The sequence below is a fragment of the Oryzias latipes genome, chromosome 1, assembly GCF_053564925.1.
Source record: "Oryzias latipes strain Hd-rR chromosome 1, Olatipes_Hd-rR_3.1".
NCBI lineage: Eukaryota > Metazoa > Chordata > Actinopteri > Beloniformes > Adrianichthyidae > Oryzias > Oryzias latipes.
In genome coordinates, this window is record NC_136237.1 from 976,361 (window position 1) to 1,234,442 (window position 258,082).

The 258,082-nt window shown below is 47.3% G+C and overlaps 6 protein-coding genes and 4 long non-coding RNA genes across 11 annotated transcripts; 2 read left to right on the plus strand and 8 right to left on the minus strand.

Annotated features, from left to right (window-relative positions):
• The first annotated feature begins 10,652 nt into the window (after positions 1 to 10,652).
• On the plus strand, positions 10,653 to 15,498 carry LOC144992329 (uncharacterized). The gene is made up of 4 exons (XR_013656212.1): positions 10,653 to 10,785; positions 10,924 to 11,020; positions 13,899 to 13,985; positions 15,364 to 15,498. It is a non-coding gene; the product is annotated as an uncharacterized LOC144992329 (long non-coding RNA).
• Positions 15,499 to 20,475: 4,977 nt separating this feature from the next.
• adra2a (adrenoceptor alpha 2A) lies at positions 20,476 to 23,737 on the minus strand. Its single transcript, XM_004066356.5, has 2 exons — positions 23,508 to 23,737; positions 20,476 to 23,393 (listed from the first exon to the last, which is right to left on the minus strand). Exon 2 carries the CDS (start codon positions 23,241 to 23,243, stop codon positions 21,993 to 21,995), a length of 1,251 nt encoding a protein of 416 aa, XP_004066404.1. The 5' UTR covers positions 23,244 to 23,393; positions 23,508 to 23,737; the 3' UTR covers positions 20,476 to 21,992.
• Positions 23,738 to 41,435: 17,698 nt separating this feature from the next.
• shoc2 (SHOC2 leucine rich repeat scaffold protein) lies at positions 41,436 to 66,625 on the minus strand. Its single transcript, XM_004066336.5, has 9 exons — positions 66,421 to 66,625; positions 51,858 to 52,864; positions 51,457 to 51,594; positions 51,182 to 51,312; positions 50,703 to 50,891; positions 49,833 to 49,955; positions 49,119 to 49,256; positions 47,566 to 47,683; positions 41,436 to 43,035 (listed from the first exon to the last, which is right to left on the minus strand). Exons 2-9 carry the CDS (start codon positions 52,558 to 52,560, stop codon positions 42,827 to 42,829), a joined length of 1,749 nt encoding a protein of 582 aa, XP_004066384.1. The 5' UTR covers positions 52,561 to 52,864; positions 66,421 to 66,625; the 3' UTR covers positions 41,436 to 42,826.
• Positions 66,626 to 79,401: 12,776 nt separating this feature from the next.
• LOC144992323 (uncharacterized) lies at positions 79,402 to 82,300 on the plus strand. Its single transcript, XR_013656203.1, has 2 exons — positions 79,402 to 79,534; positions 82,207 to 82,300. It is a non-coding gene; the product is annotated as an uncharacterized LOC144992323 (long non-coding RNA).
• Positions 82,301 to 82,584: 284 nt separating this feature from the next.
• On the minus strand, positions 82,585 to 93,267 carry pdcd4b (programmed cell death 4b). Its single transcript, XM_004066332.5, has 12 exons — positions 93,148 to 93,267; positions 92,719 to 92,784; positions 90,562 to 90,870; positions 88,885 to 88,979; positions 88,680 to 88,793; positions 88,370 to 88,591; positions 87,300 to 87,397; positions 86,274 to 86,388; positions 86,050 to 86,157; positions 83,462 to 83,572; positions 83,246 to 83,385; positions 82,585 to 83,163 (listed from the first exon to the last, which is right to left on the minus strand). The coding sequence occupies exons 2-12, from the start codon at positions 92,762 to 92,764 to the stop codon at positions 83,103 to 83,105; spliced, it is 1,419 nt and encodes a 472-aa protein (XP_004066380.1). The 5' UTR covers positions 92,765 to 92,784; positions 93,148 to 93,267; the 3' UTR covers positions 82,585 to 83,102.
• A 1,168-nt stretch (positions 93,268 to 94,435) lies between these two features.
• rbm20 (RNA binding motif protein 20) lies at positions 94,436 to 170,328 on the minus strand. 2 transcript variants are annotated; one of them, XM_078946847.1, is made up of 15 exons: positions 170,209 to 170,328; positions 169,960 to 170,104; positions 140,903 to 141,875; positions 137,205 to 137,269; positions 136,831 to 136,949; positions 122,133 to 122,227; positions 115,744 to 115,890; positions 115,429 to 115,560; positions 115,272 to 115,351; positions 103,277 to 103,898; positions 103,142 to 103,213; positions 102,494 to 103,061; positions 101,687 to 101,752; positions 99,911 to 100,032; positions 94,436 to 95,426 (listed from the first exon to the last, which is right to left on the minus strand). In XM_078946847.1, the coding sequence occupies exons 2-15, from the start codon at positions 170,016 to 170,018 to the stop codon at positions 95,376 to 95,378; spliced, it is 3,171 nt and encodes a 1,056-aa protein (XP_078802973.1). In that variant the 5' UTR covers positions 170,019 to 170,104; positions 170,209 to 170,328; the 3' UTR covers positions 94,436 to 95,375. The 2 variants fall into 2 exon arrangements, with proteins under 2 accessions (XP_078802973.1, XP_078802930.1); XM_078946804.1 differs by having other exon boundaries at positions 169,960 to 170,304.
• Positions 159,282 to 161,505, minus strand: LOC144992301 (uncharacterized). Its single transcript, XR_013656181.1, has 4 exons — positions 161,347 to 161,505; positions 159,986 to 160,068; positions 159,529 to 159,640; positions 159,282 to 159,420 (listed from the first exon to the last, which is right to left on the minus strand). It is a non-coding gene; the product is annotated as an uncharacterized LOC144992301 (long non-coding RNA).
• A 9,378-nt stretch (positions 170,329 to 179,706) lies between the features above and the next one.
• On the minus strand, positions 179,707 to 211,849 carry smc3 (structural maintenance of chromosomes 3). Its single transcript, XM_004066330.5, has 29 exons — positions 211,590 to 211,849; positions 211,023 to 211,098; positions 210,874 to 210,912; positions 210,722 to 210,789; positions 210,530 to 210,601; positions 209,152 to 209,231; positions 208,979 to 209,057; positions 208,676 to 208,793; positions 208,324 to 208,499; positions 208,058 to 208,138; positions 205,933 to 206,097; positions 205,430 to 205,551; positions 204,989 to 205,202; positions 204,732 to 204,835; positions 203,458 to 203,557; positions 202,520 to 202,680; positions 201,144 to 201,285; positions 200,315 to 200,465; positions 199,731 to 199,883; positions 197,401 to 197,552; positions 197,140 to 197,298; positions 192,520 to 192,627; positions 189,842 to 189,950; positions 189,138 to 189,385; positions 188,241 to 188,453; positions 187,819 to 188,007; positions 182,294 to 182,471; positions 181,883 to 181,989; positions 179,707 to 180,294 (listed from the first exon to the last, which is right to left on the minus strand). The coding sequence occupies exons 1-29, from the start codon at positions 211,602 to 211,604 to the stop codon at positions 180,223 to 180,225; spliced, it is 3,651 nt and encodes a 1,216-aa protein (XP_004066378.1). The 5' UTR covers positions 211,605 to 211,849; the 3' UTR covers positions 179,707 to 180,222.
• Positions 211,850 to 213,957: 2,108 nt separating this feature from the next.
• Positions 213,958 to 218,120, minus strand: dusp5 (dual specificity phosphatase 5). Its single transcript, XM_004066331.5, has 4 exons — positions 217,658 to 218,120; positions 216,613 to 216,752; positions 216,128 to 216,347; positions 213,958 to 214,441 (listed from the first exon to the last, which is right to left on the minus strand). The coding sequence occupies exons 1-4, from the start codon at positions 218,019 to 218,021 to the stop codon at positions 214,035 to 214,037; spliced, it is 1,131 nt and encodes a 376-aa protein (XP_004066379.1). The 5' UTR covers positions 218,022 to 218,120; the 3' UTR covers positions 213,958 to 214,034.
• A 15,605-nt stretch (positions 218,121 to 233,725) lies between these two features.
• LOC144993550 (uncharacterized) lies at positions 233,726 to 234,942 on the minus strand. The gene is made up of 3 exons (XR_013657068.1): positions 234,857 to 234,942; positions 234,415 to 234,466; positions 233,726 to 233,842 (listed from the first exon to the last, which is right to left on the minus strand). It is a non-coding gene; the product is annotated as an uncharacterized LOC144993550 (long non-coding RNA).
• Between the last annotated feature and the right edge of the window lie 23,140 nt (positions 234,943 to 258,082).

Below are 258,082 nucleotides of genomic sequence, written 5' to 3' on the forward strand. Positions count from 1 at the left end.
AGCCTGATTGATTCCTATCTCGATTCCAAATTCTCCCTGCCCACAGAACCTTTGGACACCCCCATCGAAGCCTCTGGCTTAGGTGGGCAACACCTTTCTCGCATAACCCATCGCACCAAACCCGTACTCTTAATCTCTTCAGGTAACCATAGAGAGCACATTCATTTTCTTATTACCAAGTCTACGCATACTCCCATCGTTTTGGGATTTTCTTGGCTAAAATTGCACAACCCTCAGTTGAATTGGACACACCGTCATATTTTGAACTGGAGTGCCTTTTGTATGGCCAACTACCTCCAGTCTGCCGTTCCCTCCTTTTCTATTCCCATTACTAATCTGTCCGACAATTCTGATCTATCTAAACTCCCCGCTTTTTATCACGATTTGAGAACCGTTTTTTGTAAAGCTAAAGCTAGCGTCTTTCCTCCTTACCGACTCCTCCATAAATCTCTTCCCCGGTGCTCCCCTTCCTAAGGGGAACTTTTACAATCTGTCCGGTCCTGAAAAAACATCTATGGAGAGTTATAGTCAGGAGGCCTTAACCCTGGGTCACATCCGTCCGTCTTCGTCTCCGGTGGGAGCTGGATTCTTCTTCGTAGAGAAGAAGGATAAATCATTATGCCCATGCATTGATTATCGAGAGCAAAACCGTATACAGTGGTGGACAAAACAGTTGGAACCCCTCAGTCAAAGAAAGAAAGTCCACAATGTTCACTGAAATGACCTGAAACGTTCAAAAGTAAAAATAAATTAAAATTTATTGAAAATTAAATAATCAAAATCAGCCTTTACTTTTAAGTTGTTGATTAACAGAATTATTTAAAAAAACAAACTAATGAAATAGGGCTGGACAAAAATGATGGTTCCCATAACTTAATATTTTGTTGCAAAACCTTTTGAGGCAATCACTGCAATGAAACGGTTTCTGTATTTGTCAATGAGCCTTCTGCACCTGTCCACAGGTATTTTGGCCCACTACTCATGAGCAAACTGCTCCAGTTGTCTCAGGTTTGACGGGTGTCTTCTCCAAATGGCATGTTTCAGCTCCTTCCACTGATGTTCAATGGGATTTAGATCTGGGCTCATAGAAAGCCACTTCAGAATAGTCATACACTTTTCTCTTAGCCATTCTTGGGGTTTCTGGCTGTGTGTTTTGGATGGTTGTCCTGTTGGAAGACCCATGACCTGCCACTGAGACAAGGCTTTCTGACACTAGGCAGCACATTTCTTTTCATTCATTTCATTTCGTTTGTCATCAATGTTCCTCTTCCATCGTCCAGGGTGGTTGGCTACTGTCCCGTGGGTCTTAAACTTCTGAATAATATGTGCTGCTGTGGTCACAGGAACTTCAAGCTGCTTAGAGACGGTTTTATAGCCTTTACACTGCGCGAAAAGAGCCAGAATCCTCAATATCTGTAGTGGATACTTTCTTAGATATCTTAAGAATCTGGCCCATTTCTAATGCATATCCAGACATGCAGCATATCTGAAGATATCCGGGCAAAAGATACTGGTTGTGTCTTATTTTGGTCATATCCAAGTTCCGAATATGACCTGAAATCAAATCTGGAAATATCTGGAGTAAAGATACTGAAGAAGGTAAATATCCTGTAGTATCTGTAGTGTATACTTATCTAAGTGTTGAGGCATTTCTGGTGCATATCCAGACATGCAGCATATCTGAAGGTATCCGGGCAGAAGATACTGGTTGTGTCTTATTTTGGTCATATCCAAGTTTCGAATATGACCTGAAGTCAAATCTGGAAATATCTGGAGTAAAGATACTGAAGAAGGTAAATATCCTGTAGTATCTGTAGTGTATACTTATCTAAGTGTTGAGGCATTTCTGGTGCATATCCAGACATGCAGCATATCTGAAGATATCCGGGCAGAAGATACTGGTTGTGTCTTATTTTGTCCATTTCCAAGTTCCGAATATGACTTGAAGTCAAATTTGGAAATATCTGGAGTAAAGATACTGAAGAAGGTAAATATCCTGTAGTATCTGTAGTGTATACTTATCTAAGTGTTGAGGCATTTCTGGTGCATATCCAGACATGCAGCATATCTGAAGGTATACGGACATCAGATATCAACAGATTTGACATGGATAGAATCTGGAAATATCCTGACCTTGGATATCACAAGTGACGCATCTCATAGCTGGAGAGAATCTCATCTCCAGATTCTATCAGAATAAAAGTGTCCCATACTCGGAGTTGATATGCTCAGGACATGAACTTAGAGACAGTCATGTCCGGAGAGTATCCACCGTAGATATCACCAGATATGGGGTATTTCTGAGGATATCCAGACAAATATATGTCCTGATTCTGGGGGCTTTTGCGCAGTGTTACCTTTACCATGTTTGTCTATAATTTTGTTTCTAATGTCCTGGGACAATTCTCTCCTTGGCTTTCTGTTGTCCATGTTCAGCAACATGACTATTTGTCTCCCTGTAACCCTTGTGCTATCCTAGGCACTTTAACGTTGGGAGGTGGGTCATCTAGACCCACTAGACAGTGCTCTGAACCTTTTTTCTTCAATGATTTGTGATCTTCACTGGTGTCCATGGATTACATGAAATCTTTCCACCTTTATCCACCTTTGTCATGGTAGGGAGAACACGTCAATGGAAGGGGGGGTCATCTAAGATAGCACAAGGGTTAAATAGGCAGACTGACTGATTATGGGTTTGAAAACAGCTGTGATGTCAATTAAAGGACATACCTGAGTTCATCATGACCCCCTAGGCAATTAGTTCTCAGTCGTTTATAGAGGTGCCATCATTTTTGTCCAGCCCTATTTCATTCGTTTTTTTTTAATAATTCTGTTAATCAACAACTCTAAAGTAATGGCTGATTTTTATTATTTAATTTTCAATAAATTTTAATTTATTGTTACTTTTGAACGTTTCAAGTCATTTCAGTGAACATTGTGGACTTTCTTTAACTGAGGGGTACCAACTATTTTGTCCACCACTGTAACCATACAAGACAAGGATTCTCTCCCTCTCATGTCGTCTGTTTTTGATTCTATTCAGGAAGTTAAGATTTTCTCTAAACTAGACCTACGCATTGCCCATCATCTCGTACGGATCAAAGAAGGCGACGAGTGGAAAACGGCCTTCAACACACCCCTCGGTCATTATGAATATCTGATTATGCCCTTCGGGTTACCCAACGCACCCGCAGTGTTCCAAAGGTTGGTAAGTGATGTGCTCCGACATTTCCTAAACTCTTTCGCCTTTGTTTACATTGACGACATTCTCATTTACTCTCAAAATCTCACTCAGCATGAGAACCATGTCCGTCTGGTACTAGGAAGATTATTAGAAGATCAATTCTTTGTCAAGTCAAAAAAATGCGAATTTCACGTCATTAACTTACAATTTCTAGGTTACATTATCGAGGCCGGTCGCATTAGACCAGATCCTTCCAAAATCGAGGCAGTCCGCAACTGGGAACCCCCGGAAACCCTCAAAAAACTACAACACTCTTTGGGGTTCGCCAATTTCTATCGATGTTTCATTAGAAACTACAGCAGTATTGCAGCACCTCTAAATCGTCTCACTTCCACTAATCATCCGTTTCTTTAGGGACCTGAAGCCCAGGTGACTTTCGGCAAACTGAAACGACTCTTCGTTTCTGCCCCCATCCTCATCCAACCTGACCCATCTCGACAATTCATAGTAGAGGTAAATGCCTCGGATTCCGGCGTGGGAACAGTCCTCTTGGTCGTGGAAACTGTGGAAGCGATATAGTATTTGGGACTCAGCGGTGACAGCTCTGGAGTTAAAGGGTTAACCCTTGTGCTATCCTATGGGGTCAAGATGACCATTGACGTGTTCTCCCTATCATGACAAAGGTGAATAAAGGTGGAAAGATTTCATGTAATCCATGGACACCAGTGAAGATCACAAATCATTGAAGAAAAAAGGTTCAGACCACTGTCTAGTGGGTCTAGATGACCCCACTACCAATGTTAAAGTGCCTAGGATAGAACAAGGGTTACAACTGGTCTGAATCCCGATCTGGGAACAGAACTGAAACGGGTCTTCAAACCTGACTTGGTGGACAAATGTCTTCACAAGGATTCACTAAAAGGTACATTTTTGTGGATATTCTGGTGTTAAATAACACCTCAACGTACATTTTTCATTTGCATTTGTTGATTTTTTAATTTTTTGGGGAAATTTTGAATATTTTTGTGGGTTTTTCTTTGATGAAGTTTAAATTTCACAGATTTCTTGTATTTGTAAGACAAATAATATGGTTGTATAGTAGTGTGTACGACCAAAAGAAGAAGTCTGTGTTTTCTGGTTGCTGTTCAGGTTGACCCTGTTGCCTCACACACATCGGTTGGTGATCTAAATTGTCCCGTTGGTCGTGGTTGACGGCTTCTGTGAGCGGCCTTGTGACGGACTGGGAGCCGTCTAGAGGCCCCCCGGCCTTCGCCCCTGGGATAGGAAACTGTGGTCCCTGTGACCCTGCAAAGGTCAAAACAGGTGTTGAAGGTCAAAGAATGTCTGGAGAAACAGTAGGGACACAGAAAAGCCTCATGTCGTTCAGGCAGCAAGGATCCATTAAACCACCGATGTTGAATCCAACCCAGCTGTGTCCATAAAACACACTTGTGGTTTTCCCATTCAATTCATTCCACTGTGGTTCTAATATTCTCTGTAAATGAAGATGAATGTAATGTGTGAGTGCTGCAGGTAAACTACTGAAGTTGAAATCATCCACTGCTGTTTTTGCTCAGAGCTGCTTCCCCAGAGCCGTCTCTATTGCATTGTGTCAGCAGTGAGCAGCGGATGCTTATTTCACAGCAAAATCACAGCTGACTCTTTGTGGATTTCACCTCAACAACCCTGTGAACCGAACTGTTGCATCAGCAGGTGAGGAGCCAGCGCCGCCGTTCTTTAGAGAAAGCACCCAAAAGCAGCATCACTTTTCCATCATTGTGGCGTGTGCAGCCATGAACAACAGATGTCTGTAACTGCTTTTGTCCCAGACCTCTAGACCTGAGATCATCTTCTCTCCTCTTCCTCCTCAAAGATCCACTCCACAGAAAAAAACTGTTTTTGATGTTTTTATCCTGTTCTTGGGACATTTTTCTCATGATGAAGGACATATGGTAAGAGAATTCAGATTAAAACTGCAAAGATTGTGTTGAGTGTTTGTGTGTGACGAGTTTGGTCCTGGAAAAAGCGAACGTCCGTTTGCCTCTTATCTGCAGGCAGCAGTCACATCCCCCCTGGTGGTGTCTGGTTCCTTGTTTTCATATTTCCGCTACAAGTTCCCACTTAGTCAAACCTTCCCTGGGGAGGAGAGGTCACCAGATACAAGAGGAGGAAAAGGAGGGGAAGGAGGACAGGGCAAGGGAAAGAGGAGGATGAGAGGAGAAGTATTAGAAGTAAACCGAAAGGATGAAGGGAGGAAGAGGACGAGAGGAGCAGGTGGACAGAGTCTGATGAAGGGCATCACTGATGAGAGGCAGGAGGGTTAGACTGACGATCTGAAGGGAGTGAGACTAGAAAAGGAGGTAAAAGACGTAAATGGAAAAAAAGGAATGTGTGCTGTGGGGGGTGGGGGGTGGGGGTCAGTTCCAGAATAAGTTTGGCTGTTTATCATTGAATCCCCCAGGAAGGTTGGAAATCTGGTGAGAACTGACTACTGTGGAAACCCTGGACGGCCTCCATGTGCAGTCTCACATGCACACTCACACATGCACACTCACACTGTAAACCAGCAGGAGGCTACACGTGGAGGACTGAAAAGCAGCGGCTTTGCCACCTGCTCCATGTCCATCCTGACAGTTGAGAAATGGAGAGAATTCTGCAGCCCCGCTTTGGTCCAAACACCACGTTGCTGAAAAAAGCTGGATGCTGGCGGCTGTCAGGGTGCTAATGATGAGGAATGATGACCGAGAACCGGGATGTAAACATCCGCTGCTGAGCTCCATCCTCGTTCTCCGGCCTCCTCCACCTCCAGATGTTCTGACGTCCCACAATTTGCTCTCAGCTCTGCCTGGATCTGTTGATTTTTGTCTGATATGTTTTTGAAGATTGATGTCTGAATTCTCCCGCAGACAACTCCCCCATGGTCTGAGGAACCCCCCCCCAGAAATAAACAAGAACGCTGAAAACGTGACCAAGCAGGAGTGTGCGCTCGTGTTTTTTCCTCTCGTCTTCTCCAGTCCAGCCGGACTTTCTTTTCAAACTCCCATAATTATCACATCAGAATTCACCTCCCTGCTGCTCATCTCACGGTTTTTCTCCTCCAAACATTTCCTGAGGATTCTTAACGGCAGCTTTTTATCCTTGTGTTTCCTGCGTTTCTCACATTTCCTCGTCGCGTCCCCGTATGGGTTTGGGGCGGGGCAGGAGGTCAGCGTGGAGGACTCCTCCATGTGTTCCTGCAAAGAGCAGAAATGCTAATCTTCCTGGATGTAGCACAGATAAATGCTGGACAGACAAACACGGCGAGCGAGAAACAGCACCTTATTGATTACCGCTGACTCGTGAAGCTGCGTTCTGCCAGTGCGTCTCCCTGCAGACTCGCTAACAGAGCAATTTTAAGGCTGACCTTTGCTGGGAAATGATCCCCTGAATTCATTGGCATAGTTTAAAAGCTTTTGTTGGAGACAAACTGAGCATGGGTCAGGGAGAAGAGCCTATTTCTTCCTTTAATCTATTTGTTTTCCACAGTATTAGAAGACTGCTGGGTGAAAGAGGGAGGGGTCAGTCCAAACCAGGGGAGTAAAACAAACCTGCACACCTGCGTGTGATGCATGATGGGATTTAATACAGAAACAGAAAGCCTTTAGAACCATGTCAGAACCATGAGGATAGTCTTTTTTTTAATTCATGTAACCCAAACCCCCTGAATGACGAAGAACTTCCAGGAAAACACTCAACTCAATTCTGACCCCCCCCAAAACAAAAATAAAATGCAGGCGCACGTGACAGGAAATGAGAGGAAAAAAGAGCTTTAAAATTCTGTGACAACATTTGACACAAGATCTACCAGAACCTCTGTGATGCTGACAGGAAAAACAGACTTTGGGTCGATTTGTAAAGCCTCCCCACTGCTCTTTCTGCAGGACATAGTTTCTGCAGAGCGCCAAGAGCTCTGCAGAAATTTACCCCTGAGTTGTGGACGGGACCGTTGGCACATAGCACCCTCACCCCCTCTACCCTTCCCACTGCTGAGAGCTCTCTGCTCCCACTAGCTTACAGCCCCCCCACACCCCCAAGCTAACATCAGCGCTGCAACAGAAACGGCAGCAGCATCAGGTCAGTCCATCCGTCCACTTCTGATCCAGATCAGACCAGGAAAACAGAAACGTTCATGGATCTGTTTGTCTGCATCAGGAAGGGGGCGGAACAGGGAGACTTTGGCCCCGCCCAGCGGAGTTTCCACATCACAAATACAAGCTTTTTCCAACTGCATGTTTTCATATCAATTTTGACAAAGAAATCCTCAGAAATGCAGCATTAAGCATCATTTTCCTTATAAATATTCCATCATCAGAAAACTTTCATGGGGGTCTTTGGGTTGGGGGTGTGGCGTGTTCTCCTGCTTTCATGTGTTTTGTCTGCAGATTGAAACCCTTTGGTCTTTTTCTAACAGTACGTCTGTGGTGCTGCGTGCTGCCGCTTTGGGAATCTGTGATCAGACTGACGCTGTGGCTGATAAATCCGTGTTTCTGTTCCTGACTCTTCATGTTCTTCATGCGGATTGGTTAGCGAGGTTTTCATGTCCTGCTCTGCCAATCAGAGGCTGCATCTACACCAGGTGTCGTGGGTTCAAATCCGCAGTCGTGCTAAAGACTGAGACTGAGGCCTGATGGGTTGAATCAACCAAAGGATCCTCAGACTCAGCTGTGACTGCAGCAGAGGTCACATAGGTCAAATGCAGAGAACCACTTTCACAGATTCTAGAACCACTTCACCTTCTAGAAGCAGGAAATAAAAAAGTCTGTGTAGAAGTTGTCATGGAACACAAAACAGGCCCTTAGAAATAAGTTCTTTCCTCATTTTCTTTGAATAAGTCAAATGTGAGGTCAGAAATTAGCCTTTAGGTACCAGGAATTCTTAAACTGAGAGGATTTTACTGCTGAAAAACCTTCCTGATAAACTTATTTTGATTGCAAATCCGACATCACTTGTTGGTCTGTTTTCTTTCTTTCCGTTTTTGCAGTGCAAACAGAGATGTCGTTGCATTAACCCGAGTTACTCATGGGGCTCCAGCAGAATGACTGGCAGACCTTTACCGTGGAAGCGTGGGCGGTCTGCCGGGAGCCGCCGCCGACTCTCTGAGCGGGTCCAGCGTTTGCTCACGTCACCTGAGTTCTCCTGAAGCCGCTCTGCCGGTTCCACGCAGACGCTCTAAACCTGTTCTTCCAAGTCAAAAGGTCAAACTGCTGCTTCCTGGATCTCATTGTTAACCGTTCATTGAGCTCAGCAGCATGTTCTTCTGACCCAGGCATAGCTATTGATGCATTCACATTTTATGCTTCACGGCCCAAATATTCACTCTCGGGGGGGCAATAAACCCCATTTGAGCTCCTCCCTTCAGAAGTGCGGTTTGGGAAAGGTCATGGTGTGGGTAAGAAGGCAGGAGTGTTTTTAATTCCTGAGGAACTCAAACCCAAACGGGTGCTTTAGTGTTGAACAGGAGAAACCGAGGCTGTGACACTTTTCCACATGCAGCTGTTCTGCAGTGACTTCTCCGTTTTGCACCAACGTCTCAGCGGTTTCCCGCCCGTCCTCTCCAGCTGCACTGCTGTTTAATGTACACATTAAACTGCCCTTCCAGAGAGAATCTCGCTGGTTTTTGTTTGCCAGCCACATAACCCAATTCCCCATAAATATGGGCCATCGTGTCCGTTTTCCATGCCTGGGCCTCAGTCTAATTCACCACCAGCACTGACATGAAAAATGAGCCTTTTGTCTAAGTGAAACCGGATTCTTCTCATTTCTGTCAATCTGTTTCCCCAAGAAAGACGGTTTTACCGCACAAAACCTTCAGTCCGGACATCGTCTTTCACTCAGTCTGCCACCTTCCTTCTGTTTTTGGTTCTCACGCCTTTGTTTTTGTGCAGGTTGGGCGTGGCTCTTGGAGGGCTCCGCCCCTTCATCGGCTGTACCTGAAGCGGCGCACAGCTGCCTGCACTTTAGTTCATTTGTTGTGTTGGTTTTACGGTCACCTGTTTCTGTGTTGCAGGGTGGCTTTCTGCTTGGTTCTTTGCTAAATGCCTTTTGTTTAATAAAATGATTGTCCTCACTCCATTTGGGACATACCGATTCCCCGTGACAGTTTGGTTGGACGGGGTTATGGTTCTCTACAAGAAGGGCTTTTATCACATGAACATGTGGTTTTCATTCTCTGTCAGCCTCCTTCCTTAAACGCAGAAAGAGTCCGGTGAACGATTGGCTGTGATGTCATTTCCATGTTTGTTTTCACAATATGAAATCTAGCTGAGTTTACCTTTTGCTGCTCCTGCTCCCGCCCTCACTCCTCCTTATTTCATTTCTGGGCCCATTTCCTTCCATCTGTCTTCCATCATGCAAACAGGATCTATGGCTGATAACAGCCACACAGGAGATCAGCCGCATCATTTGGATTCGCCGCCACACCCCCTTCCAATCTTCCAAGACACAGATAATTACCTGAACTGTCTTTCTGTGTTATGAGCTTCTCTTTTGGTTTTCACTCACAGCACATTTCCTGAATTATTCCCATTTATCCGGCTGACAGCGATGGCGTGCGCTGGGCTCATTCTGAATAGAAGGGGATTGAATCACGGCGTCCCCCTCACCTGAAGCTACATGATGTGGAATGACTGAAGCCTGACGTCCAACATGATGCTGCTAGCTGTCACTCACTTTGGGATTACATCTCAGATTTCATTACAAGAGACCAGATAACGAGATTTGTTTGTAAAACTGTACAGACTGCAGAAAATACGTATGTTCAGCATGAAATGGTCTGCATGTATTGGACTCTGACTGAGTTCACCTCTCAGGTTTTGTGTTTTGCATAAAATCATCTGTAAGCTCAGATCAAAGACAAGAACCCGGCGTTCTAACAATCTAATCAAGTAAAGAGTTCTTGAGGAGATGGATCTGCAAAAAAAACGTGCAGACGGATTCTAACCGATGAGCAGAAGAGACCAGAACAATCCAGACAAAACAGATGTAGGTCTGTTCAAACTGTCTCACAAACTTCATAACAACAATAAATAGGACTTTCATCTGATTTTTTAGGTCTTTTTACAAGAAGCAGACTATTTGATATGCTGCGTTGTCACGGTAACGGCTCCAGAAGCAGCCTCTAGCTCTGCTGCTGGATGAGGACTAACCAGCAGAGGAAAGCGGTTTATCTGCTAAACGTCACCTTCAGGGACCCAAAGCTTCATTTCAGAGGAAAGTTCTCCTCTTCCCGCTTGTCAATGAGGTCAAGGAGACAGAAAGACAACAAAGTGTTTGACAGTAAAGTCCACATTGGTGTTGATGGTCCAATGGGACAGAGGTCCTGTCATGTCCATCATGGAGACATTTGTCTTCTGCTGGGATCGACTGTGGAACGACGTCTGTCCACCTATGTTCCACTTTTCTGTTGCCATGGTTACCAACTGGTGTTTAGGCCAGAGCAACGATACAGAACATTCAGGAGATGAGACCGGAACTACTTTTTTAGGAGAACATGATCCTTTTTTACTGGACCCCCTGCAGCCAATCAGAGTCCAGGATTCACCCGGACCGTGGTGTGAAGTCCAGTAAGTCAGCAGTCTGAGCCTGTTTGAATATTGACAGAATAATGTATGTTCTATAAACTAATACACTCTGCTGCTGCTGAAACAGTTGAATTTCCCAGTTTGGGGTCAATCAAGTGTCTTTCTCTTTCACCCAAACAGCTGAGTGTCTCACTGAAGAAGAAGAGACAGGAGTGAGGAGAAAGAGAGAGAGGAGTCGGCTGGGATTCTCCTCCTCTGACTCCACATCAGAATAAAGGTGGTTTGAGTCGTCACATCGACAACTTTAAACTATTTTAAACGGGCGGCAGTGGCTCAGGCGGTTGAGCGGGTCGTCCAATGATCGAAGGGTCGGTGGTTCGATCCCCGTTCCCCCCAGCCAAAAAATGCCTTTATGTCCTTGGGCAAGACACTTCACCCTCCTTGCCTCCAGTGTGGCTCCACTGGTGTGTGAATGTGTATGAATGTCCCGGTGATGGTCAGAGGGACCGTAGGCGCCAACTGGCAGCCACGCCTCTGTCAGTCTGCCCCAGGGCAGCTGTGGCTACATCAGTAGCTACCATCACCAAGAATGAATGAATAATGGACACACTGCAAGTGGTTGGAGTGTCTTGAAAAGCACAGATAAATCTAATCCATTATTGTTATTATTATTTCTCAGAAAAAAATGAGATTGACATTCAAAGCAGCTTCTTCTATCGACTCTGAACATCATTTCTGTTCTTCCTTGTTTTGTAGCCCTTGTTCTATCCTAGGCACGTTAACATTGGGAGTTGGGTCATCTAGACCCACTCGACAGTGCTCTGAACTTTTTTTCTTCAATCATCTGTGATCTAGGGAGAACACGTCAATGTAAGGGGGGGTCATAGCATAGCACAAGGGTTAAAGAGTTAACTATTGATGGAAGAAACAAAGATTTCATTAGAAAAGGCTTTTTTGAAACTTTCATCAAATGTAGAATTTGGATTCATGTTGTTTTTGTGTTTTTTGAAGAAATGTATACTAATATTAGGATCATGCCTTGTGCTGTCTTGTGGGGTCCAGATGACCCCACTGCCAACGTCAACGTGCCTTGGATAGCACACGGGTTAAGGACGGTTTCCAGAAGAGTTGTAGAAACTTCAAACCAAACTGCTTGGTGGGAAACGCTGCTGGATCTGTTCGCGTCTCTTTAAAAAAGGAAGAATCCTGACGTAACTTTATGTCTCCTTGAATTCAGAAATCTAAAAATGAAAAGCGTTTGGTGCTGACGTTCTCATCTCCTTTATTAGAAAGCTCTGGACCCAGTTTTCTTCTCTCAGGGAGTCTCTGCAGAGCAGCTTCTCAGATCTGCAGCTCCATGCAGCAAAGTGAGAGTATAGTCCGTTTGACTTTTGGATCATCCACAAACGTCCTGCAGTGCTTTACAAATGGACAGTTTACGGGGGTTTGGGGTTCGTTTGGGTCGTGTGGCCAAGATAATGATGTGGGTCCACGTAAACTGGCGTTCTAGCAGCCGTTTACCAGAGAACGGCGTGAATAAAAGTCACCGACACTGAAGTCAGTCAGGAAGGAGCTGCTTTCATTTAGTCCCCATCATCATGAGTGATAAAACTGCAGCTGAGTGCTCCAGTCTAATCTCCTCCAACGCCCACCGGCCCGTCCATCAGAGCTCACTGAATGACCATTACTGACTCCACAGCAACCCACTTCATCTGCCCCCCCGCTCCGGTGTCACCAAACAATAACGCCTCTCGGCTGTCCGTCACTGCTGAGGAGACAAAGCTGGAATGAGGCGGCCGGAGCTCTCAGCTGTTTGTTTGTGCTCGTGACTAAAAAGGTTGGGGATGATTCTTTAAACTCCCCCCTCTGTGAAAGCCTTTTTCCTGTGTTTTTTAATTACTGCTCTGCTGAAGGACCACTTTCACTCTTCAGATACTTGACTCGTGATGATTTCATCCTGCAGGAGTAACTCATTCTGTCCGTGCTCGACTCCAGCTGCATGTCAGCAACGGCTCGGTCCGTTTGGGTCCGGATCACTACAACTTTTAAAAGAATCGTCTTTATTAAGGAAAGTCTTCCACTTCTGGTTTTCAGTCTAAATGTGGACAACAGACAAATGAAGCTGAACTTTAGCCTGCATGTGAGTTTCCACAGCAGAGAACCCCCAGCCTCATAATTACGCTGCGTCACGAGTCAAAGGGGTCACTGAAAGACCGGGATCATGGGAAGTGACATCCATTAGGGGGAAATTCAATTCCACGCTCAGGAGAAACAATTACAAACATGAGTTAATGGTTGCTTTCCACATCAGTGTGGAGGGTGTCACGGCTTATGAAATACATGAAATGAAGTCAAAACGCACAAAAACAAAGGACAAAGCTTTAGATGAGCTGCTGGTGTCCCTAACAAGATGCCCCCCCCACCTCACAGACACTAACAATAGCTGCGTTTCCATTGACTATGAAATTAAACAAATTGGATTAACGATAATAAATTATCCTCATCAAACCACAAGAATTTTGAAGAAACTCAACAACAACAACAAAAAAAAACGTTCTTTTTCTTGGAGGAGGTGGTTTTTGAGAAGTAGTCAAACAGATATATTTCCCCAAAATGCCATGGAAACTCAAGAAGTCACATGACCCACAACCGGATGGCGCTGAGCTTCTTGGGCGCCACCAGAGGTCCCACAGCGTCACACAGATCATCAGAAGCTGAGCGTGTCATGAGGAATTGTTGGATCCACAGCTCCTCTGGAAAACCACCATTTCCCAAAATGGTTTAATCCGTAGCCCCTCCCACGTGTAAGGAGAAATCTGAATGGATCTGCTGTCAATCAAAGTATTGTTCACATCCGTCGCCGTGTTTTTGAATGACTTATGGCGTTAATTTGGTTTGTGTTTATTTGCATAATTAGGATTTAATGGAAACATCGTCATTGAGAAACGGCGTTTTGTCGACTATTCTAGAATTTGGATAAAGTTTAACGCTTATGTGTAACGGAAACGCAGCTAACGTTTCCGTGCAGTCATTCCAGAAAAGGAAACGACATGGAGAACGGGGGAATGAGGTCTTCAAACGACGGGGGTCACTGAGGATCCAAATCGTTGTTCACTGACAGACACAGTCTAGTGCTTCCATTTCTCTCTCCACAGATCAGTGAGTCGTCCTGGATTTCAGTTTCCACCTTTTCATGGGGAGGATCACGAGGGTCACTGCAGGCCATCCCACATGGAGCCCAGGTAAAGACAGGCCAACGGGGGCCTCCTGACCGACGACCACTCACTCTGTCAGTGAATGATGTCATCAGATTATTCACCAACGTTTTCAGGAAGAACTGTGTCACAGAGGTCTGGTCTTTCCAAAATATAGACAAAGACTGCTGCAGAGGTGAGGATCAGGTAAGGGATCAGGTGGAGGTCAGGTAAGGATCAGGTGGATATCAGATGAGGATCAGGTGAGGATCAGTGAGGGTCAGGTGGGGATCAGGTGAGGATCAGGTGGGGATCGTGTGAGGATCAGATGGGGATCAGGTGAGGATCAGATGGGGATCAGATGGGGATCAGATGGGGATCAGGCGAGGATCAGTTGAGGATCAGATGGGGATCAGGTGAGGATCAGATGGGGATCATGTGAGGATCAGATGGGGATCAGATGGGGATCAGATGGGGATCAGGCGAGGATCAGTTGAGGATCAGATGGGGATCATGTGAGGATCAGATGGGGATCAGGTGAGGATCAGGTGGGGATCAGGCGAGGATCAGGTAAGGAACAGATGAGGATCAGTTGAGGATCAGGTGGGGATCAGGTGAGGATCAGGTGGGGATCAGATGGAAATCAGGTGAGGATCAGGTGGGGATCAGATGAAGATCAGGCAAGGAATATGAGGATCAGGTGAGGATCAGTGAAGATCGGGTGGGGATCAGGTAGGGATCAGATGGGGATCAGGTGAGGATCAGATGGGGATCAGTTGAGGATCAGATGGGGATCAGGTGAGGATCAGGTGGGGATCAGATCGGGATCAGGTGAGGATCAAATGGGGATCATGTGAGGATCAGATGGGGATCAGGTGAGAATCAGGTGGGGATCAGATGGGGGTCAGGTGAGGATCAGTTGAGGATCAGGTGGGGATCATGTGAGGATCAGATGGGGATCAGGTGAGGATCAGATGGGGATCAGATGGGGTTCAGATGGGGATCAGATGGGGATCAGTTGAGGATCAGGTGGGGATCAGTTGAGGATCAGATGGGGATCAGGTGAGGATCAGGTGGGGATCAGTTGAGGATCAGATGGGGATCAGGTGAGGACCAGGTAACCACCTGTCAATCAAAAGACTACACAGTTTGTGTGCAAATCTTTAGGATCAGCTAAATAAAATTACAAGGTTTATAAAAATAAAACAATGGTTCAAAAGTGTCACAAATACAAAAGTTCAAAGACAGAATATGTTTTTAACATATTTTTATCATAACATGGGGGGGGGGGGGGGGGTTGAGTGGGGCTTAATTATGTCATCATCCTCTGTGGTTTCAGTAATCTAGTGTCTTTATTCATGAAAGGATTTTGATCCAGAGAGGTTTGAGTCAGCTGTCCCTGAATGCTCTGAACATTTGGTTTTAGCGGTCGGTCTGGACTCTGCAGACAACATCTCACTGATGACTCTACATGCATGTGACGGGGAAACGCCACCACATCCGTGACGTCTGCAGGAGCTGAGGACTCCGACTGTAGGACAGATGACCAAAACAAATCAGCATTAACATCCAGAAAAGTAACCTACACCTTTCATAAAAAACACAACCTTTTTTCCATTTACTTCCCTAAAAGATGCACTCATCAGCTCAACATTGAGATGGTGCTGATGCTAAAGCACTGGTGGTTATTCTCCACCAGGGTACTAAATCTGAAAGTTGTGCTTTTCACACTGACCAATAGAAGGATAAAGGATATTTATCTTCTTGCAGCTCTGTTTCTGAGGGGACGTCATCTGTAGCTTTCACTACATTGATGCCTTTCTCGTGCAAATACCCAGCGTGTCACGGCTGCATTTCTGTGTGCAGTGTGAGTGTTTAGAGGCAGAGCGGCTCTGATTGAAACTGATGACGCTGCACAGAAACAAACTCTCCTCTGATGAGTTCACTGCCTTCTCACCAAATCTGTTTAATGCACTACGCTTTCTCAGATTCCAATATTTTCCCAATTTGGCCACTTTGATTGATAAACCCTGCAGTATTAAACCTGCAAGAGAGCTCTTATGCAGTATTCAGCTGCAGAAAATGTCGCAGAAATCTGCTCCTTTCTTCCAGAGCCTCCAGAGCCTTAGTTCAGTTTTACTGAGATTTGATTTGGTCATTTCACAGATTCTTCATTTTTAATCAAGCTGTAGAAGATACCATGAGATAGGAGGAGTGAGCCGCAGTCACACGCACGTGTACGCTGGTGTTGACCCGGACAGGTTCTGCAGGGTTTTGGGTCGCTCAGGTACCTGGAGGGTCGTGGAGAGGACCAGCTGCAGGTGTGAGGCTGAAGCGACAACCACAAGGGACATCACTGAAATGGATGGTGGGGTCGGTAGCCTTTAGTGGCCCTTCTGCATCATTATAGGCTCCCAGAATGAGCTTCTCTCTGGTGGTTCTCCAAGAACCCAGCTCCTTGATTGCAGTTCCTCCGAGATCTCGTTACCCATTCTATACTTTTGCATATTGCTCTTCTTTGGCTTGCACACATTTTGTGATCATGATCTTACCAGAACATGTTGGTCCAGTTGTGTACACGTCGTAAGTTAAATAGGGTTTCCTGAAGCCCATCTATGCATCACCAATAATGAGACAATATAGTATTAATCTTAGCAGGGGAAATGGGTCGCCCTGGTCTTCATGTGTTGTCATTGTGTGATCCTTTCACAGTGACCACATCTGTGTCTTTAACCCGTGTGCTATCTTTGATGACCCCCCCTTCCATTGAGGTGTTCTCCCTACCATGACAAAGGTGGATAAAGGTGGAAAGATTTCATGTAATCCATGGACACCAGTGAAGATCACAAATCATTGAAGAAAAAAGGTTCAGAGCACTGTCTAGTGGGTCTAGATGACCCAACTCCCAAAGGTAAAGTGCGTAGGATAGCACAAGGGTTAAAGCTGGCGGCTCAACCCCATGCTCTCTGTAAAGCTCATGTTCTAGAGTGGAAGCATTATCTTGTGATATTGTGATACTCTGTTTTAAGACTATGGTCACATGTGCCAAAGTATCACCACGTAGCGACCTAAATGCAAGTTTTACAGCAAATTTGGCAGGGGGCTTTGTGGCGGCATTTGTAATTGGTAGGCAGCAGTCGCATTTTTTACACGCCGCGCTATGGCCGCCGAGGTTTTAAGAAAAAGTTCAAATCACAGAGTGACTGAAGGATTTTTGTGACGTTGGTCAGTGGCACATTTGGAGATCGCGCAGTGGGGGTCCAATGACAGGTGGGTGGCAGCGCGATAACTGAGAGGTAGGAGGGTCTCCAAGCTCCCCCAAATCGTCTGATCATTTGCAGAGCTGCCGGGGGCAGGGGGGGGACCACTGTCCGACTGTTAGAGGTCGTACGGTAGCAGGCCCGGTACTCAACGAGGGTGTTGACATGGTTCGGGGGCCTGATGAGCTTGAGCTTCATCCAGTGTGGGTCCTTGGGCAAGACCCTCCATGATGCTGGGTAACTACATACACACAAGGGGGGCAGGTCTCCCTGTGCCTCCCGGGGTTGTGTCAGGAAGGGCATCCGGTATAAAAATCTCAGCCAAACCCCCTGTGAGAATCCGTGAAAGCTGATTGGATGATATGCTGAGAGGAGACCAACAGTCTAGTTAGTAAATCCCAAGCAGCTTGTTTTTGCAGATGTTTTTACAAACCTCAACCTGTTTTACAGAATGTCATAACCCGACTGTAAGTTGACCCGACACACTTCTGAGTCCCATCTCTGCAAACACAGCTTCCACAAAGGGCGGTTCTTCAAGTAAATGCTTTTATTGTGAAGGATTTTTACATTTCTATCCATCAATCATGTTCTGTGCTTGTTCCACAAGCATCTGCGTGATCACTGAGGGTCTTCTCCTGCAGTTGTTGTTCATTCCAGTCTGATCTGTGGACAAACACATTTGCTAATGGAGCCGCTCTTCAAGCATTACAAGCATTTCTATGCAGCTCACTGAAACGGTGGAACCTCCATCCTCCGTTTTTCTTTTTGCCAGAACAAATGACCTCACAGGTCTCATGATGGTGCTGCAGAACGCTGCGTGGTCTCTGGGACGATGTGAGCTGATTGCTCTCAATCATAATGAGCTCTTGGAAAATACATTTGTCTGAACAAATTATTTTCCAGGGAAATATCCAGCAATCGTTTTTGTCTGTCGTGCGTTCGGTCAGACCCAAAGGTTTGACGGCCAGTAAGGCTGCTCTTAATGAAACTGATGCTGCAACCACACTGAAGCACACAAACGGCGTCCGGCCCAGCAGGAGCAAACACGTCTACCGTGTGATTTACCTCCCATTGCAGGAATTCTGCTGTGGATAGAAAGCCCGGCTTCCTGGGAAGCGACGTGCCAGAGCAGTGAGAGGAAGCGGACCGCAGTGAGTCATCACGGAGAATAATCATGCATATTGCAGCCTCCTCACACGGGTGGATGCTGCTGTGAAAAAAAGCTGCTGAGCTGAAGGATGTGGGCACCTCAACAAACGCTCATTGTCATCCTGACCCCCCAACCTCAGCCGCCTACAGTAAATATGTACAGAGCAGCCACGCCCCCTCGCCACGGCAACTCCTATGCCGCCTGATCATGCAGGCTCAAGCCTGCTAACAATTACCCACTTTATGTTTCATCATCCAAACAGACCTCCTGCCACCCCCCCAGACTGAAGACCTCTGTCCGTGTTTGTGTGGGTGTGGATGGGAGGGGGGGCACAGAGCAATCTGATTTGAATGAAGCAGGTTTTCCTGCAGCTGAACCCACGGCGTGCCGATGTGACAGCGTCAAGGACGGACAGGAAGAAGCCACGAGACGCGTCCTTCACCTCACAAATCTACCCGACAGCACGCAACAGGAAGTGGTGGCAGTTTTCAAGCCAATCTGTGTTTTACATTTGGATTTTTTGCTCAATTCTGTTAGACCTCCACCCCCATGTCCTCCCCCATCCATGAACCTCCTCTTTGGTCCTCCTCTTTGCTGGTAGCTCCTCCTCCTCTCCTCGTGTCCAAACGTCTCCCTCTGCTTCCCTGCATGGATCCAGAACATCCATGATCTCCCCACTGTGGTGGATTCAGTGATCCATCCTGGTCCCTCAGAGAAGCTCAGCATCTTCATCTCTGCCTCCAGCATCATGGCTGCTCTCACTAGTCTTCCACATCCACCATTACACCTGAAACCTTCCTCCAGCCGTTCCCACCAGCACACGCCTCTCCACCTCTGCTCCCTGTAACACCTGTAGCTTCCTGTAACACGTCAGTTCCTCTCATTTACACTTGATCTGAAATTTGTAAAGAAAAAAATTAATTGCAGCCAAAAAGGCCAAAATTTCCCTGAATTAGTCAATGTATCAGGAAAATTTCCACGTGTAACCCTTGTTCTATCCTACGCACTTTACCATTGGGAGTTGGGTCATCTAGACCCACTAGACAGTGCTCTGAACCTTTTTTCTTCAATGATTTGTGATCTTCACTGGTGTCCATGAATTACATGAAATCTTTCCACCTTTATCCACCTTTGTCATGGTAGGGAGAACACCTCAATGGAAGGGGGGGGGGGTCATAGGATAGCACAAGGATTAAAATCATTCTAAAGTTTGTAACTTCATTGAATCTCCATTCATTTGCAAGCTGTGATTCTGACCTGCACATCAGAATCGAACTGAACGTTTGCGCCTTTAACCCTTGTGCTATCTGGTGGGACCAGATGACCCCCCCCCCCCCTTCCATTGACGTGTTCTCCCTACCATGACAAAGGTGGATAAAGGTGGAAAGATTTCATGTAATCCATGGACACCAGTGAAGATCACAAATCATTGAAGAAAAAAGGTTCAGAGCTCTTTCTGGTGGGTCTAGATGACCCAACTCCCAACGTTAAAGTGCCTAGGATAGCACAAGGGTTAAGCCCCCAGCTGCTGGTTTGGCCCCCAAAGGTCAAATTCAAACAGCGGCAGGTTTCCTTTAGTTCAGTACAGAAGAAAACACGATGCTGTGACAGACATGGAGGGGGTCTGTGTGTGTGTTTGTATGCATTCATGCAAGTGTCTGTATGTGTGTGCGTTCATGTCAGTGTGTGTGTATGTGTGTCCGTTCATGTCAGTGTGTGTGTGTGTTCATGTCAGTCTGTGTGTGTGTATGCATTCATGTCAGTGTGTTTGCGTTCATGTCAGTTTGTGTATGTGTGTGTTTGTATGCATTCATGCAAGTGTGTGTGTGTATGTGTGTGCGTTCATGTCACTGTGTGTGTATGTGTGTCCGTTCACGTCTGTGTGTGCGTTCATGTGATTGTATGTGTCCATGTGTGTGCGTTCATGTCATTGTATGTGTCCATGTGTGTGCGTTCATGTCAGTGTGTGTGTGTGTGTGTGGGGGTTCATGTCTGTGTGTGTGTGTGTGTGTTCATGTCAGTGTGTGTATGCATTCATGTCAATGTGTGTTTGTGTGTGTGCGTTCATGTCAGTTTGTGTGTAGTTGTGCAGTGACAACTACATTTCAACAAATCCCCTGAACTCATCTCAGAAAAAAACTCTTTATTCTTGAACGTTTCTGCAGTTTCACCACAAATTACAGTCACCATCATGGTGTGAGTCGTCGTTGTCATACAACCGTACAAAACAACACAATATAGCATCCAGACAGAGACAACGATTCTGACGGAAAACTTTACACAACAAGAAGTACACGGCACAAACGGGTCTGTTTGGTTCCCAGAAATAAAGTCAGATGAAGGTGAGAAGCTGGTGGATGATGGGAAGAGGGGGCGCTGCAGGCCTGAGGCTGCTGCTTCATGTCAAGCAGAGGCCTTTCCCTCAACAGAAGGTTGATGCGTGTTTCTGTGCCTCACTGTGCATCCTTTCATGGAAAACATGGGGAACTTCACGTATGTTAAACCTTGAAAAGGATGTAAGAAGGTTAAAGACCCACAACGCTGTTTCTAACATGGTCCTCTGTCAAGTTAAAGTCACATATGTGTTTGAAATTTGTTCTCTGCATTTGACCCCTCTCCTGGGGGAGTGGTTTAACCCCCCCAATCCAACCCCTTCATGCTGAGAGTCAAGCAGGGAGGCATTGGGTCCCATTTTTAGAGTCTGTGGTTTGACTCGGTCTGGATTTGAACTCCTGACCTTCCACTCTCTGGGCGGACACTCCACCACAAGGCCACTGATGATGGAGGACATTTCTAAATTTAGCATAAAACTGCATTTCTGAGTTTTTCTTTATTACAATCATGAATTCCTTTAAAAGAAGATCGGATTTGTGACGTAGAAAATATGGTGGGCGGGGCCACAAGCTCCCTGCTCCAAACTCTCAGCACCGGGGAGGGGAAAGGGGGCGGGAACAGCATCATCATAATGAAAAGATGGGAGGGGGGCGTTAAGAAATGTCCCCTTTTTAGTGATTTACAGCTAAGTTGAAAACATTCATGTTGGAGCTCAGAGAAAATTTCCTTCTGATACTATCAAACTACGTAACAACCGGGAGGTGGACCCCCCCCCCCAAAGTTCAGCTCAACATGTGAGCCCAGCTGCCAGTCCCAACACATGTGCTGTTAAACATATTTACATCATACATGCATGGCGTCAGCCTCAATGTCAGACGTGTTTGGACAGTCCCCCCCCCCCGACTGGCTCTGCTGAACCAGCTGTATTTACGGCGTGTGGACTCCCCACCACAACAAAACACACATGAGCAGAAGCTGCAGGAAGCAAACATCCTGCCGGCTGCAGGAAGGGGCGGAGCTTCCTGAGATTCTGGGCTGTCGGGGGGAACATGCAGAATCCGGGACGGTTGGGTCCAAACGCTGCTTTAGAACAACAGCAGCACTAAAACAAGCACTGCTGAGCACATGACTGCTGCACACGTGACCCGGGGTCATCTGAGCATCCCTTCTGGATCCTCCACAGCCTGAACGGGTGAGGGCCGCTGCCGCACATGAACGTCCTCGCAGACGGTCGCACTGAGCGATGCCGCTCAGCAGGTTCCCGCCCAAACGGCCGGCGGCTTTAGAACAAAGCTGGCAGACGCGGTCCCGTCACAGGTACTTCCTCCGCTCTCGGCACAGGATCTTCTTGAAGGCCCTCCTGAAGTCGTGGTTGAAGATGGTGTAGATGATGGGGTTGAGGGCGCTGTTGCAGTAGCCGAACCAGAAGAAGAAGTTGAAGAGCGCGGTGGGCACGTAGCAGCTGGAGCACAGCGTCTTCAGCATGTAGGTGAAGAAGAAGGGGAACCAGCAGACGACGAAGACCCCGATGACCACGGCCAGGACGAACGTGAAGCGCTTCTCCCGGTTCTGGCGGCCCTTCCAGCGACTGGCTTTGGCGCTCTGCGCCCGCCTCTGGGGGTCGGCGTCTCCGGGTTTCACCTGGCTCAGTCTGGTTTTCCCCTTTGCCGACTTCTTTGGGATGGAGCACGGATGGTCCGCTTTGTGGTCAGAGGAGGAGGACTCCTCCATGTCCCCCCCGTTGACCTCCACCTTTGCTTCATCTGCCCCCCGCTCGACCCCCTCCTTCAGTTCCACATCCTGTTCTCCGTTCAGCTTCTCGTGGCAGAGGCCGTCGTCTGGCTCGCCCACGCCGTTCTCCCTCTGGCCGGCTGCGGCGGCGCCGGGCCCGGACAGGCCCTTTTGCTGGCGGTCTCCGGGTGGAGCCCGCGTCCTCTTTTTGGCGATCTGGTAGATCCGCACATAGACCAGCACCATGATGATGCAGGGGAGGAAGAAGGAGCCGATGCAGGAGGAGATGACGTACCACTTCTCGTCGTTGATCTTACACACGGGGCTCTCGCTGCCGTTTTCCTTCTCCATGGTGATCAGAGGCGGGAAGGAGATGACCGCAGCGATGACCCACACGATGACGATGATGGACTTGATGCGGCGTGGCGTTCTCTTCAAATTGTACTCGATGGCCTGAGTGATGGACCAGTAGCGGTCCAAGCTGATGGCACAGAGGTGGGCAATAGAGGCGGTGCAGAAAAGAACGTCAAGGGCCAGATAGATCTCACACCACACCTTCCCAAAGTACCAAAATCCCATCAGCTCATTGGCCAAAGAGAACGGCATCACCAGGGTGGCCACCAAAATGTCAGCTGACGCCAGAGAAACCAGGAAAAGGTTCTGTGGGGCCCGCAGGGCCCGGCTGGTAAATACGGCGATGACCACCAGCACGTTGCCAAACACGATCAACGAGATCATGACCCCCACCAGCACGGACAGCGGCAGGGCGACCTGGAGGCTGTAAGGCGCCGAGCCCGAAGCGTTCTGGCTGGTCTGGTTGCTGTCCTCCATCGGGCCAGAGGTTCACCTGAGGTCAACAGCGATGGAGCCGCAGCTCAGAGGAGGGCTGGGGGGGGGGGCAGGTGCTCACCGGCTGCTCCGGGGCTCCGCCGGGCTGCTGCTCCTCATCGTGAGCCGCCTCCTCCTGTCGCTGAGGTTCATCTGCACACAGAGACGGACAGAGGAGGACAACCCTCTTCTTCTCTTCTCCAGCTGTGGCGTCTGCGCTCCACGATGCTCCTCCGACACTTTTTCATCCAGAACAAATGTTCTCACCTGAAACAGGGAAACGCGCCCCGCCGGCGCCGCGGACGCGCGACAACTGCCGGATAACTTCTTCAAAGAGCAGCGAGGAGGATCCACGCGGCGGGAGAACGGTTCCCATGAGGGTGGGGGTGTCTCTGTGCTGCTGGAGCTGCTCCGTGGACAGACTAATGGAGCGCTAATCGCGTTATCCCGGGCGCAGCCGCGCTCCGCTCCTCCTGCGCGCGGAGTTTCTCTCCTCTGAGCCCGCGCGCCACTCCCTCTCCTTTTAACGCGCGCGCTGCAAAAAGTGTCCCGCCGCGCGTCCGCCCAGCGACACCGACGGCTCTGACTGACAAGAGAAACGGGACCACAGACAGATGCGACGCATGCGCGCGTGACGCGTAAACAAACAAACAAATCACTCAAAACTTTGTAACAACATCAACTACAATGTTGGTGATTGAATGATAATAATCCATATTGTTTATTACTATCATTGTGGTGGCTGGGGGACCTGAACCAGAACACCATGGGGGGCCTTTCTGTGTGCAGTTTGCGTGTTCTCCCCGTGCACGCGTGGGTTTTCTCCGGTTTCCTTCAGCGTCTAAAAACGTGCCTCATAGGTTCATTGGTTGCTCTAAATTAAGGGTGGGCAAACTTTTCAACTGGTGGGCCACAAAAGGGTTCTGTAAGAAGTCACAAGGGCCGCGTCGCGCATTTTGGAGCTTTTTGATTCATCAAGAGGTCAAACTTAGAGAAACGCTGCCTGCATGTGGCGTTGGGAAACCACACAACATGAATGCAGAATATCTTTCTGCACCCTTGCAAAGGTCACGTGTCTATGAGGACTCGTTCATCCGGGTTGATTCCATCTTTGGATAAGAGGTGAAACGTCTTCTAACTTTAAAAACTAAGTCCAGATCACAGCCTCTAAACCTACTGCTATGATCTTGCAAAGGTCAGTTTTTTTTACACCATATGGGTAGACGCCACTTACCAATTCCTTGTAATTACCAATACAGGGAAAATAAAACATTGATGAGGATTATCAATATCATTTATCAGTTTGGCGGGTCACATTGAATAGCTTGGCAAGCCGCATGCGGCCCCTGGGCCAAATTTGCCCACCCCTGCTCTAAATTGTCCCTTGGTGTGAGTGTGAGTGTGCATGAGTGTGTGACTGTGGCCCCGTGAAAGACTGGTGACCTGTCCAGGATGTCCCCCGCCTTTGCCCTCAAGTGGGATAGGCTCCAGCAGCCCAGTGACCCCAAAAGGGACAAAAACAGCTTTAGAAGATGAATTATTATTGTTTAGCTCTATTATTTTCAATGGTGTGTACTTATTTTTCTACTGTCCTCAAAGGCCCAAAGCGCTCTACAGTCACACACTGATGGCGGCTCCGCTGCCGAACTCTGGTGCCGACCTGGAACCACCAGAGGCAAGGTGGGCTTCAGTGTCTTACCCAAGGACACTTCCACACGTGTGGGATGGCAGGACTCGAACCTGCAATGTTCCGATCAGAGGTCAACCGCCCCACCACTGTTGATCTCTAATTAAGTCATTCAAATGAAGAGTGCTGACGTCAAAGCAAGAAAAGTAAAGAAGAGTTTTTAAAATCCGATCACCTGCAGTTTCACGTCGGGTTCCATCTGCCAACAAACACTAGAACTGAACCGGATGGTCCAGATGAGGACAAACACGTGTGGACGGAGAAGCAGTCCAGATGAGGACAAACGCGTGTGGACGGAGGAGCTGTCCAGATGAGGACAAACACGTGTGGACGGAGGAGCTGTCCAGATGAGGACAAACACGTGTGGACGGAGGAGCTGTCCAGATGAGGACAAACACGTGTGGACGGAGGAGCTGTCCAGATGAGGACAAACGCGTGTGGACGGAGGAGCAGTCCAGATGAGGACAAACGCGTGTGGACGGAGGAGCTGTCCAGATGAGGACAAACACGTGTGGACGGAGGAGCAGTCCAGATGAGGACAAACACGTGTGGACGGAGGAGCTGTCCAGATGAGGACAAACACGTGTGGACGGAGGAGCAGTCCAGATGAGGACAAACACGTGTGGACGGAGGAGCAGTCCAGATGAGGACAAACACGTGTGGACGGAGGAGCAGTCCAGATGAGGACAAACACGTGTGGACGGAGGAGCTGTCCAGATGAGGACAAACACGTGTGGACGGAGGAGCAGTCCAGATGAGGACAAACGCGTGTGGACGGAGGAGCAGTCCAGATGAGGACAAACGCGTGTGGACGGAGGAGCAGTCCAGATGAGGACAAACACGTGTGGACGGAGGAGCTGTCCAGATGAGGACAAACACGTGTGGACGGAGCAGTCCAGATGAGGACAAACGCGTGTGGACGGAGGAGCTGTCCAGATGAGGACAAACACGTGTGGACGGAGGAGCTGTCCAGATGAGGACAAACGCGTGTGGACGGAGGAGCAGTCCAGATGAGGACAAACACGTGTGGACGGAGGAGCCGTCCAGATGAGGACAAACACGTGTGGACGGAGGAGCAGTCCAGATGAGGACAAACACGTGTGGACGGAGGAGCAGTCCAGATGAGGACAAACACGTGTGGACGGAGGAGCAGTCCAGATGAGGACAAACACGTGTGGACGGAGCAGTCCAGATGAGGACAAACGCGTGTGGACGGAGGAGCTGTCCAGATGAGGACAAACACGTGTGGACGGAGGAGCTGTCCAGATGAGGACAAACGCGTGTGGACGGAGGAGCAGTCCAGATGAGGACAAACACGTGTGGACGGAGGAGCTGTCCAGATGAGGACAAACGCGTGTGGACGGAGGAGCAGTCCAGATGAGGACAAACACGTGTGGACGGAGGAGCAGTCCAGATGAGGACAAACACGTGTGGACGGAGGAGCAGTCCAGATGAGGACAAACGCGTGTGGACGGAGGAGCAGTCCAGATGAGGACAAACACGTGTGGACGGAGGAGCTGTCCAGATGAGGACAAACACGTGTGGACGGAGGAGCAGTCCAGATGAGGACAAACACGTGTGGACGGAGGAGCAGTCCAGATGAGGACAAACGCGTGTGGACGGAGGAGCAGTCCAGATGAGGACAAACGCGTGTGGACGGAGGAGCAGTCCAGATGAGGACAAACACGTGTGGACGGAGGAGCAGTCCAGATGAGGACAAACACGTGTGGACGGAGGAGCAGTCCAGATGAGGACAAACACGTGTGGACGGAGGAGCAGTCCAGATGAGGACAAACACGTGTGGACGGAGGAGCAGTCCAGATGAGGACAAACGCGTGTGGACGGAGGAGCAGTCCAGATGAGGACAAACGCGTGTGGACGGAGGAGCAGTCCAGATGAGGACAAACGCGTGTGGACGGAGGAGCAGTCCAGATGAGGACAAACGCGTGTGGACGGAGGAGCAGTCCAGATGAGGACAAACACGTGTGGACGGAGGAGCAGTCCAGATGAGGACAAACACGTGTGGACGGAGGAGCAGTCCAGATGAGGACAAACACGTGTGGACGGAGGAGCTGTCCAGATGAGGACAAACACGTGTGGACGGAGGAGCAGTCCAGATGAGGACAAACGCGTGTGGACGGAGGAGCAGTCCAGATGAGGACAAACGCGTGTGGACGGAGGAGCTGTCCAGATGAGGACAAACACGTGTGGACGGAGCAGTCCAGATGAGGACAAACGCGTGTGGACGGAGGAGCTGTCCAGATGAGGACAAACACGTGTGGACGGAGGAGCTGTCCAGATGAGGACAAACGCGTGTGGACGGAGGAGCAGTCCAGATGAGGACAAACACGTGTGGACGGAGGAGCCGTCCAGATGAGGACAAACACGTGTGGACGGAGGAGCAGTCCAGATGAGGACAAACACGTGTGGACGGAGGAGCAGTCCAGATGAGGACAAACACGTGTGGACGGAGGAGCAGTCCAGATGAGGACAAACACGTGTGGACGGAGCAGTCCAGATGAGGACAAACGCGTGTGGACGGAGGAGCTGTCCAGATGAGGACAAACACGTGTGGACGGAGGAGCTGTCCAGATGAGGACAAACGCGTGTGGACGGAGGAGCAGTCCAGATGAGGACAAACACGTGTGGACGGAGGAGCTGTCCAGATGAGGACAAACGCGTGTGGACGGAGGAGCAGTCCAGATGAGGACAAACACGTGTGGACGGAGGAGCAGTCCAGATGAGGACAAACACGTGTGGACGGAGCAGTCCAGATGAGGACAAACGCGTGTGGACGGAGGAGCAGTCCAGATGAGGACAAACACGTGTGGACGGAGGAGCTGTCCAGATGAGGACAAACACGTGTGGACGGAGGAGCAGTCCAGATGAGGACAAACGCGTGTGGACGGAGGAGCAGTCCAGATGAGGACAAACGCGTGTGGACGGAGGAGCAGTCCAGATGAGGACAAACACGTGTGGACGGAGGAGCTGTCCAGATGAGGACAAACACGTGTGGACGGAGCAGTCCAGATGAGGACAAACGCGTGTGGACGGAGGAGCTGTCCAGATGAGGACAAACACGTGTGGACGGAGGAGCTGTCCAGATGAGGACAAACGCGTGTGGACGGAGGAGCAGTCCAGATGAGGACAAACACGTGTGGACGGAGGAGCCGTCCAGATGAGGACAAACACGTGTGGACGGAGGAGCAGTCCAGATGAGGACAAACACGTGTGGACGGAGGAGCAGTCCAGATGAGGACAAACACGTGTGGACGGAGGAGCAGTCCAGATGAGGACAAACACGTGTGGACGGAGCAGTCCAGATGAGGACAAACGCGTGTGGACGGAGGAGCAGTCCAGATGAGGACAAACGCGTGTGGACGGAGGAGCTGTCCAGATGAGGACAAACACGTGTGGACGGAGGAGCAGTCCAGATGAGGACAAACACGTGTGGACGGAGGAGCTGTCCAGATGAGGACAAACACGTGTGGACGGAGGAGCAGTCCAGATGAGGACAAACACGTGTGGACGGAGGAGCAGTCCAGATGAGGACAAACACGTGTGGACGGAGGAGCAGTCCAGATGAGGACAAACACGTGTGGACGGAGGAGCTGTCCAGATGAGGACAAACACGTGTGGACGGAGGAGCAGTCCAGATGAGGACAAACGCGTGTGGACGGAGGAGCAGTCCAGATGAGGACAAACGCGTGTGGACGGAGGAGCAGTCCAGATGAGGACAAACACGTGTGGACGGAGGAGCTGTCCAGATGAGGACAAACACGTGTGGACGGAGCAGTCCAGATGAGGACAAACGCGTGTGGACGGAGGAGCTGTCCAGATGAGGACAAACACGTGTGGACGGAGGAGCTGTCCAGATGAGGACAAACGCGTGTGGACGGAGGAGCAGTCCAGATGAGGACAAACACGTGTGGACGGAGGAGCCGTCCAGATGAGGACAAACACGTGTGGACGGAGGAGCAGTCCAGATGAGGACAAACACGTGTGGACGGAGGAGCAGTCCAGATGAGGACAAACACGTGTGGACGGAGGAGCAGTCCAGATGAGGACAAACACGTGTGGACGGAGCAGTCCAGATGAGGACAAACGCGTGTGGACGGAGGAGCTGTCCAGATGAGGACAAACACGTGTGGACGGAGGAGCTGTCCAGATGAGGACAAACGCGTGTGGACGGAGGAGCAGTCCAGATGAGGACAAACACGTGTGGACGGAGGAGCTGTCCAGATGAGGACAAACGCGTGTGGACGGAGGAGCAGTCCAGATGAAGACAAACACGTGTGGACGGAGGAGCAGTCCAGATGAGGACAAACACGTGTGGACGGAGGAGCAGTCCAGATGAGGACAAACACGTGTGGACGGAGGAGCTGTCCAGATGAGGACAAACACGTGTGGACGGAGGAGCAGTCCAGATGAGGACAAACACGTGTGGACGGAGGAGCAGTCCAGATGAGGACAAACGCGTGTGGACGGAGGAGCAGTCCAGATGAGGACAAACGCGTGTGGACGGAGGAGCAGTCCAGATGAGGACAAACACGTGTGGACGGAGGAGCAGTCCAGATGAGGACAAACACGTGTGGACGGAGGAGCAGTCCAGATGAGGACAAACACGTGTGGACGGAGGAGCAGTCCAGATGAGGACAAACACGTGTGGACGGAGGAGCAGTCCAGATGAGGACAAACGCGTGTGGACGGAGGAGCAGTCCAGATGAGGACAAACGCGTGTGGACGGAGGAGCAGTCCAGATGAGGACAAACGCGTGTGGACGGAGGAGCAGTCCAGATGAGGACAAACGCGTGTGGACGGAGGAGCAGTCCAGATGAGGACAAACACGTGTGGACGGAGGAGCAGTCCAGATGAGGACAAACACGTGTGGACGGAGGAGCAGTCCAGATGAGGACAAACACGTGTGGACGGAGGAGCTGTCCAGATGAGGACAAACACGTGTGGACGGAGGAGCAGTCCAGATGAGGACAAACGCGTGTGGACGGAGGAGCAGTCCAGATGAGGACAAACGCGTGTGGACGGAGGAGCTGTCCAGATGAGGACAAACACGTGTGGACGGAGCAGTCCAGATGAGGACAAACGCGTGTGGACGGAGGAGCTGTCCAGATGAGGACAAACACGTGTGGACGGAGGAGCTGTCCAGATGAGGACAAACGCGTGTGGACGGAGGAGCAGTCCAGATGAGGACAAACACGTGTGGACGGAGGAGCCGTCCAGATGAGGACAAACACGTGTGGACGGAGGAGCAGTCCAGATGAGGACAAACACGTGTGGACGGAGGAGCAGTCCAGATGAGGACAAACACGTGTGGACGGAGGAGCAGTCCAGATGAGGACAAACACGTGTGGACGGAGCAGTCCAGATGAGGACAAACGCGTGTGGACGGAGGAGCTGTCCAGATGAGGACAAACACGTGTGGACGGAGGAGCTGTCCAGATGAGGACAAACGCGTGTGGACGGAGGAGCAGTCCAGATGAGGACAAACACGTGTGGACGGAGGAGCTGTCCAGATGAGGACAAACGCGTGTGGACGGAGGAGCAGTCCAGATGAGGACAAACACGTGTGGACGGAGGAGCAGTCCAGATGAGGACAAACACGTGTGGACGGAGCAGTCCAGATGAGGACAAACGCGTGTGGACGGAGGAGCAGTCCAGATGAGGACAAACACGTGTGGACGGAGGAGCTGTCCAGATGAGGACAAACACGTGTGGACGGAGGAGCAGTCCAGATGAGGACAAACGCGTGTGGACGGAGGAGCAGTCCAGATGAGGACAAACGCGTGTGGACGGAGGAGCAGTCCAGATGAGGACAAACACGTGTGGACGGAGGAGCTGTCCAGATGAGGACAAACACGTGTGGACGGAGCAGTCCAGATGAGGACAAACGCGTGTGGACGGAGGAGCTGTCCAGATGAGGACAAACACGTGTGGACGGAGGAGCTGTCCAGATGAGGACAAACGCGTGTGGACGGAGGAGCAGTCCAGATGAGGACAAACACGTGTGGACGGAGGAGCCGTCCAGATGAGGACAAACACGTGTGGACGGAGGAGCAGTCCAGATGAGGACAAACACGTGTGGACGGAGGAGCAGTCCAGATGAGGACAAACACGTGTGGACGGAGGAGCAGTCCAGATGAGGACAAACACGTGTGGACGGAGCAGTCCAGATGAGGACAAACGCGTGTGGACGGAGGAGCTGTCCAGATGAGGACAAACACGTGTGGACGGAGGAGCTGTCCAGATGAGGACAAACGCGTGTGGACGGAGGAGCAGTCCAGATGAGGACAAACACGTGTGGACAGAGGAGCTGTCCAGATGAGGACAAACGCGTGTGGACGGAGGAGCAGTCCAGATGAGGACAAACACGTGTGGACGGAGGAGCAGTCCAGATGAGGACAAACACGTGTGGACGGAGCAGTCCAGATGAGGACAAACGCGTGTGGACGGAGGAGCAGTCCAGATGAGGACAAACACGTGTGGACGGAGGAGCTGTCCAGATGAGGACAAACACGTGTGGACGGAGGAGCAGTCCAGATGAGGACAAACACGTGTGGACGGAGGAGCAGTCCAGATGAGGACAAACGCGTGTGGACGGAGGAGCAGTCCAGATGAGGACAAACGCGTGTGGACGGAGGAGCAGTCCAGATGAGGACAAACACGTGTGGACGGAGGAGCAGTCCAGATGAGGACAAACACGTGTGGACGGAGGAGCAGTCCAGATGAGGACAAACACGTGTGGACGGAGGAGCAGTCCAGATGAGGACAAACACGTGTGGACGGAGGAGCAGTCCAGATGAGGACAAACACGTGTGGACGGAGGAGCAGTCCAGATGAGGACAAACACGTGTGGACGGAGGAGCAGTCCAGATGAGGACAAACGCGTGTGGACGGAGGAGCAGTCCAGATGAGGACAAACACGTGTGGACGGAGGAGCAGTCCAGATGAGGACAAACACGTGTGGACGGAGGAGCTGTCCAGATGAGGACAAACACGTGTGGACGGAGGAGCAGTCCAGATGAGGACAAACACGTGTGGACGGAGGAGCAGTCCAGATGAGGACAAACGCGTGTGGACGGAGGAGCAGTCCAGATGAGGACAAACGCGTGTGGACGGAGGAGCAGTCCAGATGAGGACAAACACGTGTGGACGGAGGAGCAGTCCAGATGAGGACAAACACGTGTGGACGGAGCAGTCCAGATGAGGACAAACGCGTGTGGACGGAGGAGCAGTCCAGATGAGGACAAACACGTGTGGACGGAGGAGCAGTCCAGATGAGGACAAACACGTGTGGACGGAGGAGCTGTCCAGATGAGGACAAACACGTGTGGACGGAGGAGCAGTCCAGATGAGGACAAACACGTGTGGACGGAGGAGCAGTCCAGATGAGGACAAACGCGTGTGGACGGAGGAGCAGTCCAGATGAGGACAAACGCGTGTGGACGGAGGAGCAGTCCAGATGAGGACAAACACGTGTGGACGGAGGAGCAGTCCAGATGAGGACAAACGCGTGTGGACGGAGGAGCAGTCCAGATGAGGACAAACGCGTGTGGACGGAGGAGCAGTCCAGATGAGGACAAACACGTGTGGACGGAGGAGCAGTCCAGATGAGGACAAACACGTGTGGACGGAGCAGTCCAAATGAGGACAAACGCGTGTGGACGGAGGAGCAGTCCAGATGAGGACAAACACGTGTGGACGGAGGAGCAGTCCAGATGAGGACAAACACGTGTGGACGGAGGAGCTGTCCAGATGAGGACAAACACGTGTGGACGGAGGAGCAGTCCAGATGAGGACAAACACGTGTGGACGGAGGAGCAGTCCAGATGAGGACAAACGCGTGTGGACGGAGGAGCAGTCCAGATGAGGACAAACGCGTGTGGACGGAGGAGCAGTCCAGATGAGGACAAACACGTGTGGACGGAGGAGCAGTCCAGATGAGGACAAACACGTGTGGACGGAGCAGTCCAGATGAGGACAAACGCGTGTGGACGGAGGAGCAGTCCAGATGAGGACAAACACGTGTGGACGGAGGAGCAGTCCAGATGAGGACAAACACGTGTGGACGGAGGAGCAGTCCAGATGAGGACAAACACGTGTGGACGGAGGAGCAGTCCAGATGAGGACAAACGCGTGTGGACGGAGGAGCAGTCCAGATGAGGACAAACACGTGTGGACGGAGGAGCAGTCCAGATGAGGACAAACACGTGTGGACGGAGCAGTCCAGATGAGGACAAACACGTGTGGACGGAGGAGCCGTCCAGATGAGGACAAACACGTGTGGACGGAGGAGCAGTCCAGATGAGGACAAACACGTGTGGACGGAGCAGTCCAGATGAGGACAAACGCGTGTGGACGGAGGAGCCGTCAGCCCAGTGTCTGCCTGTCTGAAGCTTCCCTGCAGACATTTCTTGCAGTGGAGCCGCTGGCTTCTGTTGCTAAGCAGCAGCCAGAGCCACACCACATGGAAACCAACAGGAACTCAGCACTGTCACCCAAAGCTGCAGCTTGTGGGGATTTCTACACCTCTCACCTGTCCAGGTGTGTGGCTTCTGCCGTTCACCTGCTGTTGAAAGAGTTCAAAGCAAAAGCTTCTGTCCACGCCTGTTATTGTCAGGTGGACCTGATGGTTTTCATCAAAAGCATCCTGAGCTGTCACCCAGAATCTGTCCACATGTCGTCCTCACTTCCTGTCTTCACAGAATTATTGACTGACAAGTTTAATGTCACCTGAAAAGCTCTTTTCTGTTCCCTAAAATGAATCAGAAAAAATGCATCGTCCAAATTGAGTGGGATGAGAATTTAAATCAGGTTTGATGAAGGAGCAGCGCGACGGGTTATCCAAGACAGAAAGAAGTTTCATACTCAGTTTTATTACAGCGAAAATATAGAAATAATATATTTCCTTGGTGGCTCTGGGACACATTTACATAATTGTAAAGCAGAAAGGCTTCTAGTTTGCTGCAGTCTGCTGCAAAACGGAAAAGAAATCAGAACTTCAGGACCAGCTGCTGATGGAGGACGATTCCAGCTGTGATGGAGGACGAGTCCAGCTGCTGATGGAGGACGAGTCCAGGTGTTGATGGAGGACGAGTCCAGTTGCTGATGGAGGACGAGTCCAGCTGTAAATGGAGGACGAGTCCAGCTGCTGATGGAGGACGAGTCCAGTTGCTGATGGAGGACGAGTCCAGCTGCTGATGGAGGACGAGTCCAGGTGTTGATGGAGGACGAGTCCAGTTGCTGATGGAGGACGAGTCCAGCTGCTGATGGAGGACGAGTCCAGGTGTTGATGGAGGACGAGTCCAGCTGTAAATGGAGGACGAGTCCAGCTGCTGATGGAGGACGAGTCCAGCTGCTGATGGAGGACGAGTCCAGGTGTTGATGGAGGACAAGTCCAGCTGTAAATGGAGGACGAGTCCAGCTGCTGATGGAGGACAAGTCCAGCTGCTGATGGAGGACGAGTCCAGGTGCTGATGGAGGACGAGTCCAGCTGCTGATGGAGGACGAGTCCAGCTGCTGATGGAGGACGAGTCCAGCTGCTGATGGAGGACGAGTCCAGGTGTTGATGGAGGACGAGTCCAGCTGCTGATGGAGGACGAGTCCAGCTGTAGATGGAAGACGAGTCCAGCTGCTGATGGAGGACGAGTCCAGCTGCTGATGGAGGACGAGTCCAGGTGTTGATGGAGGACGAGTCCAGCTGCTGATGGAGGACGAGTCCAGCTGTTGATGGAGGACGAGTCCAGCTGCTGATGGAGGACGAGTCCAGCTGCTGACGGAGGACGAGTCCAGCTGCTGATGGAGGACGAGTCCAGCTGCTGATGGAGGACGAGTCCAGGTGTTGATGGAGGACGAGTCCAGCTGTAAATGGAGGACGAGTCCAGCTGCTGATGGAGGACGAGTCCAGGTGTTGATGGAGGACGAGTCCAGCTGTAAATGGAGGACGAGTCCAGGTGTTGATGGAGGACGAGTCCAGGTGTTGATGGAGGACGAGTCCAGCTGCTGATGGAGGACGAGTCCAGCTGCTGATGGAGGACGAGTCCAGCTGTAAATGGAGGACGAGTCCAGCTGCTGATGGAGGACGAGTCCAGGTGCTGATGGAGAACGATGGTGGTAGGCGGGCACCTGTGTTTGGGAGCGGAGCCGCCACCAGTGTGTGAATGTGTGTGTGTGAATGTGCATGACTGGGTGAATGTGTGTGTGAATGTGTGAGTGAATGTGTGTGTGACTGTGAAGCGCTTTGTCCTTGTAGGAAGAAAGGCGCTATATAAGTATACGCCCTTCTTCTGCGGTGACGGTGGCGGGCTGGAGACCCACCACAGCCTGCAGCCCCAGGGACACAGCGCCGTGGGAATCATCAACCAGAAGAGGGGAGGGGCATGGGGGTCAGAGACCCCTCTCAGCGTGTCTCTCTCTCACTCTGTCAGGCGGCGCTGCGCGTGCACGCAGACGGAGAGCCGTTCACGACCGCCGTGATGACCTTGGACGCGTCACAGCAGCAGGAGCGCCGCTGCTGCACCAAAGCGTTCAGTCCAGCATCCCACCAGCAGGGGGCGCTGTTGCACTGAACTGAGGCTGACAGGTTGAGCAGGTATCCCATAATAAGCAGCTTGTTTTCACAGGTTGTTCAGCTCAATAACTAAACGTGGGTTTGGCTTCTAGTCTGATGAGGTCACGGATTTCTCTGAAGGAGCCTGAGGTCAAAGGTCATCCCTCAACTCTTCAGGCCTTCTGACTCTTTCTGTTGGCCATCTAATCCTTTAGTTTGAGGCTTTTCTCTGTGGGATCGACATTAATCACAGAGTTTTCTTTGCTCCACACGGCGTTTGAACGACGTCAGAGTTTTATGCTCCATATCATGACTTTTGTGCGGCGCTGGAGGCGGCTGCACTGAAGAGCCGGTCATGAACCTTCTAGAAACGGCATCAAATCTACGACTCTGGAATAAAGAGGTCCAGGTCTTCCTCAGCTGTCCTGCATCAGCAGACCGCAACATTAGTTTGTGGTCAGACAAAGAAAAGGTGATGCGGTCTCAGAGATCGAGTGTCGGTCGATGCGGAACGCCACGGCGAGTCCGTTCAGATGTGAAGACGTGGAGGTTGGAGGAGAAGTTCCAGCAGAGCAGACGGACGTTTCTATTCCAGTCTGTTTGGTTCGACCGGTGGCTCATCACGGAAACTCACCGCTGGATTCGCCCGTTGGAAGGACACGACCGTCCGTGTCCCGACGTCTGATCAGGTCAGAGACGTCCGAGTTCCAGCTGTCAGACGGGGACTCTGAGGGAAGATCTCCTCGCCGTCTGTCCGTTGGCGGTGAAACGTCTGGATGAGGAAAGCTCCTACCGCTGTCATGTCTTCTCTGATGTTCCGTGTTTGTTCAGATGGAACATTTGCTGTTCGGTCTCTTCAGAACAATATTTCATCCATCATTAAAACCCTTTTATGTTTTCACCTGTCAGGAAAAAGTCCCACATCTCACAGGTTTGATCAGTTTATTACAGTTAAAGACGTCTGAACAAACGCCAGGCCTGGTGGCTCCGCTCCACTAGGCATCCGTGTTGGGATGGCGGTCTTACAATGGGGCGCCATTATTTACAACCCAACATTTTCCCTCGTTTGTCGTCTGATTCAGAGCGAAGGCGGTTCGTCATCGGAAACCAACATGAGAGATCTTCATCCAACCGCTGATCTACGCGTCCCCACTTCCCACCAACAGAAAGGTGTCAGACTGGATCCTATCTGGACCTGCCGGTCCTGCAGAGATCCCAACTTGACCTCCTTCAGCCCAAACACCCCCATCCTTTCCCCGGTCCAGAGACAGGAGCGTCTGTCCGGTGGTTCCATCAGACGTCAGGAAAAGGAGACGCGTTTGTGGAGCATAAGGCCGTCACGTGACGGACGCGGGAAGCGGGATTCAGCAGTTCCACGCCGAAAGGCCGCTCCACCAAACTGGTTTTGTGCTTTAATGACAACAGTCAGTGATCAATGAACCAAAATAAAACTGCTGCAGCTCACCACATGGGGGCGTGTGAGGTCAGACTAAACTCATGAACCTTCATCACACCAAAGCCAAGCAGAACCAAAACCGAAACCAGTGCAGGAATTCCCCTTTAATGCCGCAGACAAGCCAAACAGAACCTGAGCCGGATCCGCCTCTAACATCCCAGATTCTGGACCATCAGGGTCCAAATGAGACAGAACGGCTTCCCATCATATGATCATATGAGCACCAGGCAAAGCAGAGACATGAAAAGAGCACTAAGGCTGCTGGTCAGAGGATGATGTGACCAACGCCATTCCACCAAAGAGCCCAGATCTGCCAGGAGAAGCCCGCACGCCACCAGGTGGGTCCGGTCCAACAGGGATCAGTTTCATGGTGTCAGGAAACTCAGAGGAACACCTTTGATCCAGCGGCGGCCGTTCAGCTGAACGAGCCTCAGAACATCCAGACGGTTCCTACAGTCCAGCCAACGCTCCGCTGTCCCGCCCCCTCAGGCCTTCTTCAGCGGTGAGTGCCGCTTCCAGACACAAGGGAAATAAATCCGTCACAGGGCGCACGCCTGATGCACGCCACTCGTGTACTTGGAGGCATTGATACATCCAAAGAAACATCCAAAGCTGTCAGTCAACCCAGGAACACAACGGCTCCGCCTCCGCGGCAATGCTGAGCGGGAAACAGAAAGCCCTTCTGACATCACTTCCTCTCTTCTCAAAGATGCGCCTCGTTGAGTCGTCATCGTGTCCAGATGGTCTGTGGAGAACGCCGCGGTGAGCTGGGACAGGGTTTGTCCCTCAGTGTTATAAGGAGGGGGTCCTCTTCCACCTCCTGCTCAACCTGGGCCCCTCTGAGGGGAAAAGCACCTTTCAGTCCTTTCATAGACACCCACCCACAGCTGACGGCCAACCCAGAGGAGAGACGTGCCCCCTCCCAGAGGAGAGCTGAGGCCCCACCCAGAGGACAGCGGGGGGCCCACCCAAAGGAGAATCTAGGCCCCACCCAAAGGAGAGACGTGACCCCACCCAGAGGAGAGATGTTGGCCCCGACCTGGGGGGAGACGTGCCCCCTCCCAGAGGAGAGCTAACGCCCCACCCAGAGGAGAACGGGGGCCCCACCCAGAGAGACGTGGCCCCACCCAGAGGACAGCGGGGGCCCCACCCAAAGGAGAGCAGAGGCCCCACCCAGAGGAGAGATGTTGGCCCCACCCAGAGGAGAGACGTGGCCCCACCCAGAGGAGAGCGGGGGCACCACCCAGAGGAGAGACGTGGCCCCACCCAGAGGAGAGCTGACGCCCCAACCAGAGGAGAACTGGGGCCCCATCCAGACAGACGTGGCCCCACCCAGAGGAGAGCTGAGGCCCCACCCAGAGGACAGCGGGGGCCCCACCCAAAGGAGAGCAGAGGCACCACCCAGAGGAGAGATGTTGGCCCCACCCAGAGGAGAGCCATGGCCCCACCCAGAGGACAGACGTGGCCCCTCCCAGACGAGAGCAGAGGCCCCACCCAGAGGAGACAGGTGGCCCCACCCAGAGGACAGCTGAGGCCCCACCCACAGAAGAGCGGGGGCCTCACTCAGGGGAGAGCATGGGCCCCACCCAGAGGAGAGACGTGGCCCCACCTAGATGATAACAGAGGCCCCACCCAGAGGAGAGACATGGCCCCTCCCAGAGGAGAGACGTGCCCCCTCCCAGAGGAGAGACGTGGCCCCACCCAGAGGAGAGCAGAGTCCCCACCCAGAGGAGAGACGTGGCCCCACCCAGAGGAGAGCTGTGGGCCCCACCCAGAGGAGAGCAGAGGCCCCACCCAGAGGAGAGATGTGAGCCCCACCCAAAGGAGAGCAGAGGCCCCACCTGGAAGAGAGAGGTGGCCCCACTCAGGGAGACGTGGGCCCCACCCAGAGTAGAGCAGGGGCCCCACTCAGTGGAGACAAGAGGAACCACCCAGAGGACAGCTGAGACCCCACCCAGAGGACAGCGGGGGCCCCATCCAGCGGAGAGACGTGGGCCCTACCCAGAGGAGAGACGTGGCCCCTCCCAAAGGAGAGCAGAGGCCCCGCCCAGAGGAGACAAGAGGCCAAACCCAGAGGATAGACGAGGCCCCACCCAGGGAGACGTGACCCCACCAAGAAGAGAGCTGAGGCCCCACCTAGAGGAGACAGGTGGCCCCACCCAGAGGACAGCTGAGGCCCCACCCACAGGAGAGCGGGGGCCTCACTCAGGGGAGAGCATGGGCCCCACCCAGAGGAGAGACGTGGCCCCACCCAGAGGAGAGACATGGCCCCTCCCAGAGGAGAGACGTGCCCCCTCCCAGAGGAGAGACGTGGCCCCACCCAGAGGAGAGACGTGGCCCCACCCAGAGGAGAGCTGTGGGCCCCACCCAGAGGAGAGATGTGGGCCCCACCCAGAGGAGAGATGTTGTCCCCACCCTGAGGAAAGACGTGGCCCCTCACAGACGAGAGCAGAGGCCCCACCCAGAGGAGACAGGTGGCCCCACCCAGAAGAGAGCTGAGGCCCCTACCACAGAAGAGCGGGGGCCCCACCCAGATGAGAGACGTGGCCCCACCCAGAGGATAGACGTGGCCCCACTCAGAGGAGAGACGCGGTCCCACCCAGAAGAGAGACATGGCCCCAACCATAGGAGAGCAGAGGCCCCACCTAGAAGATAGCAGAGGCCCCACCCAGAGGAGAGACGTGCCCCCTCCCAGAAGAGAGACGTGGCCGCACCCAAAGGAGAGACGTGGCCCCACCCAGAGGAGAGATGTGGCCCCTACCAGAGGAGAGCAGAGGCCCCACCCAGAGGAGAGACGTGGCCCCTCCCAGAGGAGAGACGTGCCCCCTCCCAGAGGAGAGACGTGGCCCCACCCAGAGGAGAACAGAGTCCCCACCCAGAGGAGAGACGTGGGCCCCACCCAGAAAAGAGACGTGGCCGCACCCAGAGGAGAGAGGTAGCCCCACCCAGAGGAAAGCAGAGGCCCCACCCAGAGGAGAGATGGGCCCCACACAGAGAAGAGCAGAGCCCCCACCCAGAAAAGAAACGTGGGCCCCACCCAGAGGAGAGACGTGGCCCCACCCAGAGGAGAGCTGAGGCCCCACCCAGAGGACAGCGGGGGCCCCACCCAAAGGAAAGCAGAGGCCCCACCTGGAGGAGAGAGGTGGCCCCACTCAGGGAGACGTGGGCCCCACCCAGAGTAGAGCAGGGGCCCCACTCAGTGGAGACAAGAGGCCCCACCCAGAGGACAGCGGTGGCCCCATCCAGCGGAGAGACGTGGGCCCTACCCAGAGGAGAGACGTGGCCCCTCCCAAAGGAGAGCAGAGGCCCCGCCCAGAGGAGAAATGTGGCCCCACCCAGAGTAGAGTAGGGGCCCCACTCAGTGGAGACAAGAGGCCCCACCCAGAGGAGAGCAGGGGCCCCACTCAGTGGAGACAAGAGGCCCCACCCAGAGGAGAGCGGGGGCCCCACCCAGAGGATAGACGAGGCCCGACCCAGGGAGACGTGGCCCCACCCAGAGGAGAGCTGAGGCCCCACCGAGAGGACAGCGGGGGGCCCACCCAGAGAGACGTGGCCCCATGCAGAGGAGAGCAGGGGCCCCACACTCAGTGGATAGCTGAGGCCCCACCCAGAGGAGAGCGGGGGTTCCACTCAGGGAAGAGCGGGGGCCCCATTCAGAGGAGAGCCATGGCCCCACCCAGAGGAGAGCTGAGGCCCCACCCAGAGGAGAGCGGAGGCACCACCCAGAGGAGAGACGTGGCCCCACCCAGAGGAGAGATGTGGCCCCACCCACACACCTGAAGCCCCATCCAGAGGAGAGCTGAGGCCCCACCCAGAGGACAGTGGGGGCCCCACCCAGAGGACAGCGGGGGCCCTCACCCAGAGGAGAACTGTGGCCTCACCCAGAGGAGAGCAGAGGCCCCACCTAGAGGAGAGCGGTGGACCCACTCAGGGAGACGTGGGCCCCACCCAGAAGAGAGCAGGGGCCCCACCCAGAAGAGAGCAGGGGCCCCACCCAGAGGAGAGGAGAGAAGGGGCACCACCCAGAGGAGAGACGTGGCCCCACCCAGAGGAGAGCAGAGGCCCCACCTAGAGGAGAGCGGTGGACCCACTCAGGGAGACGTGGGCCCCACCCAGAGGAGAGCCGGGGCACCACCCAGAGGAGAGACGTGGCCCCACCCAGCGGAGAGCTGAGGCCCCACCCAGAGGACAGCGGGGGCCCTCACCCAGAGGAGAAATGTGGCCTCACCCAGAGGACAGCAGAGGCCCCACCTAGAGGAGAGACGTGGGCCCCACCCAGAGTAGAGCAGGGGCCCCAAAGAGGCCCCGTCAGGGTTCCAACCATCTGCTGAGGGGGGGCACGGTGTGCTCCTTCATAAAAACAAACACTTCTTCCAAAAACGTGCGAGGGTGCAGCCCCCAACCCAACAGACGTCGACTTCAGGACGAGCGTCAGCAGTGTGGGACGACACCAAGAAATGTCCAAAAAAAGAAAGTGTGGAGGAGAAGTGACCCTTCAAGGTTTTATTATGAACTACTCTTGAAGCTCCGTACACTTTGCTCCAGACTCCAAAAACGTCTTTAGAAACACTTGATATGTTGGTCAACGATCAACTGGATGAAGCTAAGAAGCCCAACACTGGAGATTATATCAAACCAGTCCACAGAACTAAAAATTGCACTCAAGGCAACCACCAGAAATTGCATACATATATAAAAACATCTATAATTTATCCCCATAGCCATGTTTGATGGACTCCCTCCCCCCTGTTTTCTGTTTTTGTTGTTCATCACAATCATATAGAGGGCGCCACATTTCCACTTGCATTGGTAGAAGGAAAGTCCGAGCTGCTTTCTTCCTCAGGCTTGAATGATTGGCATTTCTTACAGGTTTACATGACGAACTCATTGTTGTACAACTACTGCTGCTGTCTGTTCAGAAGGGTCTCCATGGACTATTTTACAACCGATATTATGTTCCAGAGAAACGGATGCAACACTTCTCCTAAAATAAAGGAAGGAAAGAAAGCAAGAAGAGGAAAAACAAGGAGGAAGTACAAACAGCAGTAAGAAAAACCCTTGAAATAATTTAGATCTTTGTATTTCCATGGAGAAAAGAGTTTAGAAAGAACCCACCGGATCACTCTAAACGTAGGCACATCTTTAAAAAAAACATTGAAAGTTTCAAAAGAAGAAAACAAATATTAAGTACAACATTGTTAAAACTTTGTTCACTATGGTCAAAGTAGCAATTAACAGAAGTCACGACCACCAATAGATTGTGTAAAAAAAAGGGAAATCCTTAAAGAAAGTCTAACAAATGATATCGTTTAAAAGTACGGCAGCAGCAGTGAATGAGAATTTCTTTTTGCTTTTGCATACAGTTGTATCCTTGCTCACATAGTATATGCTGTAATGACTGTAAATACGTTGGCATGAGAGCACAGTTCAGGAGGCGGACAGACTCGCCTGGCAGCTCACCGTTTTATACATCCATCTATATCTGTACAGACCTCTACCTCTATCATTGATAGATAGATATATAAAACATCAGACCCTCTGTTTTGGCAAACGGGTGGACACAAGTTCCCCTGGGAAAGTTTGGAATGAAGAGTGATCGCGGTTTGGTGGGCGGGTTCGTAACGTGACGGGGAACTCCAAAGCGACGCAGAAGCAAGTCTCCAACGATGTGCATCCTTTCTGGCTGAAGAGCCGTGGCGCTCATCACACCCCCTCGCCATGGCGCTCATCACACCTCCTCGCCATGGCGCCCATCACACCCCCTCGCCGTGGCCCTGACACTGATTGTGGTGAGTCCCATCTTCTTCACAGTGTGTGATACGAGGGACAAGGATGGGCGGCAGAAAGGCGGCTCGGACCGGCGTCCGGACGCTCTGCGCTCAGACCATGGCACGGTAGGGTCCCTGCATCTTGAGGAACTGGATGATGAAGGAAGGGCCTCCTGCCACAATCTGAGCCGGCAGATGAGTGAGGGGACAGTTCTCAATGCTCATGATGGCCAGCTTGCTGCAGAGGGCCAGCTCAAACGGGAGGCTGTGGAGGTTGGGGTTATCGTTGAGGTACAGTTCCTCCAGGTTCTCCAGTGTTCCTGAGGAGAGGAAGACTTGGCTTAGTATGACCTTATGACCCAGTGAGACCCCGTCACAGGGGTGGGATTATAACAGACGCTCCAACTGTTACTCGCCACGGGGCGACTGACGCTCTAACTGTTACTCGCCACGTGGCGACTGACGCTCCAAATGTTACTCGCCACGTGGCGACTGACGCTCTAACTGTTACTCGCCACAGGGCGACTGACGCTCTGTTACTCGCCACGTGGCGACTAACGCTCTGTTACTCGCCACGTGGCGACTGACGCTCTGCTACTCGCCACGTGGCGACTGACGCTCCAAATGTTACTCGCGCTTTGCTACTCGCCACGTGGCGACTGACGCTCAAAATCTTACTGCCACGGGGCGACTGACGCTCCAAATGTTACTCGCCACGGGGCGACTGACGCTCTGTTACTCGCCACGTGGCGACTGACGCTCCAACTGTTACTCGCCACGTGGCGACTAACGCTCCAACTGTTATTCGCCACGGGGCGACTGACGCTCTGTTACTCGCCACGTGGCGACTGACGCTCCAACTGTTACTCGCCACGTGGCGACTAACGCTCCAACTGTTACCTGCCACGGGGCGACTGACGCTCTGTTACTTGCCACGTGGCGACTGACGCTCCAACTGTTAATTGCCACGTGGCGACTGACGCTCCAACTGTTACTCGCCACGTGGCGACTGACGCTCCAACTGTTAACTCGCCACGTGGCGACTGACGCTCCAACTGTTACTCGCCACGTGGCGACTGACGCTCCAACTGTTACTCGCCACGTGGCGACTGACGCTCCAACTGTTAACTCGCCACGTGGCGACTGACGCTCCAACTGTTACTCGCCACGTGGCGACTGACGCTCCAAATGTTAATCGCCACGTGGCGACTGACGCTCCAACTGTTAACTCGCAACGTGGCGACTGACGCTCTGTTACTCGCCACGTGGCAACTGACGCTCTGCTACTCGCCACGTCGCGACTGACGCTCCAAATGTTACTCGCGCTCTGTTACTCGCCACGTGGCGACTGACGCTCAAAATTTTACTGCCACGGGGCGACTGACGCTCCAAATGTTACTCGCGACGGGGCGACTGACGCTCTGTTACTCGCCACGTGGCGACTGACGCTCCAACTGTTACTCGCCACGTGGCGACTAACGCTCCAACTGTTACTCGCCACGTGGCGACTGACGCTCCAACTGTTACTCGCCACGTGGCGACTGACGCTCCAACTGTTAACTCGCAACGTGGCGACTGACGCTCTGTTACTCGCCACGTGGCAACTGACGCTCTGCTACTCGCCACGTGGCGACTGACGCTCCAAATGTTACTCGCGCTCTGTTACTCGCCACGTGGCGACTGACGCTCAAAATTTTACTGCCACGGGGCGACTGACGCTCCAAATGTTACACGCGACGGGGCGACTGACGCTCTGTTACTCGCCACGTGGCGACTGACGCTCCAACTGTTACTCGCCACGTGGCGACTAACGCTCCAACTGTTATTCGCCACGGGGCGACTGACGCTCTGTTACTCGCCACGTGGCGTCTGACGCTCCAAATGTTACTCGCCACGTGGCGACTAACGCCCCAACTGTTACTCGCCACGTGGCGACTGACGCTCCAAATGTTAATCGCCACGTGGCGACTGACGCTCCAACTGTTGCTCGCCATGTGGCGACTGACGCTCCAAATGTTACTCGCCACGGGGCGACTGACGCTCCAAATGTTACTCACCACGGGGCGACTGACGCTCCAAATGTTACTCGCCATGTGGCGACTAACGCTCCAACTGTTACTCGCCACGTGGCGACTGACGCTCCAACTGTTACTCGCCACGTGGCGACTGACGCTCCAACTGTTACTCGCCACGTGGCGACTGACGCTCCAACTGTTACTCGCCACGTGGCGACTGACGCTCCAACTGTTACTCGCCATGTGGCGACTGACGCTCCAAATGTTACTCGCCACGTGGCGACTGACGCTCCAACTGTTACTCGCCATGTGGCGACTGACGCTCCAAATGTTACTCGCCATGTGGCGACTGACGCTCCAAATGTTACTCGCCACGTGGCCACCAACGCCCCAACTGTTACTCGCCACGTGGCGACTGACGCTCAAAATTTTACTGCCACGGGGCGACTGACGCTCCAAATGTTACTCGCCACGGGGCGACTGATGCTCTGTTACTCGCCACGTGGCGACTGACGCTCCAACTGTTACTCGCCACGTGGCGACTAACGCTCCAACTGTTACTCGCCACGGGGCGACTGACGCTCTGTTACTCGCCACGGGGCGACTGACGCTCCAACTGTTAATCGCCACGTGGCGACTGACGCTCCAACAGTTACTCGCCACTTGGCGACTGACGCTCCACTGTTAACTCGCCACGTGGCGACTGACGCTCCAACTGTTACTCGCCACGTGGCGACTGACGCTCCAACTGTTAACTCGCAACGTGGCGACTGACGCTCTGTTACTCGCCACGTGGCAACTGACGCTCTGTTACTCGCCACGTGGCAACTGACGCTCTGCTACTCGCCACGTGGCGACTGACGCTCCAACTGTTACTCGCCATGTGGCGACTGACGCTCCAAATGTTACTCGCCATGTGGCGACTGACGCTCCAAATGTTACTCGCCACGTGGCCACCAACGCCCCAACTGTTACTCGCCACGTGGCGACTGACGCTCAAAATTTTACTGCCACGGGGCGACTGACGCTCCAAATGTTACTCGCCACGGGGCGACTGATGCTCTGTTACTCGCCACGTGGCGACTGACGCTCCAACTGTTACTCGCCACGTGGCGACTAACGCTCCAACTGTTACTCGCCACGGGGCGACTGACGCTCTGTTACTCGCCACGGGGCGACTGACGCTCCAACTGTTAATCGCCACGTGGCGACTGACGCTCCAACAGTTACTCGCCACTTGGCGACTGACGCTCCACTGTTAACTCGCCACGTGGCGACTGACGCTCCAACTGTTACTCGCCACGTGGCGACTGACGCTCCAACTGTTAACTCGCAACGTGGCGACTGACGCTCTGTTACTCGCCACGTGGCAACTGACGCTCTGCTACTCGCCACGTGGCGACTGACGCTCCAAATGTTACTCGCGCTCTGCTACTCGCCACGTGGCGACTGATGCTCAAAATTTTACTGCCACGGGGCGACTGACGCTCCAAATGTTACTCGCCACGGGGCGACTGACGCTCTGTTACTCGCCACGTGGCGACTGACGCTCCAACTGTTACTCGCCACGTGGCCACCAACGCCCCAACTGTTACTCGCCACGTGGCGACTGACGCTCCAAATGTTACTCGCCACGTGGCCACCAACGCCCCAACTGTTACTCGCCACGTGGCGACTGACGCTCCAAATGTTACTCGCCATGTGGCGACTGACGCTCCAAATGTTACTCGCCACGTGGCCACCAACGCCCCAACTGTTACTCGCCACGTGGCGACTGACGCTCCAAATGTTACTCGCCACGTGGCCACCAACGCCCCAACTGTTACTCGCCACGTGGCGACTGACGCTCCAAATGTTACTCGCCATGTGGCGACTGACGCTCCAAATGTTACTCGCCACGTGGCCACCAACGCCCCAACTGTTACTCGCCACGTGGCGACTGACGCTCCAAATGTTACTCGCCACGTGGCCACCAACGCCCCAACTGTTACTCGCCACGTGGCGACTGACGCTCCAAATGTTACTCGCCACGTGGCCACCAACGCCCCAACTGTTACTCGCCACGTGGCGACTGACGCTCCAAATGTTACTCGCCACGTGGCGACTGACGCTCCAACTGTTACTCGCCACGTGGCGACTGACGCTCCAACTGTTACTCGCCATGTGGCGACTGACGCTCCAAATGTTACTCGCCACGTGGCCACCAACGCCCCAACTGTTACTCGCCACGTGGCGACTGACGCTCCAACTGTTACTCGCCATGTGGCGACTGACGCTCCAAATGTTACTCGCCACGTGGCCACCAACGCCCCAACTGTTACTCGCCACGTGGCGACTGACGCTCCAAATGTTACTCGCCACGTGGCCACCAACGCCCCAGCTGTTACTCGCCACGTGGCGACTGACGCTTCAAAGAGGACAAAATGGTCGAGTCTGGCGAGTGTTCATTTCAGACCATTCAAACTAAAAGTCTCTTAAAAAAAAGTTCAACGCGCGTTTGACACTTTCAACGTAAAAAAATTTGGCGAGCAGTAGAGATCCCATGATTCACTTTCTCCACGATTCATGTCAACGGTGTAAGATGCGGTTCTAAACTAATATGTGCGTGTGTATAGGGTTAAACATGCACATAGGTGTGTTTGTTTGTTATTTTGCTTCTTTCACTTTTTTATCATTTTGATTTTCCCATCACAGTGGTCCCTGGATATATTGCAGTGGTTACGTTTAAGAAATAACCAGGAAATCTGGTTGTAGATGTTTTGAGGCTGTAAAACAAACATGTTTAATCTGGGAGCTCGTTTCCAAGCATTCAAGCAGGGAGACGGGACTCCTTACCGATCTCCTCAGGAAGGTGCTGCAGCAGGTTCTCCCCCAACCCCAGGTGAGTCAGGTTGGTGAGGTGGCCAATCCCTCTGGGCAACGTGGTCAGCTGATTATTTGTCAGAACCAATTTCTGATGGAAAAGAGGAGAGTTTTCGAACATCAGCCGAATACTGAAACAAACAAGGATTTCTCAGGAAAAAACAAACTGCCTGCTGGGTAATTTGTACTCTGTGTTGGATCTGAATCTTTATTACTAATAATAGTAGAACACCATCTTTTTCTTTTTTGGGACTGTTCTTTCATGGTTTTCTTCTTACCTGTCCAACAGAAGGGTTGTCATGTGTGCTGATGATTTATTTTCTGAAGTCACCCCCCTCCCTGCATGGCGTCCCTCAGGGGTCAGCACTAGATCCAATCCTATTTCTTTTGTATTTAAACTCTCTTGGACAAATTCAAAGTAGTTTTAAAAAGGTTCTGATTTCTAGAGCTCTTAATGACTATATTCCCATCTGCTGGTACTCTAGTCTCTAGTCGCCATCTTTGAACCTACTTAAAATCCCAAAGACTCGTAACAAAACTGGGGGTGACCTTGTGGAACGCCCCGCCCTTTTGCTTCAGCTGACCAACAAAGGGGAGTCTTTTAGAAACAGCTGCTTTTTAAGGAGCTTTTGGTTGCTGGTTCTGTACCCGGTTCTATGTATTGTTTAATCTGTTTGTCTGTCCTTCAATGGTTTACTCTGTAAGGCATGTTTTCTGTGAAAGGTGCTACACGAAGAAAGTTCACGTACTCACTGATGTCTTTGTACCGGGACACGTGGTGCGTTCCACACAAACATTTGTCTCTTTCGTTTCAATTAAAGTCAAATAGTGTGGCTATTTCCGGCCTGAAAAGGCTGCCTTTGTCGCTGACACTTCCTGTTGTTTGGATCCTGGATCACTAGAGAACGCGAGCAAGCACCTCCCACTTGAATCCCAAGCCAATCATGATCTCATATGGGACTACACCCCCAACCCACCCCAGGAAAAAAAAGAGAAGCGCTCTCGGCCGATTAAACCACATCAGCAAAGTGTGAAGGAACGGGCCGCTAAATATGTATAATGGCGTTGTAGCAGTAAAGTAGTTTGTTACATTACTGTTATGTAACTAGTAACTCTGTTGACCTTAAACAAAAATGCATCACAGAAACAAGCCTTTAAAACCCAAGTAGAGTCATAACAGAGCACCTTTAGGACACCCCCTTTACCCACCTACAGCTCTAACCCCCCCATGGGAAACATCCTGGAAAATCCCAAAGGGGGCAGCAACAACACTGGAAAGAAATGCTGCAACAATGCGATCATTGGCACAAAGCATTTGGGGGGGGCTCTGCTGCCGGAGCCAGAACGCTGTTCACTCCTCCAACTGTGATGATTATCTAACGGCAGTCTGCAGTTCTGTTCCACAGAAGTAAAAATCTGTGGGCGGGGTGAAGCGCCACGCTACATCGGTTTGGGCTCCTGAGGATCTCAGACAGAAACTTCAGACCACATCCAGATTCTCCCTCACAGCAGTGTGGGAGAATTACCTGTAAGTCCTTCAGGTAAGCGATTTCATTTGGCAGACATTCCAACTTGTTTTCTTCCAAATCAAGCTCTCGCAGCTTCCTCAGATTCCCAATACCATGCGGTAACTTCTTCAGAAGATTATTGGACAATATCAGCACCTGAGAAGACATTTTCAGAGAGAGAAAGTCTGCAGTTGGTGAACATGCCTGATAAATCCCAGAAATGATGGAAGTCATTCAAAGAGTTTTCTAGACCAATAAAGAAGAAAATAGTCAGAGATTCGTGTGCATAAAAACATGGCGTTTTCTAACAGATAATCCAGTCTGTACGCATCAGCTGTTAGAGTTTAAACCTTAAGAATTTCAAAGCTGTTTTACTCATTTATGCACCACAAGGATTAAGGACAATCTCTCTGTTATTCATACTTCAGATAACAGCGTCATGAAAATCTAGTCTAACAAGGTTTTTATGGTTTAAAAAGCTTCACAACGCAAAGCTAATCTCAAGGTCTTATACAAGCAGGCTTGCCCACAAAACGTTTCCTCTTGGAGGCCTTTCACAGGTAATCATGGCTGCACCAAATACCAGGAAACAATGGGAGGGGTTTTCTCTCTTTTTAAAACATCATAAATCATGAAATCAAGCACTTTCTCCAAACAAAAACGCCGCCCCACACAACATAAGTCTGATCAGTTTCTTCAGGAGATTCTGACGGATGTGCGCTACAGACTCACCTCAAGGGAAACGAGCCCACAGACATCTTCTGGGATCTTAGCCAGCTGATTGGTGGCAAGGTTCAGTTCAACCATGCTGGTCCATGTGCCAAAGTCCAGTGGCAGAGATGTTAACTGGTTGTCCTGAGAAAAAAAAAGTTTTTTCTTCATCAACAAAGAGAAAACAGTCTTCAGTGGCTGAGCAGAGCAAGGGTTTGTGGGAAACAGATCTGCATCCGGAGCAAATGTTCACCTTTTGGACACTTCTTGGTTTATTCAAAGATGATTGGAAACCAACCTAGTCATGCATGTAACCAACAGATTTTCATGGACTGTGGTTTTGGCTTTGTTGACCACGGTTTGGTTGAACGGCCTAAGTCTCTGACCCCACAGCCACAGGCGACACAAGCAGCAGGAAATCAGTCGGACTCTTGTGTTACACAAACATTTTCAGAAACATAGCGGCTCGCTGCTGAGCTGAAGATAAAAGTCAAAATGATTCAGATGAGCTGCTGAAAAGCTACAAGTTTCCAAAATAGAATCAGGCTGAGAGGTAAGCAGTAAGAAGCCTCTTTCTTCAAAATCGAACGCCCTGTGATGGTCCTGGAACCCCCTTTGTTTCAGACATGTCTGGAGGGACCTAAAGTTGGGCTGAAGAATGAGTGACAGCATCACAATCTAAGAGATGGCACTGTCAACCACGCCGAAGGTACAGCTTAGAAAAGATCAGAGAATTCACAGAAGACTTTAATGTCACTACGGACTTATTGCAGTTGGGTATAAACAACAGCACCGTGCTACAAAGGTTATAACATGTCAAACAAATATGGCAGAGTATGCATTCTACATTCGTTCTACTCTTCAGACGCATTTTTAAAAGCATCAGCATACCTTCATGTTAAGCTTGCTTAAGACTTTGGCCCTTGAGAAGATGCCAAATGGGATCTTGTTGATATGGTTGTGTTCCATGTTGAGGGAGTAGATGGTGGAGAACTGCGATGGCCCGCCCACAGGGTAAGACTGAAAGCAGTTCCTTGCCAGTGTTAGACTGGTCAGGTTAACCAAACTTGACAGAAGACCCTGAACACACAAACAAGCAAAGCAGACCTGCATGAACTAAAGAAAACTTGCCCAAAGTTTAGACACCTTTTGACTAAATTCCAGAAATTCCCCAAAGAAAACCTATAATCTTGTGCCCTGAGAAAACCTGCATGCACAGATTTCCTCTGTCTAGATAGAGCGTCAACAATTCAACTACAAAAAAGGAGAGACTTGAGACTAAGATGACACTAGTACATACCAGTAAAACCACGCTTTGATTTAGGTGATTACAATATCAACAACCTCACAGGAAACAGTTGATATCTCACCTCTGGCAACACTGAGATGTTGTTGTTTTCGAGGTTTAGCTCCTCCAGTTCCCGGCATTTGGCTAGAGATCTTGGGATGGCCGACAATCTGTTATATCGTAGCCCTAAGCGATTTATGCTTGCCAAATTGCCTGAAACAACAAAATTAGGGCTTTTCATCACTTTTTTTTTTTTAAACTGCAAAACAAGTATCTAAAAGCAAAAAAAAAAAGAAAAGAAAAATCTTTCTCATTTTGAGTCCAAAACCAAGATCATAAGGTTTAAAATCAGAATACCTATTGTTTCTGGGAGGTCCAAAAGCTCATTGTGCTGCAAGTCAAGGTTGGTTATCTGTGTGCAATTTCCAATCTCCTTGGGTAGATGTTCCAACTGATTATGGGCAACATCCAAAGTAATGAGATTGCATAGCTCCCCTGCAGAAAAACCGACAGTCAGTTAGAGAGAAGACGAAGGAGGTTTGTCTCAAGTCTGAAGAGTTCCCTGCCAGTATCACCTCACACAATCAATGATGCCCAATTTTTGCTGCATCATTGTGAGTTACAATAATCCAGATTAAAGATGCGATGGTTATTAGAGTAAAGCCTAAAAGCACATGACTAGTAGAACACTTAGTTTTCTGGGAATAAAAACACTCATTTCCATAAATACTTGCTGTTTTTCGAACAACCCTTCTTACCGATCTCTGCAGGCAGCTGTTTGATCTTGTTCTCTCGGATGCTGAGCATGGTGAGCTTGGACAGGTTTCGGATGTCCTTCTCCACTGTTGTGATGCGGTTAAAACGCAGGTACAGCGTGGTCAGTGATGTCAAGCGGTAGACGACGGCGGGTATCTCTCTGAGCTTGTTGTGCCGGAGGTCAAGCATTCTGAGCTTCTTCAGGGAGTCCAGTGAATCAGGCAAACTGGTCAAGGAGTTCTCGCTGAGGGCCAATGTGACCAGGCCTGATAGGCAACCTACCTCGGCTGGCAGGCTCTGAAGCTTGTTGCTGTACAAATAGAGTTCTGCCAACTGATTTAACTCTTTAATAGAGGTGGGAAGCATGTGAATTGAGCGCTTTGACAGATCCAGTCTCATGGAGTTCTCCTCTCGACATTTGTTAAGCTCTTTGATAACCTCTGCGTTACTGGACTTCTTGCGTGTACCTTGAGTTGGGTTTGGCCTCTTTATCGTATTGTCAACATGGAAGGCAACGCCCTGTGTTGAGCTGCTTGTGTCCTTCTTTCCTTCTTTGGCATCTTTCCCTTTGGTCTTTGTTTCTTTCCCGCTGTCTTTGACAAAGTTGGCCAACGCCTTGGCCTCCTTTTCCCTTTCTTTACCTGCAGGGCCACTTTTGGGGTCCTTTTCCTTTGAATCCTTTTCTTTGCCTAAAGTACTACTCATGTTGACGTTGTTGGCCTTGCAGCAGAGCTGTTCATGGGACTCTCTCTTGTCAGGTTACTTATTCAAACAAAAAGACCTGGTCACGGAGGCTTTTAAAGAAAGCATCCCCATGCAGGCCAACACATTTACGATTAGCCTTGAAAAAGTGGTCTTCAGGTCCAGAGATGTTAGGAACTTAGGTGATTTGTGGGATCCATGTGCCACGCGCTGGAGCGTTTGAAAGGAGACAATCCCAGGACCATCAGACAGATGTCCTTTCAGACGGAAAGGTTCCACAGAGGCGTTTTAACCCTTTCTACATTTGCTGTAAGAAGCAGAAAGAAATGTCAACAATGGCATTATTCCTGGCACTGTAACTACAACAGCTAAGAGCATTTGACTTATAAATACATTAGCATCTCTAACTTTAAGTTGTTTAAAAGCTACTTTTTTAGAAAGAAAACTGTCCTGCTATGTACACAAATGACTAAAGTACCGTGTCTTCCAGATGTCTTTTTTGAAACTTTTGTCAAGGTGCACCGAACTATAAGGCACATTAAGAGAGACAAAAAAGTCAGAGAAAAGTCCCTCCGTTAGTCAGAGTTTGTTAACTATGGTCACAGGAACTCTAGAATTGGTTTGTAACACGCTACACGTTAGCATATTCACAATACCTGTAACCCCCAACCTTGTTCATAACACGTAAAAACCGCTACGCTAGCCGTGTTAACGTATTTAAAATAACACCTAAATTTGGTTGCAACTCAGAAAACTAACAGACTGATATTTTGACTTGTTTTTGACGGACAGATGATGACATTGCCACCCCAAACAGGCCCAGAACAGCAACTACATCAGAAAAGCTTAAATAAACACTTTGTTAGGAAAATCAGAACTATGGTCAAAACAGAAAACAAAAAGCAGAGTCAAAGACTAAAAGACTGGAAGTAACCGGCAAAGAGTAGGAGAAATGCTCGGTGAAAGCAGGCCGTCAAATCTGGACTTCTTCTAAGCTGAATCGATGAAAAAATGTTTTCAGTGAAATTCAAAGTCATTTCTGGTTCCACTGACAGTGTTCAGACAGGGAAACATGGCTGGACGTTAGCATAAAGGAATATAATGTCCAGCTGAGAGTCATAAAAGGCTGTTTATGACATTTAAACACAGTATTAACATTCAGACGAGAGAGCAACAATAAAACTTTTCACACTGAACCGTGGTGTTTCTATTATTAATGCACAATCAGAGGTTATTTGTTTTCAAAACACGGGTTTAATTTTTGTTAATATGTTCACATTTTGTTTTTAATTTGCTTACATTTTATTATTTTGATTTCACCTGTAATATAAAATACTTCTCCATTAAAAGGAGCTGCTTTTATAACTCAGGTTTGCTGGCAAAAAGAACCACAACTGTCGCTTCCCTTTTAGTTGAAATCACGCCAATGTACGGCTAAACATTTCCAGTTGGACGAGCGAGACAGACGTACAAATCTGTCTTCATTCTGTATTTGAGTCATGTTACCATTTTTATTAAGTTAATCCATCAAGGATTTTCTCTCTCTCTCAGATTTCATTTTGAATTTATCAAAATAAAATAAGTAAGATGGTGAAAACCTTTACCAATGGTTGTGTCAAATAAATGGAAGTTCTAGGCCCTCAGCAGTTTTAGGGAGCGGTCTTCCAGTCATCTCCTGACAACCACATCCGTGTGGTTGACGACACTTTACTATGCCTTCGGTGGGGTGAGCAGAAAACAGGAGAGCCTCACAGCTGGCTTGTAGCTGCAGCACACTTTAAATCCTGCAGCTTGGTTTGATAAAGAGGAAATGACCTTAAAGCCATCCGTCGGACTTCTTCATTTCTGCATCATCATCAGCGGGGCACTGCAGGTGGAATTAGTGTACATCGCTTGGGTGTCTACAACTCTGAGAACACAAGTGTGCCTTTGAAGCAACAGAAACGCTTCTGGTTTTAAGGGTTTGATTTGATTCAATAGCAGGTTACTCAGGCTTACTGCATCCAGGAAAGCAGGTTTGGACAAAGACCAACCGTCCCCGATCCCTGGTCCTGGAGATCTACCACCCTGCCTGTTTTCCAGATCTCCAAGCCCTGCTAGCTGCTGATTAGCTCAATCAGATGTCTCCACAGTTTGACTGAATGAACACAGTCAAACTGTCTGTCTGGGAAACGTGCAGAAACTGCGTAGTGAGGAGTTTTACAGCCTTGAAACATCTATGCTCTTACTTGGCAGATTTGACCTAATGAGGATCATTTATGGATCGTTCTGATAAACGAGGGATTCCTGTAATATATTGATCAGAGAGCACTTGAGTTGCTTTACCTTTGTTTTCTACTGACTAAACCTGAACCTGCAAAACAGCAACATCATATTTATAGGTAAAAAATATAATTATGAAGATTTTAATAAACTAATATGAAAGTCTGCATCAATGGATCGATGCTTTTTTTTTGCAACTTTTTCTGCTTAACCTAAAGTGCAGAAAGTCCTGAACAAATGATTTTGTCAAAGTATTTATTGAGGCTTGTAACCATTCATTTCTAAAAAGAGTTTGAGGAGTGAATAAGCTCAATAGGTGTGTTGGAAAGGAAAACAAGGAAAGCATGCAGATCTGTATTAGGAAACACGGCTGGCACTATTGGAGGAAATTCCCTTCTTTTTGTGTTTACACAACAGGAACTGAGGACATTTATAGTTCATGGAAATGTTTAGATGGGTTCTTTTCTGTTCCTACTTCAGCGTTGTAGCTTTACAGCAGGAACCAACTCTGATAATAATAATAATAATAATGAACTTTATTTGTATAGCACCTTTCAAGATAAAAATCACAAAGTGCTTCAGAGTAAAAAAACTGATCTAACTCTACTGTAAGAGGGTGAAAGGTGTTTGGTGATTGGAGGAGCGTAGACATCACCGTCATTTGAATACACACTTCCTGTTCAGTGTACCCTCTTTACACAAGAATTGGCTACCGCAAGCACCAAGCCGCTATAAAAATGAATTCATAGATGGATTGATATGAACATAAGATCATATGTGTTATTGTTTTCAAAGCAAAATGACAATAAAACACCTCTGGAATTATAAACAGTCATACCGGGGAAAGATGTCACTTTTCCTTTTGCTCAAGGACAAAACATTGTAACAGATGCAGTAACAGGAGAGCCACTGCTGCAATGCTAAAGCAGTGCTAACTTCTGATTCTTTCTACATACTGTTAAATTTAAGACCAGAACAGTTCCAAGACAAGGACAGACCGATTGACACTACGTCACTGAACTAGTTCATGCACGCCCATGTGTCGAAGTGTCCTTGGGCAAGACACTGAGCCCCACCTTGCCTCTGGTGGGAGGTTGGCGCCAGTGTTCGGCAGCGGAGCCTCCATCAGTGTGTGAATGTGTGTGTGCATGGGTGAATGGGACTGACTGTAAAGCGCTTTGGGCCTTCGTAAGAAGGTAGAAAGCGCTTTATAAGTATACGCCATTTACCATTTACACCTCCAGTATTTCTCCAGCTGAGGCTGTGAAATCTCATCAGCATTATCCTAAGATTTGCCTAAAAACATGATCCTGTTTTTGGATTCTTGTCATTGAGAGTAAAGATGTTTTTCATTTGGGGGGCGGGCTTTGGCGGCTCCGTAATATTAAAGCTTCATAAGAAGTGCTTCTTATTCTTCTTATTATATTTATAAAATACATTTTTTATAAATGTTCTATGAATTCATTTAGTTGCATTTATCTGCCACGTCTTAAAGGTCGCTCTGTGAAAATATAGTCTGACTTTAGACCGTGACCCATATCACACGGGACTGCTCGTTAGCATAGCATCATAACATTTAGCATGGTATCATGTTAGCATGGTAGCCTTTAGCATGGTAGCATTTAGCATGGAAGCATGATATCATAATGCAGGGGTCGGGAACCTATGGCTCGCGAGCCATATATGGCTCTTTTGATGGTCACATGTGGCTCGCAGACAAATCTTTAATTATACTTTTTTTTCATTAGACCAGTCCTTCTCGGGCGCGATGCGATGCCAGAGGCGCGCTGTAGTAGCGGTGCTTGGAGTAAAAAATCTGCGCCAGTGCTATCAGTTACAATTATCTATTATTTCACAGAGTTTGTAGCACTTTGGTCACTTCTAACATTACAGCCGGAAACCTGTGAATTGCCGTGCCTAAAACTGCGCGCTCCCGTGTCTGAGGAAAAGCGCGCAGTTGCGGGGACGGGATGTGTGAGGAAGAAAGCAGAGGGTGGGGGGGGTTGTGGGGACAGCAGGTGAATCACGCAGGGATTGTAAAAACGTAACACCCGCTGCCCGTCACTCACTGCAGCGTGTGAGTGTGTGTTTGTCTCCGCGTCTTTATGTGAGCAGTCTGTCTCACATCTACAGAACATTCAGACCTACGATCACGTTAAAGTCTCAACGCCTGCATGAAGCAGAAACTCACCACGGATCAACCAGACTAGACCATCAGCAAAACTACCACGAGAAATACTCATCATTTATTAGCAACAGCATAACTATGTTATTAAAAAGAATCCACAGACTTATTGTACTTTAAAAATGTTGAAATTACATCAAATGCACACATTCACTTGTATATTTAGTGATACAAATATTGTCGCGGACTGAGTTTAACTTGGCTGTTGGGCCGCGTTAAAAGTTCTGGAGTTCATTGAACGCATCAAGCAGAGATCTGATTGGCTCTCAGTTCTGTCGCTCAGCCTGTTGGGTAATTTGGACCAATAGGGTTCAGCTATGGGCCGAATAAGGGAAATGGGAGGGCTGGAGCGGGAGCAGGTGAATATAAAGTTGGGAGAAGCGCTCTCGTCTCGGCAGGAGAGATCCAGGAGTTGCTGAATTAATTGTACTGCGTTTGTTGTGGTCTGTAGTAACCAGAATAAAGAACTTTAAAAGAGGTTAAGTCTCCGTGCCTCAGTGTGGGAAAGGGACACTACATTATTGTATGGCTCTTTCAAAATTACATTTAAAAATATGTGGCGTTTATGGCTCTCTCGGCCAAAAAGGTTCCCGACCCCTGTCATAATGGCATGGTAGCATTTAGCACAGTAGCATTTAGCATGATAGCATGGTAGCCTTTAGCATGGTAGTATTTAGCATGGTAGCATTTAGCATGGAAGCATTTAGCATGGTAGCATGGTAGCATTTAGCATGATAGCATTTAGCATGGTAGCATTTAGCATGATAGCATGGTAGCCTTTAGCATGGTAGCCTTTAGCATGGTAGCATTTACCATGGAAGCATTTAGCATGGTAGCATGGTAGCATTTAGCATGATAGCATTTAGCATGGTAGCATTTAGCATGGTAGCATTTAGCATGATAGCATGGTATAGGGCTGCACGATATGAAGAAAACTCGTGATATGCGATATTAGTAATTAATATTGTGATAACGATATAATTTGCGGTATATAAACAATTAGCAAACAAACAAAAATATTATTCCCATTCCATTACAACAGCTTAAAAATTATACTACAAATGACCCTTGTTGACATAGGAGGCGAACATACAACATAATAGGGCGCCATCCGATTAGTTAACAACGTGAAGGGGTCCATCTGATTGGTCAAATGCAGAAAGGGATTCCTTCAATCCATTAAACACTTCAAGCTGCCATAAGATTGTTTGGCCACATCTAAGGTAACCATTTATTGCAAATTTGCTGTCTTTTGCGATATGCATATTGCACAGCTTGATATTGCGATAACGATAAATTTGTGGTATATTGTGCAGGCCTAGCATGGTAGCATTTAGCATGATAGCATGGTAGCATGATAGCATCCGTGTGTAATGACCCCGCTGTCTCCAGATCAACACTTTCTCTGAAACGTTCTGTTGCTGCTGTGAGTCCACCAGGTTTCTCCTCCGGTTCTTTCCGGTTCCTGGTACAAATCCTCACGTGTTCTGCTGCTTCATCAGCTTCAGCTGAAGCTACACGGAGGAAAAACCAGCAGAAGTTAAGGCCCGTACACACCGGGACGAATATTCGCCAGGCGTTATTCGCCAGCGTTTTTCGCCACGTTTTTTGTGTTCACACCCAGGCGATTTTCGCTGACGATGAGTGGAGTGAACATGCAATTTCATTCCCTGACATTAGATGGCGCTTAATGTAAAACAGAAATACTCCTGTACACAAGGTGGCGCTGCGCAACTTTACGCTTCTTAAAGTCGCTTTTCACTCAGAAGAAGAGAGCAAGCATTTATGCGCTTGTCAGAATAATACAAAGACAACATGAATATTTCAAGCACCAGTAGCTCCAACTGGTGCTTGGTTCGGGGATATTTTAGAATGTCCGTCATTATTGCTTCGCGGCTGTGTAGACGCTACTTGGCGTCTATCTTCTTCGCTGGTATGTGGGCTCAGCAAGGCAGTTTTGTGTTTGAGCGCCCCCAAGTTGTGTTTTACTGTAACTTCAGAAGCTCCAGACACGTGTGCAAAAGCGCCGTTCTCATTGGTCGAGTAGATTTCGACGCGACGCGTCGAAAAAAAAAACGAACCCGAGGCGTTTTTTTTTTTTTTGACGCTTTAACGCGTGGCGTTTTTTCGCGTCGGTGTGCACACTCTCGTTGGTGCCCTTTGTTTAGTCACGAGGCGTTAAACGTCGGCGAAAATCGCCGGCGAAATTCGTCCCGGTGTGAACAGGCCTTTACAGGGTGGGGAGTCGCTGGTGTGTTTTCACGTCTGAACTTTGGACGGAATGGCGTACTGACGTTACTCTGAACAACAGAAGAGAGCAGAGAGCTGGGAACATCAAATCTCCATTTTCCCAGAAATGAATCATCTGATACAACAAATTCAAATTTATCCATTAAATTAATTAATAGTCCAACCCTAGGAGATGGCATCCGATTTACATCCAGATTATGCAGTTGGGAGTCTAAAGTTACTTTAGTGTGTTTCCTGAAACTACAAATGATCCACACTTTCTGTATTTGATGGGAGAAAACAAGCAAATTACAGAAAAGGAAAAAACAACACGTTAAAACAAGGAAAACAACATGACACCATATCTGTAAACAGTTAAGCACACAGCAAATGTAAAGCTGACCCGGGGTAGTTATTATACTGTTTATCCATGACTTGATGTGTAGAAGGTCAAGCAAAAAAGACCAATAAGATCATGTAAATGTAGGAGTAACACCATCTTTTGCAGTGGACTCAAACATTGTTAGACCAATAACTTTATTATGTTCTTGCTCTTGAAACCAGGAGGAATGCAGGCCTGCTGTTAAAAAGTTCTGGTTGGGTTGTGGCTGGAGCTCAGCTAATCTGCCTGCAGAAAAGAACAGCATCTCTCTGGACAGCTAAGTCTTTCCTGCTGCACCTTGGTGCTTGAGTAAAGCTCTCCGGCAGCAGAACAAGCTAAGCTGGGACAAAAAGAGAAGCCGGTTTGGCTCAGGATCTGAGCAAAGAGTAAAGGTTAGGACTGCTGAGAGTAATCTTTAGAAGTGCTGTTCAAAGTATGAATCCCTTCAGCAACAGGTCAAATGACCTTTACAGCAAAAGAAACTTTTATTTAGTCGACAGCACCAACACTAACACATCAACGGAACTTGAAGTTTGTTCTGTAAAAACCCTTCTATGTCTAGAGATGGAGATTAAAGACAGAAACACCCGTGCGTCAACAACTAAGAACATTAAATGATTCTGTACAGACCAACCAGAATGCTCGGGCTATGTAAACTTGGGTGTGCAACCACTTCCTTTTATGGTCGTACTCTTTGTCCTTGTCCTGACCAACTGCAGGCGCTCGTATCTGGTTATTTCTTGTAAAGCATTTTCCAAACCTCCAAAGATTTAAAAAAAAAAAAGTCCTTAAAACTAATAAAGGAGCAAAGACAGAAATAATCACAATTATACAAAAATCCTCCTCATACGCTAATTCTAAATGTGTTTATATTATCAAAGAGGACGTTAGGTTAGTTAATAGGGATCATTTGGAAACCTCAGCAATGAAAGTTTCAGTTTTCTTGTTTGGGTTTTTAAACTGAGCCTTTTAAAACTCTGCACTAACCAAGTCAAGCCGACTCTTTTGATTCAGTCTCCTGGTTTCTGCAAACATAAATGTTATTTAGGATTAGCCTGTAACATTTACTATACTCATCTATCTTTACCTAGACCCACTGTATGCTAGTTCTTAAGCTGCAGCGGCGCGGCACAGGAATCCACTTTCAATGTTCAGTCAATGTAAAGATGCGACTCGAGTCCTGCGGCGCAATTTGAGTGTCGCAGCACGCCCGCAGTTTAAAAATGTGAAGTTTGGCGAGGATGGCGCGCTGCTTCAACCAATCAGCCTTGGCTTGTGATGTGTTCAATGATGCAGTCAGCAGGTGGAGTCTACATCCAACATGGGAAGATGCTGATCGTACCCGTCCTGAACTTTAGGACACTCTTCTGAAAAGTCCTCCAATTTTATTCTTTTATTCCCTCCTCAGACTAATGTGAGACAGGAAGTCGTCAAACTGGGTCACTGAGACACGGAAACACCACAGAAGGCGCCGTCATTCAGCTGCAGCTCCTGCAGCAGACGGGGAAGCTCACGTACCGCCAGCGTCTCCGAATGATGTCATGGTGGAGACGTGGTCACCGATGGTTTAGTGCAGGGGTCGGGAACCTATGGCTCGCGAGCCATATATGGCTCTTTTGATGGTCACATGTGGCTCGCAGACAAATCTTTAATTATAGTTTTTTTTTTTCATTAGACCAGTCCTTCTCGGGCGCGATGCGATGCCAGAGGCGCGCAGTAGTAGCAGTGCTTAGAGAGAGAAATCTGCGCCAGCGCTATCAGTTACTATTATCTATTATTTCACAGAGTTTCTACCAGCTGGAAACCTGTGAATTGCCGTGCCTAAAACTGCGCGCTCCCGTCTCTGAGAAAGAGCGCGCAGATGCGGGGACGGGATGTGTGAGGGAGAAAGCAGAGGGTGGGGGTGGAGCGTTGTGGGGACAGGCAGCAGGTGAATCGCGCAGGGATTGTAAAAACGTAAAACCCGCTGCCCGTCACTCACTGCAGCGTGTGAGTGTGTGTTTGACTCCGCGTCTGCATGTGAGCAGTTTTTCTCACATCTACAGAACATTCAGACGATCACGTTTGAAGTCTCAACGCCTGCATGAAGCAGAAACTCACCATGGATCAACCAACCAGACTAGACATATCAGCAAAACTACCACGAGAAATACTCATCATTTATTAGCAACAGAATAACAATGTTATTAAAAAGAATCCACAGACTTATTGTACTTTAAAAATGTTGAAATTAAATCAAATACACATATTCATTTGTATATTTAGTTTTAAACATATCGTTGCATACTGACTTGGACTGGGTGGCTGTTGGGCCGCGTTAAAAGTTCTGGGGTTCATTGAACGCATCAAGCAGAGATCTGATCGGCTCTCAGTTCTGTCGCTCAGCCTGTTGTTAGGTAATTTGGACCAATGGGGTTCAGCTATGGGCCGAATAAGGGAAATGGGAGGGCGGAGCGGGAGCAGGGAAATATAAAGTTGGGAGAAGTGCTCTTGTCTCAGCGGGAGAGATTCAGGAGTTGCTGAATTAATTGTACGGCGTTTGTTGCGGTCTACAGTAACCAGAATAAAGAACCTTAAAAGAGGTTAAGTCTCCGTGCCTCAGTGTGGGAAAGGGACGCTACATTATTGTATGGCTCTTTCGAAATTACATTTTTAAAATATGTGGCGTTTATGGCTCTCTTGGCCAAAAAGGTTCCCGACCCCTGGTTTAGTGGAACACTCTAAAATAAATAAACCTGATCTCTAAACATCATCAGTGTCTTCTATGCGTTGGAAATGAGATCTACACAGACGATGTTCCATGTAGCGATCCGGCGCCAATCCCAGTGTCTTGCTGTCCTTTAGTTTTAGAAAGATTTGAAGACCGATTTCAAGATCAAGATGTATTTTTCATTGTCTTTCCCCATCAGTTAGGGGGTGTAAAAGGATGGGGGGGCTGTGTGGAGGTACGGAGAGGGGACACCTATTTTTTATTTTCGTGCTTGTTTTTTTATTATTGATTTTGTTTTGTTTCAATGTAAAGCACTTTGTGTTGTGCTTTTATATGAAAAGTGCTTTATAAATAAAGTTTGATTTGATTAAAGCAAACCTGTAAAGACACAAAACATGTTCCACCTTTCAACCCCCACCAGCCCAAGAAAGTGGTTGTAACTTTCTCAGATTACGCTGGAAAGGTTCAATAAACTCAAATCAGCTTCAACCACTAAACAAACACAGAATGATCACAACAGTGGAAACATTTTATTGCACCTAAGAATGCGTTCAGTGTCATGGATCCCTAATAACTATCACATGACCAAACTACCTATGCCGTCTGACGGCGGCTGCTCCCAGAAACGCTGTGCAGCGGTTCTAGTGTTTCTCTGTAGATGATCAAGCTGGCAGTAGCTCCCAAACATCTGCTGCTTTGTTCTGCAGACATTTACAGCTTGTGTTTAGTAGAACTTTGTGTTGGAGACAAATTCCAAAGAGCTTTTGTTAAATACATTTGTCATTTTTGTTAAAGAAAGTAAAAGCAGGAAGAAAAATTGACTTTGGAATGAAAAAAAATCAGATTTTATTTTTTACTTAAAATGTATTTATCAATAATCAGCCGTTTCCTTCTTTAAAACCTGAATTTGTCTTTATTTTCCCTTCCTAACCTCTTCTCTTGTTGTCTGAACTGAAATTCACATTAAAACTGTCATTTTTTAACTGCAGTAAAATAGAGTATATCCAGCATTTATTTGATCATAACTGACATTTTTCAGATCTCAGAACTGTATTCTCAGCTCCTTCATTTCCTTCTCTCTTCATTTTCAACATCCTCTTTATTCTGTCACCAAATGTAATATTTCTGCACACTGTGATGGTTGTTCCATTCAGAAAAGCTGTCCATCTTTCTCACCTGGTTCTGTATTTACGATAAGTTCAAATAAAAGGTTCATTTGTTCTAAAAAATACCGTCATTCACCGACCAAATATTACATTCTGAAGCTTGAAAGTGGTTTAAAGGAAATAAACAGCGCCACTCTTTTATTTACCCTCTAACAAACCCCCCCCAGCCGGGCTGCCAGTGGAGAGGTGGTTCGCATCCCCGGCTCACAGCGAGAGGCTTTCTGTGTGAATGTTGCGTGTTCTTCTCCACATGCATGTGTGGGCGTTCTCCTGGCACTGCAGATCCTCCCACACTCCAGTTGATCCTTCATCCATAAGGAGCTGGGATAGGCTCCAGCAATCCTACCACCCTGACCAAGCAGCTTTGCAAAATGTCTTTTTTTGTTTCACATCGTTGTGAATCAGGAGCAGACGGAAAAATGCCGTTTGAAACAGATTGTACTTGTGACGCTGGGCGTCTCCCTGCTCCCCGCAAACAGATCCATGAATGTCTTTGTTTTGCTGGTCTGAGCTGGAATCTGGATCAGAACTGGACGGATGGATCTGATGTAGCTGCAATCTATGTTGCACCGCTAACATTGGGGGTGTGAGCGGCTGTAAGCTAGCAGGAAAGCACGTTATCAAAGAGCTCTTGGAGTGGGTGGGGGGTTGCTCTGCGCCTTCAGCCCTGCCCACAACTCAGAGATAAATTTCTGATTAACCCCTGCCGCTCTGCAGAAACTATGTCCTAGAAAACCACACGTTTTTAGATACTGTTTAAAAACGACATCATCGTCGTTGACAGACTACTGGAGAGGCTTAAGGCGGATCCAAATGTAGTTGGAGTGGGTCTTTAAAGGGATTGAAGCAACACAGTCGTCTTCTTTCCTGTTCCATTTGCTCGTGTTTAACAGTTGAATTTGTTTTGCTGCATTTTCAGCAAATGCTTTTCCCTTCCTGTCCTCACCTTGACCTCCTCACTCCTGCCCCTTCAAACCTGACCTTTTAACATAGCAGGTTCCCTCGCTATCAGGGTTCAGCCCTCCGCCGTCTCTAGAATTTTTAGTGCAATTTTGCATGCTTTTCAGTGATTTTAACAGTGCACTGTGTTCTGCGTCCTGATTGGCTGCAGACATCGTCAACAAACCTCCTCTGGTTCTCCCGTACAGAATGTGTTCAGTTTGCCACATTCAGATAAATCTTCTTTCTCGATCAGATCTTTGTTTTGGTTCTATGATCATGGGATTGTTTCTTATTTTTGCTTTGAGAGTTTAAACAAGAGAAAAGTGTGAAAATGTGAGAAAAGTGTGGTAGAAAGTGTGTAGTGAGGAGTTTAACCAGAGTTATAGCATTCTGCAGATTTTACCTATTGCAGGTTGTTTTTCAGAATGTCACGTGCCACAATAAACAAGGGGACGCGCTGTATACCATAAGTGTGTGAAACCATGAAGTAATGCACCCCTCTTTTAATTTATTTGAAGATTTTTACAGGGTGAATGTGCCCATTAAAAGGAGATTGTGGTGAAAATAAATGACTAAATGCTGAATCACTAGCAGCAGCAGAGTTTACCAGCACTTTGCTCGTTCTAGGAAGTTTAAACCGCATAACCGGTTGATGTACAAATTAGGCCTGACCTAAAAAGAGCATTTAGCAGAAAAGGCTAATGCACGTCCATCAACACCACCATAACAAGCTGCATTACTGAGGAAACCTCCATTATGGACATCCTGGACCCATCTGCTGAAGGACAATTAGTCCCGAGTGGAGCTCTTTGCAGCTCCGATTCTTCTGAAATCCTGCATGTATGGTCTCATCAGAAATGTTCCTGCACGCACGCACGCACGCACATTCCTGCAAGAACCCAGCTACAAGGGAGTACTGCTGCGTGTGCGTGTGGGTCACATTATTCCAGAACAGTCCGTGTCAGAGGCCGTGCGTGGGACTCGGTGACAAACATGCAAAAGCCTAACCGTGGCGCGTGCAGAGGATCCGGGGAACGTTTACCGACAGACCGGCAGCTTCTGGGTCAGGAAGTCAAGGCGCATTAGAGATTAATCTATTTGCATAACAGACAGCAAGAAAACGCCAAGTGCCGCGCGGGCTTTGCTGTCATGCTAGTCCTGTGCACGGTTGGAGGAAAATGAGTTTGACTTTTGACCTGTAAACTAGTCAACTCTATGCTCAAAACGCACATCGTTGGCCTAACCAGCTACGCGACGATCAACAAACGAACCACCTGTAACGGAGTCAATGAGCGTCGAAAAGAGTGAAGCCCGTTTGTCGGCTGGTAAAACAAAGCAGGAAATAACAGCCGCTGTGAGAAAACGTCAGTTCTTCCAGACTGCTAACGTCAGCTAGCTAGCAGGTTAGCTAGCCAGCAGCTAGCAGGAATTCAGCCTCCGCTTCTGTCTGAGAAACCGGGAAAACCGCCGTCCCGTTCGTAGTGACATGACACAACAAACCGCAATGACGCTCGGCACGCGGGCTACGGCAGACGCCGTTTACGTTTCCCGCTAACCAGTCCGGCTGGATCACAGGCAGAACGGCGCTGAGCGTAGGCCCGAGCCAAGCGGCTTTCGGGCGCAGACCAACCCCGTCCACCGTGAGGGGAAATCGGTGCTGCAGCCCGCTGACTGCGGCCAGCAGACCCCCCAGCTGCGGAGGCGAGCGACGCCCCAGCCCGAAAACACACAAGGCCGACCTGCGAACTGACACCGCCGCCGGGCTGCGTTTTCACCCAGAACAAGTGTGGGGAAAAAAGAAAACAGTCAGAAAAAACAGCGGCCATTCCGTAGCTGAACAAAAGAGCGCCTTCGTTTCCCCCACCAATAAAACCAGACTTTAACACTCAGCGAGAGGTTGGCGGAGACCCCCCACCTGTCCGGCGTTGTAGTAGTGCTGGGGGGCTCACCTCATCCCCTGTTGATAAGGGTAAAATAACAGATTTACCTTCAGAGGTGTGACTCCGCCATCCTCGCTGCTTCCTCCTCTTTCCCTACACTGCTGATTACGCCCCTCCCCTCTCCTGCCACCAAACTGCGTCATCAGCTCGTCCAGCCAATGTTATCACGAGACTTCCCAGCATGCTCCAGCCTGTGGCTCCAGCATGCAGCACTTTACCAAGGCCCGCTTCGAAATGACTCTCTAAACCCCCAAAAATGGAAAACTACAAAGATTATTTATCTGTTTATGTAAACCAATGTATTTCTCCTTTTTTGTCATTGTTTTTATTATTTGTTTTATCCTCGGTCTTCTTTTTCTTTACTGTGTCTGCATTTTGTTTGCTGCTTGCTTGGGCTGTGTTCCACAGTTTTTACGGGGAGTATAATTTTCATATAGGTGGAGACTGTGAGTGTTTGCATGCTCTGTAACTTTAGATAAATCATTACTTAGGCACATGCCTTTGACACCAGAAGCTTTTTTTAATTGCTTATATTCAAACAACTTTCCAAATGTGACAAAATGTTTAGATATTTATTTTTTTGATATCTTTAAAAATGGATTCAGATTGTTTGCTTCTAAATGCTCTCTCTACATCATGACACCATTTGAAAAAAAGGTAGAAATGTGGAAAGGTTTGATATTTCACCAAATATTAACTGTTAAACTGAGTACTTAAATGATTTTTCTATCAGACACTGGTTTGTTTGTTTGTGGTAAACGCACCGACATGTTTCGGTGGAACACCTTCCACCTTCGTCAGGGTCGTCATCAGGTGTTGGTGTGTGCCGTCTTTAAAAACAGATGATTGGGACTGAGGCGGAGTCACCTGTCAAACTTTGACAAGTGACTCCGCCCCTTGATGCCCGTTTTTTGCTGGAGGATGTTGCTCCAGGGGCCTGTTTCAGAAAGGAGGTTAAGTGTAAACTCTGAGTGCGTTAACCCTGAAATCAGGGAAACCCTGGGTTTTCCGTTTCAGAATGGGAGGTTTGTTAAACCAGAGAAAGCAGAGTAAGTCAAACCCGTTTCTGAAAGAGAGGTAACTTATACTCGGAGTCAGTGTCCATGGTTACTTATGCTGTGAACCTAACCTGGTCGGGAGCAGGTTTTATTCTCCAAACTCAAAGTTTCTGCCGGTCCCCTCCCCTTTTTAAAGACGAAGCGGTATTTTTCGCTTTAACCTTCATTGCCCAAATGTCCGTCACACAGAGACGGTCTAAGTGACAAGAATGGCTTGTCCTTTTTTGGAGGACCCAATAGACGAGGAGGCTGCATTAATTCGTAGAGAATTACATTTACCTCGTACGAGGATTTTGAGAAGACTCGATTTTTTTTTCACTTTTAGCTGCTGCCATGTTCTTTTAATTCCTGCAGGATTGCATCTACATGAAAATGAAATCAGGGACATTGAATTAGATTAATGTAACAATTACTTTTTGGAAACACAATTTTCTAGCACTGCTTACTTTCTTAATCCCATATAAACCTATACCACTTGATCAATACAAGGGTAGTGTTGCAGCGTGTGTGTGCTGAGCGGGGTGCGATCCACGAGAGACAAGGGGAGGGGCGAGTGCAGGTGCAGATGGGGGGGGGGTGAGCACGGAGCGGAGGTGTGTGCGTGGTATATATTGTGTGTTCGGAGGACGGAGCACTTAGTTAAATAAAGAGAAGGTGTCATTCCCAGAATAACTGTTTTGGAGTCATTCTTAATCTGCTCTGGAGGTTGAGGGTTTCCAACAGGAAGTGAACCACGAAGGAGAATTCCCTTCGGCCCTGAAGGAAATCTCCCCTGCGCTTCTGACCACGGTCGGAAAGACGAGAGAAAAGAAAGGAGAAGTCTTCGCGCAGCGAAAGGTTCAACAGTAGACAAAAGTTCACTTTTAAAAACACAATTGCATGGATTAATATTAAAATGACCAACGTTTGCTAGAGGGGAAGGTTAACAAAAAAGTCCTCTAAACATTACCGACGTTAAATGCATTTTTCCCCAGATTGGTTCTGTACACTATGCAGCATTTCCTGCAATTACACCAGGAATGACACTTCAAAAGTACTCCTAAATATCCCCATTTTTTATTTCACTCCTTACGCTATTTAAAAAGTTATTACAGCCAATATTTTATAACAATGATTTAAATGCAAACTTAGGCATTAACTTGAGCAGCTATGTTTTCCACGCTAACTGTCTCTGTTTTGCAGATGCAGCGGTGTTGCTTTTCTTCTGGAATATGTGCTCATATTCACTGTAACTCTGCAGCAGCACGTCAAGTTCAGCTGGCGAAAAATATGCAGACCTCTTTGTTTTCACGGTTGCCATGGTGACTCGTGATATCTGCGCTCCATTGATAATGGCTTCTTATAGACGCGGTGCGCACGCTCACCTCCGAATCAGTTCACTCAGAGTTGATTGACCTAACTCCGATCAGCTTCTCTGAAACAGAAAACTCAGAGTTGTTAATCTCCCGATTGACCAACTCAGAGTTCAAGTTTAACCTCAGAGTTGGTTGAACCTCCTTTCTGAAACAGGCCCCAGGTGTAGGAGAGCAGGAATGCCCCTCATCCCTGTTCATGGAAGTGTGGGCTGGCTTTCGTATCTCCACTGCCTCCATGATCCATCTGTGGTGTCTGTTGTCTTCAGAGGACTTTGGCCTTTTCCCAGTCCATGATGTGGTTTTCTTGTTTGCAGTGGTCCGTTATGCTGATTTCATGATTTCTTGAACTGCCTGTTGTCGTCTGGCTCTTGTTAGTATTTTGTTTGTAGCCTTTTTCATTCTTTTTGATGTTCTTTTTTTCTTGTGATGTAAGTGCGTCCTGTTTACCTGATGTATGTTTTGTTGCAGGTGTGACATGGGATTTCCTATTTTGCTCGATCTTGTCTTTTGGATGAACCAGTAGTTGCCTGAGTTTTTTATACGGTTTAACTGGGGGGCTAATGTGATGTTTTTTCACACACGCAGGACATCACAGACCACCTGAACACAATAGACGATACGGGACAAATCAAATTCACACATGAATCAACTTTCTGGACATAAACATCACGCACGCCGAAAACAGGGACATAAAAATGAAAGGTATTCCGCCGAAACATGTCGGTACGTTTAACAAAAACAAACCAGTGTCTGATGGAAAATACTCAGTGTAATTTATAGACACAATGAACTTTATTGAATTATTAACTGTTAAGCTACATTTAACGTGCGTTTAGGCAGCCACTTCCAAAGAAGCGTCACAAACTGTCCGACCCAACGGGCAGAAGACCAGGCTTGGAAGCAGAAACTGAAACATGACAAATCTAGGGGAGCAACACAAGAGCGACAAAGTAGAACAGAACAGAAAAGATGACCTGACAAGGAAGAACTGGAAACCAGATAGAACCAGGTGCCGGGGATCACATCACATCTGAGCCTGGGGGTGTCCGTGTCCCTGTGGTGGGGGTTCTGGTCCTTGCCCCTGAGCGCTGGGCCTCGCCAAATTTCCAACTGTGGGCGAGCCTGATCAGGCCATGTTTACAACACTTCTTGTGGACCCCCTCTTCCCCTGGGGGTCCTCCTCCTGGGCGGGGGCGGCTGGCCCCTGCCTTGCTCCTTCCTGGACCAACCGTGGGCCGGGTGGGTGGCAGCGTGGAGCGTGGGGCGGGTCTCCCTTGGGGGGTCCTGGCTCGTACCTGGGGTTGGGGCGGGGGGATGCCCAGAACTACTGGGTGGTGGTGGGGCGCTCTCCTTTGGGGGGGCTGGAGCTAGCACTCTCTGTCCCCACATGCCTCCCTGCTCTCTGGCTCTGGGGGCCCCGTGGCGGTCCTGCTGGCCCTGGCCTGGGTGGTGGATGTGATCACCTGGGGGGCGGTTGTTCTCTATCTGCTGCCGTGTGGATGTCAGGGGGTCCTAGCTGCTGCTGCTGCTGTGGCGGGGGTCTTGGTGTGGGGATGGCTGGGCACTCTGGGTTTGAGTGCATAAGTCTGCGTGTGTGAACATTATCGGCATTGTGTACACGTTAACATGTGAACATTTTTGGAGCCAACAGGTGTGTTTATAATATTTGAGTGTGTCTGTGGACAGGCCCCGCCCCTTCTAGACTGTATTACATCTGAACCTCAATGTAATAAGTATAACCATCCAGAAACGTGTTGCTTTATGCTGCTTCATGGTTTTATACCCCCCCCCCTCCTATGATCATCCTCCTATCCCCCCCTCTCTCTCTCTAACGTCCCTCTCTCTTCTTCCCCTCTTTCCTTTTCCGTCCGGTCCAACACAAAAGATTTTCAAATATGATTAAAATTAATAAAGTTTGGCCTCGATTCCAAAAGGGGTTTATTCAGACATACCTCTGGTTTGTCTGAAGATTCATAACCCCTGTTGTTAAAGTAAAATATGTCCAACACAAGAGGCCCTCAGCTCTCATCTGTCTGTCCAGCTGTTGGACAGGACAAGTAAAAAAAATAAAAAGAACTGGAAACCAGACACTTAAATACTCTGAGGATCACTAACACAAATCAAGACCACTGACAAAACAACCTCCTCCCTCTGGACATCCCTGAGGTTTCTTTTTTTTCCTGTGGCTAAATATCTCAACACAGTTGTCTCAACGGGCTACACTAATTGTATAAAACCTACAATCAGTTATAAAATACAATAGCTGATTGCTAAACTAAACTAAACTGGGTATCCCTGCCCTTAGACCCTCCTTCTCAGTAAGGAAAAACTCGATTCCAGAGAAAAAGAAGAAGAAACTTCAGGGATGATGAAGGAGGGATCCTCCCCCAGGATGGTCAGTAACAGGACATGCTAAAGAAGAATGAACTTATCTTACTCTACAACTACATGTCTTAAAAGACAAAGAAACTCCTCTCTGTTTGTCCGGTGTGAACACCAGGGGTTAAAGGCGCATTCAAGAACCCGTGTTCAGCATGTTTTTAAATACCTGGTGTGATTGTAGTTTTACCTTTGAGTCTTCCTCAGTTGGACACGCCCCTGACCAGGTTCTGGTGGTTGATTGATGAGAGTGGACCAACATAGCAGCCCCAGTCTGATGTCTAACAGGGCCAAAACCCGGCTGGGCTCATGGACTTGAGGAGTGACGCTTGTGAAGCTCGTGGGGGAGGGCTGCCATTTTCTGTCAAATCGTCAGACCTGTTTCCTTCAGGGGGGAGGCAGTAAGCATGCAGGGTTATGTATTTTCTTTTATAGGTTTAGAGGGAAGTTTTTTTTTCTTTTTAAACCGGGGGGATTCATGAATCTAAGTTATTATTTATCTCCACTGCTTTGGCTTTCTTTTTCTTTGTTTTTTGCACACATCTGCAGAACGCAGCCAAGTGCTGGCGAAACATCAACAGACAGACTCTGTTCAAGCAAAATCAAGTAAACCACGTAAAATATGTCGAATCATGTTTTTTGGGGACGGAGTCACGGAACTAACGAGACACGCAGAGGACGAGGTGGTGTTGTGAAACTTCAACCAGTTGCACAATCAAGCTTAGAAAAAATGCAGCTTTGAGCTTATCAGTGAAAATCAGTTTGAGATGAGTGCAACGCCGCTCAAAGCGTGGTGTTCTACATATGACAACGTCTAAGGTGGGTTAAACTCTGCAGAACTGCTTAAATAAAGACAATGACAGAGAAATGACATCCATTCTGACAGAATCATTCCTTCTATTTCATGAGGGGATGCCACTCTAGCATCACCAGAGCGCAGCCTCCATGAGTGTTCAACACAGGATGTTGAGCTTCAAACACTCTTGTCTGGCCACACTGCTGCATGAACTTTATCAGCTGAAAAAGATTTAAAATCATTATTTTCTGAGTGACAGTTCTGGACAGAACAGAGCCTAACAGGAGAATGGGGGGGGGGGGGGGGGGGGGTCGTTCTTTCCGTTCATAACATCCTGTGTCAAACAATATAGAAGTTTTTCTGAGTCATAATTCAAATTAATATGCAATTCTTAATTTATAATTCAATATGCAGTTCAGTCTTGGAATATGGAAATGCATTTTGCAATATAGAAATCAATATTACAATTCATTATGACATTTTCAAAAGTAAAATATTCAATACAAATAAAATCAATTGCAATTTTTAAATTATTATGGGTTTTTGATGCCATAATTCAAATGACAATCCTTTCTCTTTTGGCTTTTCCCATCAGGGGTCGCCACAGCGAACAAGTCGCATGGTAAACTTGGTAATGTTTTACGCCGGATGCCCTTCCTGACGCAACCTTCTCAAAGCAACCGGGCTTGAGACCGGCACAGAAGTAGAGAAGGGAACAGGGAGCAGCCCGGATTTGAACCCTGGTTACACAGACGGAAGGCGCCGCAAACCAGCACGAGCTAAACCAGCTCCCTTATAATTCAAATGACAAACACCCCTCTCCCCCTCCGTGGTGGTTTCTCCTCCAATCTGGGGTCCTCTATCAGAGTCCTGGGAGCTTGAGGGTCCTGCAGTATCTTAGCTGTTCCTGTTCTTTTCTGGACTGAGAGGTCTGAGGTCTTTCCAGGTATCTGTTGTAGCCCCTCCTCCAGCTTGGGGGTTAATGCCCCCAGTGCTCCAATTACCACCACTGTCACCTTCACTTTCCAGGCTTTCTCCAGTTCTTCTCTGAGTCCCTGGTATTTCTCCAGTTTCCCATGTTCCTTCTTCCTGATGTCCCCATCACTTGGTACTGCCACATCCACCACAACGGCTTTCCTCTGTTCTTTATCCACCAGCTTGATGTACTCATGCATCTCGGATCATCCTGGATAGTGGTTTCTACACTCACTAGTCCTCTGCCTCCTTCCTTGCGGCTAGCATACAGTCTCAGGGTGCTGGATTTGGGATGGAACCCTCCATGCATGGTGAGGAGCTTTCGTGTTTTAACATCCGTGGTCTGTATCTCTTCCTTTGGCCATCTTATTATTCCTGCAGGGTATCTGATAACTGGCAGTGCGTAGCTGTTTATTGCTCGGGTCTTGTTCTTGCCATTGAGCTGGCTTCTCAGGACTTGCCTTACTCGTTGGAGGTATTTAGCTGTTGCAGCTTTCCTTGTTGTATGATATTAATCTCTTAATTCAAGTAAATCTGTTGCAGCATGAGGATCTGATTTGACACAGGAAGTATTTTATTTTGAAATGAATTTGAAATGACTTTTGACTTTGTCTGTCAAATTGTTATATGTAGAAATCTACACTCACCTTCCACTTTATTAGGAACCTTGCTGGTACCGGGTTTCTTGGTTCAACAAGGTTCTGGAAACATTCCTCAGAGACTTTGGTCCATGTTGACATGACAGCATCATAGTTCCTGCAGATTTATCTGCTGAACATCCATGATGCTGATCTCCTGTTCCACCACATCCCAAAGGTTCTCTGTTGGGTTCTGGTGACTGTGGAGAACGTTTGAGTCCAGAGAACCCATTTTCATGTTCTAGAAACCAGTCTGAGATGATTCCAGCTTGATGACATGGAGCCTTATCCTGCTGGAAGTAGCATCAGAAGATGTTCCACTGTGGTCAGAAAGGGATGGACATGGTCAGCATCAATACTCAGGTAGGCTGTGGGGTTGGAACCACGCCCCACACCATGACACCACCACCACCAGCCTGAACCGTTGATACAAGGCAGGATGGATCCATGCTTCCATGTTGTTGAGGCCAGATTCTGACCCTACCATCTGAATGTGATCTATGGTCCAGTTTTAGTGAGTATGTGTGAATTGACCCCTGCACCAGGAGACTGAGTCAGATTTGATGTTGGTGCTTTAAGGGTGAACGCTGAAATACAAAAGTGACTCCTGACAGATCAGTGCAAGTTCAGAATAACGAGAACCACAGCTTATGATCATGCAGAAGCTGAATAAATCTAAGGGTGTATTCAGACTGGGAAAACCATTTGGTGGGTCGGGGCAAAGCAACTAGAGGCAGAAATTATGGAAGTTCAATCAAACTTTTTATTTCGCTGACTCTTTTAATGTGATCAGTGCTCTTCACTGTTTTTCTGATAATCTATGCACCAGAGAACTTATCAGCGTACCTTCTTAGCAGTCGTCTCCTCAGTAACCGCCCTGCAGTGTGAATCCACCAGACCAAAGTAAAAAGTGTTGAACTTGATGTTGATCCAGATGTTTAGAATTGATCAGAGAAAATGAAGTTTGAATGAACTAACCCGAGATGGACTGCAAAGCACAGGCCTTCCATAAACACGGCAGACTAAACGGAAAGGTCAGGACTCGATCCGGATCAATTTGAGCGGACTGGGTCCGGAATAAATGGTTTTCCCAGTCTGAGTACAGCCTAAGCTCAGTTCATTCAGTGGTGGAACAAAGTTCACATCATAACAACAAACAAGATATGAGAAAAGTGTCTCCCTGCAGCATGTCAGACCGAAACTATGAAATACTTTGTCAGTTTCTTACAGAACTGATGACTAAATGTTTATGAACTATCTTCTCTGATTTAACAAGAACAACAATCTATAAATATGTCAGAAAGCAGTGAGGGGGTGTGCTGCTGCACGGGAGTGTTAGTGTCAGGGTCAGGGACAGGGTTTGATATGGACAACTAGTGGAGTTCACACATAATCATCAACAAACCAACTATTATTTGACTAAAGTTTCACATGGAGATGTATTTATCTAAAGATATTGAATGCCTGGGTACGTGTTAGCTTTCTTTTCACTCTCCACTCTCCAGTTCATGGAACTTCAGTGGAGAGAGGAGAACACGAGGGTGTGCTGTGCTAGTCTCCTGGTGTCGTTACGATGTCTGAAGAGTCTCACACATCCTAGTCATGCTACCACAGAACATCCGTCCATGCGTCCGTCCATCCATCTTCAGGACCTGCTCAATCATTTTCAGGGTCACGGGCTGCTGGAGCCTATCCTAGCTTCTTTTGGGTGATGGCAGGGTACCCCCTGAACGGGTATTCAGTCTGTCGCAGGGCCACACACACACCAACACACAGAGGGACATTTCAGAGACACCAGTGAACCTGAACAATGCAGCAATGAACATGTTTATGCACTGTAGGAGGAAAATGGAGAAAAGCCACACATGCATGAGGAGAACATGCTAACTCCAGAGAGAGAGGACACTGCTGGGATTTGAACCTGGGCCTTTTGATGCTACTGAGTGTGCTAACCACTACACCACAATACAGCCCCATCCCAGGGTATTTGTTTGTCAACACAGCAGGACATTCTAGAAGACGCTCCTCTATGGGCTGAGAGAACTCATGTGAATGAGAAGATGTGTCCAAACTTTTGGTCTGTACTGTAAATAGCGCTAGTCTGCCTTCCTCGAAGGCCCAAAGCACTTTACAGTCACACACACATTCACACACACACACACACACACACACATTCCGCTGCTGAACACTGGCGTTAACCTCCCACCAGAGGCAAGGTGGGGTTCAGTGTCTTGCCCAAGGACACTTTGACACATGGGCGGACAAGGCGGGAATTGAACCTGCAATATTAGGATTGGAGGCCAACCGCCCTACCACTGCACCACGGCCACCTGAATAACTTGGCTGCAGCATCAACATGTGCTGGTGTCCAACACTGTGAAAACTCATCCGTTAAAGCGTAGCTACTACAGCTGCAAGATTCCTGTAGGTTTCCGTCACACAGCGTTTTAGAAAACTACCAAGAATGTAGTTGACTAAATCTACGGCTGCCAGATTAGAAGCAATGCACGAGGAAAAGGAGGCCTTTGTTACTGAAAGTCCCAGATTTACCGCTAAATCCCCTGTGAAAGGCAAATAGGCTAATTGTGTTTAATCGGTTTATGGAGGGGGGGGGTGACTGTTGGAAAGACAAAAACAGAACTCCAACCATCAACCCGAAGCTGTTTGCAATGTAGAAGTGTTTGTTTGTTTGTTTGTTTGTTTGGAGTTAATCCTGCATTTATAAATATACTATTATACAGAAAAGTATGAACTTTTCTTGAGGAAAAACAGAAAGACACAAGTAGTTCAACAGGTGAATCTTGGCCGCTAATGACCGAGCTGAGGTCAGTCAATCATTAACTGTCCTCTTGGGTTCCATTCAATCATCTTTATTGACAAAAGACGGACTATGGTTGTTAAACTTTTACTCTCAGAAAAGTTTGATCCATTGCTGCTAGCCAATGACAGTCCAGTCGCTCGTCTCTCTTCTAAATTTCAGATTGTTTTTTTCTGTCCGTCCTGGAGCGTATTGACCCCCCCCCCAGTGAGGGGATTCATTCCAGACAGGTGTCTCCATGACTTGTCCTCAAATGTCACTTTACAGATGAGGATTTTCATGCTGACGCTTGATGTTTTGGTTGGCTTCTTGAATATTCCTGCTGCCTCCTGTCTGGTTTTCAAATAAAAGTTTGTGACAAAAGATTTTCAGATCGTGGTTCGCTTTAGTTTGAAGTGACTCTGACATGCGAGGCGGGCGAGTTTTCCGCTCCAGAATCCTCTGCTGCTGCTCAGTCCAGACGCTGTTCTGACTATTCACGGCACATCCAATAGTACAGTGGGCCTTCAGTCCAGCTGTCCTTACAGGTGGATCCAGCTGTCTGTGGGGGAAAAATGGTCAAACCTGTAGGGGGCACACAGGTGACCCTTAGGAAACATCATGGTGGCAAACCGCTCTGCGAACGCGTAGACAAAATGTTCATGCACTTTTTCTTCTATGGGCATGCCCCTATGTGCAGCCTGACTGCTAGAAATGAGGAAATTCAACAATCAGAGTGTAGCTTCTGTGGGCGTCCTACGGCTACTAATGTATCACGTGCACAGTCCGTGCGTGTGCATTTGTGTGGGGTAAGTAAGGAGACAGAACTCACACCTTAAGGCCGTGTCACACAACCACTACATGTTGTGCACATAGCTCGGAGGAAAATTGGTGGATAAACGTGGAAAAAGTGTTAATGTTTGTGGTGTTTCACGGTGAATCCTTTATTTCTCTTGTTACAATAAAATGGAACATACCCCTGAAAAAAAATGCAGCCGCTCCTCTCTAGTATGACCCTCCATCCACGGACCCGGGAGGGCCCAGAACCCCCAGAACCTGGACGGGTTCCGGGGACTAAGGCTTTATTTGTGTTCTTGTTAAACCTACGTGGAAGTCTGAGGGACAGGATTCAGCCTTCAGCCCAGTGGCATTGAGCTGCTGTTGGCTGCAGCAGCAGCTAACAGCTTATAAAATACACACAAGAAAATATTTGTCCTACAGAGAATATTTATTTTGCAGACATGGATAGAACTCTCTTTGTGTGTAGAAATTATTCATATGTACTCAGTGACGTGCGGTGAGGTTAATGGCTGGTGAGGCACTGACGTCATCAGTCAGATTTACAAACATATGAACCATACTGAGTAACTTATTCACCATTTAATTGACAACAGTTAACGTGTTTTGTTTAAAATATCATTTCAACGTGTTTTTTTTTCATATGCAAACTGCAGCATAGAAAAAAGCACAAATGTTATTATCGTCTTACCTTTACTTGTAAATAAAGTCCATACGCCGCTCCTTCTGAAGAAAGTGACTTGCCGCTTGCTATCACTTCTTCTAGTATTTTTTAGCGTCATAATCTCAGGGCTCACTGGCGCCCCCTAACATGAGGCACAAGAATGTCTGGCCTCACCCAGCGGCTTTTTCGCCGGCGTTTAGCGCTCAGCACAAGAAACACGTCCCTCACATACAGTTATTTATAAAAACAAACACTGTACATCATATACATCTCCTAAATTATGTAAACTCAGCTCATATAGTACAAGTGATTGAACCGACATACAGAGAGACAGCAGTACCGTCTGACTGCATAGGTATTGCGCAATCCAAAGTGAGGCTCAGCGGGCTGGTGCCTAATCGCACGTCACTTAGTATCTGAACGGCAAATGCGGAAATTCAGCGATTTTGAAAAGAGAAAAAACCCCAAAATGGTAAATTTAAATGGAAAATGACTGCAAGGCACAAATTACTTATTAAATATAATCATTGAATTTATTTTTTCTCTTTTCTTCCCATAATGACAGGTGAGGCACAGCCTCACCTGCCTCTCCTGACTGCACGTCACTGTATGTACTGTAAAAAAATTAAAGTACACAGATGTTTTCAGCACACATTTGACCCTCAGTAACTATTTCTGGTATTTTTCCAACTCCTAATTCTGGAGCTTTAATCAGTGTTACTAAATATTGTCTGTAAAAATGATCAAAAAAAATAAAATAAATGATTTTACTTACATTTTTACCCACTTAATCCAATGATATTTTAAAAAAACAAAAAATGAAGAACATGTTGCACCAGCATAACTATAGAGCAGCTGTCAGCTCACGTCTGCCCCCTGCTGGTGAGGCGTGCCTCACCTACAGCCTTTTCTGCGGGCCTACAGCAGTGTTTTGACCGCACGTCTCTGTTAACATTGAGCCCTACCTGTTGAGTTGACTGAAAATGTATATTTAACACCGATCAGTGGAAAATAGTATTTACTTGATTTAGCTGTTTCTATTTTATCACGATTGTGACCGCACGTCACTGCCAGTCGTCGTCTTGTTTTAACGGAGGACGTGATGGGGACGGGAAAGTCAGTTACACTTAAAGAACTCCACGTTTGGATGGGCAGACAGACTTTCAACGAGGAGGAAATGACGTCATCCCAACAGTCATACAGATTTCTCCAGTTTTCTCATGTTTTGTGGGTTTCATGAAAAATAAACAAACTTAAACACTTGAAATGAAATCAAATAGTGAATCTGTGGAAGTTGAACGTATTTGGATGCAGTGATGTTGTCATGCAGTTTGGAACGGTTCTGTTCTGAATGTGTTTGGATCTCCGTTTATCCAAATGTTCTGGATTCATGTTTAAGAGCTTCAGAACCTTGGAAAGCCATCCGGTACCACTGGACCAGCACCAGCAGTTCTACAGCCTCTTCAGTCACACAGAACACGGCTGCATCACAGGATCTTCCCGACCCGCAGCAGCAGAACCGGACTAGTAGAACTGCATACGCTGAGGCGGGACACCGCAAAGCCTCCGCGGCGCTGCAGCTGCGTGACAGCAAAGCTGGAGGCGATGACGCCAGAAACCCGCAGAAGAAGGTCACGTGACCGTGGCGGAAGCGTTGGCCCGGCGACGGCGCTGAGCGGTGACGGTGTCTCCGAACCGACGGTGAGTTCTGTCTCCTGCTGTTTTTAGCGTCTGCGCGGGTTCGAACCCGCAGATCTTATCCACGTTCCGAGCGGCGGGATAGCTGCGTGGATCCAGCGGGACCCGCGTGGGTGACCACGGCTCGAAGGATTATGGGATTTACATGATCCCGACCGATCTGACCCCCCCTCATCTACTGGCGGGAACAAGACGCAAACTAGACGTTAAAGTTCCGGAATGTGCGGACAATAAGGTGAAGTAGAGAAACCGCATCGAGGGTTCTGCTGCTCCCGCAAAAGTTTCTGCGTTTAATCCTAGTAGATCATGTAGTGCGGCATAGATATACATACTGAATACTTTTTCTGACTACATTTAGAGTTTACAGTATACTCTCACTGGCCGCTTTAAATGGTATAATTTAGTCTGAGAAGTATTCAGTATGTATACATCCAACAGTAGCACATTAGGATCACATGGACAGGTGTGTCTAATGAAGATTACAGTACACTTACTTCATAAGACACACCTGTCCATCTGCTGTTAAGACAAGTTTCTAATCAGCCAATCACTCGGCAGCATCTCAATACATTCATGTAGACGTGGTCCAGACGGTCAAACCAGCATCAGAATTAGGAAGAACGGTGATGGAAGTGACTTTGAACGTAGCACGGCTGTTGGTTCCAGACGGGCTGGTCTGAGGATTCCATAAACTGCTGATCTACTGGGATTTTCACCCACAACCATCTCTAGAGTTTACAGAGAATGGTCCTAAAAGAGAAAATATCCAGAGAGCAGCAGTTCTGTGGATGGAAATGGCTCGTTGATGCCAGAGGTCAGAGGTCATACTGGTTCCAGCTGATAGAAAAACAACAGGAACTCAAAGAACCACTGGATCCAACAGAGGTCTGCAGAAGAGCATCTCTGAAAGAACAACACGTCCAACCTGGAGGCAGATGGACTACAGCAGCAGAAGACCACACCGGGTGGCACTGCTGTCAGCTAAGAACAGGAACCTGAGGCTACAATTCACACAGACTCACCAAAACTGGACCATAGAAGATGGAAAAACGTTGTCTGGTCTGATGAGTCTCTATTTCTGCTGCCTCATTCAGATGGTCGGGTCAGAATCTGGCCTCAACAACATGAAAGCATGGATCCATCCTGCCTTGTATCAACGGTTCAGGCTGGTGGTGGTGGTGTCATGGTGTGGGGGATGTTCTCTTAGTACCAGTTGAGCATGGTTCCAACACCACAGCCTACCTGAGTATTGATGCTGACCATGTCCATCCCTTTCTGACCACAGTGGACCATCTTCTGATGCTACTTCCAGCAGGATAAGGCTCCATGTCATCAAGCTGGAATCATCTCAGACTGGTTTCTAGAACATGAAAATGGGTTCTCTGGACTCAAACTTTCTCCACAGTCACCAGAACCCAACAGAGAACCTTTGGGATGAGGTGGAACAGGAGACCAGCATCATGGATGTTCAGCAGACAAATCTGCAGGAACTGATGCTGTCATTTCAGTATGGACCAAAGTCTCTGAGGAATGTTTCCAGAACCTTGCTGAACCAAGGATTAAGGCGGTTCTGAAGATTAAAGGGGTCCAATCCGGTACCAGCCAGGTGGACCTGATAACGTGGCCACTGAGTGTATAGATAGTATAGACTAAGTATAACCGTATAGAACAGTGAAATAGACTACTTTTTGCTAAAGGTATGCATTCCATCGTTACATTTAAATGTTTTATTTTTCCATTTTTAATCTTTGTGTTGGATTAAACCTGTTAATTCAGTCGATTGATTCTAGAACAGCAGATGAGATGGTTAATGAAAGTAAAGCGTGTTTTCTTACCTTTCAGTTCACATTCTGCAATCGCGATGCCAGAAGTGAAGTCTGTGTTCAGGGAAGTTCTGCCTAAACAAGGTTGGTCTTCAGTGGTTTAGACAGCGGTGGTCACAACCCCGTCTGCATGTCACAGGCTGCACCACAGTCGATGCTCTGAGCTCAGTCTGCTGAGCTGTGACTAGAAACACCAAAGACACGGCCGCGGGCCGGACCGCACCACCCTCCCGTCAGAGGTTAAAATGTTGTAGTTTTAAAGTGAAACCAGAGCTCAGACTCCTGTGAAGAAGCCGTTACTGTGGTGCTGCACGGACAGCAGCTCCATCTCCACACTGGAATCATGTTTCTATCAGTGTGGGTTAGCGGTGGAACGGTTCATCGACCTACTTGATCTAAACTATTAAAAAATCGTTTTGCAATAAAATCAATGACTATTGATATTGGAAAATACCATCTGGATTGAGGTACAGCAGGTTTATGTGTCTATAATGTAAAACCGACCAATCACAGCAGACGACACACGTGTGATGTCATCAACACGGATCAGTCCATCATTCCAGTCCAATGTGTGGACAGACTTTGACTAAAGTCATGTGACCATCCAGTGTCTAGAATGTTCTAAGAATGTTCCCTTTGGATTCTTTGGATGTGGAAAAACAACAGTGGTGAACTTTAGGAAACTAACATGTGAATGGATTTGACATTCATTCTAGTTTACTTGTTGGTTTGGACACAGATTTCATTTAACTTGATGATCTGGAAGAAATCCAAACTTCAGCTGCTCTGTTCTTCTCTGACGTAGACGGATGTTTTTTGACTCTGAGCCTGTTTTTCTGGCAACATCCACAGGGCAACTTTCCATGGAAGACGTTCCCACCATGGTTCTGTGTAAACCGAAGCTCCTCCCACTCAAGTCCGTCACTCTGGAGAAGCTGGAGAAGATGCAGATGGAGGCTCAGGAGGCCATCAAACAACAGGAGGTGGCGCTGAAGGAGCGTGTGCAGTAGGGGGGTGGAGCAAACCATGAGCCTTGCTGCGTTTTTGTCCTGTAGGCGGGGCCAGTGTTCAGACAGGGCGGGGCATGAACTGGTCCTGGCAAGTTTGCTAAGCTTAGATGCTTTTTCATCCACCTATAGACCCCCGACCTGTTTGGGGACTAGAGTGGTTTGTGGTTTTTGTGAAGCAGTGACACTGTGGAGTGTGTTTGAATATCGACACACAAACAGGTTTCCGTTCTGAACGGTTTAATAAACAAACACAGATTGGTCGATATTCTTGTGAAAGTACAAAAATAAAACCTTATGTACAGCCTTCTAGGACGTTACCTGATGTGTGGTATCCCTACCTGAATGACACCTGTGTGTTGCAGCAGGTAAACAGTCAAGCACAGCAAACACAAAAGAAGACGGTTTACTACCCAATACTGCTCTCCCATTATGTATGGAACCCCCCCCCCCCCCCCCCCCCTCCATAAAGCTCTGAACACCAATCAAGTCTTTTTTGTTTTTGTTCACAAACACTTTTGGGAAATCACACAAAGAAACAACGTTCTACACAATAAGAGGAAATGATGAATGCTGGGAGGCGTGGCACTTCAGGGATAGCTTATGTCAATGTTATCTACTAACACCTTTAGGCAAATGATGCTTTAGTCACACGGCATTTTCTTTATCCAGAATTGTTCTAACAGAAGGGAGAAAACCTCGTGGTTCTGCTTTTTTGTCCTCCTTCCAGGAGTTCTGGTCTTAGAACCGTTCCATTTCCACCACCTCGCCGTCTCCCTCGCTGACCAGCCTCTTCCGGCTCCTGACCATCAGAAGCAAGAACGCCATCATTAGGAAGAAAAAAAAACATTTAGGGAAGGCATTTACGAGGAAAAAATACGTACCGACGAGGACATTTATCCCTCAGCTTCATTCCAACTATTTCCATGTTGAAACTCTTCTCCACAAACTGCTCCAGTAGGTAGTACGCTCGAGGAACATCGATGTTGATTTCTGCAATGTCCATGTAAACCCTCTCATAGCCCTACAGAAAACACACCAAGACATCAGTCTTTACAAACACATGCAGGACCGCGGTCTGACAGACGGTGGCGCCCTACCCTTCTAATTTGGTCCACAGTGATGATGGAGGACACGGACAGGGACTTGAGGAGCTGCAAGATCATCTTGAACATTTTCTCCCCTTTGGACTCCAGAACCATCACGATTGCCTGAAGAGGGCGACAAAGACCTTTTGCTCGTGCTCAAAGGCGTGCAGTAACCGCTCCAGCATCAGCTGATTTACTAGACCTTAGGTATCAGTCACATATACCTGTGGAGGGTTTGACCCAGAAGGGTTCTGCGGGTTTATGGGTTGTCCAGATCCGTGGATGGAGGGTATCGTAACCCTTGTGCTATCCTAGGCACTTTAACGTTGGGAGTTGGGTCATCTAGACCCACTAGACAGTGCTCTGAACCTTTTTTCTTCAATGATTTGTGATCTTCACTGGTGTCCATGGATTACATAAAATCTTTCCACCTTTATCCACCTTTGTCATGGTAGGGAGAACACCTCAATGGAAGGGGGGGGGGGGGGTCATCTAAGATAGCATGTCATGAAAGGGGATCGTACCATTGTGGTAAGTGTGTCGTAAAGTTTTCATAAGGATAATGGAAGTTCCACGCACGTATGACGTACGGGTGATGCTGTCATACGGCGTCCTTACACCACGCTCTAGTCATTATTAAGGTGTGAGTTCTAGCTGAACATTCTGCTTTATTATTATGGTCTGTGGGAACGTCCATCTCATAAATCCATATTTAGATCAAAGACTCCTGTTTTTATTCTGTTAAATGCAGGTTTCTTTTATTTTTAAGTTTAAGGCTCTTCTCTGCTTCCTCTTTTCTGCATAAAAACCTTTCCAAATACTTTTGTTTTTCTTAGCTAGCTTTGGCGTTTCAGTTTAGCAGTCGGATCTATCGCTTAAAGAAAGTAGTTAATGGATTTTCCACGTGACCGAGCGACTTGACCACCATGAACGAGACGGACGTGGTGTGGAGAATCCCGTAGCTTTTCAAAATAAAATGTCCTTCAGAATTAGATCATGAATCAAGCAGAAAAACTGTACCAACCGGTCCGTGGGACGGTTGGTACCGGTATATGTGTTCAGTTGGTTGGTACTGGTATATGTGTACAGTTGGTTGGTACTGGTATATGTCTTCAGTTGGTTGGTACTGGTATATGTGTACAGTTGGTTGGTACTGGTACTGGTATATGTCTTCAGTTGGTTGGTACTGGTATATGTCTTCAGTTGGTTGGTACTGGTATATGTGTACAGTTGGTTGGTACTGGTACTGGTATATGTCTTCAGTTGGTTGGTACTGGTATATGGGTACAGTTGGTTGGTACTGGTATATGTCTTCAGTTGGTTGGTACTGGTACTGGTATATGTGTTCAGTTGGTTAGTACTGGTACTGGTATATGTGTTCAGTTGGTTGGTACTGGTATATGTGTTCAGTTGGTTGGTACTGGTACTGGTATATGTGTTCAGTTGGTTAGTACTGGTACTGGTATATGTGTTCAGTTGGTTAGTACTGGTACTGGTATATGTGTTCAGTTGGTTGGTACTGGTACTGGTATATGTGTTCAGTTGGTTGGTACTGGTATATGTGTTCAGTTGGTTAGTACTGGTACTGGTATATGTGTTCAGTTGGTTAGTACTGGTACTGGTATATGTGTTCAGTTGGTTAGTACTGGTACTGGTATATGTCTTCTGTTGGTTGGTACTAGTATATGTCTTCAGTTGGTTGGTACCGGTATATGTCTTCAGTTGGTTGGTACTAGTATATGTCTTCAGTTGGTTGGTACCGGTATATGTCTTCAGTTGGTTGGTACCGGTATATGTGTTCAGTTGGTTAGTACTGGTACTGGTATATGTGTTCAGTTGGTTAGTACTGGTACTGGTATATGTGTTCAGTTGGTTGGTACTGGTACTGGTATATGTGTTCAGTTGGTTGGTACTGGTACTGGTATATGTGTTCAGTTGGTTGGTACTGGTACTGGTATATGTGTTCAGTTGGTTAGTACTGGTACTGGTATATGTGTTCAGTTGGTTAGTACTGGTACTGGTATATGTGTACAGTTGGTTAGTACTGGTACTGGTATATGTGTACAGTTGGTTAGTACTGGTACTGGTATATGTGTTCAGTTGGTTGGTACTAGTATATGTCTTCAGTTGGTTGGTACTGGTATATGTTTTCAGTTGGTTAGTACTGGTACTGGTATATGTCTTCAGTTGGTTGGTACTAGTATATGTCTTCAGTTGGTTGGTACCGGTATATGTGTTCAGTTGGTTGGCACTGGTATATGTGTTCAGTACGACCTGTCGTCTGCAGCATGACCATAGAAAAAAACTGCATGACAGCTTCACTGAGCGTCTACCAACTTGAGATTCTGTGCGGGTCACCTGTGTGCCCGTACAGGTTTGACCATTTTCACCTGTAAGGACAGCTGGGACTGAAGCTTCTAGTCATTTCCATGTTCTCATCGCTGGACTAAGCAGGAGGAAATGTGGAATTCAGCTCCAAGCTTAAAGCCACATGTACGGCTAAACTGAGCTTCTCAGTGAAAGGAGAAGCTCAAAGACCGTTTTTCTGAATTACAAAAAAATGTAACCAGATCAGGAAAGACCATTTCTTTGTCGTTTACCTCGTAGACGAATTCGTGGTGGAAGTGAGGGACCTCCAGATCCCTCAGGCATCTCTCCGCCTCCTTCAAGTCTCCAGATAAGATGTACTCCTTCAGGAGGAGATTAACCTGCACCACCAGAGAATCCCAAAGAACATGAGGAGCTCTGCAGATGCACTACTGAGGGTTTCTACTTTCTTTCTACTTTATTTTATATATTTCCATTGACAGAAGGTACTATGTACCTCTTTAATGAGTTGTGTGACAGATCTTTGTCCTCCACCGATGCTCCACTGGCCGTCAATTCGAAGTCCACCTTTACTCATCTTCAGCAGCACAACAGCTCGGTCTAGCGCCGCCCTAAAAACCAACACTCCATTTACCAATAACTCTCACTCTCATCCTGGAGTAACAGTTCAACCAAAGTAGTACCGTAATTTCCGGACTATAGAGCGCACCTGATTATAAGCTGCATCCATCACATTTTTAAAGGATGAACCATTTTGTACATACATAAGCCGCACCAGTCTATAAGCCGCATGTGCCCACATTGAAACATGTGATGTAGAATAAGGATGCGTATGTACTGAAAGCGCCGTGTGTGTGTGTGTAAGTAAGAGGAGGGAGCGCGTGCAGCAGAAGAGTGTTGGGGATGCGTGTTCATTTTCCAAACCCGTTGGTGATGGTGGATTTTTTCACACGGCTTTTAACGATTGCTTTGAACTTGACAGCTGCGTCATCTGCATTTCTTCTTACATTTTCCATGATGAGGGTCTGTTCCTGCTATTCATTCACAAAGCAGGAATTTACATTAAACCTGCGTCTTCCTCGACACATATCCCTTACTGCCCCATCTCACTCTTACCCTTTCTGCCCGAGCGCCTCTAGGGGCCGTTAGAAAAAATGCATAAAAAAAAAAAAGAAGGCATTAATTAGCCGCATCATTGAATAAGCCGCAGGGTTGAAAGCGTGTGACAAATGTAGCGTCTTATAATCTGGAAATTACGGTAATCGCTTTGGTTGGATGTCGTCAATTCTCAGAACTATGTCAAGAATATTTGGATGGATCCGCCCAGGAGGCCCTTACCTGGAGTCCTAAGCCACTTCCATGAATTCAACATTTCTGTATTTTTACAAAAGTTTACTCGTAATTAAATGACGACTAAACTGAAGTCCAACTTCTTCATTTTCTGAATCCTTCTACCTTGTAAATTATACGGGGAGAATAAACATGTGATAAATCGTTCCGACAAGCTCATGAAGCGTCATACCTGGCGTATTCACAGTCCACTTTGCCTCTGTAGCCGTCGATGTAGGTCTTGGACAGTATTTGGTCGTTGACAGCTCGAGCAATAAATTGTCCAACCAACTGTTGAGGTAAATGACAAACATCCCTAAAGTCACACATGACTCCGTAGTTGAACTCTAACCAGCAGCTCTGTTGGTCTTTCTGTTCATTGGTGATAAACTGCATCGTTCAGAGGATTTACCGCCAACAGAACACAGGCGTGACCGTTGGCGCTGCGGGCCTCGCGGGCCTTTGTTCACAGCACCGCTGGCTTGACTCTCCTACCACAAAGACAAGAGGCCGCTCCGTCCCATCTGACCTGGGACCCCGGCCAGGCCAGCTGGGATACGAGACCCCGAGAACCACTAAGAGGGGGCAGGGTGGGACAATAAGAAGGGCCTTTACATCCACATGGAGGGAGCAGAAATGACCAAATCAGAGGAATGGGGGGGCGACGCCCACAACCCGCCCTCAGAGACTCCTTCTGTGTTTGCATTTCACGAGCAGACAGACAATAGTGGGCCTGTCGTGTCAGCGGAGACAGAAAGAGCTCAAACCCTCATGCAGGCAGAACTCCACAGCCCCCAACCAACACATCACACCTCATCCTCACCTCAGACACAACAGGAAGCAGAAACGCTAAACCACAGCTGCCCTGGAACAATTCAATTCAATTCAATTTTATTTGTATAGCCCAAAATCACAACGACAGTCGTCTCGATGGGCTTCGAAGTAAAACATGAAATCAAAAGGATCACGAATACAAAGAGTTCAATAGAAAAATACTAAAATGAACTAACAAACTGACTAAGCTATACTGGCATCCCTGCCCTTAGACCCCCCTTCGAACAGGCTTCTCATTTAAGCTCCAACACCCAAACTACAAACAGAAGGGGGCTTTGAACGGTGTACCAGCACACGTGTGTTCGTTTTCATCAGACAAGATGTCCATAACATGAGATGAAGGTAAGGAAGCGCATGGCTCTGTTCTGCAGCCATCGCTAAACGCCAACATGTGTGACTCCAAGGTTCATGTCAGCAGGACCAACACACCTGAGGGGCTCCAGGCGTATCCAAGACCAGGTCAGGCAGCTCCACCAGCAGCTTGTCAAAGGACTTTTCCATGTCTCTGTGTGACAGGACGCTTCCACACAGGTCCGCCAGCAGCCTGGAAGTCAGCTCCCTGTGGCTGGCTTTGGCCTCCAGGGCCAGTGACACGGCCAGGGACGGCACCTCGCTCCGCATGGGCCCCAGGTTCAGCTCCGAAAGCAGCTCCTGCACGCTCAGAAAACCAGGAACCTTCAACATGCAAGCTGATGGTTCCATCATCAGTGTCTGCACACAGGAAGTCTGCAGAACTTACAGCTACTTCATTGGTGTCTCCGTGTTCAAAGTACTCTTGAACTATGGGGGCGACGGTCTTCTCAAAGTCGCTCTCTTCCAGTGGAGGAACCACGGTCTCATACACACAGTTCTCCTGTCAGAACCCCAAGGTTTGGATGGGATTTAGTCCAAACCCACCGAGCCTTCAGTCGTGGGATTACTAGCATCAGCACTACTGGGGTTACCTGGTCTTCATCAAAGTTGGGGTCCTTTTCGTCTACTTTTACTGGTTCATAAAGTTCTCCAGATCTTCCCCAAACACCTTTTCCTCCTGCTCCACCTGCAGACAGAACACACCACGTGAGCATGACCGGAACGTCCCAACTGTCCTCAGCGCAGGAGCAGCTTTAGAGTCTCCTGAAGAATCCTGGAGGCTTCTTCAAACTAACTGTAGGGAGGAAGACTGCCAGAAAACTGGGATCCATCTCTGAAAACAGTTTTGCAACCTCCTCCAAGAATCAATTCAAGCAGCTTTTACAGCCGTGGTCATTTCTGCATGTATATGCGTGCATGCGAGCCATTCAACACAGCAGCGGGGGAGGGGGGTTCAAACCAGACCAAAAATTGTAAACAGAAGCTGTTCTTAGTTTACCAAAGTCAAGTTTGTGATTTTCTTCATTTACAAAAGAGCAGAACAGATGACAGTCAGGTGGGTCTGAAGCCTGAGCTGTGCTCCGTGTTCACCGCCGCCGTCTAAACTCAGAGTCTCCAGCTCACCGTCTGCGGCGCCCAGTTAACCATCAGAAAGCTCACTGCTATGACGGACAGCTGCACCTTCATCATCAGCGCTCTTCATCTAAACAAATGTCCCGAGCATGTTTTGGCCCAGACGAGTCATTTAGTATAAACCACAACATTCAAATCACTAATACTTCCAATAGTACTTCCATGTGTACTTAAACATGTGTATAACTCCGGTCAGCCCTGAATCCGACAGCATCGTCCCGTTAATGTGGATGACATCAACCAGAGCAGCTCCACACAGTTCTAGACTAAAACCATCCCTGGGTTCTGGGATGAGGCCCGTCTAGCCACACCCTTCATTCAGATAGATTTGAATCAGGAGCAGATGAAAACATGCTCCTCCCCCTTTCTGATGCAGACCAACAGATCCATGAACGTCTTTGTTTTCCTGGTCTGAGCTGGAATCTGGATCAGAACTGGACGGATGGATGGATCTGATACTGCTGCTGTTTTTGCTGCACCGCTAACGTTAGCTTAGGGGTGTGGGGGGCTGTAAGCTAGCAGGAGAGAATGTAAACAAAGCGATGATGTTTCATCCACAACTCAGAGGAGAATTTCTGATGAACTCCTGCCGCTCTGCAGAAACTATGTCCTAGAAAACGACAGAGGTTTCCGATTTTAGCTATAAACAGCATCATCATAATGAAAAGAGTTCTGGGAAGTCTTTGGAAACAGACCAGAAGATGACCGGAATGGGACTTTAACACAGGGAAGACAAAACTTTATGTCAACCAAAGAAACAAGTACAATCTTCAATGTGTAGCGCTTTGTTCTAATGTAACGCTACCTTTTTTTAAATACATTTCTTGAAAAAAATGACTTTTTTCTTTAGATCAGTATTTTGGTTTGCTGGAGCCTTAAGCCCCGCCCCCCTCCAGAACAGTGTGGATGTGAAAAGACCGACAGCACCGTCCCCGACGGCTCAAACCATCTCACTGAAAGGACCAGAAGCAGCTGCTATTCAGACCAACAACCTTCCAGAGGCGCGTCGTTGATCCCAACCTTCTCCTCAAAAGCAAACGTTCCTGACTTTTCCATCACTTCATAAACAGACCTTTGGGTCAGGAAAGGTCACGTAAGAGCCGAGCGGATGTCATTTCCATCAAATGTCCTCTTACCCTTTTTGGGCAGACCTCTGCCCTTCCCCAGGCGGGTTTTTCTGTCCATCAGTTTACTCTTGGGACTTGTGGGCGCTGCCGCGCTTCCCTTGAGCACGTCCCCATTGTCACTGAGGGAGTCGCCCCGGCCGGAATCCCTGGAGGAGTTCTTCCTCAGCTTCCGCTTGGCCTTCGCTTTGAGGCGAGCTTCCTGGATGCTGGACGACGCCACGCAGCCGCCGTTGACCTCGGTGACGGTCTTACTGGAGACGGACCATTTCCTGTCGCCTTCTTCTCCAGATGAGACTGAATCGCTGAGATCCTCAGCGTCTGTTCAGACGGACGACAGCAGCGTTTGGTTTGTTAGATTCAGATGTCGGTGCAGAAACGACGCCGTTAACCTCAGGAAACAGGAAAAGCATTTGAATCCGTTAAAAGTGAATGAAAAACCAGATCGGAAACGGTAGACTTTCTGGTGACATCACTTCCTCTCCGAAATGGCGTCTGTTGTTGGCGCCATCTCTGTACATGACGAGAGGAGGGATGACCTGTGCGCCACAAACAACAGACGCCATTTTGGAGCGGGAATGGCGTCTCCAGGAACGATCACATGTCAATCATGTCCTGGCAGCCAATGGGCTCCAAGCTCCACATCCGGCTCAAGTCCACAACCACCAGTCTGAACTGAAGCTGTAAAGTGAAGGAGGAGGGGCGGCTTGGCGGTGGAGTGGCCAGCACTGCCCTGGTTTGAATCCTGGCTGGGATGTTTCTGTGTGGCGTTTGCGTGTTCTACCCGTACAGCCCCCCCACCCCCCACAGTCCAAAAACATGCTTCATTGGAGACTTTAAAGCAGGGGTTGGAACCCCGGGCCACGCCTGCAACAGCTGGACACGGTGGGGGGGCGACAACAATACGCACTTGATCTGTCTTCTGATGCGTTTCTGGGGATTCAAAAACAAGAAACAGTGATCGTCTGTGGCGTGATAAGGAAAGGGTCCAATCACAGCCCTGTTCCTGTGACCCCGCCCACCTGTAGCTTCTTTTCCGCACAGCCTTCACGAATGGCGGTTTACAGTGGTGAGCGCCGTAGTTCGCTGCCGTGACATGAAAACGTTGGAACGATTCCGGAAGTGCTGCCGGTCAGACGACAGGAGGAGGACATGAGTGTCTGTGGATGGAACGTGAGCGGGAAAACGCCGTTGCACACGTTTCTGCTGGTTCTGGGTCGAGTTTTTGGCGTCGCAGCGGCTGACATTTCTGAAGTTGTAGGGTCAGATTAAACCCAGACTCTCTTTCTGTTCTGACAAATGATGAAAGAACAAGTTTAAAAGTGAATCCTGCAGCCGATCGCCCCTCCAGAGATAAACAACGATGCTGCTCAGTTAGGGGAAGATGTACGACTATGATGACCAAACTAAGGAAAACCTTTACCTGCAGTTAAAGAACCATCACAGGAGGAATTGATGAAGTTCCTCAGGTTTTGTCTCATAACGTAACAAAAGACGAATAAACCAAAATACACCTTTTTCATGTCAATATTGATGGTGTTTGCATCGTGTGGCTGTAGGTAACAGAAACCACAAACACACTTCCTTTGGTTTCTAACAGACGTAGTTCCAATACCAGTTAATGCCAAAACCTGTGTACGAAGCTTTTTGACCTGCTGTTTGTGAATAAATAACATTTCAGATCTATTGGAAACGTTTCTGTATCTATCAGAGTTCACATTCTAGTTGGTGATGTCACCGTTCAGGAGAGAATCTGGATTTGGCATTGGATTTGGTTGCTGACCGCTGCTCTAAGGTGTCCACAGGTGTGCATGTGTGTCCAGGATCAAAGCCCACCTCCCCCCAACAGAAGGACAGGCTCCAGCAACTCCTGGAGGGATGTAGCAGCTTCAGCAGATGGATGGATGGAAATGAAGGAGGAGACCCATGACTCCAAATAAACATTCGGTAACAGTTTTAGCTGTAGGTCCAAGATTCAAAGGGACTTTTTTTCAACTTAACACTATTTCCTGTTGTTATACTATGTTAAAACTCAGATGTGGGGGTCTTAAAGCTCAGTCTGGTTTTTCATTCCTTTGAGCGGATCCTGGTTTGACTCCATAAGCAGCAGCGGCACAGTAAACCCCGTCCGGACGGCCGGAGTCCCACTGCACCACAGCCGCCGCTCACCGACGGGGTTGGAGTTGAGCCAAGCCTCGCAGTCAGCCGCCATCATCCGGACCGGAACCGGTTCACCTGCAGGCAGAAGACACGTGACGACGCGTCCAGACGCCCCTCCCCCACCGTGTTGACAAACAATGGCTGCAGCTCCGACGGTCACGGTCAGACCCCCCCCCCCCCGGTGATGGAAACTTTATGTCAGAGCACATTTACGATTCACACTGTCTCACATAAAACACGTTCTATGGAAATTCAGCTGAGTGACTGAGGAATAATTCACTCAAATATAAACGCCTTCCAACCACAAACGTAAAAAAATGCTTCAGCTTGAATCCAGAATCAAGTCCACATTAAAATCCTCACAAAAAGTTCATCCTTAACATAAATGTTCCGTTTTTTATCAAAGATTCATGGAGAAACCAAAGGAAAAGCTCTCACCGTCTCAGCCTGTCGAGCTTCCCACTCGAACGCGATCGGGTGTTCTGTCTCTCCTACCCAGCAACAGCGTCACGCGGGACTGTGTTGGTCTTCTCTGATTGGCTACAGGGAGGTGTGCTTTTAAGAGCGAACCAATGAAAATGCAACACGGAATTTTCTTCTCGCAAATTCTCTCGTCTGCGCAGCTGTGAAATATTGCCCCCTATCGGTGGAGCTGCGGCCCTTTAACACCAACGACGGCGGGGTCATTATCAGAATAAAGACAACTTTATCTACTCTGTTAAGTTACAACTATGAGTGACAAACACCAACAAAGATTAAAAAAAAAAACGTTAAAATTTTAAAATTAGCTTTAGAAAAACAAAATAGTTTAAGACCTGTACCTTCAAAGGAGCCTGCAGATGTCAAATGACCTCTGAGATCTAATTTGATGTAATTCTGCATTTTCACTGCACTTTTGCAGACTAAACCTGTTTGAGGATTTCTGCGTGGAAGCCAATAAAATAACAAACGGTTCAGATATCTTATATAATGAAGCTGATACAAAAAACACAAAGAGAAGTAATGTTTGAGGTGGATTTCAGTCAACATGGAACTACAGTCATTTCCTTTAGTATCTGAAAGCAGCTCTAGAACATCCTCACTCCTACTATTGAGGACGACATCTGCAGGCCTGCATCATGGCTCCTGCAGATGAAGACTGACCTGTCAACAAAAGCAACAACAAACCTTTGAGAAATGAGATAAAATAAGTTTGAGTCTTCATTTTCTGATCAGAGTATTGCTGTGTGGTCTCTAAATGAATGATGTCTAAATAAACATGGTTATCTTGGACTAAATAAACAGACGCAGCACAAAGAGGATTCCACTAAAGATGCATTTGTGAGTTTGATGAGACGAGCGTTTAGTGCACCGTTGGCCTGCAAACTTTTGAGACGTCCACAAATCTTTTCCGACTGTAAGGAATCCAAACCTGCAGAGGTTTGAGGAAGAAACCAGAATAATCCAGGACAGCAAAACGCGTATCAGACAGAATGGCATTGATGTTTGACATGAAGAAACTCTTCCTGCCGGACATCTGGACAAAAATCACATATTTCCAGAAATGTAATGACATTTCTATTATTATAATTCTTGTTATCATTATTCAGTCCAACTGTAAACATGATTTGATAGTAGAGGCCCACATGCTGCAGCTAAAGCTTCTCCCTCCACACCAGGGGGCGCTCTTCCACCACAGACCCATTCCAGAACCTTCCCAACACATAACCAGAGACAGATTCTGAGATTCACTTTAGATTTGTTGTTTTATTTCTGTTTGCATCAAAATTCTTTTGACCGTGTTTCTAATGAACAAGACGGTTGTTGTTTTCACAGTATCATCATTCACAGTGTGGAAAAACAGAGTCTGGCCACCGAAACATGAGACCCTGTGTTGATTCACACGTGGTCCAAGTTCAGCATTTTGAGGTATTATGTGACGGTGAGTCTTTGACTGTTTCATCAACAAAACATCTTCTTACTTCTTTATTTCATAGTTAACTTTAAATAATGAAAGGGTTTAACTCGATACAAATACAATCAGGGAGAAGAAGAAGAAAAAACAGTAGAAACCTGCAGACGAGTCCCGTAACAGACAGAAAAAATGCACAGAAATCACCTGAAAAGCCCCGCTGACCTGAGAATGTGCCTCGTTTTCCTTAGAGAGGAAAACCTGCGGCCCCCCAGGAGCTCATTCTGCCCCAAATACAAGCTGAACAAAAACACACTTCAAGAACTCAAACCACATTGGTATTCTACTTCATTTAGAATTAAGACACAAACTGGGTACAGAACAGATACCAACAAATGCTGCCAGCATCTTCTGTTTGTGTAGGTCGTTGTCTCTGATGGGCCTGAATTCAATGGTTACTGATAATAGTCTTGTTTTTCCTTTAGGCTTCACATTTGAACCCAACAAACCGGCTAAGCTTCTCTATGAAAGACTTTCACACAGTAAAGAAAACGATTTGAAGAAATGCTGTTCATTCACTTCATGTAATCTATGTACACAACCGCACAACTTACAGCAGAATCGTACACAAACGTCATCATGACAACCCATTCAAGCTTCTGTCTTCTGTCGCCACAGCTCTCCCCGGGTCTGCACAAACTGGACACCAGTATGAGGCTGTCCCCCGCTGTTTGCTGTCCCAGAGGTGAAAGGTTAAGCCCTCGCCAGCGGGGGACTAGTTCAGGACGCTCGACAGACTGTCCTCTGCCAGCTGGGACAAGTATTTCTGAAAAAAAAAAACAGGAGAAAGAATCTATATGAACACAAACCCTTAAAACGTTTAAGAACGTCTGACATCAAAGTAGAAAAAGATCTTTAACACAGGAGCTTCATGGAACCACAGGTTCTTCTATGATTCCAGCAGACAACCAAAGCTCTCTGAAACCCTGAGACGGAAAACATCTGGACAACCAGATGTGACATCACTAAAACCCAGCCACTCAGAGGAGGCAAAGCAAACGGACCCCATTTGAGAACATCTTCCATTTAATAAAAGCTCATTTCAAGGATTTTAAAGTTCATTTGTGACATTTTCACAGAGTTCTGGAGTCTTCAGCCTTGGCAGCTGCACAGGAACATTTGTTAAGCTGCTGCAGAAAACAAACGGCCTTTTCCTTCAGCAAGACAGACTCATTTAAACGTCAGAAGCCACAGTCTTACCTCAGTGATAGGCAGCACAGGTGTGGAAAAAGAAAGACTTTACTCCTGAAATGTGATCCACCAAACATACAGTAAACAAAGCTCCTGCCTCCTTCTGCTGGGAAAGACAGACGTCCAAGCTGGCCTGAAGCCAGGAGCCCAAACTGAACGCTCTTGTAAAGGCTGCTTTGGATGCATGAAGGCATGCATGCATGCATGGATGCAAGGATGCATGGATACATGGATGCATGTAACCATGGAGACATGGATGCAAGGATGCATGGAGGCATGGATACATGGAGGCATGGATGCATGTAACCATGGAGACATGGATGCAAGGATGCATGGAGGCATGGATACATGGAGGCATGGATGGATGGATACATGGAGGAATGGATGCATGGATACATGGAGGCATTGATGGATGGATACATGGAGGCATGGATGGATGGATACATGGAGGAATGGATGCATGGATACATGGAGGCATGGATGGATGGAGGCATGGATACATGGAGGAATGGATGCATGGATACATGGAGGCATTGATGGATGGAAGGATGGATGCATGGAGGCATGGATGGATGGATGCATGGAGACATGGATGGATGGATGCATGGAGGCATGGATGGATGCATACATGGAGGCATGGAGACATGGAGACATGGAGGCATGGATGCATGGAGGCATGGAGACATGGATACATGGAGGCATTGATGGATGGAGGCATAGGTGGATGGAGGCATGGATGCATGGAGGCATGGATGGATGGAGGCATGGATGGATGGATGCATGGATACATGGAGGCATTGATGGATGGATGCATGGAGGCATGGATGGATGGAGGCATGGATGCATGGAGGCATGGATGGATGGAGGCATGGATGGATGGATGCATGGATACATGGAGGCATTGATGGATGGATGCATGGAGGCATGGATGCATGGAGGCATGGATGGATGGAGGCATGGATGCATGGATACATGGAGGCATTGATGGATGGATACATGGAGGCATGGATGGATGGAGGCATGGATGGATGGAGGAATGGATGCATGGATACATGGAGGCATTGATGGATGGATACATGGAGGCATGGATGCATGGAGGCATGGATGGATGGAGGCATGGATGCATGGATACATGGAGGCATTGATGGATGGAGGCATGGATGGATGGAGGCATGGATGGATGGAGGCATGGATGGATGGAGGCATGGATGGATGGATACATGGATGCATGTAACCATGGAGACATAGATGCAAGGATGCATGGAGGCATGGATACATGGATGCAAGGATGCATGGATGCAAGGAGGCCTGGAGGCATTGATGGATGGATACATGGAGGAATGGATGGATGGATGCATGGATGGATGGATACATGGAGGCATGGATGGATGGATACATGGAGGCATGGATGCATGGATGCAAGAATGCATGGAGGCATGGAGACATGGAGCCATGGATGCATGGAGGCATGGATGGATGGAGGCATGGATGGATGGATGCATGGATACATGGAGGCATTGATGGATGGATACATGGAGGCATTGATGGATGGAGGCATGGATGGATGGAGGCATGGATGGATGGATACATGGATGCATGTAACCATGGAGACATGGATGCAAGGATGCATGGAGGCATGGATACATGGATGCAAGGATGCATGGATGCAAGGAGGCCTGGAGGCATTGATGGATGGATACATGGAGGAATGGATGGATGGATGCATGGATGGATGGATACATGGAGGCATGGATGGATGGATACATGGAGGCATGGATGCATGGATGCAAGAATGCATGGAGGCATGGAGACATGGAGACATGGAGGCATGGATGCATGGAGGCATGGATGGATGGATGCATTAATACATGGAGGCATTGATGGATGGATACATGGAGGCATTGATGGATGGATACATGGATACATGGAGGCATTGATGGATGGATACATGGAGGCATGGATGCATGGATGCAAGAATGCATGGATGCATGGAGGCATGGAGACATGGAGGCATGGATGCATGGAGGCATGGATGGATGGATGCATTAATACATGGAGGCATTGATGGATGGATACATGGAGGCATTGATGGATGGATACATGGAGGCATTGATGGATGGATACATGGAGGCATGGATGCATGGATGCAAGAATGCATGGATGCATGGAGGCATGGAGACATGGAGGCATGGAGGCATGGATGCATGGAGGCATGGATGGATGGATGCATTAATACATGGAGGCATTAATGGATGGAGGCAGGGATGGATGGAGGCATGGATGCATGGAGGCATGGATGGATGGAGGCATGGATGGATGGAGGCATGGATGGATGGAGGCATGGAGGCATTGATGGATGGAAGTATGGATGCATGGATGCAAGAATGCATGGAGGCATGGATGCATGGATGCAAGAATGCATGGAGGCATGGATGCATGGATGCATGGATGCATGGAGGCATGGAGGCATGGATGCATGGATGCATGGAGGCATGGATGGATGGATACATGGAGGCATTGATGGATGGAGGTATGGATGCATGGATGGATGGAGGCATGGATGCATGGAGGCATGGATGGATGGAGGCATGGAGGCATTGATGGATGGAGGTATGGATGCATGGAGGCATGGATGGATGGATGCATTAATACATGGAGGCATATATGGATGGATACATGGAGGCATGGAGACATGGATGCATGGAGGCATGGATACATGGATGGATGGAGGCATTGATGGATGGAGACATGGAGACATGGATGGATGGATACATGGAGGCATTGATGGATGCAGGCAGGGATGGATGGAGGCATGGATGCATGGAGGCATGGATGGATGGAGGCATGGATGGATGGAGACATGGATGGATGGATACATGGAGGCATTGATGCATGGAGGCATGGATGGATGGAGGCATGGATGGATGGAGGCATGGATGGATGGAGGCATGGAGGCATTGATGGATGGAGGTATGGATGCATGGATGGAGGTATGGATGCATGGATGGATGGAGGCATGGAGACATGGAGACATGGAGGCATGGAGGCATGGAGGCATGGATGCATGGAGGCATGGATGGATGGATGCATTAATACATGGAGGCATTGATGCATGGATGCAAGAATGCATGGATGCATGGAGGCATGGAGACATGGATGCATGGAGGCATGGATACATGGATGGATGGAGGCATTGATGGATGGAGACATGGAGACATGGATGCATGGATGGATGGATACATGGAGGCATTGATGGATGGAGGTATGGATGCATGGATGGATGGAGGCATGGATGCATGGAGGCATGGATGGATGGATGCATTAATACATGGAGGCATTGATGGATGGATACATGGAGGCATGGATGCATGGATGCAAGAATGCATGGATGCATGGAGGCATGGAGACATGGATGGATGGAGGCATTGATGGATGGAGACATGGAGACATGGATGGATGGATACATGGAGGCATTGATGGATGGAGGCAGGGATGGATGGAGGCATGGATTAATGGAGGCATGGATGGATGGAGGTATGGATGCATGGATGGATGGAGGCATGGAGGCATTGATGGATGGAGGTATGGATGCATGGATGGATGGAGGCATGGATGCATGGAGGCATGGATGGATGGAGGCATGGATGCATGGATGGATGGAGGCATGGAGGCATTGATGCATGGAGGCATGGATACATGCTTGTGCAAAATAATCTGATGGATTCTGTTCTTGATGTCTTTTCTTTTTGGTTCTTTTAACAGTTTAGGCAAATAGATAAATAACAATAATATATCAGCTGATCTTCAGTAAAAAACAAGACTTTAGTTCACAAAACAACAAAAAATAAGCAAGAAAAACTCCCAAACCAGTAAACCTCTTTTTTGTTGTTACATGATAAGAAATCAAAGTTGAAAGTTGAACATCAGAAATCTGCAAACATTCAGTTTACATCTATGAGGGTTGGTGTTCCCATTCTCTAGGTTTGATCTGAATACCGGAGTGTGTGTGTGCATGTGTGTCTCCAGAGGAACAGGCGTGCGTGGCAGTGTGCAGCACACCTGCAGGTTCTTGTAGTGCACGGTGCTGCGACAGTGCGTGGTCTTGGCCGCGCTCTCGCTGGTGTAGAACAGTTCACAGAGTTTGCAGTAGAAGCCAGAACTCGGCACGATAAACTCCACTCCTGTTGACAGTGAGGAGAAGAATCACGTTTCAGGCTGAGGTCACATGATCCAAGCAAAAAGAATCCTGCACCACTGCAAATGCACAGAAGGCTTGTGTGAGCTGTGAACAAAGCTTGAATCCCCCACAACGGTCATCCATTGACCCATTTCCTAACTTTTCTGAGTCGTCTTTTAATCTTGATGCAGTTTTTAGCCAAAATCCCAGAACCTGTGTTGTTTTTAGGACATAGTTTCTGCAGAGCGGCAGGAGTTCATGAGTGATTCCCCTCTGAGTGGAGGGCGGGACTGTTGGCATGGAGTAAACCTGACTTCCCATCATCCCTTTGATTACACTCTCTCCCACTAGTTTACAGCAGGGGTAAAACAATTAATCAATCAATTGATCAATTGATTTTTATTCCTGATCCAACCAAATTGATCGGTCAGAGGCAAGTTGTTAACAAATGAACCATTCCATTAAAAATGGCTTCAAAATGAGATAAACCAATAATCCATCTGGGAAAATACCATGTGGATTGAGGTACTGTAGTTTTATGTTCCTATAAGATAAAAAGGACCAATCACAGCCGACAACATGAGTGATGCAGAAAAACGGTAAATGTGCTGCTTATTTAGCGCTTTCCCACCTTCCTTAAAGGCTCAAAGCGCTTCACAGTCTCATTTGGCCGTCACGCACACACATATTCACACACTGCTGAACACTGGCGCCAACCTATAACCACCAGAGGCAACTTCAGGTTCAGTGACTTGCCCAAGGTTTGGTTCCAAGCATGAACGGGCAAGGTGGGAACCAAACCTGTGATTTTCCGATCAGAGGTCGACCGCTCTACTTCTGCACCAAGGCCACCCCAACATAGCAATATGAGAGCTATCCAGCCGTCCATTTCTGATCCAGACTCCAACTCAGACCAGGAAAACAAAGATATTCATGGATCTACTGGTCTGCAGGTGGATGAGCAGAAAGGGGCGGAGCAGAAAGCTTGTGGCCTGCCGATTTTAGCACGCACGTCCGTGCTGCAGGCTTGTTCAAACGGCATTTTTTTACATGCTCTTGAATCACGAAATACTCAGATATGGGGTTTTGAGCTTCATTTTTGTTACATATCAGAAAAATGCAGCAAGAACATGTTAAAAACACCCAAAACACAGTTTCATTATAGCATCAATGACCAAACTGTCATGTAATATGAGGAAGTCTGGCTTTGTGGGGGGCTGGATTCATTCCCAGAGACATTCATGACTTAGAGGTGGTACTGAAACCTTGGCCCGTCTTCTGCTCCTGTGGTCTTTGTTGTCATTCTGCAGTGAGGCCTCTCTAAAGCCGTGTGGTGGCACATCTCATCACCGCTAATCCCAATAACACCACCCTCCAGGGTGCAGCTCACAAGCTGCCCACAGAAGCCTCTGAAAGGTCGCTCCTTAGTCTGAAAGTGCCTGGATCTGGCATCATGTTTAACGTGTTAACCCTGTTCAGCCCTTCACACATGCATCTTCAATGCTTCTCAAACCAGAACTTTCCTTAAATAGAATAAATTCAGTTTGTCACCATCTGGAGGCTTAATCCAGTCCCTGTTGTTTGGTCCCCACTAGCACAGAAACAGTCCTTTGCCTTTGTGTTGTCTTCGTGTTTCTGGATGGTTTTTGTCTGCTTACCCAGAGGAATGCTGTGCTCGCTGACAGCTTTGTCCTGGGCTGCAGAGGAAGCAGGGACCTCCATTTCTACGAGATGAGAACAGGATGGAGAACCGTCAAATTCTGAAACCCTTAGCTTATGTCTTAGTCACATGCCCGCACATGGGGGGTTCATTGACCCGGTTTTTGGGTTGTCAGGGTCCATGGAGGGCCGTGGAGGATGCATCTTAAGGGAAGCTTAGGTGTGTCTTCCAGTCTCCTTCAGGCTCATACGGCCACCTCAAGGGGCGTCATGAAAATGGATGGTACCATTGTCGTGTGTGTGGGAAGTATTGGTAAGGATAATACTTATGACGTGCAGGTGATGCAGGACGCCATACCACAAATGCTGTACACATGGGGTGACCACGCCCACACAAACTACACTCTGATTGGCTCATTTCCTCATTTTTAACAGTCAGGCTGCAGCGAGGAGCGTGCACGTTTCACGTGAACAGCTCTAACAGACTCCTACAGGCTGCAGAATTTGGGGGGGCTAAAAAAAGACAAATCTGTGCGACCGGCCTGCGTCTCACCAACGTCCCCCTTACGTGTTGTAGAAGTGTCCTCTGCGACCTGTCGCCGCCGCATGGAAGTAGAAGAAATGTGCATGAACATTTCTTATAGGGATTTAATCAGAGGTCCACCACCGTCATGTTTTGTGCGGGTCACCTGCTTTTAGCATTTTCCCCCGCAGACAGCCGGACCCACCCGTAAGGACAGCTGGGACTAAGGGGCGTCAGGTTTGTCAGTGTTTCTGTAAAACCTTGAGTTCTTGGTAAGAAGTACCTTTTTGAGGACTTTCTTCTGTTGATGGATCTTTGTTATGGATTAGTTCTGCGGCCTGTTCTTCTTGGTTTTGGCTGTCCTCTGGTGAGCAGACGGGGTTTTCCATGGTGTCCTCTTGCGGCTCAGTGGGCGGCTCTGTATGGTCGTCTAAGCACATCTCCTCCACTGCAGCCTTGAGGTCCTCCCTGGGGAAGTGTGTGACCGGCGGCCCAGAACCTTCTGGCTCTGCTTTCTGTTCTTCAGGGCTGGATGCGGTTGCTTCATCACCTTCTTTGTTACTCACACAGGCTTCTGTTTGGACTCCTGTTTCCTCACCGGAGTTTTCCTGCTCCGGTTTTTGGGTCAGAATCTCCTGCGGCTCTAAGGAAGGCGGTGCTGGAGGCTTCTCCACTGACGCCTCCACTCCGGTCTCTTTGGGGCAGGATGCAAAACCCTCCACCTCAGGGAGGTCCGGCTCAATGATGGAGTCATCTTCTCCGCCTACTTCGTCCACAGTGACCAGCTCTTCCATGTTGGTTGGAAACCAGCACTCTTCATCGGTGTCTTCGCCACTTTCCTGGTGTTTCTTCTATGAGGTTGGAGAAAGAAAAGCGTTAGAGATGTTCCGGTCCGAGTCAGTCTGAGTGTGTTTCAGGAAACCAAACTCACAGCGTCTCCATCTTCCTCTTTTGTTTTAGTGTTCTCTTGTGGTGAAATGGATTTTTCTTTTGACCCGGACTCCTGAAAAAACACTGATTTCATTCCGAGCAGGACCGACTTTTGTGCTGTGAGAACGTCACTTACATTGTTTTCTGTTTCTTTCTCGTGCTTCTCTGCAGATTCCTGCCTCCTGCTGGACCTCTTACTCCTCCTCCCTGGTGAACCTTCTGCAGGTCTGCATGGTGGCTCCTCAGCCAAGTTAAAGTCCGGATGTCTGTAGCGGACGTGGTAATCGCCTCCGTCCCTCCTCTTTGTCTTCATGTCATGCCGGGGGTATGAAGGCCTGAGACACTTCTCTGACTTGTACATTTGCTCAGAGTAGAAATGATCCTCCAGGCTCCTGTAGGAGCTAAAGCCCTGCGGGCTGCCCCGGGGGGGCCGCTCTCTGTTGTCCCTCATTCCGTCTCCAAAGTCTGAGTGTTTCTGGTAGGTGTTCCGCCGGGCGGCAGCTCGTCCGTTCGGTAGATCGTCATCCACGCTGCCTCCGTTTCTCCAGGGATCCTCCCGATCCCTCTCCTCCTCGCTCCTCCTCACGTGGGACGGCCAAACCCAAGAGCTCCGGTGGGGGCCGAGCCCATTCCTCTCCGGACCCCTGCACAGTGCTGCTGGGGGGCTGTGAGCAGAGCCGCATGATGCAAAGCTGGGGCTGTGGGAGGGGGGACTGTGGTTGATGGGGCTGCGAGAGCGCGGCCTCTCCAGCATGAAGCTGTGGAGGAAAGGCCAACATGCGATGTGACATCTGAACCTCCTCATCCTACGGATTCTGTTCAATAAAAAACAAACCTAACGGGGATCTTTGTTCAGATTTTTTTCTTTTTATGAACTACAAAAGCGAGAAACTCCAAACATGGTGGGCTCTGAGCTCATGAAATCTAAGAAGAAAAGCCACAACATGTGACAGGCATGATCCCTTTAGTTTATGTGCTCGTCACGCCGGTTTACTTCTGCCTAATGACTTTATCCACAAACATCACTGAGTGAAACGTTGGCGAAGGATTAAATCGGGGGTCACCAACCTTTTTGAGACTGAGGGCTATTTCATGGGCACTAAGTGGTATGAAGGGTGCCACTAAAAACAGGTCCCGTTTGTGAGCCCAAATACAATTTGATGACATCCTTTTGTGTGCCCTATTTTTATTTGCTCATTTTACAAAAAAAAAAATGCATGACTTTTCTAGACTCGTATTACAGGGGGGGTCAAGCTCACTTTAGGTTGCGGGCCGAACAAGATAAACATTTATTGAACACACTAAAGCTCAGTGACGTGAGGTCAGATGAGGCAAGTGAGTCACAGCCTCACCTGGCATAATCCTGATAAAATAGAAAAAGGTAAATTAAGTAAATACTATTTTCCACTGATCTGTGTTAAATATACATTTTCAGTCAACTCAACACGTTTTCCACAGTTTCTGAGGTTGAAATCGCCGAATTTGAGTGTTGTGTGATCACAGACGGAGTGGAAACTCCAGGTGAGGCTCTGAAGCGCTGTGCCTCCTGTCTGTTTGGGCTCAATGTTAACAGACACGTGAGCTGAAAACTCAGCTACAGGCCCGCAGAAAAGGCTGTAGGTGAGGCAGGCCTCACCAGCAGGGGGCAGACGTGAGCTGACAGCTGCTTTATAGTTATGCTGGTGCCGCAGAAACAGACTAAGGTCGTCTGAGAGAGGGAGAAACTCATAAAATAAAGGAAAATAAGGAAGACTTTCCAACAAATCATAGAGATCTTTGTGGAGAAGGATCAACACATGGACTCAAAAAGTAAAACATGTTTTTCAATATTTGTTTTTTAAAAATAACATGGGAGTAAGTGGATAAAGATGTAAGTAAAATAATTTATTTTATTTTTATGATCATTTTCACAGACAGCATTTGACAACACTGATTAAAGCTCCAGAATTAGAAGTTGGAAAAATACCAGAAATAATTACTGATGGTCAAATGTGTGCTGAACACAACTGTGTACTTTAATTTGTTTACAGTACATATGAATAATTTATATTCAGGAAGAGTGTTCTATCCATGTCTATAAAAGAAATGTTCTCAAACATTTTTAACCCACAAGAACAAACATGTTCTTGTGGGTATTTTATAAGCTGTTTCCTGCTGTTGTATAAATGGGGAAATATTTAGTTCTTTGATTGTAAATGTGAATCCAGAGGAGTCAGTGCCTCACCAGCCATCAACCTCACTGCACCTCACTTTTAAACCTTTAAAACTTTAACTTAACTCTAACTTTTTAAACATAAATATGAATAAAAACAGACAGGAATGTTAATCCAGAATAATAAATATATTCTGTCAAAATTATGCAAAGATGAACAAACAAAGCCAGTAAATATTAATAATTAGAAATGATATATTAAATTATTCTGTTTTCTTTGCTCTTTTGCCATTTTTTTTAGAGCTGAACTCCTGACATCATTTTTAGCAATATGTTCATTTCTGCTTGGTGTGTGATGTTCTGTGTGTGTGTGTCTCTGGTCCTGTGTGTGTGTCTCTGGTCCTGTGTGTGTCTTTGGTCCTGTGTGCGTGTCTCTGGTCCTGTGTGTGTGAGTCTTTGGTCCTGTGTGTGTGTCTCTGGTCCTGTGTGTGTCTTTGGTCCTGTGTGTGTGTCTCTGGTCCTTTGTGCATCTTTGGTCTTGTGTGAGTCTTTGGTCCTGTGTGTGTGTCTCTTGTCCTGTGTGTGTGTCTCTGGTCCTGTGTGTGTGTGTGTCTCTGGTCCTGTGTGTGTGTGTCTATGGTCCTGTGTGTGTGTCTCTGGTCCTGTGTGTGTCTTTGGTCCTGTGTGCGTGTCTCTGGTCCTGTGTGTGTGAGTCTTTGGTCCTGTGTGCGTGTCTCTGGTCCTGTGTGTGTGAGTCTTTGGTCCTGTGTGTGTGTCTCTGGTCCTGTGTGTGTCTTTGGTCCTGTGTGTGTGTCTCTGGTCCTGTGTGTGTGAGTCTTTGGTCCTGTGTGTGTGTGTCTCTGGTCCTGTGTGTGTGTCTCTGGTCATGTGTGTGTGTGTGGTCCTGTGTGTGTGTCTCTGGTCCTGTGTGTGTCTCTGGTCCTGTGTGTGTGTCTCTGGTCCTGTGTGTGTGTCTCTTGTCCTGTGTGTGTGTCTCTGGTCCTGTGTGTGTGTCTCTGGTCCTGTGTGTGTGTGTGGTCCTGTGTGTGTGTCTCTGGTCCTGTGTGTGTGTGTCTCTGGTCCTGTGTGTGTGTCTCTGGTCCTGTGTGTGTCTTTGGTCCTGTGTGTGTGTCTCTGGTCCTGTGTGTGTGTCTCTGGTCCTGTGTGTGTGTGTCTCTGGTCCTGTGTGTGTGTCTCTGGTCCTGTGTGTGTCTTTGGTCCTGTGTGCGTGTCTCTGGTCCTGTGTGTGTGAGTCTTTGGTCCTGTGTGTGTGTGTCTCTGGTCCTGTGTGTGTCTCTCTGGTCCTGTCTGTGTGTGTCTCTGGTCCTGTGTGTGTCTTTGGTCCTGTGTGTGTGTCTCTGGTCCTGTGTGTGTGAGTCTTTGGTCCTGTGTGTGTGTGTCTCTGGTCCTGTGTGTGTGTGTCTCTGGTCCTGTGTGTGTGCCTCTGGTCCTGTGTGTGTCTTTGATCCTGTGTGTGTGTCTCTGGTCCTGTGTGTGTGAGTCTTTGGTCCTGTGTGTGTGTGTGTCTCTGGTCCTGTGTGTGTGTCTCTGGTCCTGTGTGTGTGTCTCTGGTCCTGTGTGTGTCTTTGGTCCTGTGTGTGTGTCTCTGGTCCTGTGTGTGTGAGTCTTTGGTCCTGTGTGTGTGTGTCTCTGGTCCTGTGTGTGTGTCTCTGGTCCTGTGTGTGTGTCTCTGGTCCTGTGTGTATGTGTGGTCCTGTGTGTGTGTCTCTGGTCCTGTGTGTGTGTCTCTGGTCCTGTGTGTGTCTCTGGTCCTGTGTGTGTGTCTTTGGTCCTGTGTGTGTGTCTATTGTCCTGTGTGTGTGTCTCTGGTCCTGTGTGTGTGTCTCTGGTCCTGTGTGTGTGTGTGGTCCTGTGTGTGTGTCTCTGGTCCTGTGTGTGTGAGTCTTTGGTCCTGTGTGTGTGTGTCTCTGGTCCTGTGTGTGTGTCTCTGGTCCTGTGTGTGTGTCTCTGGTCCTGTGTGTGTCTCTGGTCCTGTGTGTGTGTCTCTGGTCCTGTGTGTGTGTCTCTTGTCCTGTGTGTGTGTCTCTGGTCCTGTGTGTGTGTGTGTGTCTCTGGTCCTGTGTGTGTGTCTCATGTCCTGTGTGTGTCTCTGTGTGTGTGTGTGTGTGTCTCTGGTCCTGAGTGCGTCTTTGGTCCTGTGTGTGTCTTTGGTCCTGTGTGCGTGTCTTTGGTCCTGTGCGTGTCTTTGGTCCTGTGTGTGTCTTTGGTCCTGTGCGTGTCTTTGGTCCTGTGTGTGTCTTTGGTCCTGTGTGTGTGTCTTTGGTCCTGTGTGCGTGTCTTTGGTCCTGTGTGCGTGTCTTTGGTCCTGTGTGTGTCTTTGGTCCTGTGTGTGTGTCTTTGGTCCTGTGTGCGTGTCTTTGGTCCTGTGTGTGTCTTTGGTCCTGTGTGTGCCTGTGTGCGTCGCTGGTCCTGTGTGTCTTTGGTCCTGTGTGTGTCTTTTGTCCTGTGTGTGTCTTTGGTCCTGTGTGCATCTCTGGTTCTGTGTGCGTCTCTGGTCCTGTGTGTGTCTCTGGTCCTGTGTGTGTGTGTCTTTGGTCCTGTGTGTCTCATGTCCTGTGTGTGTCTTTTGTCCTGTGTGTCTCTGGTCCTGTGTGTCTTTGGTCCTGTGTGTCTCGTGTCCTGTGTGTGTCTTTTGTCCTGTGTGTGTCTCTGTTCCTGTGTGTGTCTTTTGTCCTTTGTGTGTCTCTGTTCCTGTGTGTGTCTTTTGTCCTGTGTGTCTTTTGTCCTGTGTGTGTCTTTGGTCCTGTGTGTCTCTGTTCCTGTGTGTGTCTTTTGTCCTGTGTGTGTCTCTGGTCCTGTGTGTCTTTGGTCCTGTGTGTCTCGTGTCCTGTGTGTGTCTTTTGTCCTGTGTGTGTCTTTTGTCCTGTGTGTGTCTCTGTTCCTGTGTGTGTCTTTTGTCCTTTGTGTGTCTCTGTTCCTGTGTGTGTCTTTTGTCCTGTGTGTGTCTTTTGTCCTGTGTGTGTCTCTAGTCCTTTGTGTGTCTCTGTTCCTGTGTGTGTCTTTTGTCCTGTGTGTGTCTTTTGTCCTGTGTGTGTCTCTAGTCCTGTGTGTGTCTCTGTTCCTGTGTGTGTCTCTGTTCCTGTGTGTGTCTTTTGTCCTTTGTGTGTCTCTGTTCCTGTGTGTGTCTTTTGTCCTGTGTGTGTCTTTTGTCCTGTGTGTGTCTTTTGTCCTGTGTGTGTCTCTAGTCCTGTGTGTGTCTTTGTGAAATGTATCAGAGGGATTTGATTATTTAAAAACCTGTTATTGTGAAAGTCATGTTTAGGTCTCATCACTGGGATTACTCCAAAAATATTTGGCATTTTCCTAATTTTGTGCAACACCAACAGTAAAAATCCTCCAAAAACCTCAATACTTTAATAAACAAATGATCGATTGTTTATTTATGGTCTGAAAAAGTGTAGCTGTTATCCAGCCTGCATTACCTGCTGTCTGTATTTAGACGTTACTATCACCAACTAAACAACCGTAAAAATAAATGGATATGGAACATACAGACAAGTATTAAAAATAATTGGGATAATAATCTGCAATAATTAGTAAAGAAATACATCATTAGAATGAGCTGAGTCATTTAAGCCCCCGATGATCCAGGTGTTGCACAATAGTCTCCGTGCGCCGTTTTACCTCGCAACCTGCACCCACTACCCCCACCCTTCTCCTCCTCACACACACACACACACACACACACACACACACACACACACACACACACACGCCTCTTTCTCAAAGGCGGGAGCGCCGATTCGCAAGTTTCAGGCCGTTCCATACTCTGCCAAATATTTCACGATAGCAGAACTAAAGTGCCACAATTACTAATAGCAAGCACTGAATCACCACCCCCTACTAACCAGGCATGTACCATTGCGCCTGAGTCTTAGTTTGATTTGATTTGATTTGATTTATTGATTTATTTCAAGCATTGTAGTCAAAGAAATAAATTTTTTTTTTACACATTTATCAAACTCATTACAGAAATGATGAAATGCATAGATTAAAAAGACAGAAAACAAAACAAAAATGTCACTTAAATCACATTTGCTTAATTAAATACAGTGATCATTAACTGAAGTATAAGTAGAGTTTGATATATTGCTTGAAAAGGAGTGGGAAGAAGCAAGCTTATATAACCCCACCCCTACTGAGTTCATTCATTTGATAGTTTTACAGAGTTTTAAATCCGGTTCTGATCAGATAGATTCTCTTCAAGAAACAAAATCCAGTGCCTAGAAATGATTGATGATCTTCAGAAAACATTCATTCATGATTTCAGTAAACAGTAACTGTACCGATATGTAATAATAATTGATTATCATTAGAACACATGATAAGATTAAACCAGAAATTATTGCTACACATTGCAGATCAAGTAAATAAAATCAATAGCTTATTGATTGTAATTTAAACATTTCAGTAATCATTATTGCACATTACAATGTAACACTCATTGGTTGTAATTAAAAGAGCTTTGATTATTTCACCACAATCAAGTTCACACATGCATTTGGAATTATTCAAACACCTGTTGATCCTCTAATCCTCTTATCTTCATATCCTGAAATAAGAGTTTCTTTATACATTTTCTTGAATATTTGAATATTTGAACATTGTTTGAGCTCATTACTTAACCCGTTCCAAAGTTTAGTGCCACACACCGACACACAGAAACTTTTTTTTGTGGTTCTTATCAATTTGATCTTGAAGTTCCTACATCCCCTCAGTCTGTAGCCTCCTTCATTTTCTAAGAACTGTTTTTGGATGTTGGATGGTAACGATTTCCCACTGGCTCTGTATAAAAGTTGCGCAGTGTAAAAATCAACAAGGTCATGCAGTTTTAAAAGTCTAGATCGATAAAATAGATTGTTTGTATGATCAAGATATCCGGCTTTATGTACAATTCTGACGGCTCGTTTTTGAAGTAGACAGAGAGGATGTAGTGAGCTCTTGTAATTATTCCCCCAAAGTTCTATACAGTAGGTGAAATATGGTAATATTAAGGAGCAGTACAATAAATATCTACTGTTGTATCCTAATATATGTTTAGATTTATTTACGATTGAAATACTTTTTGAGACTTTAGTTTGTATGTGTCTGATGTGAGGCTTCCAATTTAGTTTGTCATCGATAAAAACCCCTAAGAATTTGATTTCTGTAACACGTTCAATTAAAACATTATTTATTACAATTGAGGGCTCTTTATTTGTGTTGTAGTTTCCAAAAAACATCACTTTGGTTTTATTTAGGTTCAAAGATAATTTGTTGTAATCCATCCATAATTTTATTTTGTCTAACTCTGTGTTCACCACCTTTATAAGTTCCCTTTGATTGTCTGTAGAATAGAATATGTTTGTGTCATCAGCAAATAATATGAGTTTCATAGGCTTTGAAACATTGAATATATCATTTATGTAAATATTGAATAACAGCGGGCCCAGAATTGATCCTTGTGGGACACCACAACTTATCTCTTTGGTTTCTGATATATATTCATCAATCTTGACATATTGTTTTCTTCCCGTTAAATAGCTTTTGACCCAAGTTAGCGCTAGTCCTCTTATCCCATACACTTCCAGTTTGTCAAGTAGGATGTCATGATTGAGTGTCAAATACTTTTTTTAAGTCAATGAAAATTCCAGCTGCATTTTTCTTTTTGTCCAGAGCATTTGTGATTTCCTCCACAGCATCAATGATAGCCAATGAGGTTGATCTATTTCCTCTAAAACCATATTGGTTTTCATTTATAATGTTATATTTTTCAATAAATAAAGCTAATTTATCATTGAATATTTTTTCTAAAATTTTTGAGAATTGTGGAAGAAGAGAAACAGGTCTATAGTTTGTAAATTGGTGTTTGTCTCCACTCTTATAGATGGGAATCACTTTGGCTATTTTCATTTGGTTTGGGAATCTCCCAGTTTGTAATGATAAGTTATATATGTATGTTAGAGGCTTAGCTACACTATGAATGACTTTTTTCACCACCTTCATATCTATATCCTCACAATCATTTGAGTTTTTACTTTTGAAATTATTCACAATTGATATCAGTTCATTTTCGTTCACATCAGAGAGAAAGATTGAGTGTGGGATCCTGTCGATGGGTGGGTTATTGTCTTTGCTAGTTTTGCATTTTGGAATTTCCGCTGCCAACTCTGGACCCACGTTTACAAAGTAGTTATTGAGACCGTTTGCTGCTTCATTGATGTCATAGCTTTGACCCTTCTCATCTGTAAAGTAATCTGGATAAGTTCGCTTTTTTGTCCCAATTTTAATGATGTTATTTAATATTTCCCAAACTCGCTTTACGTTGTATTTATTTTCATTCAGTAGATTATTGAAGTACACTTTTTTACTGTAACGTGTTATTTCAGTTAGTTTATTTTTATACGACTTTGTTCAGTTTCTCTTGTCCTCTGTTTTTATACAGGTTATTTTTCTTTTTACAAGCATTTTGTAGACCGCTGGTTAACCAAGGGCATTTGGCATATTTGTTCTTGAATTTATAAATTGGACAGTTCTTATTGTAAAGTGAGCTAAATATTTCTAAAAAAACATTTATAAGCAATATCGACTTCTTTCTCTCTGTACACAGAGTTCCAGTTTTGTCTGGATAAGTCATTATTTAGAGCATTCATGGTTTTTTCATTTCTGAACCTTTTGTAGACTGGTTCTTTTATGATTTTCTTTGTCTTCACATTGATGTCAAATAGTGCAAAAACTGGTAAATGATCAGTTATGTCACATATCATTAGTCCACTCATATGAGTGCATTCTATATTATTTGTAAAAATATTATCAATAAGAGTAGCACTTTGAGTAGTGATTCTGCTGGGTCTTGTTATGGTTGGATATAAACTCATTCCATACATTCTGCTGATAAAGTCGTCGGTTGCTTTATGTTTGCTGGGGTTTATCAGATCGATATTGAAGTCTCCACAGATGTATAATATTTTGTTATTTAGAGAGGTAAACATCTTTTCCATCCAGTCACTGAACACTTCTAAGCTTGACCCTGGCGACCTATAAACACAGCTTATCATGACATTTTTCCCTGAATTGTTACATATTTCAATTGTAAGACATTCCAGTATTCCATCCACTGCGACAGACAATTTATCAATTACCGTAAACTTCATATTTTTTTCCACATATATTGCGACTCCTCCACCTTTTTTGTTTACTCTGTTCACATAGTTAAGTTCATAGTTTTCCAATTCAAAGTCAGCGTCTTTGTCGCGGCTGAACCAAGTCTCAGATATGGTTATGATATCAAAGGAATGCCCGATGTTCTGTAAATAGTCCTTGATGTCTTCAAAGTTGGTATACATGCTTCTATTGTTAAAGTGAATGATTGACAGTTTTTCTTCTGGGTTAACAGAGTTTTTAAAGTCATCTATGCTGTAATATTTGCAGTCCATATTAACAGTGGAAAAGAATTGATCAGGGTCGATGTCTTGAAGGTTGTTGTCATTATCACTGAATATTTGAAGGTCGGTTTGCTCACCATTCAGATCTCTCTGAGAGTTGTGGTTGCGGGTGATTGTTGTAGAAAAAGTGTTGTTTTTTTTAGAAGCCATGGATAGTAGAGTTTGTCTCTTCATCTCATAAGACCAGCATCTTCACATATCCCTTGTTTAGACTGTAGTGGGTAAATATTTTTCCAAATCTTGCAGGCTCCTGATAAGAACAACCTTGGACTGCTCAGGGGAGCCACAGAGTTTGGCATAAATTTTACAGTCTTTTACCCAGGTTCCTTGAATTTCCCCCTGCTTTTTCAAGTAACGTGCTCTTCTGGCGATGTCGGCATTCCTTTTCGTGAGGTTTTCATTCATGAAAACGTTGGTTCCCCTCAGATTTCTTCCTTGCTTCAATAAAGCTGCTTTGTGTTTCCGATTGACAAACTTTAAGAGGATTGCTGGTTTGTCGGTGTCTCTTCTCCTGGGAAGCGGTCTGCAGATCTCCACATTGTTGGTGTCCAGAGAAATTCCATTGGACTTAAGGAAGTCCTCCACTTGTTTTTCCACAGAGCTCGTCTCCTGCTCGTCGGATTCCTCACCGTTCCCGGCGGTCACTGCATGCGCGTATGACCAGGGTTTGATTTTCAATCCGGTGATTATCACGTCGTTAGATCTGGAGATCTGCTCTCGGTCATCCATTCGTTTCTCGATTATATCCATCCTGTTGAAGCACTGCTCCTGCAGAGCCCGGACCTGCTTCACCTCTCTGATAGCATCCAGAATTTGTCCGTGAACAATCTTTATAGCTTTGATTTCTTCCAGCACAAAATCAAGTGTCTTCCTCAAGTCCTCATATTCGTCAGACACTGGGTATCTTCTCGGCATGCTTTTCTCAATATTTACGCTTTTATGCGGTAAATAGAGTTGAGAACTGCAGCTGCTCTATGCCTGCGTGGCGTCTTCTCCGAGAGCCGGAACTAATCTAGCAGGGTCACTCTCAAGGGTACCATCAACACCCAAACCAAACGTAAGTAAGAGGATAGTTCACTATCCTCTTACTTAATAGCGGCCCCACTGGACATGTCAGAATCTGCTACCCGTGCCCCATGCAAAGCACAACTCCGGTTTGTTGAAAACGTCGCTCACATAAGTTAATTGACAGTCTTATCTGTCTGTTCATTTTGAACACACCCACCACCAGCCAATCAGCATTAACCTCACTTCTGCTCACAGCTCCCTCACTTATGGTGAGCGATTGAACACTCCTGAGATTCCCCACTTCCCATGAGTCTTAACAGCTGAAGGCGGGGCTAACCCCCAGATCGCCACATTATATAGATTTACTATATGAGCAGTGCTATTTTTGGAGCATTCCCTGCGGGCGCCACAAGGGGTGCTCGGGGGGGCACAGGGTTGGTGACCCTTAATTTCATGGTTTTCCATATAATTTTTTGTTGGTCAGTGTATTGTTTTGTTTTTTGAGAGAATTTTTCATTAGGACTTAGGAGGATTATCATAAGGACGCATGTAGAACTGCAAAACTCAAACACGCTTTTAGCAAAAAGGAGTTCTTGTGATGTTTTTTAAAGTATTCTTTCTGTTTGTCCCTGCCTGCCTCTTGAGGGGCTTTTATGCTCAAAGAAGGCTTTGTATAATTTCTGAAATAAAAGGTTTTATACTTTAAAGTTTTCTCATATTTTTATACTTTGTTTTCAACACATGGATTCATGCATTCTAAGGAACATGTGGAGTTGAAACCAGTCGGGGGAGGTGGGGTCTCCAAAACCTACTACAGTATTTTTCCACTGAAAGTCAAAGCCGTACATTAATTTTTGGCAGCAGAAGGGGGAGAGGGCATCTCGCCACCTAAAATATACAAAATGTAAAGACGACCACATAAGGTGTTACGGTCCATAAAGGACTTCTGTCCTTCCAGACTTGAAGCCCCCACCGGGAACACCTTTGGCTGTTGTCTGTCTGGGTGGTGACCCAGAGCTCTGTGCGTCTTTGATCCAACTTTTCTTTAAAAGACTCAATTCAGTCCTCATCAACAAACATGCAGACGTCTGCACAGCCCACCTGACAATCTGCAGCTTCACATCAACATCAAGACAAACCTCGCTGCTGGAAAACTGACTGCAGCTCGTTTTCTGCATCGCCACAAATCCACAGTTCCTGCGGGTCAGTATTTAAAACTTCCCAACGTTTTGCTCTGTAATGTTTGTGGATAAAGCAGGAAGAACGAGCACATAAGCAAATGGGAACATGTCCACGACACCGATTCTTTGTGGCATCTTCACCTTTAATTGCAGCTCATCCTTTAGTTTTCGTGAGCAGATGAGGTCAGAGCCCAGCCTGTTTGGAGTCCTTTGATTTGTATTTCTTAAAAAATGAGCACAAAATATTAAAAAAAACAAACTGTTTTTACTTAATACAGTAGTACTCTTCCAAATCATCCAAAATCCCCCAAATTCCCAAAACAGAGCCAAAAGTAGACGCCTTACTGCTCTAGTTCCTGCATCTCCTCCCTTTCTCTTTGTGAGGTGATGTCCTTGATGACCGTCAGAACATCTTTACCTGGTTTCTGCCCAGAATAAAACACGTTAAAGCGTGAGAACAAGCCGTTAGAAGCGTTCAGCTCAGCACGCTCTCCAACGCTACCTTAAGCTGGAGCTCCTTGTACCGTTTGGACATCCGTATGAGGAGCTTCTGGTTGTTGATCATGGCTGGAGTCAGCTGGTAGTATTGAACCATTGCTTGAGCTGCTTCATCATAAGCCATCTCCAGAAACGCCTGAGGAGGAAACACAAGAATGAACCACTCTGTGTGTGATTGACCGACTGTCCTGCAGAAAGGATCCATCCCAACGTGTCATTTCCTCCAGAGAGAATGCTGATCAACACCAGCTCCAGGAAACCACACGTCCTAAAACCCAACTCAAAGCCCAAAGCCTGCGACACATTTAGAAAGGAGCACCTGATGTGTGGATCTCATCAGAATGTAGTTGGTGACTTTGCCGAAGGGCAGGCCCAGGTTGATGACATCATTCTCTGTACAGCTTCCCTCAGGAAGATTGCAGATGTGAACGACGCGGCCCGCCGAGGCCTGGCTGGGTGCAAACAGCTGCAACATAAAAAAAACAAAACGAAATATGAGCAACAGTTTGGTTTTATGCATTAGGATAAAAAATCTACTTTAGTTCTGACACCAACAGTTTATGTGTGATTTCCATAACACAAGCAAACGCACACATTTTAATTTGCACACATGTACAGAATCAAACCTTTATCCCACAATGCTTTGCAGCATCAGGGTCCAGGAGTTAAAGCTGTGAGGATTGATGCTGTTCCTCAGTTTTGTTGTTTTTAGTCATGTTTACAGCTTAATTGTGATTTCCCCCCAAAAGTCACAAAACAGTTAAGTTCAACAAATCAGGTGATTTTGCTTTTTTTCATTAGTTTCTGTGAATCTCTGTGGGGTCTGCACTTCCTCTGATGACGTGTTTGAGCTTTTATTTTGTCATCTTTAGTTCATGAGTTATGTTTAAGTGAAGCTTTGGCGCATCTTCAATAAGGAAGATCTACCTTTTGGTGACACTCCACATGTCACTCAGCAATCCGTCCTCTCTCTGAGCCAGGTCTCTTCACAGCCAATCACGATCAAAGACGTTCAGACCCATTCACTTACAGTTGAAAACAATGTTTTTGTCAATGAGGACATTGACTCTGTTGCTGTGCTAAAAATACAAAACCAACTTATGAATGCTTTCTTTTAGATTTAGGACACATTTCAGCGTAACAAGGCCTGTTTTCATGTTGCCTTTCAGAAACACGAGGGCTGCTGTTTAAGTCTTTTCAGACTGGAAAATCGTTCGGTCCGGACAGAGTCCTGAACCCTGCGTCTGGTCTGTATTCAGACTGAGGAAACTCAGAGCGAACTGAAGTTCAGTCCGACTGGAAATGAACCACGACCACCTCCAAAGACGGGTCAGAAAGCGGGTCCCGGTCCTGGATCAGGGTCCGTTTGGGTGGATTCAGACTAAAACTTGTTCTGGATTATCAGGGGAAACAAACTCTAGTCCACTTTAAGAGAACTAAATGTGTCCAGTTTAAATACACTCTAAAAGTACGGGAGGTATAGAGTAGAGTACGAAGTACCAGGTATGCAGAAAATGTACTTTTTCTTTGTTCCAATGGAAACTCATAGTAGTCAAAACTCCCAATTTCTGAGAAACAGAGCTTGTCTGCTGTTCTCTGGTTCAATTAATGCTTCTGGTTTTTACTGCTGGGGTTTGACCTTTCAACTTGCTGGAAGATCAGACTGGACCAAGAGAACCGGAAGACTTGCAGTGAAAAACAGAGAAGTTGGTTTTTAGCTGAACTCCTTTCCATAAAAATCTACCGAATGATGCAATAATGAAAATGAACATTCCTGATTAAAAAGAGACAATTACAGAGACATAAACTCTGTCTGTGATGGGGGGTCTACATGCAGCAGCTGCAACCCCCCCCCCCTTGTGGCAGACAGACATGACGGACAGTCGCATGTGTGGAGTCTAAACCCCCCCTCAGACGCTCAGCCAGGGATTTGTTCAACAATAACCGATTTCTCCTCTTTGCAGTGAGGAAAGTGGTGCTTGACTTAGAAAATAATAAAGTTACTAATGATGATAATAATAATAATGACTAATGACAATATATTTGATGTCAAAGCGCCCTTCAGGGCCCTCGAGGACGCCGTACAATTTAAAGCCAGCTAAAACACAAATAAAGAGGTTGTGGATGGCTTTAGAAGTATAGAGAAGGATTTTGAAGTGGATTCTGGATTGGACCAGGAGCCAGTGCAGCTGCTGGAGTATCGGCGTGATGTGGTGGGAGACGGGGGTTCTGGTGATGATCCGAGCTGCTGAACCTGCTGACTAAGATGGGGCAGACTGAGGGGGGGTAAGATGCGGTCCGGGTGACGTGATTGATGTAGGAAAGAGGAGGGGCTGTCCAGGATGACACCATGACTCTGTTCCTTGGCGGTGGATGAAGGTGAGGTCTGACGGTGGGTGGTAACGAAATGACCAACCAGATGCCTCATTAAAAGCAGGTAAAGGTAAACTTTATTGTCCTCAAACAGGACATTTGTTCTGTGCCACAGAGCTCCAAACTGTTTAACATCCTTCATCATTCACACCTCAAATACATGATGAAAAAGGAGCATAAAGCGATTACATAATAAATAAATAAAAACAGAGTATACAAGCCTGACCTTCACAATCGAGAACACGAATAGTAAGAAAGTAAAAATAAAAAAAAGTAAATTGTCATGATGACATGGGTTGCCCTCTGGCCCCCACCTCAAATGTTGGAAATGTTAGATTGACAGATTCTTCAGAACCCGCTTTCAGTGGGAGGGGTGTGGACTTCCAACAGGCTCACTCCAGATGGGCGACAATAGTTGCCATAGAAACGTAGACTCTGACCGACTTGGGTCAATCACTGCTTACTAATCTCGTCTGGGTCCAAATGGTGGCGTCCGTATTGTGGAAAAATGGCCAGTATATTGGCGTAATTTGGTTGGAACTAGAAGTAAATCGTCCATTTTCTACGGGTGACCTCGTAATCGCTCAGTCCAGTTCTCTGAAACAGTCGATGGCACAGACACAGGCAGGACTTCAACTCTTGGCGGTGAATCATCGTGAGACCTCATCTATCCCGCAGGATTTGAACACATAAACAAATCATCTCACTACCGTGAAGGTAATGAGACGGGTAAAGTTGTAGCTAGGTTTCTGTTAAGCAGAGGAAATCCAGTTTGTGGTCATGACGAGATCTTGGCGTACGTGTCTCTTGTCCGTGACTGACGGTACAAAGATTTACATGGGGCGGCAGCGTTAGCCAACCTGACCTTGCTGGCTAACGCGTGATGGTTGGCGGTCAGACTGGTGCTCCTGGGACCAGGAATAACCAACTGAAAACCTTTGAAAATATAAACTGAGTGAAACTTTTGGAACTCAGTCTGGACCCTGAGGACTAAATTGTGACTCTAAAAAGTATTTTTATGTCATTGATCGACCGAAGAAGGGACTTTTTCTACATTTTCAGTGAATCGGCTGATCTTTATTTACTTGATTTTGTGTAATTACTTTTGTGTTCTCTGATCTGTAAAAGGCATTAAAGAATTCACACGAAACACGTGAAAGTTCTTCCACAAAGTAGGACCTCCTGATCTCTCGCTGCTCTGCGCTGCGTCTGAAGACTCAGAGGACTAGACCGCATGTCGGACAACACAGCTTGTTCTGAAGGTTGCAGACGCTCTGCACAGTTCAGGTTGCTGTCGACTCACCAAGAACAACTTCACACTCTGTTAAGACTTCCCTTACATTACTTTTTGGTCATCCTCTTTAGGGAAGGCCCAACTCACTCTCAGTGGTGCTACTGCCAAGAAGTGTTTGGCTCTTAACAGTTTGGTAGACATGATAATGACCAATTACACACGGCTTTCCTGTTCCCACCAACAGTTTCTTGAGATAATCTCCTCCAGGGACGCAGTAAGCAGAGTCTGCAGAGAGGTTCAGTCTAGTTTGGCAGTTTCTCCCTATCATCCATCACTGACCAGTCTCCTCATGACTCTCTGGATCGCGTTACCATTCCCTCATCACTGTCCTGTAACTTTATACCAACAAATGTGATAACAACCTAGGGGCCTTTGGTTCGTAGCCCCGACAGAAGTCAAGCATAATCTTGTGTTTATTGCTGCTGAAGTACTTTGTTCAAACGGGACTACAGTACAGTATTATGTGGTTTGTCAGTGTGTATTTCTGCAGTATGTGTTTATGCATGCTTGATCATGTGCTGGTCACTGATGGTGTGTAGTTGTGTGTGTGATCATGTGCGGTTCACTGGTTGTGTGTAGTTGTGTGTGATCATTTGCGTTTCACTGGATGTGTGTAGTTGTGTGTGATCATGTGCTGGTCACTGATGGTGTGTAGTTGTGTGTGATAATGTAAGGTTCACTGGTTGTGTGTAGTTGTGTGTGTGATCATGTAAGGTTCACTGGATGTGTGTAGTTGTGTGTGATCATGTGCTGGTCACTGATGGTGTGTAGTTGTGTGTGATAATGTAAGGTTCACTAATTGTGTGTAGTTGTGTGTGATCATGTAAGGTTCACTGGTTGTGTGTAGTTGTGTGTGATCATGTGCGGTTCACTGGTTGTGTGTAGTTGTGTGTGTGATCATGTAAGGTTCACTGGATGTGTGTAGTTGTGTGTGATCATGTGCTGGTCACTGATGGTGTGTATTTGTGTGTGATCATGTGCTGGTCATTGATGGTGTGTAGTTGTGTGTGATCATGTGCGGGTCACTGGTTGTGTGTACTTGTGTGTGATCATGTGCGGGTCACAGATGGTGTGTAGTTGTGTGTGATCATGTGCTGGTCACTGGTTGTGTGTAGTTGTGTGTGAGATCATTTGCGGTTCACTGATGGTGTGTAGTTGTGTGTGTGATCATGTGCTGGTCACTGATGGTGTGTAGTTGTGTGTGTGATCATGTGCTGGTCACTGATGGTGTGTAGTTGTGTGTGTGATCATGTGCGGTTCACTGATGGCGTGTATGTGTGTGTGATCATGTGCTGGTCACTGATGGTGTGTAGTTGTGTCTGTGATCATGTGCGGGTCACTGGTTGTGTGTACTTGTGTGTGATCATGTGCGGGTCACAGATGGTGTGTAGTTGTGTGTGATCATGTGCTGGTCACTGGTTGTGTGTAGTTGTGTGTGAGATCATTTGCGGTTCACTGATGGTGTGTAGTTGTGTGTGTGATCATGGGCTGGTCACTGATGGTGTGTAGTTGTGTGTGTGATCATGTGCTGGTCACTGATGGTGTGTAGTTGTGTGTGTGATCATGTGCGGTTCACTGATGGCGTGTATGTGTGTGTGATCACATGCGGGTCACTGGTTGTGTGTAGTTGTGTGTGAGATCATGTGCTGGTCACTGGTTGTGTGTAGTTGTGTGTGAGATCATGTGCGGTTCACTGATGGTGTGTAGTTGTGTCTGTGATCATGTGCAGTTCACTGATGGCGTGTATGTGTGTGTATGATCACAAGCGGGTCACTGGTTGTGTGTAGTTGTGTGTGATCATATGCTGGTCACTGGTTGTGTGTAGTTGTGTGTGTAATCATGTGCTGGTCACTGATGGTGTGTAGTTGTGTGTGTAATCACATGCTGGTCACTGGTTGTGTGTAGTTGTGTGTGTAATCATGTGCTGGTCACTGATGGTGTGTAGTTGTGTCTGTGATCATGTGCAGTTCACTGATGGCGTGTATGTGTGTGTATGATCACAAGCGGGTCACTGGTTGTGTGTAGTTGTGTGTGATCATATGCTGGTCACTGGTTGTGTGTAGTTGTGTGTGTAATCATGTGCTGGTCACTGATGGTGTGTAGTTGTGTGTGTAATCACATGCTGGTCACTGGTTGTGTGTAGTTGTGTGTGTAATCATGTGCTGGTCACTGATGGTGTGTAGTTGTGTGTGTAATCATGTGCTGGTCACTGGTTGTGTGTAGTTGTGTGTGTAATCACATGCTGGTCACTGGTTGTGTGTAGTTGTGTGTGTAATCATGTACTGGTCACTGATGGTGTGTAGTTGTGTAGGGGTCGACAGGCCTGCAGTAAACCCTGTCCTGCACAGACAGGTGTGCGTTTATGGCGGCTAACATTAGCTCACATGTTGAGCAGCTTGGAAACATTCTCTCATGTTTTCAATGAAACTTCTTTGAAAAGTCCAGCTCAGACATTTGATGAGCAGCGATTTAGGAGAAAATAACAAAGAAAAAAGTGAAGGAGGGCAGAAAATGAGGCCCATGGTCTTTACATTGTTAGGGTTTATCTTTTTAACGCGGCATCTGGAGCTGAACCAGACATTCAGCTGCTTATTCTTAGAACTTTATGACATTCTGTAAAGTGCAGAGCAGATCCAAGTCACTCTGGGACTGACATTGGGATCTTTTAAAGGGCACCAAAAACATGGAAAGTTTGGGGGGGGGGCATGAACCTGAAAGCTCAGGTCTATTTCTGCCACATTAAGAAAATCCAGAAAATCTGACTCTTCGGTTAATAGACGGCTTCTACAGAATGTTTATCACAAAATCTGCTTTTTTATTGATGCAAAAATTGTGTCTAAAATTGAATGTCAATCAATCAGTTACTTTGTCAAATCTCTAAACAGCGTTTTCGTTACAGAGGAGGTTATTTTCTTCTCTTTGCCTCAGATGAATCAGTGATCCCTTCAGTAGAACCTATTTGTTCATCAATAAATCCGTTCAGCTGATTCTGTTATTAAGCCGACAAGCACAAGAAAATGGTCGGACATCTTTGTTCTGACCTCTGACTGCTGACAGGGAAATCCAGAGTCTGGCTTGGAGTAAATCCTCATGGCTGATGCCGGGAAGAAGGAAGCGTTTGCTCCTGAGGAAACATCTGTGGAACCATGTGAAAACCAATTACCATCCTTCTCTGACATCACAGATCAGTTATTTACAGCAAAGCCTCAAACCTGCTCTCCAATGAATAAACTTCTATTGAAGACAAAAACATGTTTTTTTCATATAAATCAGCTAATATGTATAATATGATGGAGTCTTAGGGCCACCAAAAAAAAATACAACGTGCACATTTATGAGATTGAAGTGGAAGTGAGCGTTCAGAGAGACTAAACTCAGTAGAACAGGTGAGCTGAATGTTTATTGATAACGTTCCAAATGTTTGTTTGATTTACGATTTATTCATATTTTATTCATTGATGGGGGGCTTGCAGGATCTCTGCAGCCGTTGATGAAGACGTTGGTGTCCCTGCAGATGTCCACCTTCATCCTTTCTTCCTCCAAAGGGGCGTATGGAACACTGGAGGAGGGGGCGTGTGGAACACTGGAGGAGGGGCGTGTGGAACACTGGAGGAGGGGGCGTATGGAACACTGGAGAAAGGGGGCGTGTGGAACACTGGAGGAGGGGCGTATGGAACACTGGAGAAGGGGGCGTGTGGAACACAGGAGAAGGGGGCGTGTGGAACACTGGAGGAGGGGCGTATGGAACACTGGAGAAGGGGGCGTGTGGAACACTGGAAGAGGGGCGTATGGAACACTGGAGGAAAGGCGGATGGAACACTGGAGGAGGGGCGTATGGAACACTGGAGGAGGGGCGTGTGGAACACTGGAGGAGGGGGCGTGTGGAACACTGGAGGAGGGGGCGTATGGAACACTGGAGAAGGGGGCGTGTGGAACACAGGAGAAGGGGGCGTGTGGAACACTGGAGGAGGGGCGTATGGAACACTGGAGAAGGGGGCGTGTGGAACACTGGAAGAGGTGCGTATGAAACACTGGAGGAAAGGCGGATGGAACACTGGAGGAGGGACGTATGGAACACTGGAGGAGGGGCGTGTGGAACACTGGAGGAGGGGCGTATGGAACACTGGAGGAGGGGCGTATGGAACACTGGAGAAGGGGGCGTGTGGAACACTGGAGGAGGGGCATGTGGAACACTGGAGAAGGGGGCGTGTGGAACACTGGAAGAGGGGCGTATGGAACACTGGAGGAAAGGCGGATGGAACACTGGAGGAGGGGCGTGTGGAACACTGGAAGAGGGGCGTATGGAACACTGGAGGAAAGGCGGATGGAACACTGGAGAAGGGGGCGTGTGGAACACTGGAAGAGGGGCGTATGGAACACTGGAGAAGGGGGCGTATGGAACACTGGAGGAAAGGCGGATGGAACACTGGAGAAGGGGGCGTGTGGAACACTGGAAGAGGGGCGGATGGAACACTGGAGAAGGGGGCGTGTGGAACACTGGAAGAGGGGCGTATGGAACACTGGAAGAAAGGCGGATGGAACACTGGAGAAGGGGGCGTGTGGAACACTGGAAGAGGGGCGGATGGAACACTGGAGAAGGGGGCGTGTGGAACACTGGAAGAGGGGCGTATGGAACACTGGAGGAAAGGCGGATGGAACACTGGAGAAGGGGGCGTGTGGAACACAGGAGAAGGGGGCGTGTGGAACACTGGAGGAGGGGCGTATGGAACACTGGAGAAGGGGGCGTGTGGAACACTGGAAGAGGGGCGTATGGAACACTGGAGGAAAGGCGGATGGAACACTGGAGGAGGGGCGTATGGAACACTGGAGGAGGGGCGTGTGGAACACTGGAGGAGGGGGCGTGTGGAACACTGGAGGAGGGGGCGTATGGAACACTGGAGAAGGGGGCGTGTGGAACACAGGAGAAGGGGGCGTGTGGAACACTGGAGGAGGGGCGTATGGAACACTGGAGAAGGGGGCGTGTGGAACACTGGAAGAGGTGCGTATGAAACACTGGAGGAAAGGCGGATGGAACACTGGAGGAGGGGCGTATGGAACACTGGAGGAGGGGCGTGTGGAACACTGGAGGAGGGGCGTATGGAACACTGGAGGAGGGGCGTATGGAACACTGGAGAAGGGGGCGTGTGGAACACTGGAGGAGGGGCGTGTGGAACACTGGAGAAGGGGGCGTGTGGAACACTGGAAGAGGGGCGTATGGAACACTGGAGGAAAGGCGGATGGAACACTGGAGGAGGGGCGTGTGGAACACTGGAGGAGGGGCGTGTGGAACACTGGAGAAGGGGGCGTGTGGAACACTGGAGGAGGGGCGTGTGGAACACTGGAGGAGGGTGTGTGGAACACTGGAGGAGGGGCGTGTGGAACACTGGAGGAGGGGCGTGTGGAACACTGGAGGAGGGGGCGTGTGGAACACTGGAGGAGGGGCGTGTGGAACACTGGAGGAAAGGCGGATGGAACACTGGAGAAGGGGGCGTGTGGAACACTGGAGGAGGGGAGTATGGAACACTGGAGGAGGGGCGTGTGGAACACTGGAGGAGGGGGCGTGTGGAACACTGGAGGAGGGGCGTGTGGAACACTGGAAGAAAGGCGGATGGAACACTGGAGAAGGGGGCGTGTGGAACACTGGAGGAGGGGCGTATGGAACACTGGAGAAGGTGGCGTGTGGAACACTGGAGGAGGGGCGTGTGGAACACTGGAGGAGGGGGCGTGTGGAACACTGGAAGAGGGGCTTATGGAACACTGGAGGAGGGGCGTGTGGAACACTGGAGGTGGGGGCGTGTGGAACACTGGAGGTGGGGGCGTGTGGAACACTGGAGGAGGGGGCGTGTGGAACACTGGAGGAGGGGCGTGTGGAACACTGGAGGAGGGGCGTATGGAACACTGGAGGAGGGGCGTGTGGAACACTGGAGGTGGGGGCGTATGGAACACTGGAGGAGGGGCGTATGGAACACTGGAGGAGGGGCGTGTGGAACACTGGAGGAAAGGCGTATGGAACACTGGAGGAGGGGCGTGTGGAACACTGGAGAAGGTGGCGTGTGGAACACTGGAGGAGGGGGCGGGTGGAACACTGGAGGAAAGGCGGATGGAACACTGGAGGAGGGGGCGTGTGGAACACTGGAGGAGGGGCGTATGGAATACCGGAGAAGGTGGCGTGTGGAACACTGGAGGAGGGGCGTGTGGAACACTGAAGGAAAGGCGGATGGAACACTGGAGGAGGGGCGTATGGAACACTGGAGAAGGTGGCGTGTGGAACACTGGAGGTGGGGGCGTGTGGAACACTGGAGGAGGGGGCGTGTGGAACACTGGAGGAAAGGCGGATGGAACACTGGAGGTGGGGGCGTGTGGAACACTGGAGGAGGGGGCGTGTGGAACACTGGAGGAGGGGCGTGTGGAACACTGGAGGAAAGGCGGATGGAACACTGGAGGAGGGGCGTGTGGAACACTGGAGAAGGTGGCGTGTGGAACACTGGAGGAGGGGGCGTGTGGAACAATGGAGGAGGGGCGTATGGAATACTGGAGAAGGTGGCGTGTGGAACACTGGAGGAGGGGGCGTGTGGAACACTGGAGGAGGGGCGTGTGGAACACTGGAGTAAAGGCGGATGGAACACTGGAGGAGGGGCGTATGGAACACTGGAGAAGGTGGCGTGTGGAACACTGGAGGAGGGGCGTGTGGAACACTGGAGGAGGGGGCGTATGGAACACTGGAGAAGGGGGCGTGTGGAACACTGGAAGAGGGGCGTATGGAACACTGGAGGTGGGGGCGTGTGGAACACTGGAGGAGGGGCGTATGGAACACTGGAGGTGGGGGCGTGCGGAACACTGGAGGAGGGGCGTGTGGAACACTGGAGGAGGGGCGTGTGGAACACTGGAGGTGGGGGCGTGTGGAACACTGGAGGAGGGGGCGTGTGGAACACTGGAGGAATGGTGTGTGGAACACTGGAAGAGGGACGTGTGGAACACTGGAGGAGGGGGCGTATGGAACACTGGAGAAGGGGGCGTGTGGAACACTGGAGGAGGGGCGTGTGGAACACTGGAGGAGGGGGCGTGTGGAACACTGGAGGAAAGGCGGATGGAACACTGGAGGAGGGGGCGTGTGGAACACTGGAGGAGGGGCGTATGGAACACTGGAGAAGGTGGCGTGTGGAACACTGGAGGAGGGGCGTGTGGAACACTGAAGGAAAGGCGGATGGAACACTGGAGGAGGGGCGTATGGAACACTGGAGAAGGTGGCGTGTGGAACACTGGAGGTGGGGGCGTGTGGAACACTGGAGGAGGGGGCGTGTGGAACACTGGAGGAGGGGCGTGTGGAACACTGGCGGAAAGGCGGATGGAACACTGGAGTAGGGGCGTATGGAACACTGGAGAAGGTGGCGTGTGGAACACTGGAGGAAAGGCGGATGGAACACTGGAGGAGGGGCGTGTGGAACACTGGAGAAGGTGGCGTGTGGAACACTGGAGGAGGGGGCGTGTGGAACACTGGAGGAGGGGGCGTGTGGAACACTGGAGGAGGGGCGTATGGAATACTGGAGAAGGTGGCGTGTGGAACACTGGAGGAGGGGGCGTGTGGAACACTGGAGGAGGGGCGTGTGGAACACTGGAGGAAAGGCGGATGGAACACTGGAGAAGGGGGCGTGTGGAACACTGGAAGAGGGGCGTATGGAACACTGGAGGTGGGGGCGTGTGGAACACTGGAGGAGGGGCGTGTGGAACACTGGAGGAGGGGGCGTATGGAACACTGGAGAAGGGGGCGTGTGGAACACTGGAAGAGGGGCGTATGGAACACTGGAGAAGGTGGCGTGTGGAACACTGGAGGAGGGGCGTGTGGAACACTGGAGGAGGGGGCGTATGGAACACTGGAGAAAGGGGCGTGTGGAACACTGGAAGAGGGGCGTATGGAACACTGGAGGTGGGGGCGTGTGGAACACTGGAGGAGGGGCGTATGGAACACTGGAGGTGGGGGCGTGTTGAACACTGGAGGAGGGGCGTGTGGAACACTGGAGAAAGGGGGCGTGTGGAACACTGGAGGAGGGGCGTATGGAACACTGGAGGAGGGGCGTGTGGAACACTGGAGGAGGGGCTTATGGAACACTGGAGGAGGGGCGTATGGAACACTGGAGAAGGGGGCGTGTGGAACACAGGAGAAGGGGGCGTGTGGAACACTGGAGGAGGGGCGTATGGAACACTGGAGAAGGGGGCGTGTGGAACACTGGAAGAGGGGCGTATGGAACACTGGAGGAAAGGCGGATGGAACACTGGAGGAGGGGCGTATGGAACACTGGAGGAGGGGCGTGTGGAACACTGGAGGAGGGGGCGTGTGGAACACTGGAGGAGGGGGCGTATGGAACACTGGAGAAGGGGGCGTGTGGAACACAGGAGAAGGGGGCGTGTGGAACACTGGAGGAGGGGCGTATGGAACACTGGAGAAGGGGGCGTGTGGAACACTGGAAGAGGTGCGTATGAAACACTGGAGGAAAGGCGGATGGAACACTGGAGGAGGGACGTATGGAACACTGGAGGAGGGGCGTGTGGAACACTGGAGGAGGGGCGTATGGAACACTGGAGGAGGGGCGTATGGAACACTGGAGAAGGGGGCGTGTGGAACACTGGAGGAGGGGCATGTGGAACACTGGAGAAGGGGGCGTGTGGAACACTGGAAGAGGGGCGTATGGAACACTGGAGGAAAGGCGGATGGAACACTGGAGGAGGGGCGTGTGGAACACTGGAAGAGGGGCGTATGGAACACTGGAGGAAAGGCGGATGGAACACTGGAGAAGGGGGCGTGTGGAACACTGGAAGAGGGGCGTATGGAACACTGGAGAAGGGGGCGTATGGAACACTGGAGGAAAGGCGGATGGAACACTGGAGAAGGGGGCGTGTGGAACACTGGAAGAGGGGCGGATGGAACACTGGAGAAGGGGGCGTGTGGAACACTGGAAGAGGGGCGTATGGAACACTGGAGGAAAGGCGGATGGAACACTGGAGAAGGGGGCGTGTGGAACACTGGAAGAGGGGCGGATGGAACACTGGAGAAGGGGGCGTGTGGAACACTGGAAGAGGGGCGTATGGAACACTGGAGGAAAGGCGGATGGAACACTGGAGAAGGGGGCGTGTGGAACACAGGAGAAGGGGGCGTGTGGAACACTGGAGGAGGGGCGTATGGAACACTGGAGAAGGGGGCGTGTGGAACACTGGAAGAGGGGCGTATGGAACACTGGAGGAAAGGCGGATGGAACACTGGAGGAGGGGCGTATGGAACACTGGAGGAGGGGCGTGTGGAACACTGGAGGAGGGGGCGTGTGGAACACTGGAGGAGGGGGCGTATGGAACACTGGAGAAGGGGGCGTGTGGAACACAGGAGAAGGGGGCGTGTGGAACACTGGAGGAGGGGCGTATGGAACACTGGAGAAGGGGGCGTGTGGAACACTGGAAGAGGTGCGTATGAAACACTGGAGGAAAGGCGGATGGAACACTGGAGGAGGGGCGTATGGAACACTGGAGGAGGGGCGTGTGGAACACTGGAGGAGGGGCGTATGGAACACTGGAGGAGGGGCGTATGGAACACTGGAGAAGGGGGCGTGTGGAACACTGGAGGAGGGGCGTGTGGAACACTGGAGAAGGGGGCGTGTGGAACACTGGAAGAGGGGCGTATGGAACACTGGAGGAAAGGCGGATGGAACACTGGAGGAGGGGCGTGTGGAACACTGGAGGAGGGGCGTGTGGAACACTGGAGAAGGGGGCGTGTGGAACACTGGAGGAGGGGCGTGTGGAACACTGGAGGAGGGTGTGTGGAACACTGGAGGAGGGGCGTGTGGAACACTGGAGGAGGGGCGTGTGGAACACTGGAGGAGGGGGCGTGTGGAACACTGGAGGAGGGGCGTGTGGAACACTGGAGGAAAGGCGGATGGAACACTGGAGAAGGGGGCGTGTGGAACACTGGAGGAGGGGAGTATGGAACACTGGAGGAGGGGCGTGTGGAACACTGGAGGAGGGGGCGTGTGGAACACTGGAGGAGGGGCGTGTGGAACACTGGAAGAAAGGCGGATGGAACACTGGAGAAGGGGGCGTGTGGAACACTGGAGGAGGGGCGTATGGAACACTGGAGAAGGTGGCGTGTGGAACACTGGAGGAGGGGCGTGTGGAACACTGGAGGAGGGGGCGTGTGGAACACTGGAAGAGGGGCTTATGGAACACTGGAGGAGGGGCGTGTGGAACACTGGAGGTGGGGGCGTGTGGAACACTGGAGGTGGGGGCGTGTGGAACACTGGAGGAGGGGGCGTGTGGAACACTGGAGGAGGGGCGTGTGGAACACTGGAGGAGGGGCGTATGGAACACTGGAGGAGGGGCGTGTGGAACACTGGAGGTGGGGGCGTATGGAACACTGGAGGAGGGGCGTATGGAACACTGGAGGAGGGGCGTGTGGAACACTGGAGGAAAGGCGTATGGAACACTGGAGGAGGGGCGTGTGGAACACTGGAGAAGGTGGCGTGTGGAACACTGGAGGAGGGGGCGGGTGGAACACTGGAGGAAAGGCAGATGGAACACTGGAGGAGGGGGCGTGTGGAACACTGGAGGAGGGGCGTATGGAATACCGGAGAAGGTGGCGTGTGGAACACTGGAGGAGGGGCGTGTGGAACACTGAAGGAAAGGCGGATGGAACACTGGAGGAGGGGCGTATGGAACACTGGAGAAGGTGGCGTGTGGAACACTGGAGGTGGGGGCGTGTGGAACACTGGAGGAGGGGGCGTGTGGAACACTGGAGGAAAGGCGGATGGAACACTGGAGGTGGGGGCGTGTGGAACACTGGAGGAGGGGGCGTGTGGAACACTGGAGGAGGGGCGTGTGGAACACTGGAGGAAAGGCGGATGGAACACTGGAGGAGGGGCGTGTGGAACACTGGAGAAGGTGGCGTGTGGAACACTGGAGGAGGGGGCGTGTGGAACACTGGAGGAGGGGCGTATGGAATACTGGAGAAGGTGGCGTGTGGAACACTGGAGGAGGGGGCGTGTGGAACACTGGAGGAGGGGCGTGTGGAACACTGGAGGAAAGGCGGATGGAACACTGGAGGAGGGGCGTATGGAACACTGGAGAAGGTGGCGTGTGGAACACTGGAGGAGGGGCGTGTGGAACACTGGAGGAGGGGGCGTATGGAACACTGGAGAAGGGGGCGTGTGGAACACTGGAAGAGGGGCGTATGGAACACTGGAGGTGGGGGCGTGTGGAACACTGGAGGAGGGGCGTATGGAACACTGGAGGTGGGGGCGTGCGGAACACTGGAGGAGGGGCGTGTGGAACACTGGAGGAGGGGCGTGTGGAACACTGGAGGTGGGGGCGTGTGGAACACTGGAGGAGGGGGCGTGTGGAACACTGGAGGAATGGTGTGTGGAACACTGGAAGAGGGACGTGTGGAACACTGGAGGAGGGGGCGTATGGAACACTGGAGAAGGGGGCGTGTGGAACACTGGAGGAGGGGCGTGTGGAACACTGGAGGAGGGGGCGTGTGGAACACTGGAGGAAAGGCGGATGGAACACTGGAGGAGGGGGCGTGTGGAACACTGGAGGAGGGGCGTATGGAACACTGGAGAAGGTGGCGTGTGGAACACTGGAGGAGGGGCGTGTGGAACACTGAAGGAAAGGCGGATGGAACACTGGAGGAGGGGCGTATGGAACACTGGAGAAGGTGGCGTGTGGAACACTGGAGGTGGGGGCGTGTGGAACACTGGAGGAGGGGGCGTGTGGAACACTGGAGGAGGGGCGTGTGGAACACTGGCGGAAAGGCGGATGGAACACTGGAGGAGGGGCGTATGGAACACTGGAGAAGGTGGCGTGTGGAACACTGGAGGAAAGGCGGATGGAACACTGGAGGAGGGGCGTGTGGAACACTGGAGAAGGTGGCGTGTGGAACACTGGAGGAGGGGGCGTGTGGAACACTGGAGGAGGGGGCGTGTGGAACACTGGAGGAGGGGCGTATGGAATACTGGAGAAGGTGGCGTGTGGAACACTGGAGGAGGGGGCGTGTGGAACACTGGAGGAGGGGCGTGTGGAACACTGGAGGAAAGGCGGATGGAACACTGGAGAAGGGGGCGTGTGGAACACTGGAAGAGGGGCGTATGGAACACTGGAGGTGGGGGCGTGTGGAACACTGGAGGAGGGGCGTGTGGAACACTGGAGGAGGGGGCGTATGGAACACTGGAGAAGGGGGCGTGTGGAACACTGGAAGAGGGGCGTATGGAACACTGGAGAAGGTGGCGTGTGGAACACTGGAGGAGGGGCGTGTGGAACACTGGAGGAGGGGGCGTATGGAACACTGGAGAAAGGGGCGTGTGGAACACTGGAAGAGGGGCGTATGGAACACTGGAGGTGGGGGCGTGTGGAACACTGGAGGAGGGGCGTATGGAACACTGGAGGTGGGGGCGTGTTGAACACTGGAGGAGGGGCGTGTGGAACACTGGAGAAAGGGGGCGTGTGGAACACTGGAGGAGGGGCGTATGGAACACTGGAGGAGGGGCGTGTGGAACACTGGAGGAGGGGCTTATGGAACACTGGAGGAGGGGCGTATGGAACACTGGAGAAGGGGGCGTGTGGAACACTGGAGGAGGGGCGTATGGAACACTGGAGGAAAGGCGGATGGAACACTGGAGGAGGGGGCGTGTGGAACACTCGAGGTGGGGGCGTATGGAACACTGGAGAAGGGGGCGTGTGGAGCACTGGAGGAGGGGCGTATGGAACACTGGAGGAAAGGCGGATGGAACACTGGAGGAGGGGGCGTGTGGAACACTGGAGGAGGGGCGTGTGGAACACTGGAGAAGGGGGCGTGTGGAACACTGGAGGAGGGGCGTGTGGAACACTGGAGGAGGGGCGTGTGGAACATTGGAGGAGGGGGCGTGTGGAACACTGGAGGAGGGGGCGTGTGGAACACTGGAGGTAGGGGCGTGTGGAACACTGGAGGAGGGGCGTGTGGAACACTGGAGAAAGGGGGCGTGTGGAACACTGGAGGAGGGGGCCTATGGAACACTGGAGAAAGGGGGCGTGTGGAACACTGGAGGAGGGGCGTATGGAACACTGGAGAAAGGGGGCGTGTGGAACACTGGAGGAGGGGCGTATGGAACACTGGAGGAGGGGCGTGTGGAACACTGGAGGAGGGGCTTATGGAACACTGGAGGAGGGGCGTATGGAACACTGGAGAAGGGGGCGTGTGGAACACTGGAGGAGGGGCGTATGGAACACTGGAGAAGGGGGCGTGTGGAACACTGGAGGAGGGGCGTATGGAACACTGGAGGAAAGGCGGATGGAACACTGGAGGAGGGGGCGTGTGGAACACTGGAGGTGGGGGCGTATGGAACACTGGAGAAGGGGGCGTGTGGAGCACTGGAGGAGGGGCGTATGGAACACTGGAGGAAAGGCGGATGGAACACTGGAGGAGGGGGCGTGTGGAACACTGGAGAATGGGGCGTGTGGAACACTGGAGGAGGGGCGTATGGAACACTGGAGGAAAGGCGGATGGAACACTGGAGGAGGGGGCGTGTGGAACACTCGAGGTGGGGGCGTATGGAACACTGGAGAAGGGGGCGTGTGGAGCACTGGAGGAGGGGCGTATGGAACACTGGAGGAAAGGCGGATGGAACACTGGAGGAGGGGGCGTGTGGAACACTGGAGGAGGGGCGTGTGGAACACTGGAGAAGGGGGCGTGTGGAACACTGGAGGAGGGGCGTGTGGAACACTGGAGGAGGGGCGTGTGGAACATTGGAGGAGGGGGCGTGTGGAACACTGGAGGAGGGGGCGTGTGGAACACTGGAGGAGGGGCGTATGGAACACTGGAGGAAAGGCGGATGGAACACTGGAGGAGGGGCGTATGGAACACTGGAGAATGGGGCGTGTGGAACACTGGAGGAGGGGCGTATGGAACACTGGAGGAAAGGCGGATGGAACACTGGAGGAGGGGGCGTGTGGAACACTCGAGGTGGGGGCGTATGGAACACTGGAGAAGGGGGCGTGTGGAGCACTGGAGGAGGGGCGTATGGAACACTGGAGGAAAGGCGGATGGAACACTGGAGGAGGGGGCGTGTGGAACACTGGAGGAGGGGCGTGTGGAACACTGGAGAAGGGGGCGTGTGGAACACTGGAGGAGGGGCGTGTGGAACACTGGAGGAGGGGCGTGTGGAACATTGGAGGAGGGGGCGTGTGGAACACTGGAGGAGGGGGCGTGTGGAACACTGGAGGTGGGGGCGTGTGGAACACTGGAGGAGGGGCGTGTGGAACACTGGAGAAAGGGGGCGTGTGGAACACTGGAGGAGGGGGCGTATGGAACACTGGAGAAAGGGGGCGTGTGGAACACTGGAGGAGGGGCGTATGGAACACTGGAGAAAGGGGGCGTGTGGAACACTGGAGGAGGGGCGTATGGAACACTGGAGGAGGGGCGTGTGGAACACTGGAGGAGGGGCTTATGGAACACTGGAGGAGGGGCGTATGGAACACTGGAGAAGGGGGCGTGTGGAACACTGGAGGAGGGGCGTATGGAACACTGGAGAAGGGGGCGTGTGGAACACTGGAGGAGGGGCGTATGGAACACTGGAGGAAAGGCGGATGGAACACTGGAGGAGGGGGCGTGTGGAACACTGGAGGTGGGGGCGTATGGAACACTGGAGAAGGGGGCGTGTGGAGCACTGGAGGAGGGGCGTATGGAACACTGGAGGAAAGGCGGATGGAACACTGGAGGAGGGGGCGTGTGGAACACTGGAGGAGGGGCGTGTGGAACACTGGAGAAGGGGGCGTGTGGAACACTGGAGGAAGGGCGTGTGGAACACTGGAGGAGGGGCGTGTGGAACACTGGAGGAGGGGCGTGTGGAACATTGGAGGAGGGGGCGTGTGGAACACTGGAGGAGGGGGCGTGTGGCACACTGGAGGTGGGGGCGTGTGGAACACTGGAGGAGGGGCGTGTGGAACACTGGAGGAAAGGCGTATGGAACACTGGAGGAGGTGGCGTTTGGAACACTGGAGGAGGGGGCGTGTGGAACATTGGAGGAGGGGGCGTGTGGAACACTGGAGGAGGGGGCGTGTGGAACACTGGAGGAGGGGCGTGTGGAACACTGGAGGAGGGGGCGTATGGAACACTGGAGGAAAGGCGTATGGAACACTGGAGGAGGTGGCGGATGGAACACTGGAGGAGGGGCGTATGGAACACTGGAGAAGGTGGCGTGTGGAACACTGGAGGAGGGGGCGTGTGGAACACTGGAGGAGGGGGCGTGTGGAACACTGGAGAAGGTGGCGTTTGGAACACTGGAGGAGGGGGGTGTGGAACACTGGAGGAAAGGCGTATGGAACACTGGAGGAGGTGGCGGATGGAACACTGGAGGAGGGGCGTATGGAACACTGGAGAAGGTGGCGTGTGGAACACTGGAGGAGGGGGCGTGTGGAACACTGGAGGAGGGGGCGTGTGGAACACTGGAGAAGGTGGCATTTGGAACACTGGAGGTGGGGGCGTGTGGAACACTGGAGAAGGTGGCGTGTGGAACACTGGAGGAGGGGCGTGTGGAACATTGGAGGAAAGGCGGATGGAACACTGGAGGAGGGGCGTATGGAACACTGGAGAAGGTGGCGTGTGGAACACTGTAGGTGGGGGCGTGTGGAACACTGGAGGAAAGGCGGATGGAACACTGGAGGAGGGGCGTATGGAACACTGGAGAAGGTGGCGTGTGGAACACTGGAGGAAAGGCGGATGGAACACTGGAGGAAAGGCGGATGGAACACTGGAGGAGGGGGCGTGTGGAACACTGGAGAAGGTGGCGTGTGGAACACTGGAGGAAAGGTGTATGGAACACTGGAGAAGGTGGCGTGTGGAACACTGGAGTATGGGCGTATGGAACACTGGAGGAAAGGCGGATGGAACACTGGAGGAGGGGCGTATGGAACACTGGAGAAGGTGGCGTGTGGAACACTGGAGGAGGGGCGTATGGAACACTGGAGGAAAGGCGGATGGAACACTGGAGGAGGGGCGTATGGAACACTGGAGAAGGTGGCGTGTGGAACACTGGAGGAGGAGCGTGTGGAACACTGGAGGAGGGGGCGTATGGAACACTGGAGAAGGGGGCGTGTGGAACACTGGAAGAGGGGCGTATGGAACACTGGAGGTGGGGGCATGTGGAACACTGGAGGAGGGGCGTATGGAACACTGGAGGTGGGGGCGTGTGGAACACTGGAGGAGGGGCGTGTGGAACACTGGAGGAGGGGCGTATGGAACACTGGAGGAGGGGCGTATGGAACACTGGAAGAGGGGCTTATGGAACACTGGAGGTGGGGGCGTTTGGAACACTGGAGGAGGGGCGTATGGAACACTGGAGGAAAGGCGTGTGGAACACTGGAGGAAAGGTGGATGGAACACTGGAGGAGGGGCGTATGGAACACTGGAGAAGGTGGCGTGTGGAACACTGGAGGAGGAGCGTGTGGAACACTGGAAGAGGGGGCGTAGGGAACACTGGAGAAGGGGGCGTGTGGAACACTGGAAGAGGGGCGTATGGAGCACTGGAGGAGGGGCGTATGGAACACTGGAAGAGGGGCTTATGGAACACTGGAGGTGGGGGCGTGTGGAACACTGGAGGAGGGGCGTGTGGAACACTGGAGGAGGGGCGTATGGAACACTGGAGGAAGGGCGTATGGAACACTGGAAGAGGGGCTTATGGAACACTGGAGGAAAGGCCTGTGGAACACTGGAGGAAAGGTGGATGGAACACTGGAGGAAAGGCGGATGGAACACTGGAGGAGGGGGCGTGTGGAACACTGGAGGAGGGGCGTGTGGAACACTGGAGAAGGGGGCGTGTGTTCCATACGCCCCTCTTCCAGTGTTCCACACGCCCCCTTCTCCAGTGTTCCATACGCCCCTCTTCCAGTGTTCCACACGCCCCCTCCTCCAGTGTTCCATCCGCCTTTCCTCCAGTGTTCCACACGCCCCTCCTCCAGTGTTCCACACGCCCCCTCCTCCAGTGTTCCACACGCCCCTCTTCCAGTGTTCCACACGCCCCCTTCTCCAGTGTTCCATACGCCCCTCCTCCAGTGTTCCATACGCCCCTCCCCCTCCTCCAGTGTTCCCTACGCCCCCTTTCTCCAGTGTTCCATACGCCCCTCCTCCAGTGTTCCACACGCCCCCTCCTCCGTGTCATCATGAAAGATGAGGAAACATGAACAGGAATTAGCAAAAGTCTTTCATATAGAAAGCTGCGTTTTAGCTAACAGCCAGCTGGAATAATAGTGGATTTCCAACATTTTGATGGATGTAGAGATGCTCGGTCCTCTCTCCAAAGACAGAAAACTCAGCTTTAGATGCAGCTGTTTCATGTTTACGGATGGAAACAAGGATTACTTTTGGTCATTCAACTGGTTTTGAAGTACGCAGCTTCAGGAGTTCCCTCTAAAAGATGTTTTTACTCTAAACATTTTAGATTATTAAAGTCTGCAGTATTATAGTTAAAACAACAAACTAGAACTTTATCGACAAAGGACTATAAAAAACAAAAAATCTACTATCTAGGTGTAAGAGTTATGAGGAGGAGGACAAGTTCAAGGCTTTTTAACTTCAATATTGATATTTGATGGAAAAACCTGACAGGCACAGGTGAGTCTGACTGTCGACGTTCTGTCCCAACCAGCGATCCAAACGCTGAGGTTCTGTTTCAGCTGTCACCTAAGCAGTAAAATCACCAGTCTGGCTTTGTTCTTTCAGGGTCAACCCACCTTGACCTGCAGCAGAGCAGGGGACGGCGGTGTTTCCTCCAGGGTTCAGAGCTCCCTCAGGGGGCCTGCTGCCAGCGTAGTGACCGGCTGATGCGGCGGCGGCGGCGGCGGCGGCAGAGCTGCAACAATCACAGAGGGCTGGTTTTAGCTGCCTCTCCCTGTCTCGCTCGGTGGGATCTTATGACAGAGCTCAGATTCAAAGAAAGACTAAGACAGCTGTTTATGAGGTAAGGAAAGGAAAATAATCCTCATAACCTCCAGGCAGCTTATGCTGACCGAACCAGAACAGGAAACTAGAAACGTTTGGTTCTTGATGGGCCTTTTGGTCTCATTTGAGCTTGTCTAGCTTGGAGAAAAAGCAACACTAAACTCACCAGTCGGTTGTGTAGAAGGTTCGGTTCTGCAGGTGTAACTTCCCCTTCACGTGCTGGTCCCAGTCCTGGACACACATGGACACACATGAACACACATGGACACACATGAACACACAAGGACACACAAGGACACACGTGGACACACATGGACACACGTAAACACACATGGACACACATGAACACACGTGGACACACATGAACACACAAGGACACACGTGGACACACGTGGACAGACATGGACACACGTGGACACATATGGACACACATGGACACACATGAACACACATGAACACACGTGGACACAAATGGAAACACATGGACACACATGGACACACGTGGACACACATGAACACACGTGGACACACATGGACACACATGAACACACATGGACACACGTGGACACACATGGACACACATGGACACACATGAACACACGTGGAGATACATAGATACACATGAACACACATGGACACACGTGGACACATATGGACACACATGGACACACGTGAACACACATGGACACACATGAACACACGTGGACACACATGAACACACATGAACACATGTGGACACACATGGAAACACATGGACACACATGGACACACATGGACACACGTGGACACACATGAACACACATGGACACACATGGACACACATGAACACACGTGGACACACATGAACACACAAGGACACACGTGGACACACGTGGACAGACATGGACACACGTGGACACACGTGGACACACATGGACACACATGAACACACATGAACACACGTGGACACACATGGAAACACATGGACACACATGGACACACATGGACACACGTGGACACACATGGACACACATGAACACACATGGACACACATGGACACACGTGGACACACATGGACACACATGGACACACATGAACACACGTGGAGATACATGGATACACATGAACACACATGGACACACGTGGACACATATGGACACACATGAACACACGTGGACACACATGAACACACAAGGACACACGTGGACACACGTGGACAGACATGGACACACGTGGACACACATGGACACACATGGACACACATGAACACACATGAACACACGTGGACACACGTGGACACACATGAACACACAAGGACACACGTGGACACACGTGGACAGACATGGACACACGTGGACACACATGGACACACATGGACACACATGAACACACATGAACACACGTGGACACACATGGAAACACATGGACACACATGGACACACATGGACACACGTGGACACACATGAACACACGTGAACACACGTGGACACACGTGGACACACATGGACACACACGGACACACATGGACACACATGTACACACGTGGACACACGTGGACACACGTGGAGATACATAGATACACATGAACACACATGGACACACGTGGACAGACATGGACACACGTGGACACACATGGACACACATGGACACACATGAACACACATGAACACACGTGGACACACATGGACACACATGAACACACATGGACACACATGGACACATGAACACACATGAACACACGTGGACACACATGGAAACACATGGACACACATGGACACACGTGGACACACATGAACACACGTGGACACACATGAACACACATGGACACACGTGGACACACATGGACACACATGGACACACATGAACACACGTGGAGATACATAGATACACATGAACACACATGGACACACGTGGACACATATGGACACACATGGACACACGTGAACACACATGGACACACATGAACACACGTGGACACACATGAACACACATGAACACATGTGGAAACACATGGAAACACATGGACACACATGGACACACGTGAACACACGTGAACACACGTGGATATACATGGACACACGTGGATATACATGGACACACATGGACACACATGGACACACATGAACACACGTGGACACACGTGGACACACGTGGACACACATGGACACACGTGGACACACATGAACAGACGTGGACACACATGAACACACGTGGACACACGTGGACACATATGGACACACATGGACACACGTGAACACACATGGACACACATGAACACACGTGAACACACGTGAACACACGTGAACACACATGGAAACACATGGACACACATGGACACACATGGACACACGTGGACACACATGAACACACGTGAACACACGTGGACACACGTGGACACACATGGACACACATGGACACACATGGACACACATGAACACACGTGGACACACGTGGACACACGTGGACACACATGGACACACGTGGACACACATGAACAGACGTGGACACACATGAACACACGTGGACACACGTGGACACATATGGACACACATGGACACACGTGAACACACATGGACACACGTGAACACACGTGAACACACGTGGATATACATGGACACACGTGGATATACATGGACACACGTGGACACACATGAACACACATGGACACACGTGGACACACGTGGAGAAACATGGATACACATGGACACACGTGGACACATATGGAAACACACAGACACACGTGGACACACATGGACACACGTGGACACACATGGACACACATGGACACACACGGATATACATGTATTTGTTGCTATTGTGGTAAATATAAATGAACTCTTGCTTTTTGTTTAGCAGGTGCACCTTAACCATAAACATAACTAACTCAAGTGGAATCAAAGCTTACGTGTTTTCCACTCCACCACAGGCTCTGCAGCGCCGTCTGTTTGAATTCTGCTTGTGGTAACTGAACTCAAACTGATTTTTTGTGGAACTTGGGCTCAGAAATCTGGAAAAAGGTTTCAGTGTGACTTTGTTCAACCACAAAGCCTCAGTGCTTGATGTGTTGTTGGAGCATTATGGGTACTGTAGTCCGGAGCATCATGGAGTCATATAAATAAATAAAGTTGAACTTTTTTGACTGTTTTGTTCCAATTGATGGAGATGGAGATAGCAGGGTTCTGCCGATTGTCGCCCGCTCCACCCGTGTGAAGCGTGTCTCTGAGCAGAGCAGCCGGACTCGTAGCTTCATGTTTGCAGGAAGGGGGGGGCGCTTTGTTACGGCGTGCGCTCCAGAGGAGGCTTGGGACCGCCGTCCGTGCGGCCGCTCTGTGTGAGCGAGCTGCTGGACTCAGGAGAACCGGGTCTCCGAGCAGAGGAGCTGCTCTGGGACGGTGTGTGAGCTGACGGAGGCGGATTCGCGTTTCCAGTCGTGACCAGACAAGAAAAAGGCTGCAGCCAAGATCCGCATTGGCCACATGGATTTTAAGTTCATCCAAGCTAAATGTTGCTGTTTGCACGTGTTAGCCTAATCCTAACTCTTCTTCCGGGTTCGTTCGGCCAAGAAAAAAGCACTGGCTGCACATATTTAGAAGATTATGAGCCAACAGGCCCTTCATAATAATCAGAAGAATAATAAAATCATCTCTCTATGCTGCAGCTTGTTAACAACAGAACTCAATGTTTCTTCTTCTACAGACGTTTCTGGTATTTTACAGAGTTCTGCAGGTGTCCCAATGATTTATTCTGACTGAAAGTGTGCCGTATGGAAACGTTTGTTAGAATCTGATCAAGTTTTTCTGGGCCCATGTACACTCTTCAATTCTAATCCCATCTTTGATCCAATCAGAGACATTTTGAACATAGAACTGCAGATACTCCACTCACCTTGAGATTGTAGACCTTTTTGTCACAGATGCTGCACTGGTGGGGCAGCTGAGTGGGTGTTACGTCATAATAATCATTCACTTGGTAGGGCTGAAGTGTCCGAACGCCTGAAGACAGGGTTTCCTCGCTTCCATGCAGGGGCGGGAAGCCCCCAAACCCTGCGGTGCAGCTTGAGCCAAAAGCAGAAATCCCAGCACGGCAGTTTAACTTGGGTTCAGCGGTTGGCTCCTCTGGGTCATACAGTTCTGTTCTGGACTGAGTGGGCTGTCCGGGTGGGATCCACATGGCAGGAGGATTAGAAACCATGTCCACCTGTCCAGCTAGAGTGTTGTTGGGCCCTTTCCACTGCTCCTTACGAGCAGCAGAGTTCTGCTCTTTGGCAGGAAACCCGGCTGGAACGTCTTGTCCAAAGAAATCTCGATGAATGCCGGTGTTCTGAGCCTGAGTGGTGATCCCAGAGAACTGCTGGTCTCCTGCACTGACCGAGGCTGCAGACGAGGCTGCGGCTGAACCGAACTGAAAACGTCTGTCGGAGTCACAGGAGAAAACAGAGCCTGGTGGTTTCCCGTACTCTCCAGAGATGGGGTTCAGTCTCACGTTCGCAGAGCTTTGGTTCAGTCCTACACTGACCGAAGGCCTCACGGCTGCATTTGAAGAGGGAAAGCCCATCACGGCGGTGGGAAAAGCCCCCGGTGGGTTGCCAACGATAGACGGAGTCTGTAGCTGGTTGAACATGTTGGCATTGGATAGTAACTGATTTAAAACACTGGAAGCAGCGGCGGCGCTGCCTCCGTGGGCCAGTTTGAGCCGCTGCAGCGTCAGCTGAGCCTGAAGCTGAGCGAGTTGGAGGCTGGCCGGAGAGAAGAGGAGCTGCTGGTTCTGCGGCTGAGGGGCCGCCTGCAGAGGGGCCGCCAGGGAGACGCCCAGCTGGAGGCCCTTCTTCTCTGCCGCCTCCAACGGCGGCACAGGGAGGCTGCAGAAAATCCAACATCAAAAATAAAGTCACCATTCAAACCCAAGAGACAAAGTTCAATGGCGATAATGCATGTGAGGCCAAGCAGCTACAACCACAGATGCACGTGTTGAACGCTGCAGGAAAAGGTTACGGCAAACGTGGGCGTTTTATTTTGGACCAAAGACTTGTATCAATGTTCTCATTACCTCTTCATTAGTTGTCTTTGTAGTCTTTATGTATTTATTACTATAAAAATGAGAGGAAGCATCAGGAAGGAAGAACAGTGACAGAATTGTTAAACACTGTTAGAAACTGTGGATCTAAACTCTGTCCAGATCCAAGAGTCAAAGTTAATATTACTTTACTAGTTTGATCATAAGTTTGTCAAAAGTGTTATAGACTCCGTCTCTTCACAGACAGATGGGATTATTTTCTGCATTTAGGATCTATGTGGATCAACTCTAACATGTTACCGTTCTGATCGAACTGATTTAGAGAATTGTGGATCCATAATTAGTCGCAATCTTTCTAAAAGGGACAAAAAATGACCTTTAACCAAACCAGCTGTCAGATGAGCGTCTCTGCTTCCTGTCAGGAACTGGAGGTGTAGGACCCAACGTGCAGCACAGCAGGCACAGCGGCAGAAACCAAACCGAAGAAACAGGACTAAACCATGGAGCAACAAAGGAGTGACAATTGGAACCCATGACCGGACGAGGCGGAACTGAAAAGCACACCCTTAAATCCACCGAGGATCATGAACACAAACCAAGACAGCTGTGGATGATTGGGAAGCTAAACAGAGGGAAAACAGGACGGAAAAAGCAAACCAAAGCGTAGAATCCTCACATTTCTCCATATCAGCTGTTCTCCAGCGGTTGGTGTCTAGTCAGACATTCTGCTTCTTCACGGTAACAGAACGTGTTCTGGTTTGGTCGGCAGTGAAGCAGAACTCCAAGTGGTTCCACATTCCAGAATCCATCTTCAGTCAGGAGGAATAGACTTCCTCTGAAATGTGCTTTTCAGATGGTTTCATCCAACGTTCACCAACAAATCCTGCAGTTTCAAAGTTGGTGTTCAACCACTTTAGAACAATACAACTGTTTTAGTCAGCAGAACATCTATAATCAGCAGGACAGGTTTGTCAAAAATGTGACTTTTGTGAAAGACCCAACAGATTATAGAGGAAATCTATTGACTTTCACAGCTACAACAGAAAAATATCATCTTTAACGCAGCCTAAAAGACTTAAAGAAAGTGCGTCGATGGATCCCCACTGCTCTGATTCCATGAATCCAGAAGACATTTTCCTTTCTCAAATGATGATCGTCTCATTGCCAACCTTACAGAATTTTGGTTGCAGTTTCTTGGATTTTAAATGTAATAATACTTTTCTAAATGATGGTATTAGCCCTTGTGCTATCCTATGACCCCCCCCCCCCCCCTTCCATTGACGTGTTCTCCCTACCATGACAAAGGTGGATAAAGGTGGAAAGATTTCATGTAATCCATGGACACCAGTGAAGATCACAAATCATTGAAGAAAAAAGGTTCAGAGCTCTGTCTAGTGGGTCTAGATGACCCAACTCCCAACGTTAAAGTGCCTAGGATAGAACAAGGGTTACACAAAATAATGATCACCAATTAATACCAAAACAAACGCAAGTAACCTATGACCAGCCAGTTCTGAGACAGCCCACCAACATCCATCCTCCGGAACCAGCCCACCAACATCCATCCTCCGGAACCAGCCCACCAACATCCATCCTCTGGACCAGCCCACCAACATCCATCCTCCGGAACCAGCCCACCAACATCCATCCTCCGGAACCAGCCCACCAACATCCATCCTCCGGAACCAGCCCACCAACATCCATCCTCTGGACCAGCCCACCAACATCCATCCTCCGGAACCAGCCCACCAACATCCATCCTCCGGAACCAGCCCACCAACATCCATCCTCTGGACCAGCCCACCAACATCCATCCTCTGGACCAGCCCACCAACATCCATCCTCCGGAACCAGTCCACCAACATCCATCCTCTGGACCAGCCCGTCATCACCTATCTAAATAAGCCACGTTTGTTTTTCATGTGACTTTTAATTAGCATGAAGTAAACATCTGTTGAGTATCGAACCACCTAATTGTATACATGTGTTGTTTTGAAAACTCAAACCCTCGCGGGTCCACCAGAACCACGACCACCAACTGAGTGACAGATGTCAATCTGAACCCAGGATGCCAAAACCTTCAAGAACGAAATCAAAACATTTTTATCTGTCATCAGCTTCTATAATCTGCAATGGTTCCTAAAACCAACACAGATTTGTTTGTGAACAGCAGGGAAGTGAAACAATCTACAAAGATGAATGGAAAATCATCAAATAAATATTGAAAGCACAGAGATGTCACTATTTGTGTAGTACATTCCCATATGATAATAACCATGAATTCATGGCATTTTTCACATTTGTACATAAAGTTTTCAGTTCACTGAAAATTTTTTAAAATGGTTAGCCGTTAAAAGTAGATAAAAGAAAACTGAAGAGAACACGAATCTGTGGTACAGCCTCACATGTGTGGGTCACATTAGCGAGCTACAAGACACGCTTACATTTAAGATACAACCACAACAAACCCCACAAACACTGAAACACAACAGCAAATCACGAAACACAACAGCAAATACTAAAACACAACAGCAACAGTCCTTAATGTCATGTCTCCATGACATTAAGGACTGGTTGGCCCTAAGTTTCTTGAGTTTGAATGAAAAGAAAACAGAAGTTGTAATTTTTGGACCGAATGATTTTAGTGGACCGTCCCCAATTGATCTGGGCTCTCTGACTGGTTTCTTAAAATCAACTGTTTCTAACTTGGGTTTTAAATTGGACAGTAATTTTAGGATGGACCAACAGATAAGCTCTGTAGTGAAGTTAAGCTTTTTAAGCCTTCGTCAACTTGCTAAGGTAAAACCTTTTTTAACACCTGCACAATTTGAAACAGTAATCCATGCTTTCATCACGTCCCGGCTGGATTACTGCAACTCTCTTTATCTTGGACTCAGCCAGTCGTCTCTCTTGCGTCTCCAACGTGTTCAAAATGCAGCTGCTCGTCTTATGGTTGGAGCACGCAAAAGAGACCACATCACGCCGATCCTAGCATCGCTTCACTGGCTGCCTGTGCATTTTAGAATTCATTTTAAGATTCTTCTGCTTGTTTTTAAATCTTTACACGGTCTTGCCCCGCTGTACCTCTCTGAGCTTCTCTCTCCCTATTCGCCGGCACGGTGCCTCAGATCAGCTGATCAGATGCTTCTGGAGGTACCGAGATCCAGACGGAAGCTCAGAGGGGACAGAGCTTTTGCTGTAGCTGCTCCGAAGCTGTGGAATACTTTGCCGCTGGCCATTAGAGAAGCCCCTTCACTGTCCATTTTTAAAACCCATTTTTATGCCATGGCTTTTAGCCCAATATGAGACCACTGTTTTTCTAACTGTTTACTGTTTTCTATAGTTTTATCTCCCTCTGTGTTCCCCCCCCCCCTTAACATTTTTTAATGTTTTTTACTGTTGTGTTCAGCACTTTGTCTCAACCACTGTTGTATGAAAGTGCTATATAAATAAAGTTGAGTTGAGTTAAGCAAATCACGAAACACAACAGCAAATCACGAAACACAACAGCAAATCACGAAACACAACAGCAAATCACGAAACACAACAGCAAATCACGAAACACAACAGCAAATCACGAAACACAACAGCAAATCACGAAACCCAACAGCAAATCACGAAACACAACAACGAAAGCAGAGACACGGCTTCTAACAGAAAGAGACGTAACATAAAACCAATCATGTATGATTTTATAAAGTTATTTATTACTGTTTTCTTAATGTGGACATTTTAAATACATGAAACAGTCCAAAAGCATTTTTTAAAGTGTTTTACTACAATAAAAAAGACAACAATGTTAAGCAAGGTAAAGTTTTTGCATCATCAGGGTAGTCATTTCCGTTAGCAGCTGCTCGCTTTGTTTAATTTTTTCTCCATCTTCTGCTGTCATGTTCACCCTTAATATCGGAAATGACGCATAACTTAGCTACTATCTTGCTAAACATTTTTGTAATTTTTATTGTAGTAATACACTTTTAAAAGATGCTTTTGGGCTGTTTCATGTATTTCAAATGTCCACATAAAGAAAACAGTAATAAATAACTTTATAGAATCCTACATGGTTGGTTTTATATCACTTTCTGTTAGAAGCCGTGTCTCCACTTTCATTGTTGTGTTTCAGTTTTTGTTCATTTGTACTGGTATTTGTTGTATCTTAAATGTAAACGTATCTTGCACCTCTCTGCACCGTACCTACCGGTTACTGGGAGGGTACATTTACTTGTGCGCAGGACACAATACAAAAAAACGAACATGAAGGACGATGGGAAACATTTAGGGAAAGTCAAGTGATTTAAAGGGAAGTTTTTGCTGCTAATTTCCTCCTGTGGGACTGACTGTTCCCGTTAGTTTGACTGCTTTAGTGAACACGCTTGCTGACAGAGATACACTTACACCATTCCAGCGTGTGACCCAAAGCTATAAATACAGGACTCACCCTCTGCACACACCTTGTCCTTAATAGACAAATATGGACTAGTGGACAGCTGATCCTGTCTGCTGGACTCTTCAGACTAATCTGCTGCTGATGAGGAAGAGGAGGAAGAGGATTTTTAATGTGCCACATAACTTTAATCAGGTGTGGAACGTTTGGAAAACATCATAGAATCAACGTCTAACAATAAAACAGGGCTGTGGTTTTTGTTTTTTTATCTATTTTCTGGCAGAGAAGTGTATAAATCTTTATGCAGACGTTTGTGTTCTAGTGTCTTTGTGTGACACAGCTGGTACAGTTTCATCCATCCATCCATTTTCTTAAACAGCTATATCCCTAACGGGGGCCTCAGGGTTGCTGGAGCCTGTCCCTGCTCTGACTGAATGTGGTATAAGAGGCGCATGACTGAAAACACATGAACTCGGAAGAAAAGATCAGAATCTGTATCTTCCCTTCATTTCCTGTACTGTTAGTTCTACTGTACAGAGTCAGGTGTGTCTTTGTGCAGCGTTTGTGTCTTACATGGATGTTTGTTGCTGTTTTCTTGCAGTGCACGCGGAAATATTCCATTGAGTTTGTTGCTGCTCTGTTCCATTGGAAGCCTGTGGCTCTTTACTGGCTTTCTGCTGCGTACAGCGGACATTTGTCCACTTCCTGCTTTGGTTATAAACAGGAGGTCATGAGAACCGTAGGTCAGAGAAGGTCAGAGAAGGTCGCTCCCTGAGCCTCTTTAGTCCAGCGTTCTTTAAAACTCCCTCCAGACCAGATGTGCTTTCTATCACCTGGTTTATAACTTTTTTCGTGACGTTATTTTTCAACGTACCGCCATCATCCTGTTCTTTAGAATTCATGTCAGTCATTGACACCAACAAACAGAGGAAATTTTCTCTGAACCAAATTCTGTCTGAGCTGCAGACAGAATTTTTGGTGCAGCGTTGAGTTGAAGTGACACCAGATTTGCTAATTATTATTTTAATAAAGATTCATACACACATTGTTCAACAATGAAAATAAATATTTGTGATTTGATCCTCTCAAATGTCTCCACATTCTTTTTCTAAGATATGGGTCACTTTGAAACAGAAATGTTTGATGAATAAAGTCTCTTCTTCAGTAACATTGTGCCGTTAATAAAGCTTATTTCATTTTAGCCTAAATCACATGTTGACAAATATATATGACACTTCTTATCAACGGTAGAAAACATGGAAACACGATGCTGCTGCAGAATGCAGCATGAAAATTCTGGACTTAAAGCTCGGTTCTGGTCCGGGTCTCTTCTGGGTTCTGAGTCATTTATAGTGTTGTTGTTTTGCAGCAGCAACTGCGACCTCTGCAGAAAACATGAATGTCTATCCCAATGTGGATCCATTCAAGCAGAAACAATCAGTATTTTGTCTTCTTCAGTAGATAAAATGATAATTATTCTAAAAACAACCAGAGTTTTAAATGGAGCTGAAGTCCATGACGATCTGCAAACAGTGCAGGAAAAGAAACCACAGCGGATCCACAAATGTTCTTTAAAAAAGCCAATTCCTACCAAAGGACAGACGTCTGGATCGTTGTCAGGGTCAGAACAAAGTGCTGCACAGGCGTCACATACCAGAAGGCTTTCCAGGTCAGAGCAAAGCCTCCAATCAAGGACTTTGCCAAGGATCCTTCACAGCTTCTGCCCCACAGACCGGCCGCCTCATCAGTGGAAGTGACACATTAGCGGGGGCTTAAGCCCGCTCCAGCTGCAGAATCCGTCTCCACAGAAAGCAGAACCAGCCAGTGAAGCGTCAGCATGGGGAAAGGCAAAAAGATCACACAAACCTCACAAGTTCAGCAGCTGGAGGTCCAAATCCCACCCTGACTTTGATTCCTTTGCTGCTCCACAGTCTGACCTCTGCAGGGGCTAAGGGGGCTGCCACGTGTGGCAGGCGAGTCCTGCTGCACGTGCACACTAGATCAGCCTCCCAGCCAGCGGTCTGAACCCGAATGAGCCCCGCCGACTCCCGGTTCTCCAGACAGGCAGAGACTGTGATGAGGAGTCACAAGTGGTCAGGCTGTGTGCAGACCGGGGAGGGAAAGCATTTGGCCTCGGGGCAATGCTGCAGCCGTGGAGGCAGTGACGCCTCACAGGACTCACCCGTCAGCTTCAAGGTGGGAGAAAAGATCAAAAACCCGCTGGGAAGGTTTTCTCTAAAGCAGCCGTCACATTCAGAGAGGATCAACCGACCTCAAGATGCTGCTGACAAAATGCTTAAAGCTTTTCCTGTCAGTGGGAGACGTCCAGCCGTTTCTAAATTCAGTTCAACTCACAGAAGCTAAATCTTATGTTTGTGTCAGAAACCTAATTTAAAGGTGCTGTTGGCATGGGAATAAAGACATTTAAAGAAGCTGCTTTGAAAATAGAAGTAAAAAAACTGTTCAAACCATTCCACTAATATCCCATGATGCCTCTGTTTACACTCTCTCCCCCAACATAACATTATTGGTGCAACAAAAATGGCAGCAACATCAGATCTATCCATCTGTCCAATTCTGATGTAGATTCTAGCCTCAGACCAGGAAAGCATCAGAAAGGGGCGGAGCCGGGAGACTTTGGCCCCGCCTATTTCACACGCTGCATCACAACTGAGAGGTTTTTTCAAACGCCAGGTTTTCATCTGCTGCTGATCCACGCAGTTCTAAACCAAACATGTCTACCATCATCAGAAAAATGCTACAGAACATGTTAGAAACAGCATTTTCATCAGAGTGGGTCTGAAGTCCTGTAATAAGACCATTGCTTTCATATTTAATATATACGTTCCCCATCGCATTAGCATGGTCCAAACTGTCCTGTAACCCTTGTGCTATCCTAGGCACTTTACCATTGGGAGTGGGGTCATCTAGACCAGTGTTTTTCAACCAGTGTGCCGCGGCACACTAGTGTGCCGTGGGAGATGGTCAAGTGCGCCGTGGGATATTGCCCTCATTAATCATTAACTGATCTAAAAACATTTCCCATCTCCAGGAAATCAGCTCTTTGTTCATCCAAACTGGCCCTGATAAAACACTGAGTAATTAGGAATATAAAAGATCTTAAAATTACTTTTTCTTTGTGTTTATTTAATTCTATTAAAGAAATTTTGATAAGAATGATGTTACCGCGATTTGCCTGCAGCTATGACAGTTTGCGGAAAAGTCCCGCCCCTTTAACTTCTCCACCAATCATTCTTGAAGGCTTAATCACATGTCATCAGTCTGACCAATCAGAAGTGGATAAAGTCTTCACTTCCTTGTTCTTAATTCTGCTGATAAAGTCGCTCAGTTCTAACAAAAATACCAGCTAAAGCTCTTCTTTAGCGGTGTAGCTTTCCACAGAGTCCGTTGTCAGACCGTGGAACAAGTGGACAATACAATGAAGCTCAGAGACGCGAGTCTTTTTGCAAGTTTTCGGCAGTTTTTATATTACATCTCCCATGATGCATTGGCTTAAAGGCCCAGTGTCCCAGCGCACAATGAGTTGTCCTTGTGAAACGCCTTGAAACCACAATAAACAAACAGTTTCTAAATTTTCTAATTTAACTTTCATTTCATCTCTTAGAAAAAACATCTGCAACTTCCTGTTTTTCCGGCCACAATTATCACAAAAATGCACGTGAGATTGCGGGGGGGGGGGCTGTCGATCAATACAGACCATGAATTTCTGGTTTTGTTTTTTTTTTTTTGGATGCTGCTGTGCCGCGAGATTTTTGTCAAGGTTAAAGTGTGCCGTGGCTCAAAAAAGGTTGAAAAACACTGATCTAGACCCACTAGACCAGGGGTGGGCAATTCCAGGCCTCGAGGGCCGGTGTGTCTGCATGATTTCCAGATAGTCTTGCCCTACTCATGGCTGATTACCTGGTTCAGGTGTGTCCAGCCAATTAGAACATGCCAGAGCAGGGTATGCTGGAAAACATGCAGGAATGCGGCCCTCAGTGCCCACCTCTGCACTAGACAGTACTCTGAACCTTTTTTCTTCAATGATTTGTGATCTTCACTGGTGTCCATGGATTACATGAAATCTTTCCACCTGTATCCACCTTTGTCATGGTAGGGAGAACACGTCAATGGAAGGGGGGGGGGGTCATCTAAGATAGCACAAGGGTTGAGCCCATCGTTAACAGTTCATGTTCTCTGCACTGTAGTTCATCATCACTCCACTAGGGGCAGTAACGAGCTTCTCCTACGGCGGGAAACGTTTTGCTAATTTTCTAAACTTTATGGTGAGAATAAGTCATCTGCTGTTGTTTTAAATGACCACTAGCTGTATTCAAAGGTTAAATTTGTTATTGATTATTCTTTTCATAATACACCATGTTAAAAAAGTATGGATCAAATTTAAGACCATTAATAAGGTGTTTTTTTCCTGAACACTAGTTTTACATCTCAAACTGACTACTGTGAGCAAAAATTGAATTTTTAGACAATTGTTAGATGCAGTAAACTTTACAGGGTTTAATGTTTAATGTAAAAACTAAATGTTTTTAATTTAAAAAAATCCTCGTAAAAGCTGTTCAAAATTCATGTTCACTATCACTCACTTTTCTGAAATGACAGGAATAAAAATCTGTTCCTTTTTACTCTTTTTTTTAAAACAACACAAAAAGAAAGCATGTGTGTAGTCCCACTGTGTTTTTAGAAACCCTTTTTGGAAAGTGTGTGTTTTTTCTGAGGATGCAGATGTGGCTGAGCTCTGGGCGTTTGCGTGCAGCCACTTCCTGTCCAGCAGCTTCATTCAGACAGATTTACATCCATGCATCTGTCTGCGTCACGCAGCAAAGACACAGCCGCCCTCCGTCAATCATTTCCTCTCAGTGGCTCATGGGAAAAGGCTTCATTATCAATACGGCTACTGTTTCATGTGGGCAGCTGCTGAAACGTCACATTTAGTTCCAGCATTTATGAATCACATCAGGAAGTCAATGAAGAACAAACATTCCCATTTCAAGTCCTGAAGCATTGGTTTCAAACCTGTGACTCTGAATAAGCGTGTTGGTCCAGACGCGGTACATACGGTCAAAGCGGGAGCTTCATTAAAGCACACGGACCAACACTTCTCACGGATGTAGTATTTCAGCTGAAATACACAGTCACCTTCCAACAATCTGCTGGGCATCGTTATATAAAGCTGGACAAAGCTGCTAACCTGATTCCAATCCAGGTCACTGAGGAAGGAAATGAGTCTTTGTGTCGGTTTTCACAAATGTCAAATGCTGTCTGGAAAAAAAAAACATCAAAACATCCCATGTTTAGTTGGACAAAAAATTCTGATGAAATCAAAATGGTGCAATTTCCATAAAATGACAAAATCTATGAGTATAACAGGAAGAATTACAAATCCACATGACATTATTCTCTATCAGCCCATCTGCCTCCAGGTTGGACGGGTTGTTCTTAAAGAGATGCTCTTCTGCAGACTTCGGTTGGAACCAGTGGTTCTTTGAGTTCCTGTTGTCTTTCTATCAGCTGGAACCAGTCTGACCTCTGACCTCTGGCATCAACGAGGCATTTTCATCCACAGAACTGCTGCTCTCTGGATTTTTTCTCTTTTAGGACCATTCTCTGTTAACCCTAAAGATGGTTGTGGGTGAAAATCCCAGTCGATCAGCAGTTTATGGAATCCTCAAACCAGCCCGTCTGTAACCAACAACCACGTTCGAAATCACTTCCATCACCGTTCTTCCTAATTCTGATGCTGGTTTGACCGTCTGGACCATGTCTCCATGAATGTATTGAGATGCTGCCGTGTGAATGGCTGATAAGACATTTGTCTTAATGAGCATTTGGACAGGTGTGTCTCAAGAGGTGGCCTGTGAGTGTGTTGTGTTTAAGCTGACCTTCCTGATGTCTTACATTGTTGACCTTTGGGGTTGAAATGTTGTGTTTTGTTTCAGTTTTAATTGTGTTTTTCTGTGTTGTGTGTGATGATGTAAAAAAAAAAACTCTCAAACTATCACATCATTTTATTTTCTGTGCTTTGATTAACCTTGTTGTACGAGAATTCTCTTTTTTTATGTGTAAAAAGAAATCAAAAATCAAAGCTTCTTCTAAACAAAGTAAAATTGAAGGGAAACTTCTTTTTCGTGTGTAAACCAGACCTTTGTTATTTCAACGTTGTGTTAAGTAACTGCTCCTCTGCTCTGCTCCACAAGGTGGCAGCACACAACTGCCCTGTGCAGGTCTGATGAGCTCAGAGGAGAAGCTGTTGGCATGGCAACACTGACTGATTTTAGAACGTTCATCAACATAATGTCAATTTTAGAGAAAGGCCACATTTGAACCTTAAAATGTTGTTTTTCCAAAAGCTCCATGTTTTATATTTCATTCAAATATATGTGTGTGTGTGTGTGTGTAATTTATAGATATATGTGTGTGTTTGTAATTATATATATATATATATATATATATATATATATATATATATATATATATGTGTGTGTGTTTATATGTATATAGATGTGTTTGTGAATATGTATAGAGATGTGTGTGTGTGTGTATGTATATAGATATGTGTGTGTGTGTGTATATGTATATAGATGTGTGTGTGTGGATATGTATACGTGTGTGTGTGTGTATGTATATAGATGTGTGTGTGAGTGTGTATGAATCAACACAGATGGAGGGAAAGTGTCCAATCCTGACACCCCCTAATACGGTATAAACACTTACTGACATTCCAGAGCCTTAATTTAACTTTTCAACAAATGAGACGCATTGCGGCGGCCTGCATAGTCAACACATATTCCCCACGAAGCTCTGAGGGATGTTGATGGGGGGGGCTCAGCTTCCCTGGCTCCACATTTGGCACAGTTGCAAGGGGGCGGCTATGATTTATAGCCTCATGGCGATGGGTGAGGCCTCCCAGCCCCAGAGACTGCAGATCTTGTCCTTTAGAAACCCCCCGTACGCCCCCCCACCCCTTTGATTTTTGCTTGTAAAAAGGTCCGTCGTATGCTTAGGATGAGCGTTTTATGATGTCATATCAAACGATAAACCGCCGTTTGTGAGGTAACTGGAGCCGCTCTGTGCGGCATAAAGAGAGCCTGCTGGCCGTGCGCTCGCCGAGGTGCAGACAAACAGGAGTTGCACCGTAAGACATGCAGACAGGCCCGGCAGGCTTAGGGGGAGGAACGCCGCCCGGGGGAACGGCGGCTCATGGCGGCCCCGGCACAAACGTGGGGACGTTGGCGTTAAAGTCGAGCGCCGTGTCAGGAGGAAACGCGGACATGACAGCTGCTCCCAACGTGATACGCTCAACACTGTCCCAACAACTATGTGCTGTTCCCGGACAAGAGGGATCTGGTACCCAACTGAGAGTTTTATTGCCCCACCTGTGTTAGGCCCCAGACTGAGAGAGATTTACGGAGCTGTGGCTCCCGTGTGCTCTGGAACATGGGCCCACATGGGAACCATGACACTGTCACACTGCAGGTTTGGCCTTCCCCAAACACTCGCTCTGCCCCTTTTTGCCTCTCAGGAGTTTTCTTTTACCCCATGTGTGCTGACAAGCGCTAAGAGCCCCCCCTCTGTGTGGCAGGATTTGCTGATAGTCAGAACTGAGAGGAGCTGACCTTCCAGTCAGGGGGTCAGCGACAGGAGGCTCCAGAGCTACATGTGGCTCTTTTACCCCTCTATAGGGGTAGAAGAACCACATGTGCTTCTTCTACCCCTTTACAGGGGTAAAAGAGCCACATGTGGCCCTTTATAGGGGCTCTTTGGCTGAAGAAAAAGAAAAGAACAGTAATGTTGAAAAGTAGGCGTTACTAAATGATGGATTTAATTAAGTTTATCCGTGTATTTATTGGATCCAGGGACAGCTCATAGTAATGAACATTCCTGTCAACATGCCAGACTAAGGCATATTTTTCATCTGCCGGCCATAGATATTAAAATCACCCTAAAAGATACAAATAAGATCACACTTTACATACCATTAAGTGTATATATTAAACGATTCTTTCAGTATAATTTTAAGTGAATTTAGCAGTTAACCTAAAGGTAAATTAAACCAAATGAAAAAAAACCAGACAAGTGTACAAACACATACACACATACTAGACGGGATGGTCGCGGGGATCAGTGAGAGGAGGTTTAGTGTTGACAGCTCTGATTGTCAATGAGCCGTGTCTTTAACTGGGTCTTAAATGAATTCTATGGGTTTTAGTTTCTAACAGTTATGGGGTGAAGCTCCACTCAGCAGCAGCTCAAACAGAACTAATACTCTTTAAACACAATCTTCATCCACTCCAGAAGAGAGTTGCTAAAATATGAATAAGTGTATATGCTCAATGTACCTTTTCTCATACACCAATAAATTCCTGACAACTGTTGGTTCAGGCTAACAGGATTGGTGGTGGGAAAAAGGAGGACGGCTCGCCAAAGTAGACCTACAGTAGAACAGGTGAAATGCCGTTTAGTCCTCGGTTGTTTCAAACCTTTTGTGGGAGAACAGTCTCTGCTCTGGGGGGGACCCTGTCTGGCACAGGAAGTCTCTTATTTTGAAAGGAAGTCATACGAACCTCTGTCAAAAGTAAGGAACAATTTCACATTTAAAGAAAATGCTATTTGTCTTTATATACCTATTTTTGTCATACAAAAAAGAAATGTCCAGACAAAACTGCAGGGTTGAATGCTATGTTGCAGAATGAAAATGAAACTTAAAGGGGAATAATTGGCACAAAAATAAGTAAAGAAATGATCAAAGTTGATCATAAATAAAGTGAAAACAACACAATAACAAAAAAGATATTTCCCCATGTATTCTAATGGAAATCCAGGAATATCTGGAAAAGTTTAAGGATTTGAAGAACCAAAAGTCAAAGCAGGAAAAAGCTGAAAGAGCTGAACATTTGAAAAGTTCAATGGATAAAATAGATGAAATATTGTAGAACGAGTTAAGAGACAAGAAGTGGAAGAAGATACTAGAATAAAGAAAGAGAAACAGGAAAACAATGGGATGAATACTTTATAGTATTGAATACTTCATAGTATTCAACCAATAGTATTACGACAAAAGCAACAATGTAATGACTAAAGCCGTTTTCCTCGGGGGTAAAATAAAACGTTGCGGCTCCGACTGGAATGGTTCTTTAAGCGCTGAAGGTCGCAGATCTTTAGAAAATGAAGCTGCTGCTGAGACCAGAACAACTCAAACGGATGTGATCAGAGTCCGGTGTGTGAGCTGAAATTCCAGCGTCAGAGGCGTCACAAGACTCCGAGGTGAAGTAACGCGAGCAGCGAGGGAAGGTGGGGTCCACTCTGACAACCGAGCTTCACCGCCGTTTTCTGAGCAGCTCTGGAACGGTTATTTTTAGCGTTTGCCGCTCTTACAGAGCAAATTTCCTCCCAGCTGGAAGCTGCTGAGGAGTTATTCGTGAATTTCTCTGATTACATTCTCAAACAGGCGTCGGTGGATCGCTGCTGGTCTTCAGCGCCGGACCGCCAAAGGCCGATCCTCCCAGAGCGCGGCCAGCAACCTTACAGCTATATTGGTGCACATGATGACGCCGCCACCAAAGCCTCCATCGCTCCTCTCTGCTCCCTCTTTCTCTGACTCGCACCGCCTGCCATGCTGTCAATCATGGACTCAACCTCAATGTGCTTCTGTCCCCCAAACCTCAGCGTCCGGTTATTCTAGGAAAAGAGGAGCGGAATCAAACCCTAAACAAGTTTGTCACGGTGACTTCAACACTGAGCCCATGCTGCTCACGTGTACAACGAAACAAACACACGTTTCATAAAAATAGAGCCTAAGAAAAAAACATGTGAAGTTTCTCTGAACTTTTTCATAAACATGTAGCTTTTGTTCTTGTTCCTAACAGTTCATCCATTTCTCCTGGCAGCCAAATGAACAAAAATGGAAAAATAATCCTAAACACTGTGACAGTTGTGACTGTCTTCATGCTGGTGTTGTGACAGACTCAGACTCAAGGTAGAGAAAGTCTCAGCAAACACCTGCTCTGCTTTCTGAACGGATGAGTTGGCTCCCATGAGACGGCCTAGAGGTCAAAGGTTTTACCGCCATGGTGACTGTGGATGGAAACAGCAGCCACAGCCTCTGACAGACACGAAGGACGCTCGTGTCCTCTATGTATGGAGTTAATTCAGTCTCAATAATCAGAAATGCACACAACCGGTTTTACAAATACACACGCTCCGATTCACAAATGTCATTTTATGCAAACGTGAAAAATGAATTCGGAAATACACACCCTGTGTTTCACAAACAAACACACAGATTGTGTTTCACAAATGCACACTAAATGTTTTACAAATGCACAATAAGTGTTTCTCACAAATGTGCACACTGTGTTTCACAAAAATATTTTAGAAATTCACAATAAATGTATCAGAAATGCACAGTAAGTGCTTCACAAACATGATTTTTAGTTACACATGTGGTGTGAACTCACAGATCATTCGAATTGCAGAATGTGCATTAAAAATCCCGTTCTCGTTTGTGAATCTCCCCGTGTGTGTGAGAGATTTTTCTACGGTGAATATTGAGACTCATCTGACGGAGCAGGTCAACTAATCTCACCATTGGCTAGTGAATCTGTCAATCAAACTCATCGGCAAAGCAGGCGGGTTCGCTTTTAGCCAATCGAATGGCCCCTTACACTTTCTCTACGCTTTCTGTAGGTGGCAAAAGCCCCGCCCATATTTGATTCTGGACCAGTCGGTCGTTAGCGTGTTAGCCTTAGCATGGCTTGTCGGTTTATTGCCTTCGGTTGTCAAAAATTACTGGCTTGTGCAACTTTTCAGTGGACCTGGGAGCAAGGCAACAGTGGTTGAATGCAGTTGACATTGAATCCATCGAACTCTGTACTGGTCATGAGATTTAAAATGAATGTTTCACTCGGGATTGTTTGTACGTTATTCTCTTAGCGTTCATGCTAGCGTCATTTCAACACTCAGACACGGTTTGGATCATATGAAGGTGGAGGAGAAAAATCTTCAACTTCCACAGAAGGTTTTGTGGAGAAACTGGCATCACTTTGCTCCGTACCACGCAGTGGGACTACATTACCTCAGGTTCATCTCACTGTCAATCACAGACGCCCAATATACACCTCCCCTGCTCAGCCCGAAGTCACTTTGCTTGACCTTAATTTTATTTTTTTAATAACTCAAATGTCATTTATTTTATATGGTAACCATATACATATACACCTCTTGGCCAGGTCACCCTTGCAAAAAAGATCCTCATCTCTCTGGGTTTTATAGCTGGTTAAATACTACACAACAAAAGATGGTCATAGAACAACAAAGTGCAAACATTCACCCTTTATTGCAGAGTAAAACTCAGTGAAAACATGGACAGATTAAAACATCAAAATTTAAGCAAATGTGGGATCTCTACTGATTTGAATTTTATTTAAACTGGAACTAATTTTCATAACTTCCTTACATACAATGAAGTCCCTTAAACAAAACAGCAGTATTGATTTGAACTCTGTCTTGCTCCCCTCAGTCTCTCTTCTTCTGTATGTAATTATATTGCCTAAATTAAGTTCTAAACAAACGGGACAGTAAAGATGTAGGTCCACTCCCAAACGGTCTGAATTCCACAATGGATTGATGTCGTCTTGCAGTTCCAACATTTGTGGACCCAAAAGAGGACTGTCCCATACCAGGACATTGATCCCAGGATGAGGTTCAGTCATGGATCCACTCTCCTCCCATTCAATCTCTGGAACCAGCATACCCTGACAAAAAAAAGAAAGAAAAAAAAAGATGCTGTTTATGAACAGCACTGTTTTTTTAAATGTTTTAGATTATGTAGGAACAGAGACCCACTAATAATGACTTATATTGTTTCTGGCAGGAAGACCTCATATCTCCATAACTGTTTTTAATTTGCAAATAAGTGACTCTTAACAAAGTAGTGAGATTAGTACAGCTGATGGCTCATAAGGCCATGCATTGTGATGCATTTTGAACTTGCAGATGTGCTATTCTTCCTACTTGATTTAAAAACCAAACAATTTAGGGAAATAGTTTGCAGCACACAACAATAATACTTTTCATTCATTTTTGATGAAAATTCCTTGTAGTCATTGTGATTTCATTATACTGTTCTTGATACTTTCCACTTTAGTCGAACTGCACACAAATCAGTTGTCCAGTTCAGTGAGATTAAATAAAGCAGTGTTTTTCAACCAGTGTGTGTGCCGCGGCACACTAGTGTGCCGTGGGAGATGGTCAAGTGTGAAGTGGGTAATTGCCCTACTTCACTGATCTAAAAACATTTCCCATCTCCAGGAAATCAGCTCTTTGTTCATCTAAACAGGCACTGACAAAACACTGAGAAGTTAGGAATATGAAAGATCTTAAAATGACTTTTTCTTTGTGTTTATTTAATTCTATAAAATACATTTTGATAAGGTTGACGGTGCCGCGATTTAGCTGCAGCTATAACTGTGTAAGGAAAAGTCCCGCCCCTTTAACTGTCTCCGCCAATCATTCTTGAAGGCTTAATCACATGTCATCAGTCTGACCAATCAGAAGTGGTTAAAGTTTTCACTTCCTTGTTCTTAATTCTGCTGATAAAGTCGCTCAGTTCTAACAAAAATACCAGCTAAAGCTCGTCTTTAGCGGTGTAGCTTTCCACAGAGTCCGGTGTCAGACCGTGGAACAAGAGAACAAAGGTTGAAAAACACTGAAATAAAGCATTTACCCGGGGATCAGAAACAGGGTTCTGGGTCAAGCCCAACTGCCACAGCTGATTTGGTGTCATGCTTTGCTCCGTCCTGATTGGATGGCTGTCCCACGCGTCACTAAAGACATCCAAACTGGCCTGAATGCGTGGTAGGAAAATATAGTGGCAGCAGAATACGTGATGTTACCGATATTGAGCAAGTCTTGGTCCTCAGGAGAGTGCAGGATGTTGTAATATAAACCAGTAACAGTCATGAAGACATCACACCAGAGGGGCTCAATCCTGTATTTGGAAAAAAGCAAAAAGAAATATTATATTGTCAGATTTATTTTTAATACATCATTCACTTTTATGTATATATTAAAGCGTCTAAAACTAGGTTCAACTCACCGTTGATTGTGTGTACACTTTTCCTGCAATGAAGCTGTTTGTGTCAGTTCTACGTACTGTGAGCATTAACTCGGCTATGCCCACATTTTCTCCTCCATGATCTCCTCTCACCCTGACAATAACATGAAAATCATGTCTCAAACACATAATTACAAATGCATCGCCAATACGGTACACATCAATTTAAAATGTAATGTTCTTATGTATGATGCCAATAAGTAGAATTTCTAGGTTAGATAAATTGCAGGAGTGGGTTACATGTATCACTGGCGAAAACATTGAGGTGAGAGAGACTGTTAAGGGGGGGTAAAATGTTATTCATGAGGGGAAAGTTTTAGAGTTGCCTTTGTTTATGGAGAGGAGTCTAAAAAAAGTAATTTTATTTTTGTACAAATAACCAAGTACTTATCCTGCCTGATATGTGAATAAAAGATTTCTTTATGAATAACATGAATACCTCAGAGGAAAGCCATAAACGTTCACAGCGTCACTGAAGAAGGCCAAGTCTGCACAGTTGTCTGCCATCTTCAGGTACAAGATCTATGGAATACAAGTACAAATACTTTTAACTGACAGATATTTACAGGGGCAAAAATGCTAAATTCCCAATTGATAAAACAGTAATACAATAGGATGATAAAATATCAAATAGAATAGAATAGAAAGGTATTTAGGATGTCACGCTTCAGCAATTCCTAGAGAATAAATAAAAACAGGACAAACATGGATTAGATCATTTAGCTGTCTGAGATTAAATTACATAATTTTCAAATATTAGAAAGGGGAATTTTTTAAAACACTCTTGCTATGATTACTTGAGCTTGTAGTAAAGAACAGCTTTAAAAAAATCAGAGACAAGACACTGATCACAGGAAGCCTGTGTGTAATACTTACAGTAACTTCTACTCTAATCACTGTTGACAGCTGATTTCTCCCATCCACCCTTTCTGTGACTACTTATCGACTACAAAACAGCCTAAAAACATAATGTTTGGGATTCTTGTCATTACGTCATTGGAAGTAAAGATACAGGGATTTTAGTGGCTGTCACTCTGACACAATCTCACAGGGCTTTCAGCACAATACGGGTTCTAACGTTAGAAACTTAATGAGGCTTCTTTCATTCAACAGTGGATTCACGTCTGTTATATTTAAAAAATGCCGTTTTCATGAATGTCATATGAATTAACTTTGTTGCACATATCCACCCCGTCTTAAAGTCTGGGTTGTGAAAAGACTCTGTCTAACTTTAACCCGGATCGCGTTTACATAAAGGCAGCACACGGAACAGCTAACTTACTAGCTAGTTAGCATAGCATAGCATCAGTGTTTAAACAAATCCCCGTCTCCAAATCAATACTTTTTATTAAACTTTCTGTGCTGCTGTAAATCCGGCATGCTTTTCCCCTTAGTTCCTTATGAATCATGTTAAGAACCTACATTGGCTGTATATCTAGCTTGAACCGACGCGCTAGCTTAAACTTCCCTCTCACTCAGGGCAGGCAGCACAATTTGAGTCAAAAGCCGGCTCGAGGCCCCTGGTTGGTTGTAGTTACTCGTGTTGTGTGAAGAGCTGGTATGCCAAGTATAAAACTTGACAAAACCATCATAAGTCCTCCCCCGCTTTCATAAAATATATGACCGCACAGGCTAAGCTAAGCTAATTTGCGGTGGGGGTACTCTGCAAACGACTCGGCTGAAGTGCTCATAAAGCATTCACACATGTCACTTGGCTAAGGAGAACGCTTCAACTTAGTATTCAATAACATTACAGGACGTACAACGAGGGAATAATAATCAAATAAATGCATTACTTACGGGCTGAGACTGATCCCGTTCAGAAGACCTCTCCGCCATGTTTGCCGCCCGCGTCCTCCCAACTGCTGTGCTGAACAGCTCCCTCCCTCGTCAGTTGAGAGTGAAGAGTGTAAGGGGCCATTCGATTGGTTAAAAGCGAACCCGCCTGCTTTCCCGATGAGTTTGATTGACAGATTCACTAGCCAATGGTGAGATTAGTTGACCTGCTCCGTCAGATGAGTCTCAATATTCACCGTAGAAAAATCTCTCACACACACGGGGAGATTCACAAACGAGAACGGGATTTTGAATGCACAGTCTGCAATTCGAATGATCTGTGAGTTCACACCACATGTGTAACTAAAAATCACGTTTGTGAAGCACTTACTGTGCATTTCTGATACATTTATTGTGAATTTCTAAAATGTTTTTGTGAAAAACAGTGTGCACATTTGTGAGAAAAACTTATTGTGCATTTGTAAAACATTTAGTGTGCATTTGTGAAACACAATGTGTGTGTTTGTGAAACACAGGGTGTGTATTTCCGAATTTATTTTTCACGTTTGCATAAAATGACATTTGTGAATCGGAGCGTGTGTATTTGTAAAACCGGTTGTGTGCATTTCTGATTATTGAGACTGAAATAACTCCATATCTATGGTACGGTCCGGTCCGGTCTAGAGCGGTCCAGGCCATTCAGGTGAGCATTTCCACTCAAAGTTGGACCATCACTGTGTGCCCGAAAATCCAGAAAAACCCAAAGAAGAGAAAAATATCCTTCTGTCGGCCAGCGGGGAGAAAAAGCTGCGGCCAATAACGATGACTATATAATGTACTTTCTAAATAAAAGCATATGTTGGTTTTAAAATGCCTCAACAACCAAATGTTAGAAATGTTCAATTTTAGATCAACTTGAAACGTTCCTGCTCAGAACAACTGATTCCTCTTTCACTGAAACAGTTCATGTGGATTTCTAGCTTTGTTTTGAAGGGCCTGTATGATGTAAAATCAACTTTCTGAGCTTTTAAGTATTTTATAATCTTCTTTCCTCACAAAAACATCCACAAAGAGGTTTTTTGATCTGTTCACCCATTTCTGAGTATTCCTCTAAAAATCAGCCCCTCCCAATCCACGAAAACGAGCGGGTCTTCACATTGTGACATCACAAAGTGAGGAACCGCCCCTGCCAGGAAGAGTTTGTCAGCCCCGCCCCCAGGCTAACAGACACGCCCACTTTCTCAGTGGAGCTAGCGGTGATCGGCTAAACGCTTTCCTTTTCTATGAACAATAAAAGTTCTGATGTTTGTTTTCCGTGGGAGAAACGCTGACACACTGCCAAGCCGGGCTCTAGGATGATGTCATCAAATGGGCGGCACCACAAGGAGGGAAGGCGGAGCCTCAGAGACTGAGTTGTCTTACTTCCTGGTAGGAAAATAAGCAGGGAAAATAACTGACTACTTTCTTTAAAAATCGTTCTTTAGTGTTCCAAAGGTATTATTATATATACTGTATGGATAGTTTATTCTGAAAGGCTGCAGAAAAGCAGGATTTAGGGAACTGAGCTTCTGTTCAAACTTTAGTGTCTGAACTCACAGGTGTGTTTTCCAATGACATCACATATTTACAACAGGAATGACGCCGACCCACCATTAGTATAGTTTTTATTCAACATTTAACGGAAAGATGTCAAAGATGTAAAACAAGAAGAACAAGAGACACATGGAGGTGATTTTCAGTTGGGAATGAACCGTCAGAACATTTTCTGTCGTTCAGAGCAGCTTCACCTGCTCAATTAGACGTCTCTCCCTTCCTTTTCCCATTCATTTTCTTTTTTTCTACTATCTCTGTTTCAAAACATAAAAACCATTTTCTCTTAGCTTCTCTTGAAAATGACCCTTCATTCAAGCTATTTTGGAGTTTCAGGTCGATGATGGAATTATTGTCTAATATACTGAAGATGAATATCAAGCACAAAAACTGCTTTAAAGGTAAATTAGCAGAAATAGTGAACAAACATTCAAAAAGGCGCGCAACTACTGAGGACGTCCAGGACGAGGAATGTTTTGGAAAACCTGCACCAAGCAAAGTGCATGAAGCCTGCAGCCCTTATGTCTTCACACTGACAGCTGTGGTGGAGCGGCTGCACAAACTCACGGGCTCTAACGCTCGTCAGTTCAGGCTGCTGGAAGCCTCGATGCTTCACTGGCTGGAGGAGTCCGTTATGCCCCCCTGTCCTCCCTGAGGTGCAGTTGATTAGCCCCGCGTTCATTTGACAGGAAGCTCTTCAGAACGGGTCTTGACCTCACGACAACCGGGGGCCGGCCGGGCCCCCCGCACTCACATGGGGCCTATTTTTGGTGGTCCATTAGCATGCCTGACCTTCAACCTGTAAGGGAGGACAGTAATGTTCTGCTTTTGTTTGTGCATCACAGCCGACTTTTCCCGTTGGGATTCACGCCCCCATCCACCTCTGACCTGTGGTGATGGTGGTGGAGCGGCTGACGCAGTGGCCAGGAACAGGAAGGGGCCGTAACCTTTCCTCGCTAAAGATCCGGACTCTCAAAAATCTACATTTACTGGACGGCAAACATTTTCTCATGTTAAAACCAGAGGAAACCTTTTTAGAAAAGGCTGATCTGCTGGAAAATGGACTGAAATGAGGAATAAAACGTTCAATTGGTTCTTCAAACAGCTCAGTCCAGACGTTTAGCAGGAACCGGAACCACAGCAGGTGAAAGTCTGTGTTTGGTGTGAACGTGCTCCTCCACAGTCATCACCCCTGTGGAATCATTTCGATCATTTGATGTGGAACGTCGTCTGCCATGAACCCGCTTATACCTCACAAAATACATCAATGTTCAACCAGTTATTAGTCCTTTTTTCTCCTTTTTTAGCCAAAAGTGGACTATTTGTTACGTGGTGCGGCTCAGTGATATAGAATAAAGAACTGTGACCGGAACTACTTTGTTAGGCGTGCGGTTATCACTGTGGATTATCACTTCTTAGTGCACACCCAGCAGCCAATCAGACTCAAGAATTCAGGCGGACTGTGGTAGAAGTCAGTGTTTGTCCTCTCCATCATTTCTACACAAACGGCAGAGCTGAAGACAAAGAAAAGTGAGCAGAAAAACAGAGGATGGTGTTTGCAGAAGCGGAGCCACTTTGCTGGGGAGAGTTATGTAAAGCTGACGGTGATTCATTCACCCACACACCTTTCCATGACTCATCACACACCTTTCCATGACTCATCACTGAAAATAGCCCCAAAACTCAAACGGCTGCAGCTCCACTTTAGATCCATCAGACGAAGAACAGACCAGGTTGGATTCTTTCCTGGTTTTCTTCTGGATCAGACGCTCCAAAGCGTTTAAAAATGGAGGAGAAAAGAATCTAACCCCAACCCGTCAACAAATGAGGTTGTTACGTAGTCTGGTTCTAATCCCGGCCACATTTCTGGATTAACATTTTGGAAAAGTATCACAGTTTTAATAAGATGTTAAATTAAAAAAAGTTCTTGGTAACTTTTCAAACACTGCCACACCTAACAAAAAGTAAACCTGCAACAATCATCTGTCTGTCCTGACACACTCGTGACAGCGGACCCCCCCTTCTGCTGGTTCAGGCCCACAAGGTGACCGCCACTGAGCGCGCCCAGCAGCTGTCCCGCTCACCTGCTGGCTCTGCTGGCAGCCGCCGGGCGCACAGCAGCAGCAGATAGCGCACATTGCTATCCAATACCCCTGACGGTACTATCGCTGAGTTGTTAAGTTATATATTAATTCTGACTGCAACAGCCCCCCCTCACCTACCCACACGCTCCCAGGAGGGGGGGGGGGGGGGGGGGCATGTACCACAGTCGGTTCCTCCTGCAGGTAGCTGCTCTTCCCCTGAAGCAGCGTCCCGCTGAACGGACGGTCGCTGCTGAAGGAACGCCGCCTCACTGAGACTGGTCGTTCCCGCACACGTTTGTCTCCGCTGGACAACCCGACGTCCTCCTTCACGTCGGCCATGAAATCCTCTTAAACCGGGACCGTCAAAACCTCTTTAGCCACCAGGAAAAAAGGGTCAAAGCAGGAATTTCCCGGCGACTCCGGCAGACATTTATCACCGTGTCCCAGCAGAGCGCCTTCACTAACACACTTTAAACCATCTTAACACCCTACAAAGTTTAGTGGGCTTGACATTAGATTAACCATCTGATACAGTCAAAGCCCAAAGAGCAGCTGACGCTGTTGCCTGGTGACTCCATGAACACGTAAACATGTCACGGGATAAAAATAGGTTCCAAAAACGGCGAGACGTTGCCTCTGTGTCAACGGGATGTTTAGCAGACAGAGTTTATCTAGTGATTATGATTAATCAGGTGAGTGATAAGCGCCGTCCTGCCTCTCAGATTGCACGTGGTCGCTCTGAGGACAGGTGGGGGGGGGGGGCTCCACGCTTTCCCGCCCTAATATTTGGCTGTTTGGTGGCAGCTGGGGTGTCATTTAAATTTGGTTGGCAGCTGGTGCTGAGAAAGTAACTGAAGCCCCAGTTCAAGGAGAAACATGAAGATTAGAGATGACATCCCATGAAACCACAGTGACTGTGTCTGAATTCCCTCCCCAACCCCCGCATAGTGCATGTTATAGCGCGTTCCCCATTCTATTCTGTCTGAATCTACAATTCCAAAATCCAGAGCCCTAGAAATTTCCCAGAAGTCCCTGTGAAAAACCAGTGTGCATCGATGCTCCCTAGACCGGCGAATATGGACCACAATGCATTGCATCGGAAACATTTAAGCCCTAAAAATGCATTTACATACATTTCTTCAGCAGACAGTGAACTCATAAACAATCGTTTCAAAACGCTCATAATAATTAGATTTTAACTTCGTGAAATCGATCTGCCGTTAAAATAGGTAGTGAGGGTGGTGTCCAAAATGCTTTTAAATCCAGGGCACTACATAGTCCACTATCTAGTTTTTTAGGGGTGGGGGGGATTCAGACACAGTTAATGACTTCTTCTACAACATAGAAGCTTTTGTACAAGAAAATATCATTTGATGTTTAGGATGTGTTGCAGAGGAGCTCTAGATGCCTTTTCTTTCCTTTATTTCTTGGGGGGGGGGCTTAAAGTCTGATCATCTTCTGATCTATTCCAAAGCCTTCCTAGTTTACAGCCCCTCACACCCCCAGCCTAACATTAGCTGAGCAGCAAACATGGCAGCATCATCGTAGATCCAGATTCCAGGAAAACAAAGACGTTCTTGGATCTGTTTGTCTGCAGGTGGATACATCAGAACGGGGCGGAGCAGGGAGACTGTGGCCCCGCCCACAGGATCTTCTACGTCACAAACATAATCTTTTCCAAACTGCCTTTTTATCATCTGCTCCTGCTTCACAGCGATTTGGATAAAGAAAACTCAGAAATGCAGCATAGAGCTTCATTCTTTATAAATGTCCATCCTCCAACCAGGGACGTCACATTGTTAGCATACGCTGCGTAAACTAAAAGTGTTACAGATCGGGCAGCGACAGGGACAATCAGCTCACTTCACATGGGATTGCTGCCGGGTTGCCAGGTCTGCTGGGACCCACAGGAGAGACGTAAAATACAATTCGTGGTGGCAGGGGAGGCTAATGACAGGTGAGGCACTGATTCACCTGCCTCCCCCCAGCGCTTGTCCCTGGTTAAAACTCATCTCAGTAAAGAAGGAAAAGCTCCTGAACCAAATAAAAATAAAATAACCCAATAAGGTTGGAATTCTTACAATACAAGATTAAAAGTTGAAGTGGAGGGAAAACAGTTCGGCAAAAGTGCAAAACAGTACGAGAACGTTCAAGAGATGCAGGCTGCACTCGCTGACAGGACCAGATGAAAAACAGAGACGCCAACGGACGGACTCTCTTCCTCTGGAACACAGAGAGGAACCAAAAGCTCAAAATGAAACAAGTCCGGACAATTTCAGCGAGGTTTGGAGAGAGTTCTGGCAGAGGCAGCAGAGAAATGGAAGGCTGGTCTCCCCAATTCAGTCCAAACATGAGGAAGATGAAAAACATCATGAAAGCGTAAGAGAGTCTCTGGTGGTTCTTTATAGTGGAGAACAGAGATACGAGGCGACCAAAGCAAGCAGCGCCTCATGGACCAGAGTCCTCCAGGACTTCAGAGATCCACTCGGCTCTGAAGACAAGTGGACGAGGCGTTCATGTCCAGAACATCTCCATAATCTATCAGAGCTTTAAAAAGCTGCTGCTGCCAGACCTTAATGAGCTCTGAGTGAAAAGCAGGATTTATTTCTGAAGGAAAAGCCAGGCTTCACCTTTAGTTTATGTAGCCATCCAGCCATATTTAAAAATGAGATTTTGTGGATTCAAACCAACGGATCGTCCAGCTTTTATGATCATGTTTTTGCCCCATTTGCCCCTCAGAAGCTTCTGCTACGGAAACCGTTTGCTCCATTCAGAAGCCGAGGATCGGCTTCAGGACCGCCATGCAAAGGTCACCACAGTCTGACAAGCCCCTCCCCTCACACACGTTCATATTGAGGGTCCATATCCTGCTTTTCTTAACCCTTTCAGAGGAAACTATTTCCATATGTGTAATCAATATGCCCTTTGGAACACTACGTTTTAATGAAATATGAGATGTTTTCACAGCTCATCTTCCTACCTGGAAGTGAGACGACTTGACCTCTGAAGCTCCGCCTTTCAGCACAGACTCTTCCTGGAAGGGGCGGGTCCTCACTTTGTGATGTCACAATGTGAGGACCCACTAGTTTTCGTGGGTTGGGAGGGGCTGGAGCTCAGATGACAGGTCTTCAGAGGAATACTCAGAAATGCATGAATGGATCAAAATATCACTTTGGGGATGTTTTTGTGAGGAATGAAGAGTATAAAACCCATAAAAGCTCAAGAAAGTTGATTTTCTATGACACAGGCCTTTTTGGCTTCATAGGCTGGGATTTAAAAAAAGATAAATAAATAAAAAAGATTCTTATTCTAGTATTTGATAAACACTTGGTTTTTTAGAGCTGCAGTTTTATAAATCAGTCATGTAATTCTCGTTTAACTCATCCGTGGGGGTCTAACAGTTCCTTTGTGTATCATAAAGGTTTTAAAGAATTAAAGTCCCTTTCATGAGCCGTGGCCCTTTGCCCCCCAGAGATAACTGACCCGGGACACGTTGTGTGTTTGTGTTACATGAAGCAGACACTGAATGAAACGAGCTTTGATGGTTGAAGCTGTAAGTCGGCTGGTTGGAGTAGAATAGCCAGCAGGAAAGCCCAACAAGAATCAGAGGAAGAAGCAAAACCTGCAGCGGCACAACAGAGATGAGCACAGAAAGCTGCATCCATCCAAGCCTGACACAAGCTGCCGCTTGGCCGTCGCCCGGAGCCAGATTTCCTCTGGAACTAACGTTCTAGTTTCAGTTTCCTGTTCTGCTTCACATCATTCCGTCCGTCTGCAGTGTTTTCCCTCCAGGTTTTTCACGGTTTCACTCTTTTCTGCAGCAGAACACTGAGACTTACAACGTTAGGCTGCTGATATCTGTTAAAAAATGTTCTTAGAACGCCGCTTTCCAGCCAAAGCATTCATGAATGAGACGTTCTAGAGGCTAACAGTCCAACCTTCTGCATGATCTAAAAAAGGCATCAGAACCAAGTCTGATGACGGCGCCGAACCCGACCCAGACACACCCACAAAACTCCCAAACTTCTTCAGCAGAACTTTTTCTACTAAAATTCTAGTTTCAGGCGTGTGACCCACAGCACCGGGTCACGTGCACGTAAAGAAATATCAGTCAAAGAAAGAAGCCTTCAGATCCCGGTCATGATGTTTTACCTTTGAATTCTGTGGAAAACAGAAGATTTCCAGGTTTTGTTCAAATGAGAATCAGATCTGCAAAAACTGAAGAAAAACGTCCAAACGGCTTCCTGCATTAGAATGTTTTCTCCAAATTAGCAGAAAATCTGCAAAAATTGTTTTTATTTTATGAAGAAAATTCACTTTACTGAGACATTTTTATTTTGAGATTCCTTTGCTGTTAAAAACTGTCTTGATAAGAATATTTGTCTGAGAAAACAGAAAATCAGACATTCTAGTTAATTCTAGTTTCTTCCACCTCGCCGCTCGATTTGCTGTTCTTTTCAATGTAAATGTTCTGCTTTATTCTCTTATTTCATGGCATGAAACTATTCATGTACTAAATAAATAAATCAGCGGAAATAAAAGAAATGTATTTGACTTTTTTACAGTGTAAATGACCTAACATGACCTAAAAAGGAAATCAAACCTGCAGCTAGAATTCCAGCATTTACATAGAATGGATTCAATATCTTTTAAATCAAATTAAACAACACAAATGTTTAAAAATCATTTTAGAATTTTGAATTATGTCCACATTTAGACTAAGTTTGTCTTTATTCTTTAAAAATGACAGTTTCTTCTTTCCTTCCATCAATATTTGAAGCAGCCGGACAGTTGGACTTTTCTTTTTACTTTCCCATTTTTACACATAAATCTGCATTTTCTCTGCGTGGTTTTCTTTTTAAATTAAAGCAGGAGATCACAGGTCTGATCTCCTGTCACGGTTTGCGGCTGCGGCTGCGGTTTGCGGCTGCGCTTCAGTTGTGTCTCTGTCATGTCCTCTTACCTCTGAAGGGTCTCACTCATCTCAGGGGGGTATCCTCCACTTTGACCTTTTCCCAGCATTTTCCTCTGGCCTCTCTGGACTGCTTGGGCTCGGCAGACGGGTTCCCTACCAGACAGGCTCCCCAGCAGACGGGCTCCCCAGCAGACGGGCTCCCCAGCAGACGGGCTCCCCAGCAGGCGGGCTCCCTACCAGACGGGCTCCCCAGCAGACGGGCTCCCCAGCAGACGGGCTCCCCAGCAGGCGGGCTCCCGGGCTCCCCAGCACCACCTGCAGCCGTCACTGCTCCACCTCAAAAACAGCCGGCACCGTCCAGAGACCGGACAGCCCGACGAGGCTCTGTTTCCTGTCCTCTGAGGGAGCAGACAGATGATAAGAGGAACAGCAGAGCCCCCTCCACCCGGACCCCCCTGATTGACAGCTGCAGCGGCGGCGGCAGCAGCACCGCCCCGTGGGCCTCCTGTCCCGGCGAGCTGCTCCACAAACGCCTCCTCTGCTCCCCGTCCTCCCCAGGCTTCGCTAAACCAGAGGGGGGCTTCTCCGAAGCTAAACTGAAGCCCGGGTCAAGTTTGAGAGGGAAAAACAGAGGAGGTGTGCGCAGAAAGGGGGGGGGGGGGGGTGAGGAGGAGCAAATGGGACAGAGCCCCCCCGCAGCCACCGCTGATTATCACCCCTGCAGCCGCACACACGGACTCTGGAGGGAATGCCATCAGTCACTGCGTGGATGTCAGGATCAATTTAGCTGCTGAATCACTGCGGCGCTCCGGTTTCCGGCCTGGAACGCCACGTCACATTCCTCACATTCTGACACGCCTGAGCTGGAGCATCAAAGGACGGAAACATCCAGATTTCTGAGCCGGTTCTCACAGAGACGAGCAGAAGATCCACAAACACGGATAGAAAAGACCTTCATGAGAGGAAAACAGAACCAAGTGGATCCGGATGGACTGAGAGATTCTGAGCTGAAGCAGCGAAACCTGCGAGGATGAGGAGAAACCAGCAGCGATGAAGAAAAAGCCCATGAGGAAGAAGAAGAACCTGAAGGAAGAGCAGTTAAAGAAGAATCTGTCAGAGATTTAACAGTTCAGTAAAAGCAGAGAGAACAAAGCATTCTGGGTAAAGTCGGCCATTTTTGCTTCTGTTAAAGAGGAAGAGGAGTAGAGAACAAAGATGAACGGAAAAATCACAGACAGAAGTCAGAAAAACCAAACAAAGGCGTATTTTGTTCATTTGAACGTTGAAATCTTTTTCTGCCCCCCTCAGACTGAAGCATCAACTGCTGAGCAGCAAACGGACCCAGAGAACGTCCCGCTATGTGCATGGAGACCCCCACAGTACATGGTGTGCATGGAGACCCCCACAGTACATGGTGTGCATGGAGACCCCCACAGTACATGGTGTGCATGGAGACCCCCACAGTACATGGTGTGCATGGAGACCCCCACAGTACATGGTGTGCATGGAGACCCCCACAGTACATGGTGTGCATGGAGACCCCCACAGTACATGGAGTGCATGGAGACCCCCACAGTACATGGTGTGCATGGAGACCCCCACAGTACATGGTGTGCATGGAGACCCCCACAGTACATGGTGTGCATGGAGACCCCCACAGTACATGGTGTGCATGGAGACCCCCACAGTACATGGTGTGCATGGAGACCCCCACAGTACATGGTGTGCATGGAGACCCCCACAGTACATGTGTGCATGGAGACCCCCACAGTACATGGTGTGCATGGAGACCCCCACAGTACATGGTGTGCATGGAGACCCCCACAGTACATGTGTGCATGAAGACCCCCACAGTACATAGTGTGCATGAAGACCCCCACAGTACATGGTGTGCATGGAGACCCCCACAGTACATGGTGTGCATGAAGACCCCCACAGTACATGTGTGCATGAAGACCCCCACAGTACATAGTGTGCATGAGACCCCCACAGTACATGTGTGCATGGAGACCCCCACAGTACATGTGTGCATGGAGACCCCCACAGTACATAGTGTGCATGAGACCCCCACAGTACATGTGTGCATGAAGACCCGCACAGTACATAGTGTGCATGAGACCCCCACAGTACATGTGTGCATGGAGACCCCCACAGTACATGTGTGCATGGAGACCCCCACAGTACATAGTGTGCATGAGACCCCCACAGTACATGTGTGCATGGAGACCCCCACAGTACATAGTGTGCATGAGACCCCCACAGTACATAGTGTGCATGGAGACCCCCACAGTACATGTGTGCATGAAGACCCCCACAGTACATGTGTGCATGGAGACCCCCACAGTACATGTGTGCATGGAGACCCCCACAGTACATGTGTGCATGGAGACCCCCACAGTACATAGTGTGCATGGAGACCCCCACAGTACATGTGTGCATGAAGACCCCCACAGTACATAGTGTGCATGGAGACCCCCACAGTACATGTGTGCATGAAGACCCCCACAGTACATAGTGTGCATGGAGACCCCCACAGTACATGGTGTGCATGGAGACCCCCACAGTACATAGTGTGCATGGAGACCCCCACAGTACCCACTCATGACCCCTCCACAGAACAATGCCCAGCGTTATTTTTAGCTGCAGGAAAGCAGATCCCACTGTTGCATGAAGTGTTTTCTATAACGGTGCAGGTCTGGATGACGCCGCTGACCGTTTCTGCTGCAGCTTCTGTCAGAGCAGACAGTCTGTTGATGTCATGAGAAGCTCAGCAGCAGAACACGTCTGTTCTCTGCTGTGTCCGTTTGCCACTCTAGACTGGATTTTGGGGCCGTTTCTCTTTTCCAGAACATCCGGCGAGTTTGTCGTCCGTACAACGGAGAAAACCAAGACCTGAACTCATCAGCCTGAGAGGCGTGAGTGTCGGTCAGGGGACTGGGGCTGGGACTGACCGTAGCAACGAGGGACTACGTTGACCAGAATGCCTCCCAAACTAAGATTAGCCGGCTGGTGTGAACTGAGAACACAGTGAAAGATAATTTGTCAAATTCAGAGCGGCCAGCTGCAGCCGAAAAGCCGAGTGATGATTGGATGATGGAGGTGGCAACAGGAGGACTTGTGAAGAAGCAACGGGTGACAATCTGTGAAAGTCCAAATATCTCAGCTCTCTAATGATTTTAGGATGACCTCAGGAGAACCAGGACGTCTCCTATCAAGTGTCCTCTCCTTCCTCCCTGAGGACCCAAATGATGAGCTCTGACAGGCGCCTGTGGAGCTGCAGCAGGAGGTTCTGGTTCTGGTTCTCATCAGAACTTCCTCAGACAGGTTTTTCTGATGATGAAGGTCGGAATTCTGTCTGGCAGACTCTGGAGATGCTGGTCCGTCTCAGAGTCACATGACTCCTCTGATGAAGGATCGCGTAACGCTTTTATTTTAACAACATCCGATTCCTAAACTATTGGTTCATTCCGAACGATCTGATTGGATCCAATCTCTGACATAAATGGTCTTGTTTTTGAAAGAAAAATTAAACATTTTGAGAGAAAAAATTGAAAAAGCAAAAATAAAATCTAAATGGTAGAAAAGCTATAATACGCCGTTTACTAAAAAGTATTTGAAAGCAAATATTTTATATTTTCATTTGCAACTTAGAAAGTTTTGTGTGGAACGTGGCAGAAACGTCCCCCCATAGAAAACAAGACCCCCACTGCCTTAATGTCTCTTTCATTTCCTTTCTATCCCATTTTTGTGGCTTTTGTTTCAGACTTCCTGTTTTAAAAAGGCTTTAGAACGCTAAATCTGTCCGCCTCCCTGAGTTGATTTGATCAAATCTAGATTTGCGGCAGGAAGAGCTGAGAATGCAGCAGGAAGAGCTGAGAATGCGGCGGGAAGAGCTGAGAATGCGGCAGGAAGAGTTGAGAATGTGGCGGGAAGAGCTGAGAATGCGGCGGGAAGAGCTGAGAATGCGGCAGGAAGAGTTGAGAATGCGGCGGGAAGAGCTGAGAATGCGGCAGGAAGAGTTGAGAATGCGGCGGGAAGAGCTGAGAATGTGGCGGGAAGAGCTGAGAATGCGGCAGGAAGAGCTGAGAATGTGGCGGGAAGAGCTGAGAATGCGGCGGGAAGAGCTGAGAATGCAACAGGAAGAGCTGAGAATGCGGCAGGAAGAGCTGAGAATGCGGCAGGAAGAGTTGAGAATGCGGCAGGAAGAGCTGAGAATGCGGCAGGAAGAGCTGAGAATGCGGCAGGAAGAGCTGAGAATGCGGCGGGAAGAGCTGAGAATGCGGCGGGAAGAGCTGAGAATGCAACAGGAAGAGCTGAGAATGCGGCAGGAAGAGCTGAGAATGCGGCAGGAAGAGTTGAGAATGCGGCAGGAAGAGCTGAGAATGCAACAGGAAGAGCTGAGAATGCGGCAGGAAGAGCTGAGAATGCGGCAGGAAGAGTTGAGAATGCGGCAGGAAGAGCTGAGAATGCAGCAGGAAGAGCTGAGAATGCGGCGGGAAGAGCTGAGAATGCAACAGGAAGAGCTGAGAATGCGGCAGGAAGAGCTGAGAATGCGGCAGGAAGAGTTGAGAATGCGGCAGGAAGAGCTGAGAATGCAGCAGGAAGAGCTGAGAATGCGGCGGGAAGAGCTGAGAATGCGGCATGAAGAGTTGAGAATGCGGCAGGAAGAGTTGAGAATGCAGCAGGAAGAGCTGAGAATGCGGCAGGAAGAGCTGAGAATGTGGCGGGAAGAGCTGAGAATGCGGCGGGAAGAGCTGAGAATGCAACAGGAAGAGCTGAGAATGCGGCAGGAAGAGCTGAGAATGCGGCAGGAAGAGTTGAGAATGCGGCAGGAAGAGCTGAGAATGCAACAGGAAGAGCTGAGAATGCGGCAGGAAGAGCTGAGAATGCGGCAGGAAGAGTTGAGAATGCGGCAGGAAGAGCTGAGAATGCGGCAGGAAGAGCTGAGAATGCAGCAGGAAGAGCTGAGAATGCGGCGGGAAGAGCTGAGAATGCAGCAGGAAGAGCTGAGAATGCGACAGGAAGAGCTGAGAATGCAGCAGGAAGAGCTGAGAATGCGGCAGGAAGAGCTGAGAATGCGGCAGGAAGAGCTGAGAATGCGGCAGGAAGAGCTGAGAATGCGGCAGGAAGAGCTGAGAATGCGGCAGGAAGAGCTGAAAATGCGGCGGGAAGAGCTGAGAATGCGGCGGGAAGAGCTGAGAATGCGGCAGGAAGAGCTGAGAATGCGGCAGGAAGAGCTGAGAATGCGGCAGGAAGAGCTGAGAATGCGGCAGGAAGAGCTGAGAATGCGGCAGGAAGAGTTGAGAATGCGGCAGGAAGAGTTGAGAATGCAGCAGGAAGAGTTGAGAATGCGGCAGGAAGAGTTGAGCCTTCACCTCAGGAAGGAACGCCGGCGAGGAGTCCGGCGGACATGAGGACACGAGAGCTGTGTGCAGAACCAAAACCTCCAGAGAAACTCATCATGGACTCCCTCACAGGGAGGTGGGGGCTCCCCTGAGGGTCAGATGTGTTTATGACCCATGCATGGGGGGGTGGGGTATCTGTTTCAGCAGAATGCTTCCAGCAAACCTCACTGGGACGCTCACTAATCTGCAAACATGCAGGATTACGCCGAACCTGTCAGATGATTCTTCATCTGACAGCTCAGAAAGTTTCCAGCCGTGATGTTGGAATCAAACGTGCGTCCAACCCTCAGGCTGTCCTGTGGGGTCCAGATGACCCCACTCCCAACGTTAACGTGCCTGGGATAAGCGTCGTTGTCCTGGTGACCACAGGGAGGAGATCAGGTCATGAAAGCGGGGGCAGCAGCAGCTTCCAGTGGCTCCACCTTATAGCTGACCTCAGATCAGCCGCTGACCTGCAGCCGCTGACCTGCAGCCGCTGCCGCTTTCATGCCCGCTCCAAAAGTAGACGGAGGTTAACGAACTCTGAGACCTTCAGGAGCGGCGCGGCGCCTCCATCAGAAGAGGAGCGGCCTCCACGCATTTCTCTGGGCCTGAGGGGAGCAGCCAGTAAATCTGCAGAGTCTCGTAAAGTCTCCTCAGTTTGGGAATCGGACTTTTAAAGGCCACAATGTTTGTGCACCGCCGCCGCCGCCGCTCACCATGCGTGAAGAATCAGAAGCATTTCCATGTGGAAGTGACAAACTGCCACGCTGAGGCCCACAAAGCGGATCGGGCTTCACCCCGTCCAGGAGCTCCACCCCCCGAGTGACCTTTGGCCCCTCTGCTTCTAAGTGGAGTCCCCTGCAGAGCAGAGTCAGCCAACTGTCAGCGATGTAAAGTAGGTAGAAAAATGATTTCAGGATTCTCACTAAGACGTCAGACTGAACACCCCCCCCCCGGACATCAGAGCCATCGCTGACATGCGGCCTGACGGCCTCACAGACTCTGACGGACACTTTGTTTCTCGCAGACGCCCAACAGCTTCCAGCACCCGTCTGCTGATGATTTGTGATCCGCCGCTGCAGAACGCCACACGCTCCACGCCGGATTCACAGCTCAGCTGTTAGGAAGACGTCCTTTCTGTGTTTGGACTGAAATCTGTGGATGAGGCCCCTGGGAGCCGGACGCCACACAGTCCGTGTCCCCACATCCCTGAACCTCCGGTTTGTACGTCTGAGACCCGAAAAACATTTCAGTGGTCTTAGTTTGTTTCCATCCGCGGATCAAAAACCATTTGGTTCCGTTTCAGTAACCATAGACTGAAGGAATCTGCTGATTTATCATCAACCACAACAGAAAACAGAGCAGGAACTAAAGCTTTGAGGCCCCAACATGCATCTGCAGAGGAGTGACGCCCCCTGCAGGCCCTGTGGGCCGTTTGCAGCTGTTCAGAACCAAGAAGCAGCAGCAACGACACGGGATCTGCCCTCCACGCTCACATGGGCCAACGTGGAGGTGGAGGGGGTCCAGGACCACCGCCAGGCCGTCCTGCTTTTTGGAGAACGACAGACGGCGTGACAGCGTGGCGCCAAGACGCTTTTCCACCGAGCTACTATGGAGAATACAGAATATTCCTATTTCTGTGGCGTCAGATTTATGATAGATTTATCACAAGTCCTGACATTTTCATGGACAACATGGACGTATTTACTTTCATGAAGAATGCTCCGTTCACCATGTTTTTCAAATATTTGTCAGTTTTCAAAAGCAGCAAATTAAAAACTAAGTTTCTAAATAGCAGAGAAGCACAGACAGGAAATGCAGCCCCACAGAAACTCCAGCAAACAAAATACAGCTGGAAACAAAACAACAAAACACAAAGAAAACACAAAGAAAACACAAAGAAAACAATCCTATAAACAATATAAAATTGATAAAAATACGACAAAGTGAAACCATTTCCAATCATCCTGAGGTTGTGGGTTTGAATCCACGGTCTTATCTGACTCCACCCCCTCTCTCATTGACAAATGGCGTTGAGGGTTGGATGGGGGGGGCTACAACACGAAGACTTCAGGCTCCTCCTCCAACAGAGAGGAGGTCAAACGAGAACAAATGTCCCTCAGGAGACGAACGGCGAGACTTTAGTGGATGGATTCATTTTCTGAACTGACCACAGAGGTTTGGTTCCAGGATTCTGTCTGCCTGCCGGATGGACCTCCATGAAATCCTGGGATGGAGCCAGCCTTCCTCAGCCCCCCCCCCGACATTCTTAACCTGTCAACACAGCAGATCTGACGGACAGAGATTTTATTTTTTCCAAATGAAGTGACCCGCTCATAAGCAGACCATCCAACATGGCGGACAAACCCATGCAGGAAGTAGAGAGAATGTTTCCCTCCTGCAGATGGAAGCTGCTTTTTCTATCCCCTCCCGGCGCCATCTTCCCACCGAGGAGCTCGTCTGCCTCAGTGACTTCAGCTTGGGTGGTGGGCAGCCCCACCCTGAAGTCCTCCGCCTCTGCTTCTCCAAAAAGGGGGGCCAGCAGAATTGTAGAGATCAATGTGAAAGTCAGCAGCCCCCCACCTGCTCTGGAAACGGAGCCTCCATAGAACTGCTTTCCCCGTCTGAGGCGCCGGACGGTTTGCCAGAATCTCTTGGAGGCCGACCGATGGTCTCCGTGGCCCCACCGAACCCCTCCCAGGACCGGGTTTATTTATCTCCACAACAGCCCGGGCCGCCGCTCGCTTAGGCTGCTGGTACCCGTCGGCCCTCTGGGGTCCCACAAGCCAGGCCCGGTAGGACTGCTGTAGTCTGACGGCATCCCTCACCTCCAGTGTTTCACCACCGGGTTCGGGGCTTAACGCCGCGACAGGCACCAGAGACCTTGTGACTCCAGCTCCAAACAACAGCAGAGACAATGGAGGCGGAGAACGGGGTCCACTCGGACTCGATGTCCCCCGCCTCCCTCTGCCTGTTTGAAGCTTCCCGGATGTGGGAGTTAAAGGCCGCCCTGACGGAGGGCTCAGCCAGGCCTCTTTGGGTCTCCAGAACACCGGACCTGGACAGCTCTGCCCCTCTCTTTACCTAAGTGTCCAAGACTCAAGGCCGCCTGAAACAAGTCCCTCATCGTCCTCCTGGTGTCTTGGTGGACACCCCTGTGCTCCAACATGGTGTTCGTTGAGGACAAACTATGACGAGCTCAGAAGTCCAACAACAAAACAGATCAGGGAGGCCGTGGACGTCCCTGTTGAGGTACCTTCCAGTACCCCTTTGACATCAAGACCTCCAGGTCTGTAGACCAAAACCACAATCAGAGACCTGTCCCCCACTTGAAGGCGGAGGGACGTGACCCTCTCATCCACCTGGACGAGTTTCAGTAAACCAGGTTATGATGTTCAAGAAAAAGTCCAAACTACATCAACTTCAGCATTTTGAGATTTCTTTGGCCACTAGATGTCGCTGTGGTTTCAAGTCTTCCACCAGAGCAAATCTTTTTTTATAGTTCCATATCAGCCTTCAGACGGGGAACATCCAGCCTCTAGAGCCAGGAACTTTGGTGTCTCATCCGGACTATGGAGGGGACCACTGATGGTCTCCTGGATAAAAGTCTGAAGTCGTCTCCATACCCGACCCAACAGAACCCATTTAAGGACCTGTGGGAACCGGTGCAGCTGCTTCGACTCTAGTAGACGATTAGTTGGTGAAAAGCAGTTTAAACCGGTTTTGGGCTTTTTCTCCACTGAAGTTCTGAACAAACGTCCACTTCAACTCCAAGTCCTCCTTTGCACATCTGATGAGTCCATCAAGGGTTTCCAGGTTCAGGGTGACGGTTGTTTTAGGAAGGAGAATCTTGTAGAATCAGTTGCCATGGTGACACACGGAGCTTTGGTGGCTGAAACAATTGTTTAATTTTGACGCCTTCCTTCCATGGTCAGTGTGTCCGAACAGAATCGGTTGGATCACCTGGAAGGAGCCGAGTGGAGCTTCAGGTCTGTACCAGTTTGGATGGAGGTTCTGGACCACAGCGGGACAGGAAGAACTCTGGTTCTGGAGGAACTCTGGTTCTGGACCACAGAGGGAGAAGTGGGAAACAAACGTGGGTTTTGCTCAAAGTTGAGAGTGAAAGGAAGCCAACATGGAAGCAGCTCCTCCTGTTTTCCCTTTGGACCGCTCCCTGATGCGGTTTTCAGAACCGGAGCGCCCCCCTTCAGCAGACGGGCCCGGCCCCGATCCCAGCAGAGCTGTTTGGATCTCTTTCTGCCAAACTGGGACCCTCCACGGCAGAAAAAGGTGACAGGGACAGCTGCTGAGGGCAAACGCGGGACTCTCAGCTCCTACAGTGTAAAAGCCTGGAGGACAACAGCACCACCTAGTGGAGCTTCTTCAGACAGATGACAGTGGAAGCCGGTTTATTTCAAAGCTTTTATTCTTTTTTTCTAAATACATAAAAACATTTGGAATAGAAGAACAAAAAATGGTTTTGATCCCAAACACTTTTCGGAACAGAAATGACCTCCTGACCTCAGAGGAGTGACGGCTGAAAACTAAACAGAGGCCTTCAAAATAAAGTAACACTCTACTGCAACAGCAACCACAAAGGCAGAGCGCGTCTGCAGTGCGACGGCGTCCAAACGGACGGCGTCCGGTCTTCAGTGAAGCCTCTGGAGGCCCCCTTCAGAACCGAACCGGTCTGAAGGGTTCGGTTCTGAGCCATCAGCTGCTGACAGCAAAGACCTGCGGCAGAGCTTTGGAGCAGCAGCTCCAGCTGCTGCACCAGAATGAACACGTGAAACCCAGAAGAAGCCGTCGGGACTAAACCACTGGTTCTGAACAGGAAGTCAGGTGACGGGTGGGAAGTGTGTCCCGTTGCTGCCGTTGGTCCTTGAAGGCAGCAGCGGGCGGAGACGCGCTGGAAGACGGAGCTTTAGCCGTGGGTGGTGTCGTCTTCCACGAAGTCTTTGGCCTGCTCCGCCGTGATCACGTCGATGTGACTCACCTGGACACACAGACGCAGCGTCAAACCCAACCTCAGCAGGGCTTTCTGACCCCGCCCCCAGGAAGGCTACACCTTCAGGCACAGGTCGCCTCCAGCTGATGATCTTTACAAAAACGCTGTTTTCATCTCCAGCACAGAAAACTGAACTTTTGATGAACCTGCAACAACCAGAGATTGACAGCCGTCCCTGTCCTCCTGTGTCCTCTGCTGTTTCACCGTCCAGACCCTCTTCATGGATCCACTAACAGCCTTTTAGGGGCCGATATCAGACAATCATCAGCTTTTTCAGCTTTGGAGTGTTTTATAATGTTCATTGTGAGTCACTGGCAAGAAATGATCAAGAAAACCCAAATGTCACTTCTGCGTTGGTGCTATACATTATGTAATGTATGTTTTAAACAACACCGTCAATAGAAATGAGCAGATCATCAGGTGTTGAAAAAAGGGGCGGGATCACAGTGTTTCTCTTCAACCTCTTCAAGCTAACTGTCTTTTTTCATTTTTCTGTTTTAAACTCTTGTGTTTATTTTCATTTCTGTTTGAAATAATGACACTGAATTAAATTGTTGTTGAAATTGAATTCCTCACAAAAACAAACAAACCCAAAGCGATATTCTCCATTAACGCATTTCTGAGTATTCTTCTCCTGGGCCCTCACGTTGTGACATCACAAAGGGAGGAACCGCCCCTTCCAGGAAGAGCCTGTGCTGCCAGCTCCGCCCCCAGGCTAAGAGACACGCCCACTTTATCCGCGGAGCTAGCGGTGATCGGCTGAACGCTTCCATTTTCTAAGAACAACATGAACATTTAACTTTGTAAAAGTTCAGACGTTTGTTTTTGTGGGAGAAACGCAGACACGCTGCTGAGGCCGACTATGATGATGATGTCATGAAATGGGCGACACCCACAAGAAGAGAAAGGCGGAGCCTCAGAGATCGAGTCGTCGTACTACCTGGTAGGAAAATGAGGTAAAAATAACTTCGTTTTTATTTTAAAAATGCTTCTTTAGGTAACATTTGATCCTTTACATGGATGTAGTTTCCTCTGAAAGCTAAAGAAAAGCAGGATCCAGATCCTTCAATCTAATCCTTATACGATTAATATAAAGTACTAGGGTTTGTTTTTGGCTGTTTTGAAACAGTTTATAACTTTTGACAGACTTCCTTCCTTTCAGAATAAAAGGCACCCAGTGCCACACAGAATAATCAAGACAGGAAGTCAATAAAAAAACGGTTTATTTTACTGTTTGTGACGCCTCTAAATAAAGTTAAACCAGAGCTAATGAAGTCACTCTTACTCTATTTTTTTAATCATAATTTGCACTTAAAATACTTCAATCTATTCCAAAATAGAAATTCCAATTTATAATCCAGTTCATCTTAAGTATGAAATCTGGTTGCTGAGCTCAAAGCCATGTTCTGTGAAATACAGCGCTCAGAAATCTGTCCGTGTTCAGAGTTACTTTGGTAAACTGTGAAGCTGCTTCCTGGATTGCTGGAGCATTGTGGGTACTGTAGTCAGGAGCCTGGAGTGATGCTACAGCCAGAACGGTTCTTCTGACCAATAGAATGACGGAGGACAGGCTCACCTTGTTCCTGAACTTGACTCCGTAGAACTTGTCGGCGGACTCCAGCAGCTCGGGCCTGAAGGTGGTGGTGATGAACTGAGCGTGACCTGCCAGCTCCACGATCATGTCTGCCGTGGACAGAATCACAGAAGCTCCATGAGGACAGAAGGACCCCAGACAGGCCTGTTTATGACTCTCAAACCAAATAGAAACTTTCCTCTTCTTACATAAAAATGTTTTGTATCACAAGGAACTACAACTAAATAAAAGTACCTGGACTTCTGATGTACATCCACCTATGAAAGATAAAAGCTCCTGAACATTCATAAGCCCCGCCTTCTGCTGATCGGGACACTCCCAAAATCTAAACTTGCTTCTTTTTTTTTAACTTAAACTTCAAACCAAACTCATCTGTAATTCTCCTTTTTTTACCTGAGACGGCTTTTCTGTGCTGAGCGTCCAGTGCCTGGTCGATTTCATCAAACAGGTAGAAAGGGGCGGGGTCACACTTCTGGATGGCAAAGATGAGGGCCAAAGCCACCAGAGACTTCTGTCCCCCCGACAGCTGCTGCATCTCCCTCATCTCGCCCTGCTTCCCCGTGAATGACACCTGCACAGCAAACGCAGCGGCGTTAGATTTAGACAGGCTAGAACGCAGCGGTGTTAGACCTAGACAGGCTAGAAACCAGCAGTGTTAGATCTAGACAGGCTAGAACGCAGCGGCGTTAGATCTAGACAGGCTAGAACACATCAGTGTTAGATCTAGACAGGCTAGAACGCAGCAGTGTTAGATCTAGACAGGCTAGAACGCAGCAGTGTTAGATCTAGACAGGCTAGAACGCAGCAGTGTTAGACCTAGACAGGCTAAAACGCAGCAGTGTTAGATCTAGACAGGCTAGAATGCAGCGGCGTTAGATCTAGACAGGCTAGAACGCAGCAGTGTTAGACCTAGACAGGCTAGAACGCAGCAGTGTTAGATCTAGACAGGCTAGAATGCAGCGGCGTTAGATCTAGACAGGCTAGAACGCAGCAGTGTTAGATCTAGACAGGCTAGAATGCAGCGGCGTTAGATCTAGACAGGCTAGAACGCAGCGGTGTTAGACCTAGGCAGGCTAGAACGCAGCAGTGTTAGACCTAGACAGGCTAGAACGCAGCGGTGTTAGATCTAGACAGGCTAGAACGCAGCAGTGTTAGACCTAGACAGGCTGGAACGCAGCAGTGTTAGACATAGACAGGCTAGAATGCAGCGGCGTTAGATCTAGACAGGCTAGAACGCAGCAGTGTTAGACCTAGACAGGCTAGAACGCAGCAGTGTTAGACCTAGACAGGCTAGAACGCAGCGGCGTTAGATCTAGACAGGCTAGAACGCAGCAGTGTAAGACCTAGACAGGCTGGAAAGCAGCGGTGATAGACCTAGACAGGCTAGAACGCAGCAGTGTTAGATCTAGACAGGCTAGAACGCAGCAGTGTTAGACCTAGACAGGCTGGAACGCAGCAGTGTTAGACCTAGACAGGCTAGAACGCAGCAGTGTTAGACCTAGACAGGCTAGAACGCAGCAGTGTTAGACCTAGACAGGCTATAGCAGTAGCTTTAGACCTAAAAAGGCTAGAACGCAGCAGTGTTAGATCAAGACAGGCTAGAACGCAGCAGTGTTAGACCTAGACAGGCTAGAACGCAGCAGTGTTAGACCTAGACAGGCTAGAACGCAGCGGCGTTAGATCTAGACAGGCTAGAACGCAGCAGTGTTAGACCTAGACACGCTGGAACGCAGCAGTGTTAGACCTAGACAGGCTAGAACGCAGCAGTGTTAGACCTAGACAGGCTAGAACGCAGCAGTGTTAGACCTAGACAGGCTAGAACGCAGCAGTGTTATATCTAGAAAGGCTAGAACGCAGCAGTGTTAGATCTAGACAGGCTAGAACGCAGCAGTGTTAGACCTAGACAGGCTAGAACGCAGCAGTGTTAGACCTAGACAGGCTAGAACGCAGCAGTGTTAGACCTAGACAGGCTGGAACGCAGCAGTGTTAGACCTAGACAGGCTAGAACGCAGCAGTGTTAGACCTAAACAGGCTAGAACGCAGCAGTGTTAGACCTAGACACGCTGGAACGCAGCAGTGTTAGACCTAGACAGGCTGGAACGCAGCAGTGTTAGACCTAGACAGGCTGGAACGCAGCAGTGTTAGATCTAGACAGGCTGGAACGCAGCAGTGTTAGACCTAGACAGGCTGGAACGCAGCAGTGTTAGACCTAGACAGGCTAGAACGCAGCAGTGTTAGATCTAGACAGGCTAGAACGCAGCAGTGTTAGATCTAGACAGGCTAGAACGCAGCAGTGTTAGACCTAGACAGGCCAAAACGCAGCAGTGTTAGATCTAGACAGGCTAGAACGCAGCAGTGTTAGACCTAGACAGGCTGGAACGCAGCAGTGTTAGACATAGACAGGCTAGAATGCAGCGGCGTTAGATCTAGACAGGCTAGAACGCAGCAGTGTTAGACCTAGACAGGCTAGAACGCAGCAGTGTTAGACCTAGACAGGCTAGAACGCAGCGGCGTTAGATCTAGACAGGCTAGAACGCAGCAGTGTAAGACCTAGACAGGCTGGAAAGCAGCGGTGATAGACCTAGACAGGCTAGAACGCAGCAGTGTTAGATCTAGACAGGCTAGAACGCAGCAGTGTTAGACCTAGACAGGCTGGAACGCAGCAGTGTTAGACCTAGACAGGCTAGAACGCAGCAGTGTTAGACCTAGACAGGCTAGAACGCAGCAGTGTTAGACCTAGACAGGCTATAGCAGTAGCTTTAGACCTAAAAAGGCTAGAACGCAGCAGTGTTAGATCAAGACAGGCTAGAACGCAGCAGTGTTAGACCTAGACAGGCTAGAACGCAGCAGTGTTAGACCTAGACAGGCTAGAACGCAGCGGCGTTAGATCTAGACAGGCTAGAACGCAGCAGTGTTAGACCTAGACACGCTGGAACGCAGCAGTGTTAGACCTAGACAGGCTAGAACGCAGCAGTGTTAGACCTAGACAGGCTAGAACGCAGCAGTGTTAGACCTAGACAGGCTAGAACGCAGCAGTGTTATATCTAGAAAGGCTAGAACGCAGCAGTGTTAGATCTAGACAGGCTAGAACGCAGCAGTGTTAGACCTAGACAGGCTAGAACGCAGCAGTGTTAGATCTAGACAGGCTAGAACGCAGCAGTGTTAGACCTAGACAGGCTGGAACGCAGCAGTGTTAGACCTAGACAGGCTAGAACGCAGCAGTGTTAGACCTAAACAGGCTAGAACGCAGCAGTGTTAGACCTAGACACGCTGGAACGCAGCAGTGTTAGACCTAGACAGGCTGGAACGCAGCAGTGTTAGACCTAGACAGGCTGGAACGCAGCAGTGTTAGATCTAGACAGGCTGGAACGCAGCAGTGTTAGACCTAGACAGGCTGGAACGCAGCAGTGTTAGACCTAGACAGGCTAGAACGCAGCAGTGTTAGATCTAGACAGGCTAGAACGCAGCAGTGTTAGATCTAGACAGGCTAGAACGCAGCAGTGTTAGACCTAGACAGGCCAAAACGCAGCAGTGTTAGATCTAGACAGGCTAGAATGCAGCGGCGTTAGATCTAGACAGGCTAGAACGCAGCAGTGTTAGACCTAGACAGGCTAGAATGCAGCAGTGTTAGATCTAGACAGGCTAGAATGCAGCGGCGTTAGATCTAGACAGGCTAGAACGCAGCAGTGTTAGATCTAGACAGGCTAGAATGCAGCGGCGTTAGATCTAGACAGGCTAGAACGCAGCGGTGTTAGACCTAGGCAGGCTAGAACGCAGCAGTGTTAGACCTAGACAGGCTAGAACGCAGCGGTGTTAGATCTAGACAGGCTAGAACGCAGCGGTGTTAGACCTAGACAGGCTGGAACGCAGCAGTGTTAGACATAGACAGGCTAGAATGCAGCGGCGTTAGATCTAGACAGGCTACACCGCAGCAGTGTTAGACCTAGACAGGCTAGAACGCAGCAGTGTTAGACCTAGACAGGCTGGAACGCAGCAGTGTTAGACCTAGACAGGCTAGAACGCAGCAGTGTTAGACCTAGACAGGCTAGAACGCAGCAGTGTTAGACCTAGACAGGCTATAGCAGTAGCTTTAGACCTAAAAAGGCTAGAACGCAGCAGTGTTAGATCAAGACAGGCTAGAACGCAGCAGTGTTAGACCTAGACAGGCTAGAACGCAGCAGTGTTAGACCTAGACAGGCTAGAACGCAGCGGCGTTAGATCTAGACAGGCTAGAACGCAGCAGTGTTAGACCTAGACAGGCTGGAACGCAGCGGTGTTAGACCTAGACAGGCTAGAACGCAGCAGTGTTAGACCTAGACAGGCTAGAACGCAGCAGTGTTAGACCTAGACAGGCTAGAACGCAGCAGTGTTAGATCTAAAAAGGCTAGAACGCAGCAGTGTTAGATCTAGACAGGCTAGAACGCAGCAGTGTTAGACCTAGACAGGCTAAAACGCAGCAGTGTTAGATCTAGACAGGCTAGAACGCAGCAGTGTTAGACCTAGACAGGCTGGAACGCAGCAGTGTTAGACCTAGACAGGCTAGAACGCAGCAGTGTTAGACCTAAACAGGCTAGAACGCAGCAGTGTTAGACCTAGACACGCTGGAACGCAGCAGTGTTAGACCTAGACAGGCTGGAACGCAGCAGTGTTAGACCTAGACAGGCTGGAACGCAGCAGTGTTAGATCTAGACAGGCTGGAACGCAGCAGTGTTAGACCTAGACAGGCTGGAACGCAGCAGTGTTAGACCTAGACAGGCTACAACACAGCGGTGTTAGACCTAGACAGGCTAGAACGCAGCGGTGTTAGATCTAGACAGGCTAGAACGCAGCAGTGTTGGACCTAGACAGGCTAGAACGCAGTAGCTTTAGACTTAGACAGGCTAGAACGCAGCAGTGTTAGACCTAGACATTCTAGAACGCAGCAGTGTTAGATCTAGACAGGCTAGAACGCAGTAGCTTTAGACCTAGGCAGGCTAGAACGCAGTAGCTTTAGATCTAGACAGGCTACACCGCAGCGGCGTTAGACCTAGACAGGCTAGAACGCAGTAGCTTTAGACCTAGGCAGGCTAGAACGCAGCAGTGTTAGATCTAGACAGGCTACAACACAGCGGCGTTAGACCTAGACAGGCTAGAACGCAGTAACTTTAGACCTAGGCAGGCTAAAACGCAGCAGTGTTAGATCTAGACAGGCTAGAATGCAGCAGCGTTAGACCTAGACAGGCTAGAACGCAGCAGTGTTAGACCTAGACATTCTAGAACGCAGCGGTGTTAGATCTAGACAGGCTAGAACGCAGCAGTGTTAGACCTAGACATTCTAGAACGCAGCGGTGTTAGATCTAGACAGGCTAGAACGCAGCAGTGTTAGATTTAGACAGGCTAGAACGCAGCAGTGTTAGACCTAGACATTCTAGAACGCAGCGGTGTTAGATCTAGACAGGCTAGAACGCAGCAGTGTTAGATTTAGACAGGCTAGAACGCAGCAGTGTTAGATCTAGACAGGCTAAAACGCAGCAATGTTAGATCTAGACAGGCTAGAACGCAGCAGTGTTAGATCTAGACAGGCTAGAACGCTGCAGTGTTAGATCTAGACAGGCTAGAACGCAGCAGTGTTAGATCTAGACAGGCTAGAACGCAGCAGTGTTAGATCTAGACAGGCTAGAACGCAGTAGTGTAAGATCTAGACAGGCTAGAACGCAGCGGGGTTAGACCTAGGCAGGCTAGAACGCAGCGGCGTTAGATTTAGACAGGCTAGAACGCAGCTGCATTTTATTTGAGCAAAGAAAAAACCTTTATTCATCGTTTTCCCCAACAACAAAAACCTGTCTTTTTTAAGGCCAGATGATATTTGTTGGGGGAGTCTGGATGTTGGGAAACCTTTACTAGCCGTGTCGTTCTCAGTGAAACCCAAAACTCCTTACTCGAATGCCGACTCCGGTGAACTGGTCCACAGAGGGGACGCTGCTCTGTGAGCCGGAGCCCCTCTCGCTGTCTGCGCCTCCCTCTTCATCCTGGGACTGGCTGCCTTCAGCATCGCCCTTCTTCATCACCAGTGTGGCCTTCCCACCAGGAACCAGCTTCTGGAAAACCTCACTGAAGTTCTTGGACACCTGAGAGGAACCCAGATTGTCAGAATTTGAACACATTCCTGCAGAATGACCTTCTGAGCAGCGGCTGAACTTTCTAAAGCCAGACAAATGCAGGAGAGTTATTCTGAAGAACACTGTAATCCAGTAAAGACGCTGAACACTTGAAGATCTCCAAAGTCTTCCAGCCTTTCGGCCTGAAGACTGGGAGGATCACAGTGACTGCATCTTCCAGGTGCGTCTGAGGTGAACTGTACCTGTTTGAAGGTGAGCTGGATGGCCTCATACTTGCGCAGCTCCAGGACGTTCATGAGCTCCATGATGGACTTGTAGCCACGGTCGAGCTCATCCTGCCGCTTGATGAGCTTCTCTTTCTGTTCGGAGAAGTTGACGAACTGATCCAGAGCTTTCTTGTTGACGTGGCTGTACTTCTTCAGCTCCGTGTTGCACTGCTCCAGTTTTCGGAAGAGCTGTTGGAACGGGAAACATCAACAGCTACACCTCCACAATCCAACGCAATCACACACAGAAACGCTAATCAGTTCAGCAGCGGGGGGTTCAAATGCTGGATTATATTAAAAGCAGATTCCTTTTAACGTCTGCTACTGTTACCCAGAGGTTTACACGGAGAAGCTCCTTTCATTCCTGGTTTGTTGATGATGAACACTTTCATTTCTGCTCCGCCCTCTTGTCTAAATCAGACTAACCGTCCTGCGTCAGATGGAGTGTTTATGGGAAAGTGTGAAGCTATTTTCAGCTTCATCAAGAGGAGAAGCTCTCTCCCTCTGTCCGTGCACGCACACACACACACACACACGCACACATGAATGAATCAGACGGTTATGAAAGATGCAGCCAGGTCCACTCATCTTTGTCTTTGCTCCTGAGGCAGCTGGCTGCAGCTGAAGTGTATTTGTGAGTCACTGCTGAGTGGGTGGGCTGTCGAGGTCCTGCACTTGATCCTCTGATGCACTAAAAGACTTTTTTATGTATATTTTGGGCATTTGCTCCTCAGTGGATGGAAATGCAAAAGCTCCTGGAGCTTCATGACCGTGGAATACTAGCTTTGGCTAATGTTTGACTCCGCCCACGCCGCCGCCTGCTTTCATCACTCAAACATGAGCGGGCCAGTTGCCGCGCGTCCGTCTTCATACCTGTTTGAGAGTGAGGGTCTGGTACTTCTCAAAGGCCTCCTGAGGCAGCGAGCCCAGCTCTCTGATCTTCTTCATGCACTCCTCCTTCTTCTTCAGCAGCATGCCCTGCCGGTTGGTCATCTTCTCCAGCTCCTTGGTGTCATGGTTGATGGCGTCGTTCTGCTCCTTCTCAATGTTCTTCCAGCGCTCCATGCTCTTGATGTGATCCTTGATCTCTCCTTCCGTCTTGTCAATCAGAGAGTCCAGATCTGGAAAAGGTTGAGGACAAGTCCAACTCAACAGGGACCCAGTTTCAGGTGTCACATAAAAACAGATGAGAAAGACCTAATTATGAACAGCGTCATGCTGCCAGTGTCTTTCATTTGTTAGGGTCAACCATGACAGATGATTCCCTGCAAGTGGGTTCTATTCAGAGACCAGTTTCTGACATCTGCACTCAAACAACTTTTCTGGAACCGTCCGTCCAACTTTATCTGGACCGCATTTTTTCTCCATCTGCAGCTGGAACCAAACCAGTGGGACAGAGTCCCAACCCCAGCATGACGCTCTTCTTCCATCAAAGCCAGGGTCAGCGGTTTGAGGGTCAGCTCCCTCAAAGATGTGGGATGTAACCGGTAAGTTTGTCAAGCTCATCTGTTTTAAGTGACAAATAATTACACAACTATGGAAAGGTCTGGAGATGGCCTCCATCCTTCCGTACGTACCTTCTGACCGCGACAGAGTTTCTTTGACGCGTTTGTTGATGCCGTCCAGCTCAGACGTGGTGGCCGTGAGCACCGTTCCTCCCTCCGTCTCCCGCAGCTCATTCAGCTCCTGAGAGGAAATGTCAAAACGCAAAAGTCAGAACAAAACAGTTCTATTCACAGACAATACAGTCATTTTTCCTGTATTGCTGTGTAGTTGGACCATAAGGCGCAGTATGAACAAACAAAAAAGAATGTTCTTTTTTAATAGATGAGGAGCATCAGATTACTGGGAGCACTAAGCTAAACAAAACTACCCAAAATGCCTACGGGGGCCAAGAGGACAGAGACTGTTCAAATGGTTAAAGTTTTTTTTAGAGAACTGTGTTGTTAATCATGTATCTCATGGGGGATCTCACTATGAGGACACGCCCCCCTCCGCTGCCCCCAGAGGCTTGTTTTCCACATGATGCATGTCCTGACCGGCAGACAGAAGGTGACGTCTCTCTGGAAGGAGGGACTTCCTTCTAGCATTATAGTCCTCCTCAGTCTGCCTCTCTGTTGAAGCGTGGCAAAGTTGCTGCTCGACGCCTGTCCAAAAGGGTGTTGACACCCCATGTGGGAGGAGCTACGACCAAATGTTTTTAGCCTGATCGCTTCATGGAGCAGCGTCTGCGTTTATCTCACGGAAGACGTTTAAAGATCAGATTTATTTATCTAAGAAAGTTCTACAAAAGCAGCGTTATTCACGTCTCCATGTCTGGGTCCTTCAGAGGACTTGCTTGTGCACCGGTGTGCGATCCCTGAATGCAGCTGTAGCTCTACTGAGCTCTGTAGAGGGGTCAGTCGGGTGTCCAGCCAGTGCCCGGTCGTACATCTCTTTTTCTTGGAGCTCCCAGTGCTCAACGTGGACGGCTGGCTGGCTTCCTGGTGTCACCTGGGTGGCAAACGGCATCTTGACCCATACGCCTTTTAGCTCTGTGGATTAGCAGCGCCCGCGGTCGTCTGGTTGGGGCTGACGCTTTGGGATGCGATAAGCCAGTCCAGCCACAGCTGAAAGAGGGCCTTCGCCTTCTCTTCTTTTCCTAACACGTTTCTGCATCGTGACCACTGTGATCCAAATAAACCTTTGGGTCCACGGGAACGTCGAGGAGGTGAGTCTTCTCCATCTGAGACAGACTCGATAGGTTCAGCCATCTCGCTCTCTCCTGGGTCCCCATGAGGGCCAGGGGCCGACCGGCAGCCTGGACAGCAGACGTGTGTGGGCGCAGGCCGAGGTCCGTCACCACGTACAGTTTGTCCCTCAGTTCAAAGGTCAGAAAGGCTGACATCTGCTCCTGTATTTCCGGCTGCTGCGTGAGGAGCAGAAATGATCCGTTCAGGCCTTTCACCGATGTGGCTACCGCCTTGCAGCCTTTTTGGTCAGCCGAGACTGAAACCCATCTGCTTTGGAAGGCAAGGCGGGGCTCGAGGAGGTTGTGGTGGGCCTCTGTGTCGGGTGAAGGTGAGACACCAGCAGAGGTTCCAGTGGAGGGATGTGGTCAAAACCATCCTCTTGAACGCCCGGGGGGGTGAGGTTCTAGGTGGAAAGTGGGTCGCCTCCTGCAGGCTCTCGAGGAAACACCAGAAGATCAGGCTTTCTGGAGGCGTTTCCATCGTAGCGAGACATGGAGGTCTCGTGGGGGCTTTGAGCCACTTGACACCCAGCTTTACATCTGCTTTTCTGCAGGCATCGTGCAGGTCCACCGCATAAGTCAGGTTTGTAAATCCACTACGTCTGCAGTCCTCCTCGGATCCGAGGCTGATCTCCAGAGTCAGTTTTGGCGCCAAGCAGTGTCTCACCACTCCAGGGGTGTGGCCTCGTCAGGCTCCTCACGGTTGCTCAGCGGTACGGCAGCCTCTAGCTGGTCGCCCTAAACTGAAGCCCATGGGAGGCAAATATCTGCGGACGCAGTCGGTTAACTCAGGCGGAGGGGGGGATTGGTTACCCTAATCATTGTTTTGTGGGGTTTGAGGGAGAGCCATGCACAGTGTTCACAAGGGACCGGAGAAGCTATCGCATCCTGGACCGTATGGTTTGCTTGGAGACAAACCAGCTACTCAACTCAGAGAAGGTAATGTGGCCTCGATGATCCAGTGATCAGTTTGCCCTCTGAACAGTTAAGCTACGCTGTTACAACAAAAGCTCTCCGCTTCTCGGAGCAAGCGTGTTGGACTGAGGAGGAAAAGGTGACGACCAACTTCTATTCTAGAGTAGACGTCACCTTCTGTCTGCCAGTCGGGCCGGGGAAAAAGCTTCAGAGGAAAACGCATGGGGAGGGGCGTGTCCTCATGGTGAGATACTGAATGAATGTAGAAAGAAAACTCTCAGCATTGTTCAGTTGTCCCACAAAAGACAAAACAATACACTAAATTCTTCAGGTCCTGATACAGAATATTAGGAGGCATCACTCCACCAGGCTCTTGATTCCAGCGGCAGTAATGCCCCAGATCCATTAAGCAATCCTGCTTTGTAGTTCCCAAACATTATTCAAGATTTTTGTAGCACAATCAGTTTGAGGTCAGTCAGCACAACCAGAATTCACACAAACTGTACCGTACACAAGACGCAGCGCTGATTTTAGGAAAAATGTATTAGGTTTAAAGTTTACGTGTCCCTTTTGGTCCAAAGAATACGGTATAAAACTCTCAAAATGTACCTGCTCCACTTGATCCAGTCTCTTCCGTAAGTTCTCATTCAGATAGGTCTCCACCCGGGTCATGATCCCCTCCAACTTGATTCTCTCATTCAGAAGTTGTCTGTTGTCCTGTGAAAACAAACCAACAGTATTTGACCCTCTGATGTTTGCACAAAGCAGAAACTTCCAGACACTGACTCTAATGTGAGGATGACATAACACTGCTCTGTCACATCTATTCTCACCCAAAGTATGAATTATGTCACCAATAATCAGAGAAACAGAATTTACAAGTGGGGGGCAGTGTTATGGGGGTGGGGGCTGTTGTGCAACAACAGTAGGAGGAGAGTGGAGCGAGCAGCAATGAGTTGGGGCAATGCCAGATTCCAGGAGCGTCCCACACACAGCTGCAGCTCTCCTCCATCATCTGAATACACTAGCAGGAGCAGCAGAACCAGAACCAACAATGGGAACTTTATAACAGACGTTTTCTCTGAAACCACGGTCGGCATTGATGGATAACAATACATTTCTAAATCTGTCCCTCCTCACAGGTGCAGGACGCTCTAAGAACAAACAAAAGCTGGCCCTCTCATAGCTGAACACAAATATATTCATCACTTCTGTACTAAAAGCCAATATTCATTAGCAGTAATGAGAAGGATGAGGGGGCTGAAGGAGGATGTTATCAAGTAACTGGGTTGCACTGATTTTGTCTGGAACTGCCGTCATCAAGTTTCAACCTGTAGAGAGCAGGTAACGAAAAACATAAAACACATCGCTCAAAGACAAGACTGAACATGTGAGGAAGATCAGTAAAAAACTCACAAAACCCAAAGGCACTGCAGGGAAAAAATGACTACGGAGCAACAAAGGTGGTCACTGCGGCTATTTACGGAGCAACAAACGTGGTCACTGCGGCTCTTCACGGAGCAACAAAGGTGGTCACTGCGGCTCTTTACGGAGCAACAAAGGTGGTCACTGCGGCTCTTTACGGAGCAACAAAGGTGGTCCCTGCGGCTCTTTACGGAGCAACAAACGTGGTCACTGCGGCTCTTTACGGAGCAACAAAGGTGGTCCCTGCGGCTCTTTACGGAGCAACAAAGGTGGTCACTGCGGCTCTTTACGGAGCAACAAAGGTGGTCACTGCGGCTCTTCACAGAGCAACAAAGGTGGTCACTGCGGCTCTTTACGGAGCAACAAAGGTGGTCACTGCGGCTCTTTACGGAGCAACAAAGGTGGTCACTGCGGCTCTTTACGGAGCAACAAAGGTGGTCCCTGCGGCTCTTTACGGAGCAACAAACGTGGTCCCTGCGGCTCTTTGCGGAGCAACAAAGGTGGTCACTGCGGCTCTTTACGGAGCAACAAAGGTGGTCCCTGCGGCTCTTTACGGAGCAACAAAGGTGGTCCCTGCGGCTCTTTACGGAGCAACAAACGTGGTCACTGCGGCTCTTCACGGAGCAACAAAGGTGGTCACTGCGGCTCTTTACGGAGCAACAAAGGTGGTCACTGCGGCTATTTACGGAGCAACAAACGTGGTCACTGCGGCTCTTCACGGAGCAACAAAGGTGGTCACTGCGGCTCTTTACGGAGCAACAAAGGTGGTCACTGCGGCTCTTTACGGAGCAACAAAGGTGGTCCCTGCGGCTCTTTACGGAGCAACAAACGTGGTCACTGCGGCTCTTTACGGAGCAACAAAGGTGGTCCCTGCGGCTCTTTACGGAGCAACAAAGGTGGTCCCTGCGGCTCTTTACGGAGCAACAAAGATGGTCACTGCGGCTCTTTACGGAGCAACAAAGGTGGTCCCTGCGGCTCTTTACGGAGCAACAAAGATGGTCACTGCGGCTCTTTACGGAGCAACAAACGTGGTCACTGCGGCTCTTTACGGAGCAACAAAGGTGGTCCCTGCGGCTCTTTACGGAGCAACAAACGTGGTCACTGCGGCTCTTTACGGAGCAACAAAGGTGGTCCCTGCGGCTCTTTACGGAGCAACAAAGGTGGTCACTGCGGCTCTTTACGGAGCAACAAAGGTGGTCACTGCGGCTCTTTACGGAGCAACAAAGGTGGTCCCTGCGGCTCTTTACGGAGCAACAAAGGTGGTCCCTGCGGCTCTTTGCGGAGCAACAAAGGTGGTCCCTGCGGCTCTTTGCGGAGCAACAAAGGTGGTCCCTGCGGCTCTTTACGGAGCAACAAACGTGGTCACTGCGGCTCTTTACGGAGCAACAAAGGTGGTCACTGCGGCTCTTCACAGAGCAACAAAGGTGGTCACTGCGGCTCTTTACGGAGCAACAAAGGTGGTCACTGCGGCTCTTTACGGAGCAACAAAGGTGGTCACTGCGGCTCTTTACGGAGCAACAAAGGTGGTCCCTGCGGCTCTTTACGGAGCAACAAAGGTGGTCACTGCGGCTCTTTGCGGAGCAACAAAGGTGGTCCCTGCGGCTCTTTACGGAGCAACAAACGTGGTCACTGCGGCTCTTTACGGAGCAACAAAGGTGGTCCCTGCGGCTCTCTACGGAGCAACAAACGTGGTCACTGCGGCTCTTTACGGAGCAACAAAGGTGGTCACTGCGGCTCTTTACGGAGCAACAAAGGTGGTCCCTGCGGCTCTTTGCGGAGCAACAAAGGTGGTCACTGCGGCTCTTTACAGAGCAACAAACGTGGTCACTGCGGCTCTTTGCGGAGCAACAAAGGTGGTCACTGCGGCATTTTAAGGAGCAACAAAGGTGGTCCCTGCGGCTCTTTACGGAGCAACAAACGTGGTCACTGCGGCTCTTTACGGAGCAACAAAGGTGGTCCCTGCGGCTCTTTGCGGAGCAACAAAGGTGGTCACTGCGGCTCTTTGCGGAGCAACAAAGGTGGTCCCTGCGGCTCTTTACGGAGCAACAAACGTGGTCACTGCGGCTCTTTACGGAGCAACAAAGGTGGTCCCTGCGGCTCTTTACGGAGCAACAAACGTGGTCACTGCGGCTCTTTACGGAGCAACAAAGGTGGTCACTGCGGCTCTTTACGGAGCAACAAACGTGGTCCCTGCGGCTCTTTGCGGAGCAACAAAGGTGGTCACTGCGGCTCTTTACGGAGCAACAAACGTGGTCACTGCGGCTCTTTACAGAGCAACAAACGTGGTCACTGCGGCTCTTTGCGGAGCAACAAAGGTGGTCCCTGCGGCTCTTCACGGAGCAACAAAGGTGGTCACTGCAGCTCTTTACGGAGCAACAAACGTGGTCACTGCGGCTCTTCACAGAGCAACAAACGTGGTCACTGCGGCTCTTTACGGAGCAACAAACGTGGTCACTGCGGCTCTTCACGGAGCAACAAAGGTGGTCACTGCAGCTCTTTACGGAGCTAACGTTTAATCCCCAGATGTTTCAATATTGCTAAAGTCCCACTCCGGTCAACTTTGATCCATTTTCAAAGCGCTCCCAGGGGTCTTTTCATTATGATGAAGCCGTTTTCAGCTAGAATTAAAAACCTGTCGGTTTCTAGGACATAGTTTCTGCAGAGTGGCAGATGTTCATCAAAAATTATCCTCTCCTTTTGTGGGCGAGACTGTAGTGATGGAGAAACCCCACCCACTCTTCCCCTCTCTGTTGCTGAGAGCTCTCTGTTTACACTCTCCCACTAGCTTTCAGCCCCTCGAACCCCAATCTGACATTATGGGGAGTAATATTGGGATTATCCAGCTGTACAGCAATGAGCCAGATAGCAGCTGTTGAAACACAGTCAACTATTCATTCATTCATTCATCTTCTTCCATTGTCCCTTTCGGGTCATGGGGCTGCTGGAGCCTATCCTGGCCACTTATGGGCGAAGGCGGGGGACATCCTGGACAGATCGCCAGTCCGTCGCAGGGTCACACGTATCACACGCCCATTCACTCTCACATTTACACCTTTGGACAATTTGGAGTGACCAATTAACCTATGAAGCATGTTATTGGACGGGAGGAAGCCGGAGACCCAGGAGAAAACCCACGCGTACACGGGGAAAACACGCAAAGTCAACTAATCCTGCATTAAAAATAAGAAACCTACATTAATTTGAGGAAGCATTCCCTCTCCAGTCTCCCACTGTCAATAAACTGAGACACTGTTTTCTCTCTGGTTTCTACCAGTTCCAGTTAAAAGTCCAGTTCTTCTCGGGCCACACAGAACCCGTTTCATGGGCGTACTGGCTGGAGGAGCAGCTCGCTTCAAATACGCCCCCTCTGGACTGTCGGTGAAGTGATGAGCATTTTCTAAAGCGGCCTCATTATATCTGATGCTCATAAGTCAATATTAGTGCACCTGTTAGCGAGACAGTATTTTACGGAGGGAAAGAGTCTGGAGTGCGAACCCAGTAGGCTGAGGTAACTTTCTCGGTGGATTCAGTTTGAACAAAGTGCAACATAAAACAGAACAATTTGAACAGCCAGTTTAGAGCTTTTAAAGGACTTGTTGAGACCCCACTGGAACCCTGGAGACCATGTCTGCCGCTCACAGACTGGGCTACTATATCACAGAGCGCTGCGGTCTAAATCCCCAAAACTGCAGGCTCTCCATCATCGCCAAACACGACGGTTGTTCCTGAAAAAGTCTGGTGGTCATTTTTCTCAAGACCTTCAATGAACGTAAGACACAGACGTGGACGGTTGCATCTGCAGACCTGTTGTAACTGTCGAATCTCATCGTTCAGGTCGTCTACACGCCTCTGGTCCTCAAGACTGAGCTGAGAGAGGAGATCTGTACCCAGTTCAGCCTTCAAGGACTCCCTGGTGGACTCCATGGCATGAAGGCTGGCCTCCAGACTTTGGAGACTGCGTTGCTGCAGAAGGACAGGAATGATGAGTAGCACGAACATGACAAAACAAAGCAACAATGTGCATGTTGACCAAAAGTTTCACTAAGAATAAATGAAGGAAACAACCTTGGGCATAAATGTCTTCTCTGACTGCTGCCTCTTCTCCTTCAGCATCTTCATTTCAGACAGAATACTGTCTCTGGATGCCTTAAACTTCCTCTGCTGGGTCTCGATCTGCTGCATCTGATTCATCAGCTGGTCAATCTCGTTGTTGATGCGTGGAGCAACGGTTAAGGAGAACGACGGATGTGACTGTACCAGCTCCCCCTTAATGCGCCTCCATGGTTCTAATGGCTTACTGGTTTTTCCAGCCTCTACGTCATGTGAAGCAGACAGCTCCTCAAACACGTCCCTGAAGTCTTTCTCCACATCACTCCTACAAATAAAACCATCTCCACAGAGGAAAAATAATGACCAAAACAAACACTAACAACACAAATGTGACAAGCAGCAAAAACACAGAAGGCCTCCTTTTGTCCTCCTTGTTTTTCTAATTAAATGTTAATGAAACCAGCAGACCAGAAGCAACTTCTGTAAAGCAATTATGACCAAATAAATCCCATCTAAGAAGAGTCACGATGCAAAATAACAACAAATAAAAACATGTGATTTCAATCATCTCCAGTCATTCACAGTAACAATGCTTACAACTGTTATGGATAGAGTCAAACCTGATTAGCTGAAAATAGGGAGGATAGTCTCAATCGCCCGTTTATCAACAGGACAGCTGAGTCCTGTGAGCAAGAGGGCTGAATGTTCTGTCAGACTCAACATGACTAGAAAAGACCTTCTATCACTACGTCCTGATTGACATACAGAAAACCAGGTTGAACGGTTTCTTTCCTCTGACGCTCAGTTAAAGAGAAAACCCCACCACACATGCAGAAACCCAAATGAAACCCTCTCTGATCCCCTTGTTTTTTCCTTCAGGAGCTGTCCTGAAATGAGTCATGGTTCTGGCAGATATGGCCCAGGACACACTAATCCTTCTTGACCTGCTTAAGCCTTCTTCCTGCTGGCTTGGAGGCAGCGACATAACTCCAGTGGATGTAATCCCTGTTCAAAATAAAGCTTCCGCTGAGAGAAATCACCCCAGTGATGACGCTCTGCCTTCTATACTCATGAGCTTCCATGGAAGATACCGCCACACGCCACAAACGCAAACGCTGGGACAACTTTCCTTTTCTGCAAATTCCATTTCTCTAACCTGGAGCTAAAGACTTTATATTTTACTAATAGGACTTGTCATCCAAAACCTAAAACACAGAGCAAGTTTTTTGTTGTTGTTAAAAACAGCCTAAATTTTACAGCCAAATATGCAAATGTGACTGTTTGGTGGTCTGTATGCAACAATATAAAACCCAACTGCAGAGTACGACCTTCACAGCAGTTTTCCTCAGTGCATTAAGTGTGTACTTCTCTGTGTGTCGTTTGCCATCGCTCTTTTAGCTCCAACAGCCACATAAACAGACGCCCCCCTCCCCTCAAGAAATTACCAAATCACTAATTGCCCCACCCCAGGGACCAGAGCAGCAGAACTAGTGCTAGCTGCTAGCTCATGCTGAGAACAATGGAGATATTGATGGAGTGGAGACAAATGTTTGAAGCAAATGGTAAATGGCATATGCTTATAAAGCACTTTCTACCTTCTTTCGAAGGCCCAAAGCACTTTACAGTCACAGTCCCATTCACCCATGCACACACACATTCACACACTGAAGACGTGCCCCCGGCACACACATCTGCAGGGTGGAGTTTGCTGTCAAACACAATGAAAGAGGTGTCTGCAGCTTTGCTACACGTCCAACATGAGCAGCATCTCCAGCGTCACCATCCAGTTGTGCCGCAGCGTTAAAGCGGGAGAACCGAGCTGGAAACACGAGCCAAAGAACGGCGGTCTATCACGGAGGCCTCCTAGCAACACAGAGTGCAACTGTTTTCTTCATTATACCTTTGTTTGGTAAGTACTGAAGTACCAGGTACTTCTATACTGAAGTACAAGTATTGATGTTTACAGTAAGTACAAATGTTCGGTGTAATGCTTTTCTACATATAGTCAGTGCTAAGAGTTATGCACAATTCTACCTCTTGACAAGTAAAAATGTTCATTTGTAAAAAAGGGAACATTTTTGGTTCTTTTGTACAGAAATGATTTGCTGCTCAGGAAAAACGTTGCTAAATCTATAAGAATTATTAGTGAATGCACAGAGCCCATTAGAAGTTAAAGAAGAGGTTTGTGAGTTAGCAGGAACTTCATTTAAAATGACTACACAGATGTTTGCCGGTCTGCCTGAAACAAACACTGACTGTAACTCAGAGCAGTGGACGTCACACCAGTGCAGGTGAATGCTCGTTAGGTGTGAACGGGCTTCGGACTGCCCTTTCATAAAGGATATGTTCGATGTTCCTGCGCAGGTTTTCATTCAGCTTGGCTTCCAGCTCAGTCAGCTCCTCCTCAGCCTTCCTCATGTCTTTCTGGAGCTCTAGGCGAGACTTTCTCGTATCGTAGTAGCCTCCAGTCAGAGCGCCACGGTGGCTGACCTGATCACCTAGAGGCAAATCACATTTGTAAAGAAGCAGAAGCGCCATAAAACCATCTTCAGATCACTTTTTCACATGACTGCTCGCCTCACACCAGAGTTTATCTGCTTTTAAAGCTCTTCTGAATCAGAAAATACATGTATTTTTCTGTCTGGCCTAAAACATGGACGTCTCAGATCCCTTGTAGGTGAATCAAGATGGTTTTCACATACAAATTGAAAACCGAGGGACTGTGAAGCCCACCAAAGAGCAGAGGTTAAAAAAGACAAGAGTTATAAAGATCAGCGGTTGGAAGGAAGAAAAAGAATGAAGCAAAAGCACGACCGTGCAGAATCACGATTGGCAAAACGGTTGAAAAAACGGTCTCTATCTCAAGACAAAACTGAAGCCTTTAGCATCCATTAATGTGTGAGAAGAATAAAGTGCACGGAAAGCTCACCCTCCAGAGTGATACAGTCCATGGTGAAAGCTCGGGCTAGCTGGGTGGAAACTTCCATGCTGCGACAAATTAGGGTCTTTCCAAACACATGCTTGAAGGCCTTGTCAAAGTTGGGGCTGTAGCGCAGCTTGCTGATCATGGGGATGGCATCCTTTAGGAACAGAAATGTTCAGATTAAAACACATTTATACCTTAAGGTCTAAAGGTAAGCAATGAATCGACCAAGTCCTACACAACATTATTATAGCATCCAACTAGAGGTGCAACCATTCATTTCAACGACGACTCGGTTCATATCGTAGTAATTTGAGGTGATGATACATTTCACAGTCGATTTGGCTTCATGCTGTCATTCTTGGATTTCTTCCAGATCATCAAGTTAAATGAAATCTGTGTCCAAACCAACAAGTAAACTAGAATGAATGTCAAATCCATTCACATGTTAGTTTCCTAAAGTTCACCACTGTTGTTTTTCCACATCCAAAGAATCCAAAGGGAACATTCTTAGAACATTCTAGACACTGGATGGTCACATGACTTTATTCACAGTCTGTCTACACATTGGACTGGAATGATGGTCAGTTTTTGCTGACATCACACGTGTGCTGATGGCTGTGAGGCACATAGCTTTTAGTAAAAAAATCTACCGTCCCTCAATCCAGATGGTATTTTCCAGATTAGATTTGATTAACAACTTGCCTCATACAGATCGATCTGGTTGGATAAATCGATTCACTGATTGATCCTAACAACCCTAGTTCCAACACAGCAGTCAGTTATCCCCACTTCCAGGTAAAGTCCAAATGAAGCTTTGCTGAAGGGTTCTTACATTGGTTTCTGGGTAGGCCGTGTCCCTGACATCCAGCTTGCTCAGTGGAAGGAACGTGACTTCTCCAGGCAAGTTCATTTTGTTGAACTCCATCAGTATTTTGGTGCTGACTTCATCTGTTTCTACGATGTGGTAAAACAACCTGAAATGCATGAGATCTCTTTTTTATTTATAGTTGTCACTATATGTAAAGAGATATCTGAAACAACAACAAAAATAAAAATGACCGTCTATCTAATCCAGCTGTACAGTAGTAGATAAAAAGGTCATAACCCTTACAGTTTACCACATATAGTCTTCCCTCAGTATATCGCGCTTCACCTTTTTATTTTACAGCACCTGGTATGTTCTGCATCCTGATTGGCTGCTGACCTCGTCTGTGCCATATCTCCTGTACAGAATGGGTTCAGTTTGCCAAATCTACATAAACCCTCATCGCAATCAGATCTTTGTTTCCATTCTATAATACTGGGCTTATTTTCCTATGAAGGTTTGAACTTTGAGAGAAAAGCGGGAAAATGCTCAGGTCTGTCTGAGAAAAGTGTAGAAAGTGTGTAGTGAGGAGTTTTACAGCCTTAAACACCTAGAATCCATGGTGACATTAGTGTAACATCAGAAAGTCTTCTGTGGTCCACTTGGTCTACATCCAACAGAATTTTCCTTTAAGGGGAAATGGTTCTATATCCCCATCAGGGTTTATTTCTAGAATGTAACCCTCGCGATGAATGAGGGAACACTGCACTGGCATTACACAGAGGAGCAAATTAACGTGAATTCGGTAAATTCATTTAGACAAAGATGTCAAGACCTCCACTTTTGTGTACATCCGATGTACCATGAAGTCCCAAAGCAACCAAACGAATACCAAAAACGGCGGTTTCCCTAAATCTAAACACCACAGACAGACAAAAATGCAAACAAGGACACAGATTGAACAAAGCAGCCTTCAATTCAACAAGCTGCTATTTCGTTGAGAAGCCATCTGCCGAACGATTGCTCATGGGTTCAAATTCTAGTCAGAGTGCCTTTGGGCAGAACACTTGGACCCACATTGCCCTCAACAGTAAGAGACATGTAAGCTGATATCCATCGAAACACCAACTATGTGTTTACTGTAAATGTTTAAATCCCCTCTGAAATGCCCCACAAATCTTAATATTTCCATTGTAGATTATTTACATCCCCACTGAGGTTTAAGATTCAGTTTAGATAAGGTGAGAAAGCAAATTGCCAGTTTATGGTCCTCCAAAACACTCTTTGTTTAGCTTGACTAAAGTGGAACACAAAGTTTGGTGGTTAGCTGCTTTTAAAATACTTCTGCAGAGTTAAATTACAGCCAACGCAACAAGTACAGCCGAATAAAAAGAAATGATCACCTTGTTCCAGCAGTCACCTCCACACAAGTGTAGAAAGCAGGCTCACACTCAAAGTTATTCATGACAATGCCATGGTAACCATTGATGACATGCTGGTTGATGCCCTTCCTCCGAAAGTGTTCCAGGACTTTATTGATGCTGTCAATGCCGTTCAGAATGGCCTGCGTGGGGAAAACATAATAATAAGGTCTTCTTTGAAACCAACCCGTGACCCCGAAAGGGATTCAGCAGCTTAAGAAAATGGATGGATCCAAAACCAAAGCATATGACGCCTAAAACTCAAGTTGAAAATGACTCAATCTTTTCCTTTTACTGCCTGCACTCCATGATTTTGTTCTGTGTAAACTGCATGTGTGCGCCAAAGTAGTTGATTTATGGGAGGCCTTTTCCTCAACAGACAATGTAAGCAACTGTTGCTGTCAACATTGTGGAACCGTAAAATGAAGCATTTGCTGCAAATCTAAAAGATGGGGTTAGGTAGATCAAAGAGAGCAGAAAAAGCCTGATGAGCCGGGCTAACGACACAAAAAACGACGGTAAAACGTTTCACTTCAGAGGACATTATCCAGAGATGACATTCGATTGATGTATACACTCGGAAGAGTGGTCTAGATGAGGCAGGGAGGGTGAGTCATATATAAATTTAGCCAGCTATCACAAGGAGGGGGCCATATGAATGATATGCCTGCCCTGACAGCCCAGTGACTCACAAAATGGGTCTTTTGTGTGATCATAAAGTGGACTCACTTACAAAGTGAGGCTCTTTGCTTAGAATTTATCCTCTTTGGTCCAGTCTCACTCTCAAAGTACTGCAGAAACTAGGTCCAAAGCTGAACTGACATGAGCAAACACAGCGATGATGTCCCTGCAGAGCTGTTGACCACACCTTTACCTTATTCTAAGTCAATAATTATGCAGTGGAGCGTGGCGACACAGACCTTGCCAGTGGCGGCTCGGAGGAGCTGCTGCTTCTTCTCCAGATCCTCCCGTTTGGCTGCCAGGGCCTGCTGCTCCGCATTCTCTTCACGCCACAGGTAGCTGGACAGACACGAGCGCGCACACACGGTTACATCAGGTCACTAAAAAGACCAAAGACGCACGGCAGCCATGACACTAACAAAATATCCCCATCTAAAAACACAGGCAAGAAAGGATTTGATCAGAATTCTGTCCAAAATGAATCATGCATGGAAGCTAAAGAGAGGAGGGGAGATGCTACCCTCTTCTATTAAAACTGCATAGAATCTCACACTGAGGTCAGTACAGACATTTATGGTTAACAATATATAAACCAGAGTTGAAGATGCAACTCAGCTTTCTAGTTTTTAAGGTATTGAAATGAATATCCATCTTTAAACTAGAAGGAGCTGCATTTCCAGAAGAAAAAGCAGGTTTGAATGCTGTATTGCTGAATGAAAATGAAACTTAAAAGGAAAATAATTGGAGAAAAAAAATAAAGAAAGAATGATCAAAGTTGACCATAAATAAAGTGAAAACAGCACAATAACAAAATAGATATTTCTGTGAAAAATGCCAGAATCGGGAATCGAACCAGCGAGCTTCTGCACCAAGGATTCCCCATTTATTTCAATGGAGGCAAAAATCCTGGAATATCTGGAAAAGTTTAGGGGTTTGAAGGAGCAAAAGTCATAGCTGGAAAAAGCTGAAAGAGTTGAACATTTGAAAAGTTGAATGGATAATATAGCTGAAATATTGTAGGAGGAGTTAAGCTACAAAAAGTGGAGGAAGTCACTAGAATAAAGAAAGAGAAACAGGAAAACATTTGGATGAATACTTTATAGCATTCAACCAATTACCAATGCATCCATTATTATGCTCTCACTGAAATCTAAATGGTCAAACAGTAACTAAACAAAAACACGGTGTGTATTTCTTTTTTAGAACTAAACACAAATGTGTGAAATCCATCTGAAATCAAAGGTAAATTTGCTCAAAAAATCCTTTAAATGTGTTTTTTCAGGACATTCCTTGATGCCATTTATTGATCAAAACTGCAAACAGACACCAAATGCCAGACCGATTGTTGCACTAAGCCTCAGTGTGACACACAACCAAACAGTTGGTAATAAACAGAACAACAGCCTCGTGGTGGGTTCTGAGCAATGTTCTGAAGAACAAAGAAGACGGGAGAGAAGGTCTCAGCCTCACTGAGACCAGCCGTTACAAAACACAATGTTAGAGGAAACCTTACTTTCTTTCACTCTGGAGTTCATCTTTCTTGTTTTTCACCTCGTAATACTTCTTGTCCAGCTCTTCAACACGAGTTTTAACCTCATTTAAATCTTGGTCAAGTTTCTAAAGACAGAATGAAAATGGGTTAAAATAATCCATTGACTGCAGGTGCAGGTAAGCATGAAAAAGCTGGCCTTTTGAATGACGCCCATTTTAGCCCTATTCCACAGTCATTAATCAAGCTCTGAACACTGGAGGAGTTTTCAAGAGTCTCACATTGTACTGCTCCAGGTTCTTCTCTTTGTTAGCCTCTGTGTCCTCCAGGTCTTTGTGGATGGCTGCGATCTGCCTCTTTTTATCGTTGATGGCCTGGTCCAGAGACTTCAGCTCTTTCTTGATCCACTTGTCTCTCTCCTCCTTGGAGGTGAACTGACTGCCACGGCCCTGCTTGGCATACAGGTCGGTCCTCTCCTGCGTGGCCTGGGCGAGTCTGGGCAGGAAGTTCGTTACAGTTTAGGAAGGCATCAACCTTTTACCATTATGAAACAGAAACCTTGTGAATTTCACAGGAGCATTTGCCACTTTAAAACCCATAAATAGAATGAACAACAGAGAACTCTTCACTTGTTTGACTCAATTCTTCAAAACTAAAAGGCCTTTGAACCAGTTTGATCTGCTTGGGGTGTCCCTCTGGATGAGCGGCTGACCCATCTTTACCTGGAAATGCCCCGCTCCTCTTTCTCCTTCACCATGTTGAATTTAGGTTCAGTCTCCTGCAGCTCCTTTTGCTTCTCTTCGATTTTTTCCAGAAGCTTCTGACGCTCCTTCAGCAGGCGTTTCTGAACGGGAAAGAGCAATTTAGAGAACTTATCACTGAGTGTCATGGACTGAAGCTACTGTGCTGTGTGGCTGAGGCGTGTGGGGCCAGAGTCCTGGGGAGGGAACAAAGTAAAAACAAGTTGCACTTTCTTTTTGTTGGTTTTCTTCAACAGTTTGCTAAAGTTTGTGTGGAAAAAACAAAATGTCTCAGTAAAATGTAGCTCTTCAGCAAGTGTCTGAGTATAGTACATACATACATACATACATATATACATATATACATATATATAGTGAATTCCAAGCCCAAGTGTGCATTCGCGCCTTGGGACAACCTGGAATGCTGGACAGTTTCTGCTCCAGCATCACGTGTGCAGTGTGACGCACTTGGGAAGCTTCCGTACCCTCTGTTCGCTGTTGCCTGCCAGCTCGTCCTGCAGGTCCTTGGCCTTCAGCTCCAGCTTGGTCCTCTGCTTGATCTGCTCCTGGCGCTCTGCCGACAGTTGCTCTCGCTCCTCCTTCATGGCAGAGATCTTGGACTTCAGCTCCCGCACAACACGCTCCGTTTCCTAGGTAAAAGAAATGAGGTGCTTTCTGAGGACCACTCAAGCAACACGCAGAACAGAAACAACTGCATTAACATTAATGTTCAAAATGCTTAAACTCTGTATATAAAGAAACATGACACAGTCTGTTCAAAGGTTCGGAACACCATTAAGTTTCCCGTTTGTATTTCTGTGTTGTGGCTTGTTGTACAAAGCAGATCCAGTTCCAAACAGAAATTGTGGACCAAACGGTTAGCTGAACAGAATACAGTCTTCCTGCTGAAGAAATGATGTTTCCTGCAAAATCCTGCATTAATGTGTGATACTTGCAGTTTTCTCTGCTCTTATTCTTCATTTGAAACCAGCTCTGTGGGGTTTGTGGGGAAGCTATGTATCTTTACCATCTTGTTCTTCAGGCATCGGGCAGTTCTGGCGCAGCTGGGATTTTTGTTTCTCTATCTTGTAGGATGAAGCCCTGGCTGAACAGCTAGATGCACACCAGAGTCATGTGTCTGCCACTGCAGAATGCTGGCGCAGCCATGTTTGTTTAGGGAGCCTCTCAAGCTGTAACTGCCCCCTGGACACAGCAAAACAGCCCCATGCAGCTGTACAGCTGTTCAGCTGCAGCGCCTAAAGGTTTGATGCCGCCGGCGTTCCAGCACTGCTTTAATGCAGACAGAAGAGGTTGAAGGGGATCAAACCTGTGTGGAAATGATGTCCAAGGCTTAGTCAACCTCTGTTGGACATTAACCATTTTAAATTGTTTGTCTATTTCCAGTTCCATAGAATGGGCTTTTCTTTGTATAACTGAAATGTTTAGTGTTTTCTTTTCTTTTTCTTTTTTTACTTCTGGCAATTCATGTGTTCATAATCTGACTACTATAGTTGGTATGTAAGAAATAAGCTAAACATCGTTAGATGTAAACATTTACATCTCTTCAAAATTCATCTGCAGAGGATATTTTCCATTTGGACATAAACAAATTAACAAAATAAACTTGTGAAAATGTTTTTCTTCTAATCATGAATTTGTATGCACTTTGAAAAAAGATTTATTAGTGAAACACAACTGTAGTCTAAAATGTATTTGCATGAACAACAAACCCAAACCAACACAGACTGAAGGTGCAGCACTGACAGCTGTACAGTTTGTTTGTAAAGGGTCTGTTCATGCTATTCTAAAGCTTTTTACAGCAAACATTATCCGTGTTTATGATCATATATTAACTTTGGCACACAAAAGAACGTATGTTTCTAATTCGATATTATTTTCCTGAGCTTTTTAAAAACCCGGAGGTAAGACGACTCGATCTCTGAGGCTCCGCCTTTCTCTCCTTGTGGGTGCCGCCTATTTCATGACATCATCCTAAAGTCGGCTTTGGCAGCACGTCTACGTTTCTCCCACAAAAACAAACAACATCTAAACTTTTGCAAAGATGGACGTTCATATTGTTCATAGAAAATAAAAGCGTTCAGCTCATCACTGAGAAAGTGGGCGTGTCTGTTGGGGCGGGGCTGGCAGTGCAGACTCTTCCTGGAAGGGGGCGGTTCCTCACTTTGTGATGTCACAATGAGAGAACCCACTAGTTTTTGTGGATTGGGAGGGGCTGGTGCCCAGAGGGCAGCTATTTTTTTATTTTCTTCTCCGCATTTGACCCACCCCCTTGGGGAGCGGTGAGCTGCAGCTGAACTGCGCTCGGGAGGCAGTAGCATTAAGGGTCTTGCCTAAGGACCCTCACTGGGTGATGTTCGCCATTGATATGGTAATTGCCCCCAGTACCATTGCTCATTCCCCTCCGGGAATCGAACCCTGGTTTCCTGCATGGTAGCTTCCCACCTTACCAACCAAGCTACATTCAGAAATGTGTGAATGGATCAAAATACCACTTTGGATTGTTTTTAGTGAGGAATGAACATTAACAACACTTAAAAGGTCAAAAAATTAGATTTTGCACGATATCGGCCCTTTAATGTTTTTAAATACCTCCACTTTGTCTCTAGCATCTTGCTGGGCATCCCGCAGTTGTCTGGATTTGTCTCCACAGGTCTCTCTCTTGCTGGACAACTGGAAAAAACACAATGGAAAGTATAGAGGATGTACCAAAAACACCCTAAATAAAACTAATCTACATATCTAAACTTTGTGTTGTCTGTCATGTGTGGAACACTCCGGTTTTGAGGAGGAAACTGCTTTTTGTCTCCTGATCCTAACCGCCTTTCACCAGGTTTTGTGTGTTCTGTTCTGGTTACCTCGTCCAGTTTGGCGCGGGTTTCATTCAGCTCCTGGTTGTAAATGGTGTACTCCAGAGCTCTCCTCATCTTGTCCCACTTCTGGTACTGGGCCAGCTCTTCCTTCTCATCTTCCAGAGTGTGAAGACGCTCCTCGATGTACTTCAACAACTCATTGATCTTTTCTCGCTTGCCCTCTGGAAAACACACAATGGTTTTTTTAAGACAGAACTTTTTCTACAGTGTGACACTAAAGAAGTAGAAACTGTAGAAAATTAGCCAATGTAGAAAAATGAATGTGCAAACTAAAGTGAATTCTAGCATGTTTAATGGATTTATTAGGTCTTGATGAACTGCATTACGAAGCTTTCACCTGTTTCCTTCATGAGAGAAATGCTCTCCTCCTTTCGTTCATCATACACCCGTGTTCCCGCCACTTCTCTCAGGAGCTTCAGCCGCTGGGAGTCAGGTGCTGTGGCCATCTGATTAATCTTTATGAAATAAAGATAAAGATGGAAATGTAACATTTTTGAAAACGACAAAGGCTTCAAATGAAACTAAAAGGCCATCTACCCTAATATGGCAGAGAGTTCCTGAAAGGGTTGGTGAGCAGGAAACGTCATGGGGGAGTATTTTGGATTGAAGAACTGTGAAGTTGCTATTACATCTTTCTCACCTTTCCCTGTTTGACGATGTAGTATGGGTTACTGCGAGAGAAACCGGCGCTTTCCAGAAGGTTCATGACGTCGTTCTTACTGCAACAACAGCATGTGGAAGACGTTTAATCCTACATTTGTCATTCTCTGTGATAACAGGGACAGAAGCAGTCACAGCTCAGCAAGAACTCACGTCACCATCTTCTTGTCCAAGAAATATTGGTCCTTCTTTGCACCAATGACACGACGAAGAGAGACTTCCTCTTTGTCAATCTGAAAGGACAAAATTCTCACTTGGTCTGTGATCAACAAAGCTATAATTCAGCTTTAATGTTTGTGAATCCCTTTCATGTTAGGAGCAGTACAACAATATGTAAGTGGCAGAACCGATTCTGAAAGTTGTTCCACTAAAAAATGAAAGATCAGCGATGATCATCATTAACAAGATATAAAGACAAATAAATAAGACCATTAAGGGGCCACAGGTGGAGGCAGGTTGCCAGTATTTTAAAGTTTCTATATATTGTTCTAATAAGTAATCTGAGTAATAACGAGAGCTTCTTAAAGACCCACTGCGATGAAAATGGTGTTTTTAGAATGTTCTTGTGGTATATTTCTGATGACGGGGACATTCATAAAGAAAATTAGGACTAAAACTGCATTTCTGAGTCTTTTATTCTCATCGTTGTGAATCCGGGGAGCAGACGAAGAAATGCAGTTGTAAAAGGATTGTATTTGTGACGTAGAAAATACGCTGGGCGGGGCCACAAACTCCCTGCTCTGAGCAATGGGGAAGGTAGGGAAGGGGGGGTGCTCCACCCAAACAGTCCCACCCACAATTTAGAGGTGAATTTCTAATGAACTCCTGCCGCTCTGCAGAAACTATGACGTACAAAACAACAGAGGTTTTTTGCCTAAAGAATGCATCATCATAATAAAAAGACCACGAGAACGCTTTGAAAACAGATCAGATGATGATCAGAGTGGGACTTTACAGACGTAACAGGCCTGTGAGCTGTTAAATAATGCAAACCTGGAAAAGCAAAGTTACTTCCCAAAGTACTGAGGTTAACTTTAGTTATTGATCAAATACTTATTTTCTGCTCCATTGTACAAATAAAATCTGTAAAAATTAAACAATGTGGTTTCCTGGATTATTTATTCTGTCTCACACAGTTAAACTGCGTCTATGACGAATGATACAGATCCAAAGTCTATTTTTATGTGGGACAGCTTGCAGAATCTGTGACTGACAAATACTTTGGTGCTGCTTTTAAATATTTCTATGGTTACTCACTGCAGGTGTCACAAACACTAAAATACATCAATCATATATTTGGATCAACAGGTAACATTCTACTTTCTTTAGGTCTGTATGTCTACATTTAGAAAAAATGTTGGTGACTGAAGGCAGACCTGCACCAAACTCTGAACAGCCCATAAAAACAAATCTTTTTTTTCTTTGAAAACCAGCTTTTAAAGCAAAAACTGATCGACTGGAATGTTAAAAGTTCCAAAGTTTAAAAATACAAAATGTAAACGAAATAGAACGGATGAAAAGGCTTTCCTACCGGCAGCCGGTTATCAGAGTTGTCAAAAATAATTTCCACAAAAGCTGATATGACGCGTGGACCAGTTCCTTCCTGCAACGGGGAGAACGGCCATGAGAGAGAAAACAAACAAAGCAAGAATGACTCCATTAACATGCAAAAAAAAAGGTTGGTCAGAAATCATCTGGTGGTAAAATTCGACATCATACTTACATGCAGAAGGGCCAGACGCTGTTCAGGCCGCAGATGACTGAATTCATCACTGAGGACGAACTGGATGGCTAGGGCGGGGGGCAAAAAGGTTTGGATTTAGCTACAATGGAAAGATTTAAACTAACTAAACTTTGTAAATGAAGCCCACATACCATAGAAAAAGTTACTTTTTCCAGACCCATTTCTTCCAACTGAAAATCAAACAGAGAGAGAGAGAGAACCATGTTTTAGAGAAAGACAAATATACTCACATGGGAAAATCATGTGTTCCAAAACTCATCATGATGAAGCACAGACTCACCGATGACGTTGTGCTTTGGGCTGAATGGATCAACAACAGTTTGGTCCCGGTAACTTCGGAACCCCTGAATGATGACCTGCACCAGACCACAGCAGTTACCACCCACATATGCCGTAGTATGTATGATACATGCCGTCAAAAGGCCTCGGCTAGCCGGGATCGGCTAGCGATGGATTCATCGGCTAATGCTAAATCTATCATTTAAAACTTGTGAGCTATTCCAGACAGAGGGCGAGTTTATGTACGGTATGAGGGGAACAATATGCATTAAAAACGTGGGCGCAATGTTATTTTGTTCGGCTTAATTCACGCATGGATTCAATTCCGCGCTAACAAAAATTAGCATTAGCTTAGCTTCGGCAAGGGGGGCGTCCAGTCCTATTTAAATACTAAAAGTTCCGTCTGAGTGCATTTAATGGGCTTGCTTGATTAAGAAAATAAATATCTACATTATTAAAGACTACAGACCGGGAGTATAAAGATGTTTTGTGTTCCCTGCGCCTTGTTGCCAGACCAGGGAAAGTAAGCAGCAGCACTGCAGAGACAAAAACCCAGTGGATGACTTACCTGTTTGATATACATGGCTGCCTAAACACGGCGTCTCCTTGGAAAAACGCTGGAGATTAAACTCCTCTCCACCAAACCCAAGATTCCGGTAATCTTACTAATCAAATGTTACAAGATAAACGTTTGTATTCAACTAAAATGAAACGAATTCACCAAAACAGAACAACATGGAAAATGGCGGCGGGGGCGGGATGGAAAGGCCTGTTCCATTATGTCAAAATAGGGTTGTGGTAAAGATGTTAGGCTGAATTCGAGGACCTGGACAAACCCGAGCAGTAGCATGAATGTCTATATAATTTTTTTCTTTGAAATATGTACATTTTTTTTTCTGTGTGAACTGTTAAACGTGTGAAACGTGTAAATCTTTTTCCCGTCACAGTTGGTACATTCTGCCTCTGACGTTCTGGGCGCCAAAGCGCAGCTTCGCGCTGACGCTTCCTCCTGATTCAAGCATAACTACCGTAGACGATGTCCGTTCAGCCGGTAACTGTCAACTATTGAAGCCAGTTCCTCACATTAAGAAAACATGTGATTACAAGAGTAAAATACTTTTATTTTTAAAATGACCCGTTTGAACAAATTGGCCTAAAAGTTTATCTTGGTCTTTGGATGAAGATATAGAAGAGCCATGTCACAAACGTACAGTCACAGTAACTAAATACTATCAACATTCATGAGAATTTATGCACAATACTGTAGAGCAAAGGAAAATATTTTGCTATCTCATTACTATCCTTAGCTTGGGCTGTTTGGTTTTGTACAACGTGGCAAACAAAGTTACAAAACTCTTGGTTTACATGGTTTCTGTAACATAAACACACAAAAAACATGAAGGCCTACACAAACACACACACACACACAGGCCTATTATTGAGAGGGAGAAAAATCTCTCCTCTATATTAGGGATACAAAGATTCACAATTTGGTTCAAACGTTAATTTTTTGGTCATGGTTTTGTTTCGGTTCAATAGTTGTATATTAAAAAACAACAACGAAAGATTCTGGAAGAAAAACTGTTTTAAAAATTTCTAATAAGAAAGTAACAATAAAAAAGTCCAGTTGGCCATTACTAAGCAGTACTGTAAATGTACATTTACATGTAATCTACAATTAACAGAACATGTGATGCACTGACTCCATGTTTTCTTGTTGTCAAAGTTCAGTGGGTATAAAGGAGTAGGCTTTAATAAGCTTTCTGCTTTTCCAACATTTTATTTTGCTTGAGTTCTGTTAGAAAAAACCTCTTGAGTGACTGACTACAGTTATCAGCGAGTGTATGAATGTATCTATTGTTGTTTTTATAACATGTTTGAAATACATAAACTAAAATCTCTCCCCATGATTCAGGATGCGGTTCAGTATGTGTTGTTGTTGTTCACTCTTCTGCATGTCCCTTCAGGGGTCGCCACAGCCAATCAGCTTTCAGGGAGTCTCACAGGTGGTTTGGCAGAGATTGTTACACCGGATGCCCTTCCTGACACAACCCTGTACTTTGTCCGGGCTGGGGACAGGCACAGGGAGACCTGGCCCCTCTTGTAGTTAGGCAGTAGGGCGAAGGGTCTTAGGACCCACACTGGATGAAGCTCATGGCAACACTTGGGAAACGAACCCTGGTTTCTCAGAGGGGTGCCTTGAACTTCATCCAGTCAAACGAAGTAGTCAAAGGACAAAGAAGACACGCGTGTGTGCTTGTACATGTATGTGAAATCGTTTTTTTTAAAAAGAAAACATAGAAATACAACTTTATTTATTGCTTTTTTGTTTAATCTTTTCTTCTTGCTTCAATACTTGTTTATTGCACTCCCTAGTGTATTCTTTATCATTCCCCAGATATATTGTTTATATTCATTATAATATAAACAAACCACCTGAACACAAATGCTGTAACCCTTGTGCTATCTTAGATGACACCCCCCCCCCCCTTCCATTGAGGTGTTCTCCCTACCATGACAAAGGTGGATAAAGGTGGAAAGATTTCATGTAATCCATGGACACCAGGGAAGATCACAAATCATTGAAGAAAAAAGGTTCAGAGCACTGTCTAGTGGGTCTAGATGACCCCACTCCCAATATTAAAGTGCTTAGGATAACACAAGGGTAAATGATCACATGACCAGTTTTTTTTAGGTTTTTTCTTTTGGTGAAAACATTTATTAAACACATATCCATATCCACATTATTGAAAAAAACAGACAATTGCTTTCAAATAAATTAGGTTTAACTGCCTCTCTATATTAGTGAATAGGCAGAGAAATCACAATATTAAGCTAAGGCAAGTATATTGCAGTTTTTTACTGTGCTGTGTTGTGATAACACTGCAGTTGAGAAGACAGGGAAATTGTTATTCACTGGACTCCTCCTTCTTTCCAGTGCTGGTTCCAGCAGTCCACACAAACAGATCGTCCACTTTTATTCAAGTAAAACTACGAGCAGTCAGAGTTCATCTTAAGGCAGTGCAGTTATGGGGCTCAGTTTGAACTGGTGGTGGACTGGAGACTGCAGACACGAGGTAGGGAAGGTGAACACAGACGCCTCAAAGCTTTTGGTGTTAAAGGTGGCGGTAAAGTCACTGGCGAAAAAGGAGACGGACTCTGGGACAGAGGGAGTGGCCGGCTGGGGCGTTGTGCTGAGTGCCGGGGCATTGGACAGGACCTCCGACTCAAACTGTAGCAGCTGGCCCATGAAACTGAAGTTCGGGGAGATAACCGCCCGCCGCTGCTTGATGATGTCGAAAGCCGCGTCCAGCCGCAGGTGCTGCGTTTTCATCATGTAAGCCATGCAGATGGTTGGTGAGCGTGAGATGCCCGCCTCACAATGTACCAGGACCTTTCCCTTTGATTGCTTTACACGATCTGGAAGGAGGAAGAAAACGTGTTATTTTCAGAGGGTTGATTTATCAATCTGTACTTGAAGCTAGGTACTAGTACTCTGTACTGCAGCTTCATAGGAAGCTGTTGAAAGTTTTTCGGCAGTATGCTCCCCTAACACTTATCAATGAGCGCTGTTACGTTGTGCATGGAAGTGGACACAGAACAGCAAACACCAGTCTCAGTGATGCACACAGAAAAACCTCTGTGGCTCGCGTTAGTCACAGCTGATTGTTTTCCTCCAGCTCAGCGATGGGCGTGTCAGATGCTGACGCCGGGCTTGGGACCCTCAGTAACTTCTAACACATTCGTACGGATCCTGTTTCATCTGTCTAAATGTCCCTTTTGACATTTTTAAGGTTTAATTGGTGCTGGAAACCTAAGCACACCTACACCGCTCTTCCTCTGCCACTCTGTCTGCTTTAGCGACATGCACTCAGGTCAGCCAGTGCAGACGCCTACACGGGGCTCTCTGCTTCACAGAAGCATCAAGGGCCCTCTCTCTCTGTTCCTGAGAACCACCGCAGGGCAATGACTGATGTCCGTCAAGCTGAATCAGCTCAGTCTTGATGAAGCATATGAATGAATCGTGAACTTCCATCTAGTGAGGAGGAGGAGGGTGCAGACAGAGAGCGGCAGCAGCTGTGGGTGTTTTAATGGCTGGAGATGACATGACCTGCTTTAGTTTGATCCCGGATGCCAATAACATTAATTACCTCCTCCTTACATCACTCACTCGGCCCAGTTCTGATTTGCTGATTGATTCTAATCCAAATCTAACAATGGTGAATAGTTAAGTGCGCTCCATACCTAATCACTTGGATAATGAATTCCAGTCTTATGTAACAGCCAGCGTTATGAGGAGACTCCATCCCCAAACAATGCACAATAGCCACAATAGCTACAGCTTAATACAGGTCAGCCAAGCTGCTCGTGGGTGAGATTCGTCCTTCATTATGCCTGTCTATAAATATCCACGTTGTATATGTCAGTGCTATTGTCCAGCACCTCTCTTCTCCTCCCACACCGTCTCTTTTTCTGTGACCTATTTTTTTGGCCCCGTCAGCCTCTGCTGCAGTCACTTATCTCATCTTTGAAAGACAAACTAACACGTGTGTCTTTTGTTCTGTGATGTATTCTTGTTACCCAAACATACTGAAGGTATGATGTGGGTAGCAGTCTGCCTCCGTAACAGCTCATCTACTCGTCATCCTCGATGGCCACTCCCGACACCATGTGATTTGGCCTGAGAGGTGATGACGGCATGCATTTTGCAAAGTAGGATAGAGGAAGCAGGGGGGGGGGTCGTCGGAAGGGAACGGGGAAGTGAGCAAATCCTGAGTGGCAGAGCTGGCTGTGCTGGATTGAGGGCTGATGATTGGGCTAAACTGATTACCGCTGCCTTTCTTAGAGCTTTCTATTTGTGAATGAGAGCCAGCCAGGTGGGATATAAATGGTCTGACTTACAGCCCAAAATGGACTTTACAGATATTTTTAAGACGCAGACGATGTGGTGTTATATTTACACACAAACCAAGTTCTCTCCTTGCAGGAAAAGAGTTCCGTCTACATAACTATTTTCAGCCTGGTGATTCAACTGCTTTATATAATCAGAAACACACAGAAAACAGCAGGCGGGAGGCCGTGTGTGTGCGCGGTTCTATCACCTACCTATAAACTCTATAGCCTCCTGGAAGTGAGAACTGATGTCTGCCATGTGGCTGTCCTCCACAGGGATCCACTTGTACTCATACTGGCCCTTGGCGGGCTGCAGGTCTCTGCGGGACACGTTGAGCAAGGCAGTGATGTGAAGGTCGCTGAGATAGTCCTGTCTGGAGGCGTGGTAGGCACTGCCGAGGTAGAGGAAAGGCAGGATCTCCACAGGTTTACCCTGGGGGGAGGAAAGACGAAAACCATGTGAGTCAAGGTGCACTCGAACACGGACATCTGCGCCATCAGGTGCAGCGAGGCGCACTGGCGATATCAGATCTGTGAAGGTTCGTGTTGAGACACAGGAAAGGTCAGAGGTGAAGGGTTTTTTTTAGGAGTCAGATGATAGCCCATGTGTTGTTCTTCTGAAATGTTTTTATTTTAACCCACCTCTAAATAAAACCTGCATGGGGGGGGACGGAAAGAAGCGCCTCGAGTTCCCATACCTGATCATAATCTGGTTTGCGGTGAAAATGCTTCTCCGGGTGGCTGTTGACCCGTTTCTCGGTTTCAGTTGCGCTCCGGTCCGTGGTTTTCACCTCAGTGCAAAGCTCCGGGTATTGAGACTGGAAGTTCTGGTATCCTCCTGTGGGAAGCAGGACTCATGAGCACAGGCTCCAAACACAAGAACTGCAGACCCACAAACAGGCAGCTATGGGGCCGTTTGGGGAGTTACTGCAGCCAAATATTAAAACCAATGATAAAATATTAAAAGCATTTTTCTAATACATATTTCCTCTTAATTCATGTATTTATACCTTAGATTTACTAACGAAATATTTAGTTAACAAGCTGAATATTTAATTGAATCTATGTGTTTTCTATTGATATATTTAGTTAACAAACTAAACAACAGCTGATGTAGTTTTTGGGCGTGAATCAGTTTCTCTAATCTGGTTCCGTCATTAATGACAGCAGCGGTAAATCTGTGGATCCGTTTACGCACAAGGACGAAGGAGCCAGACGGATGTTTCAGAACAGAACCCGACCCGGATGAAACGGGTTCGGCTCCGTTAAACAGAATTTCGTTTTTTCTTCTTCTTCTTTACTATTGAAAGTCGTTACAACACCCATTATCGCATGTTTCTTCTGACTCATCCCCTCAATGACGCACGAAAAATCTTTCTGACTGACAGGAATAAAATCAGGGAAATGCGGGAAAGAAGTTCAATCAAACTCATGTAAAGAACCGATTCTAAACAATATTTAAGTCTAAACGTCTTTAAAAAACATTCTTTGTTCAGTTTTTGTCAGTTTTGTCGGTTTTAGAGTCATCCAGGATTTACGCGCACAGTCTCCGTCTGATTAAGATCATTCAAATAATAATAAATAATGTTGTGAAGATTCAGAACACAAATGATGATTAAATGGCCCTGTAATCAGACGGAGACTGTGCGTAAAAAAGTGTATTTTTTGTCCATCAATCGGAGACAAAGATGGACCCCCCCCCCCCCCCCCCCCCTTGGCCTAGGAGAGCATGAAGCAGCTGACCCTTGAGGAAGCAGACGCTGGTCCCGCTGGACACATGCGACAGCGTGTTGATGACGATCTGGGCCACGCTGTCCTTCTTCAGCTTCTGCCAGTGGGACGTCTGCTCGTCCAGGGCGACGATCGCCGATATGCTCCCCTCCCGGAGGCGGAGCAGGGCTCTCTCATCCGGGATGACGAACTGCAGAGGCACCGGCCCTCCCCGGGACCTCCGGACCACCAGCGAGTTCAGATTGACGTTAACGGAGCCTCTGATGTTGGAGTTCGTGAACGAGAAGAACGGTCTGCAGTCCACGATGAGGCAGCTCCCGCGCTCCTTCCTGAGGATTTTCTTCAGCCGTCGGCAGTCGATGCTGCTCACCTTCATGCTGCCGTCCGGAAGTGGCTGTCCTGCCTGACACTGAACCGGAATTAACGGGGAACGGGGGAGCGAGCGGCCTGCAGCGTCTGTGCCTACATCTCCTTCAAGGGGATTCCGGCCGAGCAGTTTTATCTGAATGGAACCTCCGGCGTCTGACGTCACGAACCATATATGGACACCGCTGTCTTAGGAAAAACCCGCCCACGTCCATGACTCCGTTTAGACTCCGCCCTCTACTGTGGTAAACAAGAACCTGGTGCGGTGTGTTTGATTCAGCCATGACTCACAGCATGTCTTCTGTTTCTGCTGCACCTCTCTGTGCAGGTTTCACTCTGGATTCTGTGGATTTACACACCGAAAAATCCACGTTTCACTCTGGATTCTGCACATTTACCCATCTTTATCTACAGGTTTCACTCTGGATTCTGCAGATTTACACACCAGAGAGAGCTAATTTAAAGACAAAGAAAAAAAAGAAAGGAAAACTAAATACAAAAAAGAAATGGAAATAAAAGCCCAATGACCTCGTGACCTCCAGACAATAGACACATCAGTGATGATCAGTCTATCACCCGCTTTCACATGTTGTGGGACTACCCAGCCAGCCAGCCGCTGGAGCTCGCTGTGCTGGCGGCTGGCTGGCGTGGCGAGCTCCAGCCCACTGAGTGCCCACTTAAGCCGTGTGGACAAACACAAGTGGGGCCACCATGGGAGCTGCAGACAAACCCATTGGGGGCCACACAGTCTGCCCATAAACGTATGGGACCCTCTTGGCCTGGCTGGCGGGGTGAGATCATTGTGTTAATTCATTTTCAAAGTAAACATTTTAAATAAACATGATAAACAGAAAGTGATAAAGTGCCTGAAAAGGTGTGGATAAAAGGAAAATCTTCATTCACAGCCCCAACCATTTGATGCTGAGCTTTAATATATTAACTATTCACTTAAACACAGAAGATTTTTTTAAAGCATCAAGGTACCAAAACAATGAAGTCATGATTGTCCGTTCATTGGCTTGTATTATATTTATTCATTAAAATAAACTGGCTGTATGCCTCTGCAGTTGACTTCATTGAAGAGAGCCCCATCAGGAGAACGTCTTTGATAAATATGGTGGAGATAGAAAAACAAAATGTTTCCATCCCGGCCCTAAAGTTTGTTTCTGACATCCAAATATGTTGAGAAAACATTAAAAAACAACAGGAGTTTGTCACATCCTCCTTTCTTTGACTCGGTTTTTCTAAACAGGAAAACGTTTTTCGTGAGAAAAAGAAAACTGTTATAAAGAAACTAATAGTTTTTTCAAAAATGAAAATGAATCTTAATTTTTTAAGAAGCCTTTTCCTCAAGATTGGAGTCACATGGTTGAAGTCGAACCCAGCTGTAGCGGCCGTGTCACACAGCACATGTCTGCACTTTTTCCTGGTGGGAAATGTCGCTCTTTCCTGATCCACGCGTGATAAACGTCATTCATGCGTGTTTCTTGCGTTCATCATTCGCCAATGTGTGCAGATGTCTGTCGAGGGTTTCGGCCGACGGGTCTTTACGTGAATTCAGATTTGAGATGTTTAAAATTTTTGATGGGTTGAGAATTATGCAGTTTATACGTAATTATTATGTAAATCCCATGCAATGGTGTGTGATTTATGAGAGATGCGTACACAAATGTTGTGTTGACCGTTCCACGTCTGTTTAACAGACTTGTCATGCATGAACCACAGATGTATAACTTTATATTGCGTATGCGGCGCACAGATCACGTTTAAATTACGTGATTTGAACCTGATGAATCACTAATGAATTGCAGAGAAACAGCACAACAATCATCGGTTCATGTTCCACGTTGGTTTACGTGTTCTTTGCGTGGTTTGTTCTTCTGTGGTTTTTACATATTTTGTTCGTGATACATCTGTGAGAATTTCATGTAAAGACCAAAACTTTTTCCACCCATATTCACGTATGACCAGCCTTTGTGGACAAAAGTAGAATGGATCCTGGAAGGTTTCCTAGTCCATCACACGATCAGGTCCAGAGGTTTACCACCACCAACCCAACGGTGCAATTGATAAACTCTCTCTGGTTCATGAACCGTGCTTTGGGACTATTGGGGTTAGAACACAGACATGCTCTCGGCAAATCCAAAAACTCCACAGCGGAAGGACCTAGTCTGGTTTAAAACAAGACCTTTGTTGTTTTGAAGTGATGATGCAAACCTCTGTACCACCGCGGATCATGTCATGACCCCCCTGCAGCATTTATGAGGAGTATCTGAGCAACCATCTACTGATAAAGGAAACCAAGCCGTTGCACAATTTTACATTTTGGGACAAAAAACGAAACGCGCAATTTACCCTAAAGTTAAACTGTAGCGTTTTACGATAATGTGTAATAAACATTCATTCACAAAGAGCTCAGGAAGGGATCAGACAAAGTAGCTGACGAAAGTGACCTCTTACTTCCGCTTGCTGCTATGAATAGGCCAGTGAACCAGCCTGACAATCTCCAGCATGTCTCTGCAGCTAAGCCTAATCGGCCAAGTGAATTAGCAGGTTTAGGCGTCACACTGTGGGCTCACACGACGAGCAAACAAACACACTTCCCTATTTCTGCCCTCACTGCAGCACTTTCTGGAATTTTCTGAAAAAACATCTCAACATCATCTCCACATACTCCATATGTTTTTGAGGTTTTAGATGTGGAACTGAAAAAAACAAAGCAGAAGAAAACACGTCAAATGCAGAATAATCAAAAAGAAGCGTCCATGTGTCCCAATGACACGCCTGCAGATCCACAGACAGCATGTTAAGGATGAAGCTCAGTACTCAGTGAGAAGAGAGGCTGCACATGCAGAACATGCATGTTGTAGATGAACACGCAACACTGATCTGACCGGATCTCTGTAACACTGACAGAAACTTTATGGCCATGTACAGAACCAAAGAACATCATGGAAAAGTGTACTCTTCTCCACAATTCCATTCAAGAATTGATCTCTCATAGAATATAGATTCAGGACCTACTGTGGTTTCTTTTGACATAAATTGTGGTTCCAGCTCATAAAACCCACAAAAACGGGATTTCAGGAAATTAGAATTCTGTGGAAAAATCCCTGTTTACTTCTCCGTTTTTGAAAAAAGAAAAAGACAAAGATTATGATCAAGTCAATCAAAATAAAGTATTTTCAAAATAAATGCCCGTCTCCAACAGGCTGGACAGGGTTCAGGTCCTGCTGGAAGCTGAAACCTGCATCTCCATCCAGATCCACAGCAGAGGGAATCCTGAAGTCTAGAACATTCTAGACTGTTGCAGTGGTTCTGGATTCTAGTCTACCAACACCGGCGCTGGACATTGCAGCCCAAATCCTGACTGACTGTGGAGATTTCACTCTGGAGCTGCAGCAGCTCGGGTTCTGCTCCCCGCCAGTCTTCCTCCAAACCCTCGATTCCCAAAAGAAAGACTCACTTTCATCAGAAAACAGGACCTCGGACCTCTGGCCAACAGTCCAGTTGAGACATTTCCTCGGTTGTGGTTCGACCCGAGGAACCCGACGGTTGGAGCCCGTCTCCTGAATGTGGTTTTTGAAGCTGTTCCTCCTCCTGGTTCCAGTCTTTCTGGAGGTCTGCAGCGTCTTGAATCTTGTCCTTCTCACGATCCACTGAAGTCCACGGTCGTCTGTTCTCCTGAACATTTGTCCTTCCATCAGACTTTCTGTGGATCTGCTCGGACACAGCCAGCCTCCTTAGTGAGGAGCATCAGTGGCTCACCCAGACTATGGAGGGGGTCTGTGATGCTCATATGAACCCAACTGAGACAACTTAATGATGAAACATCCATGTCCTGCAGATTTTAGGCAGATTTCTCCAGTTTTCTAATCTTTTGAAATTCTGTTTATGTGGGTTTTATGAGCTGGAACCCAAAACTGTGGAACCTGAATCTAAATCAGGGGTGGGCTAACTTTTAGACTCGTGGGCCACAAAGGGTTCTAAAATTGAATAGAAATTAATAGGAACAAATACGTTGAGCTATCTGGCAATCCACCCTATTAGAGATAGAAATAACATGGATTTTGGACAAAAATATGCTCTAGTGTGGTTGAAAATGAATCTATGTATTTTGAAACAGAACATTTTGGAGCTTTGCTTTCTTGTTTTTGTGCCACGTGAACCAATAGGTTGATGTTCTTTAGAGAAAAACAGAAACTTAGAGAAACGCTGTGTTCATGTGGTGTTGAAAAGATGGGAAAAATGACTGTCGACTCAGAAAACCCAGAAGGTCAGAAAAACAACAAATCTTAAATGCAGAATAACTTTCTGCACCTGAAAAAGAGAGGAGCATCCACGGGGAGAAACCAGAATCACAGGGAAAATGATACTGATAAGGATCAGCAGTGTCATTTATTTCAGTTTGGTGGGGCTACATTTAATAGGTTAACCCTTGGTCTATCCTAGGCACTTTAACGTTGGGAGTGGGGTCATCTAGACCCACTAGACAGTGCTCTGAACCTTTTTTCTTCAATGATTTGTGATCTTCACTGGTGTCCATGGATTACATGAAATCTTTCCACCTTTATCCACCTTTGTCATGGTAGGGAGAACACCTCAATGGAAGGGGGGGTCATGAGATAGCACAAGGATTAACGCCCTCGTGCTGTAGTTTGCCCACCTCCAATCTGTATTCCCTGAAAGTTGAATTATGTGAATACATAGAATGTTCTGTTGTAGGAAGTTGCAGGTGAATCAGTTTCTTCCCTTTTTGGAAGAGTGTTGCTGGAGCAGCTATCAGGTCAGACTGGAACGAATGACCGTAACCGAATTCCTCCAGACCAGCGTCTTAATGGATTTGCTGGAACGGAAAAGATTTGCCCCAAACTGTCTTGACAGGCTGAATGCAAAGAGGTGTCTAGGATGTCCATGTGTTTACAACCGTGAAGCTCAGAGTCCTGAAGCCTCATGTTTGCCTTTGACTTGCTTCATGTCTTCGTCCACAGACCTTCACGGATGCCTCTGTGCAGTCGGGCACTCGATGTTCTCCAAGGTCACCACCAAACCCACACTTACCCACGGACTCCCACATGTAGGGGAGTCGGTTTTCTTCAGTACTGCAGAGTCAGCAGGACTTTACGCTCCTCCCTTCAACACTCGGTGATGTGAGCGCTGCATACAGCTGAGAGTCTTTGTGTTTGCAGGAATGCTGCTGCACGTGTGCAACTCTTTAGTGGAAATCAGCTTTGATGTGCCCCATTTTTTTATTTTGACTCTCTCTTTACTTGTTGCGTCTAAAAATGTCCGCTTCTCCACCCCTTCAATATGACCGACGCTGATGTCCGTAGAATGAGGTTGCAGGGCCCAACGTTGGAGTTTATGCACTCACTGTCATGGAACACATTCAAAACTGATTCAATTATCAACAAAAACCAGAGATCCAAAGTTGATCACAGTACGTTTTCTTACTAGAAACTTCATTAACATTTACTACCAAAAATGTTTCTTGTTGTCTCTTAATTGCACATCTGCTGGAAAAACAGAGATGAGCAAAACAAATGTAAACAGACGTTCAGGTCGACCAAAAAAGAGAATGTAAAGCAAACAAAGTGATGGGTGAATAGACAGATACCCAGACTGGAGTTCAGAGGAGAGATGCCTGGATGGCTGCAGAGGATTAGAGGTCACAGCAGGCAACGTGCCATATGGCCCAGTCTAATCTGGGCTAGTGACATCACAGATGATGACAGGGGAGGCCCATTGTCCATTTCCCAGCCTTTTTTATAACATGGGTTGTTAGTGCCAGCTGTAAAGAACTGCAGTGGACTCTCACTTGGTTTCTCTGCCATTTTCCTCCAGTTTTTCTGCTTCTCTTTGTCTTTGCTTCTTGCATTAATGATCCATATATTGTGTCACTCCAGCTGGATTAACTCAGTTCATCAGGAACCCGTGCAGCCAATAATGCGGGAAGAAAAGGTGCAGAATCCTGCAGGTCCACCACATAACCAAATGTGACTGTGGCCCACGCTGGCTTAAATCTGTGACGTGTGTCCAGGTCACCAGTGCAAAGGCTCTGGTTTCTAGATCTCCTTTTGATAATTGAGATTCTGTCAATGAGGTGAAACATGGTCCACAAAAGAAGGTTAAAAACTACACATGTAAATAAATGTAGCTCACAAAGTCTGAACGTTTCCTACCGCTAACTGCAAAACACATCCTACAACCGTTCTGTGGTCCTTTCTCCTCCTGTAGATGTCAGAACTCTGGTGTTGCAGTTTGATCTAACTTAACCTTTGCAAAGGTGTTTAGTTTGTGTCAGAGACATTTGAGCAAATCTTCCATTTTTCCTAGAAACATTTCAACACTGCTAGCACTAAGGTAGTACATCAAGTTTTCTGGTTACACCGGTTTACACCACTTTACCAATCAGCTTCTCAATTGATAAAGTTCCCATTCTCTCATTGTTTGTCCGAAGCGTCAAATGGAAACTCTAGAAAACAACAAACAAACAGAAGCGAGTCTTCTCCTTCTCTGAGGCATTTGTGTGTTTAGGCTCTAAACAATGACTGCTGTCCAGACCACACTTGTATGGTTTATTTTTTTTTCAAGGCATTTCCTTTTAGGAATGCCCCTTCTTGTCACGTGACGTAAAAATCCCCCCACATACAATAGGTTCCCTTTAACAAGACATGCAACCCGCTCCCCCTTCCTCTTCTCTTAGCTCCACAGGTGCTTCCTGGTTTGTGGAAAGAGGCTCCCGATGATGCCGTCTCCCAATGAGGCTCACATTCCTCGCTCCGATTGGCTGAGCACGGCGCACAGCAGGTTGGAAGTGGCCCATGGAGGGAGCCCACAACCGTAAATGTTGGTTTGTCGAAGCTAGGGCTTCGAATTGAAACTTGATTTGATTTGAAATGGTTTATTTTAAGCAAACAAAGCAAGAATAGTGCACAAAACAATAAAATCAGCAGTTATTCATTCGTACAAAGACGTATCAAACTTAGGATAAGGAAGCCGACTTATATTATCCCTCCCCTGTTCCACCTTAACCATTTTTATTACATGGTTTATCATTATCCGGTTCCTAACCTTTATCAGATATTTAGCCACCAACACAGTTTCAGTTTATTAAGAATACTTAAGTATCAATAAATCACATGACAAAGATGTGATGTATGATTAGAAAATAAAAATATATAAAAAAAATATGTAATAAATGACTGTAACGGGTCAAAGTTGTTCACAGGATTGATGGGGATCCAACAAAAAGTCATCAACAAATGAAATGGAAAAGTTTAACCACAGAAAACATCTGCTGGTCTGCAGGTCATCTACCGTCTGTCCGTCACACACAAGGAGGTGAAAGCTGCAGCCCCACTTCCCCCTCCAGCTCCTTTGTCCCTCCCACGGCACATCTCACCTCCGTCCCTCCAGACTTCCTCATAAACGACAACTGTTCTCTCTTCACGTCCTTGCACGGCTCCAACACAACACTTCTGAATAGTACAGTTAGAACATGGAGAATTTACTATAGGAGGATAACAGATTTCTGAATTTTTCTGTTTGGAAAATGATTTAATAAATAAACGAAACATTTGCAGTTGAAAAAATGGAGTCCTAGAAGATGGAGCTCGTGTTTATTTTTCACAAAACTCCACATTTGAAACACTTCATGTTGTACTAGAGGCCAAACCGGCTCTTTGGGTTTCTCAGGGATTCTGGCTGTTATCCTTGCACATGCTCATTCATGTCTAAGTGGATTCTGATCAGTCATCAACCAACCGGAGAGCTGTGAGTAACCATGCAGCCTCCGGTAAACCTGCGGGCAAGTTCATTACAAGACAGGAAAGATTAGTATTCCCTCCCGCAAGTGATCCTGACATGATGCTTCATGTGACACATGATGAACAAACGCCCAGATGCACAAACGCACAGAAATGCTTTCGAGGCGAGGCGTGACTCACCACTTCCTCAAACTGTTCCTCTTCATGCCATGAAGCTTCAAAGAAAAGGAGCGCTGGATCCTTCAAAGGGAAAGTAAGCCATTCTTTCCTCTTTCTGTTGTTCGGCTTCATTCTCCCTCAAACAGAAGTCTGTTCGCTCTGTGGAGCCATGAAGGCCTTTGGATGTGCTGAGTGGGACACGTGAAACAGAAAGACATCACCTCGCATCACCATGTTGTCTCTAACTGTCCCACAAAGGTTTCTGGGTGACACTCATGTGTCTTTCTATTGTACTGAGTTGTGAAGTTTGTATTACAGCCCAACCGTGATTCCCAAATCTTAAAATAACAGATGTCTGCCGTTGTGCTGATGACAGCCAATGGTCAACGAAGACGCTCCATTCTCTGTTTCAGGTTTATTCTCCTAATATTACATGAAGGTCAATGTTGAGGACAACCTGGATGTCAGGCTGCTTCAAGGGACTTTATCCTTGGTAAAAGCAAATGTATCCAGAGTTCCAATCTTTGCTTATATTAGACATCAGCAGCAGAATTTAGCTCATTATAGCAAAGCTAAGCCTCAAAGACGTGTGTGAGACAGATTTAACCCTTGTGGTATCCTATGGGGTCAAGATGACCATTGACGTGTTCTCCCTACCATGACAAAGGTGGATAAAGGTGGAAAGATTTCATGTAATCCATGGACACCAGTGAAGATCACAAATCATTGAAGAAAAAAGGTTCAGAGCACTGTCTAGTGGGTCTAGATGACCCCACTCCCAATGTTAAAGTGCCTAAGATAGCACAAGGGTTACTGGAACAATATGAGCAACATAGGTTTCACATTTATTTGGGAATATACTTAATTCTTTCATGATTGGGTTTTTTTTGCCTTAGTCTTTGCTTCCTGTTTTATTTTGAAGATTTCCTGCATGTCTTAGTTTTGAGTTTGACTTCCCAATCTCTGCTGATCGTTTTCACGTGTGTCTCGTTAGTCTACATGTCTTGTCTCTGCTTTGGTCCATATTGTCTTCTTCCGTGTCTACCTGGTCACACCGACAGTTGGTTTTGTTTGGCTGCCCTGTTCGCCAGCGCTTTTGTTTCTAGCATTAAGATCTTTTTACATGGAACCGCCTGCCTCCTGTCTCTGCATTTTGGGTCCTACCCCCCCCCCCCCCACCTGACAAATTCACCTTTTCATGAAAATATTGTGCTTCAATGTCATAGAACATTTATTTTAATGTTTGCCAAGTCCTGACCAGAGGTTTGGAGCTCAGTATTCACAGTTGTTCCTGATGGGCCAGTGGACATGGAAGCATCACATGTTTATGTTTACCATTTCCAGACGCCATTGTTTCACGATGCAGTTGTCGCCATGTTGAAGCCAAAAATCGTCAGTAAGCAGCGATTGGTCCAAGTCTACATTTCTGTGGCAATCACTCCTCCAATCAGGAGTGAGCATGTTGGAAGACCACACCCCTTCCAGTTAAAGTGGGAAACACTTGGAACGCCTAACGTGACTCCACCTAACATTACTGAGGCCTCTGATTGGTCAGTTTATAACTTGGACAACTTGAACTACAGAAAAAATATCATGAAATCAAGAAGGTGTTCACAAAAGTATCAGAGCCAGAATGGTTCTTCTGACTAATAGAAGTCTATGGGATATTGAGATACTTCCTGTTTGGACGGCCAGGGGGGCGGAGCCACTGTCCAGTTTTCTTATACAGTCAGTAGCATGCACATGCAAGGATTTGAGACTTTTAAATATACATATTTTTAACTTTTATTGTGTTTTAAGCCTTAGTCACATGACCTCGTACAGGGAATTGGCCCGTCCAACATGCTCTTGGGTCGTCCGGGTGGAGGGTCATAGAGAGGAGCGGCTGCATCTTAAGGTGAGCTCAGGTGTGTCTTTCAGTTTCTTCAAGGCTCGTACGGCCCTCTCCAGGGACATCATAAAAATGGAACGTACCATTGTTGTGCGTGTGGTAAGTGTATGGTGAAGTATTAATGATAATTGAAGTTTCTTACGCTTGTGAGTTCTGGCGCTTTACTGACCGCACAACTGCTGCACGCACGTGGTGTGCACGTGATACATAGGACATCCACACAAACTACACTCTGGTTGTCTAATTTTCTCATTTTTAACAGTCAGGCTGCAGCAAGGAGCGTGCACGAATCACATGAACAGCATGACGGGCTCTTTGTGCAGTCGGGGGGAGGTTAAAAAAAAAGAAAACTCCGTACGACACGCCTGCGTCTCACCTATTCCCCCTTATGGGTTGTAGAAGTGTTCGCTACGACCTGTCGCCGTGGCAAGAACGTACAAGAAAAAGCATTTTTTTTCTCTCTAAGGGTTCAGTGAGCGTCTACCACCTTGATATTTCCTCTGGGTCTCCTGAGTGCCCCGTACAGGTTTGACCATTTTCCCCCTGCAGACAGTCTACCTGTAAGGACAGTTGGAACTAAGTGATTCTACGAACTAATGTTGCTCAGTTTGGAAAGAATCAACTGTTAATCATGGAGAAGCAAAACAAACTTGAAGCATTCGGCCAGACTTTACCAGAGACACACCGGACCACCGTGGTTGTAACCGTCCCTCTCATGTGCATGAGGAGTTGGAAGACTCTGTTGTAAATAGTCTGCAGGACTGATTTAAGGACACCGACTCGGGGAGGTAGGGAGGATTGTACATGTCACAGAAGCTGTCCTTCACACCAAGTTTTTTCTAAACTGGAAATGATGAATTGACAGGATGGCACAACATTTGCTCAAGGACCCTGATGCTGCCGACAGGTCAGGGGAGAGGCTGGATTAATGCAGGGCAAAAACACACAAAAAAAGGTTACATTCGGGGGATCTTTGCTCACGACAACACACCAACATTAAACCCATACTAGACAACAAGAACAGCAATCGGGCAGTTAGCCATGAACCCACTCCCTGACACCATGTATAGTTCACAGTAGCACTAAACACACATCTCAGAGAGATGGGTCCTGAGCAAAACACCACCCAATGTTCGTGGAATTCAGCTACAGCTCCATCAAAGGTAGAAGTGGAAGATCCTTTTTGGACATTACTCTGCAAGGAATCTTTAATAGTGGACCGATAAACTCAGCCTCTTCACCTGATTATTCAGAGCACAAGAATCCAAGTTCAATGACTTGAATGGGATGTCAAACATTTTACTGTAGCAGAGGATGACCTAAAGCCAAGTGTTCTGATAGGAACTGTGTAGTTTATGTATTGTGTTCTTTGTGAACACATGATGCCAAGCAGGGACCTTCATTAGTGGGTCCAGGTATAAAATCCTTCAGGTCCGTCCCACACAAACACTGGAATCTTCCAGCAGATGAACTCCAAGAAGGATGGGTTCTTTGAACCTTCATGTGAGTCTTAAGCAAAAATCTGTTTTCTGACCTAAAGACAGGCTGAACGTTCTCCAGGAATGGCTTATTCTGGTCGATGAGAACCACTCATGTCTGTTCTCTAATGTTTCCATCACCTCTTGTTGTTTATTACCTGGAACAGGTGGACTCAAACAGTCAGAACATGGAGTCAACCAATGAGCAACAAGGAGGGAAGGGAAAGCTGGAGAACAGACAGGGTGGTAGATCTTGGGAACCAGTATTGAGCAGCCCTGTGTGATGCTTAGTTTGGAAAAACCTTAACATCCTGGCTGTGTTTGAGAGATTTTATGTGGACTCATAGATGTTCAACCCCTCTCACCTTAAAGGCAAACTTTAAAATGGACCAAAAACATCCTTGCAAACTGTCTTAGATTTAGTATTTGTGCTCCAACCCAAGAATCTGCGCCTTAAAGGGATCACAGTGTTGAACTGTTTAGATGACAAAGAATTGTCCTTCATATTCAGTAACTCATTAGAAAGAAGTTACTGAAGAAGTGACTGTTAGAGAAAATGTCTGACTGAACTTGTATTTGATAGTATTTTTCCAACAAAGAAATGCTTTGTGGCATGAAAACAGACTCCTTTTGTCTGCTGGTTTTGCATTTTATTACACATCCTCTTCCTTTAGAATGATGCCACTTCAAACACTTCCTATTCTGGATCTGAATGCTTTTTATGTGTTAGTGTGCTTGATAATGTCAGAACATAGTTCTCTGTCTGCACTTCCTCTGTGTTGTGGGTGACACAATAGAACCAGGAAGTTCGATGGTAAATAAACACAGGGACAGCGCTGCAAAGTGCCCAGTACCTGGTAAAAAAGCAGGATATAGTGAAAAAACATCAATAAAACACTGAAATATCAACACTAAAGAGAAAAACAAGTTAGTGCCTTCAACAATCGCAGGTTTTAAAAACCTAATCAGAGTCTCTGCATCCTATCAAAGAGGAAAAGTCTTGGATTGTTCTGGTGATCGGATAAAGAAAACGGAGAGAAATCCTCTCATCTTTAGCTTTTCTGTGTTTAGGTTGAAAAAACAAGCGGACAAGACTTCATTTTCAGAGAGGCTGAAACATTTCAATGTCCCACTTTCTTCTTCATTTGGGTCCTCTTACTGAACGAAACAGCGAAGCTTATGCTCGTTTAACAGCGTTTCCGTCACAGCACTTTGACTCCTCGCCATTGCAGGATTGGTCCAAATGTTTGAGGGTAGCGTCATTTTACTTTGAAATAGTTCAGAGGATTTGCAGCCTTACAAAACACCAAACACTAAGGTTTTTTCGAGAAGTGTTCTTTCAGGAATGACGTCATTGAGGATGCAGATCAATTTACAGAATTATTCCTGTAATGCGGGGGGGGGGGGGGGGGGGGTTTGACACCAAGAGCTGAAGTTTTTCACTGTGAGAGTCAAAGAGCCACACCACACACTGACCTGCCAAGACGCACACACAAACACGCAATTACATAAAAAAGGTTCAGAGCTCTGTCTAGTGGGTCTAGATGACCCAACTCCCAATGTGCCTAGGATAGCACAAGGGTTACACACACGCGGGTTTACACCTGTCTATAAAGTGAGCTGCAGTTCAGAAATGGTTGAATCCATGATGCCGGTGTCACGGTGGTTCTACTGAAAACCTGTTGAGCCACTGGAAGGAATTCCTTGGAAAGAGTTCTCAGCTTTAGGCAGCGTTTGGAAGACAAAAGGGCTTTCCCTGATTTGAACGGAGTTTGTGTGTCTTTGCTTTGAATGTTTCAAAAGCTGTGAAATGTCCAAAGTAAAAGTACAGAGAAAGTACACAGATTCTAGTTCAGACAAGCTTGTTGGGTTTTTCCATTCCAGAGGCTCTGAAGGGATTTTTCTTTGGTGCAAAATGACTTGTCTCAGCGTTGGAACATTTGAGATTTATTGTCCTTCTGATGAACAACCATGGTGAAGTTCCTGTGTTTTATGGTATCCGTCAAAAATCTGTTGAAGACTGTTAAAGAGGAAAATGTCAGCATTGTAAAGGGATTTTGTAACTCTGATTTTGGGTTTCATTAAGGAGAAACGGGAAAAAAATTAATAGTAGTAAAAACAGAGTTGCTATTTTAATCTTACTTTTCTTTATCTAAGTCCTCCATCATCAGAAAATGCTCCAGGAACATGTTAAAACACCAAAATCCTCATTTTGGAGTGGCTCTTTAAACAAACGGATCCTTTCATCGTTAATGCTTCACCAGGTGAAAAGCCACTAAGTTTCTACTGACAGAAGTTGGTGAAAATGAGTTGGAAAAACCACAAATTCATAGCTATTATTAGATGAAAGAAAAAAAGGTCCTTTATCAGGTCAGTGTTAGTCATCCCTCAGCAGCAGCCTCTGCCAACTTTAACATAAATGCATCATATTCTCCCTAAACCTAAAGCTTGCAGAAGCTCCATATTTCTGGAAATTTCCATTCTTGACAATTTGTGGAAAAAGTATATCATTTTTGTCTGTTTTTGTTTTCTTTATCTGATTCCTCTGGAAAATGTTTCGATTCTAAAACTGCAGACGTGACTTTGTGGTAGAAAAACCACAAACAACGTTGGCGCTAGAACAATGGCTCCTGGAAAACATCAACAACCATCCTTTTCCTTTTTCTAAACAGAGCATCCCCGTCCGCCCATGTTCTGCGTTCTTCTGGTCACGCTGCCGGCGCTCCCCCATCACCTGTGTGGGACGCACAGCCGGATCCACTCAGCAGGAATCCTGCGGGATCCTCAGACTGCAGAGCTGCTCTTCACTCACACACAAACAGAGAACGTGTCGCCTGGTGGATGGAGAGCAGGTGTGGAAAGATGCGGTAGATTGGAGGGCTGGCAGTGGGCGGCAGCTGGGGAGCAGCCACGCCACAGAAAGTAGGAGTAAAGGCTGCAGCTCGGCGCCGCTGCTGGCATCAACGTCACCCACGGCCGTTTTCCTGCTCATCCTTTCTCTTCTGTCCTCCTTTCATCAGCGCCACACTCCTTAAATCACCGGCGGGGAAGAAAGCTCGAACATTGACAGAAAATTCATGGACACATGAAAAAGAAACTGTGTTTCTGGAAGATGATGCAGCACAAATCTGTTTCTTGTCTCCATGCAAAGCTGGTCCCATGCCTCTCATGCGCTTGTTCTTCATTTGTTCATCCAGAACAACCATTTTCACTCCTACAGGAAACGTGAATGCATGTTCAGTCAGCACGACGGTAAAGACTGAAGCTAAACTTTTGGATGCTGAAGGAAACATTTCCTGTCATTACATTTCATGTTGCATGAGGTGACATGGAAGCCCAGGGGGGGGGGGCTTTTACTGTGGCGCTCCTGCACGCACACACCTTCTGCTGGATGTTGGTGTGGAAGGCTGACGGCTGCATGGGCGTGGGATTCACAGGTACGCTGGCGCTCTGCTTGGTTTTCCTCTGAAACCCGTCAGGAGGGGAGGGGGAGGCGGCCTGAGTCATCTTTAGCTTCCTCTTCTCCGACAGGAGGTCGAAATAAAAGACGCTAACAGAATTTGATGCATGTGTTTCCCTTTATTGGCTGGAACTTCCTTTCATGTCAGTTGAAGGTTTGACTGACTTCTCTTTAGACAGAGGCGGTCAGAATGGAGGCAGTTTGGAGCAGATTTAAGCTCACTGCTCTTAAACAGGGCGGAGGATCCTCACTCACATTCAACTGAGAAAGCAAGACCAACGGTTTGGAGTTCCAAACTGGATTTGACATTTATTATGTTTGAATGGTTCCTATGTGTTTGTCTTTTTCCTGGATGTATGGATATATATATGTACATATGTATTTAATCCCCAACATTTATACCTTTATTTACAACAGAAGCTCAGAATCAACTTAACAGATCAAAACACAAAGATTTAGAAGGAAATAAAATGGCATTTTTTAATTTAAACAAAGTCAGACTCAGAAGTTTCTCCGTCAACTTCCTGGTTAACTTCAGGAATAAACATAAAGATAAAGATAATTGTCCTTTTGGGGGTATCCGGTACAACATCACATGACATCACCAGATCCAGAGGTCTTCATAATATGCCTAATGTTCATTTCATACACTTTTTTTCCAAATTGTCACCTATAGAGACCTCGCCTTTCAGGCAGTTGCTCCCCGACTTTGGAACGACCTCCCCCTGTCTCTGCGCCAGATTGACTCAGTCGAGTGTTTTAAAGCTCAAGTTAAGACCTTTTTATTTAGGAAAGCTTTTAGCTGACTTTTACTTGTGTTCACTTTTGCCTGTTTGTTTATTTCTATGCCTGTGTGCGTTTTATTGGGTATCGCTACTGATTTTATGTTGTTTTTACTTTGTGAAGCACTTTGTGAGTCGTTTTCTGTGAGAAGTGCTATATAAATAAAGATTACTTACTTACTTACTATTTTCTGTGCCGTCCCAAGCCCGGTTTGAGAAGGTTGCGTCAGGAAGGGCATCCGGCGTAAAACATTGCCAAGTTTACCATGCGACTTGTTCGCTGTGGCGACCCCTGATGGGAGAAGCCGAAAGAAGAAGAAGAGTTTTTTCAGAACTAATTTCAGTTACTTTGAAAATGAGAACCTCTGCCGTCACTCTGACGATTTTAGAGCGATGGTGACACTGCATGACGTTTGTTTTTATTGTGAATCAACAATTCTAGATGTTGCAGATATTTGTAACTTGAATTTTCTGGAACAGATCCCAAGTATCCGAGTATTTGGATACAGCCCCAGTCTAGTTACAGAGAACACAAAACCATCATTCTGAGGTGTTATAATTGTATTTCAAAGATCATTTAGGTTAGGGACCACCAGATTTCCCAGAAGATTTTCCCATAATGCCCTGCACTGAGCAGACGTGTCCCTTTTTTCTGGAGGTGTTTCCAAAACCCTGCAGCTGTCCGAGTCAAAGACGGACAGATCAGAAGCTGTCCTGAGACAGACCGGTCCAGGAAGCGATGGAGAAAGGAAAGAGCAGCAAAGAACAAGAGTCCCACCGGTCAGCTGGTCCCATCCTCCACCAAAAATCTGCTTAAACCCGACAGTTTGCAGATGACATTGTTCTCAAACGACCATCGCTCACGTTTTTTCTCTCCTTCCTGTCGTCACAGTCGGTGGAATACAGACGTACGCTCCTGCCAAGTACATCCAAAACAAAACCATTTGTATGATTGTTGCAGCACAAAAAGTCTAAATTTGTGTCTGTTTTTCCAAAAAGCTGCATTTTTACCCCAATAATTTTAAAGTTTGTAGCAGGACAAAGAATTTTGACGTTACCCCCCCAGTTTAAGTAAAAATAAGCCACATGTTCACGTTGAAAATATAAATGGTAAGGGCTGCATGGTGGTGCAGTGGTCAGCACTCTCTGTGCACAGTGAGAAGGCCTTGGTTCAGCTCCCAGCGGCGTTTTCTCCACAGACTTCCTCTCACCGCCCAAAACCATGCTTTGTGGCTTAACTGGTAACTCTACTTCCTCCCTTTGGTGTGTGGGGTTGTTTTGCCCCGCCATGGGTGGGGAAGCTCACCAGAGATCGCCTCGCCTGCACCAGCGGGGATAGGCTCCAGCAACCCTGTGACCCTGAACAGGAAGGAAGCAGGTTTAGAAAATAAACGAGATTTTCCTTTTTTTTTTTTTAAAGAATTTGAACTTGTGCACAATGCCAGGATTGTCCCTGATTAAGACGGTTTTAGCATGAGGAACACAACATCTCTTTTCTTTATCAGCCTCACTGAAAGCAAATATTAATCTTGTGTTGACCCTCCAGCTGTAAAAACTCAATGTGGGCAGTAAAATAGCCCAAATGTGGTTTCCTGTCTCCTGAAAGTCAAGCCACTGTCTGACATTAATGACTGTTTATCTCCCAGCAGTACACTTTCTGTGGGTGCAGATAAAGATACTCGGGCCGGAGTATAAGTGCTCTGTCTTTGCTTTAACTGGACTTCAAAAAGCAACGTTTGGTGTTTCGATTGGAGAGGCTCCTTGATGTCTGTTCATTACAGAAAGAAATCAATGTCTCGGTAATGAGCCCCTGCTACCTGAATTCAATCATGAAGCTGGTAATCATGAATAAACTTAAGGAAGGGGATGCGGCGGCGGGAAGATCCGTCCAGGAGCAGAACACCTCCCAATGTTAAAGTGTCTAGGATAGAACAAGGGTTAACCACAGAAAGCTGCACCAACGTTTGTTCTTGGTGACGACTCTCAGTGCTAACCTGACAAACGTCAAGCCAAATTACCTTCATCTTCTCTGTCAAGGCCTTCACCCCTCCTCTACCTCACTTTGCCCGACCTCTCAACGCTTCCATCAGTGAGGCCTTCTCCAGGCCGGCCCTGTTCCCACGCCGACAGCCTTCAAAGTTCAGCTGCACACAAACATGAGCTGTCATGTAGCTTCCATTCACCTCATTCATCTGAAGGTGTCAGGCTTCACCCGATGAGTCACCAGCTGCCCCCACCCACCTGGATTCACACTTTTATTCGCAGCTGCCATCATCAGACGGGTAATGATGCAGCTGACCTCAGAGCCTGTGACCTGTGAGGTCACGGCCAGACTGAGTGCAGGTCCGCTCTGCAGCGACTGAAGACCATCATTCTAACGGAAATGCTCCTTTGTCAGGCTTTGGACTTACTGCCATACATTTAAAATGAAATGTGGGGAAGCTGAGGTCAAACTGTTCCAACCTGCAGACAAACACTGAAAAACACTTTTTTCCAGGAGCAAATTATTATTTACTGAGACAATCACCAACTCCAACAGGACATTTCATAATCAGAAGCATTGTAGATAAATCAAAGAAGAAGAAAGGATCAAATATTGCAAATGTTTGCAGGCAAACCTGTCAAATCAGTCACTGGAACAGAAAGGAAGATGGGAGTTGGAGGCAAACATTGAGGATGAAAAGTGGGAAGCAATCTTCATAAAATTACAAACAGTTTAATTGGACGATTATGATGAGATCTTTCAAGAGGCCTTTCGCCGTATCTAAATATGACAAAAATAAATCTGATCTCTGTAGGAGAACCTGCAACACGTTTTCATGTTCATGTTTTTCTCGTCCTGGGAAAATGTTTCTAAAAGACTTTCACCGTTGTTGAGATGCCACTTGTTCTCTTTCTTTCACTTCTTTCTGCTGTAAAAGTCAATAACTGATGTCCATATTTGACCAAAGTCTGTTAAAATAACAGCCTATTGTGCGTTTGGTGGATCTGATCTTTTGCTCTCAGAGCTGGAAGGTTGTAGGTTGGATTCCTGTGACCTTCTGCCTCTAAACGTGTGCATGTGGTCCTGCAGGACATCATCTGTGGAGAAAGGCTGCCCAAACCCTCGCCATGACAGACTATGGCGTGCTAAACGGAACAGCTTCCTGTTCGGCCAGAGTTCCTCCTGTCCTTACTGTAAATGACGCTGAACTTCCCTTCTAACAGGAAATTCCTCCGCTTTTTCTTCCTTTCACGGGAAACCAAGGGTCCGGCATTTTTGGAGCAGGGAGAATCTTCCTGTTTGGTTTTTAGTACATTTTAAACGTCTCCATAGTGAACAGCTGTCAGTCAAAGACGTCTAGCAAATGACAGGACAGGTTAAAAAAAAAAAAAAGACGTCTAGCAAACAATTGATAAGAAAAAGTGGGAAACATGAGGAGTTAGTCGTTTTGAAATTGATCATGAGGGTTTGTACCTTCCTGGAAGTGAAACCGCTTTTCTGTAACTAAGACAATCAAAGGGGATTGAAAGCCTCAATTTAGTTTTCCAAAAATATTGAAAAGTCTCCTGCAGGAAAGATTGTAATTTTTGAGGAAATGTGATCATATTTGTTTAATTTGAGTATTTAGTTTGGTTTAAATGATTCTCCAAACTGCAACGATCTGACCAAGAAAGAAAGGATAAATGGAAGAAAACATTCTAAAATATCTAGAAAGGAAAAGTTTCCTCTTTCCAAAACATTGTTTTTCTATGATTTGCTGTTAATATCTGGGTAGACTTTTGCCGTGAGCTGATCTTTATGTCACGCCACATTCTTTAGCTGGACTTTGGGGAAGGAGGCAGACGAACCTGCAGTCAGGTATCTGGATGGACACTCTGCCCGTTTCCCCACAAACATCCTCATGAATGAGACTCAGGGAGATGAGTAATCAGCAGATGTCCTGTCAGCGTCCCACCCGCCTAGTCAAACTGCACCTCCATGGTACACACACCCTTTACCCCTCAAAAATATATTCTCCTACACACACATGCTTACAAACACACACATCCATTATACAAGGGAGGTGGGACCTCGGGTAGCGATGGGGTAGGGACCATCTGTCCCCTACCCCATCCCTTGTGGGGGTACCAGGTCCTTGGGTGCTGGCTTCCTGGGCCCGGCGGCTGTCTAACCCTGAACTCTCTGGCAAGACCAGGGGCCGGGGTTCACATGACATCTGAGCCTGGGGGTGTCCGTGACCCTGTGGTGGGGGTTCTGGTCCTTGGTCTGGAGCACTGGCCTTCTCCAGATTCCATCTATGGGTGAGCCTGGTCGGGCCATGGTAGCAACACCACTCTGGGGCGTCTTCCTCCTGGGCAGGGGTGACTGGCCCCTGCCTTGCTCTATCCTGGACCAAGCGAGGACTGGGTGGGTGGTTGTCTGGAGCGTGGGGCGGGTCTCCCTTGGGGGGTCCTGGCTCGTACCTGGGGTTGGGGCAGGGGCATGCCCAGAGCTCCTGGGTGGTGGTGGGCTGCTCGTCTGGGGCTGGCTGCTCTCCTGGGCAGGGCCCCACGTTGGGCCCTACTGGCGGGGGGGGGGGGGACTGCTCTCCTGGTTTGGCTGGAGCTTGCACTCTCTGTCCTCCCAAGCCTCCCTGCTCTCTGGCTTTCGGTTGTTCTCTACCTGCTGTCGTCCGGATGTTGGGGGGTCCTGGCTGCCGCTGTGGCTGTGGTGGGTTCTTGGTGTGGGGATGACTGGACACCTTCCCTCCTTCTTTTTACATTCATCCATTTTAGAAGAACATAAAAATCCCCTCGAGAGCCACACTAAAAAAATATATATGAATAAGACTCAGGGAGCAGTGTGTGTAATTTGTGTAAATGTGTAATTTGTGCATTGTGTTCAGTAGTGCAGAGGTGAGGAGCGATGATGAATTATTAGTAGTTTTTTAACCTGACAAATAATTAATAATTAGTCAGATTAAAAAAGTGTTTGATAGACCCGCTCCCATCATCTTTGGATCTATTGTAAAGTGTTCCATTGTGATGATGCCGTTTTCAGATTAAATCCATAAACCTGGGTGGTTTTCTAGGACATAGTTTCTGCAGAGCGGCAGGAGTCCATCAGAAATTCACCTCTGAGTTGTGGGCGGAGCTGTTAGCAAAGCCTGGTCACGCGTGTCAACTGTTGGGTGGAAGTTGACGCTTCCAGTTGGACACATGGCGGTTCTTCTTCCACTTGTTGTCGTCTCTTCTTGACCATTTTGAAAAATCTGTGAAATAAATCCATGAATCCATAAGGGTGTGGTCTGTGAGGGTTAGGACAACAGGAAGATCAGTCAGAGATCCCATCTGGAGGCTGCTGGTGCTGATTGGGACACGCTTTTGTTTAGCTGTTCAGACCAACACGGGAATCTGATGCAGGCGTGTAAACGGCGTGTAAACGGCGTGTATGGAGGAGCAGACAAACAGGAACTGGAAGGCACAGCTGTGAAATCTGCAAATACAATGCAGCTGTTTCCTCTGCTACAAATGTTTCTGAAACCTTCAGCGGAGAAGCCCCTAAAACATCTGCAGTCACACGACGTCAGAGATTTGACAACCGAATTCTACGGTGGCCCTGAAGGGCCAATCACTCCACATAAAAACCTTTTAACCATTAAAAAGACAACACAAATATTAAAAAACAGAAATTACATTTTAGAAAACAAAACTAAATTCCAGAACCCAAAATGTAAAAAAACGTAAAATAAACAAATATGAAAAAATACATTTTTGAAAACAAAATGAAATGTCAGAAAAAGGAAACATCTCAAGTATTGAAATGATGGACAATCGTCTTCATCCAATCAGAGACGTCCCAGACCTCCTACCTTTTCTAGAATCTCATTGTTTCCTTTTTCTAACATTTCATTTTGTTTCCAAAAGTGCATTTTTTTAATTTGGTTTCTGGAATTTTGTTTTCTAAAATGCAACCCTGCTTTTCAGTTTTTCTTTTGCTGTTTTCATTGTGATCTCTAAAATGTTTTGTGTCTAATGATTTGTCGACATGATTGGCCCTTCAGGGATAGGATTTTAGAGAGTGAGAAGATGCCTGAGGAATGGAGGAGAAGCGTTCTGGTCCCGATCTTTAAGAACAAGGGTGACATGCAGAACTGCAGCAACTATAGAGGAATAAAGTTGATGAGCCACACAATGAAGCTGTGGGAAAGAGTAGTGGAAGCCAGGCTTAGGAAGAAGGTGGAGATCTGTGAGCAGCAGTATGGTTTCATGCCCCGTAAGAGCACCACTGATGCCATTTTTGCTTTGAGAATGTTGATGGAAAAGTACAGAGATGGTCAGAAGGAGCTGCATTGTGTGTTTGTAGATTTAGAGAAGGCGTATGACAGGGTGCCGAGGGAGGAGCTGTGGTACTGTATGAGGTCGTCTGGAGTGGCAGAGAAGTATGTCAGAGTAGTTCAGGACATGTATGAGAGAAGTATGACGGTGGTGAGATGTGCTGTAGGTCAGACAGAGGAGTTCAAGGTGGAGGTGGGACTACACCAAGGATCAGCTTTGAGTCCTTTTTTGTTTGCTATGCTGATGGACAGGCTGACAGACGAGGTAAGACAGGAATCTCCCTGGACAATGATGTTTGCGGATGACATTGTAATTTGCAGTGAGAGTAGAGAGCAGGTGGAGGAACAGCTAGAGAGGTGGAGGTTTGCTCTGGAAAGAAGAGGCATGAAGGTCAGTCGTAGTAAGACAGAATACATGTGTCTGAACGAGAGGGATCAAGGTAGAAGCGTTAGGTTACAGGGGGCTGAGGTGGAGAAGGTGCAGGAGTTTAAGTACTTGGGGTCAACAGTTCAGTGTGATGGGGAGTGTGGAAAAGAGGTGAAGAGGCGAGTGCAGGCAGGTTGGAGCGGTTGGAGGAAAGTGTCAGGAGTGTTGTGTGACAGAAGAGTGTCAGCAAGACTCAAAGGAAAGGTGTACAAGACAGTGGTGAGACCAGCTCTGCTCTATGGGTTAGAGACGGTAGCAGTGAGACAGAGACAAGAGGCTGAGATGGAGGTAGCGGAGATGAAGATGTTGAGGTTCTCCTTAGGAGTGACCAGGTTAGACAGGATAAGGAACGAGTACATCAGAGGGACGGCTCATGTTGCCTGTGTTAGCGACAAAGTCAGAGAAGCCAGACTGAGATGGTTTGGACATGTTCAGAGGAGGGATAGTGGATATATTGGTAGAAGGATGTTGGAGATGGAGCTGCCTGGCAGGAGGGCAAGAGGACGGCCAAAGAGGAGATACATGGATGTCTTAACAGAGGACATGAGGTTGGCTAATGTTAGGGTAGAAGATGTCCATGACAGAGTGAGGTGGAAAAGGATGATTCGCTGTGGCGACCCCTGATGGGAAAAAGCCGAAAGAGAAAGAAGAAGAAGATTGGCCCTTCAGGGCCACCGTAGGATTCTTGGCCTGATGAACCCTCATGTTGGATGAAACTTTCTTTAGACTAAATTCTGTTACTGGGTGTGATTTCCTTTCAATCAGTCTGTTGTTTTAACTTCTTTATTCTTATTTTCAGAAGCACTAAGCCTGACTCAGCTTTTAGAAAATACATCCCTGCCGATCTGCTGCAGACAAAAACTGTCCTCTTCATCGATTAAAGGTCTAGATCTGAAAATATGAAACTGAAAACAATCTATGACTCTATGTATAATCTTTACGTCCTTCAATGTTAGTTACATCACTCCGTAGCAACTTCAACCGATTTCAAATGCTTGACATGTGATCGCTTCTGCAGATCCCGTGCTGGACTAGCAGCCCACATGAGAGCCTGTCATTTTTAATCCTCAAACTCAAGACAGTCAACTTCGACACACGAAGGACAGCCATATATATAGATCAGGTTAAGAAGCCAAACTAAAGGCAATAATTGTAAATAAGCTTTAATATTAATGACTTTGATCATTCAGATGATTGTAATCTGACTGGAGTGAGGAAGAGTCGTGATCGATGCAAACAAACTGGAATCTATCTGTTAAATGGGACTGAAACAGCTGACTTTCATGAATCATGACGGATACGTCACGGATGTGCAGAGCAAACATGCTGCAGCAGGGAGGACAGACTGAGACGGATGTTTGGGACCTGAAGCTGTGCTCCTTGAACAGCTGCAGTCTTTGGGAGATGTCCTCTCATCTTCTCTTACAGAACGTATGGGATCTGTTCTGGGAGGAGCTGATGGAGTCTGTCCTGGAGTTTCAAAGGGAAAACACGGCTGAGCTGAGCTGAAGGGCTCTGATGAGACAGTGAAGTGGAAATGGCAGCGTGTCGCAGCCGCTGAGGTTGGCCTCCGTGACCCAGAGCTGGATCCTGAGGAAGACGTTCCTCCTCGTCTTCCTCATCCAAAGCATACAGCAAAGGTCATTAGTGTCTCTGCATTTCAGTAAACCTGATGATCACAGCTTTTTCAGGGGGAACTCACTTCAGTTGATGAGCCAAGTGTTGAACAAAAATCAACACTTGATTTCAAAGAGAAGCTTCACATCTTCCCCATGAGCCTTTAGAAAAGCACAGCTCAAAGTGAACTTTAGTTTTCATTGACATACTTTTCTACGTGTCTCATTGTTTCTGTCAGATAATCGACTGCTTTGTTGTTTTTGGACGGCGCTCCCTGGATGCTGTCACTCATTCTTTTTTTCTGATCCACCTACTGTAAGGCAGCTATTTATTAGAAAGCATTACCCAGAGGACTTTGCACGGGTTTCTGTATTTAGAATCAACACAAAAGAGACCAAATCATCAGGTGTCACACTCTGTTTAAAGAAAACCTGCAGGTTTTTCCAAAACATCCCATCATGTCAGGTCAGTGTCAGAGATGGGCGATGCCACATTTTTAAGATTCACTACTGGTTACCTTTTGCATAAAATATGTGGCCCTGCGGCAGACTGGCGACCTGTTCAGGACGTTGCCCAGGAGCGGCCGGGATAGGCTCCAGCAGCGCCGTGACCCCAACGGGGCTAGCTGAATGAAAATGAAACTTTAAGGGGAATAATTGGCAAAAGAAAGATAGAAAGAAATGATCAAAGTTGACCATAAATAAAGTGAAAACAGCACAATAACAAAATAGATATGTTTGTGGAAAATGCCAGAGACGGGTATCGAACCAGCGAGCTTCTACACCAAGGATCCCCCATGTATTTCAATGGAAATCCTGGAATATCTGGAAAAGTTCAAGGATTTGAAAGAGCAAAAGTCACAGCTGGAAAAAGCTGAAAGAGCTGAACATTTGAATAGTTGGATGAATAAAATAGATGAAACACTGTAGGAGGAGTTAAGAGACATAAATAGTGGAAGATACTAGAATAAAAGAGAAACAGGAAAACAATGAGATGAAGGACTTAAAGCATTCAACCAATTAACAAAAAGTACATAAAAACATGTCTGAATAAACATGTAAAAAGAAAAAGAAGTTTCTTTATTCAGCAGCAGCTCTGACGTGTCCGTCTGCTCAGTCGTGGAAATATTCTCTCATACAGTTTCCAGCAAAGCAAGGCTCCTCCGTCCTCTGGATCCCTTTCTCCTCCATGCATCTGCACGTTTCAGTGGAAGCATCTCCTTCACGCCTGGCTGAAGCTTTAGCCACCATGTGTCCATGCAATGCTCCCTTTTGTTTTCCATGTTCTCACAGTCACCGGTTCATGCTGTGCCGTATGGTGGCAAAGGCTCCTCTGGTCACATGACCGCTGCAATATGCTCCCACAAAACACCGCAGTAACTCAGCTGGTAACCGAAAGGAGCCAGAAATGACACAGGACCTTCTATTGTCTTGTTTATTAATTAGTAATCCAAACTTTAATAGACTATTCAGTACTGTAATGTGGTAATCGATGCTTCAGTACCTTGGTATCAACACTGATGGGAAACGGAGCTTGACGCTGACATTTCCATGAGTCTGCTTTCTCCCTGATAATCTGTCTTTTATTCCCGGCCAGCAGGAACATGAAGGTTTGAGGCTGAGAGGAGCTGCTAAAGGTGAAGCTGAGGTGAGACTCAGGACTCCGTCTATTCATTCATCTGTTTTCAAACAGCCTAATTCTACTGCTTTACAGTCATGTTTCATTGTAAGAAGCCAAGTTGTGCGTTTCGGAAACATTTCACAGATGACTTGAAGGCAGAGAAAAAGGCTGGTGTGACGTCTGGACCCGTTGAAACAAGCTCGACGCCGCGAGGACACGGCGCCAGAGGAGTGTCCTTCAGTGACTCCTTACTGTCAGCGAGTGCGCTCCTTCCTGGTGAGTCACTGCTGTTTGTCAAGTGGATGTAATCCGCCATGTGTCACATGACTGTCTCATGAATGCAAACAAGCCGCTTCAGGAGGCGTTGGGCCTCGTTCGCTTTGACCTGAAACACCTCGTTGTTTTCACTACGATCAGAAGTGATCTCTTCTTCTGTGGAATGCTTTCTCTGTGATGTCAGCAGTCATGACATCATAACATGTTTGTAACCAGCTTCAGGCTCAGAGTTCTGGATCTAGAAACGGCTTCTTTCACCCATCAAAATAGATTGATTGGACCTCTATAATTCCACTCCAGCTTTGCTTTACTTAACTTTGATTTTTGTTTTTTCTCTTTACCTAAATGATCATGATCTGGCTTTTAACTTCTGATCAGATATTTCTACTTTACAAACACAAGTCATTAAAAAATCCACAAGTTTCAATAAACACACGACAAAGACGAAGTACAACATGATTAAGTAAATAGACCTTCTTTGACCTTTGCTTCTCTGTGATGGAGTGTTGTTCCTCCTCGTCTGTGCAGAGCGTTGACTCTGCTGTGTGGATGTTTGATCCGGGTCCAGGTCTTCTGATCCCTCCAGCTCTGGAGGAGTGTAGCCAGCTCAGCTTCTATGACTGTAACGCACTCAGTCAGGTCATCCAACGCTTTTCTGATGTCTTCCTTGTCATCTGTCGCCTGGTTTTTCTTTGGGGCTTGGTCACTTTTCTCCTTTTTCTCTGCAATAAACCGACCGTTCAGACGCTTTCAGACGATGTTTACTGCGGAGGCACTTTAACATTGGGAGTAGGGTCATCTAGACCCACTAGACAGTGCTCTGAACCTTTTTTCTTCAATGATTTGTGATCTTCACTGGTGTCCATGGATTACATGAAATCTTTCCACCTTTATCCACCTTTGTCATGGTAAGGAGAACACGTCAATGGAAGGGGGGGGGGGGGGGGGTCATAGGTTAGCACAAGGGTTAAGCCCTAACATGCAAACGCAGTCGTTGCATCTTAGGATCACATCCACGCCGTTCCTCCTCACTGCCATCTTTGTCAACAATGAGAATCTGACCTGGCACCCCCCCCAGGGCCTAGCCCCAGCCCTCTTGCATTTGATGACTCAAGCCCAGACACTCATGTCTCCGGCTGGGGAGACACTTCTGCTCTCTTAACCTCTCCTTGTAGTCATCCCCGTCTGCTCGTCATAGTTTCCCAGGAGCCCCCAGGCTGCCCTAAAGGCCCCTTCAGTCCCGCCATGGAAGAAGAAAGGCGGGGCGGTATTCTGAGCGCCATGGTTACGCACAGAGGTGTACGCGCAGTGCTCTTTAGGATGAAACACCAAGACGTCACGACTGAAGATGCGGTGATTAAGGCAGTCCTGCATCAGCTGTACATCCGAAGAGTCCGTGCATGACTGTGCACATGTGGGCGTGTCTCCTGCCTGGATCAACCTTCAGAGGCGTCTTAGGTGAGATAGATGACTCCAGCAATGAAAAGCTCATGTATGGTGCACATGTCCAACAGTTTTCAGCAGTTTGTCCTATAGACTGAATGTTCTGAGGTCACTAACAAGCAACTGAAAGACGGAGTGAAAAAAGATCGACAACAAACTGTTTACAGAGCCAGCTGTAGGTTAGACTGAAACCTCAAAGTTAGACTCTCATTAGCGGTCAAAAAGTAACGTGTAGGAAGTACCTGCTGGCCCCAAGAAGCCAAACTCCCATAGACGTCTATAGAGAAATAAACAGCTGATAGTCATTCTATTGGTCAGAGGAACCGTTCTGGATCTGATACCTTTTTCTTGACAGTTTCTTGATAATCCTCATTTTTTCGGGATATTTTTTCTCTAGTTCAAGTTATTCAAGTTATAAACTGACCAATCAGAGGCCTCAATAAAAGTAGGTGGAGCCTGCTGGTCTCCATGTCCAACGTTCAAAACATCTGATTGAAGGGTACTAACCACCACACCACCATGCAGCCCCTCAGAGGCACCGGTAAACACTAATTTATGATTGACACGTTTTAATTTACATTTGGATAAAAGTTCCCGCCTGTAACATGTAGTTCTTAGTTTGCTTTGAAGCAACAGTTCAAATGATTCTTTCCTAAAATGCGACTCTGTTGATCACAACTTTGCATTAATCTTTCTTTTTTATTCTTATTATTTTAGAAAGGTCTATATGAAAGAAGCATTCAGCCAAAACAACAGCTACAGTATGAGGATGCTGACGGCTATGCTGATGTCTAGATGAGTTCAATGACGATGAAGGTCTGACGAAGACCTTAGACTCTGGCTGAAGGCGTCACCGATGCCCTGCGGCCTCAAACCTCCCTGACGGGACAGCATCCCAGACATTAATGAGCTTCAGTGGGATCCTAATAACGAGAACCAGTGCAGTAAACCAGCCGAGTTCAGCCTTTTTGGTGGTACTCTGTGTTTCTGTCTGTGAACGCCTCTTTGGTTGTTGACGTCGGTCAGCTGATTGTGTGTGTGGAGATGTTCTGAATTCTGAATGTCTGTCAGTCTGACCCAGATAGAACTGAATCCATCACCTAAATCATCAGTTTTTTCCACATGAATACATGGCAGCGTGGAAACCTGCAGACCTGCAGGCGTGGCAGGAACAGAAATGTGGAGTAAATCCTGCAGGATGGTCAACAAAAAAGACCATGCAGGGAAAAAGAGACGAAGAGTAAGAACAGCACAAGAAGGAAGTAAAAAACTGTTTTTCATGTTTAATTGACTTGTGAGTCATTCTCCTTTGTCTAACAAATCACCACAAACATACACACACACAACAACACACCTGCATTTCCATGCAATCATCCACACTGCAGCGGCTGCATGCTCACTATAGAATAAAGCTGCAAAATGTGAACTGCTGCTTTACATTACTGACCACGTCTTAACTCATACAGAGATTGTCCTCCTTTTTCCAAGTCTCCCTTGAGTGGATAAAGAGAGACGCTGGATTCATACACATTATGACAGATGCTGTCGGGGTTTAGTTTGCTTCATAGCTGCTGACTTCCTGCCGTTTTCTCTTAAAGTTTCTGCTTGAGGATGATGGACCCATTGGAAAAAGAATACCAGAGCCCAAATAAATGAACCGTTAGCAGAAATGTATGAAGAAAAGGAGCCAGAGAAATAGAATTAAAGGACATTAAATCTTAAAAGAAATGCTTAGTATGTTAAAATAGCTTGTGCTTATTTCCTGTTGATGCTGCACAGGCCAACAGAGACGGTGAATTGTGTTCAGGTAATGTAGTTTCCTCCACTTCGGCAGCATTGTTCAAATGTACACATGTACACCTGTACACATGTACACCTGTACATCAGTACACCTGCACACACGTACACATGTACACCTGTACACATGTACACCTGTACATCAGTACACCTGCACACACGTACACATGTACACATGTACACATGTACACCTGTACATCAGTACACCTGCACACACGTACACATGTACACATGTACACATGTACACCTGTACATCAGTACACCTGCACACACGTACACATGTACACATGTACACATGTACACCTGTACATCAGTACACCTGCACACACGTACACATGTACACCTGTACACATGTACACCTATACACCTGTACACACATACACATGTACACCTGTACACATGTACACCTGCACACCTGTACACACACACATGTACACCTGTACACATGTAGAAATGTACACATGTACACACACACATGTACACCTGTACACACATACAAATGTACACTTGCACACCTGTAGACATATACACATGTCCACACATACACGTGTACACATGTACACCTGCACACCTGTAGACATGTACACCTGCACACCTGTAGACATGTACACCTGCACACCTGTAGACATGTACACCTGCACACAAATGCACATGTACCCCTGTAGACATGTGCACATGTACACCTTTACACCTATACACCAGTACGCCTATACACATGTACACACATAAACATGTGCCTCTGCACACCTGTAGACATGTACACCGGTACACACATATACATGTACACATGTATACCTGCACACCTGTAGACATGTGCACATGTACATCTGTACACATGTACACCTGCACACATGTCTACACATACACATTTACACCTGCATACCTGCAGACATGTACACATGTACATACAGACACAGGTACACCTGTACACGCATACACAGGTACACCTGTACACACATACACATGTATACCTGTACACATGTACACCTGTGCACGCATACACAGGTACACCTCTACACACATACACATGTACACCGGCACACCTGTAGATATGTACACATGTACGACTGGATGTCCACACATGTACATTTTCCCCCTTTACCAATTTATACCTGTACACATCTAAACATGCGCATCATGTGGTGCGGGTTAACCCTAGGCACTTTAACATTGGGAGTTGGGTCATCTAGACCCACTAGACAGTGCTCTGAACCTTTTTGAATGAATGAATGAAAACTTTATTAATCCCAACAAGGAGAAACTCAGTTCCAGTACATCTCGATGAAGAAGGTCAGACAAACAGCAACACAGGATACACACACACATCTCGAGAGGTTACTGAGGTCAATGCAGCCGAGCGCCTTAGATGACCTGCGCCGGCGCACCTTTGTATAGCATGCAGATGGACCACGAAGAGGGCCGGGGGTTGGGTTTGGTGACAAAAAAAAGTCGTATCCCTACACTGCGTACAATGTGTTGATACAAGAAAAAAACTACACCGTTTAAACACAAATAGCACATATTCAGACAAAGACACAGTACATGAGGCTCAGGGGGGAAACGGTGGTGGACGGGAGTGGGGGGCCCCCCATGAGTCTGCCCATCAGGTGCAGCTCCGTGAGCCAGGCACATCTTTCGGGCAGCTCACAGAGGAGGTAGGGAGGGGATTTGGGAAGCCGAGGACAAGCAGGGAGGGGGTGAGTTGCAGTTATCAACCCTCAAGAACAGCTGCTGTAGTCCACTCTGTAGAAGCGGCTTTGTTTTGTTTTTCTACAATGATTTGTGATCTTCACTGGTGTCCATGGATTACATGAAATCTTTCCACCTTTATCCACCTTTGTCATGGTAGGGAGAACACGTCAATAGAACGGGGGGGTCATAGCACAAGGGGTAAGCTAGAAGCTCTTCGGAGCTCTGCAGGTTTTGAGTTCATGATCATGGGTCTTGTTACAGTTGTTGCTGTGGTTCCAGCTTTTTTTAGGTCATGGACCCTTTCCATCATGCAGTTTGGACTGTTTGACAGCTCTCTGGTCTTGGTCACGGTGGAGAGGTTGCAGTCTGACTGTTCAGGGATGTGGACAGGTGTCAGTTCCAACAGGTGACATCACTACAGGTAACCGGTGGAGGACAAAAGAGCTTCATCAAGAAAGGAAACAGGCCTGTGGGACAGTTTTCTGCACCGTGGTTCTGGATTGCTGGGATAGACATTGCAGACGTCTGCAGCGTTTTCAGAAGGACAAGTTGCTGAAGAGACTCTTTTCCTCTGTGTAACCCTTGTTCTATCCTAGGCACTTTAACGTTGGGAGTTGGGTCATCTAGACCCACTAGACAGTGCTCTGAACCTTTTTTCTTCAATGATTTGTGATCTTTACTGGTGTCCATGGATTACACGAAATCTTTCCACCTTTATCCACCTTTGTCATGGTAGGGAGAACACGTCACTGTAAGGGGGGGTCATCTAAGATAGCACAAGGGTTAAATGTATTTCACCATCAGCATGTAGCATGACAAAAAAGGCAGTGGAAAAAAAACGTTCGCTCGTTTAAGTGATTCAGTTCTTGGAAACAATAGAAAACATTAGAAACTGGTGATAGTCTCTCCTCTCTGGTGATACAACGTGGCCAGTACTTCTTAGAGGAGGATTTATTTAGACGTGTTTCCGCTGTGATTCACCCGTCCCCATTTCCTGTTGACCAGAGTCAGGGAAGCACATAGAACCACGAGGATCAAGGCTGGCGGGGTGCAGAGACGCAGATCAGACAGAAATGAAACAGGCCAAAACGTGACTGCTTCATCACAGACTTAGTCATCCTCAAGACTTTCTCATTAGTGTGTAATATAATGAGGTGTGAATGACGCCGAGCGTCAGGCGCACACTGCCAGATCTCACACCTTCACAGTCTCACATTTAATTGGGCTGCTAGCAGCTACTCATCCTTTTCTGTTGTTGTTTGTGGGAGGCTGGCCTCAGATAGATGCTTAGGAAATACCTGTAATACTTTCAGTTACATCTGCAACCCTCCCACACCAATAAAGAAACTGACAGATCTTTATTGCTCTCAAACTGCATTAAATTGACATTATTTAACCCGTTTACACGTCAACATGAACAGTTTTCATTACATCCATCATACATATTTCTCTGCAGTAGATGGTTTTCATGAACCGGGCCAGGGTGGCCCATCCCCCCTGCTTAGATTAGTAATATATTGTATTAATAGTGATATTCTAAAAATGTAGATTTTCTATTCTTGTTATTATAATTACCATCCGCTTTGAGTATCATTGCACATGCAACTTATTATAAACATGTTTAAATTAAACTTATGAACATTTCGTAGCTGCTAGAAGTTGAAGCTGGGGGAACTATGGTGAACTGGGGTTCTGTCCTCTACTCTCATCTACTTTTCCTCTATTCTTGATCATTATTCATCATTTAGTTCTCCACACCTCTGTTTGGTGCAGTGATTCACGTATTGTTCCTCCTGATTCCAGATCTTTCTATGTCAGAAAAATGATCGTTCTTCAACTGTTTTTTCATCTGCTTCTGAGCAGATGAGATTTGATCTGAGATTTCTGAGATTTGAATAAAGAAAAAACTAAGAAATGCAGTTTTAATCTTGAATCTGTTCACTTTGTCCTCCGTCATTAGAAAAACACCACAAGAACATGTTCAAAACACCAAAACCACCATTTTCATGGGTCATGAATCATTGAGCTGTGGCCCGTTTTTAGCATGTTGTGCTTAGAAAAAATATTAAGGCAACTACAGACTTTCAGAGAATCTCATTAAATGTGAATTATGGCCTCTGTAGTCCCAGATCCAGCACTGTTCAGCAGAGTGATGAACAGAAAGGGGTTGACGGTTGAAGTCCCCAGCAGCCGGTCCGGCTCTGTTGTTCAAGTGGGTGACTGATTTCCAGACTTTAGCCACACCCCTTTTTATCTGATGTACTCTGGGTGTCCTAGGACGTAAACATGTATGACATCACAACAGTTTGGGATGATTGAAACTCAAAAGCTCTGTGCTTAGATGTAAATGACAGCTTCCCTTTCTTCCAGATAAAGTTGTTCTCAGCCGTTGTAGAGATGATAATATTTCACGTCGCCACAGCGACCACAGCTTGGGACGACCAAAGTCTGAGCCGATGTCAGGAGGACCAGACTGTTTCTCTCTGGAATCTGGCAGCAGAAAGAAAGACGAACCAACGAGCTTCTGAGGCCGGTTCAGTGTGAGGAGGGTTAAAGAGAAGGAGCTGAAGATGATGTGTGACGTCTTTTCAGCTCACGCTTTATGACCAATAACTTGCAGTGACCATGACAAGGCGGGGAGGATCCAAGAAAAGGGTCGTCATGGTACTGACCCTAACCCTAATGATGAAACATTCTACACCATGTAACGCACCAGGTCCTGTATTTGTTTCCCAGCATGCCCCACACCATTGAACGTTCACACATGTTAAAGGCCTGCCATTGTGACGCGTGTCCATGTGGCAGTCTGAACATGTCACACTGGGGGGGGGGGTCACGTCTGAGATTCTCTGAGATTTCTCTCATGAAATACTTTAAAAACATTTTCTCACACTGAACCGGTTTGAGATTTACAGGAAACTGGAGCCGCAGAGACTAAGTGTCACTAACTGATGACTCATGGCTGCAGCATTTTGTCATTCACACCACAAACATAGTGACTCAGAAGCTCCGCCCTCTTCACGCCCCCCTTAGGTCTTTTCTTTGAGCACAAGTTTGGAGATCTTCCTGTCTGAAGGCCGTGCCGCACAGCCGCTACGTACAATCTGTAGATTTTCCACGTGTGAAGGTTCAGTCTTTCCTGATCCATGCGTGATCTACGTCATTCATACGTGTTCCTTGCGCTCGTCATTCGTTGATGTGCACGGACGTTCATTGAGGGTTTCAGCCGACGGGTCTCTACGGGAATTTCATTTTGAACCGCTCAAAATCTGCGGTCAGTTAAGAATTACTCAGTTTACATGTATTTTTTACACAATTATTGTGTAAATCTTACACAATTTTTGTCAGATGCATATGTATATGTGTGTCTTTCTACGATTGTCTAACAGACTTTTCACGTATGAACCACAGATGTAGAACTTTTAGATCACATTACAATGACATCATTGATGCATGAATCACTAATGAATTACAGATAAGCAGCACAATAATCACACGGTTCATGCTCTACGCTGGTTTGCGTGTTCTTTGCGTGTTTTATTCGTACTTCTGCGGTTTTAACGTGGTTCATTCCTGACACATCTGTGAACATTTCCCCTAAAGACCATAACTTTTCTCACTTTTTCCTCGTTTATTCACCAGTTTTCCTCCGTGCGGTGTGTGCTAAATGTACGCAGTGGCTGTGTGACACGGCCTTCACACAGCGGTTGTGTGTCTGTGGATTCAGACATCACAAACTCACATTTGTCTCCTCAAAATCCCGTTTGACACAAAGTACAGCAGGAAGTCGGAGAGATGAATGGATCAGAGAAGCTGATGGAGGACTGAGGTTCAAGGCTTCATCCGTCTGTCCTGTTCAGACCGTTGGAGCGGGTCGCTGTTGCTCTTCTATTGGACTAAACGTTTGTGTGAGTGGAGATTGGCTGAAGGGATTTTCCACAAACATACTCTCCTGAACACAAACACAGAGCTTTCAAAGACATGGTCGTTTTTCTATGCACCTTCAATAGTTTATTTCTATACAAAGTGCAAAAACTGTTTTTCCCAGCGCACCCTGAACCTCTCACCTTTAGGACTGTGAGCGGGAGGCTGTGAATGTGGTACCTGTACTGTGTACCCCATCATCGTACATCTTTATAGTCTTTGAAGCAATAAAGGCAGTTATTGTGTTAAAACCTGATAAACAAACCAGGAAAAGGAGACTTCTTCTAAAAAGGTGCAGCTGTGGCCTCATGATGGACCATCGTGACCATCAGCAGAGCCACAAACACAACATCGCCCACTGCCGAGCCCGCAGGCGTGTGGACAGGGCAGCGGTTTCAGCACAGCGTCACAGCGCTCTCACTCGCTGCAGAGACCCACATCCATCAATCTGCCTCGTGAACCAGCAGCTGTGAGGACGCCGCGCGGTCGCATGCGTCATTCAGACAACCTTTCCCCTCCTGAAAACATCCAAAGACAATCGAACTCAGAAACGAGCGGAGAAAAAAACAGAACGAGTGAGAACAGACAGAATATGAACCTAATTATTTTAACTCCTGAACATTTTTGTGCCTCACTTTTTTCATCATTTTGAACTTTTTTTAACCCTTGTGCTATCTGGTGGGTCCAGATGACCCCCCCTTCCATTGAGGTGTTCTCCCTACCATGACAAAGGTGGATAAAGGTGGAAAGATTTCATGTAATCCATGGACACCAGTGGAGATCACAAATCATTGAAGAAAAAAGGTTCAGAGCACTGTCTAGTGGGTCTAGATGACCCCACTCCCAACGTTAAAGTGCCTAGGATAGACCAAAGGTTACAGACTCACTCCACTCCTGTGTTTTTTGTGTTTTTAACATGTTGGTGTAGCATTTTCCTCTGATTCAGACCAACGGATCCATAAACGTTTCTGTTTTGCTGGTCTGAGCTGGAATCTGGATCAGAACTGGACGGCTGGATAGACCCGATACTTCTGTTGTTTATGCTGCACCGCTAACGTCGGGTTGGTGTCGATTAGAAACGAGGGCAGGTTTGCTCTGTGCCAACGGCCCCGCCCACAATTCAGAGCTGAATTTCTGATAAACGCCTGCCGCTCTGCAGAATCCTAGAAAATGACAGGTTTTTGGGATTTTGGCTAAAAACTGCATCATCATCATTAAAAGACGACTGGGAACGCTTTGGAAACAGATCAGAAGATGATCAGAGGGGAACTTTAGACATGAACAATAATGGCAGAATGCCACATCATGCAGATGACAAAACAGCAAATATGTTTCCTGTGGTGAAACTAAACAATGCCTCATCCTCCAAGCTGCCTTGTGGCTGCAGGCGTCACCTTCTAAGCCCGTAGAGTCAGCAGCTTCAGTGGGAATGATCCTGAAGTGAGACGTCTCTGGGGCGGTGGCTCTGCAGGCTGCGCCTTTGCAGACCGCAGGTCCGCTTCCCCCCACAGACACCCCCCATGCATTTCTGCATTTCAGAGTCCAGAACCATCAGCATGTAGGCCGTCGCATCTCAGCTGCTGGATGCGCTTTAGTAAAACCTTTTATTGGTGAGGCAAAGGAGGCAGGAGGCTCACTGAGGGACATGTGAGGCTCTGTCGATGGAACCGAGCGTCTGCAGGAGCCGTCAAGCCTGCAGACGCTGCAGCAACACTAAAACACAGAAAGGAAGGAAAGGCAATTAACGGAGATGCAAAACCCAAAACTGCTACTGAACCAGGAAGGGAAGCGTGTCCGCCGGACAGCAGGACAAAGTCGTGTCACCAAAACCTGTCACAGGGAGAACTGTGGGATGGTGTTTGTGAGGAGAGACAGGACAGAGGAATTGAACGTCATTCCATCAGGCAAGTGCTACTTTAGAGCATTCATCGCTAAATGACAGTGATTGGACGGTTTGCAGGGAACCGGGGAGGGGGGGTCAGAGCAGGAGGCGGGACCTTTACCCAAACTTTAGCCAAGGAGAGCCTAAGCGGGAGTGAAAGAAGCCCTGCAGAGACTGGCTTTCCAGAGGATCCTCAGGAGGATGACATCACCCAAAGACTGGAGGTGACCTTTGACCTCACCTCCATAGAACGTGCACTAACATACCGCAGAAGCTCCTGGTTCAGCAGCTGCAGAGCAGTTTTTATCCAACTGCTATAAACATGTTGGCTAGAAAGCATTAAACCTGGACCTCTTCTTGTAAACAAGCGGAAGTTTTCTTCACCTGAACTACAGTATTTCTATTATTATATTTCTCTGGTTTTTAACACACATTGAAGCACTTTTGTATGTAGTTTCATTTATTATTTAGGATTTTAGTGGTATCTATCTATCTATCTATCTATCTATCTATCTATCTATCTATCTATCTATCTATCTATCTATCTATCTATCTATCTATCTATCTATCTATCTATCTATCTATCTATCTATCTATCTATCTATCTATCTATCTATCTATCTATCTATCTATCTATCTATCTATCTATCTATCTATCTATCTATCTATCTATCTATCTATCTATCTATCTATCTATCTATCTATCTATCTATCTATCTATCTATCTATCTATCTATCTATCTATCTATCTATCTAAAGCATGGGGGTGGATCCACCATGGTATGGGGTTGGATTGCAGCCAGCTGAGACGTTTCATGAAGAGACGGAAGAATGGATTCTACCAAATGTAAGCAAATGTTGGCCACTGACTTGATAGCATCAGTGAAAAAGCAGAAGTTGGAGGAAGGACAGCTTCTACAGATGGATAATGATCCTAAACACGCCTCCAAATCCACATTAGGAGGCAGAAACTGAAGGTTTGGCCACGCCCATCCCAATCAGCTGACCTCAACATCATTGACGATCTAGGAGAGTCCTGAACAGAGCAGAGAGGAACATCCCAGAAGTCTCAGAGAGGACTGTGGATAGACAAGTAGTGAGAGACTCTTGGCTGGATACAAAAAGCCTTTACAGGCTGTGATGCTGTCTGAGGGGGGGCAGCACTGCTCTGCAGGGGGCACAAACTTTTGCACACACTGTTATTTTGTTTTCTACAACGTTGAAAGGGTCAATGATGGAGCCTGTCTCATCTGTGATCTGAAGGTTTTTCCGTCTTTTCTTGGCTCTTTGTGTGCCGGCCCTGCGCTTCACCAACGGAGTCGTCCAGCCGCTCACTTTGGGACAGTCCCGGCTAAATGGACAGCAGGCCATTCACAGTCGCAGTGACATCACTCACTATGACTGACATACGGATTAAAGTGGTGCTGCTGCCTTTGACGGCGAGGCCTTCACTTCTGCTGAACATCAGTCCATGTGAGCTGGAATCACAGCGGACGGCAGGAGAACCACAAACATGACCGGACGGCTGAGCAGGTCCTTCAGACAGAAATGAGGTGAAACTCCTGCAGCTGTGCTGAAGGACGTCTGCATTTCTTCTGGGATGGATTTCCACATGGAAGCAGCAGCTGCTTCACACATTCTCAGCGCCTCACAAAGACGTTTTCCTTCTGTGACTCAGATTTAAATCTAGAAATGTGTGAGATGTTGTGTTGAAAGTTGTGTAACAACGTTTTTTTATCAGGTCCCACAAAGAAAGTGAGAGACTTTATAAGCCAAATTCATGTCATATCCAGTGAGCTACATCACTTTATATTATGATAAAAAGACAGGAAATAAACCATTAATCTTCACACAAATTAAAGTTATGAAAGATAAATTCACATAACACTATCTTTAAAACTGAATAAGGATCCTTTCTGAAATAAAGGAGCTTGTGACGCGGAAAGTTCCATCCCTGAAACTCATGGACCTTAAAGATTCCAGGAAATATACTGTTCCTGATGGTCTTTGTTCTCACAGTGGTCTTCTGAAGGGTCTACAGGCCCTACCATGCTGTTCTCAAGCCTTTTATCATAAACCATATGCATGTATTTGATCACAGAACACATTTCTCATGTAGTCATGACTTACTCAGAAGTACCACGACTCGATCTCTGAGGCTCCGCCTTTCTCTCCATGTGGGTGTCGCCCATTTCATGACGTCATCCTGGAGTCTGCCTCAGCAGCGTGTCTGCGTTTCTCCCACGAAAACAAAGATCCGAACTTTTCCAAAGATGGACATTCATATCATTCGTTTACATGAAAGCGTTTATCGGATCACCGCTAGCTCCACTGAGAAAGTGGGTGTGTCTGTTAGCCTGGGGGCGGGGCTGGCAGCACAGACTCTTCCTGGAAGGGGAGGTTCCTCACTTTGTGACATCACAATGTGAGAACGCAGTTGTTTTAGTGAATTGGGAGGGGCTGCTGATCAGAGAGCAGGTTTATAGAGGAAAACTCCGAAATGCATGAATGGATCAAAATATCACTTTGGGGATGTTTTAGAGAGGAATGAACATAAAACAATTAACCCGTGTGCTATCCTATGGGGTCTAGATGACCCCCCCTTCCATTGAGGTGTTCTCCTACCATGACAAAGGTGGATAAAGGTGGAAAGATTTCATGTAATCCATGGACACCAGTGAAGATCACAAATCATTGAAGAAAAAAGGTTCAGAGCTCTGTCTAGTGGGTCTAGATGACCCCACTCCCAATGGTAAAGTGCCTAGGATAGCACAAGGGTTACAGGCTTCAGGATAAATGGATACAGGCTCTTTAATTATGACCCTGCTTTCCCCTCAGAGGTCAAAGCCTCCTCCACAGCTGCAGTCTGTTAACTCTGGCTGGTTTTCAGCCTCTGAGACGTCTGCAGGCGTTCCTCAGAATGTGACAACAGCTTTCCTTAGAGAGACTCCACCTGTGTGTGCGCGCCGCTGCACCTGCAGAACAGGAAATGTATTAATAGACCTGCAAATTGATGGGATGGACCCGTTGTCGTTCTGTCATGCTGCTGCAGACAAACACAAAAGGATTACACAATTGTCATCTGATTGAGTGCATGCTGGGCTTCATGGAGGTGCTTTATTTGAGCACAAATAAAGGGGTAAAAATCATTGTTCCAGTGTCCGAATTACTGCCCTAAACCCTGTATAGTGCATTATATAGTGCACTATACAGGGTTTTAGTTGTTAGGGATTAGGGTGGGAATTCGGACGCAGCTTGTGACTCGTCCAGAACTCTCCCCAAATGACAGGAAGTGTCTGAAGCTTTCTGCTTTGGAGACAATCATCAGCATCAGCACCGCTCTGCCTGTTTGCTGACTCACAGGTCGCGACCTGCAGACTCTCCATGCTGCCGTCTTCCTTCTGCCTGTGTTTGCTGGCGTCCGCTGGACCATGTGACCTGAGGGAGGGGCCTGCGTGCCCGCTGGGTCTCCTCCTCTCGACAGCATGACTAACCCTCCAGCAGAGACTCACAGGAAGGAGGTTCCTGTGGTTGGATGCTGGGAGGCTGGTCACA

Bases quoted from the DNA above. Each gene is read 5' to 3' on its own strand.
- adra2a (XM_004066356.5), bottom strand. From the start codon at position 23,243: ATGGAGGACAGCAACCAGACCAGCCAGAACGCTTCGGGCTCGGCGCCT.
- shoc2 (XM_004066336.5), bottom strand. From the start codon at position 52,560: ATGAGTAGTACTTTAGGCAAAGAAAAGGATTCAAAGGAAAAGGACCCC. The intron at 51,313-51,456 runs GTATTCTGATTT...TTGTTGTTTCAG, and splicing joins GGACCTCCCAGAAACAATAG to GCAATTTGGCAAGCATAAAT. The intron at 50,892-51,181 runs GTGAGATATCAA...TTGTGTGTTCAG, and splicing joins ACATCTCAGTGTTGCCAGAG to GGTCTTCTGTCAAGTTTGGT.
- pdcd4b (XM_004066332.5), bottom strand. From the start codon at position 92,764: ATGATGGCGGCTGACTGCGAGGCTTGGCTCAACTCCAACCCCGTCG. The intron at 88,980-90,561 runs GTAAGAGGACAT...TTCTGTCTGCAG, and splicing joins CAGAGGTCTGCCCAAAAAGG to GTGGAGCAGGAGGAAAAGGT. The intron at 86,389-87,299 runs GTATGACGCTTC...GTTGGTTTTTAG, and splicing joins GTGGACTGTGAATACGCCAG to GGCGGCGCTAGACCGAGCTG.
- rbm20 (XM_078946847.1), bottom strand. From the start codon at position 170,018: ATGCTGGGAAAAGGTCAAAGTGGAGGATACCCCCCTGAGATGAGTGAG. The intron at 100,033-101,686 runs GTAAGCAGACAA...CACTGTCAACAG, and splicing joins CGAGCACAGCATTCCTCTGG to GAGTGGAGTTTATCGTGCCG. The intron at 95,427-99,910 runs GTGTGCTGCACA...TTTTTTTTTCAG, and splicing joins TGCACTACAAGAACCTGCAG to AAATACTTGTCCCAGCTGGC.
- smc3 (XM_004066330.5), bottom strand. The intron at 208,794-208,978 runs GTGAGAAAGATG...TATTTCATAAAG, and splicing joins ACATCGTCAAACAGGGAAAG to ATTAATCAGATGGCCACAGC. The intron at 206,098-208,057 runs GTATTTAAAAAC...TCTTTTACCTAG, and splicing joins ATGCTAGAGACAAAGTGGAG to GAAACGGAGCGTGTTGTGCG.
- dusp5 (XM_004066331.5), bottom strand. From the start codon at position 218,021: ATGAAGGTGAGCAGCATCGACTGCCGACGGCTGAAGAAAATCCTCAGG. The intron at 216,753-217,657 runs GTCAGCTGCTTC...TGCTTCCCACAG, and splicing joins CAGCGTCTGCTTCCTCAAGG to GAGGATACCAGAACTTCCAG. The intron at 216,348-216,612 runs GTATGGGAACTC...TCCTCCCCCCAG, and splicing joins GCAAACCAGATTATGATCAG to GGTAAACCTGTGGAGATCCT.